The 264,745-nt window shown below is 43.7% G+C and overlaps 3 protein-coding genes and 1 pseudogene across 5 annotated transcripts; 2 read left to right on the top strand and 2 right to left on the bottom strand.

Moving 5' to 3' along the window:
- Nucleotides 1-6,574: 6,574 nt before the first annotated feature.
- GPR27 (G protein-coupled receptor 27) lies at nucleotides 6,575-9,178 on the bottom strand. The gene has a single exon (XM_019428442.2). It carries the CDS (start codon nucleotides 9,066-9,068, stop codon nucleotides 7,938-7,940), a length of 1,131 nt encoding a protein of 376 aa, XP_019283987.1. The 5' UTR covers nucleotides 9,069-9,178; the 3' UTR covers nucleotides 6,575-7,937.
- Nucleotides 9,179-36,866: 27,688 nt separating this feature from the next.
- Nucleotides 36,867-260,816, top strand: EIF4E3 (eukaryotic translation initiation factor 4E family member 3). Of its 2 annotated transcripts, none has more exons than XM_053897316.1 (7): nucleotides 36,867-37,124; nucleotides 51,628-51,700; nucleotides 61,800-61,894; nucleotides 63,540-63,600; nucleotides 66,172-66,238; nucleotides 69,643-69,798; nucleotides 260,687-260,816. In XM_053897316.1, the coding sequence occupies exons 1-7, from the start codon at nucleotides 36,952-36,954 to the stop codon at nucleotides 260,782-260,784; spliced, it is 723 nt and encodes a 240-aa protein (XP_053753291.1). In that variant the 5' UTR covers nucleotides 36,867-36,951; the 3' UTR covers nucleotides 260,785-260,816. The 2 variants fall into 2 exon arrangements, with proteins under 2 accessions (XP_053753291.1, XP_019283989.2); XM_019428444.2 differs by lacking the exon at nucleotides 260,687-260,816 and adding an exon at nucleotides 74,172-76,196 and having other exon boundaries at nucleotides 36,879-37,124.
- Nucleotides 152,274-153,931, top strand: LOC109254523 (H/ACA ribonucleoprotein complex subunit 1-like; annotated as a pseudogene).
- On the bottom strand, nucleotides 172,495-175,552 carry LOC109254489 (translation initiation factor IF-2-like). 2 transcript variants are annotated; one of them, XM_053897315.1, is made up of 3 exons: nucleotides 174,904-175,552; nucleotides 173,343-173,507; nucleotides 172,495-173,134 (listed from the first exon to the last, which is right to left on the bottom strand). In XM_053897315.1, the coding sequence occupies exons 1-3, from the start codon at nucleotides 175,246-175,248 to the stop codon at nucleotides 172,883-172,885; spliced, it is 762 nt and encodes a 253-aa protein (XP_053753290.1). In that variant the 5' UTR covers nucleotides 175,249-175,552; the 3' UTR covers nucleotides 172,495-172,882. The 2 variants fall into 2 exon arrangements, with proteins under 2 accessions (XP_053753290.1, XP_053753289.1); XM_053897314.1 differs by lacking the exon at nucleotides 174,904-175,552 and having other exon boundaries at nucleotides 173,343-174,348.
- Nucleotides 260,817-264,745: the final 3,929 nt, after the last annotated feature.

Here is a 264,745-nt window from a genome sequence, read left to right as displayed (position 1 = left end):
GGGCCAACCTGAGAATTCCTGCCTGCTGGGGCTGGGTAGCTCGGCTGTAGGGCAAAAAGAAAAGGGGAGTCTGAGGCTTGAGAGCAGTCAGTGTTCAGACATCCATACTGGGGTTTTCCTCTTTATCACAGCGCTGAAATAATATATTCATGAGAACCTGATAATCAAATGGAAGAATAATCCTCAAACCAATAATGGCTGAACTCACTTATGTATTTTGGTCATGAGAATATTAATTTTCCAAACCTAAGAAAATGCATAAATCCATTTCTCTGTGCCACTCCTTTTAATTCAAATATGTCATCTCTCCCTGGATTAAGAAATTTTGGAGACAGGGAATGTCCCTGAGGCCCTCTATGACTGTAAATTTTCTTAGGATGTTTAAGTGAATTTTAATCTCACCAAGAAGCACGAGATAAAGGGAAGAGAAAAAAGACTTTAAGTGACAAACTTTCAGTGAACAAAGCTGTTTTTTCAAGTAGCAAAAAGTAAAGTAATATGCCATTAGCAGAAGACTAATTATGCCTTTGTATAACTGTGTTCCTTTCAATAGAGGCAGGTTATTAAATATATATCTGAAGGTGTTTAATTCTAATACCTTTCTAAAACTTATAAGGAAACTTAGAAATTAAAAGGAAATCTTTTGTCAGACCACATGTCACCATACTCATAAAGGATTAGAACAATTATGCAAATCAAATTCTAGAAATAGCTCTGGGTATCCCATAATTCCTCAAGATAGATATGCAAATTACACTGCTCGTGACTGGGTTGAAAGAATTACACAATGTACAGTTACACTCTTTATGTCGCTATCCCTGATGAGAACCTGCGACGGGTTCCTCCCTGTCTCGTCTCCTTCTTCCTCTTCTACTGAGCACATTGCCATGCAAATTGGTCAGTGCTCAGGAAACACATTGGGGAAAATATATGGAGGAATAAGCGGGGAGAAAATAAAATGTGAAGTGACGAAGACATGGAAAAGTTTCATCTCCACATGCATTTTACATTTCATGATCTCTGGAGAATATTCTAATAAGGCATGTATTAAGTCAGCATCGAAACTTTAATAATTTTCCAAAGCCTTTTGGAATTACAGCACGTCTGTAGTTCAGGAAAATGAAACCATTTACTGCCCTGACCAGGTTCCAACACGGGGCCTAACCAAAAAACAATGTGCTCCTCTCACATATCATATCCTGGCATATCCTAGAAAGCTCCGTAGATTGGCACATTCTGGTAGTAGAAATGAATCAGGGAAATTTTTACATCTGTGCTTAGCCAACAGTTTATATGTTCTCCACCTAGAGTAGACTGGTCACTTAAATCTTCATTTATAAATGGCGAAATTATTCCTCCTAGAAGCCAAGTAATATTAGCTTTAATGTACCTGTCTCCTTGATATTACAGAGAAATAAGAGAATTGTATTTATGTCTTGACATTGCAGCTTAAAATGTTTTTGCATGTTTTCACCGTGTAATTTGAAGTGACTTCAAGACTTGAGGCTTTCAGATAACAAATTTCAAGCTGTCTGTTTCTCTTAAATGACTGCATGCAGGACACAGGGTGCACTAAATACCTACTAAGGCTTTCCTCCTGCTTTTTCCTTGACCAAAAGCACAAAATACCTTTTTCTGTAGTGAAAGCCTGCTACTCTTTCTTCTTTTGTCAGGGAAGTGGAGTGGTCTTCTTGAGGACTACCTGTTTCATTTCTGTTAAGTTCTGACTTGTCTAATTAATAATGGCTTTGCGGGCTCTCCTTGAAGCAAGATTTTATATAACAAATTTCCTCCATTAAAATGACCACATTCCTTACTGGCGCTTGGATATTTGGAGAGAATTGGAAGAGAAAATGTTGAGCAGAGAATTACATGGTTTTATTTCACTTAGAGGACTTTATTTTTTTAAATGGACACCAGGGTGAGGAGAATGTGGGAGTCAGAAGGTAAGAAGAACCCAAGAGGAGGGGAAAGAGGAAAACTGGACAATTTTGTTCCAGTCTTCTGGTTTTTCCTCCTTTTCTCACTTGGGTAACCAGAGATCCCAGACAATTGATTATGATGTCTGATCTCCTCATTATCCCCAAGCGCCTTATCTAGGGCCTGCTTTGGGCATATATTATGTTCTGACTTGATTTGTGGCTTGAGGCACGTTTGCTAGGTGTCTCCAATTAGCTTGCTAACTCATTAGCATACGGGGACCTTCCGTATCCCCATCTCCTCCTGCCCTGCCCAACACACAGAAACTGGCTGCTTATTAGCTTCCAATACGAACTGATTACTGTCCATGGGTTTATCCAAGTGGTTTTCCATTTTCCTGTAACTAGATTTATGATGTCAAAATCTTAAACATACACTGGTCAAAACTAGCCTAGTAATAGGTAGTCTTTTTCATCTTCTAGGTTTATTTCATTCTAAGAAATCAGGTCAAAGTTCCTATTTTTCCAAAGGCAGGTTAATTCAACAGTCAACAGCAGGCTGAATGACCTGATAGTTGGAAAGAGTGAGTGAATTAAATAAGTCTAATTTTTTTTTTAACTTTTTAAATACAGTTCTAGGATATCAAGTACTCCTGTCAAAGGAGTGAAGGGAATCGAATATTTTAAGTACTGTTGCCGGTAATTGTTGCTTCAAAAAGCATCATTATTAGTGCCTGAAGCAATAGTAGTTTCTATTTCAAGACTAGGAGTCTATAGGTATGAGGTTGCTTATGGGATTTTTTTTTATGTTTATTTATTTTGAGAGAGAGAGAGAGTTTAAGTAGGGGAGGGGCAGAGAGAGAGGGAGACAGAATCCCAAGCAGGCTCCAAGCTGTCAACACAGAGCCCAATGTGGGGTTCAGTCCCACAAATTGTGTAGTCGTGACCTGAGCAGAAACCAAGAGTCAGACATTTAACCCGCTGAGCCACCCAGGCATCCCATGAGGTTGCTTGCTTGCTCACCTCTGTTAAAATAGATGCCTTTCTGGTCTGTTACCTTCACTGTGTTGACAGTATCTCTTCTCATGGTTGCAAGATGGCTGCTGTGGCTCCCAATGCCAAATCCTCACCAAAAACACCCCCAAAGAAAGGAAGTGGTAGGGCTGGGGGAAGACAAGAGAGCTCTATTCTTGGGCTGAGTTGGACCCCCAGGGTCTTGTCTAAGTTGAGGAAAAGGCATAAAGAACCCCTTTGACTCAGACTAAGTTTGCTTTAACTTCTGTTCACTCCAGAAGCAGCTAAAAAGCATTGCAAAGGATATTATTGATTTCGGTCTAGAATGTGAGTGGGTGGTGACGGTTTCCCATTACCTCCTTTGCCCCTCATGGAGAGGGTCCTGAAGCTCAGCGGCCTTGGCAGGTGACACAGAATGACACATCTGCCAGGTGAATGGAGAACAGTATTTTACATCCACTGCACTTTCTAACCCCAGATACCTCAGCACACAGACAATTCAGAATGCCAGTAAGACCATAAACTTGCTACTCAACCCACCATGGCCCTCAGATCTAAAGAGTAGGTTTGGAGACTGGAACGTTTTGCAGGGTTTGCCCTAGAACCGTTTTCCCCCCTCTCCTCCCCTGTGGCAGCTAGTTCACTCCTAATGTCTAGGTATTCACACCTTACATCTGAACGCTTAGTAGCAGTTGCATTGGGGAATGGGCATGAGGACTTTAGACACAAGGAACAATACATGCAAAGGCTTGACACATTGCAATCTGTTCAGGGTATGGCGGTTGTGGAGTGGCTGGAGGGCAGGGCCTGGGAAAGGAAAGGACAGAGGTGAGAGCTAAGGGAGCTGAGAGCCATGGGCATACACGAGGATTCATACAGGTAAACACAGTGCACCAGGAGAGCCCGGAGGAGGGTGGCTGGGCTAAGAAAGGCTTGCAAAGTCTTGGATCTGGGTCCAGCACGAACCCAATGTTCACCAGGACCCAGAGGTATGGGTATACAGGTAAGTTCCACCTATGCCATCCCAGTTCTTAAATACTGCAAATATTGCCTCTGCTCTGGAGGGATTGGTGAGAGATTCCCAGACAGAGAAGGGGACATAGGCTTTCCAAGGAGAGCGTATACAAAGGTCATCATCAAAGGGAGGATGTCTTTGCATTCCATCCTGCAGGCCTTAGACAGATGGTAAAGGTTAGACTGGATCCCACCCCCCCTCATCCCCCCCCCCATCCTTCTGCAAAAGGAAACCCTAGCTCAGCCCTAGGACCCAGAACCTGTTATCTTTTAGTGGGCAGGGCACTTGAGAAGGTAGGGGGTGGTGGTGAGATCCAAGACTTGGCAAAAGTAATTGTGCCATGTTTTGCATCTTTCAAAAAGAGAAAGGAAAGAAGGAAAGGGAGAGAGAGAAGAGTGGAGAGAGGGAATAGAGAAGAGGGACAAAGAAAGAAGGAAAAGTAAAAAAAAAGTCAAGAAAGAAAAGGAAAGTGGAAACAAATATGGCAAAAAATGACAAGATTTGTCAAGGCTGGATACTAAATAGATTATTGTCATTGTTTATTGGCTTGTTATATGCTTCCCCACTTGAGATATTTCTTTTTTTAAAAAAAGGAACAGTTAGGTGGAAATGTAAATAGATACCCTTTTTCTGCAAAGCTTATAGACATAGGATATCAAAACACGTAAAAATGCGTAGTTTTGAATGAACAGTTCCATGCCAGGACATTCAGATGAAGATTTATGTACATGAAATCTATTTTCCATTGCCTCAAGTGCAGTGATTACCTGTTTATCTCACGGGAGAGTGGGAGGGGTGGAGACGTGCTAAATAAACTTCCCAAAGAAACAAATGTGCTATTTTAATAGAAGTCTTCCCCAAAGACTTTGTACCTGTCCGGCAATTGATGAGTATTCTGAAACACAACTAAACTTTTTCTTGATGGGGGCGCCTGGGTGGTGCAGTCGGTTAAGCGTCCGACTTCAGCCAGGTCACGATCTCGCGGTCCGTGAGTTCGAGCCCCGCGTCAGGCTCTGGGCTGATGGCTCGGAGCCTGGAGCCTGCTTCCGATTCTGTGTCTCCCTCTCTCTCTGCCCCTCCCCCGTTCATGCTCTGTCTCTCTCTGTCCCAAAAATAAATAAAAAACGTTGAAAAAAAATTTTTAACTTTTTCTTGATGATGTTTTATTAATTAGCAATCAAAGTACATGTTAATAGATTCATTGATCCAAAAAGCTGCTGAGGTGTGAGGGGCGTTTTGCATCTCTACACCATTCCCCTAGACAGCTCGTTTCTCTGCCTCTCTTTGTTCTTCTGTTTCTTTTACAGTTGACTGTCATTTCTCATTACTCTTCACCTGAACTCTCATTAGGAATCATCCACCTAATCAGAATGAAGCACAACAAAACAGAACCACATAATCGAATGTTTAGACATGCCATCTGAAGCGAATCTCTGAGGGGCACCAGGGTGGCTCAGTCACTTAAGCGTCCCACGCGTGATTTTGGCTCAGGTAATGATCTCACGGTTCGTGGGTTCGATCCCCGGGTTGGGCTCTGCACTGACAGCACGGAGCCTGTGTGGAATGCTCTCTTCCCCTGTCTCTCTCTGCCCCACCTTGACTCATGTTTGCTCGCTCACTCTCTCAAAACAAATACATTTTTTAAAAAATAAAATAATAAAGTAAATCTTTGAACAAAGGCCTGTTGGTATATCTCCAGCCAACCGGTGTGCTTCTTAAAGATGTTCTTTCTTGGATCCAACCTCAACCCCTCCTAATAATCTCTGGACCATGCAAGCACTTCAGGTAATTCTTATGTATATTAAAATTTGAGAATCACGGGTTTATGGATTTTCCTGTTAAAAAACAACCACGAACTCAAATCCATATATAGAGAGCAATCTGAACGGGTTGTCTCAACAGTCAGGTTGCTGCCTAAGGCTGAAGATGTTCAGGGGTCAAATGGTTTGGGCCATGCTCCATGCCAGGTGCTAAATAGTCTACAAATCACATGGGCTTAGTGACTTCTGTTGTTTTGAACTTGGATCCCTGGGAGGCGGAGGAGGGTTAGATGAAGAGCCTGGGCCTGTCTTTCTTTAGGTTAGCTGAGATTTCTGGCAAGTGGCTGTCGGATAATTAACATCTACCTGGTCTCACGACCTGGGGAGGAAGAAGGTAATTGTTACTTGTATTTTCCAACTATGAGACCATCTTCAGACTGTCTTCTGCGGACACAAAAGAATACTGCTGACCGTTTATCAGAGGCAAATTGGCCACACCCTCTTGTTATGACTTATCCCTCTTGCACTGAATACTTAATAGTTCATATTATATACAATATGAACTACAATAAATTTCAACATATTTACTGTGCTCATATTTATTGTTTTTATCAAAATGACCGCTTCGCTCACACTCGTCTTCCGTATGTTTATTAAAAAAAGTTTTAAAGCAATATATACTACTGCGTTCCTTTAAAGAAAAGATGTGCATCTTTTTATCTTGTATCTTAGCTAGACTCCAAATGCCTTAGATATTCTGATGGTCAACTAAAGAGCCATGCACTCACAGGATAATGGAACGAATACCGTATTTAGAAGTGTATCAGTACCAGTCACAGTCTCAAACAACAGCAACAAGAAACCACTCCAGAATGAAAATACTGGTATATTTGTATAATGCAAAGAGAAATACAGATATAAATCCTCAAAACGGAAGGTACATTAATAAAAATGTAGCATTATAAGCAAAAAATATTATACAGTACTTGCAGAATTTAGTCTTTCCGTTTAAGATTACAGTGTGTCTACCAAATATTTAAAAGTATGGTTGTCATTATTAATTTAAAATATCCATCAGATGAACAGCACAGCTTAACCTAGCAAACATTTTAAGGAAATGCTTTGTCTTGTAGAAGTAGAGTTATCATTATATTCCATTCATTGATACCATGAACAAAAGGAGAACAGTTTTCAAAGTGGAAATTAGTTTCATAAGACAGAATAAAACTGGGCATCTCAAAGCACAAGCTGTTTCCATAAACGTATTTTCATTTTTATTGGCAAAAAATACCTAAGCAATTCTGACTTAGTTCTGACTCTGCTTCCCAGAGCCTTCCCAATCCGTGAACCACAATCAGTACAAAAACATGCAATACTGGTTTTTTTTTTTCTCCACACCATCACTGACCAAAACACTTTTACTCTTTTTAAAAGTTACAATTTTACAGAAATGTTTCCACTCAAGATTGGTATAATACAGAGAGCAGTTGTTGCCGCTGATGTGTATTTTTCTAGTAGTATAAAGGAAGGTAGGAAACAAATCTGGTCACTTGTCACTGCTGAAAAAACACTGCCTCTCTACTTTACGCTCCCATTTCTGCTCTTCAAATTCATTACCGATACTGAACAAAGTTTTCAACACTTTCAAAGAACCAGAGCAGCACAACTGACCCCACGGCCGGCAACTCAAGGGGGAACTGACGACAATTTCCCCTCCCCCCTTTCTCCTGCTTCCCACAGAAGACCCTCAAGAAATCAAACTTGTGAAGTCCCCTAGGTTCCTCTACTTCACTGCGAAATGTAATGCCACTTGAGGTTGTCAAAAATAGCTTCTGTAGAAAACTGGCCAAGGTCTTTAGGAAACGTTGCATGAAGAAAATTAGTGTAGGCTTTATTTAAAAAAAAAAAAAAAAAAAAAGGAACACATGGAATAAAAGACGTCAGTACCAGTACAAAGACTCCAAGGCCTATTGTTCAGGATGAAAATATACTTAGTAGGACAAATGCACGGAGCTGGAGGTGGGGCTGGAACATCGAAACCCATCCCTCCCTCCCCCCCCCCCCCCCGCCAAGAAAAAAGTAGTCTGTACAATCCAAGTGCTTAACCACTTTGAGAGTCATTTTGAAGGCAGCTTAGAAAATTAATAAGGGGGCAGAAGAGAGAGAAACGACGTCACTGTCCGAGCCAAAGGGAAAGGCCGGGTGGGGCGTACGAGGCAGGAGAGCCCCTCACAAGCCGATGCCTTTCAAGTCGCAGGGGAGGGTGGCCTGGGTGGTCTGGGGGCTCTGGCAGCAGGGGAACTGGGCCCTGAAGCAGTCCCTCAGCTCCCTGTTGAAGAGGAAGCACACGACAGGGTTGATGCCGGCCTGGGCGAAGGTGAGCCACACGGAGGCCGTCAGGTAGGCCTGGGGGACGGCGCCGGGCCGCACCAAGACCCGCAGGTAACTGGCCACGACGTAGGGCCCCCAGAGGAGCAGGAAGAGCAGCGTGACGGCGTAGAACATCTTGCACAGCCTCTTCTCCGTCTTGAACTCCTCGAGCACGAGGAGGCGGCGCGCGCCGCGGCCGGGCCCCGCCGGCCGGATGCCCACGAGCGCGGGCGGCGTGGGCCCGCGGCCGAAGCCCGCCGTCCAGTTGGCGGCCGCCTGGCCGGTGGCGCCGGGGCCGTGGAAGGTCCAGTCGTGGCTGACGGCGGGCACGAGGCGTGCGGGCCGCATCTTGCGGCGGTCGTGGATGAAGAAGAGCAGGCGGAGGTAGACGAGGTGCGTGGCGCCCACGACCACGGCCAGCAGCAGCAGGAAGCCGAGCGCGCCCGGGGCGCCGTCGGGCCGCTGCTCCAGGGCGCACGGCGCGTCCTCGTCGTCGCCGCCGCCGCCGTCCAGCACCGGCGGGAAGGCCGCGGCCAGCGCCAGCGCCCAGGCGGCGCACACCAGCATGGCGGCGCACGGCCAGCCGGCCAGGCGCTCGGCGTAGAAGCGGTGGTGCGCGATGGCCAGGTAGCGGGTGACGCCCACGCCGAGCAGCAGGAAGGCGGCGTGGAAGCAGAAGAGCGCGGCCAGGAAGGCGAGCAGCTTGCAGCCCAGCGCGCCCGGCGGCGCCCCCGCCGCGGCCGCCGCACGCCGCGCCGCCAGCATGACGGCCGGGAGGCAGGCGAGCGCGCGCAGCCCGTCGGCCAGGCACAGGTCGAGCAGCAGGTAGTACGGGGCGCGGTGCAGGCTGCGCTCCCGCACGATGAGCAGCGCGAACAGCACGTTGCCCGCCAGGCTCACGCACAGCAGCAGGCTCAGCGTGGCCAGCTTGAGGCCCAGGGCGGCCGCCTCGCCGCTGCCGCCGCCGCCCGGCTCGCTAGCGTTCGCCATCGCGGCCTCCCCAGGCCGTGCGCTCCGCTCCGGGGCCGCTCCCGGCCTCGCCGCTCCCCAGGCCCGCCCGGCCCGGGCTCCGCCGCCGCGCGGGCCCCGGGGCGAGCTCCCCGGCCGGCGGAGGCTCAGCCCGCGGCCGGCTGGCCCCTCCCGGGCTCTCCGAGCCGCCGCCGCGCCGCCGCCATCTCAGGAATGATGCGCGCAGGAGGCGACGGCCACTCCCTGCACCTTGGGCGCCGCGGGCTTCACTGCGGACAGGGCCGTGCCGCCGCCCGCAGCCCCCCGCATCCTCCTCCTTCTCCTCCTCCGCCGCCGCCGCGCCTCTTGGCTCTGCCCCCCGCCGGGCCCGCCGCCGCCGCCGCCGCCGCCGCCGCCGCCGCCGCCGCCGCCGCCGCGGAGCCCCCTCCCCTCCGCCGGAGCGCGCAGCGTGGCCGCCGCCGCCAGCCCCGCCGAGGCAGCCCGCGCCGCCCGGGCCGGGCTGGGCTGGGGGGCGCCGCCGCGGGCAGCCGCGGGGCCGGGAGGCGGCCGGGAGGGAGGCAGGGCCCAGGACGCAAGGTGGCGACAAGTCGCGTTTGGCCCCAGGTAACGGGGGTCCGGCGGCGGCGTCTGGCGCCCGCGCTGGGGTCACGGTGGCCGTGCGCAGGGGGGAGGTGGCAAGGGATGGCAGGGTCGGGAGGCCTGGGGGGAGGGGGGGCGGGCAGGAACCTGTGGGTAGAGCCTTCTGCCCACTAGCTAATGATTAACAGTAGTGATCGTCACCGTCGTAATCATGTAGCCGCCGACGTTCAGGTGAGCACCGATGTGGGTGGCAGTGTTCTGGGCAGCTTTTCAAGCGTTATCAACCTGATGTTCCCAGTGACTGCAAAGTTGCTTCTTTTCTTAACCTCACTTAGTACCTGAGGGAGCAGAAGCTTAGGGCTCAAGGGAGTTGCGAGCCAGTAAGTGGCGGATTCGAATATCTCTAGGTCTAATTTCCAGGGCTGGACTCCCCGCGACTCTGCAGCGAGCCCTGCTCTCGGCCTAACCCGTGGTCCCAGTGAAGACATATGTGAGGGAAAAGAAATTCAGCGTTTTCTCTTAAGTGACCTGGAAGGTGCACCCCATAGCCCCCAGGGAATCTGTTTTCTGGGTGAGCCTGAAAGGGCAGCCGATCTTCCAATCCTGAAACACACCAAATTCTCTCAAGGCTTTGCTCGCACCGTCCCCCAGCCTGGTCCAGCAGGCTGCCCCCCACCCCACCCCACTTGTTGGGGCCATCCTTCTGACCAGGCCACCTTACTCTGTATCACTGCCTGACCATTTATTTATTTATTTATTTTTATCTAGCGCTTATCATTTATCATTGCATAGTTTTATTTGTGTTTTAAAATTCTATCCTTCCAGCCAGTCTCTAAGCTCCATGAAGGCAAGGGACCATGTCTGGTTTTTGTACTAGTCTATCCCAAATGCCTAGCGTAGTACAGCCAGAATTGAGAAATATGTTGTTTCTCAGGTACACTCACTTTTCTTTTCTTTTATGCAGAACATTATTTATTGCCCACCTACTATGGGCATGGCAGGCACTTTGATGGACATTTCCAGGAAGACATAAGATCTTAGAGAGCCTTGAGTGTGAGGCTAAGGAGTCAAAACTTTCATCTGTAAGCAGTGAGGTGCCCTGAAGTTTTCCGAGGAGAGTGACATTGTTAGAACTGTGCTTCAGGAAGATTCTTTTGGCAGTAGTACTTAATTAAGAGGAAGGACAGAATAGACCCTGAAAAGTCTAGTCCGGCGCCTCAGACTTTAATGTACACAGATATCCCTGGGATCCTGTTAAAATGCAGATTATGACTCAGTAGGCCTGGGATGGAACCAAAGATTCTGCGTGTCCAACACGTTGCTAGGTGACACTGTGTTCCTGTTCCACACACCACACTGAGTAGAAAGGACCTCAAGGACAGCTTGGACCTTTTGCGAAAATCTAAGTGATGGCCAAAGACTTAGGACCCCTAAGTGGCCAGGAGCAAGTAGGCAGCTAACCAGGAAGTCTGCAAATATCTGTTGACAGCAGAGAAAAATAGATTTTGGAGGATATTTTGGTTAGGAAGTGTGTTTTGATAACGGTAGCTTAAATATGGACATGAGTTTCTGAACAAGAAGTCCAGAAGTCAATGGTTGCTGGCGTTCGATGATTGGCTCAAGGACTGAATTTCTGAAAGTCTTTTAGTCCTTCCTGTATGATCAGTAAGGTGCTGACTCTCCAGCCATTGCTTCTGCATTCCAGGCTGGAAAAAAAAAAAAAAAAAGGAAAAGAGCAGTTGGAAAGTGTTCCTGCCATCCAAGTAGGCCCTGTCTGAAGAGCATTTCAGAAGTCCTTTGTTACAGCAAACCCCGACACAGTGTTGGCTGCCTACCGCTAGCAGGAAGGGAGTTTGGGAAATTGGTTTTGTTGTTGTTGTTTTGGGTGTGTGTTTTTAAACGTCTATTGATTGATTGATTAATTGATTGAGAGCAGGCATGCAGGAGCCAGGGAGGGGCAGAGAGAGAGAGAGAGAGAGAGAGAGAGAGAGAGAGAGAGAGAGAGAGAGAGAATACCAAGCAGATTTCCTGCTTAGCGAAGGGTCTGGTCTCACACCTGTGAGATTGTGACCTGAGTGGAGATCAATCTGAGGCTTAACCAACTGAGCCGTCCGGGCGCCCCTGTTGTTTTGTTTTTAAAGCCAGACACATAGCCATAGAGAATGACATCCTGTCTTGATGTGGACCTTAGCACTTGGGGTGCTTCTGCCCTGAGGAAGGGGTGCCTTTCTTAGAACTCACACGAAGACGTCATATCTAGTTCCTTTATGGTGGTATTATGGCGACCTCTGTTTACTGAGTTGTTTCTATGTGCCATGCACTGTGTTGAATACCTGACATGTGTTACTGCATTTAATCATTATGGGGACCATATGTAGCAGATACTGTGACAGGCTTCATTTTGCAGGTGAGGCAGACAGGTTAATTTGTCCAGGCTTTCCCTACACGGACATGTGAGAGCTGGGATTGGGGTCAGAGCCTGAACTCATAACTTTGTATATGAGTATATGTATATGAGTATACTTTATCGTAACTGCAAAGAAACTTATTGAGTTTCTAGAAAGAAAAACAATCAAGAACAACTGATGTTCACGTTCACAAAATTATGGCACCTTCAGGGAGGGAAGGAATTTTCAAACCCATCTAATCTAATACTTTTATTTGATATAGAAAGTCTCATTAATGGCTGAGTGGAAAGGAGAATCCAGATCATTTCATTCCTAGGTCAACACCCTTCCCACTTAGTTGAAATAATAACCTTATTTGTCCTAATGTACACATGACATTGGATAAGTCACTTCACCTCATGGATCTCACATGTTCCCATTTACAAAATGGGACGGTGGACCAACTGAATTCTGAGGGTCTTCAGTGATGAAATCCAGTTTGTATAGGAGAAAATGAAAGTTAAATGGTTCTATAACCCCAAATGGGGAGAGTTTTTTCCAGAAAAGGACACAAAGGAAGAGATATTCGTCTTTTATCATTTAGATTTCTCTGTGTTTCCTACTTTTTTGTATGGTTCAATATACTTTTCTTTGGGGTTTGAGATTTGGTTTAGTCATTTGCCCAGGATCAAATAGCAGAAGCAGCAAAGAAAATATATAAATCTCAGCATTTATATGACTGCTGCTTTCATTCTCAACATTTGTTCAGTAGATTAATACTTAAGGAAAAGCTATTAACATTTTATTGCCAGAATCAACTTATTTTCCTTTTATTGTTTCTAGGAAGCATCCGAGAAGACTTTAAAATAGTTTCTTAGGGATGGACTTAAGTTCCTGCATCTCAAAGCAAAACAGCTCTATGAGATTTTTCTGTGCCTTTTGCTTATAACCAAACTCTTCCTTCCAAAATTCTGTTTGCTTTAGATGGAAAAATTGGGATTTCACCGCCAAATCAATGATGTCACTTCTTTGCTGCACATGTAGACAGTGTGAGTGGTAATAAGAATCTAGACTGTTTGGAGGAACTGGCTGACACTTCTTGACAGATACAGTCAAAGCCATGGGTCCAATGGTCATGGGAATGAATTTGGCTGATGACTCTTGTCCAGCCTCAGGCCTTCATCTGACCTTGGCTAGTCATCTGCCAATGGGTGCGTTGAACACCAAGTTAGAGAAGGTTTGCTTGACTTAACCCCTATCCTAACTCTTAGAAAACATGAGCCAGAGTCTACATCCAATGGATGTTTGATTATTAAAGGATAGCATTCATATTAATTTCTCGTGGGAGAGAGTCATAACTGCAGGAATGAAAATAGACTGGGAGTTAGTTAGATGTACCGCGGTTCATATCCAAGTCCCACAGATTACTAGTGTGCATCCTTAGCCAAGTCCCTTGCCTTCTTTAAAACTCTGAGCTTCAAAGGCTTGTTGTGAGGAAGATACTGTGATCCATTTACAAAGAGGGTAGCACCTGGTGTGCACACCGGTGGTGCGTAATAAGTGTTAATTACAGTAACTCTTGTTTGCTCTTACCAGACTATAAATGCCTTGGATAACCATGACTTGATTGACTTCTGTATTTTCTACCGCAGCTTAGACTAGCAGGATCCCCTATATATAGTGGGTTCTCAATAAATGTGTCTGATGTCACACATAGAAGATCAAAGGCGAAAGAAATATAACTGCTTCCTAGAAACAGGATTTCTGACTCTGAGTTACCATTTTGCCTTGCTGGTGGAGAAAGAGATTACGACCTTATAAATATTTCTTGGGTTTCATCATGGCCCCTTGCTTCTTCAAGACGTGACATAGCTCCAGGGTAACATCCAGATTGCACAGTATGCAGCACTGCACTAAGAATAGTGTGTGTATGCATATGTGAGGTCTTTCATATGATGTTTGCTCAGTTGTTGCCATTTTGTTCCTGTCCTTGTAAACTGTTGTGGTTTAGTGATCTTAGCTGCCTCATGCCACACTGAGGGTTGAGAATCCGAGCTGAGATGCATATCATATAGACGCATCCACACCGGTATGGCTGGGAACCAAGTACAGATCCCCTGTTAGTTCCCCTTTTTCTCCATTCTGCTTCATCTCTGGAGGCTCCCTATCTACTCTGGCAGAAGGAGAACCCAGTTCTTCCTTGATTTTCTGGAATTGAGTCCATTCCTCTAACTCTGTGGTTCCACAATTTAGGTGTTTAGGAAAATAAAAGCCCCCAGAAGCTACCGTGACATAAACCTCTCCTAAGCAAGGAAGCCTCCCTGCTTTGTGCTTGAATGTTGGGAAGGAATGGGGAAAACAGAGGAAGAAAAGTTGTCAGTTCATATCTCACAATATTGTTCTTGCTGTGTGTATTTGTTGAATGAATGACTGAATATCATGTGTACATGCATGGTGTATTGTAACACTGTATTGAAAACACTTTTAATGGTTGCTGTTCTGCACATGCAAAAGAATGAAGTTGGACCCCTGCCTCACACCATATACAAAAATGAAACTCAAAATGGATCATACTCCTAGAAGTAAGAGCTAAAATTATAAAACTCTTAGAAGAAAACATAGGAATAAGTATTCATGACTTTAGATTATGCAGTAACTTCTTTGATATACCACCAAAAAAGATAATTCAAAAAAGAAAAAATAGATAAATTGGATTTCTAAAACATTTTTAAAAGTTTGTGCTTCAAAGAACACCTTCAAGAAAGTGAAAAGACAACCCACAAAATGGGAGACAAATTTTCAGGTTATTTATATACATATCCTGTGTACAGGATATATAAAGAACTCTTATAACTCAACAGTAAAAAGACAAATAATCCAATTATTAAAAAAATGGTCCAATGACTTGGATAGGCAGGGTGCCTGGGTGGCTAAGGTTAACATCTGACTCTGATTTTGGCTCAGGTCATGATCTCATGGTTCATGGGTTCGATTCCCGTGCCGGGCTCTGTGCTGACAGTGCGGAGCCTGCTTGGGATCCTCTCTCTCCCTCTCTCTCTGCCCCCTCCCTGCTCCTTCACTCATTCTCTCTCTCTCTCTCTCTCTCTCTCTCTCTCTCTCTCTTTCTCAAAATAAATAAATGAAATTTTTAAGAAAGGAGTAGGATAGGCATTTCCCCAAAAAGGCATACAAATGGCCAATAAAGTCAAGGAAAAATGCTTAACATCATTAATCATTAGGAAAATGCCATAGTGAGATACCACTTCCCACCAACTAGGATGGTTGTTACCAAAAAGATAGACCGTAACAAATGTTGGTGATGATGTGGTGAAATTGGAACCCTTGTACAATGCAGGTGGGAATGTACAATGGTGTAGGTGCTTTGGAAAACAGTTTGGCCGTTTCTTAAAAAGTTACATGTAGAATGACCACATCAACCAGCTAGACTCCTAGATATATACTGAAGAGAAATGAAAGAATGTCCACATAAAAATTTGTACACAACTGTTTATAGAAGCTTTTTTCAGAATAGCCAAAAGGAGGAAGCAATTCAAATGCCCTTCGGTGGATGAATGGATAACCAAAATGTGGCACATCCACATAATGGAATATTCACTCAGAGAAAGGCATGAGGTGCTGACTCCTGCTGCAACGTGGATGAACCTTGAAAACACTAAGCCACATGGAAGAACCCAAATACAAAAGACTACATATTATACAAGTCTGTGTGTATGAAGTGCCACATAGGCAAATCCATGTAGACAGAAAGTAGATTGACGGTCGTCAGGGCCTGAGGGTAGAAGAGATTGGAGGGGCGCCTGGGTGGCTCAGTCGGTTAAGCGTCCGACTTCAGCTCAGGTCACGATCTTGCGGTCCGCGAGTTCGAGCCCCACGTCGGGCTCTGTGCTGACAGCTCAGAGCCTGAAGCTTGCTTCCGATTCTGTGTCTCCCTCTCTCTCTGCCCCTCCCCCGTTCATGCTGTGTCTCTCTCTGTCTCAAAAATAAATAAACGTTAAAAAAAAAATTTAAAAAAAATTTAAAAAAATTAAAAAAAAAAGAAGACATTGGAGAATGGCTGTTAATGGGGTCCTGGGTTTGTTTAGAGGATGCTGAAAATGTTCTAAAAATCAGCTCTGGCGCTAGTTGCACCCCCCTGTGAATGTCCCAAGGAAATACAGAACTGTGAAACAATTCCTATTACAGTCAGGTCACTTCTGTGTCCTTTGGCGATGTCCTTAGGACAGGGTGGATAGGGGCCTGGAAAGCAATGGGGACTTCTTGTTGGTGCTTCTTGCATGAAGGTGGGCCTTTAAGGTGTGAATTTGTATGTCCTTCCCTAGGGTTGGCCACAGAAATAAGTCCTGCCTTGCCATACGGTCACGTGTTGCCCCTTTGGTATGCTGCAGCACTTACATGCTTCGATGCAGAAGTGAGCTTGGAAGGAAGGGTAAAGAAATTCTTACATGTGATCAGTCACTTTATATTGAAGTGTCTGTCCTCTAGAAAACTACTTTTTTTTTTTTTTATATCCAGTAATGTTCCAATGTGTTTTGCATACATTATGGACTTTGCTCCTACAAAACCCTGTACCCCCATTTTACAGAAGAGGAACCCTGAGTCCTAGGTTAATTAGAGCAGTTAATAACATTGTCTGTGGTCACACAACACAAAGCTGCGGAGCAAGATTACAATATGGACTGGCCTGAAAGCCTGATTTTTTTTTTTTTTTTTTTTTTTGGAGAGAAAGAGGGTGCAAGTGAGCAAGGGGCAGGGAGAGAGAGAGAGAGAGAGAGAGAGAGAGAGAGAGAGAGAGAGAGAGAGAGAGAGAGAGAAGAGGGGCTCACCCAAAGCGGGGCTGGAGTTCACCTGCTGTGGGACTTGAACTCACAAACCATGAGATTGTGACCTGAGCCGAAGTCAGATGCCTAATGACTGAGCCACCCAGGCGCCCGGAAAGCCTGAATTCTTAATAAATATATACAGGGCTGCATTGATGAATACATAACTGAAGGAAAACCTATCAATATCATGTAAATATTAAGCTGGGGGTTGTAACACCTGAGACACAGTTGAAAAAAACCATTACACTGAAGGCAGTATTTTAATCACCTGAAGATGAACACTTCCGATATTGAAAAGAAAAATCTACGCTAACATGTTATCACCATTTAAACTCTTATTTGTTTGTTTGTTTGTTTGTTTATATTTCTGTCATAAATTTTTCCTAAGAGTTATAGCCAAGGCTCCAAATGAGAAAAAAAAAAGCTGCCTTTTATGTGACCCATCTTTTCCCCATTATATTTAATAGCTATTTAAACTCCCTCTAGTGGTTAAGTTATGATGTGACCCTAAATTTTGCTTTTCAAAGATTGAATGCGGCCCCCAGGACAAGGGTGCTACTGTGAATGCAGAAGATTGTAGGGTCAACCCTGTTTCCTGACTGCTCTTCTCCTGTGTATGGACTAAGGGTATGAATAGCAAGTTTCAAAGCTGCTGCTTCTATAATCCTCTCCTCTGTCTCCTATTTCTTCACAAGTCAGATTATGCATTGATTATTGTCATTTTCTAGAGAATTACAGAGACTAGTTGCTAAGATAACAGATTTGTGGGGCACTTCCTTATACAATGCTCTGAGCTATGGAACTGGAACTGAGGCACACAGGACACATTCTAGACATGTGCCTATTTCTTGACTTGCTGTCTCACCTATTACTTTCTTATAATGAAAGCATCGACTTTCCTATAATGAAAAATGAAAGTGACTGTTATCAAATACCCACCCTCTGTGCATGTACACATCCCACTCGCGCCCAAATTCTTTCTCTCCCCCCTGACCACCAGGCTTTGCATTGGGTCTTGATTTAGATGAGGTGGAGATTCTTTTCATTGGCCAGAATTATTAGCCTTGTCTGGGGAGAGCAACTGCAAAAATAAGATCCAGGCTGACCTTAGAGACAAGACAGACAGGTTTTGATGGTGAAACAAGTCACACAGAAGGTGTGACTTTGGCACATTTCTCATTTGACCTTATGGTTAAGGGTCTCCATTTCTCATCACCACCATCCCTTTACTTTCTGACATGCATAGAGCCCACTTAATGAGTACAGGTTCAAGTCTGCTTAGCATTAGTGAGGTGTAGGATCCTGAAATTCCAGGCGATGTAGGACAATTCACAGCTGAATCACATAACTATATGTTGTCAATTCTACTACCACTTTCTTGTTTTCCTTAGAGCCACTAATTGTCTCCACACACACCCCCCGCCCCCGTCCCGCCCCCTTAAAGTGATATGTGCCACTTTGACCTCAGCCTTTCTGACAGATCTTGCACTTTCACCCAACACAGCCAAACTCCTCATCTGGTTGATTGGTAGTGTTTTCATCCTTGGAGACCTTTCTCTTGGAACGTTTCTTACCTTCTGTCTGGTCTGGACGGCTCCCTGCACCGCTGTTGCCCTGGATCTTCCCATCAAAATCATGCTGGCCTCTTCACTCCCCTGCCATGTCAAATCTCTCATTTCCTGCGGCCCACCTCTTTCTCTTTCTTGTCTTGTTCTTTCATTTCGTTTTTAGGTGGTTGTATGGATGAACATCAGTAACTTCCTGAGAAAGGTGATTTGGAGGTAACCGTTTTAAGATTTTACACATCTAAAAGTGCCTTTCTTTTTGCCTTCAACCTTCCATAGTTTGGCTGGGAATAGAATTTTACCAGGTTGGAAATAATGACTAATGACGTTGAGCATCTTTTCATGTGCTGATCTGCCATCGACATATCTTCTTTTTTGATAAGTCCTTTCAAATCTTTATCTGTATTTTTTGATCGAGTCACTTATTATTAATGACTTTTGAGAGTTCTTTATGTATTCTGGAAACACATTCTTTTTCAGGTATATGATTCCCAAATATTTTTTCTTGGTCTGTGGCTTGTTTTTTTATTCTTTCAATAGTGTCTTTTGATAAGCAGAAGATTTTCATTTTCACCAAGTTCCGTGTATCAATTTGGATTATTTTACACAATGTGTTTTTAGTGCCCTTATCTAAGCAGTGATTGCTGGTAACAGAGTCACAAAGATTTTCTCCTGTGGTTTCTTCGAGAAGTTTTTTTTTGAAGTATTACATTTAGTTTTATGTTCCATATGAAGTTAATTCTTGTAAATGGTATGAGATATGGCTTGAAGTTATTTTTTGCATGTGGATATCCACTTCTTCCGGCCCTCTTTGTTGGAAAACTTACTTTTCACACAGTTGCTTTTGCATCTTTGTCAAAGAAATCAGTTGTTCATATACGTGTATGTCCATTTCTGGACCCTCCATTCTGTGTAGTTTATCCATATCTCTCGATGCCAATGCCACACTTTATTGATTATTGTGACTTTTTAACAAGCTTTAAAATCATGGAGCGTTGGGGCGCCTGGGTGGCTCAGTCGGTTAAGCGTCCGACTTCAGCTCAAGTCACGATCTCACGGTCCGTGAGTTTGAGCCCCGCGTCGGGCTCTGGGCTGATGGCTCAGGGCTGATGGCTCAGAGCCTGGAGTCTGCTTCCCATTCTGTGTCTCCCTCTCTCTCTGCCCCGCCCCCCGTTCATGCTCTGTCTCTCTCTGTCTCAAAAATAAATAAATGTTAAAAAAAAAAAAAAATCGTGGAGTGTTATTTCTCCAGATTTGTTCTTCTTTTTCAAATTGTTCTGACTGTTCTAAGTCATTAGCATTCACATATGGATCTTAGAATCAAGTTGTCGAATTCTACAAAAAGGCCTGTTGGGATTTAATTGGGATTGTATGTACATCAGTTAGGGGATAATTGACACTTTAACAATACTACATCTTCCTGTACATGAAAAAGACATATCTCTTCATTTATTTGGGTCTTTAATTTCTCTCAGTAGTTTTCTGTCGTTAGCATACAGTTATTTACATCTTTTGTCAGATTTTTCCATAAGCATTTCATATTTATGATACTGCTACAAATGGCATTTTAAACAATTTCAGTTTCTAATTGTTCACCACCAGTATGTAAATACATAATTTATTTTTGCATATTTATCTTGTGTCCTGAAATTTTGCTAAGTGCACTTACGCCAGTAGTTTTTTGGGGCAAATTCCATGAGGTTTTTTACATTGATGGTTGTGTTATCTGTGAATAAAGACATTTAACCTTTTCTTTTCCAATCTAGATGCTTGTTACTTCTTTTTCTTGCCTTGTAGTACTGGTTGGAACCTCCAGTACAATGTTAAATAGAAGTGATGAGAACAGATTTTATTGGTCTGTTTCCTCATATCAAAGGGAAGGCATTCAGATTTTCACCAGTAAGTTTGATATTAGCTATAGGTTTTTAGAGATGCCTGTAGATGAGGTTCCCTTCTATCCCTACTTTGCTGAAATTTGTTTTTAATAGAAAATGATTGTTGTTTTTTGACAAATGTTTTTTTCTGCCGTTTTTGAGATGAACACATGGATTTACTAGGATAGTTTGTTAAATGATGAATTGTATTGACTGACTTTTGAATGTTAAACCGACCTGTATTCCTGAGAGAAATCCCATTTGGTCCAGATGTACTATCCTTTTTATATTTTCTTATTCTTATATTCTACTTGGTAAAATTTTGTTTGGAATTTTTCTATCTATTTTCATTAAAGTTATTGATACTTTTCTTCTGGTACTGGTTTTGTCTGTCTGTTTGTTTTCAAGGTGACGCTGACTTAATAGAATGAGTTGAGAAGTATCCCTCCTTTAAAATTTTTTTGAATTGTGCTTGGTATTATTTTTCCTTAAGTGTTTGGTAGAGAAACCATTTGCACATGTTTCCTTTGTGGGAAGGTTTTTAAGGACATCCTCAATTTCTTGTGGTAATATATGGCTATTCGAGTTATCTGTTTCTTGAGTAAACTTCAGTAGTTAGTGTCTTTCAAGTTATTTGTCCAGCTCATCAGTGTTATCAGTTCATTGTCATAAAGTTGTTAATAACCTTCCCTCATCATCCTTAGAATTCCTTTGTCATCTGTAGACTTTACAGATCGATTTAGACTTTATAGATAGGTATAGATTTGTTATCACCTATCTCTTTCCTGATTTTGCCAATTTGTTTCTTCTCATTTTTTTTTCCTGAACAGTCTGGCTAAAGGTTTACCTTTTTCTTTCTTTCTTTCTTTCTTTCTTTCTTTCTTTCTTTCTTTCTTTCTTTTTTTAATCTCAAAGAACTATATTTTTGTTTCATTGATTTCTCTGCTTTCTATTTCATTGGGTTCTACTCTGATCTTTATTATTTCTTTTCTTGGGTCCATTTTGCTCTTCACTTCTAGTTTCTTAACATGATTTCAGTCATCAAGTTCATTGATTTGAGACCACTATGCAAGCATTTGTATTATAAAATTTTCCCTAGGGTCATCTGGGTGGCTCAGTCATTTAAGCTTCCAACTTTACCTCAGGTCATGATCTCACAGGGTTTGTGAGTTTGAGCCCCTCCTGCGGCTCTGTGCTGACAGCTCAGAGCCTGGAGCCTGCTTCCGAGTTTTTGTCTCCCTCTCTCTCTGCCCCTCCCCTCCTCTCTCTCTCTCTCTCTCTCTGTCCAAAAAATAAATAAACATTAAAAAAATTAATAAAATTTTCCCTACATTTGTATTATAAATTCTCTTATAAGTTTAACTGCCTTAGTAGTATCCCATAAATATGATATGTGTTGTCATATTCACTCATTTCTAAGTACTTCTAATTTCTTTTCTTCTTTTTTAAACAATGGGTTATGTAGAAGTGTTTTATTTAGTTTACAAATTTGCGGGGATTCCCAGAGATGGTGCTGTTACTAATTTTTAGTTTAATTCCATTATATCAGAGAACATCAGAGAACATCCATTGTAACTTGAGTTCCTTTAAATTTATTGAGAGTTGTTTTATGTCCCAGAGTATGGTTTGCCTTGCTAAACATTCCATGTGCCTCTGAGAAGACTGTACATTGCGTGGTTGTTGGATAGAATGTTCTGTGAATGACAATCAGGTCAGTTTGAATATTTCTATATCCAAATAAATGTAAAATATTTTATATTCTTACTGATTTTCTGTCTACCTATTCTATCAGTTATTGAGAGAGAGACGTTAAAATCTTGGCCTACAAGTGTAGATCCGTGTATTTCTCCTTGTGCTGGACCAGTTTTTTCTTCTTGCATTTTAGAGCTGTGTTGTCAGGAGCAAAAATGTTTAGAATTGTTATGTCTTCTTGGTGAATTGACTTGTTTATATTATCAATTGACCTTCTTCATTCCCCATAATTTTCCTTGCTCTTAAAAGTCACTTAGCGCGATATTAATATAGCCCCTCCAGCTTTCTTTTGATTAGAAATTGCACAGTATACCTTTTCTGCTCCTATTTTGTTATTTTAAAAATTATTTTATGGTAAGATATGTTCATAAAATCCAGCAAAGGACCAAGGTTATTTTCAATTGTGCTTACAGTCTAAGCCTGGGATTTAGGGGTGTGCAACCTGGATTTTTGTATGTCCTCAGGCATGTGGTTTTAAATGAATTCTTACAATTATTTTGGTTTCTTAATGGTTTTTCTCATATATTCTTCGTTCATAGTACCTGCTCAGTAAAAATTTGTTAAATTGAAAGTTTTTGTATACTACCCACAGAAAAAAAAAAAAAAAGAAAATTCCAATCCTTTTAGTTTTCACCTATCTCTGTCTTTATATTTGAAGTGTATTTCTTGTATGGAGCATTATTCTAGCTCTTGCCATTTTACCCAGTCTGACAATCCCTAACTTTTTTTTTTTTTTTTAACGTTTATTTATTTTTGAGAGAGACAGAGACAGAATGCCAGTGGGTTAGGGGGAGAGAGAGGGAGACACAGAAGCAGAAGCAGGCTCCAGGCTGCAGCTCCAGCTGTCAGCACAGAGCCCAACGCGGGGCTCGAATTCACGAGCTGTGAGATCATGACCTGAGCCGAAGTCGGACGCTCAACCGACTGAGCCACCCAGGCACCCCCAATCCTGAACTTTTAATTAGGGTACTTAGACTGTTTATATTTAAGGTGAATATTAACGTGGTACAATTTGAATCTATCATCTTGCTATTTGTTTGTAACTTGTCTTCCTTGCTCGGTGCTCCCTTTTCCCTATTTTTATACCTACTTTTGGATTAATTAAAAATTTTTTAGAATTTATTTTTTATATATCTTTGTTGGATTATTAGCCATAATTTTTTGCTTTGTTATTTCAGTGCTTCGTATTTATAGTGTAATCTTCGATTTATCACACACTCTACAGGTGATACTTGCCTCTTCACCTATAGTATACAAACTTACAAATACTGTACTTCCATTTTCCCAAACTTTCTGCTCTTGTTGTCACATATTTTTCTTCTTGTGTGTTTTAAACCTCATACTACCTTGTTATTATTTTTGTGTAAATATACCACTGTATTTTTTTTTTTTAAGATTTTATTTTTAAGTAATTTCTGTTCTACCCAACGTGGGGCTAGAACTCACTACCCTGAGATCAAAAATTGCCTGCTCCACCAACTGAGCCGGCCAGGCACCACCCCCATTGTCTTTTAAGGAGATTTTAAATGTGGCTCCAGGGTCTGAGCTGTCAGCACAGAGCCCAACTGGACTGGGGGCTCGAACCACAAACAGTGAGATCACGACCTGAGCTGGTCAGATGCTTAACCCCCTAAGCCACCCAGGCGCCCCCATTTCTCTTCTTCTTGAAGGATTTTATACTGTGTGTACTTTTTAGCTTTTGGATGTCTGAAAACATCTTTATTTCTTCTTTTTTTGTTTTTTTAATTTTCACTATTCCCCCCCTGCTTTCAATTCATTGATTTCTGCTTTTATTTTTAACATTTCCCCTTCCTTCTTGACTTGGATTTATTTTCCTCTTCTCTTTCTAGTTTATTAATGTAGGAACTTGTGTTATTGATTCCAAGCTTTTCTTTTCTCAGGTAAGCATTGCACACTGTAAAATTCCCTCTCAGCAGTGTGTTAGCTACATCTGACATATTATATTGTATTTTCATTTTTATTCAGTTCTATTATATTCAAATTTTCTTTGAGACTTCTCTTTAGCCTATGGGTTATTTAAATGTGTACTGTTTAATTTTCATGTGTTTGGAAAATTTGTCCTTGTCTATTAGTGGTTTCTTTTAAATTTCTTAAGTTCCAGTGCACCTGGGCGGTGGCTCAGTCTGTTGGGCGTCTGACTTCAGCTCAGGTCATGATTTCAGTTCGTGAGTTCGAGCCCCACATCTGGCTCTGTGCTGACAGCTCAGAACCTAGAGCCTGCTTTGGATTCTATGTCTCTCCCTCTCTCTCTCTCTTTTTCTGCCCCCTCCCACTTGCGCTCTCTCTCTCTCTCTCAAAGATAAATAAACATTAAAAAAATTTTTTCAGTATCTTAAGTTTTTATGATCAATATGTAATCTATATTGGTGAGTGTTCCAGGAGCATTAAAAAAAAAAAAAAAAAAGCATGTTCTGCTAAAGTGCAATATATGTCAGTTACATGCTGATGGCTAAATTTTGTTGTTTATTTCTTCTGGAACCACATGCAACCTTTCTTGCTGATTTTCTGTCTAGTATTTCTATCAGTTGCTGAGTGTGGGGTATTCAAGTCCTGAACTGTAATTGCCTATCTCCTTTACACTCTTTCAGGGCTTGCTTTGTTGTATTTTGAGGTTCTTTTGTTTGGTGCACATGTATTTGGGCTCATTATGTCTTCCTGAGTTGATTCGTTCATCATTATGTAATATCTTTCTTTATCTCTAGTAAACTTTGCTTTGAAGTCTGCTTTATCTGATATTAATATAGCCACACTTAATCCTTTTAGATTAATGTTTACATGACATATCTTTTTCCGTCTTTTTCATTTCATCCTACCCATATTTTGTATTTGAAGTGAGTTTTTTGTAGATAGTATATCATTGGATCATGAGGTTGCTTTGTTCTTGTCATCATTTCTTAATTTCACCTTCTCTCCCTGGTGAAGGTTGATGCCTATGCCCCTCGCTTGTCCTTGACAGCTTGGGTCGAGGGTGAGGTCATAATTGTTCTGCGATGTTTGGCTGCTGTGCAGCACTTATTGTCTAAAAGTTGTCTTTCTTGGTAGCTGCTCCTTTTCTTGTCCTTTGGCTAGAGAGAAAGCAGACTTCTCTTGGGCTTTTTTTTTTTTTTTTTTTTTTTAGCCTCTGCTCATTGGCATTTCTCCGATGCCAGCTTGTCCGGCTGGTGCTTTTGTTGACAAAAGTTATTATAACAAAACTGGCTTTATTAAAAATAGAATTATAACATTTTTTAACTGAGATAAAATTGGCATATAAATCACGTAAGTTACAGGCATACAACATTGTAATTTGACCTCTGTCTGAAGTACAAAGTGATCACCACCCAAAGTCTAGTTACCATCTGTCACTGTTCCAATGATCTCCTTCCCCCGGGTTGCCCCCCAACTCCTTCCACATTGGACCGGTACTTTTTATGTGACATCACCAAAGTTTTCTGCATGTATCCTTTTTTTTTTTTTCATTCATTGTGAGAGAGATAGCACACATGTGCAGGTGAGCGGGAGAGGGAAGAGAAAGAGAGAGAATCCCAACCAGGCTTCGTGCTGTCAGCACAGAGCCCCACGCAAGGCCTGATCCCATGAACTGTGAGATCATGACCTGAGCCAAAATCAAGAGTCGGACACTCAAGGACTGGAGCCCCCCAGGCATCCCATGTCATGCGTTTCTGAATAAGTGCCCAATTAAGTAGTAGGAAATACCTGCTCAGCACGATGTCGCCTTTCTGCTGTGTCTTCCGTAGACATGTGTAGAAAACAAGGGCCCTGCTCTAATAGCGGTGGTGAGTCACCCCTACTCCCACAGAACCGTTCTGGCCTAGATCATTCTATGAAACATAGTCACTAATGCTACTGAAGAAAAACATGTCCCATGGCAGGTGAAGGGTGTGTTCTATGATCTGATTTCCATTCTCCCACCCCTTCACTATTCGGCAGTAGATTTACATCATGGGATTCATTTTCATTTTATGTCTTTTTATTTACGCACCAGCTCCTTTGCAAGTAATTTTAATGCTTCCTTTTATGACAGTGAGGCTTTGTGTCTGTGTGTTCCTATATAAAATAAAGGAAATGATTGTTTTTAATGCAGATTTGAAAGAAATATAATGGATTTCAGCTACAACAATTTCTCCCCATTTAGAGGAGATGAACACCTAGTTAGATGAAGAACGTCATTTCTCGTATAATTTGAATACATCCCGTTTCCATGACAACTTGTACTTACCAGCTTGCCTGGTAAAAGAAGTGTTTGAATTCTTTCTTTGATAAAAGATTTGACCAAACCCTGGGGTTCCAGTTTTTTTGAATTCCAATCATTTATTTCCAGTTTGGGGGTATTTCTCTTTCTAACATGGGATGCTTTTGAGGGAAAGAAACCTAAAACCCTGTTAGGGGGTAAACTCCATGTTCAGAATAAAAGGAGAGGATTCACAGGCCAAATGCTAATGAGCATAGGAAATGCTGTTTTTGTAGGTTGTCCTCATTTTCTGGTATCTTCCAGTTCAATCACATCAACGCAGATGATGCAACAACTCATTAAGATGCTTTTTGATTTGATAAAGAATGATTCGGTTATTCATTTCCATCTGGACACTCTCATCATTAGGCTGGTTTCCTCACTGCCGACTTAGGTCTTGCCTTTATGGGTGATCTGTGCCCTCTCACTGCTGAATTTCGATTCTTGCGAGGAGCATGGTTTTATTAATGATTTTCCCTCAGAATGAAAGATAGGGAATTATTTGCATCATTAACTATGCTGGTGCAAAACATGAGAAAGATGGCACTGTATTTTATGGACAAGATGATGTTTTATGTAATATGAAATATTTTAATCCATAAGGCAAGAAAACATGACCTTTGGACATTTTACGAATGATAATTAACTCCACGTTAAGATAATTCAGAGTTTAGTTCTGATGGATCTGGGAGGTTTTGACAGGGCAAAAAGTGATGCTTAGCTATCTCCAAGATCGTGTTCAATGATAATAAATATCTGTGACACAAAACACATGTGCACAGTGGTTTGTGGACTCCCAGGTTTATCATAACACCTATTAGAAAGCACATTTTATATCACATCCAGTATGAGCGATATGTACATTTTTTTTTACTTCCCCCCCAAAACACCATCTTATCATTAAGGCACTTTTATTTATTTTTATATTTATTTAAGTACTGTCTACACCCAATGTGGGGCTCGAACCCATGATCTCGAGATCAAGGGTCACATGCTGTTTGGACTGAGCAGCCAGGTGCCCCCAAACTAAGGAACTGTAAATTTTTTTTAACGTTTATTTATTTTTGAGAGAGAGAGACAGAGTGTAAGCGGAGAGTGGGGCAGAAAGAGAGGGAGACACAGACTCTGAAGCAGGCTCCAGGCTCTGAGCTGTCAGCACAGAGCCTGATGTGGGGCTCGAACTCATGAGCTGTGAGATCATGACCTGAGCTGAAGTCAGATGCTTAACTGACTGAGCCACCCAGGCGCCCCAAAACTCAGGACCTTTTAAAGATATACCATAACATACAACTTAACATTATGGGTATAATGTTTAACAAATGCAAGTCAACAGGAAAGAAGACGGAGAAAAATGACATTATCTTTCACTATTGAGAGTATGTAATCCAAGTATTTGGTGAAAGGAAAGAGATTAAGTAACCACAGATATTTCTTTGGCCTAAAATTCTATTTGCAAGCATTTTCATGATTCCTAATGTAGCACTTTGCTCAGTAGTTGTAGTTCTGAAAGTTTTCTGTAATTACAAATTTTTTTGAAGACAAATAATGTGGCTTTATTCCAAACTTGCTTTATTTTCCTTTTCTAATTGCCCATCAATTGATAATAGCGTCTTCAATTTTAGAGGACTCTACTTCTAAGAAGTAAATGACTTGTAAAACATTTTAGTATATACTTTAGTGAATGTTTTAATCATGGGGGCGTCCATTATTCCAATATTTATTGAATGTTCGCTACATGAGCAATCTTTAAAATATTCTGGGAGGCACACACAGATGAGCTTCCCACCCACAAGGAGCTTACTAGGCCAATACAGGAAATAAGGTATAGGTGAGCATTTTGTAACATGACTCATCACCACCTAATATTTTGCTGAGTAAATTGTTAGTTTCCATATGATGATTGCTTTTTTTTTTTTTTAAATGTTTATTCATTTTTGAGAGACAGAGCATGAGTGGGGAAGGGGCAGAGAGAGGGAGACACAGAATCTGAAGCAGACTCCAGGCTCTGAGCTGGCAGCACAGAGCCCGACGCGGGGCTCCAGCTCACAAACTGCGAGATCATGACCTGAGCTAAAGTCAGATGCTCAACTGACTGAGCCACCCAGGCGCCCATCCATATGATGATTTCTTAGGCCATAATATGACGTGATTATTGAAGCTTAAAAATAAAGCTTTGCAAAGTACAGTGCCCCTTCTCAAGAGGACAGGCTTGTAGAGTGTTCCCCTAAATGATTTCTGAGCCATAACTGAAAGCTCAAAACCAAATCTTATCCCTAAAGCAGCTCTTTGCTGTGAAGAAGTAACCAGCTTGCTACTGACTTATCCTACCCTGCAAGCAGTTGTTAACTTGAGGTGGCGCTTCAAGGCTTTCAGGGTGGACGCAGACTACTGACCGGAAAAGGTAGTGCTCTGTGGACGTCCTCCTGGCATGGCCAACCATCCTGCACTGCCCAGGACTGAGGAGGGGTTTCCTGGGACTTCTGCTCAAAGCCAGACAGTCTCACACAAACTGGATGGTTGGTTCTATACACTCTTCTCTAAATCTCTAACTTTGAATAGAACCCCTCTGTTCAAATCTTTTCAAATAGCATAGAGGATGTCATGTTACCTCTGCCAGAAATTGTGGTAAGGAAAAAAGAACCAGTCATTGTGTGGCATTTTATGGCTTATGCAAGGCTTCACCTCCAGCCAGCACTAAGTCACTATATGCTCATTTTTCAGCTGAGAAACAAAGAGTCTCAGGTTAACTGTTTTGTCTCAAATCACACAGCTGTTAAGTATGGGCCAAACACATTTGGGGAATTTCCTCTGATTACATTGCCTGCTGACCATCTCTCCCTCCCTTTAAAAAATTTCCAAAGACCACATTGAGTCCTGCTGGCTTTCCTTTTCAGGTCCATTTTCTGATCTGAGCATCCTCACATTTTTGGCTGATTGATAAGCGAGGGGAGCATAAATAACTACTCTTTGATAGGAAGCCAGTGATTTGCAGAGTATATTTATTGCAGGGTTGCACGTAATGGGGACGAATCTTGGTAACAATCTGAATGCCAGAGCAGGAGAAGGCAGGTTATGTTAACCTTAAAAATAAAACCGCCAGTTACTTCACCAAGAAAAATGGGTTTATTTGGGAATAGCAGAGAACTGCAATCCAGTACAAGCAAGCTATGGCAAAACCATTGGCAAGTCCAGAGAAATTCAAGGAGAGGAATACTCTTTTATAGAGGAAAGGGGGGAGTTGGAAGGCTATTACAGACAAAACAAAACAAAACAAAACAAAACAAAACAAAACAAAACAAAAACCATTGGAGTAAACTGGCAGTTCAGAGTATAGAGACTTTTCATTTGCTGAGATGTAACTGCATCTTACTGGCTGGGCTTTTGCAGGGGGAGGGGGCAAGACTTCCTGCTGCTGGGGTAGCAGTTAAAGTAGTATTGATCTCTTCCTGTTGGGTATGCAGTTAACCACTGTGGTAGCACTAAGAGCTTCCCCTTCTAGCCTCCTGACTCTGTTTTAAATGAGGTTTCCTTTATTAATTTTCACAGTAATATGAATCGTTCATTGTTCTTCCAATCAGTGAAATACTGTATGTCCACAGCAAAGGTCCCTTAATCTGAATTCTTACAGTGGCCACAGAACCAATGCTTAGGAAGTCATTGGGACTTTTCTCTTAACGCAGGAAAAGCATGGTTACTTTCCAGTGTTCCTTTTACCAGTGTAAGCAGTTCGGGCACCTGCTCAGCCCTGGCTCCAGAGCTCTGATCTTGCCCCTTTCGGGAGTGTGCTTGGTGACTGATCTCCTGCTACAGAACTTAGGCTGGCTCTTGAAGGACAGCTAGAGAATTTGGGTGGGCAGAGAAGAGAATTAAAGGCTCAGGAAAAAGTGGGGAGTTGTGCGTACACACAGTAGGTTTACTGAGAGGGGAGTAGACAGATTCAGTAAAGTTGAATTTCCTATGTGCCAGACGCTGCACTAGGAACTGGGGAGACCGTGGTGGGGAAGGGGCTCGCAAGCTTGCCTTGGGGGGGGGGGCATGGCTCATGTTTTGGCAAAGCTGAAGATTTGCAAGAACAAGTTGTAAGTTGAAGAAGAAAGCAAGAGGAAGACGGTGCATCCCAAAATATACATATATGTATTTCAAAATACATTTACTTGATATATATTTATATATTTCTCAGTATATGCAAATTTAGATGTCTATATATACATGGTCAAATATATTTAGAAATATACTCGCAAATGCATTTGGAAAAGTGGGTTGAGTGGGGAGGATTGGAAATGCTAGACTGGAGATTTCAGACCTCAGCCTGTGGGAGACAGGCAGCCATGCAGGTTGAGCAAAGAAGTAGCAGAAAAAAGGTGCTTTTGGGTAAGAGTAATATACCATCCTAAGAAAGGATAAACTAGCAGAGGAGAAAGACTAGAAATTAGGAAATGATTTCATGGACTGTGTCCCTTTCAATCAACAGCTGCTGTATACCCAGTTCTTTTCCTTCACAAATCTTGGTGGCATGCCATCCATGTGGTCAGTCCTAGGCTGGGTACCAGGGGCACAGAGGGTCCTGGTTCTCTTGGCCCGGATGTTCTGGGGTGGGAGATGGGCAGTAGATCCGTGCAGCTGTGACCTGTGCATGAGGGAAATAATCGGTGGAGAAGAGGATCTGCTTTGGAGCTGGATGGTGGGAAGGTCTTGTCCAGGAGGCGGCAGTGGGAGAAGAACCCAGTCGTGCAGAGCAGAGACTGGTGGTTCAGCGGAGGAAACAGCATGTGCAGGTGCCTCAAGGCTACCGAGAAGCTTTAAGGAAGGGGAAGAGTGCAGCCATGCGGTTGGAAAGGCAGGAAACGTGCAGGAGATACTGAGCCTTGCTTGCAGCCAGAAAGAGATCTTGAGAGCAGCAGGGAGCTGGTGAAACACTTTAGGCATGATTGAGCTGGAGACTATTGCTGAGCCTACCGTCCATCACTGGGTTAGAAGAGCAAGTGCTGGAAGCAGGGAGACTGGTCAGAAGGATGTTGTGATTGGCTGGAAGTCAGGAGGTGAGACTAGGAGTGGGTGTTATTGGTGGGAATAAAGAAGGAAGACCAATGCAAGGGCTGCAGGAAGAACAAAACGGGGACTCCAGTTGATAGGTGGATATAGATATGGAGGATGTGTCAACTGAACCTGGATGTCACATTTTCCAGGCTCAGTGGCTGGGAGGACTTCAGTCTCCTCGTTGCAAATGCTCAACAAATGCCATTTCATTTACCCCTTTCCCTTCCACTTGTAACTCTGAAATCAGACCGTCAGGGTCTTTCAGATTCTAGATAAGTAACACTGGTTGAGCTTTTTTCTGTGTGCCCGTTGCAAGGTGCACAAACATGTTTCTCATACATGCCTCAAAGCAGCCTATGGAGGGAGCTCTCATTATCTCCGTGTTCCAAATGAGGAATCTGGCGTTCAGCAAGGTTAATAACTTACCAAGGTCACACAGCTCACCCATGGCAGGATCTTGGTTAAAGTAGAATTCAGTTTCCCTAAAGCAATCACTCTTAAATTCCAACATCTTCAGTGTCCCAGAGGTGTTTCAAGTCTTTCCCACTCCTCTAGGCCCCTCCTAGGACTGACCAACTGCAACACTTGCCTTTACTGAAAGCTTGTGCAGGGCCTGGGCCTCACTGTCCCTCGAATCTAGAGAGACTGAGGTCTGCCATCTAGTGGCCACTGCCTTCCATTTTATTCTGAGCTTTTAAAAGAAAGGAAACCGGGAGTTCCCACATCCAAGACAGGCCTGCATATTTATAGCATCACACCCTGTAAACAGGAAACTTCTCAGTCTTAGAGAAGGAGCCTGGTAACATAAACATAGCACATTGGCAATGAGTTCCTCCGCCCCTTCAACAAACATTTAAATATATATGTAATGCATATATATGTAGATACATATATAAGTGTTTGTGTTTATATATAGTCATTCATAGACACACACACACACACACACACACACACACACACACACACACGTATTCATTCCACTGGAAATTAAGCTCACTGAAACAGGGATTTCTTTTGTCTGTATTGCTCACTAATGAATTTCAGGAGCCCAGAACAGTGCCATGTGCATAGCAGACATACAATAAATATTTATTGAATGTAAAATAAATGAACACCTAGAATTTACTGCATCTTTACTGTATGCCAGGCATTTGTCCTGGGTGTTGTCTCATTTACTCCTGATGATGAGTTACGAGACAGGGAATGTCAAGATGCCCGTTTCTCAGATGTGGAGACTGAGCCATCAGGGGACAAGAAGCTTATCAGGTTTGGGGAGAGCTAGCTGTTGACTCAGGTTCTCTGACTTTGGAGACACTGTGTTTAACTACCGTGCACAATACCTCTTGTCTGCTGTGTGTCAAGGCCTTGTGTGCAGCATTGTCACCATTTAGACTGGTGGTAGAAGTCCTCCCAGGGGACCGCTAGCAATTCCTCTCCTGTGTTTTGACTTTACTGAGTGAAGTTTTCCATCCCACCGTGCTATGACAGAGGCATCAAGTGCAGGGAATTCAAGAAAAGCTGGCTGGCCAACAATGAGTCCCTGTCACTAGCTAGCTGTGTGGCTGTGTGACTTTGCACAGTGCCCCTGAACCTCAGTGTCCTCGTTAGTCAAAGGAGGACACTGAGTTAGGATCCCTTTTTCCCTTCCAGCTCCAATATTCTACTATTCCTGTGACTCCCAGGGAGCTGGATGTGAGTGAAGAGAGAGCACCACTCGTTCCTAGGCAACCAGCACCCGCCTCACCCATGTTGCCATGGCGATGATGAAAGTTGGGCTGATGGGATTACCAGCTCCTGCTAATTGCATATGAGAGCTCAAGGTCTCTGTCTCTTTCTTGCCTGCTGGCTTGCTCTTACTTTCTCATTCTTCTAGGAACTGTGGAAAGATGTCTCTCCTCTCCTTCATCTTCAGCATCCCCAAGGCAGCCATAGTGCAATGGAAAGCAACTGGAAATGGAGCCTAGCTGTGCCTCTGAGGAGCTGTGTGACCTTGGGCAGGTTACTCGGCTTCTCTGAGCCTCTATTTCCCCATTTGGAAAATGAAGGTGTTGGAATAGGGACCCCTGTCTAAGGCTCTTCCCAGCTCTCAAATCCTTTGATGCCTAGGGAGCATGTCAAGGGAGCAGACCACATTGTTACTAGGCAACCAGCAGGCACCCTGCCCAAGTTGCCTTGGTGACTGGATACTGGAGGGGAGGGGAGTAGCTGCTGCAGCTAATTGCTTAATTATTTATGAGTGCCTCAAGTCCTTTTTGTTGTTTTCGTTGCTAGGGGCTGTGGGGTCACCTTTTCTTCCTCCCTCCTGCTACCCCAGTCGTCTGAGGTGTGTGTTACGCAGTGGGAGAGGACGTTGGCCTGGATCTCAAGCTACGCACGTTCTAGCCCTGCCTCTGTCATTTCCTAGAGCGGTGGCTTCGGGTAAGTCACCTCACCTCTCTGGGCCTCAGTTTCCTCATTTGTAAAATGATGGGGTTGCTTAGATAACCTCCGTGTTTCCCTTCTGCCTTGAATTTCTAATCCCTGATGTCCTGTTGCAAAGTGGGGAAGAGGAGGGGAATTGTCCTAATTTTTTTATCTTCTAAGGATGATTCTGAAAAGCAGCAACAACAGTTAAGTGTCTTACACATTTCGAATAGGAAGCGAATGAAAATTATGCCCATTGTTCTCTGCTTGCCTCTCGCCTTAGCCATGTTGCCCGACCTGTTTTATTAATCTTAAGGTCCTTTAACTTTTTTTTTTTTGTATATCACCTACTTCCAAATTAGATTTGAGGGGTTCAGGGTATAAGATGCATATGTGCAATTAGGTCATTAAAAACAAAAATAGGAGTAAGTTAATATGAAAATGGAGATGCTTCTTCATTGGTGACTGTCAGTGTTATGATTAAACATCAGATGTAATTGTGAGCATCCCGGAAGCCAAAGCAAAAAGAGAGGGAGGTGTATAATTGTTACTCACTAAAGAAAAATTGCCAGACTGTTCTTAGTTCTGAATTCTGGAAGTAATTTATCATGTGGTGCTTACTCTCTTTTGGAAATTACCGATAAAACTTTTAAAATAACCCTTTGTTGTTGACAGTATATTAACCTTCTGTTGCAGGACAGAAGGAAGAAACTAGACCAGACAGTTTGACAAGTTCTAATATAATTAGTAGGGGAAAGGTCTTTCTACCTTAGAACTTTATTAAGATAAATATCACTTAATAAACACAACTTTAGAGGCAACCATTATTTATAAATCAGTTACATACAAATTCATGTAACTGCTTGGGACAGTAATTTAGCAATATGTGTCAGATTTTTAAATGCAGGCCAAAATTCTACTTCTCCAAACTTACTCTGAAACAAACTTATGCAGCTGAAGAAAGACATTGAATATAAAAATGCTTATGGTAGCATTATTTATAAAAGAAAGTGACTATAAACAACATCAATCTTGAGCTAGTGAATTAAATCACATTACTTCTTTACAATGGTTTACTTTGTAGCCCTTGAAGTAGGTGTATATGTTTTGATATGGAAAAAAAATCTTCAAATATATCATGTTAAGTAGATAAGGAGGCACAGCAATGTTATGAAATGCTTCTATTTCTCTTCTAAAAGATATAGATAGGTACACAGTTTCTGTGTCTAGATACATGCTTTTATGTGCCTACTTGCATTTTTCCGGAAGGAAACTGTTAGCAGTGGTTTCCTCTGGGTGGGAAGATTGATGGCCTTCAGAGGGAGGGAGGCCTGACTATTTACTGCCTTATTTTTACTATGTGGACCTGTTCATTTTCCCATTAGAACGGCAGTAGAGGCTGACAGTTTAAAGCCTAGATTCCGGAGTCTGAATACTTGTGTTCAAATCCTGGCTCTATCCCTTACTAGCTGTGTGACCTTGGGATTAATTTAACTTCTGCATTCCTCACCCATAAAATGGATAAATCCATAAAATAGTACTTTCCTTATTGGATTGTTATGAGGATTAAATGAATTAATAAGTATAAAATGCTCAGAACAGCCTAAACAATACCACATACACCTTTTCTTGAAAAAAAAAAGGGGGGGGGGAGGAAAAATTAAACAAAAAACCCTGCCTCTAACCAAAAGGAACCCAAGGATCTCAGAATTGGAAGGATTTTATAAATATGTTACTGCTTTCAGCATCGTATGTTGTATACAAATTGTGTTTGAAGTAGGGATCACAAATCGTTGGTCTTGTTTAGCTTGTCATTTTATCTGAACTGAAATACCTTTTAGGGAAAGCACTTATCTTGGGATGCATAATAGGCATTTCCAATGCCTGTGAAGTCCCTGAACCCATCTGGTTTTACAGTTCTTTCATCCCACTGAATGCTCAAGCCGAGAGACGAACATATGCTGGGCCAGGGAGAAAATCTCTGAGAAGACGGAAATCTACATCCACGGCTGTTAAAGGCCAGAGAGGGACCTAACCAACATTCAAGCTTTGAGAGGGCATCCGTGCCCGTACCAGTTATGCCTGTGAGTTCACAGGCCCCCATGCCTCTTCTTTTGAAAGAGAGTGACAGAAACTTGTCAAGGAGCTGTGCTGGGAGCATTGCTCTTACTTTGGACCCAGGAATCTATGGCCACAGTGACATCCTCTGTCTTCCGAGGTTCAGAAAACAGAGGGTTCTGTGTTCGAGAGTTCCTGGTTTCCTTCTTTGAAGGTGCTTTGGGGCCAATCTGGAGAACTTAGACTGACTCTGAGAACCTTTGTTTGAAGTTGGCCAGCCTTTGGGCCAGACTTGGTGCCTGACTCTAGACATATGGTGGCCCCAGTAAGGCTGAGCTGGGAGCTCTGTTCCCTTAAAATTAGCTGAGTTGGGAAACATGCACACCAGGAAGAATACAGAACCGACCTGTCACCACCTCATGCCCAAGTCAGAGGTTCCTGCCTTGTGTCTGCCCGGCCTCTCTTCCTGCACTCTTGGGCATTCCACTTTCTTTATCCACTTGGCCAGCGGTTCCCCTTGCCATCTATCTGTCACATCCAACTGTGCTTCCATCTGCCCTTCCATCGCTACATCCTCCTCCAACCATCTGCCAGCTTTCCCACCCATCCTTCAGACTGCTGGTATTTCTATGCACCCCTCTTCGCCTCCCTACTTGTGCGTCTGAAACTCCATCCACTGGTCCGTCTGTCCGTCCATCCCTCCATCTTTCCGGAGCCCGCCCATCCATCTCTCCGGCCCCCTGTCTGGCTGCAGAGTGAGCCCTCTCCTTGACCGGTCCTCTGTTCCCCGACCCCCAGAGCCCGCTAATCCATACCCGGCCGCCGCAGCTCTGCTCTCCCGCAGGCCGGTCTGCCGTCGGTCTCCCCCCGCCCGCCCCAAGCCCCCCGCCCCCGCCGCGGGATGCAGGCCGGTGCCAAATGGGCCCCGCAGCCCGCAGCGGGCCGGCCGGCTTCGGTCTGGCGGCCCGGTCGTGCCGTGCCCCCGGCGGCAGGCGGCGCGGCTCCCAGGCCCCGGCGGGCGGCGGGCCCGGGGCGGGGCGGGGCGCGCGGGGCGGGGCCGGGCGGCCGCGGCGGGGCGGGCGGGGGCCGGGGTGACTCAGCCGCCGCTCGCCCCGCGGTCCGCGCGTCCGCCGGCCTCGCAGGCGGGGCGGAGAAAATGGCGATGCCCCCGGCCGCCGTGCCCCCCGCCCGGGCCCGGGAGCCGCCGGGGCCCCGCGCCGCCGCTGCCGCCGCCGCCGCGCCGCCGCTCGGCCTGCAGCAGCTGTCGGCGCTGCGGCCCGAGCCGGGAGAGGTCCCGCTGCACTCGCCCTGGACCTTCTGGCTCGACAGGTGAGGGGGCGCGGGGCCCGCCGCGTCCGGCCCCGGCCCCGCGGCCGCCGCAGTGCGCCCGCCCGGCCCGCGCCGCCGCTTTGTCTCGGCGCGGCCCCCCGGCCCCGCTCCGCGGCCGCCCGCGCCCCCAGGGCTCGCGCAGAGCCGGGTAGGGAGCCCGGGGCTGGGCCGGGGCGAGCGAGTGTTGGGCGGCCTCGGCTCCGCCCGGAAGGGCACAGGCGCAGCCCCAAAAGTTTCGGCAGCACTTTCCCCCCTTTCTTCCCCGCAAAGGAAGCGTGCCGGCGGGCGGCCGCCCTGGCCGGGCCCTGGGAGATGGCCCGGTCGGGGGTCGTTGGGTCCCCGCCGTAAAGTGGGGAGAGCGGCGCTGTCCTGGTTGCCCCCGCGGCGCTCCGGGGGAGCTCGGGACCCGACCTCCGCGGTGACAGCGCTCGGGAAAGCGGACCGGCCGGCCCCCTGGCAAGTGCGCCGGGGTGGCGAGGATCGCGGCCCAGCGGGGGCCTGCACCCCGCGCCCCACCGAAACTGCCGCCGACACCGCTTTGCGTTCTTGCTCAAACCCTGGGCAGGTCCTTCCTGACCACTTACGGTGCAGCCACGCGCCTTCTAGGCGCTGGGAATTCAACGGTGAGCAATACCTCACCTAGTCAGTAAAGCGGGGACAATTATGGCTCTCTCGGGGGACGGCTTAGGTGCCATCTCTTCAGAGATGCTTCCCTGACCACCGTATCCAAATTAGCACACCCCAAACCTTGCAGTCATTCTGTGTTCCCCTGCTCTCGCTTATTTTGCTCTGTAATGCTTAATGCTGCCACATAGTATTCTGTATGAATCACTTTATTTTCAGTCTGTCTCAGTCCCTGGGTACTTTCTCCTCTGTTAAAAGCCAACGAGCAGGGACTTTGTCCTTGACTTTTGCTGTATCCCAGCACCTGGAACTGTACCTGGCATACAGCAGGAGCACGAGAAGTTTTTGACAAATGAATAAATTCACTAATGTGAAGCCCTTTTTGGTATCTGTCACCCAGTGGGTGCCCAACGATGACACCTCAAGGTTGTCCCAAGAGCTTATGGAAATTTTGATGACACTGTTTCTCTGGTTAAGCGTTAGGGAGGAAGGTGTATGGCTGTTTTCTGTGAAATTTACTTAATAGACCCAAGTCAGGTCTTTAAAAGCCTTCCATAACATGCCTGCAAGGTTTTTAAAAAGTGATATTCACCCTTTTAAGGGACATAAGTTTGTTCCTTTCTTCTTATTGGAAATAGCACCCCTCTGTAAGAATTGAAACTCAGAGCCACTGCCTTTTCCGGGGACCCAAAGAAGTAGGGGGTGGGGTAGATTCAAGAGTCTCATTATCTAAAACATTTTCACTTTCATTATGGGATGCTAAGAAAGCATTTTACCGTCATAACAGGAGTGGTTTTGGCAAACTTTAGCAGAATGAAATTATGTGTCTGTTTTCAAAGGTGTGTTGTAACTAATGTTGTTACCTAGTATATGTTTTCAAGGTAAACCTGGATCTCTGGTCTATAATGGGGAAACTCTTGACTGGTGGAAACAGGCTTGAGAGAGTTTCTTTTTAAACAGGTCACAAATTAGCCTACTTAAAGGCACAGCATTTTAAGTATGGTCCAAGATTTTAATACTACATAACAGTAAATAACTTTCTAAGAATATCTGGGATCTTTTAGGATAAGAATGTAGAAACTTCATTGAAGACACAAACTCGAGCTCTCCTGGTCTGTATTTCTGCATTTTTGATCTCTGAAAGCCAGCAGTCAAATGAAATAGTGTCCATAGTGTCCAAATTTGTAATAGAAATAATTATATTAACTTAGAAAGTATAATTACTTCCAGCATTCTTCATTTGAATTCATTTTGCCTGCCCACTCACCCCATGGCTTTTATTGAGCTGTATTCCCTTCTCTGGGAGTCCCTTCTGTTTCTGTAGGTTGGTCTCCTTCCCTGTGGGGTTGTGAACACATTATGTTCTAGAAGTTCATTTGTAACCATTCCTCCCTAGGGAAACAGGATTCTATAGAGAGTAGTGATGTTCTCAGGAGAGCTTTCCAAAGCAACCTTCACCCCAGCATAGCTGATGTCCGCCACTGAGGGCATCAGTATTGAGTTCCACAGCACGTAGAGGCGCGTAGACTATCCTTTGGCACCTACTACCTACTTGTCCCTTTCAGCCTACTGTGTGTCCATGGACAAGTGATCTAGTCACTCTAAATGCTCAGTTTCATTGTTTGTAAAATGGGAATAATCATAGACTATATCTCATAGGGCTGTTCTAAGGATTATTGGATGAGTATAAAATACTCACATGCGTGCCTGGCATAGAATAAGTGTTTAATAAATGCTGACAACACTGTTACCTGAAGCTCCCAAATTACCACCTCACCTCCCCCCCCCCCCCCCACCACCACACACACTAATAGTCCCTGGATGGAGCACCCTGTGTGAACTCAGTGCTAGGAGGCCAGCAACCTGAACTCATTTCCCCCCATGAATGAATGGGAGAGTCCCTTAGTAGAGTTAGTTGCATTTTCAATAGTAATTTCCAGTAAGTCCATTGTTGTTGTTGTTGTTGTTGTTGTTGTTGTTTTAAATTAGATGGTATGGCTAAGAATTCAAGCATATGGGGGTATAATTTTGGTTGGGGATATAGGATGGAGACTTTTCCTCCCCTTTTCTGGGTATTTAAAGCCGCATCCTGTCTTGATCTTAGAGGCTACTCTTGGTTGCATGTCTCTCTCTCAGTGCTTTGTTTTCATCTCGTGGTGACCCCCTTTCCTCTGAGTATTGTCCATGGGACTCAGTCCTCTGGCCTCTTGTCCCCATCCACACCACACCAGTGATGCCGTTCAGTCACAAGGCTTTTAGTTCCATCACTTTGCTGGTGATTCCCACAGTTTTACACGTGTGCATCCGTCTCCTTCTCTCTGTCTCCATCTGATACACATGTGAACTCGACACAAGTCAAACCACCTCTTCAGTTTCTCTCCCCAATTTGTCTTCTTCCATGTCTCCCATCTCAGATAAGAGCAGTTGACGGTGAGTCCATCCTTCCAGGTGCTCAGCCCCCAACTCTTGGAGACCTCTGTGACTCTCCCTTCCTTTTCTTCTCCTGTTCCTTCTCCCTCCCCTACATCCACTCTCAGCAGATGCTGTTGATTCTACCATCCAAATGTATCCAGAACCCAATGCATTCTCTCCACCCGCATCCTAACCCTGAGCCACACCACCTCTCTCACCTGGGCCATTGCAGGAGCGTGCTGACTATTTTCCCTGCTTCTACCCTGACCCCCTACAGTCCCTTCCCATCCCAGCAGCTGAAGTGGTCCCTGTAATACCTAAGTGAAGGCCTGCTCTCCTTTTTACTCAGCAAAAGCCAAAGTACTTACAATAGCCTTTGAGACGCTATAGCATTTCCTGTCCCCACCCAATATACCTTCCCCCTCCCTCCCCCACCCTCGTCTCCCTCTCACTCTTTCTCCTACCCTTCTAGGTCTTTCTCTATCATCCCAAGCATGGGCCTTTGCCACCAGCAGCCCCTCCTGCCTGGAATGCCCTTCCCTCACTCACCTGCTAGGACTGGGCTTTCCTCTCCTTTTGGTCTCTGCTCACGTGTCATCTCAGCAGGGCCTTCCTTAACCACTGATGCAAAATGGCGCACACATCCTGACACACACTTCCCGTGCCCCTGACCCTCCTTTGTTTTTTCCATAGGAGCCTGCATTTGCAGGTCTCCTCTCCCTGGCATGTCGGCTTCCCAGAGTCCTTTCTGCATCATCCTGCCCTCAGCTCCTGGATCAGCACCTGGTACCAGCCATCCCACCCTGAATAGTTCGGGGTTGTGGGATTATACCCCTGGTGACTTCCCCTTCTCTGTCATGGTAGTTCATCCGATTCTGTAAATCTGCCTCCCTAGCCCTGACCTCTCTCCTGAGTTCTAGACACCCAGTCTACCACATGCTGCTTAGCAATACCACCATCTGACACATTTTTCAGAGTCGGAATTTCCGTTTGTTCCTTGACTCCTCTCTCAAAGTACACTACTCCATCCAGTTCTGTGCTTCCAATGGCTGGTCCCCTGTTGGAAGTCTAATCCGGCCCCTCCCCTCCATGTCCGTGCCTCTGCAGGGCCTGGTGCTCTCTAGCCCCAGGTACATGCTAGCCTGCCTGGCCCCAAGTTCTTCCCTTCTCCCAGCACCCCCCTACCTGGGCTTCCAGGCTTAGCCTTCTACACTGTACCTGGTCTTGCCACTCCAAACCCCTACCTTTTCACCTGTGCCACAGCAGCGGACTGTGACTCCATCTGTCACCACCTCAGGGTGCCTCTGTTGTGGGCTTGTGTGCTCCCAGCAGGTGGGATTCTGGATCGCCACCCTCCTTTGACTAGAGCAGCTCTGATTGGTTTTGTTGGTGGTGGTTTATTTTAGAAACTGGCCACTCTAATTTGAAGAAAGCATTCCGCAGGTTAAAAACAAAAACAAAACCTAAAATCTGTAGATTGCAGGTTATAAACGTCTACATTGCTGTTTTTAACGTGAAGCCCACCTTGTTTTTAGCGTCATCACCTGTATCTCCCCAACTCCGAAACACCACTCTCTGTGCGTCTCCCTGGACCCAGCGTGTCGTCTCTCTGGTAACCGTGGACTTGACAGCCTCTGATCTTTGTCTCATGATGTTCCTTCAGGTTGGGATGCCTCTCTCCCCTTAGTCTACCTGAAAGGCTGCCATGCATCCTTCAAGGCCTTGCAAAGATGCCAACTCTGTAATTATCCTTAACTAGCCCTTGGCCTAGGCAGGATTCATCCCACCACCTCCTTTGTGCACCTGCAGCATTTTTTACAGGCCACTATTTATATTAAGAATTATTGATTGCTTCTCTGTCCCTCCTTCTTGACCATGAGACTTGGACTGCCTCATGTCTGGCTCCCTAGGAGTGGATATGACAGTGCACATAGTAGGTGCTTAGGGAGTATTTGTGTGCTTGTGTCTTAGTCACAAAGGTAGGCCAGTCACGTGAGCCTCCCACCAACCCACCCCATCGGGGTTTCCCTCCACCCAACCAGTGTTTTTCACTGTCATCTCTCTCCACTTACATCTGAACCACCTGGCTGTGCCTCTTAAAATAGAGGCTCCCAACCCCGCCCAGGACCTGCTCTCTCAGACCCCTGAGATGGAATGCATATTTGTGACAAATGCCTTACCCATCACACATGAAGAATTACTGCTCTGTTTGTGGATGAGGCTAACTGAGCATATCATTTGCCCATCCCTGTTCTCACCGTTAACAGTACATGCACAATGACAGCATGGTTCTGGGCCTCCCGGAAGGGACGTCTTTTGTACCACATGCTTCCTTAGCATCAGTAGAGAGTTCCAGGAGGTACCAGAGGGAGCCCCCTTTCACGATGTGGTGCTTTCACATGCATTCCAATGGTGGGCTCCTAATAACAAATCTGATATGGGGACGAGGCCATGCTTGTTGGAGAGGATCTCAATACCATTCTTGTTCATAGAGTGGCCTTTTGGGACCAGGCGAGGGTAGAAGACTGCCATAGCTGACAGGGACAGAGTGGCTGGCATCTCGACTTTTCCTTTCCTGCTTTCATTTTTGCCTTTCTGAACCCACAGTCTCTCTTATTGTCCCAGGATTTTATTTTCTGGACGGGGCAAAGGGTCTCCAGGGAGCTCAGGTGGGGAAATGCTCTGAAGGAGGGGCTCACGACCTCAGTCTTTGGGTCATTGGTTCCTTCCCACAGGTAGGCCTGAAGGCCCTAAACATTCTCACCCAGGAAAGTTATAAGCCCTTCCCTGGCACTAGCTGCTTAAAAAGTGTATTTTCCTTCTTTTATTATTACAGATGCCATTTCCTTATTTCCAAACCTGAGACAGCTCGCAGGACGTCAGTGGTCTGGCATGGTGACAGTCCAAAACCTGGCCCTAGTGCTCCTGTCACCTCTGACACTGTCACACTTCTCTCCCACCCAACCTCTGTGTGCTCAGGGATGCGTTATATGCCAAGAGGGAAAGAGTTCCATTTGCTAGTGTCCAGGAGCTTAGAGGCCAGGAATGAAAATAGATGGAAGCCTGGAAAAATAAAAATAAACGTGTAAAAATAAAGCATTTAGACTATGAAGCGTGTTTCAATAGATGCGTTATTAAATGTTCCAGATAGGCCCTGGACCATTTTTGTATGTGACTGTCAAACAGGAAGCTGGTGTGGCCGCAAGCCACAGGTGTGTTTAAAAGTGATTAAGTTGAGGGGCGCCTGGGTGGCTCGGCCGGTTAAGCGTCTGACTTCGGCTCAGGTCATGATCTCACGGTCCGTGAGTTTGAGCCCCGCGTCGGGCTCTGTGCTGACAGCTCGGAGCCTGGAGCCTGTTTCGGATTCTGTGTCTCCCTCTCTCTCTGCCCCTCCCCTGTTCATGCTCTGTCTCTCTCTGTCTCAAAAATAAATTTAAAAAAACGTTGAAAAAAATTTAAAAAAATAAAAGTGATTAAGTCGAAATCAGCTTTAATGGAGTGAACGATTTAGGAGGGGTGCTCTTCATCACAGAACTGAGCCTGTCAAGACTTTCCCTCTGACTGCTGAGCCGGATGTCAGTAAATTCAACAAGACTGGCTTTATGAGACCTATCCCTGGCTTTCAACTCTCCCTCTCTAAGGTTGTTCCCTTGGCTCAAATGAAGTGGTCACTCATACAAGGTGGAATATTGTCAGTATTCATTTCTTTCACCAACCTTTTATCATGTGCTTGGACATTGGGTGTGTGCATACGTTATGTGGATATATTGTACCGTTTGCAAAATTTCACATCTTTTTCCACTCTAGCTTGTCAGTATTAATTCCTGTGTACTCTGTTGGGCTAGGTGCTGCCCTGGGTGCGGTACGTAAGTACCCACAAGGTTCTCACAATGTTGCAGTAGGATGTGTCAGCAACATTTTACAGATGAGAAAGTTGAGGCCCAGAGAAGCACCTTGACTAAGGTTACCCAGCCAGTACAAAATGGAAACAGGATTTGAACTCAGGACTGTGTGTGACCCCAAGCACTGGTGTCTCTAGCCCTGTTGAACACCACTTCCTTGTGAACGTGAACAATGAACGGGACACAATTCTTCCACATCTCATATCCTGAAATAAGGAAGCTAGGTAGGACTTGAGAGGCAATCTGGTCCTCCCACTTAATTTCACAAACGAAGAAACCGAGCTCCTGTTTCATGGGGAAAAAAATGAAGCCAGGGACTCCCTGCTTCAGAATTTGCAAAGAAGAGATCCTTGCCTCAAATCCAGATTTAAGAGCTTGTGTCGGATTGTCCTTCACATTTAACGACAGCCTCATGTTGATCATCTCTTGGGGTGACGACAAAAAATGCATCTGTGGGAAGAGGGATTTTATGTGTTTTTGATGATGCTATCTGTAGTTCATTAGCTTTTACTTCCCAAGTTGTTAGCATTTCTTACGGTGACTTAATTTAGATGACACAGGCCAGCACATCTCAAACTTCAATATATATACAAATCCCATAGGACTCAGCAGGTGTCTAATGGGCCTGGAGATGCTGTCATTCTAACAAGCTCCCAAGCAACACCGCCAATTAACTGACCACGCTTTGGCAAGGATGCAGGCAGGATTTGGGGAAACCTTTCCAGCATCTTTTCTTTCTAAGAAGCATCTCCAGGTGTCCAGGTCACTGGTAAGTGGTGCTGTGGCCTGCTAAGAGCTAGCCAGGTAACGGGCGAAGATCTTTGCCTGGAGTATTCGCAAGGGCTTCTGTCTCCATGAATTATTCATGAGCCTTACCTGTAGCAACCGTATCTTTAAGGGTGGGGTTGAATGGAGAAGGTGCGTTTGTATTGCAGGGAAGTAAACTGAGGATTGCAAGTTGCAGGAGGGTTGAGACTGCTTGGTGCAGAGTTGTATTCATGCCACCAAGCAGAGGATGGGTCAGGTAGTACGTGATCACTTCAGGTTCGTGGGAAAGAGCGAGGTTGCCAGCCATCCATGGTTCAAGTCCCAGCTCTGCCACTAGTCAACTCTGTGGCTTTGGCCAAGTCACCACCCTCAAACTTAGTTTGCTTTTCTGGGTTTGCAACCCAGAGTGGGTTTGCAACCACTGTTTACCTCATGATGTTTTAATGACGGTGAAATGACATAATGCATGCACATAACACGTGATACATGGCCTTTTCAAGTATTGGGGGCTCAGTAAGTATTTCTGGAATAAGGGAGAGGATAAAACGCCTTGGAGCATTTCAGACTTAAATTGAACTGGAAGGGTTCTGTCTTGTGAAATTCTCAGGGACCTGCTTTAATGAATCTATAAAGATGATTTGTAAGTAACACATTAGCTTTTTGCATGTAAATGGTGCTTAGGTGTCTGTAAACCATTTAGGTAGAACTGTTGGTCCAAACTTATGGGGCTTCCTGCCTTCTCCTAACTCCCCAAATGAAAAGAAATTTTACATAAAGAGTCTTAAGATGCATTTCCTGTTATTCTGTTATGCAGTTGAAGACACACAGGAGTAATATAAAGCTGGATTTGCGAGTTTGCGGTGTAAGTAACATTAATAGTTCCCCTGACGTCTTTACACAAATCACCTACTTGGCAGACCTCGAAGGACCCCCTCTCACTTCTGCCCTAAACCATCACAGCTTCTCAATTAGCCAACTCGGAGTGGAAACAGCCCTCAGGGTAGCTCTGGCCTTAATCCCGGAGACACCGGCACCCGATGGGCTTTCTTTTCTGAAGAAGGAATACAGGAGTTTCTCAGCTGTGTGTGTAATTCTCACAGACTTGGGATTCTTGCTGGCTGCCCCACAGATTAGAAAACGTACTCAGTATCTCTCAGTTCTAATCGCATGCTCATCGGTTCCTGTTTTTCTGCCCCTGATGGTGATGATGATGATGGTGATGTTAGCCACAATTGCATACTAAATGCCACATGCTGGGTAAATGCTTTAAATAGAATTCGTTCATGTCATCTAAGTGGCAAAGCAATGGGTGATAGAAACCATCTTCTCAGAAACAGGAAGTGAGGGTCAGAGAGGGTCAGGCTTATCACCCAGCTGGAAGGTGGCTGAGCTGGGACTTGAACTCAAGTCCATTCATTCTAAAGATGATCCTCTTAGCCCCTCTGCTTTCCTGCCCGTGTTATTTGGTGACGTATCTTCTTCTCATGTTCAGCCCCAGAAAATGATGACCGGTACATGTGTTCTTACTGAATTGTGTCCCTTATATCACATTTTTGGGTATCGTTATTGCCAGGGATTCTGGTAGCATCCATCCCAGCCCTGCGTCTCCACATCTGCCCCCCTCCCTGCAGTGTGGCCAGATGGATGTTGGCAGGGGGATGACAGTCCGGAGCAGGTGGTGGGTCCAAGAAGGGAGTAGGTAGTCTAAAAAGAGATGAGAGAGGGATTTGCCGTTAAGAGGCCATGTGTGACCACCCATGACGCCAGTGACTGGTTTTTACTGGGAGCCATCCTTGTTTAAGAGGAAGATCATGGGCATGAGAGCTAGACAGATCAGGGAAAGAACCCAGATTTGCTACTTAAAAAGACTCACTGAGCCTCAGTTTCCTAATTAATAAAGTGGGGATGATGACACCAACCTGACCGCGTTGCTAAAGGATTGGAGACAATAGAAGCCAGACCCTCTCATATGACACGTGCTCAATAAAAGGAGGCCATTACATTAATATCATTAAATCGGAACACTCTTGGTGAACACTTCAAACTCCTTAATCTGATCCATCCAGGGAGCATTTATTGTTCTGCTCCTGTGTCCTCAGCTGCAGCTGTATACCTCAAAAAGGGGGTATAGAATTCAGAGGATGTGAAAATAGGTTCTGAGTCCCTGGTTCTGTGATTTCCCACCCCTCTGGCTGTGTGTCCTTCTAGGAAGGGTCATCGTCGACAAGTATATTCCTCTCATGGCTTTCTCTCCCACCTCATCCCTCCTTGGCAAAGAAAAGAGATCATAATTTCTTTGGCTTCAGGAATCTGGGGAGTTCAGAAAGCGGGGGTGCCAGTTCGAGAACGTAAACTTCATGAGGACAGGTCTTTGTGTCGAGTGATCACAACTGTGTCCCCATCAGCTAAAAGAGATGTGCAGTGAATCTTTGTTAACTAAATAAATTATAAATCCTCTGAGACTCTGTTACATGTTTCTGACAGGGGTTCTCAGCATGGACTCTGTTGACATTTGGACTAGATAATCTATTGTTGGGGGTGAGGTGGATGTCCTGTGCCCTCTGGGAGGCTCCACAATTGCCCTGACTTCTACCTACTAGATGCCAGTAGCATCCCCCTCAATTGTGACAGTTGGACATGTCTCCAAATATTGCCACGTGTCCCCTGGGGGGAGGGGGGCACGCAACATCACGCCCAGATGAGTACCTTCTTTGGTCTGCAGAGTGAGGGTTTGCTGAGGGTTCTGTTGAGAGGTTTGGGTTTGTAACATGAATGAAATACAAAGGTTTGTTAAAGATACGAGAATATACTGTGTATGTGAGATAAGTAATAGTGTGTCTTTGATTTACCTCCGGGGCAAACATTTATCTTCCAGCCGGCACAAGTCTCTTTCAGAGTCACGGGGAGGAGGGGTGCAGGGCGGTCAGCTGCCAGGCCTGCAGCTCTGCCCTGAGCCACCCGCATTGCTACTTTAAGAAACAGTAACAGTAGACGATGCAGCTTCTGGTTCAACTTTGAACCGGCAAGTCAAGTACAGGCTGACCTGTTTACAAGGCAGATTATTTTAAAATCTCAGCTTGCTTATTACCCTTTTAAAATTGATTCTGTGGATATGACGTGGTTTTGCTTGTTAAAGATGTCCCAGGTCAGGCGTGAGGATTAGGCATAGTGGTGTTTTTCAGTGACCGTCGCGATCAGATTTGGCTCACAGAAGAATACCTTTCCTACGCTGGCCAAGCCAACCACTTTCTGCTGTCAGGAATTCCGACAACACTTGTTTCGTTACTTTGAAACCTGGATATTCAGAAGACGCTCCGGCAGCAAGAGGAAACCTTGAAGATCACAGAATCCAACCTTCTCCATTAAGAAATTAGGAAACCGAATTTCCATAGAAGCTGGTATTTTTCCTTAAAATGCCAGTACATCAGCATCACGAAATGTTAATCAGAAGACACCTATCACTGAGGGTGATCCTGTTGGTTTGTGTGAGAACTTTCTCTGCTCTACTGGAAAGACTCTTCCCACAAAGCTGGGTGGCAGGGATTCAGTGCTCTGATGGAGGTGGAATGGTTAGGACCGGCAGGAGTGCAGTGCAGGGGAATGGTGGGCGCACGGGCAGGAGTGCAGTGTGAGCGGAAGCGTGGGGGCACGGGCGGGAGTGCAGTGCAGGGGGAAGGGTTGGAACACTGGCTGGAGTGCAGTGCAAGTGGAATGGTTGGTGCACCTGCAGGAGTGCAGTGCAGGGGGAATGTTTGGAACACTAGGAGGAGTGCAGTGCAGGGGAAATGGGGAATTGTTACCACATTGGCAGGAATGCAGTGCAGGGGGAAGGATTGGCGCACCGGAGGTATTGCAGTGCAGGGTGAGGATGGGTGCCCTGGTGGGACTGCAGTGAAGGGGAAAAGGTTGGCGCACAGGCGAGAGTGCAGTACAGGCGGAAGTGTGGATGCATGGGTAGGAGTGCAGTGAGGGCAGAAGTGCTTTGCAGGGGGAAGGGTGGGCGTACGGGGGGGGGGGCACTACTGGGGGAGGGTGGGTGCAGGGGTGGGTGTGTAGTGCCGGGGGAAGGGTGGGCGCAGTGGTGGGAATGCAGTGCAGGTGGAATGGTTGGCGCACTGGCAGGAGTTCATTGCAGGGAAATTGTTAGCACCCTGGCAGGAGTGCAATGCAGGGGAATGGTTGGTGCGTCTGCAGGAGTGTAGTGCAGGGCAAAAGGTTGGCACAGTGGCTGGAGGGCAGTGCAGGGGGAAGGGTTGGCACAGCAGCAGGAGTGCAGAGTAGGGGAATGGTTAGCACACTGGAAGGAGTGCAGCACACCATTAGGAGTGCAGAGCAGAGGGTAGGGTTGGCACACTGGCACGAGTGCCATGCAAGGGAAATGGTTAGCACACTAGCAAGAATGCAGTGCTGGAGAATTATTAGCACACTGGCAGGAGTGCAGTGCAGGGGAATCGTTTGCACACTGACAGCTATGCAGTGCAGGGGGAATGGTTAGCACACCGGCAGGAGTGTCCTCACACACTAGCTCCTGATAATATTATCTGACCCAGACGGAGTTGCCTTGTTGTTGTACTCAAGATCCCTTTCTGGACCCTGGAAACTAGATTTCTTTGTAAGACTTAGACAGTGAAACTGAGGGACCCTGAATGATTTTGTATGGTTGTCTCCTATACTAGAATGCAACTAAAAGACCACAGTGTGGATACAGAGGCATTTAAAAAGAGGCATATAAAGGAAATATTCCTCAGTGACTTTTTCCAGGTAAACAGTATTACCTTCACATTGTATTAAGTTGACCTAATGTCTGAGGTGAACATTCCAGTTATACTCCTTCTGCACAGTTAAAAAATTGAAGTGTGATTTAAGAAATAGTAAAAATTTGAAACATACCGTTTTTAAGAAGAAGGAAAGACAAAGTACATTTCCTTCCTTTGAATCCTAACCTGTCTCCCACCCTGTTAGGGAAGGAGCCCTGTATATACTCTCCTATGTGCTTTGGGTAATCCAGGGATATATCCTGCTGGGCATATTTGGTGGAGAGGTCAGCTAAACTTTTCAAGTGAAAAGAAATAGACATTAGAATAAATGCCAGTAGGTTTTCATATAAAAGTAATAGATTTTCTCATGTGAAAATCTATCCAGAAAAGGTTCAAGGTCTGTCTCGGTTTTTTTGTTCAATCTTTTTATAATTTAAGCCAAAAGCAGCAGAACAACCTGCATTAAATAGTAAATTAGTATTTATCCAAGTCAAGGCAGTCTCTGTGGGCTGATGGATTGATTGATCTGGGGCCCAGTCACTGTCAGAGTTAGGTGTTGATTGAATACCTCACTGTTCACCGCACTCTTCAACATAGTTATTTGAGCCTTCAGGTCTGGCAAGAAAATGCAGTCATGTTGGTTATTGCTTTAAAAAAATGTCCAGCATATTTATAAACAACTAGAAAAGAGTCGTAAACACTTGGGTTAGATTTATTTATCAGATTTCACCTACTTAACATGGTCCTTTGTTTGCCCGTAAACTGGTCTATAATTGTTCTTCCTTAGTGACCTTCAAACAAGGGAATTGTATTCAGAAATAATTTTTTTCTATTCCAGTTAGATACCAGAGAGCATTTACTGGCCCATAGTTCCAGAATTATACTCTGTAGAACCCTGCCACTCATACCTCATGCCCCCCCTATACCTGGGCACGATCCTTCTTTGCTGTCCTCTCTGCCTCTGTGCTCTGTGAGTTTTGTGTGTATCTCAAGCGTGCAATGGTTTAACAGCTCTCCAGAAAGCGCAATGCCTTCAGGTTCCATGGGAGCTGTGTCTCTGCAAGTGGCCAGTAAAGATCATTTTTTACAGATGCCTGATGCTAGTGGGTCAACCATAAGCCAGCATGTTCTCCTCTCAGCAAACCCCATTTCTCACCTCACAACCAGACATGAGGCTTTCAAGCTTTACTTGAGGGGTGAGTTTTCATCTTCGGCCTGACATACCTGAATCCCAACGGTCTTGAGCAAGAACTGGTAATTCAGTGTAGGGAGAAAGAAAAGGTGGCAGGAACTGAGAGTCTTAGCTTCTAAGGATTGATGAGACCCAGTCCCAGGAAATGGTGCCGGATTTTTCTGGTGAATAAACCTGTAGTATGTTGCCATCTAGTGGAACATATGGCAAACTAAAGATTAATGTATTCTGACCACAGAGTTCCCCAGAGCTAATTAAATCAGCCCGAGAAAGTAACTGAAAGAATTTTTCTAAAAGGAAGTGTTTTGGAAATGTATGCAAATTTCAGGTGAAACTACAGTTGACTTTTAGTGATGGTGTTTTCTTAAAGTTGCCAAAAGGTTGCTCTGTTTCTTAAAGAGTTTGTGAATATTTACCACCGGGGAACTGACAAGGTTTTCAAACCTGTATCCCGGCAATGATCCTGCAATTTACCTGTCACCTACCTGCACAGTAGGCATCGTTTCTTTTCCACAGTCCTAGCAAAAGATTTGGTTGTGACAAGGCGATTTTAGTGCTTTCTAAAATGTGTTTTTTTTTTAAGTTTCCAATATTTTTTTAAATACATTTCCTTTAAAAAAATTGTTTTTAATTAAATTTCCACAGAATAAACATGCTTACATTTAGGAGAAGCAAACACATGACTTCACAAAGTAGGAATTTCACATCTTGAATTCTAAAGAACATTCCAGAAAATGCCTGATTCTGTGGTTTCAGACCTAATTTGTGCAAAGACTTGCAGACTTCTTTCAGGAACATTGACTACTTGTTTCTCTTGTTTCTTTGCTCTTTTGCTTTTGTTCGCTCAGATCCCTCCCTGGTGCCACAGCAGCTGAGTGTGCCTCGAACCTGAAGAAAATCTACACGGTGCAGACAGTCCAGGTAAGACGTCCAGGAAGTGGACGTCCCAGGTGAATGTGGTGTATGTTGGACCTCTAATCCTCCAACCTGAAACGGCTGCCGTGCTGGCCGTCCCCACCCAGGGTTCTGACATCGGGCGTCAGCTCTCAGGTCCAAGTTGGTAGAGCCGCGCTCAGCTACGTGTAACCCAGAGGCTGGCCCAGAGCACGTCCAAGTGGCCTGCTCTTCTCTTAGTGACCTGCTGAAACTTAGTTCCTACCTAAATCCTTCACAGACCCTCAGGGGCAGCAGGCTGTGGTGCGTCCTTACATGGATGTGTGCCCCCATTCAAATACCAGCCTGGCCACTCCCTCTCTGGGTTCTCTTACCCTTCTCTGAGAGGCAAAATCATATCCCTGCAGGGTCATCTAAGGTTATAGGCCACCTAGGAAGAGCAGGCAGGTGTGAAGCATGAAAGTAGAAGGTCTCAAGCCAGTTTCCTGCTTCCATCATCCTAAATTGGGCAAATGTTAACCCTTTTAATTTCTGCAAACATTGGTATAATGATAGCACCTACCTCCGGAGTGGTTGGAAAGAGTGAGCAAGATAATGTTTATACCCTGCTTAGCAGAATACCTGATACATGGTAGGTTCTCAACACATATAAGCTTAGATCTGTTAGTTCTTTCTCTGGCCAACTCTTATGAAGAAAATTTCCAAAAACACTGGTTTATTTAGTTGATCATATTTCCATTTTCTTCAAAAGCAAAGTCTATCAAGTTTATCCCCCTTTTCAAGGATAATATAGTGTTTTAGACAGAATAAGGATTTTAAGGCTGCTTTATTCTTGCAATGACTAGTTGTCTTGAATTTTCTGGAAGGGCCAGCTTTGGAGTTTTCCTGTTGTGCCTCTAAAAATGTATTAGCAATTCCATGAGACGGGCATCTAGATTGTGTCCCTTAGGCAGGTTCTCATACTCAAAAGTAGCACAAAGATCTTTTTTCAGACACTTTTCCCAGTATTTGGTTCAGAAAATTTGATGTGCCTGGTTCTGTGGTCCTGGGAATCTGATTTTAAGGTGTCATGCCTGGTCACTAAGCCGGGTGTAAAAACACAGCCCAGACCATAGGCCATGTCTGTTCCAATTGAGAAAATGACGTAAGCATGTGGAAGGCGAAAGAACAGAGCTGCTGTCAATAACCATGCCGTGCCAAGTACAAGCAGTGTCACAAGGCAGCACGTGGGCCCCCGTCCAGAGGGATAAGTGCTCTCATATTCCGGGAAAGGCTTCCCCTCGCTTCTTCCCTGCGGTGATGTTGCGGACTTTCGTCACCTCTTCTCTAGCAGTCGTTGTACAGATCTCAGAGCACTTGATTTTGAAGCCTGTCTCCACATGAAAGTCCATAGATCCCTTTGACTTTTTCCACCCCGTGATGACGTTGGGTCATCAGAGCTCCACCTGGGATTCCAAGACAACACTGGTGAAGTCAGATCAAGCGGTCCATCTGTTTTCCTGACCCTGCATGACAACAGAACATTGGGTTGGGCTTTGGTGTCCTGCAGCAAGTTAGAGCTTCAGGGACCAATTTAAAGTAACCAGGCTGGCACATGCTGGGAAATACTTTCTTGAACACTCTGTTAGGAGATAATTTAAATTCAGTAAATGTAGATTTCGTAAGTATGCAGTTTAATAAGTTTTGACAAAGGTATGCAGACGTGTAACCATGACCCAGATCAAGATAAAAAGATTTGCATCTTTAGAAAGTTCCTCTGGGCCCTTGCATTCAGTCTTTTTCTTCTAGAATCAAGCACTGTTCACATTTCTATCACCATAGATTTGTTCTGTCTTTTATTGAATGTCGTATAAATGGAATAACACAGTTCCATACTGTATTGTGTCTGGTTCCTTTCCCTCAGTAAATACTGAAGGATTGAATGAATGAATGAATGAGAAGTTAATAAATGAACCACTTTCCTGAATCACAACTGACTGCTTGTATAAGGATCCTTTAAGCTGTAGGCCACGTTCTCAATGGAGGCAAAAAGTGATCCTTGGTGGGGTAAAAAAAAATCCTACTCTTTTTATACATAAGTCAGAGATATATACATATATACAGCACATAAACAAATATATGGCTTTGCTGTGGTATTGACCTTTCACAAGGGAGTAATTAGCACAAGGGGCTCTTTTGAGGAGGCCTGGAGAGGTGTGATAATGAAACACTGTCCTTAGTGGTCAGGAAGTTCTTTCCTATCTCTGATGCCTCTGCCCCCCTGTTTCCTCATCTGTAAGACTGAGATAATTGCAGTGCCTACCTCCCTAAGGTTGAGCAAGGTTTTGATGAGCTTGTGGACGGTTCCTGGTGGTGCTTGGCACTTAGTAAAGCCCTTGGACGTTGGCAGCTTTTACTAAAGTGGTGTTGGATGCTACCCCTTGGCCTCATCAGTTGACTGGCGAGGATGTGGGTGACGGTGTAGAGCGGTCACACTGCCTGGGTTTGTATCCCGTGTCTGCCGCTTACGGGGTCGGGCAGGTTGCTTAACTTCTCTGTACCTGCTTATTCATCTTCAAGATGGGGAGAATCTTGATACTGATTGTATCATGAGGCCCTGAGAATGAAATGGCACAAGGAGGTAAAAAGTACATAGTAAGTATCTAATAATAATAATAATAATAATAATAATAATAAACCTCACCTGCCATTATTCACTTACTTCTGTTGGAACTTCTTTTTGTAGTTTCCTCAGTCACATTTTCTGTCAGAAAACCACATAGCACTACTTGTAGATTATTTATTTCAAGGTATTATCCCCCAGATTATGCCCCTACTGACACCTCTACTCACGACAACGTATTTAACCTGTCAGTGACTTTGAGGATTCCAGTCTGTGAGTGTCCTAAACATTTGCGAATAGTCCTTAGTATTTAACAACTAGCTTTGGTGCCAATTTTAATTCATTTGAGGACATGCCTTGGTTCCCCTGTGTTGTTATTCTGTGATCATGTGTTGATTTTTGGACCTTCCCTCTTTCAGCACTAAAAAACTCATTCCTAATTGTGTCCTTGATTTTTCCCCATCCCTGTTGGGATGAAATATGAGAACCATGTGTTATTAATGACTGCTTTATATATAAGGATATAATATGTCTTTTTGTACTTTGAAGCCCTTCAGCAAATCAGAGATGTTGATGGGAGTCGGGGAGGAATGGTTATTCCCATTTATTAGCTGGAGACACTGATACTGAGAGGTTAGTGCTCGGAAACATCTAGTGGAAACAGCCAATCTTGCCACGTCTCAGGGACTAGAACTCCCGCCCCTTCTAGTTCAATTCTTTTTCTTTCACTCTGCCCTGACTGAGAAGGTGGGGAGGCGCGTGCCTCCAGACGGTCCACTGACCCCTGCTGAGGACACTCTCACTGTAGCCAACAATAATTCTGTTTGCTTGGAGTTAAATTTATTTCCTACTTTCCTGCCTTTCTTGGAAAATTCCATTTTTCATCTCGTTGTGTTTTCCAGATGCTTATTGATTCCTTTCACTCTTTTGTAAACATTTCCAAACTTCCCACATTTCTCCTGTGTTTTTACGACCTGAATGGACACAGTACAGAATAGGACACAGCTTCTGAACATGCCTGATTTTACCTGTGAGACAATGGAGAGCTACCTGCCAAATGTGATTTGCAAGAGAGGGCTCCCTCGTCCCCACTGTCTTTTAGCTTTCCTACCACAAAACCAGCATTTCCACCCATGAAAACTCACTGCTCTCCAACACTCTATCCCGTGTCGGCTGTCCGGGTTATCCCCTTCAAGATTTGGCCATACTGTGTTCCACCTGTGCCATGTTCACCCCGGTATTTCCTATAAATTGGCTGAGTTTTTACTTAAATTTACATAATACAGAAACTTCATATTTCTTTTGTAGGTGGATATCCAGCATCGTTTATCCTAAACAGAAAGTCTTCATCAGAAATACATATAATCTGTTAAAATCAAGAGTGTTCCTTCTGTACCTGTGTACTGCCAGTGGTAATCAAGACATCATCCCTCATCAGAAGGTGTGGGATGGCTGTGCTCTTACGGATCAGTAGGTTAGGACCACAGATTGCCTTCCACATCACTGGGGAGTGAGGGCTGTCGCTTTCAAAAGGAGAGGTTTGGGGCGCCTGTGTGGCTCAGTCGGTTAAGCTTCCAACTCTTGATCTCAGCTCAGGTCATGTGAGCACCCTCCCCCCCCCCCCCCCCCCCCCACACACACACCATGTCTGGCTCTACGCTAACAGTGTGGGGCCTGCTTCTCTCTGTCTCCACCTCTCTCTGCTCCTCCCCTACTTGTGCTCTTGCTGTCTCTCTCTCTCTCATAAACTTAAAAAAACCAACAAACAACAGGAGAGGTTTATAGGTCAGCACTGATAATGAAGAGTGATGTGAAGATTGCTTCAAATTTTGAACACAAGGGCAGCCCGCAGTGGGTGGCATCCTGCAATGGAATGGCCTGGAATGAACCATTTGGGTGAAGGGAAGGGACCGAGGTAAGAAAGAGAGACACTCAGTGTCTCCGCATTGAAGACAGACAAAAGGTCCTGCAGCCAGGACTGCTTCGTGGGTCTGTGGAGCACAGACTTAATTTCAGGTTAAGGCAGGTTTCTTTATCATCTAATTTATTCACCATGTGTATAATGAGATCAACATTTATAGTAACTGTCCATTTGTGCCAACATAGAACTGCAGTCAGGTTACCCATGATCCTCTGTCTCTGCTGGGGGCCCTCGTATAGGTGAGGCTGAAGGGGCAAATTAAATCTTGCAAAGAAGAGTAATTTAGTCACTTCAAATGTAAAACCTGGTCTCTGAAGGAGATCGGAATATGCCACCCCCTAAAATGCCACTTTAGCATAAGAATTATTTTCAGCTGGAGACAGTTGAGAAACAGCAGACACAAGAGGAGCCCTCTACCCTCCTGTCTGCCTAACATCAGGGCATAAATTTCCCTTTTAATGTGGCATAAACTTCCATTTGTAAGGGTATCCCCCTTTCTTGTCACTTGAGTCTGCATAGCAAACCTTACTCAACAGCCGTCTACCATATATGTCCTAATCACCTCCCCAACCTACCACCTGTCGGGAGCCCCAAACCCCTTCTCCTTTGGCCAGTCACTTTTCACAGTGTATCACCCTTCATTATAATAGTGTATAAGCTCCTGAGTCCAACTGCTTTCTCTGGGCTTTCACTTCCATTCTGTGAAGCCCCTGTGCACTTAAAAGTATTAACATTGACAAAGACACATATACCTGCGGGCCTTATTCAGGAAGCCAGATGCACGCAGCTCTGATGTCTTTCCCCAGGCTTTTCTGGGGACTCTCTCCTCTCAAAGTTTGAATTCCACTTAGCTCCCCAATCCAGACTTTGCACTTTATTCAGTGACTTCCTGTGTGGTGAGAGATTGCCCTAACACCCTATCCTTTATTTTATCATCAAGCGATGACCAGACCTCCAAACTTTGGTTCTCTCTGTAAGTCAGGCCTTTTTGGAATTCAGAGCAAAACCCCTTTCTCTATCAAGTGCCCAGCTCTTGCCAATCAGAAGCACTTGGCTTTCAGCCTGTTGTGTCTGCTGTCAGTTAAAAATGTTCTCTAAGTTCTTCAGTTGTCTTCTTTGTTCTGGATTCTTTCTGCCTTCCTCACAAATATCGTTGATCCAGTTGGTGGGAAGCAAGCTCCAGACAACTAGAAATTCATTCCTAATAAAGGAAAATATTTGCATATTATTTAAAAAAAATACTCTTCTGGGGTACCTGGGTGGCTCAGTTGGTTAAGCATCCAGGTCCTGATTTCGTCTCAGGTCATGGTATCAGGGTCCTGACTTCATACCCTTTGCTAATAGCATGGAATCTCTCTCTCCCTCTCTTTCTGCCCCTGCCTCCTCTCAAAATAATTAAATGAACTTAAAAAACTACTCTCCTGCTTCATATGCTATGGCCCTTAAGAGAAATTCTGAATTTTGGTTTTTTTGGGGGGGAGGGGTATAATTTGCTGGGCATTTTTGTTTGTCTTACACCCGGTTGCCTGTCACAGCATGGCATTGTTTTCTTCTCTAGTATTTTCAAGTATATTGTCTTTTTCTGTTCTTGAGAACATTCCAGTAGAAACTCGAGGAGGAAATGTGTCAGTTTTTCTGATAGTGAATGATGATCTGTTTGGCAGACGATGGTCAGGTGGCTCCAATCAGAACTGGAGGATTAGGGATTCCTCAAGTGGTCACTACTGTCTAGTGAGTCTAACCACATCTTGCTTCCTTACTTTAGGCAGATCACAAACCTTTGACTTCACCTTGAATCATTAAATTGTCCAATGAAATAGCTGTTATCTGCTCATTATGTGGAGAACGAGGTTGGGTTTCAGGGGCCCCATGAACTGTGAAGGTGATCCTGAGAACCATGGTCCTAAATCCAGGTAGACTTGCTTGGATTTTCACCTCCACTGATGAGCCTACCTCCATTCAAGGAAGGTGCCAGAATGATGCTTGAGAACGTACCCACCAAAGCGCAGACTGCAAGGGCAAGTCTGGCCCTCATATATGCAGTTCTGTTCCCCCAAGGACTCATCACAGTGCCCTGCCCCTCACTGGTGTCTGCAAATGTTGAGCAAACGAATGATACCTGACTCTTCTGCCTGTCCTTATCCTTGAGTGATCATTCAGGCTTTTGGAAGAAGCACTTAAGCACTGTACAGAAACATTGTGCTTACGTCTGCTTCAACCTACTATTTGCAGGCCGCTTAGAATTAATGATGAGAGTTATAAGAATCCTAAAAGCCATTTGGCTTTTGAAATCTATTTGCAAGTTTCTCTCCGTAGTAAAATTTAGGTGCTTGAACAAAAATAAAAATGTGTTACAGAGAATATCATCATGAATTCTCAAGCTTCCAGTGAAATAGCTCTTTTACTTCTGTGGGTAGGGCGGTGTAAGGAGCTGGGCAGTGCTGGATTCCTTCCTCAAGCTATTTCACCATCATGCATACAGTCGTCTCCCCTTGTCCAACAGGAAGACATTCCGAGGCCTCCTGTGGATGCCTAAAACACTGCCTTGTGCTGAAGCTTACATATACAAAGATTTTTTTTTTCCTATGCAAGCATACCTATGATAAAGATGAGTTTATAATTAGGCACAGTAAGAGATTAACAGCAGCGATGATGAAATAGAACAATTATATACACTATAATAAAAGTTACCCGAGTGTGGTCCTTCTCTGTCTCTCAGAATATTGTCCAGTAGTCAGCCTTCTTGTGATGATGTGAGGTGATGAAATGCCCACATGGTGAGGTGAATGACAAAGGCCTGTGACATTGCCGCTAAGCTACTATGGAGACCTTCTGCTCTTATGTCAGAAGGAAGACCATCTACTTCTGGACCACAGTTTACCACGGATAACTTGACAAATATTCCACACATTGGATAAGGTTTGCAACAAGGAAACAGACCGGCTTAGTGCCGCAGAGTTTAAACGGGGCTCTTTTCAACGGCATCACCAGATGTTTTGCTCCTGTTTTGTGTTCACACACAAACTTGTAAATATGTGCCTTGACAAGTACCTTAAGTCAGAATTCAGTCTATTGCTGTAACTTCTTGGGCTGTAGTCTCCTGTCAGATGTGCCAAGACTAAAAAAAAAATCAGCTGTCTGGTTTAAAAGAGAAACTTTTACAGCTACAAACCTTAGCACGATCCTTCGAGTGTTTTCTTTCTGGATGAGGAGAATATTGTGTTGTTCTTTTCAAGGTGCTTCAGACACTCAGTGAAATGCCAGGATACGGGAACTTTGGAAGGGGGGTGGGGAACAAGGGCAGGTGCTTTGTTTTGGGTCCCCCGTTAGGAGGCGTGAAGGTTAACAGCACCAAAGTCCTCTTAGTAAAGGAGGGATTTTTATTCTAGCATAATTTGATCCATAAACTCTACACAGGTCACTGCCACATCATCGCACAAGTCCCAGACTAGAGCTAACCAGCATACTCAATGTGGTTAAGGGCATTTCCTGGCAGGAAGATATCTCTAGCAGGCATCCCTCATTCTGTGACTCCTTGACCTGGTCTGTGGCTTCCAAGATTGGAGAAGGATGTGCCTAAAACATATAGTAATGTTTTCAAAGGAAATAGCATAGTATTTAAGAGCACACATTTTGGGGGCACTAGGTGTCTCAGGCAGTTAAGCCAGCTCATCATCTCGGGGTTCCTGAGTTTTGAGTCCCGCATCCGGCTCTGCGCTGACAGCTCGGAGCCTGCTTCAGATTCTGCATGTGTGTCTCTCTCTGCCCCTTTCCCACCCGTGCTCCCGCACGTTCTCTCTCTCTCTCAAAAATAAATATTAAAATATTCTGAAAAAAAAAAAGCCACGTTTTGCAATCTAACTGTGGGGTTTCGAATTCCACCTCTGTCTGTTCACTTTCACACCCCAGACAGATATTGGAGCAGTGTTACCATTTCCACCAGTAGCAAACCATTATAGGGCGAATACCTCCATAAGGACAGATCCCTGTTTGGGGGCCTGCTGTTGTTACCACTGACCTATTTTCAGCCCTTTCCTGTGTAGCACCACTTTTGTATAAGGATCAAGATATTCTTAATAAATCTACTGCCAAGTCGTTTTCTCTTCGGTTTTTTTGTCAGGTGGTTTTCTGACTTAAATTTTATCTTACATTTCATTGCAGGTGCTCTTGCCATTAATTTGGCTTTAACTTGTACACCGACAGGCTTGAACACCTCATAAGGAGTATCATCCAGCCTACATAAAAATTTCATTTACTGATATTACCCCATTGAAAAGGCCCCAGGATTTATTTTTCTAGTTGTTCTGTTAATTGCGCTTTCCTCACATCTACCAGGAAACCCAGACAATCCCCCTTTACTGACCTCACCACCAGAGTGATAACTCTTGTTTGCGTAGTAATTCTACACACAGAGTAGATAATGTAGTGGTACTATGGCCTGTTCCAAACGGTCTGAGAAGGGTTTTCTTATTTTAAGCCTAATCCTCGTCCTAATCCTAGTGGCCATACTAAACAGCGACTCTGGAACAGATTAGTCTCTGTGCCTGCATTTCCTTATGTGGAAAACAAGAGTAATAATTGGGCCCCTAAATGAGGTTTTCAGTAGGATAGATTACATGCGTATGTAAAAGTTCATGGGCCAAAGCCTGGTGCTCTCACTGCTACTCTTACTACTGTTAGTATTATTCTGTTATTTTTATATAATCTGGTTTTGTCTACTAGCCGCCCTGTGTCTTAGTTAGTTCCAGCTACTATAATAGAATACTACAGACTGTTTCGCTTAAACAGTAGTAGACACTGGTTTCTCTCAGTTCTGAAGGCTAGAAGTCCAAGCTCAGGGTGCCTGCAGGGTTGAGTTCTGGTTTGCAGCCAGCCATCGTCTTGTTCTGTCTTCACACCATGGAAAGAGGGCTTGCTTTTCCTGTCAGGACACTGATCTCATTGTGGGAGCTCCATCCTTCTGACCTAAATACCTCCCAAAGACCACCCTTCCTGATCCCATCTCATTGGAGGTTAGGGTTTCCATATATGAATTTGGGGAGGACAGGAACATGGAGTTCTGTTTTGGGCAACTTGTTGCTTTGGTACCCGAGCTGTTCCCTGTTCATTCTAGGAAGCAAAGGAAAGGAGACAGTACGTAAGGTGATCCCTCTCTGCCTCCTCTTCTATAGCTATTGCCGAATCCAGAGTGGAACAGTCTCCTTCGGGGCTTAGAAAGAAGGCGGGTCTGTGTTATAAGGAAATACAGTTCATTACATGGATTCAGCACTACAGTCTTTGTTAGATGCCATCGACCTGCCAGAAAAGTCATTAGCAAGGTCCTTGCTCAGTTATATGTGGAGATACGTTGCATAGGAATGTTTGTTTAATAACCATAGCTTCCTGAAGCATAGAATTTGGTCTGACATCAGCAAGGAACGTTCTTTAATGCTATGTTACATTTTCTAGTCAGGAACTAGAAAGAATACTGAAAAGAAAATCTATTTTGAATGGTTAAGACTTAATGAGAATCTGATTTTTTTTCTTTAATGCATTAATTTTATAATCTAGTGGCATTGTAAATCAATACTAGGTATATTAAACAAAGTGTTTTTCTTTTGAAGATATTCTGGAGTGTGTACAATAATATCCCTCCTGTGACTAGCCTGCCTTTGAGATGTAGTTATCATTTAATGAGAGGAGAGAGGCGACCACTTTGGTAAGTGTCTAACTTGTAATTTGAGGTTAAGGTGGGAGGGAAGTGGTCGTGAACCTCATAAAATATTTACCTCGTGCCAAATTGGAATGCCAAAGTAATTTTCTCCTGGTAATGATGGAAAGTAATTTTAGCTATTACTTAATTATGAAGGAAGCCGCTGCTCACGGTCTCCTTCACCTTGGGCTCCAGGATGATTCGTGTTCCCCACTGCACACCCCATTGTCGTCTCACCAAAAACAGGTCATCGTTAGCATGCAGAAGTCAGGGTGCAGCTCTTTGTGTGGAGTGCTGCTTCTTTTGGGTGTGTTCTTTCATTTGCTCATTAATGGCCTGGACAGTGGAGTGAAAAAGCCTAGAGGCTTTCGGGACATGAGAGGAACAGATGGAGTATCCATGTCTGTTGTATGGTTGCTCCCCAGAGACCTATCTCACGTGGACCACATAAAGAGCGTCGTGATCCAGGCCATGGCCCGGGGTCTAGAGGAAGGTATCCTTCTTTAATAGCTTGGTGTCATGATGAGGTTGGCAGACAATAAGCCAGTTGGCTTAGGCTGGAGTCTCAATTAGTAATCCGTTCTTATATCACGTCCCTCCACTGTTCTGAGTTATTTACTCGTTAATAAAATGGAAATAAGCCCTGGATCATTTGGTAGCCAATGACAGAAGCCTAACGTGGGCCTAGATAGATAGATAGATAGATAGATAGATAGATATATAGATAGATAGATAGAATTTGTCTTTGTCCCTGTAACTGAGCTGTCCACTTGTTAGGGCTGATTTCTGGCATATCTGAGTGCTCAAATGTTATTAGGAATCTGATTCTCTCCATCAGATTCATTATGCTTTCCTCTGGGTTGGTTTAATTTTTTGGGCAGGTTTTCCCATGTGTGGTGGCAAAATGGCTTTCCTGAGTTCCAGGCTTACGCCTTACATGTTGAATCACTGTCAGCCTTCGCCAGACCCATTAACATGCCAAGGCTGGCTCTCCTTGGCTCACCATGGGCCCTCTTTTACATCCCTGGCCAATGACTGGGACTAGGAAGAGGCAGTTATTCTCCTAAGCAGACCTGAGTCATAAGCCCTCTTTTGAGGCTAGGATGTGGAATCAACCCTGTTGGAATGGGTCTGATATAAAGTAGGGGACAAGTAGCTCCTTAAAGGGAAATTGGGGTACTTTTCCCAGAAGAACAAGCAGATACTAAACAGGAAAACATAGGAGATGCCCACCATGGGGGCCAAGTGTCCTATTAGGCATACAGTACAAGGTTGATATGAAAATCAGAGGAGACAATATCATGAATGTGGCTCTGAAACATAAAGGTGTTTACATATGGAAAGCCCTGTATTAATTGGTCTGTCCCCAGATAGTGTAGGGAACATCTCATCTCCGCCTCCTTCAGGGTGAGAAACAGGTGTCCCATCACCACCCCTGCCCTTGTGGCCCCTGAATCCCACTTTCTTCCCTCCCTGTCTCCACTCTGTTCCTTTCTCTTTCATCTGCTTCCTTGTCCGGTGAAAGGATGGAGGGAGAGTTTATTGAAGAATGTTCTATTGTTTGTTGTTTTTAATGTCACCTGTTGTTGAACTAAATGCATGTAATTCCTTAATCCTTGAGTATAAATTTAAACCTTGGTCTCTGATCCAGGGAAGAGGAGAGTAATGCCAAGGGCGGCGTCTGGAAGATGAAAGTCCCCAAGGACAGCACGGTAGGTTAATTCTGACCCTTTTCTAGAACTGGCTATGGTTGCGATTGTTGTTGACTGCATATGGTGAGCATCTTGGGCTTTTTAGACAGTCCACCTGGTAGTCTCAGAACAGGACTGGGGGTGAGAAATTCTGTTCTGACCTTGGCGATTTTCTGCCTCACGGTGTCACCTTGAAAATGTAGTATCGCGTTTCTCTAGAGGGATGATGTGGTAGTGTGACTGTATCGTAAAGTCTCAAGAGCCACATACCCACAAACCTCCCAGAAAGGCTGACTGTGGCGATCATTTCCTCACCAGCCATAACTGACGTGTGGAAGTTGGCGTACATAGTGAGAAGCAGGATCCTGCCCACCAAGGGCTCACTCGTCCTTCCTCCCCTGATGTTGGTGCAGAGGCAGGAGATGCTTGGAAGGCCAAGCGTCCTACCATTCTTGGGGGTTTTGTGAGAGGCTGTTCCTAGCCTCCCTGAGGGGCTGATGAAAGCCTGGTTGGTGGGACGCTTGTTTCTAGCGGCCAAGCCTCAGAAACCGAGATTTTCTAGGAATGGGCTCACATTCATCATGCAGACTGAAAATGAACACGCAAACCTATTCTTAAGCTTTGGGAAACCAAAACACTTCTTTGAAAATGGATGAAAGGGCACAAGCTACCCAAGTCACCTTTTCATGGTTTCTTTTATGTGGATAAGCTCAAAGAACTGCAGTGTCTCCAGAGACCCATAGGTTTGAGTCATTTCCCTAGAAGCACAAACCTAAAGATGTGACCGGATTTATTTGTGAATGATGCAAGCTGTCGCCAAGATGCACAGCTCCAGGATTTGCCTGGCGTTTGGCTTTCCTAAAAAATGTCAGTGGAGCGAACAACCAGGCCAGGCCTGTGAAGCTCCTCTTTCCCCCCTTTCGAAGGAGGGAACGCAGAGAATGGAAGAGAATGAGAGAATGTAAGTTGTTTTTCATTTCAGCGAGAACGCCTTTTCCTTCTCAGGTTCTTTATTTACCCACACCAGGCTTTGAGTTATGGTAGAAACAGTCGTGATGTCAATGTGTGCTAAACGGTAGCTGTTGTGCACCTTGGCCCTTCCTCTCCCTGGCCATGTGCAGTCACAGATAACATGTTCATATTTGTACAAGTGTCCTCATGCCAAGAACCTCACGCCCTTTGAATTGTGGAGGAGTGGGAGTGTGGTGGGCCAGCCTTGTCTGACGTGCCAGCGAGGGCAGGGAACTTCCCCTTGCCCCTGGCTTCCTTGCAACACCCTCAGCTTCATCACCAACAGTGTAAGACACTGCACGTGGGATAGGTGGGGAATGGACAAGATGATTTCGAGAAGGGAGCATCTAGGAAAGGGAAAATAAAATCCTCCTTGACAGTGAAAGGTCACAGTGCTTAATTGCTATCCTCTTGGTTAAAAATTCAGCGAGGCTGCTTTCAGCTTCTTAGAACATAGTAATAAACACTATTATTAATAGTTAATATGTAGCGAGCACCTGGCATAGAGCAAGCCTGCAGCTATTTGCTGAACGGAACTTAACTCTTAGGTTCTGTTGCTGCAGTCACAGTGCTAAGCCCTTTGAATGCATTTGTTGACCAATTTCATGGTCACAACAGCCCTGGGAGGCCAGCCCGTTGTTATTCCCCCCTTCGCCTAAGGAAACTGAGACTCCCCGGGGTTCCTCACTTCCCCCGTTACAGACTCTGCAACCTGTCAGGATTCAAACCCAGTTCTGAGAGAGCTCAGGGCCTGTGAACTCTGGCAAGGACGATAAATAGGACCAAGAACTTTTCAAAGGGGAATAGCTGGAAGCACTTCTAGGCCTCCAGTTACCTGTGAGTGCACGCTGGGTGCTGACTGGATGGCCTTAGGAGACCTTGGGTGGAAGGGGCTCCAGGTCTGTCACTTGTAGGAGGTGGATGGGCACACGTACTGATCCTTCCAGGGATATGCATAAACAGTTGGTCTCCAGTGGATGGAAATCTGCAAGTCTCTAGTATTCCCTAAACCGGAAATTTCCTTAAGTGCTCATCACTTGGGTCACTTTTTAAGTACCTTATAAACTGCAAGAAAAACAGAGGGAAGGAAAGGTTTGGGAGAGAAGGATTTTACTAATAGCATTCAACTGTAGTCAGGTGATCCATTTTGAATCAATGAAAGGTAAAGGAATTGGACATTATACGTTTGAAAACATTCTTCCCCCAGCCCCCATTCTTTTGAACTTCATACTGGGTTTTACTAGAGTTTGGCTTTGTGGCTTTGGACACAAAGGCTTTGGACACAACTTTGGACCTCTCGTATGTCTCTGTGTAAGGTTATCTGTAAAACAATACAGTATGTGCCAATAATGGGAGTGTTGACACCTGTGATCTGGGGATGTCTGTGGGCTCCAAATATGGGCATGAAAAGTGCATATGAAGCTGAAGAAAATGTGACTTGTTTAGCTCCTGGAGATACTTATCTAAAAATATCTATGTTGTTATTGGTCTTTTTTTTTTGTTTTTTTTTGTTTTTGTTTTTTTTTTTGTTTGGTTTTTTTTTGGTTTTGTTTGTTGTTTTTTATTCTTTTCCAATGCCAGTCCACAGTTTGGAAAGAATTGTTGTTAGCGACAATCGGGGAACAGTTCACAGACTGTGCCGCTGCAGGTAAAGAAGCCCGCACCATCGTTCCCCCGCTCATGTGTGCTTGGCTTGTGCTTGTCCCTCGGAGAGGTTTGTTTTTGTGTGTTTGGCTTTTGACATGTTCTGAAGTTGTTTACTGTGTAACTGTGAAGTTACTTAGGTTTTTTTCATGTGATCATGGCATCTCGTGATGTGTGTATGTGTGCATATTGACGTGTGTGTTACATGTATACATATGTGTGTATGCATATATTTTTTCCCACATAGCTCATCTTAATAGTATCCATGAACATCTGTCCAAAGTAAATAGCAGAAAGAAAAGAAAATTTGGTATCGTTTGGCTCTTAACACAATTTGGGGGAGGATTCTTATTCCAGTTCTTCCGGGCGGGGGGGAAGTGCCTTTGAGGTCTAGTGGGGTTTACAGTTAGTCAGGCACAGCCCTTTCTGTCCTCCTTAGTTTTTTCTCCCTTCCTCCTGTCCCTCTTGTGGTCCCCTGCCTGAACAGACTTAACAAAGGCCAGGCAAGGATGTGCCCACCATTATTACAATTGAAGCTGAAATATAAGGTCTAGAGGCATTTTCAAATATTGAGTGAATTTCTCCAAGCCTCCATAAGCCCATTTTTATTTTGCTCTTTTTTTTTTTTTTTTTTTTTAAATCATGAAAACACTGAAAGAGGAGAATTGAATTGTTTGTTTCAAGTTTGGTTTTCTTCCTGGCTAGTTCCTTCAGAATGCTCCTGAGGTAGTATTTAGAATAACAATTTACCTGCTCAGCTTTCAGATAAAAAAACCTTTTTTTAGGTAAATTAGTACTGATTAGTTAGTCCTCAGATGTCTTAGTTGGTACTGTCTTCAGGCCCGTCCCCCCTCCCCAGGCCATGCCAGTGTCATGGCTAGTTTCAAATTCATCTACTAGCAGTCTCAATAATTCTCCTTTTGTTTTGCTTCCTTGTTACACCAGTTTTCATTCCCTTAAGACAAAACCTGGGTTAGGATGAAATTGTCTGAAAAGTACAGGTTCCTTCTGTTTTTAACAGGGAGTCATTAGCAGCTTCACAATATGAAGCCAAAAATGCGTCCTGGGTATAATTATAAACACATAAATCCCTGGGAGAGGAAGTTTCCTGTGCAAATTATTCCTGTTTCCAGAACCAGGGAAAATAGTCTAAGTAATAATAAACAGCCAGGATTGAGTAAAGAAGGCCTGTTGTTCCGCGGTTGACTTCGGAAGCGAGTCCACTATTAACTGTCCGTTAAGCATTAGCTCTTCTATTAAGCTGGCTCTGCCCCCTGAAGCAAGTCGGCCAATCTCTCTGGGCCTCGCTTCCCCCACCTTTAAACAGTGGCTCCTCCTAGCTGTCATGGTGCTGGTACCCTAAAATAATTAGGGTTTTGCTGGTCGATTCTCCTTATGAATATTACATGTCCGCTGATGGATCTGCCTTTGCGTAAGAGTTCCAGCCTTTTACCACACCGCTTCTGAAAGTGCTATGCTAGTAGGATCCACCTAGTTACCGACAGCCAAGCCAAACTGAAATCCTGATGCCTCAGCAGAGTCAGCATCCATCAGTCACAGCACCCTCCGGCCAACAGTGTAGAAGTAGGCCCTACCCAAAGACCAGACAATGTTGATGTTTCCTACACAGCTGACCTCGTGTCTCCGTGGCCCTTCTTGGAGATGGTCAACTACGCGTAGGGTTTCTCTCTTTACTTGGTGATTTTCTGTTCACATAGAAGTTTTAATAGCGAGTTTTAGCAAGTATACGTTGGAGGTGTAAGTTTTTTTAAAAAATGAGAAACCTGAACTAAAACAACATTTTTGATGCAATAATAAGTTTCTCTTGGCCAAGGAATGGCCACCATCAGGTCCTATTTGTTTTTTTTTGGAAATTCTGGGTTAAATGTGACATATATGCAGCAAAATACACAAATTGTAATGTGTACAGCTTGATAAATATTCATGAAGTAAACAGGTTCCTGTAACTGCATTCTCAGGGAGCAAGCAGAACATGACTTACCCCCCAGAATCCTTCCTTGCCCTCCCTTCCCCCAAAGGTGGCCACCCGATCTGGCTTCTGATACCATAGGCTGATTTTGCCTGTTTTCAAACATTTATATAAATGGCATCATTTAGTGTCAAGTTATACACATTTAGCCAGGATCAATGCAGGGAGGGAGGAAAGGAAAGGAAGGAGGAAACAAAGGAATTATTTTACTAAAGATGAATTCCTTTAGTAAATTGAACATGCCCTCACTTAAATTGTATTAAATACTAGAATGTTTTAACCCCCAGAAGACAGCTGGAAAAATTGATGGTATAAATATTTAGATATATGGATTTAGAGCAAATTAGGCCAGTTAGACAAAGCATATTATTCAAGGCAGAATTTCCTAATTTTGATAATGCTCATCTTTCGCATTTTACTTATAGATGTTGAGCATGCAAGTAGAGAGAGCTGACCGTGTTTCATTAATATGCCAGGAGCATGCAAACCAGGAGTCAAAACTCTTTACTCCTGTCATTTTCCTGTAAATTAACATACAGTAAGTGGCTGCAGGGGTGCATATTGTGGTACGACAAAGGCTTACTTCCCCAGCCACCATTCTCAAATATCCACAAAGTGGACCCCAGTCCAGAATTTAGTTAAAAATAAATAAAAGACCTACATTAATCAGTGTAGATGAGTGCTTTAATGTCCATTTACGGAAGCCCCAGAATAGCAGAGCCAAACTCCGAAGATATTTACTCTTACTTTATATACAACGCTAACAGATGGCCATTGGTTCTGTAGCCCAGAGTTCAAAACCCGAAGGGGGATGGCCAGGGAAAAGCACTGGAGAGCAGAAAGAATGAAAAGGAAAGGAGCAGACAAGCAAACCACAAAAAACCAGAATGAGCCACTTGGAACACACAGTTTGGGGCCAGTTAGTATTGGGGCAAATAGCGCTCACCGCCCCACGATCTCTGAACGCTTGGCAGGCAGTCAGGAGAAATACTTGCTGTTTTTAACAAAGACAGTCAAGCATCGAGGAAAAGTTCATTTGAGTTCACTTGGCTTTCATAGGATAGAGCGTTATGCAACCCATTTTAGAAAAAGTCTCATCAAAACAGACTAAGAAATCAGTCAAAAAGCTTTGGTAACATGTTAAAAAGGATAAATTACTTATCTGGAAAATTCGTTTGGCTGGAACATGATGTTTATCTAAGTTCCTGGATAAATGTGATGTGACTATTACAGCTTTTGTCCACTAACTTGCTTTTTGTCCAACGTTTCCCCTTAGAAACAATATTTATTATGAGTTCTCTTGTGTCACCTTTTTATTATCGAGTCCATAATTTGCAGCTAACATGATAAGTGCTTAAAAAACAATGTGGACAGACTTGACATTATCACTCATTTCTTTTTTCCCTGCCTTCCCTCAGATGATGAAGTAATAGGAGTCAGTGTCAGTGTCCGGGACCGGGAAGATGTCGTCCAAGTCTGGAATGTAAATGCGTCTTTAGTGGGCGAAGCAACCGTTTTAGAAAAGATCTATGAACTTCTGCCCCACATATCTTTTAAAGCAGTATTTTATAAACGTAAGTGCTTCATTTTCAGTTATTACTTTCTAGCTTATTCTGTCATACTTTTAAAGATAGAGACTGTGTTGCAAATGAGATGGAGGTAGAATCACTCAAAATTCTATAATCCAGAAAATAATTCAATAAAATACATGTGTTTTGTTTAAAAAAAAAGTTTAGTCTCAGAAATTAAAATGAGATTTTATTGTCATCTAAACACATGAATCAGAAAAGGTGATACATATTGTATTTATTTCAGAAATTTAAGCCTGATCTTAAATTTGTCATTCTCAGGAAAAAAATTACCTTCTATTTGAAGCAACAATAACAAAAATGTTATTATATGAGCTGGCAGGTAGATATTCAATCATCCCTTCATAAACAGGAATTTATAATGTATAACATCTGTATTTGTGGAGGAACTTGTTCTGAGAGCGGGGATGATTGAATGTTCTACTGAAATGCTAATACTTCCTCATTACGGAAGACTGTGACACAGAACGAAAGAGAATTCACGCACAGTGGTGAAATGTTAACAGTATGAATAGGTGTGTGGACCCATTGTTTCCATCATGATTCATGTTCATTGCTTTTGTGTGCTCTTTTGAAAAAGTCATCTTTTTCATAATGAAAACACCCCTGTGCTTATTAAACCAATGTTTGGTAGATCAAACTGCAGGTTACACTTTTAACAGTGAGTTAGAGAAACGTACTGATAGCCCTACACATACATGTGATAAATTCCTACTTCCCAAACTACCCCAAGAGCCGATGACCCAATTTTTTAAACTCTGGTATTTCATGGACTCTAAGATGCCCTTGACTATGGTGTCATTTTACTATTCGTAAGAAGGAAAAATAAAAGGCTCCCAATTAAACAATGACATTGTATTGATTCTAGGGGTCTTCAGATGTGGGGTGGGGAGTGGGGAGTGCATCTCAGTTTTGCTGAGATACACTCCATTACTGTTTCCCAACCCCTTGCCAAAAAGGAGGGGAAAAATCAAATGCTCTTTGGAGATTGTCTTAGTATGATAGAGGTTATTAAAACAAAGACCTCCCTCGTAGGAATCCTCCGTTCCCAGACCAAATGATTTAGATTTTAAGCAACAAGACTGACCTGTATTCTGTCGATATTCAGGAGGTGCTCGGCTTCTGAATTTTAAATGAAAGTTTAAATAAAAGAGATAGAAAGATGGCCCTGCCGAAGTTGATTCTTGGCTGTGCAGTGTGGAAATTGCACATTTGCAGATGCAATTTTCCGTCCTTAGGGCACATTAATTGTATTTTCAATCCAGATATTAATTGAAAGGTCACCAGGGGTCTTTTCTGGTTTTTCTCCTTCACAAGCCTGTCTGGAAGAAGTGTGTTTCATGGCCATTTATAAATGGGGCTACAGCATTCTTTACCACCTTTGAACCAACTCCACATTTGACTCAGAAGAGGAGAGAAGCAGTTTGGAATCATTAAGTCAGGCACTCTGAATTTCTGTCCCCCCTTCAATGGTGTGACCTTGAGCAAGTCACATCTTCCCGTCTTTTCGCTTTCTCACCAAAATATTGAGGAGGTTCGTCTTAAATGATCTCCAAGGTTCCTTCTACTTCAAAATTCTCTCATTAAATTTCCAAGTAACATGGTTAGCAGCAGGTCCAAGATGATAGGAGTATATCATTAGAAAATTAAGCCACAGGGTGTTTAGGCTAGTTTTTAGGGCAGTGGTAATAATCAGGTAAGACTGAACGAGGATGAGTCACGGCTTAGTTGTTATGATGGCTTGAGGGGCGGGGGGGGGGGAGGGGAAGCCAAATCTGGGGGGAAAGTTGCAACATGGCCAGTTGAATCAAGTTGAATAGATGCCCTAAAGATAGATGCCATTGTGAAGTTTGTGAGTAATGCAGAACTGGCTAGGGTCTCTGTAGAAATCCATATTTTAATGGCATAAATTAACATTTAAAGACTCAAAGATTATTCAAATAAAAATTTGAATTGGAAAAAACAAGCAATTCTCTTTATTTTATATAAAGCAGGCAGTCCTTTACTCAGTAGGGTTATTATATACCACGTGCTGCAGAATTGATTTGGAAAAATGAGGTTTGTGCAGAAATCTTATTCACAGCATGATGGAGAACAGTCGTAGGGTGAGCTAAGTTAGAAATGGCCAACTCTCTGCTTTTATTCTGTCTTGTTAATAGGATCCTGGTGTAAGTATTCACAAGTGTACGAAAGCCAGGTGACATGGCAGGTTTTCCATGTGGAAAGAGCCCAAGCATATTCGGTCAAGACCTCCGGCAGGGGAGATGAGAACTGGGCCGTTGTTAAGTCATACATGATTTGGATACAGAGTAATTATTTGACTGAGAAACTCACAGTGTACAGAGACCCTTCCCCTGCCCAATCCCCCCCCCCCAGTTCTACCCTCCCCCACACCAATTCTGTCACCTTCTTCAGGGCAGCTGAATGACATCTTTTTGATGTGAGAATTATTTAGAGCAGAGGTTGGCAAACCATGAACCTTATGCCAAATCTGCCCCCTCCTTGCCTTCTTTTTTGTTAGGGCTGCAGCTAAGAATGGTTTTCACATTTTTACATGGTTGGAAAAAATTAAAAGAAGAACGACATTCTGTAACACAAGAAAACTGTATGAAATTCAAATTGCAGTGTCCGTATATAGACGAAGTGTACTGGCACCTAGCAGGGCCTCTTTGTGCCCACGTGGTCTGTGGCTCTTCCAGTGCTGGCAGTGGCACGGTTAATTGTTGGGACAGACACCGGATGGCCCACAGAGCATAAAATGTTTATTCTCTGCCCCCTTCCGGAACAAGTCCTCTGACTCCTGATTTCCAGAATTTTCTATTCTCTTGCCACCAAGGCTAACCTAAGGCTGAAAGAACTTGTGTCTCGCAGAACTCGCCCAGTTCTGAATGTTCCATTCTGCTATCTCCATGGCCCATCACAATTGCATTATTCTGGTATCTCAGCTATGCCCACCCCAGAATGGTCCCTCACACTCAGAGCAATAAAAAACTCTGGACAGTCCGTATCTCTTGATTTATCCCTTGGAGCCCAGCAACCCTGAGAGGTCTGTTGGCTTCGCCACTTGACCCAGCATCACTGTGTATTTTAGTGCAGATCAGACCCCGTTTGCTTCAGTACCGGCCTGAAAAACTGTTTTAAAAAGAAAACAAAATCATAAAAAGTGAAATATTTGTAAAGATTTACATGTGAGAAGTGTTCAGTTAGATCATTTCTGTAGGCTGTCCTTAGGAATTTGGCCAACTCACAGTATCCCGAGAGCTCTAAGTGTGCTTCCCCCACAGGGTTTTATCCAAAGAACAGGTTGGGATGAACCTCCAGGATGATCCTGAAGCGAAAACGATCCCTTTGCCTACCCCTTCACCCCTTTAGACACTGGTCTGAAGAATTTAGTCTATACTAAAAACAGAGAATTGGGAGGGGCTTAACAGGTGAAGCCGGCCAGCCCATCCATTCACTGCCCATGGGAGGTGGGGGGAGGGGTGGGGACCGGAAGACAAAGCACAGAGAATTCTGATTTGCCTTTGGCTTTATTAGACCCAAGCCCCGGTGGCTTGTCCCCTTGAGAGAAGAGGACCTACCCTTGCTTTATGATGATGGTTAGCCAGATTCAGGAAGTGGATTTCCACCCTTGGCTTTTTTTGTCTTGGACAAGATGTTATGCATTTCATGAATGTCTCATTTCCGACTTCCACTTTACAAAATTGTTAAGTCTTTGAAAAATACTTTTGATAGCACCATTTTTTATTCTAGAGTTCCTAATTGTAATTAGTAATTTCATAAGCCAGGCGATAGGACTGGGGGGGAGATTTTTTTTTTTAATTAAAAAAGAAAATATGATTGGAAAAAATAAAAGACCCATCAGTTTTTTGAAACTTCATTTCCCACAGGGGTGCTCAGAGGTGGGGAGATGTAATACGATTGCTACCCGCTTGTGTTGTTCTTTTGTTTTGCTTTATTTTTGTTTTATTTTATTTCTAAAGATAGGTCCATGAATGGCCCTGGCGTGGGTAACATGGGGTCTCCCACCCCGTGCATTCTGTGGGGCACATTTTCCCCTGTAGCATGGGAAGCCTTGCATATTTCTCTTCATCAGCTCGTGGGGATTACTCATCCTCTCGGCACAGCAAGAAGAAACAGGCAGCATGCCCATTGCTTGTTTATTCCTTGTTTTAATTTTCATTATTACGTTTCTCAGGAAATGCACGCCTTAGCTAACAGTTACTGGCACAAAAAGGTATTTGCATTCTTGCCAACATTTGGGGAAACTGAATGAGATGCCTTAGAGAAGGGTTGCCCCATCCTTTGCTTAAAGTTTTCTTTCCTTTTTTTCTTTTTTGTTTTTTTCTGTCCTTTAGCCCATGAAGAGCATCATGCTTTTGAAGGTGGACGTGGAAAACACTAATTGCACTCTAAAGAATTCTTTGTCCTTTGCTGATTGGTTTTGGAAACGGTCTTAACAGGAGGGAGAGTGAAGAGAAGACTTGCCGAAGCCCGATGCTGGTCCATTTAGAGTGGGTTTCTGCCCTTGCAGACTGGGCACTTAGGGCTCAAAGTGGCAGGTGGGGTTGGGGGAGACTGTGTGGGTTTCTACCGTCACATTATTTGCTTTTTTTATTTTTCTTTTTTGGCTTTTTAAATTCTCTGTTCTTTTCACTCTGGGCTTTTTTTTTTTTTGGGTCCTTTTAAATTTCCTTATTCAGTCTAATTATTGTTTTCTACACTCCCCTTTTATTGAGGCACAAGAAATCGGTTTCCCTTTAAGTAGCTCTGCTGTACCTAGTTAATGAGAATATGCATAATCGTGACAATACTGCTTTTGAAAACCACACTGTACTTGGAGGAATACTAGCTTGGTGAAACCTGTCTTGATTATTTGTTGTGACACATTCCTACACACTGTGCACTGGGCATTGTTTTTTTTTTCTGTCCCAGGAAAAAGAAAAACCATACTGAATCTGATTTTGCACTGACAGCACACACATCTTTTATTTTTCTTTACTTTTTAAACTTTTTTTTTTTTTTTTTTTTTTAGCAATAAAAGGAACATAATAGTTGGGTTGCCTAACATGAAAACTTACAATCACAGTTGAGTATCAGGATATAAATCAAACTCTAGGTCTTCAGACCCTCTGTGGAAGTATTTCTAAGCACAATTTCAATTCGGCCTTTTCGAAGGATAGGCACAGAGTGGTATAGCAAGGAATTTCTCCTGGTAGGAAACCTTGTATTTCTGATTTAAAGAGGAGGTGATGTTTTAATTGTTTGAGGTAAAGCTGCTTCTGAATTTTGGGTATGTGTACCCACCCACTTAGGGCTTTCCAGATGTATCTGAACACACTTTGTTAAATTATCCCTTTTTCCTGCTCACATTGTATGTCGTTTCCAATAATTAATAGTCCTCCAGCCTGGGCAGCTCGCCCCTGCCTTTTTCATTTAGGAGCAGCTGGGTCGATCTCATTTCCAGGATGAATGTGAACGTTGACAAAGTGGAACTCTGAGTGCATTCTGTTGATACTAATTTTTGGAATTGTTGATATATATTGTACTATGTTACCAAAGAAATAATGGTTTTAGTAGAAGGAAATGGCCATGCTCTGGAGCACTGAGCCTCTTTCCAAATGCACCCATTTCCCTCTCTTGACTCCACCAAGCCTCCTACTGCTCTTACCTGAAAAAGGCAGGGGCGTTGGAAGACACTTCCTCTTGCTGGCTTTTTCTGGAGTCAGGGGAGCTGACACGTGCTTACACATTTCACACAGGGGCCCAGGGCTCAGAACTCGTACCCAGGATTTTTAATCCCTCTTGCAGTATTGACCAGCAGAGAGAGGTGGGGCTGCTTCAAGCCTCCAACCTGTGTTTGTAAATAAAATTCTCCATTCAAAAATGTAAACGAAACTTTCCGTGATATCTGTTTACAAAAGTTGTGCCCTTTTCTTGCATTACTAACCACATCAACCATAATCACAGTGACCATAGTTTTTAAAAAACCCCTTTGTTTCTAAACTGACTTTCTTCAGTGGTTTCAGAATGAGTCATAAGGATATCAGATCCATTTTTCTAAAGCCTGGAACTCACTTCTCTAAGCATTGTACTGACATCCAACTTGGTTTTAAATTATTCATTCAAGGATTAAAAAAAAATTATTCTGAACACGAATTTAAATTCTTTTTTATAATATAAGTATTTTTCTGATAGATTAGAAAAAAGGATGATTGACCTATCTTCATTATAATTGTCATATATATTTCCATAAGTAAATGGATTTTGAAACATTTTTATTTTTTGAACTTTATTTAAAGCGTTGTGGTGACATGTTCAACTTCTGCATGTATGTAGCCTTTGAAGAAAAAAATAAAATAAGTAGGAATGTTAGGCTCATATTAATGTTTTCTAGTTTCTGTTGTTTATGATCATGACACATGGCTTAACACACAAAGTACATTTTTGTCCCAGAGAACTTCTGCACCTGTTTCTGACCCTGTGGAAAATACCAACTGTGAGAAGGATTTAATTTGCCAAATGTTAAGAACCTATTATCTAAATTACTTTAAGAGTGGATTTTGTCAGATTTTGCTTTAGAAATTGTTTTAATTGAATATGTAGTTCCTATTAGACTTTGTATGAACTAAGCTGATTTAATCAGCCTAAAAACCTCTCATTACCTTCTTGGATTAAAGAAGCTAATACTCTTTTGAGATACAAGGAAATATCTTGTGGGGCATGTGACTTCTGTTTAGGGCAGCGTACCCATGCTGGGGGAAGTGGGAACTTGCAGTTGGATCCTGATGTTTCCGTCTGGTCCTTGCAGGTGCAGCCTGCTCTCTGCAGAGAGCCAGATGGAAGTCACAGCCCTGACTTTCTCGCTTTTGTCATTCCTTAGGTCTGGATGCAGAGCCAGGGTCTCTGATCGAAACCAGTATGCCGTTTTCTTCTCCCATTATCCCATACTAGGTTTGTTAGGCTGCAGGTGCTTGCTTACATTGGGGAAGTTATACCCGTTTAATAAGGCCGGATAATATCAGCTTAAAGGACCTTGTCTATATCTCCACTTTTCTCCTGTAAGCACTTCCTGAAGTGTTGATTCACCCCATTTAAAGATTCCCTGCTGGACGTCTCCACATTTCTGAAATGAGGGGATAGTTTACCGCAAACACGTACATTTAATATAATGTGGCTATTAAATTCGTGGTAAAATTGACAGAGCGAAAGACACAAAAGCAAACACACCTCTAGTGAACTTTAAATAGTCTAACTTGACTCCTTCTCGACTTTCTTCTCGACTTTAGCTCATGTCTGCACCATCTACACAGTTCCAAGACTTTATAGCTGAACGAAACTTTGGGTATCACTGAGTAGTGGACACAATGTACAGGCTACTAGCAGAGACTTGACCAAACCTGTCCCTTGTGAAAGGACATGGGGTCACAAACGACAGAGCTGGGCATTAAAGTCTGTAGGCTACATACTCAGTCCAAGCTTCCTTGACCTGAAAAAACTCAAAAGTCCTGTCAACCTAACTCCAAAACGGCTCACCCCGATCAAGCACACCATACCTCATCTCATCTGGCCACTGAGATGCCTGGACACGGTCAGATGTCCGCGTTATAAACAGTTCTCATTTTCTCTCTCTGGCTCTCAGTGACTAAAGTCATGCTGCAGGCTGGTGTTTGCAAATAGCCTTATAGTGACAGGAGGTGGGTACTTGCCATGAGAAGCCCAGCTCATAGAGGGTCCCATCTTTTGTACTTAAACAAAAGTGACAACATTTGGAGCGATCACATGGTGGCGCTGCCTTCCAGCCAACAGTTCTGGCTCAGCCGTGTAATTTATCCAGCTAGGTTTGTGTAATTATTTTAAGATTTGAGTGCATTTTGTTCGTCTGGGTTTATAAAAATTTGATTAGATATTACCGATAGAACTTTAGCTCTCCTCTACCTCATAAAAATGTGTACAAGATCCAACTCTCTGGACCTGCTTAAAAAAGCCCAAATCTCAGGCTCTCCATGAGCCTCTAAGTAGTCACGAAGAGAAAGAACGAAATAAACGTATAGGAAATACCAGAAATATTTCATCAAATATTGTGCCGCAAGGGAGAAGTAAAATCAGGTTTGATTTTTGTTTTTATTTTTTTAGGGCTTTCTAAATATGGAACTCCCCTTTAAAAATGTATGTCTGCTGTTCACCTTTCCTGTAATGTATGTTTCTGTAAGATTTCACTCATTACAAATGAAAGTAGAGGACTGCCTGTAGGTAGTTTATTTTTGAAAAGAATACGTGCAGACCAATTAAAAATTACTTTAGAGTTTGGTGCCTCGGGATTGTAAGAACCTGGATCATGGCCTTTACAGCTGAGAGGGGTCGGAAGGTGGAGAGGAAAAAGACGGGAACAGAGGTGCGGTGAAGAGCCCTTTGACCCTATGTTCCTGCGTAGCGTCGAGAGTGTGTTCTCACACTTGTACTCTCACAAAGAAGAGAGCTCACATCGGTTCTTTACACAACCGATTATGCTGTTCTGTTTCTGCTTTCTATTTTTACATATGCATCCAAATCTGTGAGCGCTTCTTACTTAGGTTAGCTCATTCAAGCCAAAAGTCACCATCTTGTGTTGTAGAGATACTCTCATCTTGCTGACATGACTCCATTTTTGAAAGAAAATTCACAGTTTTTGAATTTTAGAGTGGAAGGGACCTTCGAGATCATCTACCAGCCCTTCTCGCCCCTTGGTGTGCAGAAGAACCTCAGGGCGCTTACTCAATACACACATTTCTCGGCCCCAACCCTAGAGGTTCTGATTCAGTAGGTCTGAGAGGCCTAGATATCTGCCTTTTCAGCAAAAGCCCCAGTAATTCTAATGTGGGTGGCCCCCAGACCTCACTCTGAGAACCCCTGTTCATATCCAACCCCCCAGTGACAAATGAGGAAAGCCTCCCGCTCCCCCACGCTCTCAGGTGACCTGACTGGAATGCATAATACCAACAACCCTAGGAAGGTTGGAGAAAGCCATTATCAGGAAGACTTGAGAAGATGTTGCTCGTAAATAAAAACTTTATGGCTAGGACCACAGCAGTAATAAGTAGCCCATCTCAGGAAGTCCATGATATAAAACCTTTAATACAGAGTGGTGGCTTTTCTCTTTTCTAAATACCACTTCAGCGTGTTAAGAGAAAAGAAATTAATGTTCAGAAAAAGTAGTTACTCCATATGTGCAGTAACTACTTTTCTATAATATCTTATGGCATCTGGGGTTCAGCATCATTGAACAAGATTAAATGAACGTTATAGAGCTATAAAATTGCATGTAAAATAACGCAAAACTGTTCAAATGACTATCAGAGTAGCCTGGGAATGAATTTCCACTAAAATTGTCAGTCTTAGACGTAGCTTAGTAGCTGTTACTGAAGTGGAGGGGTTCTTTCATACAAAGACGTGTCCAAAAAATCAAGTAAGTATTCCCTAAACCATGTGAATGACAAGCAAAAGTCATTGTGAAGTCAATATTTTTTTGTTCATCGTTGCTAAAATTGAGACTCCCATTGTATATGTGTGTGTTGAACGTACCAACCAGAATATCCAATAAAAGAGCCTTTTGGATATTCTATGCTTTTTGTGTCCTTCAGAAATCATGAGGTTGGAGACATCAGTGTTAAATGTTTGTTTGAGTTGCTCCCTTAAAAAAAGCCATCGGCTCATTTAATGAAGTGCACGAGTCCTTTGTGAAAATTTCAACTTCTGATGTTGCCGTGAGAGAATTTTTCTTAAGCTTTCATCTTGGAACAAGTGTTTGAGCTTTCTAAAACTGTCAACTTTGTATTAGAGAAGCAAGCATGAAGTAAATAGTGTTTCTTAGTTTCCTGTAGAAAATCAATGGTACCTTCCGTCTTTTCACATATGAAAGTTTAAATGTTAGCATTGCTACCTTCTATGGTGAATGGGGACTTAGACGTTTTAATAAAACGTGGAGGGTTTCTGTTTTCAAATAGAGCTATTCATTTTGTGAGCCTGCATTAAGTTCCCCCCAAATTTCTCAGACCGGAATCAGGTAACATGGCTCACAACTGCTGTATGGTTGGGGTTTTTTTGTTTTGTTTTGTTTTGTTTTGTTTTTTTACGTTTTGACTACTCAGTTAGCATCTGATACCAAGTTCCCATCCCTTTGCACGTATGCTCTCGAGATTTTAGTTTCACTTAAATCGGGACACCAAGGATTTCGGAGCTTAGACCGGTGAGCACAGTTTAACTTGGGACATCTAACACAAGGTATCCCCCAATTTAAAATCTTATCAGTTGCATTCACAATTATTCATCCTTTCACACTGTCTTACCTGTGTGTAAGCTGAAGCAGGTTTACTTGCCTTATGTTTTGGATCTGCCGGTGCCCCCCTCTTCCCCATTGTATACCATTTGCGCCCCGTGCAGTTGGGGCCTTTCCACATATGGCTACAAGCTGGTGTAATGCCCTTCCTTTTGATCTGGCTTCATCTAGTGATTTGCTCAGTATTTTTAAGGTCAGGCTGAAAACTTTTCTGTTCTAGTTATTTTTGATTTTATATTGTGTGTTGTGTTTGATGTTCAGATACACGTGAAAGTTGCTTCTAGGAGTCAGTAATTTTTATTCCAGCCTTTTGCAGCAATAAGGTAAGACTAGACTGTACTTTTTCTTCCTTGGAAATGTAGTGATTTATGTGTTAGGGCGAATGCCTAGGCTTTTCGTGTAAAAGCTCTTGCTGTTTTCTAATTTGGGACTATGCTGCTATGAATTTGTGCTCCTTTTTTCAAGTTGTAACTTTGTGGGGTTTGAGTGGCCATTCGTCTGTAGAACTTTCGACTGAGATTTTTTTTTTTTTTTTTCTTTCTCATCTGTTGCCAGGAATTGTCACTCCGTATTTGGATTCTATAGTATAGCAATGTCCTTCTCCTCCCCCCGGTTTAAAATTTCTTGACATTTTATTATTCGCATTGCTTCGTCTTCACTGGGTTCCGAATATGTGTCTGGTGATGGTCATAACGCTGTTTATTCCAGGACGTATTGGAACTTCCCGTCCAGCTAGCACAATGTGTGTGAAGCGCCTAGCATGGTATATGACACATAGTAGGTGGTCTTTGGTACTCTGTCAGGAAGCGGCTGTTTTTTCTACACTCCCCTATCGAACACATTTGGTGATAGGGTTCATCTTCGGCTCTTCGAATCCACATCTCACTTATTTTCATTCTTTTTCTTTACTTTTTTGCTAAGACTGCTCTCACGTTGGAATAAGCCGTCTCCTCTTGTTTGTCTCTTGTCCTCCAATTCGCCCATAAGATTCAACCGTTCCCTGTGTAGCCAAGTAAAGTGAACTTGCTCTTCCTTTCTGGCTGTCTGAAACACCCCTTTAAAAACAAAAAGTAACCAGCAAACTCTTATTTCTCCCGTTTATCTGCAGATTTTCCTTTCTCTTACTGCAGAAGCCAGCAATTCGAGATTATGTTATGTGGTGCCCGGTTAACTTGAACACAGCAGATTTTAGTGAAATCTGAAGGAGTGAAGATTTCCTAAGATCTCCTTCTCATATTTGAGTCTAATTACTGCTGCCATGTATTCTATCTGTACTTTATCATTTAGTGGTTATAATGCACTTTTAGGGCAACTTGTTCTTGGTTATAGGCTCTGCCTTCCAATTTAAGGTACAGGTTTTTAGAGGCCAACCTCAGTGATTCTTTTGGTTGTGGTACCCACTGTTCCAGAACTTTTAACTGCTTCCCCTAATGAATGGATATTTAAAAATCTCTGGAATCCTACAGGAAGATAGGTCTTTTGTTCTAGGAAGAAAAGAAAACAGTAGCATTTACGGGGCTCAGCAAGTTAAAAGGTGTATCACTGAAATATGTATCTATTTCCCATCATCTGGCTAAGCTGTGGTGCTGACTAGCTTCTTTCTTGCCAAAGAAAATAATTTTAAATCATAAGCATATTTAACCAGCAAGCATAAATCATAAGCCGTTCTAATCATAAGCATGTTGAACTCTGGTGCCATTTGCACAGATGTTATGGTTAAATGTGTGTGCTCCTCCCAGCCTCAAAGATGTGGACAAGCTCTTACTCCCCAATTTCCTCTTTCACTCGGGGAGCTTAAATCATTTGTTGTTTGCACATACAGAATTCTAGAAAGTACGGGACCTAAAGAAAGGTTTCAGGTCTTAGGAAAGTTTTGGATTTTGTGACCCACCCTGACTGGACAACGGTGGAAATAACGGGTAAATATTAAAGCAGGGTTCCCTTTTTAAGACAAAAATAATTGGTGTTTCATGATGATAGGCAAGGTACAAAGAACAAGACTTTGATTTTCAGAATGTATCTTTAAAAAACAAACAAACAAACGTCATGGAATCATAAATAAAATTTTAACAGAAGCCTGTTGGCTTTCAAAAAAAGGTTCTCCACGTGGTTGGTTCTAGAGAAAATACTTTTAGATACTGCAAACAGAGCTCCTATTGTAAAGTATATTTTAAAAAGTATTTTTAAAAGTGTAGTAACACAATAACACATCCATACTGACTTGCGTTGCAAGGCAAATTGTTAACATTTTGGAAGCCAGTAGGCATAATTTACATACTCATTGATTTTGTTTTATGAAACATCACTTTTTAGAAACTTTTTATTGTAAAATAAAACAAAGATACAGAAAACCACCCAAAACAGACGTGTAATCACTTGTTGTTTGGAGAAGACTTCCATAGAGCGCCCGGGTTGAGAAATTGAACTTTGCCAGCCGCCCCAGGGACCCCCTCATTAGTTTCCCCCCAGTTCCGCCCTGTTTTCCCAACTAAAATTACCCTCATGCTGACTTGGAGTGAGAGGAAGCCATTCTTTGTGTTTCTCTCTGGTTTTATCACTCGTGTGATAAACATCACTGTTATCTTTTTCTGTAGAAGCTCCTCTGCTTATAAAGTTGAGTTCAGAAATGTTATTTATAAGCTCTTTAAACGATAGGTGCAGAATGACCGTGTGAGCACTTGCTACCCCCACTAAGTCAGTGACGGGATGGAGTTTGGCATGCTTCCGCTGTGCTCTGTGGCTCTGCTCATAGCTATAAACCAATAGTGATAATAACTAGAGTGTATCGAGTCCCGTGCCATCTAAGCACGTACATTAATTTATTTCTCCCCAAGACGCTCGGAGGTACTCTTGTTAGTGTCGTCCCCGTTTTCTGTATGTGGAAACTAAGGTTCAGAGAGGTGAGGTAACTTGCCCAAGGTCACACAAGTACTGCGTCAGAGAGCCAGGGGGCATCTAAGGTAGTGTGGCTCTAGGCAGTTCTCCCGATGCTAGGCTTGATGGAGGATTCCAGTGTACGCGGATTTTGAGACTGCTTATACGAGCTTGTCAAGGAAAGGATCTACAGCTTTAAGAAAAAGATTGAAAACTTGCTGGCCTAGTTCAACCTTTTCATTTTACAGATGAAGAAATGACCCAGAAAGTATAAAGAATCTGCTTAAGGTCACACAAGCAGTTGGTGGCAGACTTGCAGCCAGCTCCCCAAATCTCCTGGCTGTTAAAATCGATGATCTTTCCTTCATTCCATACCTTATGTGGAAAAAATACACATTTTCTAATCCGCTTCTTTGCATCAGTTCCACATGAGCAGATTTGACTCAAAACCAGCGTACAACTAGGATACAGCATCTCCTTGCTTACTTGCTCAAGGTTTTAGCTGGGAATTAACAAATTTATATTTGAAGTTTGTTCTTCTGTAGATGCACATGCCTAACACTCTCCTCCAAAGAATGTACAAGAATAACACATTTGACTGGTGTGGATGGCAGGTGAAAAAGAATTACTGGTGTAGTGTAGGCCCTTCCGTGTATTCACGGCCAATTCTGGATTATCCCAGCACAGATGGATCCTGCAAAATCCCTCTTCTGCTTCTTACTGGTGACCTTTAACTATTTGTGTTTGCAAATGCTTCCACCAGGGATTGGAAAGGAGAAGAGCAGAGAAGATGGGATGTGGTTTCTTGACCAGTGTTAGGTGTCCTGGTAAAGAGTTTAGGGGTTTTCATGGGAGACCGTGGGATTCTCCCTGGGTTGAGGCACCCTGGGATTCCCAGACTTTAGCCTTGGATGGCAACAATCAGAAGGGAAGCAAACTGGCACAATGCAAAGGAGCTTAGCTTGGAGTTTGTTGAATTGGGTTGAAATCCCATTTAGCTTGTGCCTCAAGCGAGTTAGTCTTCCTCTCTGAGCCCCAGTTTCCTCATCTACAGAAGGGAAGAAGACAGAGCTTCTCCAAAGCCAATAACATATTTAAGCACCCAGCTCAGCACTTTGCTCATGGAGAGAGCTATTAAATGGTACTTCGACTAGTTGACTACATTCATACGTCCACACGGTAAAGGGAGGTAAAGAGACTGAACTGATCCGATGAAACTTTTGCACTCTCCTCTTGATACATTGGTCCGGCTTGAGTTGTTTGAGGCCCTCCAAATTGGTGGCCACACCAGCCTAAACTTACTAGTCTCATAACTGCTTGTTTCCTGATCTACCTCCTTACGCCACGATGGGACAAACAAATTCACCTTCTTCACTGGAGCTCTGCGGACCTGACTTCTGGGTCGTTTGCCGTGAACCAATTAAAAACCTGAATGAATCTCCCAGTTGATTATTTTCTCAGGACATTATTGCCGTTGTTACTCAGGAATACTTAAGAAGGAAATTCGGCTAATGAAAATGTTTTCCAGTCTGGACAACTTGTTGTTGAGACATAAGCTCTGTGTTATGCTCTGTGGATTATCGGCACTCAGACTTCTCATTGGAGGAGGCCCAGAGGAGGGTCCCTGGAGTTCCTTGTATTACACACATATGCTTTTAATGCTGGAGGCCTTAAGAAAGTTGATAGGCGTCAGTAGAGATGAGATAAGGATTGTATGGGATATGGACTCGTTCACTCAGTAAGTATTTATTGAACAGCTATGATGTGCGGCTAGGCACTGAGGATACAAAAGTAAACAAGACAAGACATCATCCGTTCTTCGTGGAGCTTATAGTTGAGTGGATTGGTACATACCGTTACAACTTCGGAAGTACTAGACCTTCAGAAAGGCAGGAAGTAGATCTCAAACATCTTTGAGCTCCACATACTGACACAACACTGTGAACTCAATGCAGGCTGGGTGAAGGAATGCTTAAGTATCGTCCCAAGCAGAGTTGGTTTTTGTGCTTAAGTTAAAATATCCTCAGATTTCTGAAGCTGCATGTTTTTACCAATCTCGTTATTGTTGTAAAATTCTCTAATAATTGTTTTGACACCAACTTTAGTAACCACAAAGACTGTTTATAATTTGTTGGTGCTTTTCAAACACCTTTAAAAGCCAAGCAAACCCTGGACTTTCGCTTGGTTAAGTCACTGTGTCTTTATGTATATACCTGAGGGGTAACCACCATAAAAAGACCTATGCAGCAACATGTTCAATATGGGGATTCTAACACTGTGGAATGTCTAAAGATTGCTTGCTCTGTAATGTTTAAAAGCCCTGTAATTCCTTGTAAAGCATATATAGCATCTGAACAAGAAATATGACACTAAGTCTTGGATTAAATAATATCTTGGGGCCACTGCCTTCTGCATTTTCAGCAGTTCGGCAACTCCACTAAGTGCAGGTTAACAAGACCAGAGCATCGTAAACGAGCATCTGTCCCATGACCCAGTTGGAGACCCCTTCCGATTATTCATTCCAGAAGCACGTGCTGACACTGAGTTCAGCCCTCTCGAGTCTCCCACCCGAAGTGGTCTTTTAAGATTGGCGGGAGGTCAGAGTCTCCCACCCCCAAGCTTTGTGCCGCGGCTAAATGTCGCCTGGGCCTTCCTTGCTTTGGATAGCTCTATTTTCAGAATTGAAGTCAACAAGGGGAGACTCTGGACGGGGAGCAGTCCAGCTCGGAACACTTGTGCGGCAAAGGGTTTTATTGTTGTTGTTTTAGAGTGTTTTAAATGAGAGCAGGCAGCCCTGCACAGAGGAACTTGTTCGGTTGGGCACTTGCTGCCGTTGCGCCCGCCGGCCCGGGTCTTTGCAGGCCGAGTTCAGCCTTTCCACTTCAAAGGCCTGGCTCTGAGTGGATCACACATTTTCCTTGATGACAAATTAATCAAACTTGATTTCTTGGATGAGATGGATACAAAAGAACTACAACTCCCCAAGGCCTGAAAGTCAATACGGCCCTTCTGGCTCTGATTACAGCAACAAAAGGATGTCTGAGAGCCATCTTCCTCCCCGCTCGGGCTGTGGGACGGGGCTGAAAGCAGCCGGCTTGTAAAGGAGAAAGGCCTTATTAAAACACATTTCAGCTGCGACCAAGTGCCCGGCGAGCCTTCCTGACAGAGAAAATTACTTTTTAGTAGATGCTCACCTTTTTCCCAAGAGCAAAGTTTCCGCTTAGGAGAATAAGAAGAGGTTGTATATTAGCAGTCTGAAATGTTTATAGATCTCCCTTTTATGTTTCTGTTGGGAAGGTAAGGTTTAAAAAAAAAAAAAAGAAGGAAAAAAAAAAAAAGAAAGGGATCAGCCTGTGATATCTGGCAACCGTTAGGGATAGGTGGAGTTTGGGTGAGGAAATTTACTTGTCCCTGGTTAAAAAGCAAATTCCCGGTTCTGGGGGAATTGGATACCCTTTTTTAATTTTTTTTTTTTTGGATTTTTTTAATGTTTGTTTATCTTTGAGAGGGAGAGACAGAGCGTGAGCGGGGGAGGGGCAGAGAGAGAGGGAGACGCAAAATCCGAAGCAGGCTCCAGGCTCCGAGCTGTCAGCACAGAGCCTTACGCGCGACTCGAACCCACGAAGCGTGAGATCATGACCTGCACTGAAGTCGGACACTTCACCACCTGAGCCACAGAGGCGCCGTGGGAAGTGTGTACCTTTAAGGCAGGCCTGGGACGAGGCAAAGAATGGATTCAAAATGCAACTGCCGTGGGTCTGCTCCGGCAACCCACTCATGCGAGAGAGCGAAATAAGCCTTCTGCTAAATCGGGGAGCGCAGGATTTCGATGTAAACCTTCTTAGCAGCTTTGTCATCCGCCTGTTCTGCGGAGCATCCAAGGACACCGCTCGCATCCCTCTTGTGATCGCTGTGCGTTCTATATTTAGAAGAATTGCTGTTGCACAAAATATGGTCCCCTGACTGTCCTGGGCGTGCTTTACGCCTTTCCCAAAAAGACTTCAAAAAATGAAAGGTTCATACCTTTATATCACAATTTTGGAAAGAAGAACCCAAAGGGTTTTTTTTTTTTCCCCCTTTAATATGGAGGCAAAACACACACATCCACATATTTCCTATTTTATTTGTAGGATCTCCTTCCACGCAGCCGCACCACCCCATCCGGTGACTAAGGGTTGATAACATGTGCGCGGTGAAGTGGGGTCACACAAGCTCATCTCTCATTTCTGACACTTGGTTTGAAGATCTTTCCTCCAAGTATCTGTGTGATCCTGACAGGCAGTTTTCAGAAGTTTGTGGCATTCCAGGACCCTTAATAATTTAAAGCTGTAGTTGAGATTCCAGCCATGAGCAAAGTATACCATGGTTCTGCCCCCACACACCCCCACCCCCGCCTTGCGCAGTCTCCAGTGCTGACCCCACTGCTCTCTTGACATGTGTGTGCACCAAGCTGCGGCCAGCCACACCCCTCGTGTCCCCAGCCTCCCGCCTCCGTCCCTGCCTGCTCACCCCTCCCCAGTCTCTGAGCCTGTGCCAAGGCCCCCTCCTCCAGGAAGCCAGTCCTGAGCTTTCTAGCCAGACAGGAGCCCTCCTTCTTGCAACATTGGAGGCCCTCACATGTTCTCTTAGCCCCTCTGTGGCACTTGGCGCATTGGCCTACGTGTTCATTTGTGAGTGTGGCACTAACTCAGGAGCTCAGGCCTAACACACCCACCTCACGTGGGTCTTTCACACGGAGGCTCTGCTGCTTGTTGAATAAGGAGCCTCATTGCCACAAGCCCATCAGAGAAGCCTTTTAGGGGGGCTGGGGAGCTGTTTTGGTGGTTGCAAAGAGCACCGCCATTTGCGTGAGAAGCCTAGCTCCCACCACCCTCCATGCCAGCCCGCTGCTTTCCTGACCTTGCACGCGGCTGCCTGACTTTTCTGAACTACAGTTTCTTCATCTGGGTGGCAGAGTGAATGCTCCCGCCACTGGGTAGGAAGATGAAATGAGAGAATATGTGTTAAGGCCCTTTGTAGCCGCTAGGTTCTCTCCATGTGTAGGTCTGGGTAGTCATACTAATATCATGGTATTCTGGTCAAGGTAAACCTAGTTGTGTTGTGTGTTTTTTTTCTTAGATACACAGCAGGTTGTTTTAAAATCACATTCTCTCTCTCTCTCTCAAAAATGAATTCATTAAAAAAAGAGGGGGCACCTGGGTGGCTCAGTCAGTTAAGTGTCCAACTTCAGCATGGGTCATGATCTCGCGGTTTGTGGGTCTGAGTCCCGCGTCAGACTCTGTGCTGACAGCTCAGAGCCTGGGGCCTGCTTCGGATTCTGTGTCTCCTTCTCTCTCTGCCCCTCCCTGCTCGCTCTCTCTCTCTTTCTCTCTCAAAAATAAACAAACAAAAAAAATAACTTTCTAGGGACGCCTGGGTGGCTCAATCAGTTAAGTGTCTGACTCTTGATCTCAGTTCAGATCTTGATCTCAGGGTCGTGAGTTCAAGCCCTTCACTGGGCATGACGCTTACTTTAAAAAAACAAAAAACACATTCTAAAGTAGAGTGCAGAAGCGTTTTGTGTCTATGAAACTCCTTTTTTCAGGATAGAAGTGATACTTATTTTAACAAATGCAAACATTGATAGCCAGCCCATCCCCTCCAAATCATCTCCCTCCCCCCCACCCCCTCCCACCACTGTCACTGAAAACTTCTTTTATACTGAAATGATACCAGTGGGAAATCACGGTGTTCGTGGAGGCCTTAAGATAGACGAGAAAGTGGGGCTGCTCAGGGCCAGGGCAAGGCTGAGAGGGATGCCGCACGAGAGATGTCCAGCCAGTGAGGAGACACTAAATAGGAAAAAGGAGAGACTGTGGAAGAGTCAGCCTTGTGAAGAAGCCTGGCCTTACTCAGGGGGCTCTACTTAAGTCACTTATCAGCATCACCTGTCTCCTCCCACGTTGGGAGATTCTTTAAAGGAAACATAGCCAGGATGCAACTCCGCACCGGGAGCTGAGGTCTGAGCTCACCAGAGCTCCCACTGACTTTCTAGAGTTCGGACATGCCCCGCTAGGTAACTACGTAGCACTCACCTCGATCAACACATTTGTATTATTTTCACACCAAGATACACAGATTGTTGGTCCTGGAGAAACTTCCGTGAAGGTTTGTGGTTTTAAATCTAATGATTTTTCTTGTCGGTGTTATATCTCGTTCTCAAGAATGGTTTAGGCCTCTTGTGTTTATGTAACTGAATTGTCGCCACCGTGACCAGAGTTGGGCACTGTTAATATTTTTCTACTGGACGTTTTGCTAGCATTTGAGTATGTGTCAAATTCCAGGAGCGTAAAAATGGGAGTTGCCTTGGTCTTTTTTGTTCCGCTAAAAATGTCTGTTATGGCTCTTGGTTCACGTGGAACTCTCTGAGAGGGTAGTCCTAGGATGTCACTCAAGTAAGACCTAAGATAGGAGAGGTCAGAGTTTTGTTAGGACTTAAAGGGAGCGTGTTCCCTGGTGTTAGCTGGCAGAGGAGATAATTTCTGCCTTGCAAGAGGGGTCAGTGACTGCTGCTGATACCTTACGTTGTTCTAACCAATCTCCATACAGGTTCACACATCCAGTTGTATGTTTCCTTTTTACAACACAGAATGGACATCTCACGTGGTGCAGACAAAAACACGTAATTAGTTCGTAGATTGAATTGTTGGAGAACAAAGTGTGTTTATCTGTGATGTAATAGAGGTTTTAAAAGGGAGAGCTAATAGAAGTCTGTTACAGTGACAGGCTTCTTACCTCCAATTCTCGTAGATGCCGTCTTCATTGTATGAAGAAAAGTGAAAAGTGTCTATGTCTTTCAAAGTTGTAAAAATTCTAAGGTTTATTTTTGGCAGAGTAGGTAAATAAAGCACCCGGCCCATCAGATTCTTTGGACGTCACTACCCACTGCACTATCTAGGTGCCACCTGCCAGTGTCAACCTTTATAAGCAGCCAGTGTGGTGTTTACTGAACCCTGTGGGCCACCTTCCAGGTCACCCACAGTTTGATGACTGGCTGGGGTCATCAAACAATGAGACCAGCTGCACCTCGGGGACTCGTCGTTAAGGGTTTGCTAGACTGAGGCTCCATGACGGCCCAGAGCAAAGTGGGAGAGTCCTCTCTTTCAGTTGGCCAGGTCGTGAGATATTCCCGTGTCTTGAGCGCAAGACTCCAGCCAGACTGGAAACCCTCTCCCAGGGCTGACGTTTGAGATTTCCAAGACCCAGGACAAGTGAGATTCTCTGGGGTGGGTCAGTTACATAATCCACTTTCCCGAACACACGGCCCAATGCTGAGTCTTTCTCAGCTGCACCCGCCAGAAGCAAACAGGTGTGAACTTTAAGATAAACCTCCATCTATGTTTGGATATGAATGGACACCCTAAATCTGCGTGAGTCATCTGTTGAGGGTTCAAAAGCAGCCTAAGAAGCAGTCACCAACCTGAGTTGGGCCCCCATCTGGTGATGCTCCCTTATTTCAGGGCTTTGATGCTCAGAGGCCAAAGGTTCCTCGCCCAAGGTCACAGAACTGGTGAGCTGTGGTGCAAAATCTCAGTTTCCCTAACTCTACGTCCAGTTTCCTTTTCATGTGCGACAATAATTTTACAGTTGTTTGAATAATGCTTCTCCGGACTCTACTCCGCCTTTATTTTCATAGCTCAGTTTATTCCATGATCCAGGGTGTCAGTGAGATAATTTTGTTTACGTGTCTTAGGAGATTAGAAAAATACCAAAGCAATGTCAGCAGCATATAACATTAGGGGTCCAGTAAGACGGGCCCCACAGGTGCTCTTGCCTTAGGGCTATTTCATTGCACGTGACAGAAAAACCAAGTGAGAATGTGGTGACTCACCTGACTGAAGAGTCGTGGAGTATGGTGGCTTCAAGCGGAGTGTGATCCAGCAGACCTAATCTCGTGGTTCTCTCTGTGCTGTCTTCATTCCCCAGCTCTCAACCTGCATCCGCCCAGTTTTTGGAGGAAGACTGGGCCTCTCTCTTCCTCCACCTCTCAGAATTCCCAGGAAGTCCCAACATTGTACACCACTGGGTCTAACTGGCTCTCATTCTTATTCCTGAGCCAGTGATGGTGGCCCGGGGATGCGAGTGCCCTGCCAGGCCAGGCCTAAGTCATCTACCCATCCCTGCAGTTTGAGTGAAACCATGGAGATGGGCCCCAGAAAAGGGGGACGTTGACACGGACTGACAAACTCAGGAACCTCCACTATGGCGTCACGTCCCAGTAGCTGGATGACCTAAGCGAAGTACCTCACTGCCATTGTGTGGTTTTTTCAGCCGGAGACTGGAGGTGATATTGGCACTGTTGTCATTTTGTGTAGTGTCCTAAGCTTTGTATGTAGTCAGGTTCTATACGTGTTGCCTTGGAAAACGCTCACAAGCCAATGGTCATACTGTGGTTCCCCCAGTGGATGATGCCCCGATGCCTTGACTAGACTGCTCGGGTCTAAGTCTCCAGTCTTTCCTCCATTCACTGCCCTTATCCCTCCTCCCTGCTCCTCCCTGGAGGTGAGTGACCTCCCCAGGGTGCCATTGCAGTCCACCTGTCCTTGCCTCTCTCCACCTGAGAGTGCCCTCCTCTGTTCTCTCTTGGGGCCTGAACCTGCCCGAGTGTGACAGTAACACACTGGGTTGTGACAGCCTGTCTGTCCTTCCCACTAGAGCTGGTGAGGACAGACACCATGATTGACACTTCATGTGACACGCCTGGCTGATAGCAAGCATGCAAAGGCTCTTTGGTGTATAAATCAACCAGGGAGGAATGGTGGGTGGGCAGGGTGTCTCCCGGGTGAGGGCCTGGTTGGCCATGTGTGTCTGGTGACCCAGTGGATGAGGGCACTTCACTTTGACCATGTGGCTTGAGTCATCGCTTCCAAATCTGGGCCACTGCCTTGCAGAGCATCCTACCGAGTGCACTGGGCACACACAGCCCAGGACCATCCCCCCGACTGGAAAACCATCCAGGCCCTACTGGATAGTGTGGGAGCAGTCACTTTAATGTTTATTTCCTTTTGAGAGAGAGAGAAAGGGGGGGGGGGAGGGGCAGAGAGAGAGAGGGAGATTCAGAATTTGAAGCAGGCTCCAGGCTCTGAGCTGTCCCCACAGAGCCTGACACGGGGTTCGAATGCACAGACCGTGAGATCATGACCTGAGCTGAAGTCAGACGCTTAACCGACTGAACCAGGTGCCCCTGGCTGTGCAGACTCTTCACACTCCTTATCTAGATCGTAGACAACATAATAGGTTTGTAACTAATTCTTACTTTTAAAGAATGAACTGCTTCTCTAATCAAAACGCCTATTTTAATCCCCCAAAGAACTTTGCTCTATGTAAAGATGTACTTTGTGGCTTAGAGCTTTAGAGCTCCTCTAAGTCAAAATGCCGCTGACTGCATGGTAAGGGAAACTTGCTTTGGGAGACTCAAAAATGCAAACGAAACACAAACTTGGAAATCACACAAGGAGCCATTAGACCCATCCTCTGCCTGTTGCCCCTGCCCCTCCAAAGTAGGAGGGCCTCCTGTTACCACCTTCCACTCGGGGTGGGGGGTGCGGGGAGGGTATTGGCACTAGTGAGGCATTTGCTAGAATTCCTTCTAGTCAAGTTCGGTTTTGATGTTTCATGGATTAGTACCTAAGAAATGCCTCCTCGCCCTAAGTGTTAAGGTGAAACTGAAGGAATAGAGCCCAGGTGCAAGTGCGTGCCATCCGTCTGAGTAAGGAACATCCAGCAACTGTGTTCATCAGGCTCAGCCTGCAAGCCGTCTTCCCTCTCTTTCTGACCCCCAATTTTCTTTTGTGGAGCCAGTCTGTCTCTTACTGAAGTATTTCCCATGTGTTTGCTAAAGGGAAATCACCACCAAGACATCTGCAAAGTCTCCAGGCTTTGAAGTACCCACAGGAACTCGGCAAAGAGAAATGCAGTTACTTTGTGTCTCCCGGGTGGGTGGAAGGATGGTGTGTTTGCTTTTATAGCAGCGGGCGGCGTATCCAGGGTGCTGGCACCACCGGAAATGAAGCCATCTTTATTCTTGTCCTACCTGCGACAAGAACTTTTTCATTGATTTTTTTTTTATTCCCCCCCTCCCCCCCCCGAAGGAATGGAAAACAGACGTACATACAGAAAAAAATGGTTTCATTTGCCCTTGTCCAAATGAAGATTCAGATGTTAATGTGTTTTTTTTTAATTTTTAAAAAATGTTCATTTATTTTTGAGAGAGAGAGAGAGAGAGAGAGAGAGAGAGACTGAGTGCTAGCAGGGGAGAGTCAGAGAGAGAGAGGGAGACACAGAAGCCAAAACAGGCTCCGGGTTCTGAGCTATCAGCACAGAACCTGAAGCATGGCTCGAACCTGGGAGTGGCAAGATCATGACCTGAGCCAAAGTCGGACGTTTGACCGACGGAACCACCCAGGCACCCCAGATGCTAATGTGTTTTTTAAAGTGTGTGTTTCTGAATAAATAACCCCTTAAATAGATGTAGTATTTACGAATGTACCGAGCACATGTGTGTACCTTAGCTCAAGTCCCCTGTTCCGCTTGTTGTTCAGCTCTTACCATTATTCTCCAGATGAGTTGACTGAGCAAAAATGGCAGAATTACTCAGCATCGTTTAGCCAGTGAGTGGCAGACCCAAGGCCCATCCGATTCCAGAGGGAGTGCTTCCCAGCTTAGAGACGCTTCTTCCAGCTGACTGGAGGACAGTGGCCTGACACTGAACGAATTTCCTTCCACGTCACCCTCACATTATAGACTAATCTCCTTCCACACGCGTGGAAGCCAGTGTTCATGGTTCTACAGACAAAATAGAAGCCCGAAATGAAGCCATAATCGTAACACAATTAAAATAACATTTATCAAGTACGGATTCTATGCCCGGTTCTGTTATAAATTATGAGTATGAACTTACTTAATTCTCGCGAGAACCTACCTTCTCCAGGTGGGATGAAGTGACTTGGCCGAGGTCACTGAACTGGAAAGTGGGGGGCCAGGAGTCAAATGCACAGTCTGACAGCAGACTCGTCCTCTAAAACCGCCTCTGCATACTCACTGAGCTCTTGCTTATGCTGGACCCTCGAGGGCATCATCTTAATTGAATCGCCACTCCATTCAGTGTGGTTAAGTGACCTGCCCAAAGTCCGAGGATTTAGCAAGTGTTGGAGCCAAGATATGAACCAAGCCGTCTGCCTCCCAAGCCCAGTCTTGGACCCTCTCAGTTCATTCGGTGCCTAAATATGCCATTTACAAGGCCATACACAGAACTGCCTTGTGAATACCACTGCCAACAAGCTCCCTGGGTGTTGGATTCCAGAGGCTGTGCTACTCCATGAAGGAGGGTGTAATGAAGGCTCACTACGCCATATCTCACTGATGTATCGCTCTGAGGCATTTGACAGATGGGGAAACTGAGGCCCGGAGAGGCCAAAGTCTTGGAAGGCCCTGGCCTAGGCAGTTGGGCGCTTCAGAGGACACTGAATTCGGCAGGGGAGGACTGTCTTGGAGAATGGGATTGGGAGCCCCGTTTCCATTTCTGCGCCATCCCCGTATTCCTCCAGGCCCTTGAACCTCTCTCTGCTTCTCCTCTCTCCTCGAGAAATGCAGAGAAACTGCCACCCACCGTCTTCACAGGAATTTTGCAAAGATTAATTGGATAATTTCAGAATAGTTCTTTGAGCTGTTTGAAGGAAAGGTGCCATCTAGAAGAACAAAGTAAAATAACAATAATAATTACTATATTTAAATGTATTTATGAAAATCTCTCTGGGGGCAATTAAGGGGAGACCAGCTTGTACTTGTGGGAAACTCACAAGTTGATGAAATGCCCGTGTCCCTGCCCGTCCCCCACGGTCCCGCCGGCTCGCTGGCGGGGGTGACAGTGTGGCAGTGCTGGGACTGAAGTATAGGCACAAGAGGGTGGGAGCTCCCGAGCCAGAGCCACCCGTCCTGCGGTCCCAAAATAACTTGGCCGCCCATCTGGGGCCTGCGGGAGACAGCACCTGTCATGACCCCGGGCTGGTGACCGCAGAGTGCTCATGCAGCTCTTTCCAAAAACTCCACTCCCTTGTCATCCGCAGTGCAGAACTTAGTCTTCAGGCTTCAGCGTCTGTCCCATAATTAATTGCTGCCCATTTACCACAGGGACAGAAAATTCCTATTGCCTCAGCCGGGTGCCTCGAAGGACTGCTCTCACATCTGCTATGGAACCTGTGTTTGTATTTAGCGGTGGGCCTGGCAGATAATGAGGTTTTGATGCCACAGAGCTATTTAAGCGAGTTTATTCTAGGCTCTCAGGATCCCTCGTCTGCTAACATCTGGTCTATTCAGACGTCGCCCTCTCTCCATTCGGAGGGCCTGGGTTTGGTGGGCAAGATGTTCTCTTTTACAATCGACTTGCCTTTGATCTTTAAGACTGGCTTTCCTGCTTAAACACCTGGCCGTGCTTAGCCTCTGTGGCAATCCTGCACTCCTGCACAGTGTTGCTTTTCTTTTTATACACAGATGGCCATCACGCTGTGTGCAACTGCAGCCACAGCCTGCTCATCATCTGAGAACAGAGTTTTTTTTTCCCCCTCCAGCCGATTCAGACAGGCTAACCTCTTAGGCGAGTGCTCGCTCGGGCACCTTCCCATCTCTTCCAACTTCATTTTCTGCTCGGCACCAACCCCCACCGGCTCTCATCCACCACGTGTGAGCACAGGCTGGGCCCCCCAGCAGCAGAGCCCCTCCAACGGCGTTGTGCATACGAATCGTCTGGGTATCCCATTAAAATATAGAGTGTGATCCGTCAGACAGGGTGGGTCTCAGACTCTGATTTCGGACGGGCTCCCAGGGGATGCTGATGTTGGCCCATGAACCACATGTTGAATAGGAAAATCTTAGCTTACTTTTCTGGAATCATCCCCACTCCGGCCTCCCCCTAAAATGGTTCCTATTTCTTTCCTTCGCTCTTAACAAAACTTGACCACCTTCCCATAGAAGCACTCTCTCGTCCCCAGGTGACTATTTCATACTCAAGTGCTAACAGCTGATAGAGAAATAGATTAAAGAATTAGAAGAGAGCAAATACAGGATCCATGTTGTAACCACTGTATGAGGATCACGTGTCCACTCGCGGAGCCATTTTTGTTTTTAATCCATCTTGACCATGTTCTACCTTGATGAAAGCTTTTAAAGTAATAATTTTATTGACTATATGAAATCACGTGTAGAAGCTTTGTGTACGTATCCTCCTCGTACCCTCCGAGAATACAGAGAACCACAAAGGTACAACTCGGTACTTATTCAGAGTACCCAAACATAAGGAGAACATCTTGTCTACTTGTGGTGGAGAAGACTAGCTGTGTACCTGTCCAGCTCCGTTCTGTAGCTGAGACCACTTTTTTCCAGTCTTGAGAAAAGCAGTTGCCCTGTAATAAGTCTGATAACATAACTAAAACGTTGTCCTCATGACTGAGTGTACTCTTGCCTTTTAACAAATCCTCAGGGGTGACATTCAAGATGAGGCTGGGCATCTAAAATCTAGCTGATGTTGGGGTGCCTGGGTGGCTCAGTCAGTTAAGCGTCAGACTTCTGCTCAAGTCATGGTCTCGCGGTCTGTGAGTTCGAGCCCCGTATCCGTCTCTGTCTGTGCTGACGGCTCAGAGCCTGGAGCCTGCTTCCGATTCTGTGTCTCCCTCTCTCTCTGCCCCTCCCCCGCTCATGCTGTCTCTCTCTCTCAGAAGAATAAACATTTTAAAAATTATAAAATAAAATAAATCTAGCTGATGCAGTGGTCTCTTTAGGAGGGACATGCTTTGATGCTATCTTTAAATAAGCTGATAGGTGGCTCAGTCGGTTGAGCGTCCGACTTCGGCTCAGGTCATGATCTAGCAGTTGGAGGGTTTGCGCTGAGCGTCGGGCTCTGTGCTGACAGCTTGGAGCCTGGAGCCTGCTTCGGGTTCTGTGTCTCCCTATCTCTCTGCTCTTCCCCTGTTCATGCTCTTTCTCTCTGTGTGTCAAAAACAAATAAACATTTTAAAAAAATTTTTTTAATAAAAAATAAAAAATAAGCTGTTAGGATTCTCCCATTGATGCCTCAGGGTTGACAGAGTTGAGAATCTATGATATGATACAATACGATCCTGGATTCATATCCTGGTTCCTTAGCATGGGTATTTAGCCTCGTTTAACCTTGTTTTCCCCATCTGTATAATGGGCATAACTATCATCCGTTTGGGGCTTATCATGTGATAGGCTCTGTAGAATGCACCCCTGTCCCTAGATATGACGTGGGTACCAGTGGGTGAGTGCAAACCGTTCCTCGCTAGTGGCCGGGCCCTAGAGGCTCTTCTGTACCCGCATCTCCCTTTAGTTCAGGACTGCAAAGTGGCCCATAGTGGGCGGGGTGGTTCCCGGGCAGGGTGGGGGCTCTGGTTCATCCAGGATACTGGGAGGGTATGTGCTGTGGGGCCTCAAGGTAACAGCGCCTGGCCGTCTGTATGAAGGGATTTCAATCCCTGTAACCGGTCTGTCCCCACCAGGCCCATAAGAATACAGAGAATTGGATGAAGCAGGCTGCCTCAAACCGCACACATGGTGAGGGGCAGCTCAGGGGTGTCTTTCTCACATGCCTATGGTCTTACCCCTTGAGCAGCCCCCACTCAGTAGGACACGAGATGATGGCACGTGAAGGGAAATCTTGATCTTTTTTGTCCTTTGTCCACACTTAACTCCTGTATGTGTCCCCAGTACATCCAGGGCTGTCTTCCTACTGGGGACTAGGGGAGGGTGGATGAAGCTTACACCTCTGACCTCCTCCTCACCCAGCAGGGCCTGCTTGCCACTGTGACTCATGGTTTCCAGCTCTCCCGGCTGCACCTCTGCACACGGGAGTTTTCTAGCTACAGGTTGGTGAAGGGTTCCAGGGCAGGATGTTTACATCCCCTAGAGGAATGGCACGGAATCAAGCCAGCCCTTGCTTGGCAACCCCTGGCTGTTCTTTCCAGCCTAAGGCGCCCTGCCAAACCCACTCAGGAGAAGGAAAACATAACAAGTGCTGATGTGCTTCCATTTTACATAGAACATAATAAACGTTTTCAGGATGATTTATTTTCCTAAACAAGAAAATACAATGGACGCCATCCATTATTCAACATGCTAATGATAACCTTTACTCCCTTGTCGAGGATGATCTAAGGTGGTGGTGTTCAGCTGAAGTACAAAGAACATGCAGAGAAAACACACACACACACACACACTCACACACGCACACACACACACACAATCATATGATCCCATGACAGTCCATGCCATGACAGTGGGAAAATTAATTGTGGAACAAGGGGATTTAAAACTAAGGGGCAAAACCTGTTTCCACATTTGCAGTTTTCCAGGCATGGTAAGAACAGGGGCCTCTTTAATTTTAAGTGATTCACTTGGAAATGTCCCCCATACAAATTGAATATTGATAACTCAATGCATGCTTGATTATTATTATTATTATTATTATTTTAATGTTTATTTATTTTTGAGAGAGAGGCAGAGGGTGAGTGGGGGAGGAGCAGAGAGAAGGAGACAGAATCTGAAGCAGGCTCCAAGCCCTAAGCTGTCAGCACAGAGCCTGACGCAGGGCTCTAACTCATGAGCCACGAGATCTGACCTGAGCTGAAGTCAGACGCTTAACCGACTGAGCCACCCAGGCGCCCCTCCGGCTGACATTATTGAAGCCACATGGAGCAGAGGGCACAGAGTTGTATCATTTCTCAAGATTCTTGCTCATGGCCCAGTTAACACAAGCGAGGGAGGTGGGGGCGGGTGACCTGGAATACCGCTTCCTTTTCACCTGAGAAAACATCAGAGGACTTTTTTCCCCTGGGAGTTAGAGTTAACCAGGAAGACGAGGAAGTTTTCTTTGATTCTGAGCAAGTCTGATAGCGCACCAGAATCTCCACTTTCTTAGGATGACTTTTTTCAAGTAGAAAGTAAATGGTAATTAAAGTTGTTAATTTCTGAAATGTTGAATGATATTATGTATGTTCAGAGGGATATCAGTAAAAATTAAATCAGTCCAAATAGCTTCTGTGAGAATTCACACCATAACTCAAGGATTGATGTCACCAGATACAAGTTCGTTTCTAAATTTTCCTTTTATTTTATGCTTTTTCGGTAGTTTGTACACCAAAGGAGTCTACGAATAGGAGAGCCTAGAGAGTAATTTGGAGCTAGGCGTGTGACCCTTGTTCGTGTCTTCCAGGAGCCTCTGTTATTAAAGAAATTAAAAAAAAAAAAACAAAAAAAAAAACAAACAAACAAACAAAAAAAAACCCTAAAACGCTTGCTGATTCCCTAAATGGTTCTTTGGCTATGAAAATGTAAGCATCCCTAAAAAATTTGAATGGCCTTAGCCATTCTCCAGAAATGTCTCCATTTTGAGTTTTAGATTTATGAATAAAATTAAAAGGCAGCATTTCTCAATTTTGAATCACAGCAGAACAGGCTGCGTTTGGGAGCAGGTGGTGCCTGGGTTCTGAAGCTGGTTGGCCAGCTGACCCTGGACAAGCTGGTTAAGCTCAGGCAAGTTTTTATTCTGTTGTAAGATGTGAAAGACTAGAGGTTGTCATGAGGTAGAAATAACGTGATACAGTAATGTATTTAGGACAGTACCTAGCACAAAGGAATCCTTTCAAGAAATGTTGTCCTTTGCATGCTCCTCTGCTCTCCCAAACAAGAAAAAAAAAAAAAATACCTTACATGTGCCACAGTTAACATAAAGAAATGGAGAACTTAAGGAAACTTCGTGAAATTACATACCATCATATATTTAGTACTAATCAAAGAAATTCTTTTTACTCTTTTATCCTTCCAGTAAGTGTTGATTGAGTGCCCATCAGGTGTAAGGTACCAGGAACCATCTCCTTGACCTCCAAAGCTGGGGGCACCTAGCTACACAAGTGGTCGTGTCTAATTTTAGAGGTTTTTCTCAACTGGGAGAAACGGTTGGGGGCAGTACTGCTAAAACCAATAGGCGATAAAGTTGAACCGCCCGGTCTCAATCTAGAGATTTACCCAATCTAGTTCTAAAACAATGTCCTTCTTGATGAAGGGGCTTCTAAAATTCTTTAGGCTTAACTCCACCATTCCCTACTTGCAATATCATGTTTAGGATTATTCTAAATGTTTCTGAGACTTTCCACAACTATGTCTATTTCAAGTCTGTTCTCGGAAAATGGAACTCCACAGAAGGCAGTTCACGTGATTTTTAGTCCGAATCTATAAATAATTGGTGTATCCATTTTAGCCCCCAAAACTCCCATCTGGTTCTCTGTTCACACGAGACATTAGGCCGAAAGCTTGGAAGGGTAGCGATATCTTGCAACACATGAACATCGTAGGATAATTGTGATCATGCTAGATGCTCCTCACTTCCGGTTTTGGGGGACTATAGCTTGGGCTTCTCCGAGGTAACTTGCACAGGATCAGCAGGCTGGATGGGGGGGAAAACACTTGCAGAAAGGCATTTATTTCCTCCTCCCTGTTCACTTACCCTGCATGTTTGCAGGCATTAAGACTCTCCATGGTTCAGGATCAAGAAGGCCTGACCTCGCCCCTGCTCCTATTACAGACTTATTATAATTGATGTCTGTGAGAGTCAGAAGAACACAGCTTGTTTGGGGGAATCCCAGATGGAGTTTGCAGGATGGATATTAGAAAAATCATCTCTTTGACTGGTAAACTGAGAAATTTAAATTGGAACAGCAATGAAAAACCATACGTGTTGGGAGGTGGGGTGGGGGTGAGGCAAGTCAGGATGTCGCTTTTGCATCTGTAAGGAGTCATATATTGTAGAGTCGGTCTGCACTTTAAGAATTCCTAATGGGTACAGTCCGTTCAGAATCTCAGCTGAGCGTGTTGGAGTCTCTGATCATGTACTTTTGATTAAAGGGGGGGGTGGGGGGGTGAGAAAACAATAACAGACACACAAACACACACTTAACAAAAGATGGGGAAAATGTGGGCACCAGGCGTGTCCCTGCTGATCTGAGGATGACAGTTGAAGAGAGAACATTTCAAGTGCAGGGAGTGAAGCAGGAACAGCCCCCAAGAGGAGAGGGGAGAAGGGTCAGCAAAGGTAAGTTCATAAGCAAAACAGGCTGGGGGCGGTCGCAGAGGAATGGGGGGTAGATGACAAAATAAGGGAAGCAGAAACCAAGTACACGAAACCCGCAATGACTTCTTAGGAATGTTTCATTTGAAATTGTGATCCTTACAATTACTGACAATGGTGCCGTTTAAAGGGGAGCAGTTCCATTGTGACAGGGCAGGAAGAACCAGGGAAATGTTTGACATTCACATGCCTTCGTAAAAAAAAAAAAAAAAAAATAGCCTTTGTTCCAACGTTCTTGTTTTGCACCTGGTTAAATGCATTTTAATCTTTCTTCTTTCGTGGTGAATCACTGTGTGTTCTGTGTCTTCTTCGTGAAGAGCACAGGGGTTCTCCATAGATGGAAAACGGCAGGGTGCCCTCCCTGCTTTGCACCTTCGTCTCGATCCTATAGGAGTGATGAGGAAATAATGGGGCAGTCTGGAAAGGAGATGGAAATCGAACAAAAGAATTCTTGAACGTGGGAGTTAGAAGTAGATCACTCTGGTAGCTATTAGACTGTTCTGTCACTAGGGCATTTACCCGAGTAAAACCCTCGCGGCCACCCCAGATCCCCCAGGATCCCCATCTCGTGAACGCATTGATCCATAACCCCCCAACAAACTTAGAATGGAAATCATGTTTTTCCTTGTGCCTTTCCGAGAGTGACTGGCAGTGCAGCCGCGGACTGGCAGGTTCTGATTAAGGAATTAAATTCAGGCCCATTCACCATGTACGTTAACTTTGTGGGTGGAAAGAAACCTGGAGAAGGGAGAGGAAACAAGCCTTAGAGTCTCCAGAAATTGGCAGGCAGACTTCCGGAATGAGGCTCCTCCAAGGAATCTTCTCGAATTAAACCTGGGACTGAAATACATTTGCAAATGATCAGGCTTAAAAGTGGGGTTGAGTTTCCTTGTGTCATGCTGATATGGGCCCAGGAGAGTTTTGTGGGTTTTTCTGGAGATGAGGAGGGGAGACATGATGCATCCTGAGAACGCAGAGCTGAAAATTCTGGGCCACAAATCACTTCCTTCGACCAGGCTCTCCCTCTGATACTCTTCCCAAATACGTCATGGCATTCAGGAAGAATGCTACTGCTTAAATGTCGGATTATGCAGTAATAGTCCCCGAATGAGAACATAAATGCCTTAAAAAAAAAAAAAATTGATCCGTTGTCGTTAAGGTGTGTGTGGCCGCTCACATATTCTCTGTAGCATTTGGCCCTCAGCAGACCCCACGGAAACAGATTTCTTATTTACGGACCATCATTTTTGACACATTTATCTCGTGTGATTAATTAAAGATGATTTTCAATCCATATTTTTCTTTAAAACACTGAAGCGACAGCCCTGCCTTTTTCCCTCTGCAAATGGTGGTCTTAAACTACCATAAGATGGCACTATAACATAAATTATGGCAGAAGTCAGCTATATGGAATAAGGACTGAAAAAAATTAAAAGTAGATGGCCAGATTTGCAGGTGAGCATACGGGAATTATTCCCACGGAGATACATTAACTAGGAAATGTGCTAAGAGCATGTTATATTCGTATTGGACTTTTCATCAGTGAGACGCTATCCAGGAATTCAATGCAGACGGGCCCTTTTACATTTTCAGAGGAAATGAATTTAAATATAGCCTGAAAGAAAAGATTTAAAAAATAATAAGAAAGAGAGAAATCGGACAAAACCGCAAGTGCAGAAATGGAAAGGTGTTTTCCACTCTTGGTTCTGTCTCAGGAATATAATAACTAAGGTCAAAATGCAAACCTTGTTTAACCATTTGCCCATTCTTTGCTTCCCTGTCATTATGTGTGTTGGGTGGGGGGGCGGGGATGTGTGTGGATGGAGACAATCTCAGTAAAGTGGCCAACCCCACAGGGCCTGGCCGTGGAGTCTGAAAGTCGGTGCCAGCACATTTATCCCCTTGTTTTTTACAAAGCAAGCATTGCCTTTTACAGATGGGCACTGGGGAATAAAAAGTATTCTGGGATACTGATGCAGCAGGCTTTTTTTTTTTTTTTTTTTTAGTGCCATGCTCTGTTTGAGAAGGGCTCAGTCAGAGCCGCCTCTGCCAAAGTGGCCCTGGTTTAGTGGCAATCCCTTAGAGATTAAAAGGAGAGAGGGGAGGAAATATCTCATCCAAATTGCTTTGTAGGGGCTTCATAGCTTCAGGTGCAGTGGAAAACAGCAACATCGCCAGCCTGTTCTGTGGTTTCATAGAAAAGGCTTAAAAAAAAAAAATCACCGTTTCTTGGCGATCATGGGCTATTGTGATACCAAGTGGGTAAGCTCTTGGGGTTGGCATAAAACCAGGTACACGCTTTTCTCTGCTCAGCAAGCAGGTATTCAGGCCCCGTTCAATCCCGTACACTCCGGGGAGAGGTACCGCGTGCCGCTGGAACACGCACGGGATGGTTTGCCGAAGCGCTTCGCATCCCTACAAACAGCGTGGCTACACTTGGCTGAAAGGAGATCATCGGGGAACCTGGAGTGATGTGGAAACATCAGACTCCTTTTCTTAATGATTTCCCTCCCCCCTCGCTCCAGTAGAGAAAATAGATGGCCCATCAGGCAACTGGCTCTACTGGTCATAGTCCAGCAGAAATGCCTCGGGGGGCATGTTGGAGTCTAGAAAGCCCACGCGTGGTAATGTGGGCTCCGAAGCCCGCCGAGCCCGACTTCGAGCTGACACAAAAACCGATGGGTTTTTGTCTCAGGGGAGCAAAGCCTCCATTTTTAGGAAGATCGGCTTGGCCAGTCTCTCCGGCTAGCAAGCCACGTGCCGGAGAGTCTATGAAACAAAAACGGAGTAATGACCGATCCTACTCTAGTGAGTAGGCTTGAGGACGATCGCACCTTCTCACCTCCCTTTGTAAAATCGCTGTGGTGTTAACGTGTCTGTTTCTCACAGTGTGAAGAACAGGAGGTGGAGGTTTGTCTGGGGATGGAGGGAAGAGACAGGACAGGACTCTTAACAAACTCGCATCCTCTCCTTTCCACTGGCAAAGATTTGTTGTGAAAAGTCAAGCAGGCTTTGTTCCTCTCATTACCTGTCTATTTGAAAATACCCAACTCCCCCCTCCAGCTCTTGCTAATTGTCTACATGAATGTTATTTTGAATTTACTGTTTTAGATATTCTTTGGTGTTTTGTGTTTTGTTTTGTTTTTTTCTCTAACAGGGTACAGTTTTGTTTTTCCTTAGTTCGTAGATGCATGAAAGCCATTGTGTAAGGGTCCTGATCCCTGACCTGAAACCCTTGGTGCCAGAATATAGAATTTGGGGGATTTTAGCCAAGTATTGGGAAGCATAGACCATACATTTTGTACCCTGTAATGATAACATCACTTTTTCTGCAATGAAATGTGTGAATGTTGATATTAGTGGGGTAAGTTAACTCTATAAAGATCCCATGTTAGTGGGACACCTGGGTGGCTCAGTCCATTAAGCATCCGACTCTTGGTTTCGGCTCAGGTCATGAATTTGAGCCCTGCATTGGGCTCTGTGCTGACAGCATGGAGCCTGTTTGGGATTCTCTCTGCCTCTCTCTGTCCTTCCCCCTCCTCGCTCTCTCTCAAAATAAATAAATAAACTTAAAAAAAAACAAAAAAGATCCGATATCAGGTTAAGTCTTGGCAACGTTGAGTTAATTTAAAAAAGTGAACAAAACTTTGAATTTCAAAATTGTGAATAAGGGAATGTGGATCTGTATTTTTATTGTACGTGTGTATTTCTATTTTAGTAGAAATATAATATTCGGGTTACATTCAAAATCTGTGGATTATAGAAGAAAAGGATAGGCTTTGAGATCTGGCTCTGAAATTGCCTCTAATCATAATCGTTACATATTCATAGCTTTCTAGTTTTGCCTCCGCACTGAGTAATTGGTACCTCTGGCCCAGGGACAGCAAATTCCGGTGCTTCAGGAGACCAGGGAGATAATATAAACTAGGTGAGTTGGGATGGACGACAGGGAGTGGTGATGACCAGGGCACAGAAGAACCCCTGTGGCATCCAAAGGGGGCACCTATCACTAAGCAGGTCCTGATGACTGTGGCCAAGTGGGAGGGTGTCTGGTGCCTTGGCACCTAATTCACTTTCTGAAAAATTCCATGTAAAATCTATCACTCGTGATGTTTGTACTACGCTCAAAACAACATATACACCAAAAGAAAACAAAACAAAAACCACATACATCTTCTCCTCCTTGCCCAATCCCAGAGTGGTTTCTCTCTCATTTCTTGTGGTTGCTATCATTCCCATTCTGGCTTTAATGTCCTCCCTACTGAATCTTGGGCTCCCTACCTGACCTTGACCTGTCTGGCCAGGTATTTAAACTGTGCATTGGATACAACAAAAGCACTCTACTTTGTGCAGACCTTGCATTATTTCTCTTATTCTGCTAATTAGCTGTTGAAAGCCTGAGTCCCAGGGTGCCCTCTTGGGCTCCTGTTTTCTTCTCCTTTCCTTCACCTGCACAGGTCTCCAAAAAGCCACACAGATTATGCCTCTAGATATTGTCCCCTCTCCTCAGTTACTTCTTTTTTTCTCAGTGAGTTATAATTGGCATAAAACATGATGTTGGTTTCAGGTGTATAATGTAATGATTTGATATTTGTCCGTCTTACAAAACCATCATGACAGTAAATCTAGTTAATGTTTGTCATCGTACATAGTTTTGTGGGGTTGTTTTTCTTGTAGTGAGAACTTCTAAGATCTGCTGTCAGTCACTTTCAAATACACTGTATGGTATAATTAACTCTAATCACCGTGCCTATTTATCTCATAAGCGGAAATTTGTACCTTTTGACCCCCTTTACCCATCTGCCTCACCCCCTACTCCCAGCCTGTGGCAACCACCAGTCTGTTCTCTCTGTGAGCTAACTTTTGTTCTGTTTTCAGATTCCACATAGAAGTGAAATCGTATGGCATTTGTCTTTGTCTGACTGCACTTAGCATAATGTCCTCAAGGTCCATCCATGTTGTCACAAATGGCAAGATTTTCTTACTTTTTTATGGTTGAATAATATGCCATTGTGTATGTGTATTTGTCCTTATGTTGGTTAATAAATAATGCTGCAGTGAACTTGGGATGCATATATCTTTTCAAGTTGGTGTTTTTGTTTTCTTCAGATAAATATCCAGTAATGGAACTGCTGGATCCTTTGGTAGTCCTATTTTTAATTTTTTGAGGAACCCCCATAGTTTGTTCCATAATGGCTGCACCAACTTACATTCCCACTAGCAGGGTGTGAGGGTTCCATTTTCTCCACCTCCTTGCCAACGACGTATTTCTTACCTTTTTGATGATAGCCACTCTAACAGGTGTGAAGCGATACTGCATTGTGGTTTTTGTTTGCATTTCTCTGATGATGAGTGAGTTTGAGCACCTTTCCATATATTTTTTGGTCATCTTTGTGTCGTCTTTGGGAAAACGTCTATTCCCATTCTCTGCCCAGTTTTTAATGGGCTTGTTTTACTGCTATTGAGTTGTAGGAGTTCTTTGAATTTTTTTTTTTTACGTTTATTTATTTTTGAGACAGAGAGAGACAGAGCATGAATGGGGGAGGGGCAGAGAGAGAGGAAGACACAGAATTGGAAGCAGGTTCCAGGCTCCGAGCCATCAGCCCAGAGCCCGACGCGGGGCTCGAACTCACGGACCGCGAGATAGTGACCTGAGCTGAAGTCGGACGCAGGAGTTCTTTGTATATTTTGAATATTAGTCCCTTATCAGATAGACGATTTTCAAATATTTTTTCCATTTCGTTTTGTTGACCGTTTCCTTTGCTGTGCAGAATCCTCACTCACTTTTAATCTGACCTAACAGAAGTAAACCAAGCCCCTAGTTCACACAACCTGTGCAGTTTCACCGTGTTCTTCTGGAAGTAACTCACATCATTTGCAAGTTTTGAAATTCTCTCCTTCCTGGTGTTGATGTCACTATGAGTTTCAGGTATCCTCTTTTTTCTCCATATTCTCACTCTCCACTGTAGTCTCTTCCAACCAGGTTCTAGCCTCGGCTTTCTTCTTCCCTACACTCCAGGTTTTTTGTCCTCTCCCAGGTCCTAAGTATTACCTCCATCTCGGCCATTCTGTAATCTAGACTTTGAGGTGAGCCTTTTCTCCTCAGAGACAAAACTGAACTTCCGGGAGGATACTCCACAGGCTGCTCAAACTCAACCTGCCCAGAATATAGCCTCACACATTCCTGTGTCCTCTTACTCAGCTCTCTTCTCCTGTCCATGAATTAAAACCAGTCATCTGTGACCTGTACACTTTCCATCCCAGCACTCATTGAGGCCGGTAGGGTCCATCTCCCACATGATTCTTTTTTCACACCCACTCATAGTGCTTTCTGCTGTCTCTCTTTCTGTCTCTCTTTCTGTCTCTCTGTCTCTCTCTCTCTGTCTCTTTCTCTCTCTCTCTCGTGTGTGCACTCACTCTTAATACTACTGTTCCCACTCTCAGGCTCTCATCCCTCCAGTCCATCCTGTGAGATTGGAGATGATAGTTACTAAAACCAAACAACAACCAAGCCATTCACCTAATTGTCCGCTGACTTCTCGTTGCCTCCCAAATAAGTTGATTCTCCTTACCAAGCTGTTAAGACTTCAGTAACCATAACATACCTTCTTTTCAATCTTATTGGCCATGATTTCAATTTGGGTACACTATAAATTTGATACACTAGACTACTTGTTGAAACTATCTTATTTTTCTTGAAGGAGGTGGGCTCATCCTTATCTATAGCAAAGGCTTGCTTCAATGCCCAGAGGCTAAGGTGCAATTGATAGAGTTTGACCAATTCATGGAGACTGTCTCACAATGTAGATACTTTACCGTCTCCGTTCAGACTTCCTAGAACCATGTGGTATCTTATATGTACTCCCAGTGATAAAATGGAAGAAGAGGAGTTCATGGCCTCTGAATATATTTAAGACCTTCCTTATTTCATTAATTATTCCCTGAGCAAGTGGTAAGAAACTGTGAAACCTAGCTAAATAAAAATAATCTGTATGGCTGAGAGTCAACAAATTAGTAATGGAGTGTGACGTACACTAAACCATGGTAGCCGAAAAAAGTCAAGGTCCGATCTTCTGTGGCTAGTGATCACCAGCAGCATATCTAATAGGGCATAATAACTTCAAAATGGGGCACATTACTGGGTGGGGGGAAAGGTTTTGCATCAAATATATGGTTCATTCAAAATTCCCAAGGCAAGTGAACTTGCTCTCTCTTAGGAAAGATTTCTCACTCCTAGTTTTGCAGTGGAATGTATTAGAAAATGCGATTGGTGCATCACCAGAGACATGCTAGTTGTTTTCACTGGCTATCGTTAGAAATGCAAATCCTTTGTATTTTGTCAACACTCAGACTTGAGGAATTCAAGCATTTATTTTGCTCCTTAAATATTTTCATGGTACAATAGTGATGAAAAAATTTTTTTTCCATCATCACTAAAGACAGGTAGAAACCCAAGAACATTTATATCTGAAAGAAGGTGGTGACCCAACATAGCACCAGGTTACAAAAGCATTTCAAATCCATCCTGAATGTTTTTCCGCTCTGAAGAAGGAATAGATAGATATTGGTCTCTTCCTCCTCTGAATTCATAAGGAAGTTCCAAACGCAATGATGAAATTTGAGGAAGGAGATAAATTCATCTTTCCCCACAAAATTGGATTTGGATAACCAGCCTTTTAAACTGAAGTAGGCTATCATTTTTCAAAGTAAGCAAATATATCCTAGCTTTCAAAGTTTAAGTTCTAACACAAGTAATCGGATATTGTCGCATACCTTCCAGGAGCTGTTTGGTTTCTTGAAATATTATTAATGCCAAATTCAGACACTTCAGTTGTGATTTGAGAAGGTATGATGCCTGAGAGAAAACGCTAGTGATTTTACCGTAAACAGATTTCGTTTCCCACTAAAACATTGACACTAGGGTAGACGAGCACTTGGCCATCTTTTACCTCTCTGCTTTGAGTTTCAGAGCCTCGACTGGACACTGAAGAGGCCAGGGGCCATTCCAATTCAGCTTCAATTCCAAGGCTGTAACCATGGCACTGGTGGATCGATAACCTATGGTTAACTCTACAGGCGTTGGGAAGCAAGCGTTAAGAGAACGTAATACACCGTGGAGGCTTTTGAAGCCTTCTCAAATCAAATTTATACCCCCAAATTTCTGCACTTGTGGCTGTCTTGCTAGAGAGGACGTTTGCGATGTTATTACCCAAAGATAAATTCCAGTATCTCCCACACCCCAGTTGCGCGTTGCACACGCTGACACGCGGAAGGGTTGCCGCGCGCTGCGCCTCGGCGGAGCCTAGACACCTGCACGTAACTGAGATTATCAAGATCTGGCACTTGAAGGTTATTCTGTGTAGATAACGTTCGTCAGCTGAAGATAAATCGCTGTCTGAATCTCCTCTTGGTAGTCACGATTTTATCTTCTTGCACAACCACATTTTTCTTCGCACATCACCCGGATAATTTGAATAGAGGCCGGTGATTTTGAAACACACTTCGGATGCCTGGTTTTAGACCAGCCTTTGGCTCCTGCTTCTTAAGCTCATTGATCTTCGTTCGCTGTGACACGCCACATCTGGTTTTGTCACTCCCGTTCTGTTGATGTAACATAGCGTGGTGTCAAGTGGTACTGGATTTGGCACAGTCGTCAGCCAAAGAAATCACAAATCAAACACGATTTCCGAAAACTGCAAGAGAAGTGCCAGTGTATTTTAAAATTTGTGCAGACTTCTTCTTCTTCTTCTTCTTTTTTTTTTTTAAGACCTAGAGCTATTTCTTTTAAAGCGTTGTACTTCGAAAAAAATCTCGTTGAAAGAGTCGCCGTTCTCACGCACTCGAGGGCAAAGAGTGTAGTTACTCGATGCAACAAATATTTATTGAAGGGTTACTATATGCCAGGCACTGTGTCTGGCACCGTACTCATTTTCCGGGCTGCACAGCAGCGAAAGAGACTAAGTCAAACATTCATTTCGACAAACGGGAGTTCTGTGCCAACTCTTCCGCATGCTGATGACTCCCAAATGTATGTCTCTAGTTCTCTTCTCTCCCTTTCACCCCCGTACCACGGTGTCTGCCTGCTTTGCGGCATCTTTCCTTCCACGTCCGGTTGGCCTCCATGAGGAACGAGGTAGAAGAGAGATGACCAGAGCCTGGTGGGAGGGGGGTGGGAGGCAGTGTTGAATGGGTGCAAAGCTTCTGTTCGTGCTAATGGAGACGTTACCCATTAGAAAGTCATCCACACTGACAGAAATGGATGGTGGTGACGGTCACAATGTGGTGCGTGTACTTCATGCCCTTGGATTGTACATTTTAATATGCTTAAGTGGTAAGTTTTAGATATAATTTGCCACAGTAAGAGAAGAAGTACACATCCAAAAGGAAGCTCTTGATTTCCCTTCCCCAAACCCATTACTCCTCTCATCTTTCTTCTCCCCAGTAAATGACATTTCCACTCACTACTAGACTCATGTGAAGAACTTGATGCTATCATCTTTGAGTCTTTTCTTTCTCTCATATCCAACGTCCAATCCATACCTATTTTCAGTGGCTCTATCCTGACAGTATATTCAGAATCCAAATGCTCCTCGTCGCCTCGACCTTGACCTCTTGGTCAAGGTCTATTTTGCCTGGTCTGTCTTACCTGGACCACAGTAGCCTCCTGACCTGGTCTCCCTGCCTTCCCTCTTGCCCTTCTTTAGTTCATTCTCCACACAGTCCTAGAGTGGCCCTTTTGGAATATGCATTTGGTCATGCCATTCTTCTGCCCACCCCCCGCCTCCCCCATACACACACACCAGGGCTCCCCCATCACAGCCAAATCAAACCCACAGTCCTTCTGGGTCTGGAGGGCCCCAAGCGATCAGGCCTCTGGCTACTTTGCTGAAGTCATGTCCTGTCACTGGCCCCCTCACTTACTTTGTTCCAGCCACGCTGCCCTCCTTTGTGTTCCCGGAACACGCCAAGCACACGCCTGCAGCCGCGCCTCTAACTAGCTCTTCTCGCTGCCTGGGATACTCTTTGCCAGCCAGCATCGGTATTGCTGCTTCTGACGTCATCTCCTCAGAGAGCTTCCTGGCCATCTGCCTGGAACAGCATCCCCTCTTGTGCCATTTTCTTTCACTTTGTCCTGCTTTGTTTATTTCTATGTTTGTTTCTGGTCTATTTCTCTTCCAATAGGACTTAAGTTCCATGAGGGCAGGATTCCTTTTTCTGGTTTCATTTAGTGCTTTAGCCTCAGTAGCCTGGAACTTGGTGGGTTTTCAACAAATATTATATAACATGCAAGTCACGTAACTATTTTTTCCTACATCTTCTTGGTGTGCATGAAGTTAAAAAAAAAAAGGAAAATTAAAAAACCCATAAATCTTAGGAAACTTCATAAAGATTTGGGAAAACATGGGAGCAATCCAGGGCAGGTAAATGTAATTCCAGGACACATGGTTCAGTCCATGGTATTGCTCCTGGCTTTATTGACAGGAGATTCAGAGACCCAACTCAATGTGCTTAAGAACACAAGGAAACTTCTGCCTTTTTTTTTTTTTTTTTTTTTTGTAACCATAAGGTCTAAGGCATAGACTTCAGGTAAGGCTGCATCCAGGTGCTTGAATAATGCAGTGAGTTTTCATCCTCCTCCATTTCTAAGCAGCTCTGCTACCTTCACTGTTGGCTTTATTCACAGGCAGCTCTAGGATTTTATCCTATTTATAGCTGGTAATCCCAAGGGAAGGAGAGCTTCTTCATATCATTAGTCCAGCAAAAGCCCCTGGACTGAGTTACATGAGACCACTGGGGTGGCCAACTATGAACCAAACATTGTAGTTACAGGAATAGAAGGCATTTATTTGCTGGAACGGAACCACATGCCCACTTTGCACCTAAGAAGAAAGGAGGAATTAAGGTCAACCACTCATGGACCAAGCACCAGAAGGGGCTTATTCAAAGGGAAATCAAAAGAAAGTGAAATGGATGCTCTGAGGGCAACATCTGTGAGTCACTAGATCAAGAGGAGAAAAAGATTCTCCTTGCCTATGTCCTGTCACGCGCTGCTCTTTGACTTAAATATTGTCAACTGGCCTTAACAAGTTGTAGTGGGTTTTAAGTTGAGTGTGAATAGATTCTTACGGATTGCAGAATGTGACAGGCTGTAGGTGCATGTTAGACCACGGTGGCAGAAGATTGGAGTTTCTTGGAGCATGAAAGCAAGGGGAATTGGGAAGTTGGGGCCAACTCTTAGAACTTTCATTGACGCAGACAAGGTTTCTCCTTAAATGAGGTCGTTTCTGTATAATTGAAAAAGTCATTGAAAAGTGCAATGTAGAACGGCTTCCATGGCTATCGCCCCCATCCCTGAACTAGTTTAACACACATTGAACTCAGCCTCGATTCAGTTCTCCTGTTTCCTTTTGCACCAGCTCTAGCAACCAGGGGCTGGTTTTTCAGCCCTGCCGGTGAGCCAAGCCCTCAGTCTCTGTGAGAGACTCTGTGAGAGCCAAGCCCTCAGAGACTGTGTGGTGCAATGAGAACAATTGCTTTGGCCTCAGGATGACATGATTTTCAGTGGGGACTGTGCCACTTGGTATATTTATGTTCTGGGGCAGTTCACTCAGCCCCCTTGAGCTTTATTGTGGGCAAGTGGGCATGATGCCGTATTGCTGATCGTTGGAGAGAAAAAGGTAGGGAAAAGACCAATTGCGGCTCTGGGCTCACAGAAGCCCTCAGTGAACGTTGTTGAATACATGAGTGCTCCTTGCCACTGGCTGTGCTCAACTTCACACCCTGGGCTTTCAGCGCTGCCCCTGTGACCCTGTAGTTAAGTTTTCTGGGCCTCGCCATGTCATGAATTGTACAAACTTGCCAGTTAGAATGCAGGGCGAGTTGGTTGCAGGCAATACAAACGAGCTCTGGTGCAGTTGGGCGAAAAAGGGGGTTTATTTGTGGGATGGCAAGGAATATTTCAGAGAACTGAAGGAAAATCTGAACATTTGGGCCTGGAAAGTAGAGGAACAGGGGGCAGGTCTAGGATCAAGTCTGTAGCCCCTCTAGGGCACCACGGTCAGGATGAATCAGCTCTAGAAAGCTCCTGCCCATGTGTCACTCTATTCACATACCTAAGAGGGTGCCCGATTGGTCTAGGGTAAGCACGCAACTCAGGCTTGCCCAGTCAGGGCTCTTCCTCACCACCCAGCTGTTGTAGAAACCATCACACGGGATCTATTACACATTGTACGCTGTGTTCATTTATTTGTCCTTAAAATATTTATCAAGCACTTAAACTGTGCCCTGTGCTAATGTGTGAGCTGAAAAAGGCTAGTACCTACCCTTGTGTAGTTCACAGTTCAACAGCGACTCAGTTAGATAGGAGTTGATGGTTCTGGAGTGTCCACCAAAATAGTAGGTAGCCAAGGAGAGTGGTTCTCCAAAGGGAAACTGAAAGCGTACTTAGTAGAAGAGTGAGACTGGCCGCTGGCACGAAAAAGCAACAGCTATTCCATCACCCCTAACTAGCATGTTAACCCATCTTTCCAAGCCTTACTTTCTTGATCTGGAAAGTGGGTATAATATTAATGCCCACCACATAGGGTTATTTTGAAGAGTAAGTGGGGCGATACACGTAAGGTGTTGAGAGTAATGCCTGGGACATAAAATGTGCTCTATAAATGCTAGCTGCTCTCATCATCATCGTCCTCCTCGTCCTCCTCATCGCACCAAGCTCCTGATCTGCTATTCCTTCTTACATGTTGTTTTCCTAATGGAGCCCTGAGAAGTGGTAAACCCCTGGCCGTGCCCCAAAGCCCCAGGGCAACAGGACTCTTTGAGCAGTAATAGGAAGAGGGAGCAATCTGGCCACCTCTCCTTTTGCAATCACATAGCCTGCGCTTTCTTGGATTTCCCCTTTGACTGGGGATCTGCAGCCTGTGAGTGTTAATCTAAAGTGAACTCTCTACATGGCAATGCGGGCAGGCCTCCGGCTGTGCAGACACAGAGCTCCGCTGCAGAATGTTCCAGGCCGGTGGCTTTGGTCCAGCCCTAACCCTGCACATACTCATAACCCAGAACTCACCGAAAGTGATTGAAATGCAAGTTTTTGTTGAGCTGAGATGCTAAATTCAGGATTGGGAGCATATGGATCGCCCCATATTTGTTTTCTGCATATCTGATGTTAGCAATTTAGAACATCACTGGGACGCTCCCTAGAGAATTTCAGTTCTGTAAATGAAACAATTATTTTGGCAGTTTGGGAAAGAAATATTCATAACTTTCATGGTATTTAAAGGGGAAATACACCTTCCCCGAGTCCCTTTTTCCCTTGCCAGATAGGAAGAATGAAATTAGCGTGCCGAGGGAATAGATGGCATAAATAGAAAAATTGACAGCGTGTTACATTCGCAATTCGATTTCTAGGATTGACAGGGAGACAGGAAGTAAAAGGGTTTCTCCAAATCTGGGCACAGAGAAGTTGTAGAGAACAGCATGCCTTGGGCATGATGTTCATTCATTCCATCGGAAGTTATCTAGCAAGCACCTTCGATGTGCTCCTGCTAAGGTCTGAGATGGAGAGGACCTGTGCTTGTCCTCCATACCTGCTGAGCGTCTCCAGTGCTGTGTAGCAGGATTCTTGGGGTGCAAGTAACTGAAAGCAGCTGACAACAATATTAGGGGGAAAAAAGAGATGATTATGATGATGATGGTGTCTCTCATGGCACTCAAGTGAGGGGAATCTTCCAGGTAAGAGTAGGACCTGTACCCAGGGACTCAAAGCCACAGGACTCAGGCAGTCCTCTCTGTAGCTCTCATTCTGCATACTTACTCAATTCCTCGGTGCCCCGTTTATACCAAGTCCAATCACCTATGGCCACGGGTGGATTTATATACAACCTGTCACCCCAAGTGTGGTCCCTGGACCAGCCACATCGGTATCCCCTGGGAAATTGTTAGAAATGGGGACTGTCAGGCCTCCCCAAACCTGATGAATCTCCATGTTTACAAGCTCCCCAGGCCATTGGTATGCACACCAAGGAATTTGAGAAGCTCTGTTGTAGAACCTGTGTGGCTGCCTGGCTGTCATTCTGTGTGGGACAGGAGATGGGTAGATGGGAGGGTTGCTGTGAGCTGAGCAGGACAGCCCAGAACTTTTCCACATCAATGACCAAAAATGCTCAGCTCTGGAGGCTACTTCCTGAGAGAAGCATCAGTTCTGAAGAGTGTCTTATGTATTGATCATGCATAGATGAAATGTTTCCTGTCGGTGTGGTATTTCTTGGTAACTTGATTCTCTCTTCCCTCCCTTTGGGATATGGCAGGTTCTAATAGGGCTTTCTGATCTCAGACTGAGTCTGGGCAGTTCATGCACTCAATCTGGCCATGGGGTTGGTTGGTCAACCTGGCCCTGACACAATAGTCCAGATGTGGGGATCGGGTCACATGTTGTGGTTCTCTAACTAGTAATGATCATGGTCTTAGAGGAAATGTCCTTGGACGTAGACCAGGAAGACCCGGAGTCCTGGCCTGAAATTCCTCCAGTGGGTGGCAAGGCAGGGGGAAAGACGAAGGCTTCCTATGAGTTTTAAGTGCTAATATCAAAGAAGAAGATGCCTGTTTTCATGAGAGGCTTTATGCCATTTACATCCTAGCATGGACCTTCTGTCAAGGATACTCCGGTGTGAGCCTTGTGGCCGGGTTTAGTGTTAACTTCTCACAGCATGTCTCAGTTGTTGTTTAGGACCATAGACCTCACCTTGTATTTTTCTTCCTGCCCCTGCTCTTAGACACTAATTAGGCTGCTCCTTCAAGCAAAATCTTACAGAAAGCAAAATGCACAAAACAAATACACCAACAAAGTGGCTCTTGTTTTGATGAACTGAGGAGCATCTTGGCTTTCCCCTCAACCCTTTTCTTCCTTCTCTCCCCAGGCCTTTCCCCCCCTCCCTTTCTCTGATGTGCAAGGGACCCCGGGAACACTGTTTGGAAACTTTAGCCCAGTCCACCCTGTTCATTTCACGAATGGGGACCCACCTCTCCAGTGATGCAGGGGTGTTCTTTGTTTGACCCTAGGTCATCCAGCTTCTAAATGGGTGATTCAGGGGTCCTTCTGTCTCCCCAAAGAAAACACGGGGCGGGGGATGAGTGAAGTAAGCCTTCATCCAGAGTCTGAACCTTCAGGGAAAGGTATCCCTGCAACACCGACTTTTTCAAGCACACTTAGAACGTCTGGGTATCCTTCCCTGGGGTTACGGTTCTTCCCTTCTTGATCCTTGTTGAATTTTGCATGCTTTACCTTCCAGATATTTCTTTTCGCTCAATTGATTGCGCTGATTTTCAGACTTGAGATTCTGTCAGGTGCCTCAGTTTTGAAGAAGCAGAGCGGGCTGTAAGGAGACGCAGTTGTGATGCTAGACATATGGTTAGTTCATCCTGAGCGTGCGAAAGTGACCAGGCTGGGAATGCCACAGCTCATACCCATCCCGCTGCCCACGTGCAGGTGTAGGGGACAGCTCAGGACCTGTTGGACCTGACTGTACGCACTGTGACAGCCCACTTAAAAAAATTATTTGTGATTTGCGCTCTGCTATCAATTCAGATTGAGAGTATTGATCCCAACTGATTGCCGAGGACCAAAATAAAGTGAAAGGGTAATTGACTGCCGTGTCCCCCATCGATCGAGCGCCGCAGTTCATTGCCACTGAAATTATTTTCAAGTACTTTGGTTTATCATTCCTAATAAATATAGAAATTGAGTAATCAAAATGACTTACATTCACATCGAACCAAAAGCTTTTAAGGAAGTGTCTATGTTTAAGTGAGTCCATATTCTACGCTGGTTTTGCCATCAAGCCCCCAGGGTCCATTCTGACAGTGCTGGGATATAGGCTAGCTTAAGAAAAAAAAAAAGTGTCCTCATCACAGAAGCAGGAATCCCAGGTCCCAGCACTTTTCCAGTGATGTCATGGTAATAGTGGCCTCTGGGATTTTAGGGAAGAGCCCTCCTCAAGAGCCACACTGTCCATCTCATCCATAAAACATTTTCCTCAAAGCAGCCCGACTTACTTACTTCATTCCCCTAGCACTGCTCATAAAAACACACCAGTTGTTGTGAGGTTTACAGCGATGTTGGCAGTGATGTTATTAAATCAAAGTCCTCATTAGCCATGTGTATAAGTTACGTCGCATTTGGTCCTGTGGCACCTTAGAATCCTATTGCTGTGCCTTTTTCTTAAAGGTTGTTTTAAAGGAAAATCGAGCATCTTGTTAAGCAGGTGGCTGAAGAGCAGGACTGAGGTGCTAGGATTTGCTTCGGGAAACCAGGCTCTGTAGCACAACACCGTCCAATAGAATTACAGTTGTGGGCGTGTCTGAAAAATACCACGAGGCGCTCACTCCCACAAGAAAAACCACAGGACTGAAGAAGAAAGCGGGGTTAAGGGCACAACACCCAAAAGCTTTGTCAGTGACATGTTAAAAGAAGGATAGGAACCTAGTAAAAAGTAGTATCCCGCTTTCGTGGTTTGAAAATACATGAATACTATAGTTATCTGTTGCACTTGACCTTAGAAAAGACCTGGCGCGGGTCGCCCGGGTGGCTCAGTTGGTTAAGTGTCTGACTCTTGATCTCAGCTCGGGTCATGATTTCTTGGTTCATGAGATCGAGCCCCGCGAAGGGCTCTGTGCTGACGGTGTGGAGTGTGCTTGGGTTTCTCTCCCCCTCCTCCGCTCATGCTCTCTCTCAAAATAAATAAGGATTAAAAAAAAAAAAAAAGAAAGACAGAAAGAAAGAAAGACCTGGTGTTTGCTTGTGGAGTTGGTGTCCACAAGCAGTATGTTGCTGCTTGTGAGTTATTAGGAAGTGATGGAAGGAGGTTTATCTGAAACCGGACGGAAAATTGTAACAGCAGACGTGGACGCGTGGTGCATCATGCGTGTTGTGAACTAAAGTAGCTCCTAACGTTGGAGGTCTGTATGTGTGTGAGCATTCTGTGTGTTCCCACACAGCTCAGTTCAGCCGGGTGCAGTTTTCCGGGTTCACCTCGCATTCCTCGCGGGTACAAGCAGACACAGTATCTGTAGTATGCTCAAATCAGTCCTTAATATAGCAATCACATTGGAACAAATTTACATTTTCAAAATAAGCGTTACGGCAGAACTGACTCTATAATGTGAGCTACAAATGTGAGCCATGTATGTAATTTTAAAGTTCCTAATAGCCACAGTTTGAAAAGTAAAAAAAAAAAAAAAAAAAAAAAAAAAAAAAAGAACAGGTGAAATGAATAATATATTATATTTTGTTTAACCCAAAGGAGTCCACCTATTATGTCAGCCTATAATCCATATAAAAACTAATCGAGATACGTCGTGTTATGCTTTTATTCTAAATCTCAGAAATCATGGAGGTATTTTACACTCACAGACTTGGGAAATTTTAAGGACTCCAGAAGCGTATATTGATCATAGCTGCCATATTGGATTGCAAGGGTATAGGGAATAAAAATTTTGGACTGTGAGACTGTAGCAAATAAGAAGAATCTACAGTGGAAAGTGGGAACCCATGGGAGGGTGTAGAACCCCGAGCTGTTGTTCAAGGCCATAGATTAGGCCCATACTCCAGATCTTAAAAAAAAATTACATGTGTATACATATAGATGTATATGATATTAGAACATATTATAAATATTAATAATATACAGAAAATATATAACATATAAATGTTGATAATATGGCTTATTACATATGCATGTGGGCAAGACTGAGACTGTGTTCAGAAAACAGATTCCTAGCCGTAATACACAAATCCACCTCATTTATGCCTCACTTTTTTTTTCAATATATGAAATTTATTGTCAAATTGGTTTCCATACAACACCCAGTGCTCATCCCAAAAGATGCCCTCTTCAATGCCCATCACCTACCCTCCCCTCCCTCCCACCACCCCATCAACCCTCAGTTTGTTCTCAGTTTTTAAGACTCTCTTATGCTTTGGCTCTCTCTCCCACTCTAACCTTTTTTTTTTTCTCTTTTCTTTTCCTTTCCCCTCCCCCATGGGTTCCTGTTAAGTTTCTCAGGATCCACCTAAGAGTGAAAACATATGGTATCTGTCTTTCTCTGTATGGCTAATTTCACTTAGCATCACACTCTCCAGTTCCGTCCACGTTGCTACAAAGGGCCATATTTCATTCTTTCTCACTGCCACGTAGTACTCCATGGTGTATATAAACCACAATTTCTTTATCCATTCATCAGTTGATGGACATTTATATGCCTCACTTTTGATAACAGCCAGTGAAACGTCAAAGCATAGGCTTTGGTCATACAAACGTCACTTGGCTTCATGAGCCAAGGACAAGAGTCAGATCTCCAGATCGGTTGTGCACGTTTAACACATGCTTAGCATGTAGTGAGTACTCAGTAAATGTTTCCTCTGTGGAGTTTAACTCATTTGTCAAGTGGTGCTCTACTGTATAGTTTAAGATCTTGAAGGGCGATATTAAAGAATTAGGATCGTTACGTTAGAATTTTCTTCTTCTTGGCTTGTGTCCCTTACCACCCATTTATTCATTCATTTATTCACTAATCATCAATTGACCACTTAAGCCTCATCTTTTACTAACTCTGTTTTCATACTCTGCTTTGGCCACACCCAAGTACACCTTGGGTGTACTGAAGGTACACCTTCAGCTCCCCCAAGTACACCTTGTTCTTTTCCTCTTGGGCCTGTGCACATGAACTTCTGTATCTGCCTGGCCCCCACCCCCCCTACACATGTCTTCCTCTAGAGGGTGTTCCTGATCTCTTCTTTGTCCGAATTGCGAATCTCTCCGCTTCACCAGCAGCACCCTCCACCACCAGCGTAGAGTGGTACCGTGACCACTTACTCTTCCGTCTCTGGATTAGCTTATGAGCTCTACAAGGGCACAGATCCCATTTGTTGTGTTTTGCCTGTAGCTCAACACACCTTGAGGGGGAGAATTGGATACTCTTAGAGTATCACGGGCAAGAGAGAATGAGAGTAGGAATGATCCCCGAGGGAAAGATCAGTCAGATTACTAGAATTCCTGGGCTTCTGCTCCTCCAAAATATTCCTCAAACGGAGTAAATTTTTAAACACCCAAACTCTACCATGTCATGCCCTTGCTTGCCCTTGCCCAAATCCTTTCACTGGCTTCTCATGGGTCTTTGAAAAAAACCCAAACCCCTAGTCCCAGCACAGAAGGCCTTCCATGGTCTGGCCCTTCCCTGCTTCTCCCACTTTATCTTGCATGCCCTCGTCACTGTCCCTGTACTTCTCCTACTCTGACTTCCTTTCCTGTCCTTGGACGCGTAAGCTCTTTGCCACCTACAAATCTTTGCCTGTGCTATTCTCTCTGCCTCCCTCCACCTCTGAACTCTCCCTCCACCTCTGAACATTCATATACTTGGCCTCCGCTCCAGGCCCCAGCTCACATGTCCTCTCCTCCCCTGACCACTTCACCTACAGTGACCTTTGCGTAGATCTCCATCTCATCAATCTGTTTGATTTCCTCTACAAAACTCATCCCCGTGGGTAATGGTATTGTTCTTGTATTTATCTACCTTTTCATCTCTCCTTCCCATGACAGCATAAGCTCTTGAAGGCTAGGAGCCCGCCTATCTTGTTCACAACAGCATCCCCAGCATGTAGCATATTGGTTCTTAAAAATAGATTTGAATGAATAAGGTAATTGTGTGTGTGTGTGTGTGTGTGTGTGTGTGTGTGTGTGTGTATGTTTGCGCATGCGCATGTAGTCAATTAGACACAGGTGTAAAAAGATTTCTAGGGGCACCAGGGTGGCTCAGTCTGTTAAGCGTCCAGCTTAGGCTCAGGTCATGATCTCGCGGTTTGTGGGTTCGAGCCCTGCATTGGGCTCTATGCTGACAGCTCAGAGCGTGGAGCCGGCTTCGGATTCTGTCTCCCTCTCTCTCTGCTCCTTCCCTGCTCGCCCTCTGTCTCTCTCTCAAAATTAAATCAACATTAAAAAAATTAAGGAAAAAAACAGAATTTCCAGCTTAGGGTGGGTATTCGTTGTGCCTCAGTGCGGGGTCTTCCATAAGCAGGCCTTGGAAGAAGGATTTCTGTACCTGTAGTGTATTTGGGAGGTGATACCAGGAAACCCTGGCAAGGCAGCGCAAGAGTGAGGCGGCTAGGGAGGTGAGCCAGTCACCAAGTTCACTGCCATCGTGGACAGCCGCAGCTGCTGCTCAGGGGCCCTGTGCCTCAGAGTAGAGCCGTGCCTCAGGGTGACCTTCCAGAAGAGCGAGGTCCAAATCCCCGATAGCCCCTGGTTGCAGTCTGTGCCTTGCCGGGAGGCAATTCTCTGGCTCTCCTGGTGGGTGGGTAGAGAGGGCTTCAGTTCCCACAGCGAGCCTGTGCGCCCCCACAAGTCCACAGAGTAAACTGCACCGGGTTAGGCGTAAGAAGGTATAGACAAGACAACCCCAGCACGTACTACCCATGCTGTTCCCTGCTGTTCCCACAAACAAGCCCCCCCACCCCCACTGTGCCCCAAAAGGGCAAATCTGAATGACAGATCATGGATCAGGCTTGGGGAATTTGAGCAGGAATCATCTGCGAGATATCCAGGTAAAGACACCCAACGGGCAGTTGCAAATGTGGGTGCAGAGCTAGGAGAGGGGTTGTGGCTGTGTACCATACTTGACAGCTGTTGACAGATGAGCACTTGCTAAAGCCACGGGCTCGGGTGAGGTGGTTCTTGTTTACTGAGCCGCACGGCAGTATTTGCCAAAGTTGACTGTCTCGTAGTTCTCGAAGCGGTCTTTTCGTGTGTCCTTCCTGATGGTACCACATTCTTCTTTCTCTCCTGCCTTTCCAGCCTTTGACAAATACTTAGGGAACAGACGGGAAGTGATTTGGGTACAGATGAGCATAAAGAAGCCAGATGTCGGTGCCGCAAGGAAAGGAGGGAAATGATGGATCAGAGTCTTGGACGAAATCAAGAACTGGGATTCAGGCTTTCTCTTGAGTCGGCCAATAAATAATTTTGGTTGTGTTTCAAAGTGCTTTAAAGGCCTCGAAGAGTAGAAGGAATGTGCCCCCCCCCCCCCACAGGACAGGAGCAGGGCAAGCAGGATGGGTTCTGTCCAAGATAAGTGGTGTCAATAGCTATTTAGCCAAATAACAGGCAGGGACAAAATTTTGGTGATGTTTTTTAAAAGCCATCTATTTAGGCCACAGGTGTAGAGAATGGCTGGGGGTGAAGTGGCCAAGGCTGGTGCTGGCTGGGTGGGATGGCTCCACATGTCTCCCGTTCCTTCTGGCACCATCGGGCGAGCCCTGCTAGTATCAGAAACACAAGAGACTAAGCCCGATCTGACACATGCTTTGCGAGCCTCTGGTCACCTCATACGGGTTAATATCCCCTTGGCCAAAGCAAGTTTTAAGGCCAAGTCCCAAATCAAGAGGCCCCCGCTCCACCGATGAAACTGACGGGGGTAGGAAGTGAGTATTTCTGATCAATAACCTACCATATGAGAGTAGGGGGCAGAGAGAAAAGACATCAAGGGAGTACCTGCGTGACTTCTTTCCTGAGTTCTAGACAGCATTCTTTTTCTCTTTCTCTTTCTCTTTTTCCAAGCCCTCGCAAGGGTGCCATTGGCTTGGTTGGGGTCATCGGTGTGAGTGGATTAGACAGAACTGCTAACAAAGCTTGGCTGCTTCCTCTTCAAAAGAGCCCAGAGACAAGGGAATTGCAGGGGGACGTTCACTCTGAGCCCTGAGTTTTCTCATGCCAGCCTCGTGGCTATAACCTGAGGAGGCCTGGCACCTTGTGCCTATGGTCTCACCTTCCACGTGGCTAAGTCGTTCAGGGAGAGGGTATCGGAAGGTGGCGAAATACGGAGACTGGATGGTTTGGACCAATTGTATCTCGTCTTTTATCACTGAGGTTCACAATTTTGTATCTTCTGAATCTCAAGTTCATTAATCAGCATGAGACAGGAAGATAAAAACAGACCGCTAGGATTACAAGGGGCGAGCCAGTAATTACCATAGAAGAGCACAATTGAAAACACATTTTATTTAAATATTTATCTTCAAGAATTGCGGTTTGCAAGTTTACAGTGCTTCTGGTGAGCACAGCGGTTTGAGAGCCAGTGACCTCTCATTCTGGCTCTTTTGACGAGTGTCAGAGCCTGGAGGCTTGCTTGCTTCCTGGATTCCGTCTTCCCCAGCAGCGCCAGGTACATGGTAATGACTCGATAGGTTTTCATGGAATGAATAAACTGTAAAATTGGAACAGAACAGCCCGTGGAGATATGAAGGATATGAACGAAATGACATTTAAAAGAATCTTGAGTCTTAAAGGTAAAAAGGAGCTGCATTCTCCCCACTTTGAGTGGAGTCTAAATTCAAGAGTATGTGATTTTGTGCAACGTACGGATTGAAACTATCCCCAAATTACATAAATATGCTTCCCCCTCCCCCCATAACCTCAGATACAGAATTTCGGGGGCTCTTCAGAATAGAGGATGTTCTATGCACAAAGGGCTTTGTTCTTTGTATTATCTTCTTTTATTGACAGCCAGGGTGATGCAGGGCCGATTCCCGTGTTAAGAGAGTGTCAATTGCTTAGCTAATTGCATTTATCACCCAGGATTCTTTATCTGTTGATAGCAACTGCGTACTTGGAGTTTTCGTGTGCTCTGCCTATATTTCCCTAACTGCCGTGAATATGGTTTTTATATTTATGTGAAACTGCTAATGTGTTGCTCACTAGATCACGAGCAATGGGCTTCTGACAGCTCTGTTCATTAGTCAGCTGGAGGAAAAAAAGAAAAGAAAACACATTGATATAGAAACAGAGTGTGAGCCAGTAATTACCATCAGAGAGCACAATTGAAACCACATTTTATTTAAATATTTATCTTGTGAATTGATTCATACAAAACAAGAAGCCGTTTTTTATTTTTTTAATTTACGAATGACTTCGCCATCGAAATTTGAAGAGCGAGATCACTATTTGAGTTGGGCTTGAAGTAGTCCACGGCTGGGAGTATGGAGAGTTAAATAATATCCAATTATTCGTTGCGATGTGTCATTGAAATTGCTGTGTGTGAACGTGTAGAAAGATGGTAACACGGTGCAGTGTTCACTTCAGAGTCCGATTTCACGTAGTAAGAAGAAGGGAGAAGAAGCTTATGGATAACTTTGAGTAACAATAATAATAATGCCAAACGCTTACAATGCTAACCATGGACTGACGGCACCTCTTAGTGCATTATGTGTATTAACTCCGTGACATGAGTGCTGTTCTCACTCCCGCTTTACCATGAGCAAACAGGGCCACAGTGAGGTAAAAGGACTAAGCCAAGGTCACACCACAGTGAACGTATGCAGCTTGGAGGCGGCGACATTTGGGGCTCCCACGGAAAGATCCTACTTATTGCCATTCCTGCTCCCTGTTTGGCACCTCCTGATGGAGATTGGCCAGTGTGGTTTCAGTATCAGTGGGGACGGGTCTGGGTCCTTCCTGTGTCCTGCCAGGACTTCCAATGGTGGCAGTTCCAGGAATCTTCAGATCTGATGGCATCCATTTCATGTACCTATCTAGGGAGTTTGGGCCATCATGACACAGGGACCCACCCATCTCTCTCCTTCCCAAAACAGGGTCATTTGATGTTTGGCTCCCTGACCTCCACCTACCCCTCAACCCAACTCAACACACAAGGAAAGAACTTGAGCTCTTCTCTGTTTGACAGTTGGGTTGTGGACCAGCGCTCCTTTACCAAATGTGTCATATAGGATTTTGAGTTCTTACAGATATTTACTGCATTATACTTTTTTTTTTAACTGATCCTCTGTTATTAGACCTCGAGGCTGTTACAGTTTGCTAGCATTATAAACATCGCAAGCATCTTTGACCAGATAACTTTGCATACTTGTCTTACAACTGTTGTAGGACAAATCCATGGAGCTGCCATTGTTGGGTAAATATTCTTCATACCCATTGTGTTTGCCCTCCAAAAAGTTCAGGCTTGTTTAAATTCTGACCAGCAGGGAATACGCGTGCTCCTTGTGCTACGGTTCCATGGAATGCAGTGATGGAGCGAAGCAGGCACACCATTAAGTGTATGGATCCAGGAATAAACACCTAGGGAAGTGTGTTGTTCAGCCCGTGGGTGTTAATGATAGCAACTAATTTGGAAGAAAAGAGAACTTTGGAAAGAAAAGATATCAGTTCAGCAAGTTCTGTGTAGAGAGAAATGGAATGGAGCAGCCGATGAAGGGGCTCCAGGCACCGTTTTGCGTGAGTATCGAAGACCAGAAATCTGAAGCAAAAGGTTACAAAGAAATAGGGGCTTAGGAGAGGGAGCCTGAAGACGGAACACTGACTGTAGATATTTTATAGGTCAAAGGAGGTGGAGGAGAAGGGACAAAAAGACATCGGCTTCACACAAATAAATGAAGTTATAAGCAAGAGAGGGATAGGAAAAGTTTGCCTTTCTATTGCTTATGTTGGAAGGAGTTCTACAGACCAGCTGGGTTTAACCACTTTTTGCTATTTAAAGAATTCCTGCCTGAAAATAGTGGGGTGCGAGTGCGGCATCGTTTCATTCCAGGAACTGGTTTGGATATTCAGTTTGCTAAGTATACCCAGATGTGTTAAAGCCTGGATACTGACTCATGGGAACCAAACTCCTAAGTCACTGATGTATAAAGTCACAATTCATTTATTATGCTATCCATAGCTACAGACAGTACCACGTCCTCATGCTCACTCAGTTCTCTTTTGTCTCCCAGTGGACAGAGCTTCACGGAAAGCCATATCAGGATTGCTTTGTAAGCCTGGTTATAAGAAAAGAAGCCTTAGGACCTTAGAGGGTGGTATGTTGGTTGAGACTGTGTCAGAGATGAACATTCAGAGATGAAACCTGAACGGCTGTAAGCAGAGACAGACTTGATTTGCTTACGTGACTTGGAAGTCAGAGGGCTCGGACATAATGGGATCCAGGAGTTCAAGCGATAGCATCCAGGCTCTGCTTCTGTACTCTTCAGGGCACCGATAGGCGGTAAGCTCTATGCTGGTAAGGAAACATGTCTCTTAGAGCCGCTTGTCTCTTGGCCAGTGCTCAGTGAGGCTTTGTTGAATATTCAGAGAGAGTGAGGCAAGACACTCTCTCCAGGCAGTTCTAGGAAGTAACTGCGAAATTCCATCCTTCCGTAGAAACACCATAGGTTCCTGAATCTCCTTGATAGAAGAATCTCTTCAAAATATCACTTCCCAGGTCTATACAGTAGGTTTGCTGGGACTCAATAATCTGTGTTTTTAACCAAAGGGGCAGGAATGCCTGTGTTGAAGAGGGAAGAGCCACTGATGTAGATCAACGCTGATCGGAATTGAATGTGCATCTGAATCATGTGAGGATCTGGTGAAAACACAAGTTCAGACTCAGTAGATCTAAGACGGGGCCCAGGCTCTGTGTTTCTGACGTGCTCCCTGGTGATGCGGATGCGGCTGGTCCGAAGGACATGTGCCGGGAGCACTGCTCTGAGCCACTGACCGATGCTAGTGAACTGCCCTCAGTTCTGCACTCCGGAGGGCACTAGGCAATGTCTGTAGGTGTTTGTTATTATCGAAACCGAGGAAGGCACAGTACTGTTGTCTAGTAGGTAGAGACCAACAGTGCTGCTGAACAGCCTTCTGTGCGCAGCACAGCCCCTGTGACACGGGATTATCCGGCCCTGAATGCAGCGATTCTGCTGTTGAGCATTTCTGCTGAAGAGCATCCCCTTTGTGTGGCACACTCAGCTTTCTTAGCCGCCACCACAGTCTGCTCTGGCTTCCTTGGGGCTCCACTCATGATCCCTGGTTTGGATTTTAACTGGCATCAAAACACTCAAATCACATACCAGCCAACAGAAAGAGAGCCTGTTCAGGCACCATGCTGGGGGCATCACGCCCAGTGTGTAAGGCATTATCCCCGTTACTGGCATTATCCCCATTTTCTGGATGTGAAGCCTGAGGTTCCAAGAGGTGAAGCCCGTTTGGGCCACTTCTGCAGCTGAGTCAAGCTGTAAAATATAAATATAAATATATAAGATAATATATATCAAAGTAATTGTGAACTGTTGGTATTTTTAACCAATAGCATGTGAATATAGTACAACAGTCAAAAAGTACAAAACAGTATGCCGTGAAAAATAGATCTGTTTCTTTTCTTTGCCCCCAGCCATCCTCTTCTTTATTCTAGGGGCCATATTTGTTTTCAGTTTCTTGGGTATCATTTCATAAGGAGTCTCTCTATTAGAAGATAGATAGATAAAGGTGCCTGGGTGGCTCAGTCTTTTAGGGCTCTGACTTCAGCTCAGGTCATGATCTCACGGTTCATGGGTTCAAGCCCCATGTGGGGCTCTGTGCTGATAGCTCAAAGCTTGTAGCCTGCTTTGGATTCTGTGTCTTCCTCTCTCTCTGCCCCTACCCTGCCATCAAAAATAAATAAACATTAAAATAAGGATAGATAGACTTCAAAAAAATTTTTTAGGTTTAAAAAAAAAGGGGGCGCCTGAGTGGCTGAGTCGGTTCAACGTCCAACTTTTGATTTCGACTCAAGTCATGATCTCACCGTTCGTGAGTTTGAGTCCTGTGTCCTGTTCTCCGCTGACAGTATGGATCCTGCTTAGGATTCTCTCTCTCCCTATCTCTCTCTGCCTCTCCTGTGCTCGCACTCTCTGTCTCTCAAAATAAATAAACTTCAAAAAAAGATTAAGAAGATAGATAGATAATTGCGCCCAAAATGATAGGCTACCCTTAGTCTTCTAAGGCTGCCCTGACAAATGACCACAAATGGCGTGGCTTGAAATAACAGAAGTTTATCTCTCACAGTCTGGGGGGATGGAAGTCCCAAATCCAGGTGTCGGCAGGGCTGGTTCTTCCTGGAGGTTCTGAAGTAAGGTCTGTTCCATGCTTCTCGTAGCTTCTGTGGTTGCCAGCAATCCCTGGCATCCTTTAGCTGGTAGATGGATCACTGCGATCTTCACCTGGCGTTCTGTGTCTGTGTCAGGATTCCTGTCATCCTATCAAAATACCAGTCATTGGAGTAGAGCCCACTCTAATTGAGCAGGACCTCATCACGTCTGCAGATAAGGTCACATTCGGAGGTATCAGGAGTAAGGACTTCATCATATCTTTTGGGGGAACAAATTCAACCCAAAACAGACACCAATGTTTGCTTTGTGTCTTATCAACATATGTTGGATATTGGTCCATATCTGTACAAAGACATCTGCTCTTTCAGTGACCGTATATGGTTACAGTTTGCGGATGCACCATAACTATTGAACCAGCCCTCTGTTGATGGGTATTTAGGTTTAATAGACCTGCTGTTTCATACTCATTTCCATTTGTTCCCCTTTCTTCATTTTTTCTGAGAATAACCAAACAACCTGGGAAAATAAATTACTCCCCCTGTATTCATATGTCTAGATCCCTCAGGGTCAGGGATGAGCAGAACCTAGATGAACCAGAAATCTCTTGTTCCCCAGCATGGATGCCCACAGTCTCCCTAATGTTTACGGAATGATGCCTGGAATGGTTCTCACCCCCAACGATACATAAACATCGCTTGAGAAGGGGTTTAAAAAAAGATTGTGCCCCACCCCAAACCATCTCCCAAGGCAGTGTGACCTTGGGAGGCTTATTTTTACCAAAACTGCCCAGTGGTCCTAGTCGGTCATTAGGATGGAGAGCCCCCAAACTGTGTGCCTTGCATTATGCCAAGCGTTGGAAAGACGATAATGAATACAGTTTAGTCCTTGCCCTCAAGGAGCCTGTGGTTTATTAGGGAAAACCCACCCTTGAACAGATGATTGCAATATAAATCCACACGAGGCACCATCAGCACAGCCCAGGTATAGGACTTGGGTGGGATGCAAGGCAGGGAGGTAATGCCTCAGCTGAAAATTCTAAGGTGAGTAGCCATTAGCTGAGCCAAGAAGTAGGAGAGGGAAAGTCTAAGCAGAAGGCACAGCATAAGCAAAGCCCTAGAGCCGATCCCCATGTGATGTGTGTGGGAGAACCTCCAGTCTCCAAGTATTGCAGAAATGCAGCAGTGGAGATGGGAAGGGAGGAGTGAGTCCAGGGACGGCGGTCATTGTTACCTCACAGTGGTCTTTTGTATCCCTCCCAGTCTTCTAATGCCTAAAATTAAGTCTAACGGAGATGAGTACTCTGTTCCCAAGGTCCCCTCAGGCAAACAGCCTCACCCAGCAAGGCAAACCTAGAGGTCTTAAGAGGCTATTGAAGTGTCTCTCAACCTTTCTTCTGGCAACCTGAAAGCTAGGACCAAGATGGTGACCAAGGACGCCAATAAATGTTAGTGCAGAAACAACTTGGTTGCCACCGAGAAGAGGAGAGGAATGAACGTGGGAACAGCATCCCTTACAATCCCATCCTTGTATTTTAAGAAAACTGATGATGCAAAACTCGGGAAGAGGCTGGGGGAAGGTGAGAAGAAATCTGAACCATGGCTATATGGAGGCTGGCCATCTGGAGCCGAATCTGCCTCATCAAACAATCCCTAATTGTTTTTAATAAGGTGCATAAGTTATGTTTGGCTTCCTCCGCTCCCTGCAGTCTCCCGGTTGAGACTGTTTTTTATTTTCTTAGGAAACAATAAGGCCAATATAATTAAAAAGCAGAGGACATATTCACCTCCCAGTGACTGGGGCAGGTAATTATGAGCTCCTTCTTGGAGGAAGGGTTGTTGTTTGTCTTTTTGAGGTTGCAGTTTTAATAAAGAAGGAGCTGGTAGGGGAAGAAGAGCGCTGGTGAGGTTCCGGCCTTGGTTTCCCTTCCATTTGCAGAAAGGAGACTGTTGCAGACTGAGAGCAGGTGAGAGCGGAAACACAGGTCTGTTTGGCTCACTGTAGAGCCCCATGGGCAGCACGGTCCCTGGTACTTCAAGGGCACTTGATAAATAATTGTTGACTGACCTACAAGAGGACAGAAATACTCTTGGCTCACCAACTCCACACCAGGCACCAAGGATGATCACAAGTGTTGTCCCATTGAACATTCTCCAAAGTCCTGTACAGTTGGATACCTTTGCAAAGTGACCAAGATTGGCAAGTGGGGAATAAAAAGGGGATGGTTGGGTGCCCCAGGACAACCTGCTCAGGGTGCACACAATGGGGTAAAAGTGGCAAAGGGATGACAGAGGAATTCTTAAGGTAACACTTTTCAGAAAGAAACAGCAAAGCAATATAGCTTACCTGAAATGGAAAACCAGTAAGCACCTGGTTCTATGATTCTCCAGGCGGGGAGGACCAGCAAGGTGGAAAGGGCAAGAGGGAATCCTCTTGCACAGGATGTGGGATCTTGCCCTTTCCTCGGACTGATGCTTCCTGACCACGTACTACATGTCACGTTCTGAGTGAAATACTTTGCCTGTGCTACAATATTTACCCCTCCTGGGCACCCTGTGAACTGTGTTCTAGAAACATCATGCTGCCACTAAGGAAACAGATTTGGGGAGTTGAGAAAAGTGGCCCCAGATCCCGCAAAAGTGGCAAGGTCAAGTTCTGAACCGCAACTGGTTGTCTCCAAAGCCTGGGGTCCCGATCTCTGCAGTAGATTTACACCCTGCTTTATCCCAAATTTCCCGCCTCATCTCAGATGCAGGCTCAGTGGTTCCTTATAACTGATCCTGTGTTTCTACCTCATGGTTTCTCTGTCAGCAATGTAAAATGTAACCCATTCGTTGATAAGGTAAGGAAACAATAGCCACACGAGTACTTACTCATTCAACGACTTATCTTTTTAGGGCTACAAGGGAAATAAGGGTGAATTGGATATGGACCCTCTAGAGACTTATGGTTTAGTAGCACAACTGAGGAAATGGGTGTAAAAACTAAGTTGCGTTTCACTATGATTGTAATAATGGCATGTTCTTGAGTGCCTGCCGTGAGCCTCCATAGTGTGCCACGCTTCTCTGTGCAGAGAGGTGTCTGTGCAGCAAGGTACAAGAGTTCAGATGAGAGAACCATGGCTTTGAGCCCATGATACCACAGAACACTTGATGGAAGGGGTTACATTTGAGCAGAGACTGGCGAGACCCACGGAGGGAGGAGTGGATAGACATGGCCACGAAACGGTGGGTGGGGGGAATCTGCGGAGGGTTCGGGCAAGAGTATAATAACAGAAGGGAGGGGTTGGGAAAAGGTTGGCCAATGGGACTCAGGTCAGGTTACAGCAAGCTTGAAATATCAGGCTAAGGAGATTGGGACTTACTAGATGACAAGAATCTGTGGGAATTTTCAACCATATTCTTGAGGAGTCCAAAGGATAGGATGGTTGGAAATAAGCAATGAATTTGGTGAACAGCAAATGCTTGAGGATCAGAGGAAGCCCCATATCTTGGGGCTCATTCGATTGCCCGTGACAGGAGCTTACCTCAAATGGATTTAAGCATAAAGGGATTAACTCGTTACAGAAAATCAAATTTGGGAACAAAGTTGGTGGCTTAAGACAGGGCAGGACCAGAAGCTCAAACCAAACTGTGGGGTCTAGGTCACTCTCTGCCCACCACTTGGCTCCTCTCTGTCTTCTGTAGGCTTCTTGGGTGCTCCCCTAGCCCAACCCCAACCCTACACTCTCAGGACTAGCTGTGGTAGGAGCCAGTCCCTTTCAGCAAAAATGGCACCCCTCCTGGAATCTAGCCTCTTGGCACTGATAGCCTCATTTGCCCACTTTTGAACCACTCTCTGTGGCCAGAGGGTTGCAGGGCTCTACTGAGCCAGGCCTGAGTTCTAATCCCACACCTAGGGTTGAGGGTGGAACAGCCCCACCTGGACCTTGAGAACTGAGACTGGGGAGGAGTGGCTCCTTAGGAAAAAAGCCAAAAAACTGGGTGTTGTTACCAGAAGGAGGAGGAACGTGGGCCTGGCAGACAAAAACAACAGATGTCCACTACAACACCTTGGAGAAACCAGGCAGAAGGACCCCTGGGAATGCATGGTGATGGTGTAAGTTCTCTGGGGCTCAGGATCAGAAGCATTCTCCAGTACGTTCTGCCTGCTGTACTCAGGTGTCAGGGCCCACAGTGGGATTTGCGGTTGCTAAGAGGGGTCCCCAGAAAGAGAAAATACAGGTTGCTGAGTGGGCTGGGGAAGCGAGAAGCGGATTGCAGGAAGTAGGAGTTCTGGTTTCTCTCAGGGTTTAGGAGCTGAAAGCCAGAGGAAGCAGCTGATATATTCATTTCGGCAGTGTTAGGCCTGCGGTTGCCAAATCAGGGTTAAATTTGCATGCCCAGTTTTCCATGCAGAATGCTATTCTCATGCAAATAGTTGCTACAAGCACACATCTGCCCAATATGAATAAATTCTATGTATCAGCCCGTCTGCTGCTATTAGGTGCTTAGAAACACCCAAGCCTTCTAAAGGGGACACCGATGAGGAGTGGTTGGTGGTTCTTAGCTTGACCCAAGATATCTTTGAGAGCCAGGGATTTGCTTTGTGAGCATGATCTTGCCTTTGAGGGGAATGAAGTGGCCCTTGTTGGCCCCAGAGCCACCCTGGTGAGCAGTTCTTCCTGAAGGTATTTCAGAAGTCTTCCACATGGCTTCTGGAACCTCTAGAACCACCAGGTCTTTGGAGGCTTTGGTCTATAGTGCATCTCCCTCCAGATCCCTCTCTCTAAGCCAGCCCTGGCTGCTTACAGATGCCTCTGGGGAAGTCTTTCTTAAAAGCCCTGGCTTCCTCTCCAGAGATTCTGATGCAGTTGGTCTGAGGTAAATCCCAGGCTTGAGTCTTGTTGTCTTTTATAAAGCTTCTCAAGTGATTGTAAAATGCAGGGGGGGGGGGTTGCTGAGAGCTACTGGTCTCCTTGGACTTGGAGTGTTTGCTCCTCCTGAACCGTATCTCAACACAACTGTGCTTCATGGACTTACGCATTCCCTCCTCCATCTGTCCCTGCTTTTCTTCCCCTTGCCTCATACAGCACCCTTTCTTCAGCTGCCATTAAATCATGTCCTTCAATTAGGCATTCCCTTTGTCTTGAGCCTCAGTTTCCTGGTCTGTATCTGTCTCATAAGAGTAAGTTTCTGAAGATTTGAATCTCTAAAGTGGAGCCCACCTATCTGCAGGATCCCCCCAAAACTCATTAGGTTGAATAATGGAACCTTCACTTGAGCATGATTTATACTCAAAACTCATGCCTTAGGTCAGAAGTTCTCAGGGCACTGGGGTGGTTCAGCTGGTTAAGCGTCCAACTCTCACTTTCAGCTCAGGTCTCCATCTCCTGGTTTGTAAGTTCGAGTCCTGTGTCGGGCTCTGTGCTGACAGTGTGGAGCCTGCTTAGGATTCTCTCTCTTTCTCTCTCTCTGCCTCTCCCCTGCTCTCTCTCAAAATAAGTAAGTAAACTTAAAAAAAAAAAAGTTGTCACCTAAGAGTGAGTTTGCTCCCAGAGGACCCTTGACAATGCCTGGAGCCATTTTTGGTTACCACACATACAGTACTACAGGCGTCTCGTGGATGCCGAGCTTCCTACAACACGTCGTACAGCCCCCTGAACAAGGAATGATCTGGTTTGAAATGTCACCCCTGTCGAGTTTGTCACCACTATTGAGTTTGAGAAACCTTGCCGTTGGTGTTCAAGCTTGATCGCCACAGTCACAACCCCAGCCTGTCTGACATGTCATTCTCCATGTAATCGTCTAAGGTGCACACATATTTGGTTCAGCTAAGGAGCTGCTAGAAGCTGTTTTTCATGATGCTCATGAACTAGCTATACATTTTCTGATTTTTCATTTTGACTTTCCCTTAATGTATGAACCACTTTGTATACTGTGACACATGGTTACCAAAGCTTTTTTTTTTTTTTTCTCCCTTCTCTCTTGTGTTTCTTCATGCCACACCAGTTTGAAGTGGGGGCGAGAGGGACATCTGTTTGGGCCTAAGCCTCTGGAGGAGGCCCTAAAAATGTCTTGAGAAGAGCTGAGTTGGAAACCAAAGAGGCGGCTATGTGTGAAGGCCCTGGGCAGCCCTCTCAGCTCCAGCAAGATGATGCTAGAAGAAGCGTTAAGTGCTCCCATCTTGTGTTTATACTATTCCTATTTCGTAAAGGGAGAAAAATTAAATTAAGAGGTGCTTACCAGCACTTAGGAGTTAGAGATTTATATGAAATTTTTCAGAGCTGATTGGCCAACTAACTGGAAGGTTGTGCCATTTATGAGAAGGACCAGATGTGCATTGGAATCAAGGTGTTTGAATTACCACGCTATTTGTTTGACTTGAGTTTTCCCCAGATGGTTCATGGATCCCTTACTTACCTTGAATTTGGTTTGACCAAGTCTGTGAGTTGCTGAACAAAAAACAAACAAATGAGAGAGAGAGAGAGAGAGAGAGAGAGAGAGAGAGAAAACCAATGGATGATGTAGAGGGCTAAACCTACAAATGACCTATCTCCCAGCCTGTGATTTTAGGAGGGCTGCATCTGTAAAAAGAGATGTGGATATTGTGACTTTGACGGAAATATGCTTTGGAGAGATTATATGAAGCAAAGAGATTTTTTTTCCTAATAGACAAATAGAAACACCTTGGAATTTCAGCCTCTGTGACTATTCAAGAAAAAAAATTAAGCATTCAAACAAATGTGTATGCTAAATAAAGTTCTCTGTGGAAAGCTTGAGAGATAAAATAACTATAAAAATTTGTAGAACTCTCAAAGGAGTATAATTGCTATGGACCATTTTGAAATAAAAACATACAGATGAGAATTCGTTTTTGGTTTGTAAGATAACGTACATTCTCTGGATGGAACGATACCTTAGTGAAACTTAGCCTTGCTTTCATGGAACAGGAAAGGAGGGAGTTTGGCCAGAAACAGCAAAGCCCCCAGATGCCAAGGTTGTTCAAGATGAATGAATGGTAGTTCTAACTTACTCTTTTATTTGATGTAGCCGGCCCTGTAAGACCTCTCTCTTCTCTTCCCTGACACCTATGAAGGCAACAAGCCCAGTCAACCCATCCAAGGGGCCCTGGCTCTTTATTAATGAATTTTTTTTTTCTGTGAGTTCTCTTAACCAGAATTTTCTGATAAGACCCCAACTTTGAAGGTATCTGGTGCAACCATCACATAATTTCCAAGTCAAATGTTTTATAAGTGACATCTGTCCCCATCAGTTTGTGTAAGTGAATGACTTATGCCAGATTGGTGACAGTATTCACTTAAGTATCTGGGAGGGCTTTCTCCAGAAGAAATCTAACAGGAACTAGAAACACTTCCTTTAGGGGCACCTGGGTGGCTCAGTCAGTTAAGCATCTGACTTCGGCTGAGGTCGTGATCTCGTGGTTTGTGAGTTCGAGCCCCTTTTTGGGCTCTCTACTCTCAGCACAGAGCCCTCTTCTGGATCCACTGCTCCCCCATCTCACTGCCCCCCTACTTGCACTGTCTCTCTCAAAATAAGTAAATAAACCTAAAAATTTTTTTAAAAGTTTGTAATAAAGATTTCCTTTACGTAGAAATGAGAAGAAAAATGAGAGAAGCAAAAGAGATGAAACGAGTGGATAATTGAAATGTGGCCAGTAAGTGGGTTAGCAGCATACATCAGTTAAAGTGCTATGGGTGTAGAGATGCAGGAAGGTGATAGTCGGCGGGGACTGAAGTTGACCTTCAGGATCAGATTGGCCGGGATTCCAGTTCCCGCTTGGGGAAATAGCACGGCCTGTCTGAATGGCGGTGTCCTCATCTACAGAATCGGAGTAATAACATAATGACCCTCACGGTGGTGTGAAGGCATTGAGAAAATGCACACAAGCCCCTGGCATGTGCTTGGCCCATTGCAGATGCTCAGGGAATGGTAGCTGCTGCTGCGACAGTTGCTTTAATATATACTAGCTCTATTTGCAATATTACATGTTGTTATTATTAATAGTGTTCGAGATAGGAAGAAGTGTACTCGGCCCCAAAGCTATCCACACCCTCATCCTGGACCCTGTGAATACATCACCTCACCCTGCACAAAGGACTTTGCAGAGGCAAATGAGGCTATGGGCCTTGAAGTAGGGAGATCATCCCGGATTATCCATGAGGGCACAACCCAATCGCATGGGTCCTTTCCTAGATGATATGAGAGAGGACTGTGACCACCGAGGAAGAAGAGAGACTTGAGGTTGCTGGCTCTGAAAGTGGGAAAGGAGGTCATGAACCAAGGAAGGCAGGTGGCCTCTAGAAGCAAGGAAAAGGGTTCTCTCGAGTGCCCCCTACCCAGGTGTCGACACCACTCTTTCAGCCCTGTGAAACCCGTGTGGAACTTCTAACATACACAAGTACTAACTAACATGATAATTTCATATTACTGAAGCCACGAAGTTTGTGGAATTGGTTACAGCAGCAATGATTAAATAATAATAAACTAAACCAATAATAAACTAAACAGTGTGACTAAAACTCGTACTATTAGTAATAATATATTTTTTAGGTAAGCTCTCTGCCCAATGTGGGTTTCAAACTCATGACCCCAAGATCTAGAGTCACTTGCCCTACTGACTGAGCCAGTCAGAGACACCAGTAATAACCCATTTTTTTAATGCCTAGAGTTCAATGGACAAGGCGACTTTACAATTTTTTTAAGTTTATTTATTTTGAGAGAGAGGAAGAGCATGTGTGCATGAGCATGGGCGGGGCAGGGAGTGAGTGAGAGAGAGAATCCCACGCATGCTCTGTCCTGAAGTGCAGAGCCCAGCGTGGGGCTCTCTCTCATAAACTGTGAGATCATGACCTGAACTGAATTCAAGAGTTGGACACTTAACTGACTGAGCCACCCAGGTGCCCCGACTTTGTGTTCTTGAGCATGAAAGATCAACCCAGCCCTAGAAACAATCTCCAAATACAGTAAAAATAATCCAGCATAGTTTTTATTGATTTTTTTACATCATATCATGTAAAATTACGAACATCAGAAATGTAGAGAGCCAAGTACGTCCATCACTGAGACTTAACAGGTATTAACTTTTTCCTGCATCTGTTACTTGTCTTTCTCTTGTTTGTTGTTTGTTGTTGTTGCTGTTGTTGTCGTCATTGTTTCATTTTAAATCTTTGGCTGAAGCTTTTGAAAAGAAGTTACAGTCATTATTACATGTTAGCCCTAAATACTTCATTAAGTAGCCCTAAAAATGACATAACCAAAATACTGTTACCAAACTAACCGAATTGTTATCAATTCTCTAATATTATCTAATATCCAGTATATACTTAAACGTGTTTCAAGTGTCCACCAAAGTTCTGTTATGGCTGATGTGTTGAAACCAGAATCTAGTTAAGGACCGTGCGTTGTATTAGGTCATTACGTCTCCTGAGTTTCTTTTAATCAGGGACATCCAGTCACCACACCTTACCCTCCTGCTTTATTTCCTTGCAGTCACTGTCAAAGAGCGTTGTTTTCTTCTAGATGGTTTCACAGTTAGGATTTGTCCACTTTATCTCTCCTTGGCGAAAGTATCTTCAGAAACAGTGCCAAGGAAAAAATACTACACTCCAACTGAAGATTTTGTTCAGACTCTACACTGTTTTTTGATCACTTCAACCATACACCCATTCATCAATGCCAGTCAATTACCATTTATTGAATACTCTTCCTCTGCACATTTCCCAATCACCTACATTGAAGAGACTCTTTCTGGTCCCTGTAATAAGTAACTTTATCTTGTGGGAGGGAATTTTCTGTTTACCCTGAGCCTTCCTTTGAAACACCCAGAATCCTAGAAAAATTTTTCTTATTAAAGAGAACGCAAGAGAGAGAGAAAATATACTGGGCAGCATAATTTGCATCTACATGGTACTGTTGCTGTCATCACCAGTAAGACTACTGGCTCCATCTTTATAAAACTTCTAAGTGCCAGATGCTTAACATACATTACTTCCAAGCCTCAGCATAAAATCTGCAGGGTAGGTATCATTATTAATTTAATCAAATGATGTTACCATTTTATAGATTATGCAACTGCCAGTCATAACAGTCAAGTAGCCTCAGCCTCACACCTCACAGTTACTGGTGGCAGAGGTGGGATTCTCACACAGGTGTGTCTGCTTCAGATGCCCAGAGACTCCATAAAACCACTAGTCTGCTATTTTATGGCTTGTTTAGTATTCGAGTTGATTATTCTGTTAGTGATGGCAAAGCAACCAATTCTATCTTATTTTGTTAATTTAAAAAAAAGTTTTCTTTACTTTTGAGAGAGAGACAGAGTGTGAGTGGGGGAGGAGCAGAGAGAGAGGGAGACACAGAATCCGAAGCAGGTTCCAGGCTCTGAGCTGTCAGCACAGAACCCAGTGTGGGGCTTGAACCCACAAATAGTGAGATCATGACCTGAGCCAAAGTCAGATGCTTTGACTGACTGAGCCACCCAGGCACCCCTCTCTCTTTTTTTTTTTTAACCGGCATGTATGTGTCTGCGTGTAGTTTAAACAGGCCAAGGAAAGTTGTTGAGGCTCTTCCTTCTTTACTCATTTAATAAAGGTGGCCAGCTGATCTGTTGGACAACATCACAATTCTTGGGAACGTCCCTCAATTTCAAGACCCTAAATCAAGAAATCACAAGCGTTTTCTGTAAAGGTATCTGTATATTTGCAAATATTTTAGGCTTTGTGGGCCATGTGGTCTTGGACACAGCTATTCTCAACTCTGCAGCAGAAGACTACACGTAAATGAATGGGAGTGGTTATGTTCCAATAAAACTTTATTTACAAAAACGGACAGGGGCCGGACTTGACCTGAGGGCTCTAGTTTGCCAAGATATACTAACATGGTTGCCAAAGCCAAACTTGGCCAAAGACATCTATGATCAGTTTGCCCAATGTTCAGCTTTTTAAAAAAGTTCAGTGTCCTCATTTAAATATCAGGATGTTTCATGCAAGAAGCTAGGTGTTTCTGACTCTTGAAAAACTGGAAGGTTTTAGGCCCTGGTGTTTAGGCCTTCAATCTCATGACAGGAAGGAGTTAAATAGCTGCTGTCTTCAAGTGCTGATGATCTCTCCAGCATGTCACAGTCCTCACCCTTCTCTATTGTTTTCCTGATGCCGCGTGTTTGTTGTCTTGCTCTTTAACCTGGCCCTATTTTGTCGCTGTTCTCATCTGCCTGGTCCCTGTGGACACATCCATTTTCAACTACCGTCACAGTGGGAAAAGATAAGGGAAGGTGTTTGATGCTAAGAGGGTCATTTCATAAATAGTTTTGTCAAGTAGAGGAAGAATGATAATACCTGGTTGTAATTTAAGCTTTTTATTTTTTTAAAGTGTTCATTTTGGGGAGAACACAAGTGGGGGAGGGGCAGCAAGAAGTGAACAGAAGATCTGAAGCAGGCTACATGCTGACAGCAGTGAGCCCAACGCGGGTCTCGAACTCACGAACCGTGAGATCATGACCTGAGCTAAAGTTGGATTTAGGGACCCAGGTGCCCCTAGGCTTTTTTTTTTTTTTAATGACTTATTATGGACAATGAAGGACAATGGGCATCTAGCACAGCTGCCTTTGTAAGGTGCAAATCACTTAGCCATTTGACCCCAAAACGGTATAAACAGGACTGGCTCCAGGCAGAAGTGCAGAGAGTACCAAGGTGGCTTTGCACTGCCTCCCATCAACCTTTTCCTCATGCGCCCTCCCTGCCCCCATCGAATGTCCTTAATGCTTAATCCTCATCCACCCACCTTGGGTGAAATGGTTTTTTTTTTTTTTAATGATTTTTTTCCCCCTAAATTTAAATGACACCATTAAGAAAGATTTTTTTTTTTTTTTTTTTTACTGACAATGCCTGATGCTATTATTCATTCTGAGAGAGACAACACTGAAATCATTTTCTGTTGCCTCTCCCAAGGATATTAACATTTTAATTCACAAAGAATCCCAAAGAAGAGACACCTAAAATTTATTGGATGTGAAACTGTGGAATTTGGGGATGGGAAACAAGTGAAGGACCCTTCGGCAGGGGTGCTGGAGCCTTTCAAAAATGTGAACCCACACTGGAAGCCACCTGTTCCTTAAAGTTGGCCCTAAGTGTCGCACCAGTCAAACTCTGGAGCCATATTTGACCAGTGTAGATTCACCTCGGTGCACCTGAGGTCATTTCCTTGACCAGTGGGGATGGCGAAAGCTTTGGTTTGATGAGCTGCAGAGTGGAGGGGTTGGGTTAGAATCAGCAGGCCAGAGTCAGGGGACATATGTTGTGTAGCTCCAGTCCCTGGCTCATCCAACGGGCTCCCCTTGCAAATACCACCAGCTTTTCATCACAGATTTCCCAGCAGTCAATACCAATCCATCAGAGTTGGCAACTGTGGTAAAGCCAGTATTGCATTCCCGTGAGATAAACACAAAGGTCCCTGTCTGCCCTTACATTCCATGAGTTCAAGGACCATATGTGGCCCATGTTGAATATTCAGTAGGCAAAAAACATACTCAGTAGACGTGGGGCTCCTTTCAGAGATGGGAGAGATTTAAGCAATGCTTTTCCCTGGCTGCAGAGGTGGGTTTTCTCATCTCAGGCAGGCTCACACCAGAATGAAGTAGGCATGTCATTTCTTCACGGGGTGGGCACCTTTAAGATTGGGTCTTTCTAACATCACAACCCAACGGTATTGAAAATTGGGCAGAAATATCCCCCCAAAAAGCTGATTTATATGGGGGGTTCTTCTTACGGCTAATGTGAATTGTTTGGGACAAAAATTGCTGTGAGACCGCAGAAAGGCAAAATCTTTGGGTGCTGTGGGTCGCTGTTGGATTCCTAGAGCCCTGTCACCTGTGGACTTCACAGTGAATAGTGGCGATCAGGGAGCCTGTGACGGGTGTCAGCAGTGACTATGCTGAAATCTGCCACCCCATCGCCTTCATTCTTGTGTCATTGGTCCAGATGTTTCTCCTCAGCATCAGGGAATGGCCCTGCGCAAACAGGCTTTTCAGACATGGGAAGCACGACTGAGTCCTCTGAGAGCCTTTTGAGACCGGCGTTCCCAGCTCTATCCAGATTTCTCATCTAATGCATTTGCAGAAATGTAGACTACGTCACTTTGTTGCTCAAAACCCTGTAGAAGTTTCCATCTCACACAAAGTAGAGACAGAGGCCTCCAGTGCCCCACAAGGTGCTGTACAATGTGGGCTTGTTAACTTTCTGTCTTGCTACCCTTTTTCCTGTTCCTTCCACTCTAGCCATTCTAATCTCTTGGCTGTACCTTTCACATAGCAGGCCTGCCTCGGGGCCTTTGTACTTGCTGTTCTCGATGCATAGACCATTGTTTCCCCAGGTATTTTCATAGCTCATTCCCTTGACTATTTCAGTGAGGCCTTCCCTGGCTACCCTAGCCAAATATACTATTTCCCTCCCTCCTGTATTTCTTTTTCTTTATTACTTTGTATCATAATATAGATTGTTTTCTTTGTCTTGGTCATTCTCTGTCTGCCCTACTACAATATGAGCTTCGTCAGTGCAGTGTTTCTTTTTTTTTTTTTTTTTGCAATTCACTGCTCTATTTCTAGCAGCTGGAACAGTAACTGACACAGAATATAAGGCCAATAAATATTTATAGAATGAATAAATGATTTCTAACCCTACAGGATCTTTATCGCTGATATTTATAGCTTTTTTTCGTTGCAAGCAACAGAAACCCAATTCATACCAGTTTTAAGCACCAGGAGGAATTCATGGGCTTTTATATCCTGTAACTAAGCCATGATGAAGGCATATTGCTTTGATTTTTCTACTGCTGTGGATGGCCATTTTCCATTGCGTACCGAATATATTGCCAGCAGCTCTAGTCTTATACCTTTAGCGTTTTTGTAAAGAGCTCATCTTCTAGCTAAAGGTCAATCATTGGTAGAAGAACTTCTACAGATTGGCTTGGTCAGGACCACGTGCATCCTTGGACTCATCACTTGATGCCAATGAAGCGCAGAGGAATTTGATGAACTCAGCCCGGGCCAAGGACTTCCCCTTATAGCCCAGAAGTCAGAGCTGGTTAACAGAAGGATGGAAGAAAGTGGTGGCATGGATGTGGTCCCTGGGGAGTTGTGAGCCTGATATCTCTCCCAGGTGTATCTGCCACATTCAGTCTCCCTTTGACTTGTTCTCATTTGTCTGCTTGTGTCCTAAAACAACCCAATCCAGTTTTCCAAGAATGGGCTGAAGAGTACATTGTCTACATGCATGGTCTTAAAAGTAGGGGGTACATACCCTACTGGGCATACAATATCATTTATTGGGGTATAGAAAGAAAATAGTAGAACTTCTCTTATTTATATTTAATCTCATTCTTTAAATATTCATTTTTTGCGTGGTTTTTAATGCTCACATCAGCATATTGTACATATACATAGTAGTACATTATTACAGTTTATATGTATCTGTACGTATATAATTTATAAAAAAGTAAAAGTATATAGGTTTGAGCAAGCCCAAAATATTTTAGTGTTGGGTGACTATGATCACAAAAGCTTTGGCTACTGTTCAATATGATGCATTTTTTTAGATGGAGCCCAAGATTGTAATATCTTTCTTAAAAACTATAATTTACTACCGGACTTAAAAATAAAAACTCCATGTTTTAAAAAAGACCAGGCAATTTTATCTCTGAATACTTTTTTTAAAGCACATTTTAAAAACAGTTTATTTATTTATTTCCAGAGACACAGAGAAAGCATGAACAAGGGATGGGCAGAGAGAGAGAGGGGGATCAGCACAGAGCCCAGTGCGGGGCTCGAACTCATGACACCGTGAGATCATGACCTAAGCTGAAATCAAGAGTCGGACGCTTAACGGGCTGACCCACCCAGGCATCCTTTAAACGCTACTAAATCCCTGCAGTAATGTGCTATCCAAACACCTGACAACGGGTGGGAACATGGGTTGGCTCTTTCATCGAGGAGTTCAGGGATAATACTTGCCATTTATGATTTTCCTCAAAGTTTGAATGACATTATTACACAGTCTTTCCAGATTAAAGCAGTGTATCTCCGATACTTGAAATCCAAAAATATTTTTAAACAAGACAAATGTAATAATATAGTGAAAGAAAAATTGTGGGTGGGAACAAGAACTGATTAAATAGGAAAAAAGACAACTAATGAGGGCCCAAAGCAGAAAGCAAGAAATTATTCCAGAAGGACAGCAAATGTGGTTCGGGAACTAACCCATATGCAAGTCAGGAATATATTCTGAATTATTGAAATCTGAATGACTCTCATATTCTATTAAAGAGGAAAAATGGTATTAGAATAAATATTAAAAGGAGTCAAGACGTAGGGGGCATTAATCTTGCCTGAATATTATTAGCTTCTCTCAGTGTATGTATCTATCCTTTGCCCGTAAACTCTCATAGTCCTGTCCTGCCTCTCACCCTTGCTTTGCACAGAGTAAACTCCCAATAAGGATTCTTAACAAACTGGGGGGAAAAATACACTCCTGGCTGAAGCTGTGTCTATAGCACACCACCATGGAGTGAAAAGCGAAAGGTAAGCTGATGTCTTATTAAGTTGAGGTCAGTTACTCTCACGTCATTTCAACAAATGGGATTTTGTCACTACTCTGTGTCAAGCACAGTGCTTGGAACTGGAAATAGATGGGACCCAGTCCCTGTCCTCAGGCAGCTGACCATTTTATGGGTGAAAAAACCTGCCTGGGAACATCAGGGCAGATAACATCTGAGCAGGGCCTTAGAGGAGATAGGCACTGTTTTCAAACAAAAATGGAAAGCTAAGAAGGAACAGCATGAATAAAGGCAAGGAAGTGAGGAAAGGCAGGGCTAACTTGAGGAGCAAAGAGGTCAACGTAGGAGGAAAATGGAGGAGGAGTTTAGACTGTATCTTGAAGATGATGGTAAATCATTGCAGGATATTTAAATATGTTTTCAAATGAAAGATTGGTATGTGCAAACCTGGTGCCAGTTCAGAGGACAAATTGAAAGTGGGAGCAGAGAAACCATCTATGAAGCTGCAAAACTAATCCAGGCCACAGGTCTAAAAGTATAAAACTGGGGGTTCAGCAAGGAGAGGACTAACTCAAAAGATCGTTCCAATTCTAAAATCAACAGAACTTGATGCCCTTACGCAGAGATGGTAGGAAAAAAGAGACTCAAAATTGGCTCAGTTTGGACTACATTAGTCATTACAGAATGCAGGGAGGAAATGATGGGTTGTGCTTTGGTTTTGTTTCATTCTGGTGGTGGGGATGGCTGTTAGGAGGATGATGGGTTTGATTTATTTCTATGTTATTATTTATTTCTATATTCAAATAAATCATAAAAATCATATAAATGAATCATATATATTCATATAAATGATCATACATTTATTCATATAAATAAAGTCATAAATTTGATTTTTGGGGGTGTATACCCTTCTCGGAGTTTTAGCTCATGTGTAGAATCATTGAACCACCACCATAGAACACAGAACAGCTCTATCACCTGAAAACACTCTCTTTTCCACCCCTTTGTAGTCATACCTTTCCCCAACTCCTAACTCCTGGCGACCAAAGATCTATCCCTATAATTTTGCCATTTCCAAATTGTCATGTAAACAAAGTCATATGAATACTAACCTTTTGAGATTGACTTCCTTCAGTCAGCATAATGCCTCTAAGATTCATCCCATTTGTTGTATGTCTCAATATATTTTTTTTTAATTGTTGAGTAGTATTCTTTGGTACGGATATACCATAGGTAGCTTACTCATTTACTGTTGAAGGACACTTAGATTTTCTTCAGTGTTGGGCACTCATGAATGGAGTTGTTCTAAACATTGTTTTTCCTCTCAGAAAACAGAGATGGGATGTGGGGGGGTTTTTCTTCATTTTTTTGAGGTACAATATACATAACATAGAATTAAACCATTTTTAACTGTGATTCAGTGGCATTAAGTTATCACCATTTTTGTACAGGTTTTTGTGTAAACATATGTTTTCCTTTACCTAGGGTAAATACATACGGGTGACATCACTGACGTCATTTGAGTATTTGCGCCTTTAAATTTATAAGAAACAGCGAAACCGTTTCCCACAGTGACTGTACCAATTTGCATTCCCACCATCAGTGTAAGAGATTTCCAGTTGCTTCATATCCTTGCCCGCGCATCGTACTGACAGCACCCCCCCCACCCATTCTAAAGTGTGTAATGCTATTTCATTTCGCTTTTAGCTTTCATTTCCCTGATTGTTAATGATGTTGCATATCTTTTCATGCTGTTTTTTTTTTTCCCATCAGTTTAACTTCTTTGTGAAGTGTCTGTCCAAATCTTTTGCCCATTTTAAAATTGGATTGTTTGTTTTCCTTCTGTTAAGTTTCAGAACTGTTTATATATTTTGTATACAAGTCCTTCACTGGATATGTAATTTCCAAATATTTTTCTCCTGACTTTTCATGTCTTTTGCAAAGCAAAAGTGTTTAATTTTGATGAAGTACAATTTAGCAATTTTTCTTGTATGGATTGGCCCTTTGGTGTCATAGCTAAGAACTCTTTGCGTAACACAAAACCACAAAGATTTTTCTCCTCTTTATTTTTCTAAAGGTTTTATACTTTTACATTTATACTTATTATCATTTTAAGTCCCTTTTTGTATAAAGTGTGAGGTATAGGTTGAGGTTCACTTGTTTTTTTTCAACATATGTACATCTGTTTGTTGCAATTTCGCTTGTTGAAAAGACCATCCTTTCTCTATTCAGTTGCCTTCCTACCTCTGTCAAAATCAATTGGCCATGTTTATTTCTAAACTGTATTCTATTCTGCTGATCTGTATGTCTATCCTTCTGCCAGTACAACATAGTCTCAAGTGTCTCAAGTGGTATTGTAATAATTTTTAAAGGCAGTAGTGTGAGTTCTCCAGTTTCTTTTTTTTTTTAATTTGCTTTTGCTATTTTGGTTGTTTGCTTTCCATGTAAATTTTAGAATCATATTCTCTATCTACAAAAAAATCCTGTTGGAATTTTTATTGAAATTTCCTAAATTTATAGATCAATTTGTGAAGAATTTACCTTTTAATTATTTTCAGTATTTCGATCCATGAACATGGTATGTCTCTATTTACTTACGTTTTCTTTAACTACTTTGGTCAGAATTTTGTGATTATCACCATATATATCCTATATATGTTTTACTAGATTTATAACTAGTTTTGAGCTATTATAGATGGGATTTTTTTTAAGTTGGGTTCCAATTGTTCATTATTAGTTTATAGAAACATAAATTGTTTTTTTCTCTAACCATATTATGTACAGAATCCGTAAATTAAAATCAGCAAGAAATACAGTACTGTATATATTCAGTTCTGTAGCCAACAGTTATATTACCCCTAATATAACTGTCTAATATTTCTGCCTTGCTTTTTTTTTATTGAACTATGATTTACATATAACATTATAGTAGTTTTAGGTGTACAACATGATTTTATATATATATATATATACATATATATATATATATATATATATATATATGATGAAATGATCACCAAAGTAAGTCTAGTTAGTATCTGTCCCCATACTTAGTTACATTTTTCTGTGTGTATGATGAAAACTTTTAAGATTTTCTCTCTTAGCAACTTTCAAATATGCAATATAGTTTTATTAACTATAGTCACATTGCTGTGCATTATATCCCTATGACCTATTTTTTTATAGCTGTAAGTTAGTACCTTTTGACTCCCTTCACCCATTTTGTGCACCACCTCCCCCGCCAACCTCTGGAAATGACCAATCTGTTTTCTATCATCTTTGAGCTCTGGTTTTGTTGTTTTGTTTTATTTGTTTTTGATTTCATATATAAGTAAGATCATATGGTATTTGTATTTCTCTGTCTGACTTGTTTCACTTAGCACAATGCCCTCAAGGTCTATCCATGTTTTTGCAGATGGCAAGATTTCATTCTTTTCTTATGGCTGGATAATACTCTGTGTGTGTGTGTGTGTGTGTGTGTGTGTGTGTGTGTGTGTTCATTCATCTATCAATGGACACTTAGGTATGTGTTGATTTTTTTTTTTTCAAAATTTGAATTTAAATTCTAGTTAGTTAATATATAATGTAATATTGGTTTCAGGAATAGGATTTAGTGATTCATCACTATTACACCCAGTGCCCATCATAACAGGCGCCCTCCTTTATACCCATCACCCATTTAGCCCATTCCCCATCCACCTCCCTCTATCAACCCTCAGTTTGTTCTCTATCATTAAGAGTCCCTTATGGTTTATTTCCCTTTCTTTTTTTCTTCTCATATGTTCATCTGTTTGTTAAATTCCACATGAGTGAAATCAAATGGAATTTGTCTTTGACTGATGTATTTCACTCAGCATAATACACTCTAGCTCCATCCACATCATTGCAAATGGCAAGATTTCATGATTTCATTCTTTTTGATGGCTAATATTCCATTGTATATATATTCCATATCTTCTTTATCCATTCATCAGTGAATGGACGTTTGTGTTTTTCCCATAGTTTGGCTATTGTTGATATATGTGTTGACTCTTATAAATAATGCTGCAATGAACATGGGGGTGCATAGATCTTTTTGAGTTAGTGTTTTTGTTTTCTTCTAATAAACACCTAGAAGTAGATTGCTGGGTCATATGGTAGTTTTATTTATAATTTTTAAAGAATTTCCATACTTTTTTCACAGTGGCTGTATTAATTAACCTTCACAACAGCAGTGCACATGGGTTCCCTTTTCTCTGTATCCTCACCAATACTTGATATCTCTTGTCTTTTTTATAATAGCCATTCTAATAGGTGTGAGGTGATATTTCATTGTGGATTTGATTAGTGACATGGAGCATCTTCCCCTGTACCATTGGCCATCTGTATGTGTTCTTTGGAAAAATATATATTCAGACGCTCTGCCCATTTTTTAATCAGATTGTTTGTTTTTTGCACAGCTTTTTGCACAGCTGACCCTGAATCCTATGACCATATTAACTCACTTATTAGTTTTTTCTTTTCTTTTCTTTTCTTTTCTTTTCTTTTCTTTTCTTTTCTTTTCTTTTCTTTTCTTTTTTTAGAGAGAGAGAGGGCTCAAGTGAGTGAGGGGCAGAGAGAGAGAGGGAGAGAGAGAAGCAGGGCTCACCCAAAGCGGGGCTCACTTGAAACAGGGCTTGAGCCCACTGGAAGCAGGCTTGTGCTTACCTGAAGCGGGGCTCAGTCTCACCAGATGCAGGACTTGAACTCACAAATGGTGAGATCGTGACCTGAACCGATGTCAGATGCTTAACTGATTGAGCCATTCAGTCGTCCCCTCACTTAATAGTTCTAAGAGGGGTGAGTTGGGGTTTGTTTGTTTTTTTGAGATTTCTTGGAATTTTCTACATAATCACATCATCTGTGACTAGGCACAGTTTTATTTCTTCCTTTATGAGCTAGTTGTCTTTTATTACTACTTCTTACTACTAACTAGGACTTTAAGTATGATGTTGAGTAGGAGTAGTAAAAGGACACATCATTGTGTTTAGGAAAGCATTCAGTCTTTATCAGGCTGATGTAGTTCCCTTCTATTTCTGGTTTGTTGAGTTTTTAAATCATGAATAAATACTAATTTTTTTAAGTTTATTTTTATTTAGTTTGAGAGAGAGCACAAACAGGAGAGGGGCAGAGAGAGAGAGAGAGAGAGAGAGAGAATCCCAAGCAGGCTCTGCCCTGTCAGTACAGAGCCAGACGTGGGGCTTGATCTCATGACTGTGAGATCTTGACCTGAGCCAAGATCAAGAGTCATATGCTTAACTGACTGAGTTACCCAGGAACCCCTAAATACTGAATTTTATTGAAGTTTTTTTTTTTTGCATTAAGTATCTGATGATGTGGTATTTCTTCTTTATAGCTTTGATACGATAGATTACACTGACTGTTTTTGAATTTTAAATGGATTTATATTCCTGGGATAAATCCCATTTGGTTGTGATGTATTTTCTTTTTATATGTTGCTGGATTTGATTCCCTAATATTTTGTTGAGAATTTTTGCAGCTATGTTCATAAAGCATATTGGTCTGTATTTTTCTTGTGCTGCCTTTTTCTGGTTTTGATATCAGGGTAATGGGCCTTATATAATTAATTGGGAAATGTTTTCTCCTCTTCTGTTTCCTGGCAAAGATTGTTTAGCATTAGTCTTATTGCATCTTTAGATGTTTGGAACAGTTTGCCAGTTAAAGTATCTGGGAACTGGAAGAGGTTTTTTGGTTTGTTCATTTGTTTGTTTTGGAGGGGCAGATTTTTTTAAGTTGATTTACTTATTTTGAGTTAGGGGGCAGAGCAGAAAGAGGAGAGAGAGAATCCTCATGCCGGGCTCAAACTCTGAAACCCTGAGATCATGACCTGAGCCAAGGTCAAGAGTCAGATGTTTAACCAACTGAGCCACCCAGGTACACCGGCAGCAGAAGATTTTTAACTATAAATTTGATTTCTAGATAAGTATAAGATTATTCTTTCTTCTGAATTTTGAGAGTTTGTTGCTTTTAAGAAATTGGTTCATTACCTCTAAGTTTTTATTTTTATTTATTTATTTTTTTAATTTTTTTTTTTAATGTTTATTTATTTTTGAGACAGAGAGAGACAGAGCATGAATGGGGGAAGGTCAGAGAGAGGGAGACACAGAATCTGAAACAGGCTCCAGGCTCCGAGCTGTCAGCACAGAGCCCGACGCGGGGCTCAAACTCACGTACCGCGAGATCGTGACCTGAGCTGAAGTCGGCCGCCCAACCGACTAAGCCACCCAGGCGCCCCGACCTCTAAGTTTTTAAATGTATGTGTATATAGTTATCATTTCAGTGTGTGTGGAGTCTGTAGTGATGTCTCCTTTTTCATTTTTGATGTGATAATTTGCATCTTCTTTCAGCTTTTCTTTGTAGATCTGGTTAGCGGTTTGTCATTTTTATTGATCTTTTCAAATAATCACCTTTTCATTTCATTGATTTTTTTTCCTATTATTTTTATTTTCAGTTTCTTCTCTTAATTTTTTTTTGAAGTTTATTTATTTATTTTGAGAGAGAGAAAGAGAGATGAGAGAGCATGAGCGGGGGAGGGGCAGAGAGAAAGAATCCAAAGCAGGCTCTGCACAGCACAGAACCTGATGTGGGGTTCCAACCCACAAACCATGAGATCATGATCTGAGCCAAAGTCAGATGGTTAACCAACTGAGCCTCCCAGGTGCCCCTGTTTTCAGTTTCTTATTGTATTTATTAGGACTCCCTTCTGCCTTGCCATGGAATTATTTACTCTTATTTTTGTTGTGTCTTAAGTAAGAGGCTTCAATTGTTGATTTGAGATCTTTGTTTCCAAGTGCTACAAATTTCCATATAAATACTGCTTAAGTTGTATCCTACACATTTTGGCGTGCTGGATTTAATTTTTATTCAAATCAAAATATTTTCTGATTTTCCTTGGGACAATTTTGAATGTCTTTGCTTGATAATTCTAACATTAGTATCAGTTTGGGATTGGTTTTGATTGACTTTTCTCATTATTATGGGTCCAATTTTCACTTTTATATGCCTGGTAATTTTTGATGGGATGCTAGATATTTTGGATTTTACCTTGTTAAGTGCTGGATATTTTTGTATTCCTTTAAACATTCTTGGACTTTGTTCTGGGACAAGGTTAAGTTACTTGGGAGTAGTTTGTCCTATTTGGGACTTGCTTTTAAGCTTTGTTGGTTGGGGCCAGATCAGCATTGGGTTAGGGTTTGTGATTCCCCATTACTGTGGAAAGACCCTTCTGAGTACTGCCCCTGATGCCCTGTGAATTACAAAGTTTTTCACTCTGATTAAGGAGATCATCTACTATTTCTGGTAGCACATGAGCTCTACAAAGGATTTCTTCTGATTCTTTTGAGTGATTCTCCCTACCTCAGGCTTCAGGTGGTTTTTCACATTCATGGAAGATCAGTTCTCCACTAAATAATCAAGGGGACTCTCAGCAAATCTCTGAGTCCCCTCTCCTTATACTCTGTCTGGTACCCTGCCAAGTGAACCTTAGCCACTTTTGCCTGCCTGATCTGCCACCTCTGTGCTCTCAACTCAAGGAGTGTGCCAGGCTCTGCCTCATTCCTCTTCCTATGTCAGTAGCCTGGAATATTTCTCCAGAGAGTAAACTGGGGTGACCGTAGGGTTACCCTGATTCTTTGGGTGATGATAAAATACATGTTACTGCTCAGTAGATGTTTACAAAAGTGTTTGGATGGGAAGGTCAGTTGAGTACTGGAGAACAAGGACATTATCGGATCAGCTCACCAGGAAAGATTTTGGAACTTCAGAGAATGATGGCAGCTCATGAGTGGATTCCATGTGAGTCAGATTCTAAGAACCTCAGTAAAGTGGAAAGAATGATGTCATCATGATCACCATCATTGGAATTGTCTATCACCACCACTATATTACACAGCCTGTACTCTGAGATCGGGGGTAGGGGCTCCATGTGAGTTTTTGAACTTGATCCTGGTGGTAGACATGCAGTGACTCTCCTCAGATCATAGCATAATTGACTAATGGTCCCACCTGCTGTCCTCTGAAGCCACCATTGTGTTCCCAGCACTTCCCACAGCCTTTTCCCCCAGCGCCCCCCACCAGCAATTGAGTACAACAGGGATTTGGGTTTCAGGACTTTGACTTTGCTGAAACTTCCTTGCAAGTGTTGCTGTAATCTAAGTCTTTCCCTACCCAAACTCCCTTCTTTGCCCTCTGCCTCTATAGCATCATTCAGACACTCTTTGTGATCTGATAGCTCTTTGCTTCCTTCATTTCCCCCATTACCCTCCCAGGCATTTTCCCCAGTAAAGTGTCTTGGTGTCTGCATCTTGAACTAGCACATTGCTCATGTAACTCTAGGAGACAGGAATACTATTTGTTATAGACTGAACTGTGTCCCCCTAAAATGCATATGTTGATGTCTTAACCTCCGGTGGGACTATATTTGGATAAGGCCTATCAGAAGGTAGTTAATATTAAATGAGGTCATAAGGCTCAGGCCCTAGCCTGGTAGGGCTGGTGTCCTTTAAGAAGAGGAAGACACACCGGAGATCCCCCTACACCCCCCCCCCTCCGCTCACTGTGGGCACAGAGGAAAGACCATGTGAGGGCACAGTGAGAAGGTGACCATCTATAAGCCAGGAAGGGAGTCTCACCAGAGACCAACGCTGCTGGCACCTTGATCTTGTACTTCTGGCTTCCAGAACTGTGAGAAAATAAATGTCTTTTGTTTAAGCCACCCTGTGTGTGGTATTTGTTATGCCAAACCACACAGATGAATACCCCATGGTATTGTACAGATATGAAAAGTGAGGATTGGAGAGGAGAGGTAACTACCCCAAGGACACACAAATCATAATTGGCTGAATTAGATCCAAGGGCAAGTGTGACTTGATTATTTTTTTGTAATGTTTTAAAAGTTTATTTGTTGATTTTGAGAGAGAAAGCATGAGTTGGGGAGGAGCAGAGATGTAGGGAGAGAGAGAAAATCCCAAGCAGACTCTACACGGTCAGTGCAGAGCCCAATGCCAGGCTCGACCTCACGAACCGTGCCTTCATGACCCGAGCTAGAGTCAGACGCCTAACCGAATGAGCCACCCCGGTGCCCCAAGTATGATTTTAAATTCTGCTTGTCATGACCATGCTATCCTGGCACTCCCTGGGCCACGGAGGACGGAGAGACAGTAGCTTCAGTGTGAGAGGAGACTGCAAATGAGGATGGACTGTGGAAGGAAGACTTGGGAAGAAGTTGGCGGGGGGGTTAGTTTGGAGAATGCTCAGACTCCTGTCCATCACAGATGTGGGGTTTGGCCAGAGGTGCACGTGGCATCAGCAGAGCAAGCATGTCTTTTCAAGGTGGAGGTCGTGGAGGCTCTCATTGAGGTGGGGGCTTCATTCCCCATGGCAGCAGCAACCACGTCCCACGTGGAGGTGGTCATTTCACAGGTGGCAGTGGCGGCAGAGGAGGATGTGGACAGGATATGGCCGCACAGGCTTTACCAAAGGCCAAGGCCAAGGACCTCCGGAAGGTGTCGTTTTTATTAGGAGAGTTGCTGCATCCTGGTGACGAGGACATAGTTTGTAAATGTACTATAGATGAAAATAAGGTGACTTCTTTCAACGCTCTGGTTTGTTTGAGAGAACAAAGAACAAATTGGTAAGGTGAACTATTTGGACAACTTTGAGATTTTTATTTTTCAGTTAAATCGTCAGAAACTATAAAGGTATCTTCCTTTAAAAAAAACAAAAAAACTGCAGAAGTTTTATATGGACCCATATACCCTGCTAGCACGGCAGAAGTTTTTATCTCGACCTCCAGGTGAGAAAGGAGGTGGTGGCAGAGGGGAGGTCGAGTAGGAGGAAGAGCAGGATGTGGCCGAGGTGGAAAAGGAGGTGGAGGGTGGAGCTTCAGAGGAGGAAGGCGGTGGTGGTTTCAGAGGGAGAGGATGTGAAGCGTAACAGCTGACAGAGAAACTTCTGCGGGATCGATGGCTGTGGGTCAGAAACTTGTTTCTTGAGCAAGTCTTGAAGACCTGGTCATTTTATGACACTAGAACTAAAATGTCAACGCCATGCAAAAATGAATGCCACAGGGGCGCCTGGGTGGCTCAGTCAGTTGAGAGTCCCACTTCAGCTCAGGTCATGATCTCGAGGTTCGTGGGTTCCAGCCCTGCATCAGGCTCTGTGCTGACAGCTCAGAGCCTGGAGCCTGCTTCGGATTCTCTGTGTCCCTCTCTCTCTGCCCCTGCCCTGCTTGCACTCTGCTCTGTCTATCTCTCTCTCAAAAAACAAAACAAAACAAAACAAAACAAAACAAAACAAAACAAAAGAGTGCCACAGAATAGGCATTTTTGCTCTAAAAGAGAAGGAACATGTGTTTTAATGTTTTGTACAATGCTTGTAACTCTGTGGGTGCTTAATAATTGGGCAGTTTTCATTTAGGGAAAAAAAAAGACGGGGAAGCATTTACTTATAAGAGAAACTATTTAGTTTTTTTAATTTAAAAAATATTTATTTTTGAGAGAGATTGGGGGAGGGGCAGAGAGAGAGGGAGACGCAGAATCAGAAGCAGGCTCCACGCTCTGAGCTGTCAGCACAGAACCCGTTGCAGGGCTCGAACTCAACAAACAGCGAGATCATGACCTGATCCAAAGAAGGGCACTGAGCTGACTGAGCCACCCAGGTACCCTGAGAAGCTATTTCTTTAGGATAAGGTGGAGGAACATTTGGAGGAAAAAGGGGGATAGCTAGGTGATTTTTCTTCCTCAACTCTTAGAATAATTATGGAAGAGTCAAGGTCTTCGAACAGAAAAACCAAACCAAACCAAAACAGAAAACCCCAAAAAACCCTTGATAATTAAGAAAATTCACAGAGGCCAGAATTCAATGTGGCCGGCTAGGGACTGCCCACCGGAAGTCAGTTCCCAAATGGGGATGTGTGGAGGCCCCCCCCACCCCCCACCCCGGAGGGGGAAGCAAGGAGCTCCTGGAGCCAGGGGGGTGTGAGGTGACAGACAGAAGTGCTGAGAAAAGCCCGCTCAGTGAACTTTGCAAAAGAGAGAGAGGGAGCGCCAATACTGAGGAAATTCCAGCTGCCGGTGACTAGACATAATATCTGAGCAATTACTGACTTTCTCTTTTCATCACAATATTTTCGTGTCTTGTAGATACAGCTAAGATGTCACGAATGTAAATAATTTAGTACAGTGTTGTCATCTCTTGCTGAGTTGCCTTAAGCTTGACATTAGTAAAATGCATCTTACTTAAGGAGAGTTTTCAATACTTATTTGCTTTTGCGGTACAGAGACGGATGATTATGCTTGTAAGACGATTTGATAAAAAAAAAAACAGCTTATTTCATAAGAAAAAATTATGTGTTGCATATTGTTTTCTCTCCATATGCCTTGGAATCTTTCAGTCAGACGGAAATGTGATACCTCAGAATCAATTTTCCACTCCTGTAATAAAAGCTACACCAGTTCATCCATCAAAAATAGAGGTGGTTTAGGAAGAAATGACTTTGCTTTCATGAAAGAAGTCCCAATGTTGTTTTATTTAAATATCTAACTTCCTGGAAAACTTGATGTGGGCGGTGTGTGTGTGTGTGTTTGTTGTTCTTTTTGTTAGTAAACAGGAAGCCCCTGAAAAGATACACTCCCAGGATATAAATTCAGATTTTCTCATAGTTTCTTTCTGAATGGATTTTCTTTTGTTAATTTTCCTTGCCCCTTCATTACAGAGCACTGTATTAATTACTCATCTCTCTCTGTCTCTCTTTCTCTTTTTTTTTTTTTTGGAAGATATTCTGAAGTGGTACCCCACAGACATAATGTTATGACAATGGAATTTCAGAGTTTTGGTTGACTGCTTGCACAGAGGTTTTATTTGGACAGGAATGCAGGACATTGGCTTTTTTAACAGAGGCTATAGCTTTTCTTTCTATTTTTTTTTTAAAGAAGTTACTTGTGGGAAAATAGTTGAGAGTATCTTATTAATGATTTTCCCCGTGGATTTTTGTTTATTTCCCACCCCATCCCTCAGATCTTTGTAACTAAAAACAAGCCTCCGTTCCCCATCTTGGTTCCAGTGGTTTAAATGTTTGTTGGTATGTGACTTTGTTTAGCAAAGTTTGTGTGATTCTTTTTCTTTTTTTTTCCCCCAATGATCTCAGTTTGCTAAACATTGCATAATTTTTAAAAAATGTAGTAGATTATTATTTGGCCTCCCTAAACTTCGTCGTCGTTGCTGTTTTTTTACTTCACTCAGATTATTTTATGAAATCAGTCCAATCCCAAAGTTGTTTGTTCTTGGCTTTGACTCTGGGTGGAGGTGTGCTGTGATTTTCATGAACTTTGATGTTTTCTGTCTTATGTAGGCTGGGACTTGAGAGTTTTCAGCAGTTTTCCTGCAAACCAGGGAAAACTGTGTGTTGAATAAAGCCCTTGCAATAGGCTGTTCAGCCCTTGATTCACTTTGATGTGCACAATTCTGCAGATGGCTTTTGGCCAAGAGCTCTTGTGCTGTTCATGTTGGAGAAAAGAAAGCATAGGAACATAGGTGGTTGGCCCTCGGACAGACTTATTATGTAAGATCATCTAGTCCACAGATAAACATGTGGCACAAATATCCTATTCTTCCCTCCTCTGCCTGTAGCAAAAAATCAATCATCAATCATGTTTTTTGGTTTTCGTTTTTTTCTGTTGGGCCGTCATGGCCACATAATCTTTATTGACATGGTATCCCAGGTTCCTGCTAAAATGCCAGTGCAGTGGCATATGAGATGGAATCTCTATCAGGAGATTATAACCTATCTCTTACATGTCTGGAGACATGCGGAAGTTCAGGGTGAGGCCCAGGAATGTTGGAACTTAGAATGAATCCCCAAGAGTTCAATGACACAAGCTTGACCTAAAGCTATACAACTTGCCAACGGTGCAATTTGGGGCAAAGTTCTTTACCCTCTTGGGCCTGTATTTACCCATACGGTGTGTGAAAATAGAGACTCCATCATACGACTGCAGGAAAGTAAAACCAGAATAATGTACAGGAAGCATTTAACCTAGCCCTTGGTTGTAGTGTTCAATCAATGGGGCTGTCATCATCATCACCCTCATTATTAGGGAAGGTGACTTGTTTGAGATACTACAGCTCATTAGGACTAGACAGGGTTTCCCGGTTTAAATGTCAGCAGTACTGACATTTAAAGGGCCAGATACTTCTTTGCCATAGGAATTGTCCCGGGCCTTGTAAGATGCTTAGCCGCACCTCTGGCCTCTACTCACCAGATGCCAATAACCTTGCTCCCCAAATTGCGACCAATGTCTCCAGACACTAACAAATGTTCCCTGGGGGGGCACAATTTCCCCCAGTTTAGAACCACTGGAAAAGACTAAACTTCCCCTTTGTGCCTGAACCTACTGTCAGGGATGTCAATCGTGTTGGTTTTGTCATTGAGTTCCAAGGAATCTTTAAAAATATATATATATATCAGCTACCGGCTGCTTTGACATTTCTGCCTTCATATCAGGTTACAACTTTTTCTATTTACCAACCTGTGAGTAGTTTTGTTTAACAGATTAGTAGTTCCGAGGTTTTTTTTTAAGTTTATTTATTTATTTTTGAGAGAAAAAGAGAGAGAGAGGGGGAGAGAACAAGCCAGGGAGGGTCAGAGAGAGAGGGAATCCCAAGCAGACTCTGTGCCATCAGTGCAGAGCTCCATGCGGGACTTGAACTCACCGACTGTGAGATCATGACCTGATGCTTAACTGATGGAGCCACCCAAGTGCCCCTAATAGCTCCAAGTTTTAATTAGGCTTGTGTAGTAGAATTTAAAAAAACTGTGAAGGAAAATGGTCATAATATAATTTTCAGCGATAATAGCTACAGTCCAAATTGTATAATAAAAATGAGGGTATAATTCATTTGCATCTTATTATGTGTTAGACACGAGATTATAACCTTAATGTTCCCATGTCATACGATTGCTGTGATGCACAAGACTAGTGTGATTACTCCCATTTTACCGATGATGTAACAGAGGCACAGAGTACCTTGCCCAAGGACCCACTGCTATGAAGTGGCAGAATAGGCCATCCATCCTAAGCAATTCATTTCTACAGTATACAAACAGACATGCTAGAAAAAGATAGGGAAAGATACGTGCCCAGATGTTTACTGTGATTACTTATAGATGATGGGATTACTTGTGTTTGTTTCTTATTATTTATATTCACTGTTTTCCAAATTTTCAGGTTTGATTATGATTTTTAAAAAAGCATTAAGAAAAAGCTGTAATGATGCACCCCGGCAACTTTCATAAAACAAGTGATTAATAATGTTTACAAGAGGCTTCCTCCTATTCATTTGATCTTGCTTAGGACTGATTGAAAAGCAAGAGGAATTGTATCTTCAATTTCTCACATTAGATACCAGAATCAAAACATACAGATCCTAATGTAACACATGGCTATTGAGAAGTGGGGGTTGTACGCATTTGGAAGCTACTTTTCCCATATAAGGTTGTTCTGTAAGTCATCAGATGGAATTTTTAAATAAACATATTACGTGTTATAGATCTGAAAGAATGTCGTCCTTCAAGATTTCCTACCTTGGAAATTCTCTGTTTGTTTGAATGATGAAACCAGTGGAACATCTTTTGAATTTCACTTTTGATTATTGTCTTTAAAGCTTCTTTTTGAACAACGCAAGAAACCCCGGCTTCATTATTTCAGTAAAACACCAGGAATTACCCACTTGGTTGCTCTCCCTCCCAACCCCAAGGCATGCTCTGAATTACTGTTTGGTCATTTTCAAAAATCAAACCGAGCCACGTGGATAACATTTACCATAAGAGGCAATGTTTTAACCAGTGTCTTAATTTTCTGAAGGAAATTCCAAAAAGGGAGATCCAAATGTGGTTTGATGAATGGAATCATTGTAGGAATAAATGCAGAGATCTCGAAGGTGAATACTTTTAAGTCTACTGCACACATTGGGAACCATAAATGCAGTTCTCTGTGTGTGTGTTCACTGGCATTATTTTATAGCTATGCATTATGTGTTTCAGTTCCGAATATGATACTTGCCTGGCTTTATTCCCTACGGCATACATTTCCAATTTTAAATAACTTTGAAAGATCTCCTGTGTGTCTGTTCATACAATTAAAAGGTCTTGGTGGTTCTGGGATCCACGTGAAGCTTTAAGTCTAAAAGAACTCATGTAAATACATTTGTTGAGCTAGGAGACAGAAAGGTCACTAGAGGTCCAGGTTTCTCTTTGTCTGCTGGAGCTGACATAGAGGGCTTACTGCTGGTTGCTTCTCAGGTGAGTGGAGACCCCACTCGTGGCTCTCAGGGCCCTACCCCGCTCACTCACTTCCTCAGGACTCCCCCCGCAGCCCTCTCGCTGGCCTCCAGAATCTGATGCTCGGCAAAGCCACTCTTGTGTTTGAGATCCCTGTAAAGGGAACCTTCACTTTGAATTCGATCTCTCTTTTCTGAGTTGAGTGTTATTACCATTATTTTATAGTGGGGGAAGTGAAGGCCAAAAGCGATGGAGTCTCCTGACGGCGGAGTGACCCCATTGCTTGATCCTTCGTTTGTTCATTCATTCACTCAAATATTTAAGTATTCAGTGTGTGTGCTGAGGAATTTGTAATGAGCAAAACAGAGAGGTCTCTGGCCTCGCGGAGCTTATTTCTAGGGAGAGAGCCACGTGATAAATGAGTAAATTAATCAAGAAATAAGCCAGAAAGGTAGATAATTTTGGAGAAGGGAAGGACTGTATCTAGAAGAGGTCATGGAAGTTTTCTCCAAAAGGGTGTCATTTTAACTGAGACCTGAAGGCTAGAAAGATGTAGCCATGCAAAGAGCTTGAGGAACAGCATGCCAGGTACAGGGAACAGCAAGGTAAAGGCTCCAGTCCTCTAGTAGGTCATTAAAGACAGACTAACCACAAGTATCATCGATACATAAAATAGACATAAAATAATATTTTCCTAAAGGAGGTAGTCCTGACACAGGTGAATTTTAGAGAGAAGCATTTGTAAGGAAGCTAGACAGGAGAGAATTCTAAATTCTACATTTATTTATTGTGAACCAGAAAGGGCAACTTTAACATTCCACATAACCAAAGAGCTGCTGTAATTTTTTCAAATCCTAGTATTCAGTACTCAACCTGACCTGAAACTTTGAGAAAAGCTGGGGTCTTCCTTGTTAAGAGTTTTCTTGCCCTAGAAAAATCTGACTTCAATGGATACTGGAGCAAAGCATTTTTGAGGGAGTGTGTCTATGTGTGTGTCTGTTTTCTCTGTTCACATGATTTCTTTTCCCCCGAAGGAGACCAAACTGTTTATAGGGAAGATGGAAACAAACAAACAAGTGGGTAATACACTTCCCTTCCAAACATTCAGAAACATGTGACTGTTGCCATGAGGCCCACAGCCCAGCCATGCTTGATTCTTGGGAGCATACATGCCTTGCTTCCTTGGGGATGATAATATAAATTATCCAGACCATTGTCATCTCTTCTCCAGAATTCTAACTTCTGAATTCTGACCCAGAAAATGCACCATTCGTTCCCCCTGAGCATAAAATTCATGCTGCCCAGTGTCTGTTGGAACAACCAAGGAAGATTTGATTGGCCTCATCTACCTTCTGCTGTCCTGTGTCCTAAGACAAGCATCCAGAAGAGGCTATTTTCTGTGGCCCGGAGGGAAGACTGATTTTGTTGTTTCAGTTGGAGCCTTGTACGTGTGCCAGAATCTAATCTTTATTCCACCGTATCTCTCTGGGCCCCGAATGCTTTTCAATGGAATGCCACTGAGAGATGTGTCCTGCCTCCTTCCCTCCCTCCCCCAAACCATATTTTGGCGTCATTTAGTTTTTCTGAATCTTTCTGGGACCAATAGCCTTTTTCTAACTAAGCTGGGGCTTCAGATGGGTTTTCAGAGCGAGCTGATCTTTCCACTGTTGGTAAATTTACCTTTAGACTTCTTTGCAGTGGGTTCATAATGACCATGTTACCTTTGCAATGCATTTACTTCTCTTTTTATGCAGTGCCTCCAAATCTACAAAAGTTTTATTTGGGATCTTCTTAGAGTTTAAGTGATAACTCTAACAAAATGCATCCTTTTGGCGAACTTGGTCAGTTTACATCGGTGGTTATCCACTCTAGTTTCTTCTAAAAAAATTTCAGTTGAAAAAATTACATAGAGTTCACCAAGAAATTCACTAGAACGTAACCTCCATAAGGGCAAGGATTTTTTTCATCTTTCACTTACTTCTCTTCCCTATTGTTTAAAATAGTGCTTGGTACACAGGAGCATGCCGGGAGTATTTGTTGAATGAGTGATTGCATGACATGGAGATCAGGCTTGCTTGTGTGAGGGGCCCTGGCAGACGCCTACTTGTGCTTCTCGCAAGACGATCAGATAGTTCCTCCAAAACCCATCTGCATCCTTAGACTCAGGTTAGATGTAAAAACCATCACAATGCCTAGGCTAGCAAGTCTTGGAAACAAATATTTTTTGGCTCCGAATCATTCAGTCAATCCGGTAATCATTCTGACATTTCCAGCATTGATCGTTCCAACAGTGGGGCTCCATGAGCTGTTGAGGAGCCACACAGAGAATGGATGCATTAGCAGTGAGAAGGTGGGGCCGGTGACCCCCCCCCCCCCCACGTAATAAACTCCCTAGCTTCCTACACCTGAGATGCATATGCCCTTGGACTTCCCAGAAGAAGGGGAATGTTAATTAGAACATCCAGATGAAGTTTCTGCCTAATTTAAACCCCATGCGTCATCTTATGAGATGCAGTATCCCTAAAGTTCTCATCCATTTGTCGCCACTTCCTTTATTGCGTTTTGTTTTTAGACCGACAGCCGTGAGGCTGACAACACATCTGACGTTGTTTATAGAGTCACGGACTCTAATAAAGTCTGCTTAATCATGATGGAGCGAAGCAGTACTGCCAAGAGCTTTGTCAGAACTAGAAGGGGGTTGGCAGGTGACTGACCCGGGCTACGGAGCCCACCCTGAGCTCTATTCAAGTTAGAAGTGGCCTCATCTTAAGCCATTCTGGTGTGTGTGTGTGTGTGTGTGTGTGTGTGTGTGTGTGTGTGTGTTTTAATTTTGAGAGAGAGACAGCAAGTGGGAGTGGGGGTGTTGGGGAGAGAGAGAGAGAATCCCATGCAGGCTCTGTGCTGTCAGCACAGAACTGGACACGGGGTGAGAACCCAAGAACTGTGAGATCACAACCTGAGCTGAAATCCAGAGTCAGATGCTTAACTGACTGAGCCACCCAGGCGCCCCTAAGCCACTCTGTTTTGAAAAGAAAAATGGGCTACTCAGTTACAGATGCAAAGGAAATGGATTTCTGCTTGTCTTTTTTATCAGGTAAATACCAACGGCAGGGAGAGGAATGTTGGTGGCCCAGAGAGAGTCCTGCCCAGAATGCCTGCTCTGGGGTGGGGGTAGGGGTACCCAGAGTAGTGATTTTCACCTGAGGGCAATTTTGTCTCCCAGGGGACATTTGGCAAGGTCTGGAGATGTCTTTGGTTGTCACACCTGTGGGAGGGTGTCACTGGCATCTAGTAGGCAATGTATAAAACAGCCCCCCAGAGCAATGAATTATTTGGCTCTAAAAGTCATTAGTGCTTTTAGAAGCACTAATGGTGGAGAAACTGATCTGAAGAAGCCTTGTTTCCTCTCTTGCGATTGTCCCTGCCTGGGGAGGTAACTCTTCTGTTGCTGTTTTTCAGTTCTGACTTAGAAAAAAAATTACCCCATCTTATGCTTGCATCAACAGTTAGTAACATGGAGGCCGATGGGGTTGCAGAGGTGGGCGGGGCCGGGAGCCTAAGAGGAATGATTTGATATGCACTGAGAAAATCCAGGTAAAAAGTTTCTCTCCTTCCAAGCTCTGAGGCCTAGAATTCCTTCAGATCAAACCTGGAGAAACCTTGATCAGGGAGTCAGGATTCCTGGGTCTTGAATCATGCTCTGCACTTCCCAAAGCACTAAGATTTGTTGAGCATTGACTGTGCACCCAGCTCTGGGCTAAGCTATGCACATGTATTCTCCTAATTCCTTCCTCCCAGCAACCCTGTAAGATGTGTGCAGTTACTACCGCTATTTTGCCGAGGAGCAAACGGAGGCTTGGAAAGGTTCAGGAATTTGCCCAGAGCGGCACAGTCGTAATCATGGGGCTGTGATTTTCCAACAGGTAGGTCTGATGCCCAGGACTCTGTCAGGAACCCGCATCTTACCCTGCCTAGCTCTGAGGTATCTTAGCTAACCTAAGGAGGAAGTCGATCCCCGTGACTTCTAGGAACTTCTGACAATGCTATGATGTCCTTATAGATTCCTTTGTTTTACATCTTGCCCTTCTTAAAGGTTTCCCTTTAACATGGAAACAGTCCAGGATAGGTAACAATTGTAAATCCCCATGAAGGATTCTAAACCTTAAAGTATATCATAACCAGCTGGTGAGCTTCTAAAAATGCTTATTTTCGTGGCTGCTCACCAACACTCTGCTTTAGCACGTTTGAAATGGGCGCCTAGAATCCTGATCCTCCCCAAGGCCTCCAGCCAAGTGATTCTAATGCATGGGGTCTGAAGCCCACAGTAAAGAATACTATTCCGGCCCCTTTTGGGGAATTGGTTTAATTGATTGGATGCTGGCCACAGTGGAAGTTAGGAGTGTTTTGGGTGAATTGTGGCGCCTAGATTCCTCACCTTGGCAGACCTGGCTGTGCCTCGAGTCCTCCGGTTCAGCTCCGCCCATTGGTTACCAAGTACTACACATTAGACTCACCTGGGTGGGGAAGCTTTTAGGGGCCCCTGGTAGCTCAGTTCGTTAAGTGCCTGGCTTTGGCTCAAGTCATGATCTCCTGGTTTCTCATTTCAAGCCCCGAGTCGGGTTTGGTGCTGACAGCTCAGAGCCTGGAGCCTGCTTTGGATTCTGTGTCTCCCTCCCTCTCTGCCACTGGCCGCACCCCCCCCCCCCCCCCATCCCTGCTCATGCTCTGTCTGTTTCTCTCTCAAAAACGAATAAAATAAAAAAACATTAATTAAGAAAATAAAAAAAAAAAGAATCACCTGGGAAGCTTGTAAAACCGTGCCAATGGGGCACCTGAATGGCTCAGTCGGTTAAGCGTCCAGCTCTTGATTTCAGCTCAGGTCATGATCTCCTGGTTTGGTTTGTGAGATCCAGCCCTGCATCAGGCTCTGTGCGGGCAGAGGGGCGCCTGCTTGGGACTCTCTCTTTCCCTTTCTCTCTGCTCCTCCTCCGCTTGTGCACTCTCTTTCTTTCTCTCTCTCTTTGTCAAAAATAAATAAGTAAATAAACAAATAAACAAATAAACATTAAAAAACAAAAGAGAACACCATGCCAGGTCATGCTCTAGGTCAATTAAATCTCAATGTCTGGGATTTGGAACTGGCTTCAGTACTTTTTTTTTTTTTTTTTTTTTTAAGATTTTTTAAGATTTCCAGATGATTCCTTTGCTCACCCGTTTGGGAACCACTGTCAGGCGTGTTATGGATTGTACACCTTTTTACCTGAAAGACACTTCCACTATCCCAGTCCTTCTTATGTCATAAGACACATCTGCAAGCCACTCTATTCTCTATCGGCTGTCCAGATGCCCCCTCTCACTCCTCTGCTTTTTATACTGCGTTTAAGTTTGTCAGCTCATCACCTTGTTTGTACTTACTATGTGTCTTCCCCCTGAGGGAAGAGACTTTAACGTGTATGGCTCTCACCTGATAGGAGGAGCAAGGCTAGGTAAGGGAAAGAAAAAACAAAAGCCAACTGGTCTGCCATGGCTTTCTTCGTGCCAGCCCAGATGGAGAGGAATAATAATGGTTATTATAAGGAGGTCGCCCTGGCGCCGGACTCCTTGAATAAAATACCCTAGTAAAACTTTGGACCTCCCTCTTCTGGGGAGGAACAAAGAATCTTGCTAAAAACAGTACCTTTTAAATAATGACGTTATGACTGATATTTTGAAATTGGGAGTCTGCTGACAAATGATTCAGAATGTAGGAACAATTCAGAACGCGGACCAGCTTTCCTTACCAAGACGTTTGGGGCGACTCGTGAAAGCTTGGGAAGGAGTTTAAGAATGAGTCAAAGTTCTCTCCAAAGTTTCCCTTTCTCTCTTTTGGTTGGTTGTTACCTTGGTCACTTAAGAAACAAACCCCGTCATCCCGAACTGACATGGTGACTCAGTTTCCCCAAAGACAGGAGTTGCACAGGGTCTGACTGTCACTTAGATGTCCCTGCAGCTCTGTTATGCTCTGCAGCCTACCTAGAGTTTTTAATGCTTATCTATTTTTAAGAGAAAGAGAGAGCGTGAGCGAGCATGAGTGGGGGAGGGGCAGAGAGAGAGAGAGGGGGACAAATGATCCTAAGTGGGCTCTGTGCTGACACCAGCGAGCTGATGGGGGGCTCGAACTCAGGAACCGTGAGATCACGCCCCAAGCCGAAGTCAGATGCTCAACCAACAAAGTCACCCACATGCTCCAGCCTAGAGGTTTAAAAATGAAGACTCTTTGGATGAAAAATCTCGATTTCTCGCCTCTCTTGAAAATTCAAAAACTCTTCCCGCCCTGAGTTCGCTTATTTGGCGATAACAGTCAGCATTTGCCCCACCCCCACCCCCTTTCTTTGTTACTTATTGTGAGAGAGACAGAGAGAGTGTGAGCAGGGGAGGGGCAGAGAGAGAGAGGGAGGATCTGAATCAGGCTCTGCTGTCAGTGCACAGCCCAACAGGACACTTAAACCCATGAACCGTGACCTCATGACCTGAGCCCAAATCAAGAGTCAGAAGCTTAACCAACTGAGCCACCCGGGCACCCCTTTTTGTGGAGGCCTGTGTGCTCTAAGTTGCCAGTCTGCACTCCTTCCTAATTCCACACAAACCATTTCAGTTTAAGTTGCCTATCTGAATTTGGGGGGCTGGGGCATCAGTATCACCTGTTGAAACTTGTGAAAACACCAATTGCTGGGCCCCACCAATCTTCTTTAAGGAAGGGTTGTCGGTTCCCTATGTATGTATGAATACATGTATGTGAGTTTGTATACATGGAAGTATGTGTATATATTATCAGCATGGGCTTACATGTATTTATTTCATTCTTTAGGTTACAATCCAGTAATATTGTTGTTTCTTTTCTTGCTTAAAATGTCTGAACTTAAGGCATTGGGGGCTCTTTCAGGTTGGTTCCTGTGCCTTTTCAGTAAGTCTCTCCACACCTCACCCAGCCTTCTTTTTTAAAAAAGCATTACCTTTAGCACTTTCTGGTACCAGAAGATGCCCCAGGCTTATCTTGTATTTTCTATACTTCGCCTCAAGACTTAACTAGTTCTCCAAGGATCCATGTTTCTTTTATTGGAGAAAGGTATTTAGAAACCAAGGTCTGGATGCTAAGTGTGCTCATTGCTAGTGGGGTGTCACTGCCTCTAGCACCTCTCAATGGACAGACCTAGGAAATACATGTAGGCATGCTAACTCATGCATATACTCACACAGATGTATTTACGTATTTGTGAAAAATATATATATACATACATACATATATCTACTGTCTGTATGGATGCCTTCAACTCCAACCCATTACGGATTCATCCTACTCTTGGGGGTATCAGATTTTTAATCTTTGTATGGCTTTTTTTTAATGTTAACAGGGGCTCAGAACATCCTGGGGGGTGGGAGGAAGGAATATTTTATAAATATTACTGGAGGAAAAAAAGCTGACCCCAAGCTTGGCATAACAAACATGTCAGCGTAGCCCCATGGTTAATATCCTTCAGCCCCATCTGAAAGCTACAGTTTGGAACACACAACCTCACTGTTCCTGAAGGTGGGCAGACGTGCCTCACTTCCCTTCTTACACAAACAGAGTTTGTCTCCAGCCCTACGGAACAATGCCTATTGTAACGCTGAGCTGGCACTTGTGGATTCTAAATATAAGCCAAGATACTTCTCAAAGATTAGAATCAGAACTTTGCTTTACATGTGAAATCTTATTTTGAATGCAGGTACACAATTACTCACTCAGAGACTTAATTATACTGCCTTAGGATAGTATTACAATAGTTTTAATTATTTTTTGGGGGGTTACAAAAGTAACCTTTTGTCTCTTGAGGAAGGTGAAGTGACTATAGTCTTTTTGAGAACTTCAAATACAAATTAACCATCGGCTGTGAGGTTTATCTGTGGTTCCTTCATGTTTATTCAAGAAGCAACCATACTTGGATGGGCTCCTCCTTCTTCTCATTATACTTAATGTAAATCTAGTGCTGCTTGGATATGTCTTTATGAACTGTGCAGAGAACTGGAAAGAGAATCCAACCAAGACGGTTCATGGGCTGCTGGAGGTGTGGCTCAGTGGTTTGGAAAACATTCTGGGTTTTAAACAGCAACACCTATAATTATGGAGGCGTCATCCCTTCCATAAAAAAGAAAACAAAACAAAGAAAGCAAAGCCCTTCTACTAACAAGGTGTAGTCATAGCACGTGTTCAGCCTTCCCCAAGCCTGTCTGGCATTTGTTTCTGGCCTGGTGGGGGAATATCATCCATCTTTCGCTGAGCACTCATCAAACAATACAAAGGTGAACAATTGGAGGGCAATTAGCAGTCCCTTTGGGGTAATAGGAGAGAGAAGTCACCTTGCTATTAATTTCAAAGGAATTAATCATGGTTTACATATGCGATTTAGTGGCTTAACGTTGCAAGGGGTTGAAAAACAAGGAATCAACAAAGTTTACGAAAGACACCGGTGTAGCAAACCAGGTATGCTGGCCAACTTACAAAACTATCTGTTGAGTAGTCTAAGGCTGTAAAGATTGAGATGGTGCCTGTTGTCTCAGGGGCTACGTGCACCACAGATCTGTGTTTCTCAAACTTGCATATGTGTGAGACTCAGCTGGGCAGTATTGTTAAAATGCAGATACTTATCCAGTAGGCATCATGAGGGGGCTGGGATTCTGCATTTCTGATATGCTGTCAGGTGGTGCTCCTATTCCTGATGACATCTCATCTTGCATAGCTAGGCTGTAGATTGTTCTGGTACCTGTGGTAAGGTAGGATTGAGGCACTCATACTCCCTTTATGTATTTTGAAATTACCAATGTGTTGCAATGTGAATGTCCTGGGGTTAAGGGATTAGAATAGCTTTCTGGAGTAGAGGTACTCGGCCAAATAGTTTATTGTATCTTGTCGTTTCTAGGGACTACAGTCCATTGGCACCTATAGGGCAAGGAGCTATCCTGTATGTTACAGTTAACAGCAACCTCTTTTCGCCAGGACCAATTTAGAAAAACCTAAACATATTTTCAAGCCATGTTTATTTATGTTTATAGAACTGTGCCCTTAAAAGCAGGAAATGCAATCTGTGTGATTAAGTCCCCTTTCTGCGATTAAAACCTCAGAAAATGCGCTGTTGTCTCTAGTGATGCTGAGCCTCTAAATAAATTTTGTCTTGGGGAAACCCCTTTTATTATTTTTTTTCAACATTTTTGTTGTTGTTAACGTTTATTTTTGAGAGAGACAGATCATGAGTGGGGGAGGGGAGAGAAAGAGAGAGACAGAGTGCAAGTGGGTGGAGGGGCAGAGAGAGAGACACACACACACAGAATCTGAAGCAGGCTTCAGGCTCTGAGCTGTCAGCACAGAGCCTGACGCGGGGCTCCAACTCACATACCATAAGATCACGACCCGAGCTGAAGTTGGACGTTTAACCAACGGAGCCACCCAGGCACCCCAGGGAAACCTCTTTGAAACAGGGTTCTTCCACCATTCCTTGACTAGCTTTTCAAGCCACTCACTTATTCAGTGTGGTTGGTCTCAGAGTGCCTGGTAAGAGTGTATACTTTAAAACAAGAGATCCTCTGTTGATTTCTGATGTGGACATACAGTGACATCAAAATAGAGGACACCGTTCTCTTGCCTCTTACTGTGAAGCACACCATACGTACCATTTTCATTTGCCATATTTCTCTTCCAGAAAGGAAACTTGGAGTGTAAACATTCATGTAAGAGTCTGAATGCTTTCACTAACCTCTCCCTTCCCCCTACTCTCCATCTCTCTTGCCAACCCTCCCCTCCTTTCTTCCCCGTGTTTACCCCCCACCTGGATGCCTGCCACTCCTGAGGGGAGACAAGTGAGTAGATGGTTGAACTTGCTCTCCACCCTCCACAGCCTCAGTTTCTCCCACTTCACATAATTGTGAAGGGGTGTGTAGAAGCCAGGTGGGTTGCATAATGTCTGAGGAGTGCTGGCACTCCTGCCCCTGTTGTGAAGTGCAAACTGTAAGATGGGAAATAGAGGCATCGAGCCAGGACACCTGGACTCGAATCCTTGTCCAGCTACTAACCAATCTCTAATTTGAAATACTGTACTTGGTTAGTATGAGACTCGACTTGCCACTAGGATGGCGACAGGTAACGTTGTATCACATACAGCTATACTCCCTCTGCTTTCAATTTCAAAATTTCAATCCTTCCAGCTTTTCCAAAAAGCAAAAAAACAAAGAGTAAAAATTCTCTGCTGACACTCACGTTAACACTTGCAGCATTTACAACTCTCCCTTTAAAAAAAAAGTTAGTTGTAATTTGTAATTTTTTTTGCCACTCTCCCTTTCTAACAAAGGAATTGACGACTTTGTTTTCATCGTTTGTTTTTAATTCACGGAGTGCGATAGTGAGTTCCCATTTAAAGTAGAAATAGAAAAAGTAGGTTGATGTAAAGAAGATATTTAATACACTTGCCATATTAGCTGTAGTCCAATGAGTGTACTACATAAATTATTCAGTAACTATCATGTTATGCAGATATAGCAAAATATTAGGAAGGTGGTAACTATAAAGAAATACTGAATTAGGTGAATATAAAGTTTCCGGTTAACTCTAAACTTATAAAAGCATTCAGGTATCTTGTTAAGTGGTAAATGTCCACCCCAGTTTCTGTTACCCCAAATGTGCATACATTTATCAACAAAGTACTTGCAGAACAAAGTTGGTGTCTGATGTATAGGCAATTGTATGTGACAGGGCCCTAACACGTTCTGATACCTTTGAGGAAATTTTGGTTGCAGTTCAGGATAGTTTCCCAATTTTCCTTTCACAGTTTTTTTTTTTTTTTCCTGTTACTTCAAACAGAATCAAACGGGGACAAGCACCTTTGCATTGGTGTAATTAAAATACAATTATGTCAGGAACATCTGTTGAAAAGGGGATTTCTATTTGTTTTACCACCAAAAGGTGGCGTCCTACCCCCATGCCCTTTATTTAAAAGCCCTTCTTGCTTTAATTTAACAAAAAGAAACTTCCAGTTGATTACAGATAAAGAAATTAAAATGTGCTCCCTATGAATGTAACGTGACAGTGTTGAAAATGAACAATATGTTAAGCTGCAGTTAAGTTTCCCCCTAATGTAAGCCAAATGGATATGGAGTTCTTTAATAAGGTGGCACATTAGACAGTATTATATACAAAATTGAGTACAATATATCATGGGATTTACAACCAGGATTTCCTTTTGTCTGCAAAACTTGTTGTCAGTCTGACTTTGGCCCCCTCTTTCAAGTGAATGTAGAATTTAAGGCAGTTAAAATGCAGAATAAGACCAGCAGGAACCTAAAGATCGTTTTAGTATGGCAATACCAATAATTTTTTAAAAACTCACCATCCAATCTGGAAAACGGTATTGGAACATGAATTGTTCTTTACAGACAATGAATAAATTTGTCACATTTAAATAAATTGCTATTCTCCTGAGTTATAATTCTGCAACCCAACACATACCATACACATATCTGGCATAAACATTTTAAAAATGGAAACCCCCCCCCCCCCCAGACTGGCTGCTTTGTAGATTTCCATTTAATTCCATGTGAATTCAGCACAGGAATTTCCAGTGATGTTAAAGGACTGTTCTAACTATGAATTGACTTGACATAAAGCTTTTTATCAATGCCTAGGTCATAGTAAACATTCAATAAATATTAGATGTTATTACTGAAAGCTTTAGGCTGTGAGTTCCTCACAGGACAGGGATTTTATTTATTCTTGTAGTCATCACTGCCTACTCTATGGTCTAGAATATAGAAGGTACGTCATTAATATCTTAATGTCTTGAATCAAAGATAACAGGAACCCTAGTCTCTAGAAAGCCAGGAAGTTCTATACAAACTAAAATGCATTTTCTTTATCTGTATTCTAGTCTAAAAGATCCAATGGATGGTCTTGTCTGGATAGCATAGAATCTTGCACAGCATGCGTTCAACATGAATTCTATGCTGGAATTACCTTAGTACAGTCTTCCTTTCTTTGGCTTTATTCTGTAACACTAGTAAATGGCTTTGTTATTTTTTTATTTGCAAAACAGATACAATTTTACAGTGGTAGTCTTACACTGTTACTGCAATAGAGATTTAAAATTCTTCTGTAAATGAATGTTTAACAATATTTGTAAAAAGACATTATACATAAGAGCTTATAATAACCTTCTCAGGATGTTGATAATCTACAATTGTGCGGGTCTCAAGGAATGAGCAGTACTTGTCTCCAACCCCCCCCTCCAACCCCCCCCCCCACCCCCCAAGTACTTTGTAGGAATCCACAGGAGTGGCTTTCCATACATTCTCATTAAGAGTTGGCCTGTTACACCAGCCAGCCAGTAGCTGGAAATGCTGGCTTAGGAGTTTGGCAGCATCTGGGGTGATGGGCCTGAAAAAAATTATTTCTGTTAACAACAAGCCATGGAACCCTCTATCTTTCTAAGTCACATTTTGGAAACAAAAAGTCTTCCTTCTCAATTTGTGTTGATAAAAACGAAAGAAATACCAGTGTCTTTTGTTTTGTACATGTATATGTATATTTCAAAACATTTCATTCAGGCTTCTAATTTACTCCTTAAAATTTCTAAATTCCACCAAACTTCAAAACAGCAAAAAGAAAAAAAGAAAAAAAATCTCACCTTTTCAAAGAATTGGACAGAGCTTTCTGCATGTGACTGATCTCTGGGAGAGCAGGTAATTTGTGTTAAACAACTGATTGACATGCTAGCCCCTGGGCGTTTTCCTAAGAGAAACCGTGGCAAGAGCACAGCTCCTGATGCAGCAGCCACTTTCCCCCAAAGTGGATCAAACTACACATTCCAGCAGTGAGTCTGACAAGGAAGAGGGGAAAATCTCTCCCACATTACACTCTCCTGATTCAGGAATACAGGGGGGAAAACCCCCTCGCTGGCGGGTTTCTGTTTCCCTGCAAACAGGGGTTTGTCCTTCTGTTGAACTTTCACCTCCCGAACTCGCCTTCTTTCATTGGACAAAGTGCAGAAAGAAAGAGGAGAGACCGAGGGAGGACGGGAGAGGAGAAAGGGGGCTGAAAACACCACCCCCACCTCCCCCTCCTTCAACTGTCACTGATGGCAAAACACTTTCACTTTTAACTGGAGGAAACTCACATCCTTGCCTACCCTCTCTCCTTCCTTCTGTATTTTTAGCTCAGAAACCAAGCAAATAGCCATCGCATTCCTATCTTCGTCCCTACTTGTTAACACTCTCCCTCTCGTTTTTTCTGGTGTCTGAATGGGCCCCCCAATTCCCCATCTTGCGAGGGATCCTCCCCTCCCCCATGCCCCTTATTTTTCCAGGTCTTTCTTGCCAGATCCCTCTTTGGCCAGGGACTGCTCTGGCGTTCCCTTCCTCTCTCTGGTCTGTGGGGTTCTGCTTCCCTCTCCTCTTCCCCATCCAGCCCGGACGCCCTTTACTCTCATCTCCCCGGAACCCGCCCCCCCCCCCAGGCCGTGCCCCCTCCCCCCTTCTTTGCCAATTGCGATTTTTTTTTTTTTTTTTTTTTTTTGCTGCGAGCCTTGTTGTTTACCCAGCAGGTGGATGTGACGTCAGGGACGCACAACAGCAAAAAATAACAACATCTCCCTCCGCGACGTGTTGGCCTCTCTCGCGCGCCTTATTTATTTATTTGTTCCGGGAGGCGGGGGTGGGGGTGGGGAGGAGCAGGGTGGGCGCCAGCGCCCGTGTGGCCCGGAGAGGGGGCGGCGGCGGCTCGGGCTCTGGGGGTGCCGGGGGGCCTTGGGGGCGCGTGAGGCGGAAAGGGGGCCCTGGCAGGAGGCCGGGAGGCGGGCTGGGGAGCGCCCCCGGGCCGGCGCTCCCCGCGCCTCTGCCGCCGCCGCCACTGGCGCTGGCTGGGCTCCGGGAAGCTAGTCCGGAGCGGAGGAATCTATTGTTATTTATTGTGTGGCGGTTGCATGCTGTACTCGCGGCGGCCCGGCCCTCGTCCGGGAGTGCGTGTGTGCGCGCGTGTGTGCGCGAGTGAGTGTGTGCGCGGGGGTGCGCGCGCGGGCGGGAGTGGGCGCGCGCGGGGAAAGGCCCGAAAACACCTTAGTTTGCACCGAGAGACCATTTGCAGCGGGTGAGTTTGTATTTTTCCATTTCTGCTCCACTTTTTCCCAAGCTGCCTCCTGCCTTGTTTCCGCCACTTTAAACAACAACAACAACCAGCACAAAAAAAAAAAAAAAAAAAAGAAAAGAAAAGAAAAGAAAAAGAAAAAAAGGAAAAAAGAAAAACTACTTTCCACCTCCAGGCTCCACGTGCATCTCCCCCCAGCCCTCCCCTCTCAGCCTCTCTCTCCCCCGGGGCCGGGGCCCAGGCTCTCCGGTGGGGGGGGGGGGGAGGGAGGGTTTACCGGCCGGCGCGGGGGTTGGGGGCGGGGGCCTCCGGCGGCGGCGCCCGCAAGCTTGGGTCCATTTCCATAAGTCAAATGAGGGTGGGGGGGCGGCGGCAGCGGCGGGGAGGCGAGATCTTCTTCCCCTCGGCCCCTTCGCGCCTGGCTTTGCGCTCTGGGCGATCGCTGCGGGAGAGAAATCAATAAGCCCAGGCCGCCTGGCGCAACTTTCGATGTCGGGCGTCGGGATGCCAATCGAGTAGCGAGGCGGGCGCGAGGCCGGGGTCGAGTCTGTGGTGGGAGGGGGCGCGCGCCGGGAGCCTTTGGAGCCCGAAGTTTGGACTTGGAGCAAACTTTTTCCCTTTGCTCTCCGCGAGTGTGTGCCCCCTCGGTGCCCCTGGATTGTAATGACGGGATGCCCTCACCCTGGGGCCCGCGCCTGGGGACATCCTCGGTGCCACACGCGCCTGGCCCCGAACATGACGGCGGGGACACTCCGCCGCCATCCCCCGGAGCACAGAAAACTCGGACACACATTCGCGCACCCCCACCTAGACACGCACCCTCACACGCGCTCGACCCCGAGAACCCAGCCTCGCCGCGGACAGGCCCGCGACAGCCGTGGCCAGCTCCGCGGGTGGGATGGGAACGGGGTGCGCTGCGGGGAGTCGCCGCATCGGGTCTCCTCCCTTCCACCACAAACACTTTCGGGGTTTACTCTCCTTTGAAGCTTGGGGTACCGGGGGTTTTCCCAAGCCTGGATGTGTCCTGAGACGCGCGGGAGTCGCCGGGTCCCTCTGGCCCGGTCCCGGCAGCCGATGGCTCTCCATCCCTCGCCCGCACTCCGCCTTCCTCCCGAGCTCCCTGCGCTCCATCGCCGTCCCGCTGAGAGGACTCGGCTGAGCCGGTAGCCGGGACTGCGTGCGCTTTGGGTGGGGACGGCGGCGGTGGCGCCGGGGAGCGGAGAGTTTGCCAGTTGCCTCGGGGTCGCGGTCATTCGCTGCCTCCGCCTCCCCTCGCCCCCGCCTCCCGCCCCCCTCCTCCCCAGATACCGCCGCTCGGAAACTTTGATTCCTTCTCCTTTTTGGCCCTCGGCGAGTCCCCCTCCCCACCTGTTGTGAGCTCCGCCTCGGTCCCCGGAGACTGACGGTGACACACGCGGGCGCCGGGGAGCTCCGCGCCCAGAAACAAAGTCGTATGCCCCCTCCCCAGTGTTTGCTTCGAAATCGCAGCCTGCAGCACCCCCCCCCCCCTTTCCCGCGCAGCTCCCGCCCCTGTGAGAATAAGGACTAAATAAACAGTTGTAACTTCAAACCTTGCGCCTGCGATCGTATCCCTTTCCCACCCCCTTCCCCCCTTCCTCCCCCCTCCTTTTTTGTTGTTGCAACTTTGTAAGATCCTGGGGAAGGTGCTGAGACTTCGGCTCGGGCCGATTTCCCGGTCTCGGGATCCTTGCAGGGATTCCCTGAGCCACATCCTCCCTTCTGTCCACCCGCACTCCTGGGTCCTCCTATCCCGCCGTTCTCTCTGTCTTGGTCCCCCAGCCTCATCACTTATCCCACCCCCCTCAGTTTCCCCCAACCTGAGCCAGGAGGACTTGCTGAGGGTCGCCCCGGTTTCTTGTCGACCGCAGAACCCGAAAGTTTGCAAGAGGAAGAGAGCGCACGGAGAGCAAGCGGGCCAGGGGCAGCGGCAGCGGCGCCGGGGACCATGGTGCTGCCGGCGCCTCCTCCGCGGGCGTGAAGGCGGCGCTCCCACTCCCTCCCCGGACTCTGCCGGTAAGTCGAGGCGGCCGCGGGCGCCGGGGCGAGGACGCGGGCGGGGGCAAAAGATACCCTGGAGCCCCCGGGGCCTCTCTGTGCCCAAAGCGCCAGCATGGGCGGCGCGAGCGCAGGGATAAGGCGCCCGGAGCCAGGAATGTGCCCATCCTCAAGCTGGTAGGTGCTTCGAAACACTGGACTTTCGCCTTTTTTTCCCCCCTTTCCTAAATCCGAGATTCTGAAGATCAAAGTTTAGCGTGTAGTGTAAAGTGCTCCGATAAAATATGGTGACATCTCTCGCCCCCCTCTTCTCACCCCACTCCCCTCTTATAACTATTAATTATTTCCAAGTCATTGTGTCCAAATACCCTTGCTGGGCTGATTACAAAGTGTATTGATTTAGCCTGGGCTCATCCTACGCATTCGTTTTAATTCATTTTCCTTTTGCTCGACCAGAAAACCCGAAATGAAACTTATTTCTTCCTCTTCCCAACACCCCGCCTACCCCCTCCTGCCCCCCCCCCCCCCAGCCCTCATCAGTGAGGCTTGGGCAGAATAATGAAATTAATGTAAACATTTCATTTGGTTGCATTTAAGCGTCTCCAGCCCACTTAGAAGGGGCTCGTGTTGCTCTCCTGTCCGGTCACAGGTATTTTCTAAGTTCGGATTTCCTTTTTTGTTACTGCTTTTTAAAACAGGAATGCTGGAAGGGCATTCTGTATTCCTTTTGGAAGGAGTCTGTACCTTGAAACCATCTACACTTTACCTTTGGTTGTCCGTGGGATTTAGGACTTGCACAATAGCTGAATTGAAAAAACCTGAAGGATATTTAAGGGCTTTTTCTACGGCTGAAAATATCTTGAAGATTCCTTGTAAAAATTTTACCTTCTATCTCCTTCCCTTCGTTTTTCCATAGTGATAGTCAGTTTGGGGGGAGATGTCTTAACTAGAATTTGAAGAGAAATGGTAAGAGTTCAGGTGTTTTCTGAGTGGGGTTAGCCTGCATAATTGAGACAGGAGTTGCTGTTATTTTTAGTTCCAGAGAGAAATGTATCAAATCTTTTTTAGAATTCCACTGGAGTTTTGATTCTCAAAGTGGAAATACCCATCTCTTTGAGTCCAGGAAAAGAAAATTGGGCTTACAGTTTCAGGGATTTGGAATGGGTTTTTTCTTTCTTTCTGACTTTTCTACTTGAAACATCTCCCCATTAAAGAACATTAAAAATATAAAAAAGAACTCAACTATTACCACTCAAAAGATGTCAGTTAAATTCTCACTGCAGAGGGAAAAAAAAAAAGGTTTAGCATCTTACCACTGGCTGCATTTTTCCCCCCTTAGACTTTGGATTAGTCATTGTATGAGAGAGAGAAAGCAATCAGGTTTTTTTTTTTTTTTTTTTTGGAAAAGTAAAGTAAACAGCCTCCAACTGCTGAACCTTGACAACCCAAATTAAGGAAGCAGGAGAGATCAAACAGACCTGCTGCTGGGTTGTTGTCAGCTCTACATGGAGAACCCTGGACTATTCGATCAAGCAGCAAAGCTATATATTCACTAATGCAGAAATGGACCATTGCAAATGCTGATCTTTGTTGTGCGAGCTAAGGCTCACGTGGAAGGAAACACTAACAGCTTTTGAGTTCTTTATGGATGTGGAGTTGCTACATAAGTTATTTTTCTAATACAGTCTTGTTTGTGAACAACATGCAAGCAGAAAGGTATGAAATGAATATTAAGTCTTCCAGAGGCTGCCTTGCTACCCAGAACTGTGCAGTGGAATTCTTTTTACCAACATTAGACTCCTACACTAGAGTTAGGTAACGTTTTCTCACATCAAGTTTAGAAGATCTGCCTGGTCAGGAAAGCCAAGGTTTTGTATGTGATGGTTTAAATCTGATGTGAAGCTCAAAAAAAAAAAAAAAAAAAAAAAAAAAAAAAAAAAGGAAAGAAAGAAAAAGAAAAAAAAGAAAAATCCCTGGTGATGAAGTTTTGTGTCAGCCCACTCTTGGAATTTAAAAAGGCGAGAGGGAGCATTCTCCAGATTAGACATAACCTCTTTTTTTAGATTGACATTCAACATGACCACGTTGCTACTTTTATTCAAGTTCTCTGTAACTTGTCCTTGCTTGTTGTCTAGGAAAATTTAACTGCTTTACATTTTTAAAGGGAGTAGTAACAGCAATTACTTTAGCATTTTGTTTTTACAAGTTTATCAAAGTATAATGAAAGCATCATCAACTATTGAAATTAACCGTCTCAAATTAAGGGGGCCATATTGCTGGAGTTGTCTGTAAGATATTGTATTTATATTTAAATGCTGGAGTAAAAACTGTAACCCTTTTTTTTTTTTTTTTGCTATAAACTATCCCCAAATTAAATGTCATTTTTAATTAAGTAGAACAAAGTGGGAAATAGGACAAGTGAACACATAAAGAAGAATAAAAATGATTGTCATTTAAGGATTGCATTTTTAATTAATATGTCGATCACACAGTAAACACTTGATGTTTTTTTATGTCAGTTTCATAACCATACTGCCCAACATGTTTCAAAGTGTGTAGCTTTTATTGGATATATCTTTTATTGTGTAATTACACAATGCGAGTTAAACATACACATAGATGCTATTAGGCAATTCTGTGCAATATGTAATGTTTTTTAAGAAGCTGTAAATATTTTCTAGTTAAATCATTTGTACCAACAATAACAAAAGTTAACTGGGTTAATATTGAGCCTAGGTATGGTTTTCTGTTACTAAGTTGTTCCTTGCTTTTCTTAAGACTCTACCCTGGCCTAAAATTTGTGTTCTGAGGCTCTGTTGAGGGATACGTCTGTTTTCAGCAATTGTTTAAATTAACAGAAGAATTGTGATATTTCCTAAACCAATATATTTATGCCACAGCATGTCCAATGCCAACATTAAGAGAAGGGTGAATATAGCAGATGTGACAACTTCTTTTGAACCCAGCTTCCTCTTTGCAGCCAATCTTATTGTGCTGTTGGTTTAGTTTTCTTGTTTTTACTTAAGACTCCAACTCAGTTTTGAAATGTTATCTTGTAAGACTCCGCATCAGAAAGAAGTATGTGTATTCAGACAATGTTAGTTGTTACCCTACCGATTACATTTCAGAGGGTATGCCAAGAATATTTACAGGGCATTGCAGGAGTCCTGTCTTTTAAAAATAATTTTAGGCACACGTTAATAAAATTTAAATAGATTGCAGGCTGTCAGAAAACAGTATAAATTTTGTTTATGATTCAGTTACTTTAAGGTACTTACATTAAAGAAACTCATTTAACCCCTGACTGAAGAGCATTAAGAGGGGAGGGAAGCCCTCCAAAGAGCTCCCACTGCCCTTTGCTCTCCTGATAATCTTAAATTACTACAATTTAATTGCAACTTCAAGGCTTTGAGCATGAGCTGCTTCTCTGTGGCTGAGAAAGGGTTTGAGAGCCTAGCTAGATTTGCACAGGTGGTATTTTTGTTTTGCAAAAAAATGTTTTTGCTAAGGGCTTTTTCTTTTCCTTTCTTATCCTGTTAGGTGTCATACTCCTTTTATAGAATTCAGTCATAGTAAATGCCATTTTTGCTAAGCCAGCTTTTTTTTTTTTTTTTCTGTTATTTGGACCTCAAGTGTGTAAAGGTCTCAAGCAAGTAGAGGTTTGTTTTCTAAAGAAAATAGCCTTATGAGAGGCATCTGCTGAATAGACATGAGCCAACATATACTTTTACTATTTGCAGGGGATTTTTTTTCTTTCCTTCAGTTGATGGTAGTAATCCCACCAGGTGATCAAACACTGAATTTCTGAATCAAGCCAGCAAGCCAAGTAAGTTTGCATTTGGGCCCGTGTATTTTCTAAATGATCTTTCTTGTGACTGGCTACACTGGTCCCTAGTCCACTTGGCCATACACGTGCTATCCAAGGAGCCATCTTAAACTGATTTTTAAAAAGATTTCTCTTCCATGGTACCCGGATGAATTAAGGTTAGAGGTGCCAAAAGCTGGAACATCGGCAGGCCATGAGATGAGGTGAATTCCCGAAATGGGAAAACCTGGCCAACTATGGGATATCTTATGCATGACGGTTGTTGTCTCCACCCCGGGACCTACATAGTTTATTTCCATGTGCATGCGACGATGTGGTTAATGGAAATTAAGCAGATTTGGCTTGTGTCGCCAAAGCTAAAAATAAATGTTGTAAGGAGTGTTTGATTTCAAGACATGTTTTGGTTTTTCATCCTATAGATAATGTTCTTGCAGTTATGGCTATGAGGCTGGTATTCTGGAAAGAGGAAGTACAGTGGGGTGAAGTACATGGCAGCCGGGAAAGACAATTAGACAGTGTTCTTTGTTTCCTTAATAAATTATTCTTATTAATTACAGTCAGTTTGTGCTAAGGCATTTTTCGGGTTGTAGTTAGAAGCCAGCTCCCATTTAGAAGAAGGTTGTGCCAAAAGCTGTATCCTCTGCCTTGCGCTGTTTTACCCAGTCAGGAGATCTATTGACCAAATTAGCCGTGGATGTCTCTGCAAGGCTTGTTTTTCTTTTTGAAATCCCCTGATGTCAGTTTTTCATACATGCCCTTCCTTGTGCACAACAGGTGTTTGTTGGGGAGTTATTTTATGGGATTTAAAGTGAGAAAAACATTTCCTACCTAGCCAGCCCCTGGGAGAGAGCACACTGCCTGAGAGAAAGACTCCTGGTACCTGAGCATTGTGGATGGGTTTTTCCTTAGGACTCTCCATGAGCTGAGCTGTGTTGTTTTCAAAAAGTGGGGGAGGGGGCTCACTTTAGTGCCTTGATATTTGCAATTAAATTGTAGTAATTCAAGGTTACTGGGAAAGTGCAAAGGGCAGTGGGGACTTTTTAGTGGCCTTCTCCTGATGCTTAAAGCTGCTCAGTCATGGGGTTAAATTAGTTTCTTCAATCTGAGTACTTAAAGTAACTAAATCGTAAACAAAATTTATATTAGATCCTGACAACTAATAATCTATTTAAATTACATTAAAGTATCTAGGCAAAAATTTAATTAAAGACAGAAGTACTGTCAAGCCCTGTAAATATCTTGACAGGTCTACTCAAATGGAACTGATATCACGAAATATTTACATATGTCTGGTGTGTTCGCGAACATCTCGGCAGTGCCTGTGTGAAGCTAATTGCGCTTTCTTTCCAAATCACATTTTTAATAAAAGAGTTTTTTTTTTTTTTTAAAAGGAACATGAATACATACAAAATTGTGTTCAAGTGTTCTGTGTACTATTTAGTTCTCTCTCCTTAGGAGCACTCTGATGGGTATATTTCCTCCAACTGCTGCTAATTCAGACAAGCAGCTGAAATGGAGGGATCACTGACTAGACAATTTATGTCATTCTCTTTTATTTCACCAGTGTGTAGATATCAGCGCTTAGTGTGTTATGGGACAATTTACTGAGGGGGGGAAATGGGTATAAGCCTGGCATTATTAGGTTTCTGTTGAAATTAATTAAATAGAATAGATTTACTTAGGACAGGACAGATTTTTCTCCTGATTTTTACATTTGGATTCATATTTATTGATTAGTGGTAAGTCAGGTGGACATCTGTATTTTGCTAGATTACCTGATTTTAGCTAATATAGTGATCGGTTTTATTTACCAGGACAGTGGATAATATTTCTAGCATCGGACTCAAAAACTGAATTCCTGAGGTTTCTTTTTCTCCCCTTCCAGCTCTGCATTTGAGTCATAATGTGATTTTCTCTGCTCCAGGTTTCCTGCCTGTGAATTAGGGGTAGTATTTTAAGGTATGTTCTTTGACCTCCATGATCTAATGGCACAGGTGCTGTGTTATTACTCAGATCCTTTAAGATGTTCTTGTTGCTATCAGGACACTGACTACAGTTCTTTGGGGGTGGGGTGGGGGGAGGGAGGATGTGGCATGTGTTTTGATTGTCCCAGAGCCTCCCCTGAGTTGGTGATGCCTGATCAGAGGTGTTGGCAGCCTCCTCTCCTGGGGACAGGTGAGCACAGGGATGGAACACAGATGCTCATGTGTGAAGTGGGAGGAAGTTGCATTTGGTCCTAATTCATCACGTCTCAAAGGGACCTGCCTCCAGGTCATTGTGTGTGTTTGTATGTGTGTCGGAGCATTTATTAAAATAGAGCTTCTCGTATTGGAATTTGTGCTGACTGATGTGAGAATGCACTTGAAACGAACTTCCCCTGGTAATTCTGAAGGCCACAAACCGGAGACCCGTGGACCGAGTGATTTATGCTGCTAGAGATTCTGGAACTGAAGTCTTTATCTCCATTTGTATTTTACTGATTAAATTTTTGTTTCATTGTGAGGCCTGTATTACTTTTAATGTGTTTGGATTTCGATTAAGAATCAAAACTGGTGTTCTTTAAGTATGTACAAACATTGGAATCTCAGTGGAGCTTGGGTTGCAGACCGAGATGTAGCTGCACTGTTCCTGGATGTGCCGTATCTGGGGTGGGACCAGGGTTTGCGTTTCTAAACAGCTCCCCACGTGATTCTCATACCCACCAAAGTTGGAGAACTGGTCTCCTCTGTGGACGAAAGCCTACAATTCTTCTGAAGGCTTTACCTTAACTGTTTGGGCCCCACAAAACCTGAGGGGTGTAAAAGGCTCCCTTTTCAGAGTCAAACACCAAAACCAACATAGATGCTTAGGGGAACAGAGGCAGAACAAGAGCATCAGAGTTCCACAAAGTGGTAGGAACGACCTGGAACGTCGGTGGTTTTCACTGAGGACCCGCCATTTCCTTTTGCGTTCTGCCTTTTTTGCATCCATGTTTCCAATGGCCCCTGTCATGTTGTAGCTACCAATGAGTGTCAGATGGCTTTCTGAAGTTTTTTTTTCTTGTGTGTATTTCATCTTAATTTTAAAACCCAAACTGTTTTCTCATTAGAGTAACCGTGTTGGCACAAGTGTTTTGATTTCCCCAGCCATCTTGGGACATCCTTTCTCGTTGTACGTGATGGGGTCTGCAGGAATATTGATGGAAGTACGTCATCCAGCGATGCCACGCAAATCTAGCAGAATCCTAAGAAGAATGCATCCTGCGAGATTATGAGATGAAGGAAGATAAAATGCTAAGATAGATTGTTTAAATATTCAGGGCTTCAGCTAAAGATCTAACCACTAAGATCAAAAGAGTTATTTAAATAAAAATTATACAGACATTTTTTTTTTTTGTTTTGTCTGTATTAGTAACGGTGCCTTTTGAAGTTACCCAGTAAAGTGTTTATCTGAAATGCCCTCACCTAAATTAAAAAAAAAAAAAAAAAAAAAAAAAAAAAAAAGATTGCGTTTGACTTTGGGTATAGCTTGATTTTAGTAGATACCAAAAGTTGGCAACTGTTTTTATGTTTAGAACTTGACAGTTGCTTTCGCTCTAGGTTCAGGTGGCACTTGGAATATTGCTGTCGTACAAAGTTCTTTTATTTCTGTTTAATCCTGAAGTACTTAAAAAAAAAACAAAACATCTCTGGTGGGTCAAGTTTTTCAACTAGCTGTCTCTCCCCTTGAATAAAGAGTTTCTATAAAAGATAAAAAAAAATGGAACTGATAGAAAAAATAGAAGGTGCCGTAGAAGAATCACCACTGTCACTGGTCGATGAGCTCTTCAGCGTGATGTTAACTCCGCCTTGTTTGTGGAAAGGATGTTAATCATTTCATTAAGAAAGGTTAAATAATTAACTGATTTATCATTAGGGAATCAGTGACAGACCCTTTTTAGTGATGCCTGGTAGAAATTTTCTAATACAGACTCTGCTGCATTTAATTATCTGGAGAGAAGCTAGCTGGACCTTGAGAGGATGGGCATGGGGCGGCTCTAGAGAGTATCGCTGTTTTGTGCGACTGTACACGATTTTAGAGAAGCTAGTGTGCGGAAATAGAAAACGGTTCAGTTTCGGACTTTCCTTTATGGCCTTCGTCAGGCATGTTGTTGCAGACCTGCTGTTGTGCATGCCTTCTCTGGGTTTAGGAAGGGTTCAACCGCTTAAATATGCTCGTGTTATTTTCTAAATAATGGCTTTTGTGCAGTATGATGCATGTTGACAGTAAATGCACAGTCGTAACTTTGGTAAGCTTACAACAAATTCTTATACCTGTAGGAGCAAGCCATCGTCCTTGCCACTGACTGGGGGGCTTCTCCTGTTTGTCTCTCGCTGTCTTATGGCAACTGCTACACAAGGTTTAAATAGTCCAGGAAGGGGGTGGGGGATGGGATGTGAGGGGGAATATATTCCCCATCTGGCAAAAATTTACCCTTCTCTTATACCCTTTTGTCCCCAGATCATACACAAGGTGTGTTTCCAGCTTATTCTTCCTGTGCATATATTCACATCAACTCAAAATTCAAAAGATACTTCAAGAGAGGTCAGATGTCTGTATTCGTTTTTGTTTTTGTTAGGAAGCAGGGCAGTCACTTTGAGTGGAAAGATCATCTCTGTGTCAGAGATGACTTTGCCATAGCGGAGTACCGAGGTAGAATAATTCTTGAGGGAAGCAGTAAGGCACTTTGGAAAATACCGAAAATGGGTTTTGTATCGGGATGCAGCATTTAGTGTTGTAACAAGTGCCCGATTGTAGAATAAAATGCGATGTGATGGCCTCAAGCACTTTGATCTTTGAGTTGAGAATAACTTCTGATGAGAGAAATCTGGCAGATATTTACAAGTTCTTTGTCTTAAAACTGTGTGCTTACATCTTTCCATTTTTATTATGAAATACACGACACCAAAAAGGTATAATTTAAAGGATAAGTCAGTGAGCACCCATGTACCTGCGGCTCATGCTCAGAAAGAACACATTTCTCAACCAGGTTGAGGAGGCTCTTGGCATATCTGCCCTAATCCTACCTCTGTCCTTGTCGCCTGGAGGTGACCTCTGCTCTCAGCTGGCTGGTTCTCATCCCCTGGATTTCTTTATGTCCTCAATACATATGCATCTATTCCCCCAAATATAGAGTTTTCTTGTTCATGTTCAAGATTTATCTTGAGGGGTTCTGCTGTGTGTGTGCTTTAGTAACTTGCTTTTTTGTTATTGTTCAGTAGAGTTGGTGAAATTCATCCGTGTGGATACATGTAGCTGTAGTTTATTCATTCTCCCATTTGAGCCTTTTGAAGTGCTGAATATTATTCGAGACGAGTTCTTTACATTTGGATCCCAGCCGCATTCTGCAGTATTACATGTTGAAATTTAGGATTAATGTGAAACTATCAGTCCTGACTCAGACTTCATAATTCGTTCATTTATGACTGTTTTTTATTTTTTATGTTTTTTTTTTTTTGGGGGGGGGAGGCTTTAAAATCAATACCAGGGAATTTGATTTAAAAAAAAAATAATGTATCAAGTGGTTGATCTCTTACATTTAAGGAAAAAAAAAAAAAAAAAAAAAAAAAAAAAACCAGGCGAGGCATTCATCTGAAGGAGCCTAGCCATTTTCTCATTCTTATTTAAAGACTTGGCTTAGAACTTAACAGTTACATATGCAGGGTAGCAAGTTAAAAAGCGATGTTTAATTAACAGGCGCTTTATACTTCTGTATCCTTGTTATGATATAGCACCTTGTTCTTCAGTGTAGAAAGTGATTTCTGCATATTTTAAAGGACTGGCATCTTTATGGTAAGAAAGCCATATAAATAAAGATATACTCAGATGAAAATCGGAACATGTTTTTAAAATAGTGTGTGTCTACTTTCAGCTCTGTTATCAAACTTGCTGCATAAGCCGGAGTTGATGCTCTGTGATTATGCTAATGACCAAAGGAATCGATGATGCGCGACTAGATGAAATCAGTGATCAGTGGTAGAACCAGAGAGAGTTATCAGTTTTTTTGTCATTAAATATTAGTGATAAATAATACACTGTTCATTTTGAGTAGCTAGAACATATTTAATTCTGATGTACAGAGTTTCGATTTAGTCAGGCTTATTGCTGAGTAAAATGATAATCTTTTGTAATTTGAGGGGAAAGATAGAAGGCATTTGTGTCAGCGTGGCTAAGTGACTTGGGTCATAGAAATGTTTACCTAGACTGGCCAGGGAAGGTTGGAAAAACTTTTTCTTTCCTCCTAGACAACTTGGATATTTGTGCTGACATTTTATTAGGAATATCACATACTCAATAAACAGCATAAGTGACCAGAGATGTTAAACAAAATGAGTCTAAAGGTAGATTGTGTTTCCCTAAAGAGTAGAGGTAAAATATAACAAAGGGGAATGTTTGGACAACGCTCTTTTTAGAGGCTGGTGTGTGTTAAACGGGGACCATTAGAGTCAGTGTTACTATTAAACAATGGCTTTAATTAAAAAAAAATGTTTTTTTGAGTTTCTCATAACAAAGTTATACTTGGTAATGGTTTATTTAAAGAGAAGTAATACTTGTAACAGAGCATCTTTTTCTAGGTTCCTGAAATCTTGTGGGAAAACATTGACACTGACTTCTTTGTTGCAAAGGGGTTTCTAAAGCCGTTCTCCCTCAAAGGCATTCCTTCCTGGGCAGAGTTGAGCAGGTGTCTTACTACTCTACAACAGTACCAAGGTGACATGAGAGAAAACAAAGGAATAATTAGCTGCGGTTTATAGGACATAAAGAAAGAGTGATTGAAGGCTATAAAAGAAGGAAATCAGATCGAAGGCCGCTATGATGTTATTTATTTATTTTTTTTTTAAATTTTTTTTTTCAACGTTTTTTATTTCTTTTTGGGACAGAGAGAGACAGAGCATGAACGGGGGAGGGGCAGAGAGAGAGGGAGACACAGAATCGGAAACAGGCTCCAGGCTCCGAGCCATCGGCCCAGAGCCTGACGCGGGGCTTGAACTCACGGACCGCGAGATCGTGACCTGGCTGAAGTCGGAGGCTTAACCGACTGCGCCACCCAGGCGCCCCTATGATGTTATTTTTTAAAAACACATTGACGAAATGATCTCTTGAAAGCAGACTCCCACCCTGGATTGCGCCGACCGTCGTCTGCCATTTTCCTGTCTGCTGTCCTGTCCGTCCATGTTGGCTCTTATCAGCAGTACCAACTGCTCTTTGAGCAGCGGCCTTCTCTGTGGTGAGGCAGGCCAATTGGGTCAATTTTTGTGATCTGGCAGATGTCCACTGGGAGCTCAGATCAGGCCAGGCTCATTTTTATGTGTGTCCAAAGCCAAGATTTCAACTTGGTGAAAGGCTGTGGAATTTATTTCCCAAAGTGCTGCCCAAGCTCTGTTCTTCTTTTCTTCAACTGCCTCCTTGGGCTGAGATGATTGCTTAATACTCTTAATTATGCTGGATCCCTCTGTGTTTTTGAACACCTGTGCGTAATTCAGATCATGGGTGGTCACAGAGCCTGGCTCACTAAACAGCTTCTCTTTCAGAGTGGGAAAATCCCAAGGAGCCTGACCATGCACCATGTGTTGGGGGGCTGAGAAGAGATTTAAGGAGGATGGAACGTTTCTCTTGAATTTCCATTTTGCCCTGTAAAAGGTCCTCAGTCTCATGTCGGGGAGAGTGTTAGGATGAATACGTCAGAAATGGCATTTAAAAAAAACTCTTATTCATTGCTGGTGGGAAGGCCTAATAGGTACAGCCACTTTGGAAGACAGTTTGATGGTTTCTTATAAAACTAAACATACTCGGGGCACCTGAGTGGCCCAGGCGGTGAAGCGTCCAACTTTGGCTCAGGTCATGATTTCGAGGTTTGCGAGTTTGAGCCCCGTGTTGGGCTCTGTGCTGACAGCTCAGAGCTTGGAGCCTGCTTTGGATTCTATGTCTGTCTCTCCCTCTCTCAGCCCCTCCCCGTTTGCGTGCTCTCTCTCAAAAATAAATAAACATTAAAAAAAATTAAAACTAAACATACTCTTTCCATACTATCTTGCCGTGGCCCTGCTTGGTGTTTACCCAAGGGAGTTGAAAACTTATGTCCACAGAAAGCCCTGCACACAAATGTTTATAGCAGCTTTCTTCACGATTGCCAAAAGTAGGAAGCAACTAAGATATCCTTCAGTATGGGGACAGATAAATAACAACTGTGGTACATCTAGACAATGGAGTATCGTTCAGCACTAAGAAAAAGTGAGCTGTAGGGGTACCTGGTTGACTCTTGATCTTGTGTGTGTGTGACTCTTGATCTTGGGGCCATGAGTTCGAGCCCCACATTGGGCATAGAGATTACTTAAAAGAAGAAGAAGTGAGCTGTCAAATCAGAAAAAAAAAAAAACCATGGAGGAACCTTAAGGGCATATCACGGGGTGAAAGACATTCTGCAAAAGGCGAAATTGTAGAGACAGGAAAAAGAATAGTGGTTGCCAGGGGTGAGAGAGAGAGAAGGATAAATAGAGCACAGAGGATTCTTGGGGTGGTGAAATATTGTGTATGACTCTATAGTGGTGGATACATGTCATCATACATTTGTCCAGACCTCCAGAATGTACCACACCAGGAGTCAGCCATGCTGTTGTAATGTAAACTGTGGACTCTGGGTGGTTATGATGTGTCATTGCAGATTCGTCATTTGTAACCAGTGTCCCACTCTGGTGAGGGATGCTGGCAGTTGGAGAGACCGTGCACGTGTGGGGCCAGGAGGGTTATGGGAGCTCTCTGTACCTTCCCCTTGATTTTCCTCTAACCCTTAAACTGCTCTAAAAAAGTAAGTCTTAAAAAAAATTCCTGGGTTGGGGTGCCTGGGTGGATCCATTGGTTGAGTGTCAGACTCTTGATTTTGACTCAGGTGGTGATCTCATGGTTCATGGGTGCGAGCCCCGTGTCAGGCTCTATGCTGACAGTGTGGAGCCTACTTGGGATTCTCTCTCTCCCCCTCCCCCACTGGTGACACTCTTTCTCCCTCTCTCCCCCCACTTCTCAAGATAAATAAACTTAAAAAAATTCCTGCATTGTAAGTGATCCATAACCCTTCTCCATATCCGTATTCTAAAGTCTCTATCTAGTTGTTTATCTGCTTTACCTGTGCCAAATGAGCATTAGAGTTTCTTGTGAGGACAGTGAAGTAGGCCGGGGCCAGTTTGTTTTTGAGACAACATTTTAGTGTGGGAACTTGTTGGGCTGCCCTTAACCCTCCAGAGTGGGATCCTGGGAGACCTATAGAGTCCTCATTGATGACCTGATCTGAGCCACCCCTTGTCTGTCAGGAGACTGTGGTTCATAGAGGGGATGTGACTCTTGTCCAGTGAGATAGCCCCTTGGATCAAATCCTGCCTGGCCACCTTCAGTAATCTCCATATCTACATTTATACACACGTTTATGTATATGTGATTGTGTGTATCTGTGTGTGTGTTTGTGTGTATGTATATTTTAAAAAAACATTACAGATAATACTGCACATATATATATATATATATATATTTTTTTTTTTTTTTTACAAGGATTTATCCTACTCTGTATCAAGAACATTTTTTCTGTATCAGTCTCTATACGATTGTTAGTAACTATTTGCTTTCAGGTGTACACGCGTATATTTTCTTCCTCTGCAAAGAAACCCTTTGGGAGGATAGCACTATAAGGACCATATTGTCTCTTTGATGTTTGTAATGTACTTGGGATCAAGGCTACAGTAGACGTCTGGAGCTGTAAGGTTATAACATACGTGTGTTATATACCATTGTGTGTATGTACTGATGTGTGTTTGTGTTCGGGAGGGTACATTTTATTGTGAATAAAATAGGATAGGTTGCAGATCTAGAACTGTGTTTCAGGTGAGTGGTTCAGATTTCTACAAACCTTTGAGGTTAGAATGCACCTGTCCCATCACTCCTCCATTAAACCCACTAGTGACATCTGTGTCTTTGCCATGGGGTTCTGACATTCACACCGGGCACATTTTGCTTTGGAGGTTGGAACATGTGTTAGGAATGAGGTGAAGAAATTCTTGGTATGTGCATTAAATAATACATTTTTGAGAATCTAGGACATCCCAGCCAGGTCACATAGAGTGTAAATAGCCCATGAAACAAGTTATTTGTTAAAACAACAACAACAACAACAAAAACCACAAAAAACAAAAAAAACGGTAGAAGTAAGTAAGTCTTTGTTATGAGACCTTTGAAAATTCAAAGAATAAACAGAATGTGGGAGCTGACCGGCTGTTCATTTGTGGGGCCTTGTTACATGTTAAGAACTTGAGGATAATGATGGCAGAGCCTTAAACCAAGTTCGGGGCATTCCCATGCCCGGGGCCCGGTGTGGCTGCCCTTGTCACACACCCGTGAAGCAGGCCCTGCTCAGGGTTGGCTTCTCACACCAAGATTTCCTCCCCTGCAAAACAGGAAGACCCGGCTGGGACAGGCATGGCTGGCTGAGGCCCTCCTATGCCACTCGTGCTCCGCGATCTTGACTTCCTCTGCATTACTGAATCCAGATGGGGCTCAGATTTTTGTTTTTGTTTTTGTTGCGAGTTTTTATTCACATTCCAGTAAGTTAACATATAGCGTGATAGTAGTTTCAGGGTGCTCAGGTTTTAAAGCACGTTCCTCTCCCTGGGCTGTGAGACCCGCTGAGTGTCAAAGAATGGCCATCTTCTGGAATAAGTGTTTTCTGCGGGCAGTTTGCAACATTCTGTGCGGGAAGCTAATCCTGTTCTTGCTTGCTCGTTCTTTTATTCTTCTACAGCCCTTTCCCCAGGATCTTGCCACTTTGACTGTACCTTCTGTCCCTGTCACCTTCCTTGTCCTTCATTGTCACCTGCCCTTGGCTTCATTCTGCAAGGGGCCTGCTAGGCCTAGAATCTGAAGGCAGCCTCAGAAAAGAGCTTCTACTCTTCCCCCTTTGATCCCAAGCTGTATTTATTAAAGAAGCAGTTTTATCTTGAGGGGCACTGGTTGGTTTCCTGCCTACAGGAATGGCCGGCTAACCAGGCCCATGCCGTGGAGGTGTGGTTGGCCCAAGCTGCACCAAATGCAACAATAAGGGGATGTTCTGCCTCTGCGCTGGGCACTTGTGGCACCCTCATTGATGAGGATGAGCTTCTTTGAGACGGTTCAAGTCCAGTCGACTCTGAAGAAAGTGACAGGACTTTGTAGTAGTACCCTGTTTTCGAGTTGTAACATAACTGGATGATCCTTGGGCCAGGCAGTTTTTGTCCTCTCCACAGACACGCACAGATTCTGTGCCCTTCTGTAGCTCCCACGTGCCAAGCGAGTGGTGGAGTCTTTGAGTCTTTGACTTTGGTGGAGTCTTCGTGGCGGCGATGCTGCCCGGTGTTCAGACTGATGGGAGGCACGAAGGAGCACGTGTCTGCAAAGCGCTTAACAGAGTTTCTGGCTTGTCACAAACACTTGGCTTTTGGTGACTTTATCGTTAACAAGAACAAGGCCTGTTGCTGGATTTCTGTGTTTTGGGGACAAGGTCTTGGAAGGGCGAGCCCTGCTTTCTCTTCAGAATGTGTGATGGCGAAGTTGGGAGCCCTCCATCACCTCTCCCCTGCTTTCCTGCTCCGTCCGCCTTCCCCCGTGTGTTTCTCCCCTCGGCCTCTTCCCCTCTTCCCGCTTTGTCCGGCACGGTAACTCTTCCTGACGTGAGGGTGTGCTACAGTTTTGGGGTCACTCCAGATGTCTGCTGGTGGTCTTTTTGGCTGACAGGCCATCTCTGGGGGCCCAGAGAGGTGTGGGCATGTTTTCTGGGGAGGGGTCTGATGAGTCTCTCAGGAGCACCCCTGAGGCCAGACTGGAGGGGGCGCTCTTCCCGACTCCAGAAGCTTGAGATTGCTGGGAGCAGGTTGGCACCGGTGTCTGCCCACCACCGCCTTCAAGCATCCGTGGAGGACTTGGTGCTTTTTCTGCAGAGAAGAGCACTAACTGGCCCCCTCCCGCTCCCCCAGCTGTGCTCCTGAAACTCAGTTCCAGCGTGTGATCCCCTGTCGGGCTGTGCTCCCTCAGTGTCAGGCTGTGAACACCAGAGCGTTCCTCTCCAGCTCTTCGCCAGATTGCCCATTGAATTGCCTTTTTTCACAACTACCTTAATCGTCCACTACGGGGACAGGAAATGATACTGCAGTTGGGTCAAACGTTAGGCCGCACCAGGGTTTTCTCTAGTCAGGTTGGGGATTTGAATGTGTTTACGGAGTCTGTCTGTATTATTTTTCCCTGGCTGGGCGTCTGGTGTTTAGTTCCTAGGGGAACGAGAATGCTGCTCAGGATGGCTCACCGTTTGCAAGCCAGTTAATTAACTTGTGATCCATGCACGGTTTTTGCTGTCTCTGTCTCCCCACCCTGGCAGGGCAGTTGGAGAATGAACGGGCTGTGCACTTAGGTTGAGAAGAGGGACCGCACGCCTGAAAGTGGGAATGACCCTTGGTGATGAGGACCCATGTTAGGTGCGCCGTTCACCATCCAGGTAGCTCCATCTGGGCTGAGTGTATGTGGAATGAATTGCTCAGAGTTTATAACAGCCTCCATTCTGGCTATTGAGAGGCCATGGGTATTCATGTACCTGCATATTTGTCGGTGATTATATATAACGGGTAGAGAATTTAGTTCTTTCAGTGGCCATCATGGAAGGAACACATGGAAGTTCCCCATTTTTTGACCTCACTCATTTGTTCATTTATTGACCCAGCATTACTTCCAGGTCAGGAGCCATTATTTCCTGATGCCCCTCTTTCCCCCCAGCTTCATTTTGGACCTTCTCAGTTAGGTGTTCCAATTCAACAACGTTCAGACATCTGAATGTCATTGTTCACAGGGATCTTTGTCAACCAGCCTATGACATTCATCTAGTTCCACCTTTTGTTTACTAAATATATGGCCGCCCAGAAGCAAATGACTCATCTGTACGCTTAGTTACCATTTCTGTAACAAATACGGCTTTCGGTTACATTTTGACTACCAACACTGTACTAGGTAGTATACCAAGTATAAGCAGCCGCCTTTTCTTTCTAGCCTGAGTACTTAATTAAGACCTGACAGATTGATTTTTCCATTAGGCCAGAAGGCAGGTGTCGTCTTGAGCAATTCTTGATTTGAATTTCCTATTAAGAGTCTGTTTAGCGTTCCCCTCCCCCACCAAATATGTGTATTTGATGAAGACTGTCTTCTACACAGTGAATTGTATGCAATGAATTGGGAGGAACCAAAGTAAAATATTGTAATAATTCCTTTTTAAAAAGGTACTGATATGGAATTGCTTTGATGCCTGCTATAGTCTTGGTGTCTCCAGGGAAAGCTGCCTTTTAAGTAATGTTGAGTGGCAGTCTGAGGTTCATAAAGCTGTCATTTCTCATCTTTTTTTTTTTTTTTTTTTACCCCTGATGCTCTGTATCTGGGACAGAGTGACAGAGACAATGGTGTCCACAGCCCCTGACCCCTTCGTGGATGATTTGATTTCTTTCCTTCCCTCTTTTCAATGTTCATTCTCCCAAAACGGCACAGAACTAACTTCCCGAAAGGACTGTTTACCCACTTATTAAAATACAAATTTCTACTTACAAATTAAAGCTCTGTAGAAGCCAGTCAACTCTAGCGATAAAGAGTTTCATTAATGCCAAGGACGCCATCTAGGCAAGGGACACCAGTTCAGGGTGTCCCAAATTCTCATACAGTGCAGTCGTGGGTGTCAGACACATTGTGTCTTGATTAAAGTCAGGGATTCTGGAATTCTGCAAACTTGAGTTTAAAAAGCCTTTTTTAAAACTTGAGTGACTTAAAGCCTATTAACCTTTCTAATTTATCTTCATAAGGGTGTGTGTGTGTGTGTGTGTGTGTGCGTGTGTGTGCGAATAGAAGGACATAATGATAGAACTTCATTTGTTCTGTGGATTAGGTAACATAATCCACACAGAATGTGATGCATGGTCTCTGGCCAGTATAGGAAGCATCTTTATACCTGTTAGCTCTTAAGATTATGATTATTCTATGTGTATTGTTTAAAAGTCACATCAAAGGGCTAAGATGGATAAAAGGTGTGAACTTGGCAAAGATAGCTAAAACCCGGAAGGAAGTGTATCTCACAGACGTGGAGGGAATTGGAACCTCAGGTTAATTACCTTGTTGTTGTGTTTTGGGGTTTGTGTTGATTGCACTGGTTTTGTCTCTTGACTTTTGAATAAGCTCCTAAAATATGGTTTTGTGGGGTGTTTTTATTTGCTTCTGAAATTGGTGCAGGTGCAGATAACAGGAAACGAAACCTTAGGCAGCCCGAGGGAGCCTCATTCAAATTGTGCCAAGCAGGTATAATATACAAGTGTTATCGCCTTACTGATAATCTGGCATGCTGTGGGTATTCCACGTGCCCTGTGGATTACAGAGAGTGAAGTCATACAGCAGTTTGGCCCCAGCCCCTAGCAAGGAGGAGACAGAGGAGAGCCCTCATTCTTAAAGACAGTGTTAAAGCACAGCTTCGCTTGTCCAAGTGCACAGGATTACAGTTGTGCTTCTGTCCGTTGGCATTGCACGTTACCTTGGAGGCTACGCCTTTGGCGTGCAGCGAAGGTACCTTTGGTGTGTGAATTAGCACCACGTCTCTGGAGTTAAAGAGTCTACCCTGGGTTTGAGACTACGTTACATATTGCCCCATATTTGGACTGTAGAAAAAGGTGAAAATTAAAGACCTGTGGCTAGAATACTAAGTTTTCCCAATGTTCGATAGCCCGTTGGTTATACCTAAAGAAAGTAGTGTCTTTAAGGCTTAATTTAGTTCTTTGTCCTAGAGGATTTAGGGACAGACCATGGTTGTCTTGCCTGTGTAGTAGGGAAGGTTTCTCTTTTTTGTCTTTGGCTGGATCCTTGTTTTTGCAGGTACTGAGCCCTCAGACATGCATGAAATTGGATAAAATTTTCCCAGCATGGCCCCCCATCCTGGAGGAGCCATGGCATAAGCACTTCGTTGTTGTGCCTGGAAGCAGGCCATGTCGTTACGTGCAAGGTGCCCTTCTGTTTCTTGGTTTTGGTAAGGGAGCATCTCAAATAATTCGTTTAACCCCATGGTGCAACCAGAGCCTTTACAGTCTCCCCTAGTCCTCACTTGGCTCGACAATTTGTTTTCTCTTGTTTAAGTTGATACTTTCATCCATTCTCTGGATGGACACAGACAGACAGACACACACACGCACACACATGCTCCTCCCTGCTTTGTTCACACCTTACCTTGTGTGGCCAGCCTGGCTCCTACATTTTTTTTTTTTATTAAGTAGGCTCCACGCCCAATGTGAGGCTCAAACTCACAGGCCTGAGATCAAGGATCCCCAAGCCTGTCTCCTTCACTAATTTTCCCAACCTCACTCTGCTCACATCCTCTATTTTCCAGAAAAAGTCACTTGCTGGAGGCACAATTCTTCTTTTGCCATTGCCTCTCCAGGGAGGGATGGGATGGGGAGCAGGACAATGACTTGGGTGGGAGGCAATTCAAAATAAAAGGAAGAGAAATAAAAGACAAAGGATTGTGTCCAGAAGGTCCAGATCACGTCTCTGGGGCCCGTTAGTCATTCTTGTAACTGTTTGAGGAAAACTGTAGACCCAGCTCCAGCATTAAATAAACCAAATTCTTCCCTTACTGACAGGCATGGTCTCTGAACCAGAAAGAGCCAGATCAAATCCTAGTGTGGTCTCTTCGTTTTGAGTTATCTTGTGTGTGGATTTCTTGGCCTCAGTTTGCGCTTGTGTAAAATGGTCTGGTGATGGTAATATGAACCTGTTAGGGTGGTTTTGAGGAAACTCCTGTAATGCCCAATGTGTGGCATATCTGAACCTTCAATAAAAGGTAGACATTGTTAGCCCCAATTATTCTAATGCCTGGGGGCAGCGAATCCATTGTGCCCAGTCAAGAATTGAACACATAGTGCAGTAGATACTGATTCAGACACTTTGGTTAGAATCCCTAGCTTGCCAGTTAAGAGCCACGTGACCTTGGGGTGCCTGGGCGACGCGGTTGAGTGTCCGACTTTGGCTCAGGTTATGATCTCCCCATTTGCGGGTTCGAGCCCCTCGTTGGGTTCTGTGCTGACAGCTCGGAGCCTGGGGCCTGCTTCGGATTCCGTGTGTCTCCCTCTCTTTGCCCCTCCTTTGCTTACGCTCTGTCTCTCTCTGTCAAAAATAAACATTAAAAAAAAAAAAGAGTCCTGTGACCTTGCACAAGTTCTTAAACATTTGTGTGGTTCAGTTTTCTTACCCACCAAATGGTATGATAGTACCTGTCACGTAAAGCTGAAGGGAGGATTAGGTAAATTAATGTGTGTAATTCACTTAGAACAAGATAGAGAGTCTAGAACATGGGGAGCCCTCAATAAATCATAGAAGCTACTGTGGTTGTCCTGATGACGCTCATAATGATTATTATTACCCCTTCCCTATCCAGGCAGAAACATCCACCAAGAGGACTCACGTAGAACTCCTTCACGTCCTTCCATTTTTCTTGACAGCTTGGGGGCAGACACCCAAAACTGAGACTTGGTGGGAGAGTCTTGGTGTTAAACCCAAACTTCCATCATCAGGCCTGAACATTTGGCCCTTTTTCCTCTTTGTCTAGGAGACACATGGAAGTAATTTGTAGCATTTGGGTATCAGGCCTTGGCTTTGCCAGTGGAAGATGAAAAACATTTACTTGCTACTTGCCATAACGTATTTGTATTTTCATTGTTTCTTTCTCCATACCCCCAGGAGAAAGAAAAAATGAAACTGAAGTGAAATACATCTTTGTGATTGCCTAAGTTAGCAGGATGGTGGATGGAAGTACGTCCCAAGGCATACACTGGTGCTGGAAGATGATGAGTTGCATGGAATAGAATTTGATGTGCCGTGAATGTGTCTGGAACCACACGTAAGGGGGCAGTTAGCACATGCCAGCTCAACAGTCACTAGAGCACTGAGCACTATTGTTAATGCTTTGTATGCATAATCCGTTCTATCCTTACAACAACCTTGCGAAGAAGTTCGTTTCATCTCCATTTTATAGATGAGAAAACTGAGCTGTGGAGATCAAGACCCTGCCCAGAGTCACATAGCTAGATCTTTCCTATTTTATATGAAATGCTGGGGAGAATCCAAGCAGGTCCTGGTGACAAGGGTCCTCGGCTACCATCTGGTTCATCTGGCCTTTTTTTTTTTTTTTTTGGTAACAGCTTTATTGAAATATAGTTCAGGTACATAAATTCGCCCATTTATAGTATACCGAATTGCGAATTTCAGTATATTCACATAGTTGCAGAACCATGAGCTCACAGTCAATTTTAGAACATTTTCATCACACAGAAATGACATGACTCTTTAACATTAACCCCCTTGCCCATTTCGTCCTAACCTACCTCAGCCCTAGCAACTACTAATATATTTTTTTTTCCAAAGATTTGTCTATTTTGGACATTCTGTATAGAGTTACACAGCATGTGGCCTTTTGTGTATGGCATCTTTCAGCATAATGTTTCTTCAGATTTACCCATGGTGTCGCACGAATCCGTGTGTAGTACGTCTTTATGACCAAGTAGTATTCCGTTGTATAGATGTACGACGTTTTGTTATTCATCCACCAGTGAACCCTCTTTTGACTTTCTTGGTTTTAAATATTTATTTATTTATTTTATTCATTGTATTGTATTTTTTAAAAAAAGTATTGATTTGTTTTTGGGAGAGCACAAGCGGGGAAGGGGAAGAGAGAGGGGGACAGAGGATCCAAAGTAGGCTGTGCACTGATAGGCTGACAGAAGCGAGCTGGATGTGGGGCTCGAACCCCTGAACCACAAGATCATGACCTGAGCCGAAGTTGGACACACAACCGACTGAGCCACTCAGGTGCCCCTGTTTTTTAATTTTTTATTTTTAAGTAAACTCTACCCACAATGTGGGGCTTGAGCCATGACCCTGTGATCAAGAGTCACATGCTTCACCAGCTGAGCTAGCCAGGTGCCCCTCACTTTTTGCTTTTGTGATTAAGTTTACTATGAACACTCATATGCAAGTTACTGTGCTGATGTATGTTTTCAATTCTCTTGAGTATATACCTAGGTTTGGGATTGCCGCATGATACGGTACCTTCTTTGTTTAACCCTTTGAGGAACCGCAGAAGCGATTTTCAAACCCCCCCACACCATTTTACATTCCCACTGGCAGTGTATGAGGGTTCTAATTTCTCCACACCTCCCTACCATTTGGTATAATCTGTCTTTGCTTTTAACTGTCTTGTTTTTAAAATTAGGAAACTGAGCCTTGGTGAGTCTTAATGACTTGCTAGTTATACTTGGTGGCATGGACCCAATTCTTCTTTAGGTATGAAGCTACGAGGATGAAAGACATAGTCTTTATTGCACGAGCTCACCGTCTGGTGGGGAGTTGGACACATAGTCACAATGTACAGTGCGAGTGGCTATATGATGACAGAGTTTAATGAGAGCAGAAACTTATACTCTAAGAAACGGAAGATTATTTAGTGGCTCATATAACGGAAAAATCTTGTGCTGGTTAGCTTCAGGTACAGGTGGATCCAGGTGCTAAAAGAGGGTTAGTCAGAGGGCTGGCTGCCTCTTTTTTTCTCTTGTCCTTGCTCTCTCATTGACTCCTTCATTCTTAGCTCTCTGTCATGTGTTTTTGTGAGAAGACAGTTACTGGCAGAATACCCTTCTACTCTATCATGTAAGCATCTCTAGCAGAACAGGAGTTTTTCTATAGTTTCTCTATAGTTCCAGCAGGAGGCTTACATAAATTACTCATTGGCCCAGTAGGTTAATGTAACAGCCTTTTAACCAGTTAGAACCAGTGTTCTGATTGGTTATCTTTGCTTCATTTCCTTGCCTGGAGGTTAGATTGGGGAGGGATCAGTCCCACTTAGACTATGGGACTGAGAACGGGCAAGGCGTGATTCCCGAAGGGAAAATCAAAGTTATGTTTACAGAAGAGTAAGAAATGAGGTTTGCCAGGTAAAAACAGCACTTGTTCATTTCTACTAACGAGGAAGGTTCTACTCACCCATTATAGAAATCTGTAAACAGTATGGGAATGCATGCGCTGTTTAACTGGAACTTCAGCAGTGGGGTGGCCTTTGGTGCATAGCTGAATGCAGTGAATGAGTTCTCAGTGATACCCTGTCATTGCCTTGGAGACAAAATGGCAGCCATGGTTCCGACTGCCACACCATCCAGAGGAAGAGGGAGGCTGCCTGGTCCAGTTGCTGTCTCTTAAGAGTGAGAAACTGCCTTGTCACCAGCTCCCCAGCATACTTGGTGGGGCTCTGCTGTCTGGCCTGAACTGCCCATTCCCATGACCAGATAGGTATCGTTCCTTGATTGGCTTGGCCTGGGTTTCTCAACCAATCATCATCTCCATTCAGCCCCAGCTTCTGGGGGAGGCAGAGGGGTAGCTTTCCCTGAAGCTCCTGCATCCTGTAGGAGAAGGGTATGAAGGGTACAGAGGGTACGTGTCTGAGTCAAATGAAGGTTCCCTTCGGGAGGAATATGGCAATGGGAGTTAGGGATTCATTTGGCAACACCAAGTTTGCTTTGCCTTAAAGAAACAGAGATTTCCAAGGAGACACTGGGTGGCGGAAGGAGACATTTCGGGCTCAGGGAATAGCACGGGCAAAGCCACTCGTTGCCAACATCGCATATAAAATTGAAGGCATCTCGGTGATCTGTACCTTTTCTTGTATGAATGAACAACTTAGAGAGCAGAAAGTAAGAGGCAGCGCTGGCCATAGAACTTTCTGTTCTCCTTTCCTTCTCCCTCCTCTGAGCAGGTGGGATGACAGTTGAATGTGACTGGTCAGCCTCAGAGCTGTCTGTCTCCCTGTGGTGCGTCTCATAGCGGAGGAAGCCAAGCAGAAGGATTGCCTTTATTTTTTATAGCTTCTGGCTCATAATGTTCTAAAAATCGCTTTAAGAACCATGGGAGTGAGGTCTGTACTGCGCTCAGTGTGCAATGATTTGGGGACATGGTAGACTTTTTACTTTCTTAAAATAATTAGATATTTTTTTCAGGGAAAGTTTTAAGTTGACCATTTGAGATGTAGAAGATGATATGGAGGCAAGCTAACATTTAGTTATTTCTTTTCCAAACACCTCATACTATTTTTAATTTTTCCTGTCTCATCTATGTAGTTAGCTGGTAATTGCCCAATTATTTGTTCAGAAAGATACTTTTGTGATATGCCCAACTTTGAGAATGCTTTTCTAAATCATTAGTGATAAAATCATAGTGATTTTCTAAAACTGCATAGTGCATCTCTCACCTGTAGAAAAGAGTTACATTGATGTTTTTAGTGTGTTTCAATTTCATTTTTTCCCATTCATATTAACAAACACATGCAGGTGAGATTAAACAGTTTCATTTCCTGCTGGTTTGTATCATTAAATATTCTCTGTAAGCATGAATTTTAAAGGTCACTACAATCTATTCTATTCATAGTATACCATAATTTCCTTAACCATTCTCTTTTTGTTGGATATTTATGTTGTTTCCACCCTTTTGGTACTATAAATAATGGCGCAGTGAACATCCTAGTGTATAAATTGATTTGCATCTCTTATTTCCTTAGGATAAATTCCGTAAGTGGATTTATTGGATCAGAAATTGTCGATCTCTTGGTGTTTTCTTGGCTGGGTCACCAGTTTCTTTTTCCATAAGAGGCTGTGCCAATTTCCACTTCATTGCACCAGGGGCCAACACTGAATCAACTAACCCACTTCCCCTTTTATTATTGACAGTTTTCTAGGTGAAAGATGGTCTAGAATTCTGGTAACATGCTCTTCTTTCTTAACTAATTAACATTATTTTCTGCACCCTCTGGTTTTTGGCTTTTTGTAGCACTTTTGTGATTTACCTTTTTGTACTGCAGACAGTTAAAAAATAGGTTGTGGTGTTAAAATACTGACTTATAAGGGATCTTTTTATGTTATGGATTTACATACTTCCCTGAATTTTTCTTTTCCTTTAAATGTTGTATGTCTGAGACTTAGATTTTTCTACTCAGAACTTTTTTTTCCCTCAGTTGCTGTATAACTCCTGCATTTTCTCCTTCCTTCACTTCTTCCTTTTTCTTTTCTTAAAAAAAAAAAAAAGTTTCAATGCATGTTAATTTTGTTTCACTGTATGGGGTGAGGCAAGGATTTGGCCTGATGGGTAAAAATGTCAGTACCTTGTGATTCTAGAATTATTTACTGAACAGTACTTACACATTATTGATTTAAAATGCTTTAGTGCGCGTTCGATCTTAATGTACGTTAAGGCTTGTTCCTATGCTGTCTATTGTTTCACACAGAAGCAAAGTTATATACTAGTTATGTATTGGGCCGCATCGCTTGGACTCTGGTAGTAGGCATTAGGTCTCACCAACGTAAGGTTCATGGGCTTGGACAAGTCACTGTAGGGCTGTGAGCCATCGTTTTCTCCTTTGAAGATGGTGATCATGCAGCCATGTAATGGAGATGCTGTGGGGAGTAAAGTGGTGGCCATTTGTCCTTGTCTGGGATATTCCGGGTTTTTTACCCCTGTTCAAAGATCCTGCGTGGTTTAACATTTGTCTCTTAGATTTTTCATTTAATAACAAAGTATTATTTTAAGTAGGCCTTTACTTTATTAAAAAAATTTTTTTTAACGTTTATTTATTTTTGAGAGACAGAAACAGAGCACGAGGAAGAGAGGGAGACACAGAATCCGAAGCAGGCTCCAGCTCCGAGCTGTCAGCACAGAGCCCAACGCGGGGCTCAAGCTCACAAATTGTGAGATCGTTGACCTGAGCCGAAGGCGGTCGTCCAAGTAGACCTTTACATGATATGCTCTTTCTGCCTCTGCAAGGTCTTGCCTTGTAATGTGTGAGATGTGGAGTGTGGAGATGCCAAACAGCAATCGCTTTGTTTTCTCCTCCCCCTTGGCATGCGCACCATCAGTAGTAGCCCTGTTTCAAGGTACGTGCTCTGGGGTGAGTGGCTAGGAGTCCGTAACTGCCATCTGGTTGGTGGAGGTCAGGGCAAACACGGGAAATTGCAGGTTAGTTTACATGAAACATATGGGAAAAACAGATTCTGGTCAGTCATGCTGCACAGTGTAAGGAAGTGTAGTTGTCCTTGCTGTGGTAGGTTTTATGTTGTTTGGTGTTTTTTCTTTTTGATTTATTAAATGATACAAATCTGTATTTCTGATATTTGTTACGGTCTTTAAAAAATATTTTGTAATAAACATTGTCAGCAACAATGAGCTTTAAACAGTGAGAACCTCGTGAATGAAATATTGCATTACTTTTTTTCTATTTTGAAGAACATTAACCACGAGCATTATTTCCATAAAATCTTTTTGACATTTATCATCCATGGCGGGGCAGGAGGTGGGGGGGGGGGGGGGGAGTTGTAGTAAAAACCTTGAACTTAGAAAAATCAGGAGATCCCTTTGCTGAAGTATTGCATCTTTTTCAAAATCAGTACTTACTTCAAAAAGCTTTACCAATACATAGCTGCGGAATGTGCATTTATATTTTACTCTGTGAAACATGACTTTTCATTTAGATCAAAGGACTGCTTTTCCCAATTAGTACCACTCATGCTGCAGTCCAGGTTTTCTTTAGCACATACAAATGTGAATTGATAATTGTTAAACGTTGCACTGCTGACAGAACTCCTCTACAAACAGTACACGATATCAGTTTCACCTCAGTGTCACTGAATGCTTCCAGTAGAAAATCAGTGAAGCTAATTCCAAAGTTTCAATTTTTTTCCTCCTCCAATTCATTGAATCAAAATAAAGCTCTTGGAATTTCATTCTGTTGAAGGTGAAATATCTAATATTGTTATGGATGGTATTATAAATTCTCTGAAAAGTTTAATGTTAAAGATAAATTTGTTTTTACAGTGGTGATACAAATGTCAATTCTGGTGGAGAACTTATTGGGGTTAAAAGCTATTTTTATTAGATAAAGGTACGTGTGGAACAAATACAAACTTGGAGAGGATTGTGGTGAACATATATTTTATAGTTGTGTCCAAATTGAGATTTATGTCACTTGAATAGAAACCATAGGCACCGGGGCACCTGGGTCTCTCAGTCAGTTAAGCGTCTCACTTTGGCTCAGGTCATGGTCTCACGGTTCGTGGGTTCAAGCCACACGTCCGGCTCTGTGCTGACAGCTTGGAGCCTGGAGCCTGCGTTGGATTCTGTGTCTCCCTCTGTCTCTGCCCCTCCCCCTACTTGTACTCTGTCTCTCTCTCAAAAAAAGTAAATAAGAAAAAAATTTTTTTTTTAAATTTTTTTAAATTAATTTTTTTTTTTAAAAATTAAAAGAGAAACTGTAGACAACCAACATTTATAGTTTATATATACACCCAGGTAACCAAATTATAAAAATTTTGTGTTGAGGCTAATGTTGGATACAAACAAATACTTAAGCTGTCAGTTGGATTTTAGAATTGCTGGAGACTTTGAAACTGTTTTGTCAGTCAGTTTAAGTGTTCAGTTGTGGTATTACACTTTAGTAAACGGGTGCTCTAACTTTTGGTTGCTTTTTATTTGAAATCATCTTGTTTGAAAATTTTCATAACTCCAAAGAATGACGTGTACACAGACATATTTTTGGAGACTTTTAGCAAATTACGGTTATGGGGAAAAATGATGGCAAATAGAACAACGTTGTAATTTTTATCCCTGCAAAGGCAAGGGGATAACTGAACAAATTAAATGATGATGCTCAAAAAGTGAACAAATGTTAATTTTGAAAGTCTTAAACTATGTTTTACAGTATTTCGCCAGGAGTAGATGGGGCTTTAATTAATTTTAATTTTAATTATTTTAATCTATAATTATTTTAAGTTTTTTTTTTTTTTTTTTTGAGAGAGAGAGCAAGCACAGGAGTGATGGAGGGTCAGTGAAGAGGCAGGGAGAGGGAATCCCAAGCAGGCTCCGTGCTGTCAGCTCAGAGCCTGATGCTGGGCTGGATTTCATGAACCATGAGATCATGACCTGAGCTGAAATCAGGAGTTGGATACTTCACTGGCTAAGCCACGCAGGCGCCCCAGGAGATGGAGCTTTTAAATGTTTATTTATTTGTTTCTTTTTTGAGAGAGAGCATGAACAGGGGAGAGGCAGAGAGGGAGACAGAGGGTCCAAAGCAGGCTCTGTGCCTTGATAGCAGTGAACCTGATGTGGAGCTTGAACTCATGAACTGTGAGATCTTAACCTGAGCTAAAGTTAGTGCTCAACCAACTGAGCCACCCAGGTGCCCCTGGAGCTTTTGAGTTAAGTCAAATAATAAGTTTTATACAGAAATGAAATGAAATAGATATGGCTACAATTTTGCAATATCTATATTTGGCCAAACAGTCAAGGAATCATAAGGCAAATTTATTTTAATGAATTTTGTTTGTGAAAAGTATTTATCAAAGAAAGGTACTCAGAATGGAGCTAAAAAGATGAGCTGAGAAGATATTTGGGCTAACATATTTATACATTTCAATACAAAATAATGAAATTAAGAATATCCTCACCTTGGGTCCCTGGGTGACTCATTTGGTTAAGTGTCCATCTTTGGCTCAGGTAATGATCTCATGGTTCGTGAGTTTGAGCCCTGCATTGGGTTCTGTGCTGACTTTGTGGAGACTGCTTGGGATTCTCTCCCTCTCTCTCTCTCTACCCCTCCCCATTGCATGTGCGTGCACATTCTTTCTCTCTCTCTCTCTCTCTCAAATAAATAAACTTTCAAAAACCAAATATAAGACAAAAACTTGAAAACTACAAAATTAAGAAAAAGAATATCCTCAGTTTGGTGGAATTTGTTACAACTAGTAGGTACAATAGCACCTGTAGAGAGTATATTTTCTAATATTGTGGAGAGATAATTGCCATTTGAAGGTTTCAGGAATTCATATTTAATAGTCATAAGATAGAAGTTTGAAGAATGTTACAGGCAGTTTTATGGAAATAATAAAAATATTAAGTCCACCATTTTTCCTAAAATGCTTCTAGAAACTTACTGGTGATGTGATAAAAAAAGATAGTTACAGCCAAGAAACTGATTAAAGTACAGGAACATCTACAAGGAAATTATTCTGGTTTAAATTATTGTTGATGTTAATCAGTTACCAAACAGTAAGGATGAAAAATTAGTTGATAACACTATAAAACCCTTGGCATATATAAGTACTCAGGTGATCGCTGTCATTATAACTGTCATAGATTGTTAAGAATATTCTTATATTTTCATGGATTTTTATGCCTCATTCTTTGCCAGTTTCATGATGTTTTAATAATTTTGGCTTTATAGTATGTTCAGCATTGAATATTTCAGTGTCTTTATTATACTTTAAAATTTTTATTTGCTTTATTTTGTTCTACAATTTTTCTAAACCACCTTTTGAATTTTATGTTAACAAAAGTTTTTTTGAGCATTTTGATTGAAATTCTTAGTAAGTAGGTTACCTCAGAAGAATTGATATCTTTTCTGTCCATCCAGGGAAGTAGTTAAATCATCCTTTTAGTCAAGTATTTCTTTTTGTCTCTTATGAAAACTTTGTAGTTATATCTGCGTTTAGAAAAGAAAGACATGTATCACATATCTTGCTGATTATTTTTGGTATGTAGACAGCTCTATATTTTTGTATATTTTATATTTGGTCACCCTGTTGAACTCTCATAGGGCAAATTTTTTTTATTGTTGTATTTCAAAAAAGAAAGAATATTTGACATTCGTAGCTATCAGTATCACCTCCTTTTCCCACATATTTTTTTTCCTGCTTTATTACATTAGTTTTGCCTTAAAGAACAATGATAAATAAGAATAGTGGAATTAATTAGTTCTTTTTTTTTATTTTTTTAAATTTTATTTATTTATTTATTTATTTATTTGGAATTAATTAGTTCTTTATGTGGCTCTCTTTCAAGCTAGACTTAATTCTTTCCAGGGCAGGACTTTGTCTTATGTCTTTCTGTATCTCCATGGATTATGCAAAGATAGGCATTTAGAAAAGGATGAATACATGTACGATAGAATATAGCTGCCAAAAGGTAGAATAAAATAGAGGTACTAAATGCTGAGCTTTTAAACATGGGATGGTTTGGAGGTAACGTACTTGGTAAGATTAAAAATATGGAAAATTTTGGGGCATTTAATTGAATATTCCATTCTCTGAATTCTTTCTTTCTGAATTATACTAGCAGCCCAGTCATGGATGGTAGAGATCAAAAGGTTTTACAGATTTTGTTTCTGAAGCATTTTCATTCATTGAGTATCATCAGTTTTACGTTTGTAGCAGTGATTTCTCCTCTTTTTTGTGTGTGTATCCCCCCTAACCCTCCAAAAAAACCCACCCAATTTTAATTAATTTTCTAAAGGAAATGGAAAATTCGTTCTATTTATTTAAACAAATAACTAGAGAGAGAATGTTCAGAAATGCGTATATTGGGCATAAACTATACCTTGAGGAACCTGGGAACACCATGCATGAGCCCCGTGGCTATAACCTCTGCCATCTGTCTGTCCAGGCCGTTGCCACATGTCCTACTATGGTGTCTGTTATCCTTCAAAGTTTTTCTTTTGACCAGGGAAATGCCACTCACTAAAGAGGAAAATAATTCTCCATGCCGTACCCTTGTATTTGAGTAATCCCAGAAGAGTTTTGGGGGAAAGATAGTTACATGTTGTGTTCGCAATCAACAAATAAAAATATCCTATAATTTATGTCATTTTGTTTTATAGCACACTTAACTCTTATAAATGTCTTGACATTTTATAGAATGTTTTTGTGGATAGAGCCTGATAGTTTTATGCTGTACCACTTGTTTCCTTTGGAAAAATTTATATTTATTCCTTTGAGAATCGGAGCTATAACATGTGTGCCAAACTCCAGCTCTCCATTTCAGGCCTTGTTCTTGGGATCTCATTCTGAGGTGCGTAAGTATTAGCGAAAACAGGTGTCTCCGTGTTCGTTGGTAGTATTTTGCAAGTGAGCTTGAGTTTTTGTCTCTCTAGTTGTATAATTCGCCTCTTAAGAAAAATACAGCGCTCTGAAGTCTGAGAGGAAACCCGGGGGCAGCGGCTGCTCGTGGCGTCTCTTGAGGAGCCACAAAGAGAGTGTGTTGTGTGTGAAGGAGGCTTGCAAGCTCCGGTTGCATAGCAAGCCTGTTGCTCGTCCTTCAGCTCTATGCTATGGAATGGTGAAGGGCTAGTGAATATGTGCGCCCAAGTGTCCTTCTTTCCCTGGCCCCTGAATGTATGAGCCGTGGTCTGGGACTGGGCATTATAGTCTGAACCCAAACTCCAAAAGGATTAATAAAAGTGCAGTGTTTGTTTCCGTAAGTGGGATACTTACAGGTTTACAGGGCAGAATCTAGTTTCCTCTTCATGGTTTTCTTTTATTTCACAAGCTGAGTCGCCTGAGCACTTTTCGGCACAGGCTTCCATGGTTTTTTGCCTTTTATTCACTGGCTACGAAATTATTTAAAAAACATACTTGGGGTTCTCCGGGTGGCTTAGCCGGTTAAGGGGTCCCACTCTTGATTTTGGCTCAGGTCGCGATCTCCCAGTTGGTGAGATCGCGCCACACTGTTGGCGTGGAGCCTGCTTGGGGTCCTCTCTCTCCCATTCTGTCTGCCCCTCCCCTGCTTGTGTTCTTTCTCTCTCTCTCAGAATAAATAAATAAACTTAAAAAAAAATTCAAAAAACATACTTAATGGAGGTGCCTAGGTGGCTCAGTTAGTCAAGCATCCGACTCTTGAGCTCCACTCAGGTTATGGTCTCATGATTCCTGAGTTGGAGCCTTGCGTCAGGCTCTGTGGTATATAGCCCAGAACCTGCTTGGAATTCTCTCCCCTTCTCTCTCTACCCCTACCCTACTGGTGCTCTCTGTCTCTCTCTCTTGCCCTCTCTCTGTTTCAAAATGAATTAATAAACTTAGATAAATAAATAAAAACCATAATGGTCACCTGAAAGGAACTTGTGTGTCTTGTATTGTTCTAATTGTTTTATAAATACTGGCTTACGTAATTCATTTCCTTTACGATGATTCAGTGAGGTGAGTTCTCTTATTCTTAACGGATGTGGAAACTGAGGCACAGAGAGGTCCAGTAATTTATTAGCATGAGGTCAAATAGCTAGTAAGTGGAGTGGACAGGGTTCAAACCCCCGGCAATCTTGTTCAAGGGTTTGTGCCCTTAACCAGCTCGTTGGGTGATTTAATCATTTGACTTCTTTGGGGCAGGTGTAGGGTCGTGGGGAGTTAACGGTGATCCCTCTGTAGTGGGGCTTCTTGACAGGGCTTCCAGCAAGTTCCAGTCCATCATAGAATTCAAAGTTATAGTCAGAGCTGAGAAGGGGTTCCATTCCCAGTGTTATATGTAACCTGTGAAATAAAATATGTTGGATATAGATTATTAAAGTGGATTTGTTTTAGAATTTTAAAAATCAATTTTTAGTTAGTACAGAAGTTAAGATGGGAAAAAATACCAGTTGTGGCCAAGGAAGAAACACCAGGTAGGAGAGAAGAATACTTAATTTATCATTCTCTTGGTTCTTACAGCTGTAAGTGGGAGACGTTTAGGCTGTTGCTGAGAGTTGAGGTGAATCATATATAGTCAGTGCATAGATCACATGAAGTTAAGCTTAACCTTGAAAATCAAATGTATTACTACATTGTGGACCCTTAGCAACTCAGAAGTCAAAAATTAACTTCTTTGGTTAATACATCTCTGAGGCAGTATAGCATTGTGGTTACTTTGCCTGGCTTTGAATCCGGCCCTGCCTCTGACTAGCTAGCTGTGACCTTGGGCAAGTTACTGAGACACTCTGCCTTAGTTTCTAAATATGTAAAATGGGTCGATTTACCTCATTAGGTTCTTGTTTTGATTAAGACAATATGAAGAAGACACTTAGTGTTTTTATATAACAGGTACTCATCAAATTACAGTGAGGATTAGTAGTACTTGATTTGTCTTTTTTTTTTTGACTTTAGTTTCATTTCTTGTGGAGTCCTAGAGGCCTCGTCTAGTTTGAGGTATGTAGGGAAGAGAGGGAGGAATAAATAGAAGAATTGGAGGAAAGAAAGAGAGGATTGAATTATTATTATATATGATTTATTATAGTCTCTTGCATGATACTGTTTGGGAAAAAATGATTTTATGTCTCAAAATGAAAACTTATAGGGGTGTGTATATGTATTTTCTATTTTTATTTCTTGAGAGAGAGAGAGAGAGAGAGGGAGCACTTGAGTGGGGGAGAAGGGAGAGAGAGAATCTTAAGTAGGCTCCACACCCAACGTGGGGCTTGAACTCACAACTCTGAGATCAGGAGTCACATGCTTTACCGCCTGAGCCAGCCAGGCGCCCCTATTTTTTAGTTTTAAAGTAGAGGTGGGCATCTTGCACTCCTGGCTTATTCATCCTGCACTCACATTAACCTTTAATAGGGTCAAGTTTTTTTGTTTTTGTTTTGAAAACATCCACACTAATGGCGGTGATCAGTGGTTTCAAATAATCTGTGGGGTGCCTGGGTGGCTCAGTCATTTGAGCGTCTAACTTAATTTTGGCTCAGGTCACGGTCTCATGGTTCATGAGGTCAAGCCCCTCATTGGGCCCTGTGCTGACAGCGTGGAGCCTGCTTGGGATTCTCTCTCTCCACCTCTGTCTGCCCCTTCCCCACTCGTGCGCACGTGTCCTTTCTCTCTCTCTCTCTCTCTTTCTCAAAATAAATAAACTTAAAAAAATAATCTGCAAATCACCCACATTTTCACATGCATATTTACACATGGGTGTGCCCTCCCTGCTGGAATTTCCGTCTCTTCGAAACAGAGAATGACGCGATGTTGAGAGGCCCCCACGGAAGAGGATGTGCAGAGTTGCCTCATCTCTCCCTGTTCGCTTTTCCAAGCTGCCCTTTGGCCTCTTATGAAATGGGCTGCTGTTGGCCTGGCCCCTCCCCTAGGATTAGATAAGTCAGTTTGGTTGAAGAGGCCTTTGCTGATTTGAGAAGGAAACCGTAGATCTTCTCTTCCTGCTAACATAGGTGTATACCAGGAGCTCCAGCCTGTGTTGCCTAAGTACTTCGTAAATACTAGAGGTGGTGATGACCACCAAAGAGTTGTAAAGCCCAGTAGCTGACCTGTCTTTCTCTGGGCCTTGCCAGAATGTGCTAGAATGCTTAATATGAGTCGCTGCTGCTAAGCAGCCAACCAGGCATTTGGTGGAAGAAGGTTTTGGGTAATTGTGTCAGAAAAAGCTCTCGTTGAGGACTTCTGGTGTGTCTAGTTCACGTTCATCTCTGCCTGATGCCCCAGGAGTAGCAACTTGCCTTTGGATGTCGCAGAAAGAAGGAGATATGTGTATTGCTTCTTGATTGTGGCTTTGAGCGGCCCTGGCTGGAGAGCTGGACTTTCTTGGAGGCATTCAGAGCCACGTAAAAGGATGCTGACTTGGGTGTATACGAACACTGTGGCCCATGTTGCACATCTGGGCCTCACCCTCGCCCCACCCCAGCCACACACCTGGATAAAGCCTGAAATGTTTGTCTACCCGCCAGGCGCTCCTGTCCTGACACAGAGAGCATGTTCTCTGAGCTGGTTGTTGGCAGCTGTTTCATTAGGTTATGGGTTGGGAGTTCTCGCAGTGTCACAACGGTAGACGGATTGGGAGTCCTCAAGGTGTCACAACACAGGGGGAAAGGGTAAGATCATAAACTGCCTGGGAGAGGGGGGTGGCCTCATCTGAACTGGCTTAGAAGCCTGTAATTGTTAGTTTATGTAAAACCCAGATATATTAAATTACCCTCAAACCCTTTTGCCTCTGATTAGAGTTTTATTTCCTAACACTGACAGAAAAGAAGAGGCATGTTGGGATTCAGCCCTGAGTGTTTATTTCTAGACTTTGCAACTTGTTTTGTCTTTACAGCAAGCAGTTTCCTTCCTCCCTCCACCCCCCTGTCTGTGTTTCTCTTCCACCCCTCTGCCTGTTCATCTCTCCCTTCTTTCCCTCCCTCCCTTATTTCCTTCCTTTTCTGAGCTCATAATGAAAATGGATACTGAAATTTTCTTTACAGCATGGGGCTCCATTAGTGCCGGGGTGGCCCTCGCAGGATGAATGCCCATCCCTGAATCCTTGCCCAGGTCAAGAGAGGGCTGCAGACAGTCCGCAGGTCCATGATGCTGCTCTCCATGAGCCCCTTAGAGATGGGCGGAGGAGCTTCTGTCCTCTGGGTGAGCTGGCAGTGGCCGTGGTGCTAGTGACCATTGATGATATGGGAAGGCATCGGGGATGTGCCTCGCTGCCTCGGGGCGTCTCTTCAGCGATATGTGGGCGGCCAGGTAACTTTGATTCTGCTGGCTGGACTCTTTCACCCTTGAGGGCCCCCTGCATCGTCAGAGTGAAGTGTGTGTCCGTGTGTGACTGATGGGTCAAAGGTCCAACTGTCCAACGTCAAAAGTCTCCTTAAAGGGACCTTATGAAGAACCGCGTGGAATTTGTAACTTGATCACAAAATTAGTACCATTAAGGCCCTGAGAATAGCTCTTTGGGTTGGTAGGTCACACGTTTTTAAGCTCAGTTAATGAGCACATCTTTAGTCTTTACAAGATTCACCAGGTGTATTTGGCTAATGTTAACTTTTTTCTTGGCTGCCCAGCCCTCTTGCTAATGAGGCCAAAGTGGGAATTCCTGAGTCTCATGGACCAGTTACCTTCGCGCTCTTTCCTGGCCGCTGACTGTTACCCGAACCAGCTGGCTTGTGGATGTCTGTCCTTGGATGTTGGATTGGGGGAGGGTGTCATGCAAGGTGCTGTGTGGATTTGCACAAATCCATAACTGCTCCTGGGGAAAACCCTTACACGTATTCCCCCCACCAAGGGTCAATTGCATTGTCTCCACTTCTGAAAGACAATAGAGTTGATTAAGGTTAACTGGAAAATGCTGATGTTGGCTGGAAATTTGGACTTTTGCCAGAACATACACACCATTTAAAGCCATTTGGGGAAAAACATGCCATGGTTCATTGGTAGAAGAGCTTAGGGGGAATAAAACAGTGGAAACCAACAAGGAGAGAATGATTACTTTTAAATACACAGCAGTGAACATGGTTGTGGCAGTAGCTTAAAAATATGTTTTCTAGGAACGTACTGTTTTCCAGAACCTTAGAATGGACCATATCAAGTGTGGGTTGTAGGTGTTTTAGACTTTTAACTCTTGGTTCCTACGTATTGCCAAAATGATGGGCTCTGTAAGTTAATTTTGTATTATAATTAATTATTAAGAAATTGAATATTAAATAGAAATTTGCCATCCCTGGAAACTTTTTGGGTTTTAAACAAACACTGAGGAACATACAATGTTCTGGAAGATAAATATTTGCATAAAGCAGTTCAGTCCTTCAACATGTGTATTTCTTAAAACAAACAAAAACCCCAGCAATATTTACCGTAACAGTAATTTGCAAAGTAAAATGACAGTAATTTTGAAATCCTGTGTTACCCTGATTCACTGATTTTCAAAAGGATTCACAGTTTGTAATGATAAATCTGCAATAACGAGCTTTTGGGAAAATCATTATTTTGCTCAGATTTGGGGAGTTCTAGCACTGCCTTTGTTGTGAATCAGTATTTTCTAAGAAAAGAAAATCAGGCCCAGAGTAATAGTGACTTGCCCAAGGTCACCCAGCCGGAAAGTAAGTGGCAGTGATTTGGTGAAAACCAGTACTCCTGACCCTCAAGCTGGTGGTATTTCCATGACAGCTTGCTCATTTTAGTGTGTGTGTGTGTGTGTGTGTGTGTGTGTGTGTGTGTGTGCATGTTTGAATGTGCATACATATATGTGTGAATAAAAGAACTATTTTGCTTTCTTTTAACAAACTGGTTATAAGCTCAGCGGCTTGTAACTATTTTTCCTCATCCTTCCAAGGAGCAAATTTAGCCTCTTGCTTCAGAGTCCTAACATCTTTTGGTATCTGTGGATATAGAAGTGACAGTCTTTTCCTTACCTTGTAAGCTCTTTAGAGCAAGGTAAGATTACAATCATAAGCTTAAACCGGGTGGGGGGGGCTCTTATTATCTTTCTTGTCTACTGCCGTTCCCTTGAAAATAGTTATTACCGGAGTTTCACTTAAACATGTGGTAACTTACAAATGTTGTGGTTTATAAAATACGTAACAATTTGGTTTTGCCTCTTTTTTCTCTCCTCTTTCTTCATGATAGTATTTTGCCTATTTTAATGTGCACACAGCTGACTACATTATTTTTAGAGAGACCACCCCATTTATAAAAATTGAGTGATCTTTAATTTGTGTTGGACTTTTAAGGATTGTCTGGCCTTTTTTCCTCAATGCAGAAGTAAGGAGAGTTTCAGGTTTGGATTTTGTAAATGTGCATTTTTGCTGTTAATGTGCTGCAAAGGGTCTCATTTCCACCCCACCCACCCCCCCCTTTTTTTTTTATCAAACTGTGTTCACTTGTACTTCGCGTATTTTTTCTTCCTGCTTTTTCTTCATTCCTTTTTTAAAAAAATTTATTATTTTGCTGTTCCATTTTTTTCCTTTTGCTTCTTTCCATTTCTGTACTTTTTTTTCTATGTCTTTTAGGAAAATGAAGACTGAAATATATGTAAGTGACCAAAGCTATAGTGGTTAAAAACCGATAAAAGTAATTACACCTTCCTGGGTCTCTCAGTCCATGCATTTGGCCCTTCCATACATTTGGTAATGGAACCCAAGAGTTTGCTTTATCTTCCCAGCTAGACAGATAGCACAGGCTAGGTGTCAGCCTCGAGTCCACTATACTCCCCTTTTCCTGAGGCTACGCCCCAATTAAGTGCTCAGGAAATCCAGATTAAAATCCAGTTGATGAACAGTGGATGCATTAGAAGCCAGGGAAACAGCTGGCCGCATAGATGTAGCTGATATATTTTTGTTGCAGTCACATACAAGAGAAAATAAAAAATAAATAGGTTTACATTTTTTGAAAAGTCCCCTTCGCCATATTTCAGCCCCAATTTTGCTAAAAGACTGTTGTGGAAAAGGAAAGTAATACACGTGTGTGTGTGTGTGTGTGTGTGTGTGTGTATGTGCGTGTGTGCGCGCATACACACACTGTATATAGTAAATAAGATAATCTCATGTCTTGACATAACAGTTCCAGAAGAGAACCACTTCAAACATATGGATTTTTACTGACGATCACTTGTACCTTTATGTGGTGGTCTAAGGTTTCTGGCACTTTCTTTGTTAGTCAGGCTGGTGCAATTGAGTGAACCAGAGAGAAGTGAAGCAGTCTGACTGCTCCGGGCCCAGAGTTACGGGGGACACGGGCAGGTCGTGCTCAGATTTCCTGTGTGCCTGCTTGTCCACTCTGTTGGAGGCGGAGACTAGGCGGATCTCATGTCTCAGACCAGACTTGCCTGGCCACATCTGCCACCTCGCAGATATCGCTAGTCATACGCACACCCTTGAAACCAAGCTCCTTAGGGGCATCACCACACAGCACAGCGCGCTGTGGCCCAGTGGCTCACCGGGGCTGTGCCGACCACGTTGGGGATGATGACGCTCAGAGGCCCCTGAGACACGGTGCAGCGGGAGTCGCCACCGTGCACAAGCGGAGATGGGTGCCCATTTCACCCCGATTCTCCTCGATGATCCCTTTTCAAGTGGAAATTTTGCAAGTCGACTTCTGCAGCATGCGTAGCACAATTTGGCTGACAGCAGTTTCTGGCAAAAGAAATAACCAAATTATTATTCAGTCATGGGTTTTTAACAGCCGCAAAGCAAGTGGATGTTAACTAAATGATGCAATTTATTCCCTTCCCTCTTATTGCCAGCTTGCCTATTACAGAACGACTGCCAGTTTTCAATAAGTGGTACCCAGATGGTACTCGCATGCCGCCCACTTGGTTACAGAGCCGAAGCGGGGAATAACTCGGCAGACACTACAAGCTGTGGGTCAATTGAGGGGGAATGCCTGTTGCTTCACAGTTTTGCATATGTAAATCTGTTAATGTTATGTCAGTATTGTGCGGGCTAAACACAAGCATTGCCTTTCTCTGGGGGCCCAGCTGAACTTGGACCACAGCCCAGTTATACCGAGGCTCGGAGAGCGGAGCCGCGCTTTGAGGAGGCTGCACAGCCTGCTTCCCCCCACTCCTGCCTCAACGCTCTCGCGTTATCCGCAGCCCAGGTTGGATGCAGGAAGTGTCTGCCATAGGCTGACTCCATAATAGGACAGGCAGGCCCGGTTTTATGAGGTTGGATGCGGAGGGTGGAGGAGTGTGAGCGTGTGTCTATTTTTAGGCCAGCCTTCAAGACAGTTCCTTTGGCCCAGCCTGCGCCTGCCTGCCTCGCTCACACTCTCCTCTGTGTGTCTGCCACACTTCTGCTCTCCATTTCATCAACTGCAGATGTGGCACACAGCCGTCTTAGAAAAGTCATGAACTGTGTCGTCTGCGCGGCTTAACAGCCAACATCTGCTGCAGCGGGCTGGAGGGAGAGGCCGGGAAATCATTTTCGGGAATGCATTCAAGTGCGGCAACCTAGCCTCTTCCTTGGCCTGTGCAGACAATTATTTTACACTAATTGCATCAAGATAGCAGCTATAAAAACGAGATTCGAATCGCTCCCCCCCCCACCCCTCTCGTGAAAGTTGCAGTTGCAAAGGGTAGTCCTTTCTTCTTTTTATTGTGGTTTGTTTCTTGTTCTCAAAAGCTTATTACATTGGGTGCAAACAACAACAAAAATGCTATAAAAAGGCAAGAATCGTAATACGCTTAAGAGCTAAAAAGACCTATGGTGTTGGTTTAACCAATGAAAATATTCCTGCAGGTATTGTTAAATTTATGTGCCATATGAAAAACATTAAGGGTGTTGTTTTTTCATGGAGGAAAATGTTCATCGTCGAGCCATTTTGTAAATTATTTTAATGCTGCATTTCTGCTTAAACCTCGTGATTTTGATATATAAACCGGTTTAATGTTTTCTGCACAGACCCTGGCTTTTCTTAAATTTTATATATTGGAAAGCCCGTGTTTGTATTGGACCTTCTGGTTTCTTTCATATTGAAAATACGTCTTGCGTGGCCCAATGCCATGTGGCGAAGGAAAAGTTTGACGAGAGTCAAACCTTGAGTGTTGATTTTTGAGTCCTAAAAACTAGGCAGGGCTGTGTTAATAAATATGTAGAAGTCTTTTTTTTTTTTTTTTTTTATGGTTTGTTTTTTAAACAGGAGTAGTTGGATAAGAATAGCTTGTCTGCACCGTGGACTTTCTAATACATCGGTCTGGTCTCAACTTTTCATCCACTTGGAATAGAGGCAACATTGTGTTGCATGGCCCGGTCTTTTTTTTTTTTTTTCTTTCCCCATGCTCTCAGAGTAAATTTTGGTTAATTACGCATTCCAGCGTCTCTGATTCTCTCGAAAGATTTGTTTCTGTGACATTTTGCGGTGTCTGTTGTGCAGCTAGAGTAGCATGCTTCTCTCCTCACATTTCAAGTCTCTAGACTTTGTTCTGAAGAACCAGATGGAAGTATGCAGATTGTTTTTATCTTTTGTCCTTCACACTGTAACCTGATCTCCAGCATATCTAGACATCTAGCAGAAAATTTACTATTTGAAAGCAAGGAAATGATTTAGGACATGGACCAGCCAGGGGAGAAAGGGCTCAAGATGCACGTTATCAAAGCAAATCTCTCCACCCAACCCTCCCCTCGCCCCCACATGCTGCTTTTTGCTTTACTGAAGAGATGGTTTTTTGATCAAGGGTGCTGCCACATATGCCCAGATACTCTTCTTCCCTTTCCACCTGGGCTGAGAACTCGAACGGACCAGTTGGTTTGATAAAGGCACAAATGAAAGCTGATTACTTAATAATTGAAAGCTTACAAGAAGAGTACATTGGTAGAATCATAAAATTGGCAGTGGTTTTGCAGATGAGGGCAGGGCAATTTACTAAGATGGGGGATACTTCCCAACGTTACATATCAGGTTTGTGACAGACCCAGGACTCAAACCCAGTGTTGCCTTGATGGCTGCAGGAAACAATATAATTTCCAGATTTACATTATGTGTGGTTTTAGTGCCCAAATAATAGCAACCTTTTTGTTGTGGATTCCATACCCCCTTAATTTGTTGAGTTAAAAAGAGTAGGGACACTTGTCTCTTTCCAAACTGTCTTATGTGTGGAATCGAATTACTAACTACTACGAGGGTATTAGAATTAGTAACTGTATCAGCATGTTAGATATTTGCTACTTGTAAGTATGTATAATAGGTGCTTGTGTCTGTATTTCTACACATCTCGCCTAGTGTGTATACTTTGGAGTTAGGTGATTTAAATTCCAGCTGTGGTGGTTGGCGTGACAGGAGACCTTGGGTCTTACATTAATACCTCTAGGTCTCTGTTCCCTCTGTTCTGAAATGGTGACAATAATAGTTGCCTCAGGATTGTGACAAGAAGTTAATGAGATTATGTACACGCGACACTTTGCGTGGTGCCAGCACAACACATAGTATACTCCTCCTTGATGAAAGTTTGTTACTTCAATTGATTGTACATCATCCTTGACATCAAAGGAAAGCCATAGTAGTGCCTAAATACCATATATAGCCTTGTGTTTCAGCTTCCCCTTTTGGAGAGTAGATTGGCTGGTGCTTCTTGCCCTCTCTCTCTCTCCCTCCTTTATCCATCTGGCACCTTCTGTTGCATTGCTTGTTTTACCTTTGGGTGTCATTATACATTGTTTATATCGTCGTCAAGAGGACTGGTGCTGTTTGCAAAATGTGTGCTTCCTCTGTTAGTTACCCTTATTGTCTTCCTTGTCTACTGACATTTCTTCAACTTGTGAGCTGGAAAAACTAAAGAAGAGCTTATCAACTGGTGGAGATTCTTCACCAAACTTGTGTTCTTGCATATGACAGTGTTGCCTCGATATATCCCTGTTCTCTGCAATCCACACCATTATAACTAACCAGTGACTTGAAGAAACTAGTACCTGTGAGCACGTTTATTGCCTAGAATGGAAAATACAGTTTAAGTACATACTGCTGTTGTTGAGAACTATATTCATTCAGTGGGTCTTTCTTTCTTTCTTCTTCTTCTTTTTTTTTTTTTTTTAAGTAGGCTCCACACCCAGTGTGAGGCTTGAATTCATAACCCTGAGACTGAGAGTCACATGCTCTACCAACTCAGCCAGCCAGGCACTGCCCAGCAGGTGTTTCTCGAGTGCCTTAGTATGCCCTGGATGTACAGGATGTGCCACACGGGCCCTGCGCCTGCCCTCAAGGAGCTTGAAGTCTGGCATGAATGTTGACACGTTGCATCTCCTTGAAATCCACCTTTACTTTCACCTTTGCTTTCTCTTAGGCTTTGGTCTTTCTTGCACATGGTCCCCCAGTGACTTTTACTATTCTACGTTAACATTTATAGTGATAAAAAAGATGTAAAGCAATCCCATTTATAGTCGCATCAGAAATTATCTAGGAATAAATTTAATAAGAGGTACAGGACTTGTACACGGAAGCTACAGAACATTTTTGAAAGAAATTCACAGCAGCCTAAATAAATGGAAAGAGATCCTGTGTTCATAAAGTGGAAGACTTCAAATTGTTATGATGGCAGTACTTTCCAAGTTGGTTTACGGGGTCAAAGCCACTTTGTATCAAAATTCCTCATGTCTTTTTTGTTGTGCAGAAATTGACAATTTGATCCTAAAACTCATATGGAAATACATGTTACCTAGAAAAGCCAAGACATTTTTGAAAACGAACAAAGCTCAAGGACTTGCACTTCCTGGTTTTGAAACCTACTGCAATAATCAAGAAATTGTGGTCCTAGAATAAGGATAGATGTATACACCGATGGAATAGAAGGGAGTCCAGAAATAAACTTACACATTTATGGTGAATTGATTTCCAACAAGGGTGCCAAGGCAATTCAGTGGGGGAAAGAATAGTCTTTTTAACGGATGGTACAGGGACAAGAGCATACCTGTGTGCAAAAAGAATCAAGGTGGACCCCTTTCACAGCATATACATCAAAGATCTCTGTGGCAGAGCTAAATATATAAAACTTTTAGAAGAAATCTTAAGAGCGAATCTTCATGACCTTGGGTCGGGCAATTTCTAGGATATGACACCAAAAGCACAAGCCACAAAAGGAAAAAATAGATAAATTGGACTCCAGTATTTAAAAAAATTTTTTTTTAAATTTATCTTTTGTACAAGCAAAGGCTTTTGCCCTTCAAAGGACTCTATTAAGAAAGTGGAAAAACAACCCACAGATGGAAGGAAATACTTAGAGATCTCATAAAGGTCTAGTATCAAGTATATATAAAGAACTCTTAAAATTCAGAAAAGACAACCTGAGTGTGCCTGGGTGGCTCAGTCGGTTGAGCACCCCGCTCTTGATTTTGGCTCAGGTGGTGATCTCATGGTTCATGGGATTGAGCTATGCGTCAGGCTCTGGGCTGACAGCCTGGAGCCCACTTGGGATTCTCTCTTTCTCTCTCTGCCCCTCCCCTGCTCGCTGGCACACATGTGCGTGGTATCTCTCAAACAAACAGTAAAAAGAAAAAAAAAAAAGACTACCCAATTAAAAGATGGGCAAAATATCTGTACGGACATTTCTCCAGAGAAGATATACAAATGGCCCATAAGCCTATGAAGAGACCGTTGATGTCATTTGTCATGAGGCAAAGAAAACCAAAATGTCAGTCAGTAATTACGTCACACCCCCTGCAGTCAAAAACACAGACAATAGTAAGTATTGGTGAAAACGTGGAGCGCTTAGAGCCCTTGTGCGTAGCTGGTGAGAATGTAAAATGGTTCCCCTGCTTTGGAAAACAGTTTGGAAGTTCCCCAAAAGGTTAAACAAGGAGCTACCATTGGACCTAGCAATTCCAGTTTTAGGAACGTACTGAAGAGAATCATGCCTCCGTAAAAGCATGTACGTTAATGTTAATAGACAAATTACTCTTAACGGCCAAAAAGTGGAAATACCCCAAATGTCCATGAGCCAATGAATAGATAAGAGATGCTATGAACATACCATTGACTAGAATTTGGCTGTAAAAAGGATTTGAAGTACCAATGTCTACTGCAACCTGGAAGAAAGTTGAAAACATTATGCTAACTGAAAGAAGTCTGCCACAGAATGCCGCGTATCATGTAATTCCATGTATATGAAATGTCCACATACAGTAAATGCAGAGAAACAGAAAGTAGATGAGTGGGTATTGGCAGCTGGGGAGAAGGGGGACTGGGTTTCTCTTTGGGGTGGTAAGAATGTTCTAAACTTAGATTGTGGTGATGGTTTCACAACTCCGAGTATACTAAAACCCATTCAGTTGTACAGTTTAAAAGAGTGAATTTTATGATAGGTGAGTTATATGTCAAAAAAACAATCTCGATGTTTCTTTGTCTGAATTTCCTTACGTATAAAGTGAGGCTCCATGAATGGTTATTGAATGCTTCCTATCAGTACAGGGGTTGGCAGATGTTTCTGTAAGGGGCCAGATGTCAATTTTTTAGGTTTTGCAGACTCTACAGTCTCTCACCACTCTCAGTTTTGCTGTTGTGGGAAAGTAGCCATAGGTAATACGTACACGCATGGGTGTGGCTGTGTTCCAATAAAACTTTATTTCCGGACACTAAATTTCACTTCCGCATACTTTTCACAGGGCACTAAGTATTATTATTTTTATTTTTTGGCCAGCCATGTTAGGATGTAAAAATGATTTCTGGCTTGCAGGCTATAAAAAGCAGATCACTGGTGGGATTTGGCCATTCAGCTTCGAATTTGCTGACCCCTGTGCTGCTGCCCTACTACAAGTTTTAAATCCGTTTTAACAGACTGGAGAGGGAGGTTATTTCACGGATGTCCCTACTTCACAGATGAGGTAGTGGAGAGTTTCAGAGGTTCGAGCACCTCACACAGATAGTGTTGCCAGTGTTGAGCTTTGACCCCGTTTTGGTTATACACCGTGCCCCATCTTCCCGCCCGGCCTCTCCAGTTCAGGCAAAGCTGCTTAGACCTGTCTAGCTGTCCTGGTAAGCCCCTCTGACCTTGCCTCTGCTACCCTCAGGTATCTTGAATCCTGCAGTCGTTCTAGAACGGCCACCTCCTTTGTTTGCACCTAGTGTTCCTTTCCATATTGCTAAGCCAGTACCCACGCTGGGCCCTGGGAAAAACAAACCCACCACCTTGCCTCCTTTGCAGACTCTCCTCGTGACTCACTTCTTCTGGGAAGGCAATGCCTCAGCCACCTTTTGACCCCCAATCCAGCTGGAACTGAGTCCGCCTTGCTGGCTGCTGTGCTCTCTCCCCTTATCATCTGTCTTTCGGCAGCCTAGTTGGCTGTGCACCATTTAAACGCTCTGCATTGATGGTTTGTTAGAGCCTCTTTGTTTAATTTAGTGCCCAGAACTTGGTTAGAACCTCCAGGGAAGTTAAAATGCCAGTGGCGCTTTGCGTTTAGAGGTCTCTCGCTCGCTCAGGCTCAGTGCTGCACTTGCCTTTTCCTGTTGTACGTCTTGCACCTTTGGACCCTTGGCAGAGCACCCCTCCATGGCTCAGGTGGGCAAGAGGCAGAGGCAGTGGGGAGGTAAGTGACTTGTATGTAACTGCATGACGGTCGTCCTCGCTGCTGAGTGCGTCTCCTCCAGTTGGGAGAAATGGTACCTTGTATGTAAGACACCCTCTACTCCGTTCCGTGACTGCCCTCGACAAACATCCATTAGGATGGCTTTGCATCGGGGCACTTCAAAAATAGGTTAAATGGGACCTTTCCCACAGGGTGGCAGAAAGCTCTGTTACGCCTCTGCTAGGATTGTGTTCATTTCTCAAACACCCATGCTTTACATTCAAGCATTTTCCTCTGGAAGCTTTGCTTTCTCTGCCCCTCCAAGATGGAGCAAACCCCCCCCCCCACACTTAATTAATAAAAGGAAGAAGAAAGAAGAGAAATAGTTTAGAAGCGCTTAAGTGATTAACGTAAGCTCCTTATTTATGACTCATAATGTGGTTGAGAAAGGAGTCCTTCCGACTTTAGCACCGTCTCCGTGTTAAGTATTTTGAAGCGTGTGAAGTACTGAATTCAAAGTACAGAGTATGGGGGCGCCTGGGTGGCTCAGTCGGTTAAGCGTCCGACTTCGGCTCAGGTCATGATCTCGCAGTCCGTGAGTTCGAGCCCCGCGTCGGGCTCTGTGCTGACAGCTCAGAGCCTGGAGCCTGTTTCGGATTCTGTGTCTCCCTCTCTCTGACCCTCCCCCGTTCATGCTCTGTCTCTCTCTGTCTCAATAATAAACATTAAAAAAAAAAAATTAAAAGAAAAAAACAAAGTACAGAGTATGGAAAGAAGCCTCTGCCAGTAGCAGACTAGGGTGACCAGTGTCAAGGTGAGGACGCTGACCATCTCAGCAGTTGGGTAAGGGGTGGTGCGGGTGGGTGCATTCTTCGCTTCCTGGGTTGCCAGTGAATTAGTGAGAGTCCACAGCTTTCCTTCGTTGACCTAAAATATTTTACAAGTACTATTTGGACGAACTGTTTGGTTACAAGGTACAGAAGGGTATCTGTTGTGGTGATTGCAAGTCTGTGTCATGGAATCTGAGGGGAAAAAGTGGGATCCGGGGTCTCAGGAAACAAGGCACCTTCTCTCTGTTGTGCTTCTTGCCTCGTTTTGAGTCGTGGCTCTGAGTTATTTCTCTCTGTCTGTCTCTCTGCAGACCGCCTTGACAGTCCGCAAATGGCCCCTTGTGACCGCCTCCAAGTGTCGCTGTTGGGTCCCGAGACTTGGAGGATGAGGATTCTGTCTTATTTGTGTCTACATACTTAGTGTTCTTGCCAGGAGTTTTGGTGCTGCGGGTAGTTAATACACAAGCTAAGGAGAGAGGGAAGGGGGTGGGTATGGTGGCGATTAAAAGATGGCGGTAAGCCCTGGGATGTGGCCGTTAAGTCTGAAGGGAGCAGCCCTGAACCATCAGGAATTGGGATAGTGCCCTGTCCTCGCTCAGCTCCAGTGCTCACTGTGCTTCTGCTTTTGCATTCTTTTCTCTGTAGACGTGATCTCTGTTTCTCAGGCCACAACCTGCTGGCCCGGAGTCCTTAGTGGACCTGCTGTGGTCTTGTCTGGTGACATTGCATCTTCCTTGAGGGTTAGGTTCTGAAGGCAGCATGTCAGGGTAGAAAGGACGTCTAGTTAAAATTTCCTTTGAAAGTCCTGGAAATCACTGGCAAATGAGGTGGGATGCTCACAGTGTGTTGGGCACATGGGAATAGCTACTCACAAAGGGAACATCAGATTATCAGCTCCTTTTGTTACGGGGCATTTGCTTAGAATTTGCACTTGTAGTAAAGATGCTTTCTTCACCCCCCCGCCTCTCCTCCAAGCACCAGAAGTTGCCTTTGTGTTAGGTAAGCATGAATGCAGGTGATCTCACCATAGCGTGGTCCAAGCTCACTGGGGAAGAATTTGAAACTTCAAATTGGCCCAGCTCTGGCCGTGTGGTGTTGTTCCCAGCCCAGCCAGCTCTGGCCCAGAGTTGTTGGCTCCATTCAGGGAGTGTCCATACTTCTAACTTAGGGTCTTCCCCTAAAAGAGATAGGAAATAAATAATGAAATGAATCTAGTAAAGTGCCAGTTGGAGTCTGGTCCCTGGCTCCGATGGGACCTTGAACACAGTATATTTTCCAGGATCTGCATCTGAACCGCTTGGATGCCAATGTTCAGGTGCAGCTCCCTGACTCTGTCCCGAACCTGTTGCATTGGATTCTCTAGAGATACAGCCTAGAATGTGCATTTTTTTTCTTTTTTTTTAAGTTTATTTATTTTTGCAGAGAGAGAGAGAGAGACAGAGACAGAGATAGTGCATGAACGGGGGAGAGGCAGAGAGAGAGGGAGACACAGAATCTGAAACAGGCTCTAGGCTCTGAGCTGTCAGCATAGAGCCCGATGCGGGGCTCAAACACACGGACAGCGAGATCATGACCTGAGCCAAAGTCGGAAGCTCAACCGAATGAGCCACCCAGGCGCCCCTAGAAGGTGCATTTTTAGTAAGGCAAACCAGATGATGAATCTTGTCCACATTAAATCTTGAGCCTTACTGCCTTTAAGAGAAAACTACTGGGCCGATTCAGCTATCTTTGCAGTACATATTTCTAACTCTAGAGGTAAATAATCATGCCCTTCTCTTTTTAGAACACTTGGCCTTCATGTGACACTGAGGCCTAGAGCTTTTTTCTCCATTCATTATGGGTTACAACCACCTTCAGTCTGTTTTCAGCAAGGTGGATTCTAAGCAAGGAATTTTGGATTTTGTTATTCTCATATTTGAGTCTCTGGGCGATCGCTTCTTATTAGCTGAAGACTTTATTCATCAAAAAAAGAGAATAAGACTGAGCTTAAAATTTGTAGGGTGTTTTGCATATCTTCTCAACCCATGCTGTTGTCCCCGTAAAACCATCAAAACCCCTTCTGCAGAATTAAAGAACTGGGCAGGGGTGGGTTTGGAAGTCCTCACAGAATCTGTAATTGACCCCTGTACAGTGTGGGTTTGAACTGCACTTAGGTGGATTTTTTTTATAGTACTATAAATGATTTTCCTTACAATTTTAAAAAATTTTTTAAATGTTTATTTTTGAGAGGGGGAAGGAGGGGCAGAGAGAGAGACAGAATGAAGCAGGCTCCAGGCTCTGAGCTGCCAGCACAGAGCCTGTCGCGGGGCTCGAACCCACGAACTGTGAGATCATGACCTGACCTGAAGTTGGACTCTCAGCCGACTGAGCCACCCAGGTGCCTCCTTAACAATATTCTTAGTAACATTTTTTTTCTTCCAGTTTACTTGATTGTGAGAATACACTGTGTGATACATGCAACCTACCAAGTATGTATCAGTCTCTGTTTTTGTTACCAGTAAGGCTTCCTGTTAACAGGCTATATCAGTAGTTAAGTTTTTGGGGTGTCAAAAGTTCTAAAAGAAGTTTTGACTGTGCAGGGAGTCAGCAGTGCCCCTAGGCCCCCCCCCCCCCCCCTTTATTGTTCAAGGGTCAACCCCACGTACCTTCAGAGTACATCTTGCCTAATTAATGGTTGCGAAATAGTGAAACAGCGTTGTATTTTTATTTCCCATTATGAAAACTGAAAATACTTCTACAGAAACTGAGTTCTCAGTGACTGCTCTCTGAGTATTTCTTAAAACTGGTGTGATAACCTTAATTTAAAGTAGATTCTAAGGTCTTTCTTTTTATTCATGTTTATTTTTGAGAGCGCGAGCAGGGGAGGTGCAGAGAGATTGGGGGCTAGAGGATCCGAAGCAGGCTCTGAGCTGTCAGCCCAGAGCCCTGTGCGGGGCTTGAACCCACAAACCACGAGACCATGACCTGAAGTCGGACGCTCAACCAACTGAGCCACCCAGGCGCCCCTCGAAAGTCTTTATTATTCCTGGTTACACAAGCAAAATGTATTGCCTGGGTCCTGTGCTTTGATTTGAAATACTTAGATATGACTCATTTTTGTTTTCTTTCAAGGATGAAGTGTGTATACCTTAGTACATCCTCCTCTCCCTCCCAAAAATTTATGCATAAAAACACATCATGAAGTTATTGCTAGATAGGTGGTTGGAGTGGCCAGTGTAAACTTAACTTGTTGCTTAAGGCCCCTTCTGTTCTCTCTTCTGTGTGGAAGAGGAGGGCGGGGCAGGTGCGGAACTGGGAGAAGAAGCTTCCCTTTACTTTTCCTGCCAAATTCAGTATTAAAAAAAAAAAAGGGCCCCACCCTCTTTTCATCTCTCGGCACAGTAGGGCCTGCATTGGCAGGACGTTTTGGCAGCATTGAGAGTTTTAATAAGCAAGTTATTTTCGTAGATGGAGTTTTAGATTTCCTACCTTAAGGAAACTCAGACTGACACCAAATTAATTTCTTAAAAAGTCGTTCAGCTGGGACCGGTCTTGCCAACAGTTTTGGGTAAAAAAAAAAAAAAAAAAACAACTGAAGGTAAGATGGTAAGCATCTAGGCAGTGGATTTGGCTGCGGTGTCGTCCACTGTTTGGTGTTAGAGCCACGATGTTCATAGTTTCTTCGCTGTACCGGATGGGGTGGGGAACACGTTTTGCAAGACGGGGGAAAGGAAGGCTGCCTGTAAATTCTGTGGAATCCTATAGGACCTGGGACTTGATAAAGGTATAAAAAGATAAAAGGGAAGGTAGCATTGGTCGTGTGGAAGTCCCATTAATGAGCATCCCTTGCGTATCCTATTCTGAAACGCTAGAGGACACAAAAGCCATAGTTGGGCTGAAATCCCTTGTGTGCTGCATTTGCCTACATGATAGAGTTGTGTAAAATACCAGGTCTAGGGGACACTGGTTGAAGGATCTGCCCACTCACACATACACATTCCTCGTCTAGCACTTTCCAGGTGGGTTTCACTTTGTTGGCCCATCCCAAACGTGCTTGGCTTCAAGACTGTTACCTTTACCTCCATCAGAACTGATAAATCCGTTCCCTCCTGAATGGTCTTCCTAGGGATAACCTTGAGGTCACGGAGATCCAAGAAAAAAGGATTGTCCCGAGAACATTGGTATTATTTATTCCCTCTTTCCTAACAAGGCAGTGTTTTCTTCCTTCCTTCCCCTCCCCCCTAACCTTCCTTTCTATCTTCTGTCTCTCTCTCTTTCTCTCTCTCTCTCTCTTGTTCTGTTTTGTGTTTGGCCCGGTTGTTCTTTAGGCAGACCTCCCGGTTTATACCAGGGTGGACTGGAAATGTATTTCTCTGAGCCTTTTTCCTTTTGAGGGTTCCAGTTTCTTCTCTTAGAACAATAGTACTTCTCTGCTGTAACTAGAGCCAGGCAGGGAGCTGAGTGGCTTCTTGCTGAGAGAGGCTGGCCAGGCAGCTGCCTGGGCTGGTGGGTAAGCAGCCGGCCCTTCCCAGGTGACCTTGGGAAGCGATAGCTTTGTAAATCCCATCTCATCAGGGTCCAAGAATTGAATCCTAAGCCTCGATTTGAACTGCTGTTTCTCGTGCTTTGCCTGAGCATTGGGCTGAGCTATGGACCCCGGAAGAAATTAATTTATGTGTGTCCCTCCTTGGAGGTGGAGATAGTGGAAATAAAGAACAAAGGTTTTATTCACACCTGGACTCTGAGTTAAACATGAGGAAGTGAAGAACCAGTTCTGGGTGTACTGTTTAAATTGGGCTATAGGACATCTTGCCTCAGAAGTCACCAGCTGTTTTCATTTCCACATGGGCCTCCAGTTTCAGGGGCAGAATGACAAGATTATTGTAAGTTAGCTCAGCCCTTCGTCCTTCTCCCTGCCTGGATGGTGGGGCTTTTCTTGCGTGTTTGATCCATGTTTCCATTCAGAGTGGAGTCACATGGCACTGGGTTCAAATGGTAATCCTGCTAATGGACAGCACATTTTAGCTAAATTGCTTAATCTTAGTTTTCTGGTTGTAAAACTGGAATAATTAACACATTTACTTTGTACGGCTGTCATGATAAATGAGATAGTGCTTATAAAAGGGCTTAGCACAGTATGTGCAGCTTGGTAAGCCCTGAATTTCTGAGGAATTACGTTGTAAATAATGGCTTCTGGTCTAACAGTTTGCCTTCACAAAGGGGGTTTGCCGAAGTTTTTCCAGGGAGCAGAGAGACTTGGGTGAGACAGCATCCACATTTGTCCTTTCTCTCACTCTTGGATTTGATTGAAACATAAACAGGAAGAGGATATTGTTTTGGCTAATATGGGCACGCAGCGTTGACACGTACTAAGAGGCCTAGTAAATTAAGGATGAAAACCTTAACTTGATTTCTCGGACCGGAAAGTTTGCGTGAAGTCCCATCAGAACGCAGCCCGGGCCCTGGGGTTGACACGGAGGCGTGCTCCTTTGTAGCCCGGCTGAGGGGCGCAATCTGATGTTGGGAGGTTTGCGTTTCTGGATTGCTTTTTATCCGTCGCAGAAAAGCCTCTTGCATAAAAACCTAAGTTGTGTCTTACAGTTCTACTTCGGGGCAAGGTTTCAGCCTTTATGGAGGTCTCTTTGGAAATGGGGAATGTTTCTCCAGCTCCTAGTTAAACCTTCCGTGAGTCCCTGCGTATTGCAGATCCTTGGGGCTTGAAGACTTTTGTAGAAAACGGCTTGTCAAGAGCACCCCTCCGTGTGCTTCCTTCTTCCACGCCTAAGCCCCCACCTTCGAGCCCCCCTCGTGACTTTTTAAGTTCTGTGAGATGGTCCACTCTTCCTTTCTTTTGAGTAAACCGTATCCTCAGTACGACACGTTTTTACATCTGCTTCCCACATTCTCCCCTTTTTCTCGTACTCAGGTAGCCACCCCCCCTTCTAATTTTGTTGGTGCAATTTACGTGCTTCTTTGCATTATATTCTGTACATAAATTGAGGTAAATGAGTGCGAGTCAGTAACTTCAAATTAATTTGTGACTTGTGCTCCCCGACAACATTGGTACGGAGAGCCGGTGGCCCGCGTACTTTGATACTGTGAATAATATTTGAGGACATGAGAAGGTCAAACATTATTTATTATTTCTCTGAGTTTGCTTGATGGCAATCATAGCTCTGGAGAAAGTCAATCAAACCTCTTGATAATTCTGTTTAGGCGGTATATAATTAGGCATTTAAAATTAGTTAAGTGTCTGTTTTGCTATGCACTTCACATTCTCTTTGGGAAAGCGTGTTTACCAGATGACTTTGGGGAGATCTTTTACTTCAGCTTTTTCTTTTCCCCTGAGCTGAGAATTTGAAAGTTAGGGAATTCTTTCTACTTGTATTACCTGTTTGTCAGCAATTTACTGGAGTTGTTTTTATTTAACGCTGAACTAGTGCCGGGAGGTGTAAGCACAAACATGTTTTTATAAAGAGAACAAAAAAGAAACCACAATAGTGGCATCATTGTTGGGGATCTGCATTTTTAGGTGTGTGAGTATTTAAAAAAAAAAATCCATGCACATAGTCCTTTTGCTTTTTGCTTTTTTCTGGCATCTCCGTGTCCTGAAAACACCATGGTCTTTCTCTTGGAATGACCCAGACTTTATAATCATGATGGCAGAATTGCCATGGGTAAATTAAGAAAAGGATACTGAGCAAATAAATACAGCAAGCTACCATTTAAAAGGAAACAAATTTATTTGAAATCAAAGTGTAGACCGCACAGGATGAAGTGTATAAACGTCAGGGTAATTTTGGAGTTCCAAACAACAGGTTTCCCCATGGCCTTTCATTTTGGATCCTTTGTTAAAGAATGACCTAACGCAGCACACACGTTTTTTTTTTTTTTCTGTTTGTTTCCACCCTCCCCGCCACACCCTGTTGCACAGATTGTCCTTTCATGAAAACCAAAATCTTATATTTATTTTTTACTGTGGTAAACGCCCCCCCCTTTTTTTTTTTTTTAAATTAGCCTCCAAGAAGAGGAACCCCCTGACCTGGGATTCTGGTTACCGTCTACCACTTCCATGGAGGGCAGTTCACAGGGTTGGACTCAAAACCAGGTGTATAAAGAGTTTGAATGATGATGCTGATGATGCTTCGCTTATAGCTTTTAGCATAATCTGTGCTTTTTTTTTTTTTTTTTAATATAAGATCATCTAGTTGAAACCTACACCTTGGATGTGAGCGTCAAAGGTTTTCATTGGTGAAGTACTTGGTGAGGGTCGACTAGCTTGGGAACACATCTTCAAAACGGTATTCTTTCCAGTCTGCTGGGTGAGAGTGAGCTTCTGGAAGGCTGGGACCGTGTCTTAATTTAGAATTAGCCGGTATTCTAGTGATAGCTTGAGAGAATCGGTAGCCATTGTTAATTTAATAAATTTTTGCTGGTGGGAAATTGCACAGTGGTCCTCCCCCTCAACGGTTACTGTTCTGTTCTGTTGGCTGTTCTGGTGTGAAATTGGGGTTGTTACTGTACCGGTGTGCCTGGCTCAGGCGATGAGTAGCGGCTTAGAGTCTGCCTTTGCTTTTCTTGTCAGGCACTGGACTCTGCATCAGCCTAGAAAAAGGAGCAACCTTTACTAAATGTTGCACGGAGTGTCGTGTGCCCATTAAGCCTAGGAGGGTGACCTCCCTCCCCTAAGAGGGAAGATTGCCTAGTTCACACAGTTGTATGGGTGGGATGGCTGAGGCCTGGGAGGTGGTGCCCTATAATACCACGATGCCCCATTCAGGGCTTTCTAATACATCTTGATGCAAATGTTAAGACTCTAAAATGATTCATTTGCTTCTTGGAACCCCATTTCTCCTCTGGATGGAATTACTTAACTGTATTACTGTTCTCCCCCAATGTTTATTCTTTACAGGCCTCTGTGAGATACGTTGTTTGTATTTAGAAGGTTACTAGCTGTGCATTTCAGCAGAAGTCATTTGTATCTGTTGACCTAGTTTTTAAGATTTCCCTGGCTGAGAAGGTCCACCTTGTCAGCTGAGGGAAGATTTGGGCCTCAGCTCTGGATCCTGACTTGATATGCACATGTTTGGGATCTGGCGGTGACCCAGGAGGAAGGGACTGGTCCTGCCCTTCTTCCATCATCATGTGTCACTGCCAGCCTAATTTGGTCATCGTGTTGACTGACATCAAGTACCAGTAATTCCCTCATTTTTTTAAAACTAACAATTTCTTTGTATTACCTATTTTTTAAAAGTAAATCATTTTCCATAGAAAAAAACCCTACAATTATTACTGTAATGAACAATCACTTGTCATAAGTTGAAGATGAAAATAAAAATAAATACAAGGGGGGGTGCCTGGGTGGCTCAGCCGGTTGATGGTCCGACTCTTGATTTTGGATCAGGTCATGATCCCGGAATTGTGGCACCAAGCCCCATAGCGGGCTTAGCGCTGGGTGCAGAACCTGCTTGAGGTTCTCTTTCCCCCTCTCCCTCTTCCCTCTCCCCCGATCTTGTGCGCTCCCTCTCTAAAATTTAAAAAAATAAAATAAATACAAGGCCCTCAGTGAGATTATGAGGGGGGAGGGCACCAAAAAGAGGAAGATGATGGGGTCTTCCTCACTCCCTGTGTGTTTTCTAACCTCGTCAATGGTATGAGACTTTGTCCAGGGTCTCTACCGGGGCTCCTGTAAATGGTTGTATACGAGAATCATTTGAGAGTTTTAAAATAACATGGCTTCCGAGAGCCATAGTTCCAGTTGATTCAGAATGAGGACCTGAGATCTGACTTTTTCTTTTTTTAAGTTCCCTCAGTGATTGAACAGTTCGTTTTTATCTGACATTATCGAAAATCAGGGATTTCCTTAAAACAGGTTACCACTCCTTTGTAGGGGCCCGTGTTCTCTGTTGCTCTCTCCAGCCATGGAAGAATAGGCATTTCATTCAACATTGATGTTTCCTTTTATTCCTAAAGCTAATTTTTTTTCCGCCCCAGTTTTGGCGAAATTATGTATCACTTGTGATCATTCATTTTAAAAATTCCTGAGCTGTGTGGCGCACTTTCATGAAAATTCATTTAGATAAAATTAGATATTATTGTTTAATGAGGTGGCATTTCAATTTAGACCTTGCATCAGGCATATACCAAGAGTTTTTTATGGAAGAGTTAGGTTCATTTGAGTAATAAAGGCTGAATCATGGGGGCTTTAATTCTTAATCGCTGTGAGGATTGTTATCCGTGGGATGTGAGCTGTCTTAGTGGTATTCAATCAAGTGTCCACTTAGCCATGACTGGAAGTAATTGCTCCCAAGTGGGCCGCACGGTGACCTGTTAATACTCGCTTTGACCCTGTGACCTTGTCTGCCCCATTGTTTAGGATTTTATAGCAGGCGAGTCTGCATTTCTGTGGGGTCAAGTAGATATCTTGAGGTCAAACATTTTCTGATTACTGCCTCGTCCACACTGTAAGTCGGCCAGAAGCTGTTGCATTGCTAATAGTCATTGCTTTGTAGTGGAACATGAACAGTTTGAAAATTGTCTTCCCAGCCTGCATGTAAACAGTTTAATATTTTACGGAAAGAAGTTCATCTTGTAAATTAGGTATGAATAATACATTTGTAATTACTCCTTGTGTCTTTAAACACTTGTGTCTTAATTGGCTTGCTTTTTTTTTTTTTTTTTTTTTTAAATGTATTTGCATTTGCCAGCAAGTTAAAATTAACTCCAGTGGAAACCCAGCAAAGTCAGGACAGAGCATACCAGCCCTCTGGTCCCGCTGAGACATAACACTAAGTGAAGTTTTTGTTTTTTCTTTTAAAGTTTTTATTTATTTATTCATTGAAGTAATCTCGATACCCAGCGTGGGGCTCTCGAACTCACGACCCCGAGGTCAAGAGTCATAGGCTCTTCTGATTGAGCCGGCCAGGCGCCTCCACACTAGGTGAAGGTTTCAATGCACCTGGGAGTTACATTCATTGTCTCTCTTAAACGTTTGTTTCTGTTGGGACGGTAAGTTGATTATTTCCTGTTTTTTTGCTTTTTTTTTTTTTTATGTTTTCTCATTTCATGTCACCATGTTGTTTTGTGTTGCTATATGTTTATCAATAACTTAACATTTTTTCCCCCCAAGTGTCCCATGGACACGTGCCTCTCCATCTTTTGAGTTGTTAAGTAACCCAGGGTGACTAAAACTTCGTGGGTGCCCCATGTGGCTGGCCGTGTTCTCTCCCGAGTTAGGAGAATCCGTTAAGTGAGAGTAAAGGGGAGGAAGTGATCTGGAAAGATGATCTAGACCAGTTTGGATTCACAGTGCTGTCACATCAGAGTCTCTTTAGGGCCCACCGTCTCTGACTGTATCCATACCTTATCCCTTTATCTCGCTCTAGAACCAGTCACGCCATAGATTTTCCAGCAGTGCTCATGTGGAAAAGTACAACTGGAAAAAACACAAAAACAAAGGAAAACACATAATTAGGAAAGTTGACAAATAGTGAATTTCAGATGGCACTTCAGGTCACTCTGGGTGTCACCCCCAAAGAAAATATTCTTAGGAAGAAAAATTCAGTGACCCTTTTTACTGTTTCGAATATTCCTTAAAATAATGACATCTTGGCTGCTTCTAATTAACCTAAGGTTAAAATATTTATGTAGAGTTTGACTTAAGAGAGAAGACTGTCTTGGCCAAAACTTAAGGGCTCTTGTGGTTCTTAAAGGTAGGTAAATAGTGTCTCTTCAAGTGCAGTGATCTGTGCTATTGTGTTCAACTTTATTTTTTGGACTGTTTTGTTGTAGTTGTTTGCAAATTAAAGGTAGTATCCTTAAACACCAGATAGATAGCATGGGTCATTTTTCATGAAATTTGTACCCTCCTTGGTATACTACGAAAACCTTCATTTTGTTACTGTGGAAAGGGTGAGCGAAATCCTAAAGATAGTGTGCGCACACATACCTGTGCAAATGTACAGAGAGTTCCCAAACTGTGTGTTGAGGTACCCTGGGCTGCAAACTCAGAGAGGCTGCTGGAGGGAAATCCAGTGGGATGTGGCATATGTTGGGCACTGTGCAAACTACTAAGTTCTTCACAGTTTTATTGCTAGATTGGGCTCTATTCCTCTTGATAGAGTCCTGTTTTTACATAGCTGGTTTTGAGCAGTTGCCGTGATAAAAAGCAAATGTGCCATGTGAAACATCAACATGGAACAGACAGTGAGGGTAGCAGTGTCCAATCTGATTTCAGAGTTTGAGGAGTTGTGCCGTATGCAACAGGCTCCTATGTCCTGTTCGTAACTGTTGTGTTAAGAATGAAATAAAAGCGCTTTTTCCTTTAAGTTTATTCCCCCCCCATCCCAAATAACCCCTCAGTTGTTAAGGCTGATAAAAGTTGTTTGGAGCTAACTCCTTAATAGATAAAATTGTTGTTTCTTTGGCTTGGGGAGAGTTGGGGGGGAGTGGAGGAGGAGTACCATGAAAAAATTGCTATAAACTGAAAGGGTTTGTAAACTCCTAGCCTATTTGCAAGAAATCTGTCTGTATTAAAGAAGAAAAGGTGGTCCTGGCAGGCAGTTTGGAAAACGCGAATAAGCTAAATGGAGAAAATACAACCTGCCTTCGATGCTGCTACCCAGAGACAAGGACTCTTAATATCGTGGTGAAAAAACATTTGTTTTGGCTTGTAGGTAGCAGAACCCACAATGAGCTAGTTTAAGAAAAAAAAAAGGGGGGGGGGGCGCCTGGATAACTCAGTTGATTAAGCATCCAACTCTTGATTTCGGCTCAGCTCACCATCTCACGGTTCATGGGATCGAGCCCTGTGTGGGGCTCTGTGCTGATAACACAGAACCTGCTTGGGATTCTCTCTTTCCCTCTCTGTCTGCCCCTCCCTGTCTCATGCGTGCTCACATGTTCTCTCTCTCTCTGTCTCTGTAAATAAATAGTCATTTAAGAAAGCATTTCTTTTAAGAATAAGGAGGTGTCCCGTGGCACCCATATGCAGAAAGAAATGAGAACCGACACCTAGAGCACTTGTCCACTCTAATTCCCCTAGTCGTCTTTTTTGTTTCTTCAGAAATTAAATGTTTCAATGAAATTTGGTTTTGGTGGGAAATAGAATCTGGTTTGGAATATTCTCCTGAGTTCCTCTCTCTCACATCAACTCGATTTGTAGTCCCCAAACGTGAGTTTTTCTTGGTCTCTCTTCTCTGTCCTGATCAAGCTGTGTGTTGCCATACATACTCCAGATACCCGTGGTCCATATTCTCTGTCCTCTTTACTGTGGACTCGCTCTGGTCTTCATCAGGCAAGGCAGAGGACGAAGGATGCTGGCCATGTTCCTTGTTAAGCCTCTTCTTCCCCTGGAGAGGAGGAAGGAGGGACATGGTCAGCAATGGAATCATGGCACCGAGGGAAACGTAGCTCTTGGTGTAGTGTGGCCCCCATCCTGAACTCACTGCTTCGGCGACAGCCTCTCTCCACTCCTTCCCTCCTTCTTTCCCAGCCTCCTTCTCTTAAACAGAAGAAATGTATTGTCTTACAGTCCTGGAGACCAGAAATCCCCGACCAGGATGTTGACAGGGTTATTCGTTCCTTCTGAGGCTGTGAGGGAGAGTCTGTTTGATGCCACCTCCTGTGGCTTCTGGTGGTTTTCCGGCCGTCCGTGGCATTCCTTGGCGTAGAGAGAGGCCACCCCCCGATCTCTGCCTTTGTCTTCACGTGGTGTTCTCCTGGTGCGCATGCCTGCGTCCAAATTTCCGCTTTTATAAGGATACCAGTCCTATTGGATTAGGGGCCCACCCTCTCCAGTGCGACCTCATCTTAGCTAATTACATCTGCAGCGACCCTGTTTCCAAGGAGGGTTGCATCCCCACCCACCTTCTCTTTCCACGCAGCTCATGTAGTTGACGTTAGGAAAATTAAGTGTGCAAATGCTGCGATTCCTCAGAATAATACGGAACAGAATGCAAAACCCACAGGGATTTGAAAGGAACACCGTGGGGAGGAGATAGGCCGTTGTCTCTTTTCGCTTCCCGTGGGTCCGCTTCTGCTTGTGACCGTCAGCGTCTTCCCTTTGTGCTATGTCAGACGCTCTCAGGTGTATGGTAGATGGGCACAAAGTCACAGGTCACATTTCTTTCTTCTCATACGACATTAGTGCAGAGCGTTTTGGTGAATATATACCAGTATATGGGATGATTGGCAGGGGATGGCATTGGCCCAGAATGATCCTGAGCTATGGTAGCCCTCTCAAAGCTGCCTAGTGCCACCTGCTATATTTGAAGTTTTCATACAAATTGCGTTTAACTCTCACTTCCAGTCTGGGCAGTGGGCAGTGCCTTTTCCACGTTGAGGACAAGGACAGCGAGGATCAGGAAAGTCACTTCTCTTGCTCAGCGTCACATAACTAATTCGGGATTGAAACTCAAGCCGTTCTGAATCCAGAGCCTGTTTTCTTTCTGTCTCTCTGTCTCTGACTTATTAAGTACCCCAATTTCCTAGCCTCTCTTGGAAAACATCATCACAGGAAAAGCAGTCTGGTGGTATTTCCTGTCTTTTGGGTCTGTCTGTCTCTCTTTCAGCAGAGTCGAGTTTACCCTGAGAAATCGGGATATTATGAGAAAAGAAGTTTCTCTGGAGTGGATGTGCCAACATGGACAGACGAGCTTAGGGACCCTTGCCTCTGTCATTGGACAGCTGCCTGCGGGGAGCTCATTGTTTCTGGTGCCAGTGTCTCCGGGAATTCGTGCCAGGCACAAGGGTTTGCTTGCATTTGCTGCTGCGTGGTGGTGGGGATGTTTGTGGGTGGCTGTTTTTTATTTTGGTTTTGTTATCTGCCCTTTGTAGTGGTAATTCTGGCATCATTTCTTGCCGCTCAGATGTTCTCTGGTTTTCAAGCAAGGAGACTTGAAAATGTACCAAGTCAGAGGGCTGTGTAAAAAGTGGTGTCTCAGAGCCAAGGCCGAGCATTGGTGATACGTTACGGTGTCCCCTGGGCCTTTGTGTATGCAGTTCCCTCCATCTGGGGGGGTGGGGGGGTGGGGTGGGGTCCAAACTTGGAAGTTGACAGGAGGAAGTCGGCAAGTGAAATGCATCAGTTGGGATGGTGGGCCCTCACCTCGTTGTCGCTGTGGGGACAAATGTTAGTTTCACGCAGCCAGATCTCTCCTTGTGTCTTCCACAGGAACGAGAAAACTTAAATAAAAAAATGTTGAGTCTTGATTATTAAATGTTGGAAACTAAATAAAAGTGAGGTCTATCTAGTCTGCCCAAAGCAAAACACATTTTTGGACCACGCTGGGCTCTCAGGTCACTGATGTGCAGTTTTAGATCTCTAACAGAGCCCCTGCCCCCCCCCCCCCCCCCCCCCCCCCCGCCGCCGCCACCTTCTTTTTATTTCAGATTACAGTTTCAGGGATGTACCCTGTCTGTCCCCTTCGTTGTAAATGAGGAGTCTTTCTCTGCTGCTGTCCTTCCAGTGGCCTAACCTAGCATTTATTTTCCTGGATTTTAGTACTCCTTGCGCTTCTCTGTCATTCCCTGGACTCTGGTTTCTCCCCCCTGTATGTCTCTGGTCTTGGCACGCAGCAGATACACCCTGAGTGATTGCCAAGGGGACCTTGGTGCAAGTCGGGGTAGGGGCTGGGGGTGGGAGATGGTCCTCCTTCCTCAACGGGTATGATTTTTCTTTCTTTGCTCATTTGCATGCATTTGGTTCGGTGTGGGTGGCAGAGTCAGGTCATCTCTGTGCTCTCAGATGGCAACTGTCATTGTTGATTATGCCATGTGACTTTACCTGAGTTGCTTTGGAGAAAAAAATAATAAATGTCATAGAAATTTCAACTGACTTGTCATTGCCAACCTGCTTTGGTTCCTAGAGGCTAAGTGGAGACGCAAGACCGACAGGTCTCTGATACACACTGTTGTCAGCATTTTGGGGATGCCTGACTTACTCATTCCTTTCCAGAACATTTTAGATTTGAAGCCATTTTCTTGAGGGCAGCCACACACTGACATTTTTAGGCCAACCGGAATCGTGGCGTTTTGTTGGCTGTTCTGGGAAATGTGGGGGAAAGGCCCCCTTCCATCCTTGTAAAGATGTCCTCAAATCTAACCCGAGTGACAGACGGGGACTATTTCTAATGAGCCGCCAAGAGGTTTGCATCTGATATAATCCTGCAAGGATTCCTGTGGAGTTACATAAGATGGGCTTTCCCTCCTGTTTGGAATGAGAACACTTAAAGGGGTCAGCCAGTTTCATGCTGGGAAGTCACTCTGCGCATATGCTAAGAAAATGGATATATGTTTTTTGAAAAATGTGAGCTCTTTTCCATCATTGAAAAGGAATGTAAAATGATCTATTTTTCAAAAAGGTGTAGAAATTGATGAGGCAAACAGAAGTCTGTGAGTGGTTCATTTATGGGTTAGCAGAGAACATGTTCTGTGTTTCAGACACTCGTAATAAGATGAAGAAATGTCCCAAGATAATTGCAGGGATGTATGAAGTTTATACGGAATGGTGTGGGGGGGTGGGTGGTTGGCGGGGGCGTGCTCATGAGCTTTCTTTCCTTCTTTCTTCCCGTCTGTCTTTGTGTGTGTGCGTTGTTGTTGTGTGTATGTGTGTGTGTGTGTGTGTGTGTGTGTATTTTTTTTTTGCTTTTTTTCTGTACTTGGTTGTAGACGTTTATCTAATTTTAATGTGACATCAAAAGATTGCGTGGTCACCTACCTGGCTCTTAGTTGGAAAACTATGCCCTAGGAATGTTTTGACATGTGTTTGTTGCATTTAACACAGGCTCCTTTGAGAAAGATACTATATTCGGCAGGTCCTGGCCACTGCATTTATGAGAAAGTATTTTGGCCGCTGGAGAGAAAGAACAAAGCATTTGCTTATATCCCAGTGAGGCTGGTCAGCACCCTTACAGAGATTCAGCAGCAAACGCACATTTTGCCACGTAAAGCACCGTTCCACAGTATCATTCTGGGTTTTACAAGCCAGGGGGGATTGGGCTTTTGATTCGATTCTTTGAGGCATCCCAAAGACTGAGTCTTTAGTGGCTTAAGCCAAAGAATAGAATTAAAAGGACCCCAAATTACGTAAATATAAGGGTCACTTGCCTGAAACCAGAGAAAGTGTGGGAACGTGATGATGGATAACCCAGGATGGAGGGGTGAATGAGTAGAGACGGGGTCCTGTAAAAAGGCCCATGACTTTTCAAGAGAATCCTAACTTTAGTTACCAGAAAGTTAGGAGGCTCTGTGCCTTGGCGTCAGACTTAGATTTATAGCTGTCTGGGCACTTGATCTGCATAGAGAGAATGAGAACTGGAATATGACATCTAAGCTACAAGGCTTTTCTGTGATGCTCTTCTGTAGATGGTCTCTGTAGGAGCAACTTTTACCTCTTTTTTGTCTCTCCAGCCTCTGCAGAGCTCACATATCTCTGTTCCCTCACTTTTTTATCCCCTGTTCTATTGCTACCTTCATGTGTGCAGACACGCGGCCAGTTCTTGGCCCTTATTGTTTCCCCCACACGTTGTATAGAGCCTCGCATATACTAGGAGCTCAGTAAACATTGGTAGAATAAGGCCATAGAAGGAAGGAGGGTGCATGAGCTAAGGTCATGCTAGCTGCTGTAACAGATAAACCCACACAGACATACTGGTTCAAACTCAGTAGGTATTTTCCCCCTGACTGCCAGATCCTCTCTTCCAAGCCCTGTCTCCGTCCATATTACTCTCTTCTGCCTTGGGTTTAACATTTTGGAAGCTTGAGGGGTGCCTGAGTGGCTCAGTCGGTTAAGCATCCGACTTCAGCTCAGGTCATCATCTTGTGGTTCGTGAGTTTGTGCTGACAGCTCAGAGCCTGGAGCCTGCTTCAGATTCTGTATCTCCCTCTCTCTCTCTCTGCCCCTCTTCCACTCACACTCTGTCTCTGTCTCTGTCTGTCTCTCTCTCTCTCAAAAACAAACCAAAAAAAAAAATTAAAAAAATAAAATTTTGGACGTTTGAAAAAAGAGCAGGGAGGATCGCATACGTGAAATTTTTATGGGCCAGTCCTGGAAGTAATGCACAACACTTCTACAGATACTCCTCTCAGGGAAAAAAAATGTTCAGTGAAGGAGAGACCAGAGCCAAAGAGTCATCTGTGACTTTATGTTCCCTTATGGAATTAGATTATATAATTGTTGGGAGGACAGGGGTAGTGTTTTCTATATATTCTTCTGTTTCATGATGTTTCTAAGCAAATAACAAAAGTGGGAAGGTTTTTGGTTGACTGACCTTGAGCTGGAGTTTTCCTGTCTGCAGAAGAATTGTGTTTGCCTAACAAGGGTAGAAATTTGGAGTCAGGGAATCTTTTTGCTGCCCATGACCTGATGAGATCATCTGGTCCAGCTGGCTGTATTAATTATGTTTTTTCGAGTGCTTTGAGAGATGCATGTACTTAGATAAAATGCAAAAGCAAAACAAACAGCAAAAACCACTGTAAACTCTCTAGCAAGATTCCCTCTGATTTCTCCAAGTAGTTATCCATGAGGAGAGTAAGTTGGGAGTTTTTCACTGGGGAGGGTTTATGATTCTACTATGAGTTTATCGTTTCTTAAATAGCTAGGTACTGAGTAGATTTGAAACTTTGAGGTCCCATCTAGTGCACCTAGTGGCTTTCTAGGGGACAGCCAGTACTGTCCTTTATAGACCAGGGGAATAGCACAGAGTGAAGTTCAAACAGTCATTCAGTACAGGTAACAGCAGCTCCAAACACTGCCCGCTAATTTCTTTTTTTTTTTTTTTTATCTTTGCAGTAACCCACTGAGGTTGGTTTCCCATTTTACAGTTGAGGAAACTGAGGCCTAGAGAGATTAAGTAGCTTGTTCAAGATCATGTGGCTGACTAAGCAGAGGAGCTGGAATGTGAACCAGGCAGCACAAGGCGAGTGTATTCTGCAAAAGAGAATGCCTTGTCTTCTAATAGGAGCAACATTTGACTTAAGGGAAAGGCAAAGCTATGCCATCATCACCTTGCACGGAACAGTGGCCGTTGTCTGGGAATGATTGGACGAAAAATCTCGATTTGATTGGAGCCGTTGTTCCAGTGGTAGTAAAATAAACACCATTTCACTGACAATTATTATAATAGACATTTCCCTGACAGTTAATAAAGTGGTATAGATACTACTTGATAATATAATCCCGGTTGCCAGTTTGACTGCTAAACCCAAGAAAGCCCTGGGCAGTGGTAGACAAATGCATTCTCGCATTGTTACTTATTTAACTCATGTCACACATGACTAGACAGCATTTTCATCATTGAAAGTGTTTGGTTATTGCCCTCTCTTTGACGCCGTGAGCCTATATGGGCTTGGACTTGTAGATGTGTTGTGATTGTCATCTGTTTGTATTTTGTAGTGCAGCATCTCAAGTGTGTGTGCGTGTGCGTGTATTTGTACACATACATATATACACACATATATACTTTGGTACACCACCCTCAGGATAGGCTAATATTTTTAGTCAAAGTAAAAGATAGCATTTTAATCCTCCTTTCTGACTACTTAAAGCTCTCTATTAAAAAATGGGTTATTTTCTGAGTACCAACTAGCATGGCTGACCTCATTTCCAAATTGGGAAGCCATGTTTTTCTCATACTAACAATGCAGCTATTTGAAATCCACCGAGGGTGAAACAGAAAGCACGCAGTGGCTTCGACAGGTGACATAGTTGGCACTGGGTAGGTACCTCACAAACGCTTGTTAAGACACTAAAAGAACCGATGAACTCACGAAGCAATTAAATGCATCTTCTCCTGGTTAATTTTTTTCTCATTTTTCAAGAAAATAACCAAGTTAATGTATTTCAGGAGTGAGATTAGGTATCAGCTCATTTAGATGTCAATATAATTTCAGACTTGTACAAAAGTTGTAAGAACCGTACAAGGAATCTCTGTATAACCTTAGGCTAGATTCACCAGTGAATACTTGGCTCTTTTGGTTTATCCTTCCCTTCCTCACTACCTCCCTCCTTTCTGTCTCCCACATATACTCTCTCTCACACTCACACAATGTGTTTGCCTATCATCTTCCTTAATTGTTTGAGAGCCAGCTTTGAGACCTCAGACACCTTTACCATATAATACTTCGGTGAGTATCTATTTCTAAAATGGCTGTTCCCTTACACGACTACAGTGCACCTGTCACCTCAGGAGGTTGAACATTGATTCCAGGCTGTCATCTCACTTTGTCAGCGTGGCAGTAAAGTCTTCTTTGGCCATTATTTTCCCCGGTCGAGGATCTACTTTGCACTTAGTCGTCATGTCTCTTTTATAAGTTTATACTTAATGAACATGTGATTAAACAGAATCTATGATGGAGTTTCAAATGAACAACACCGGCCATCTTTCTAATCCATTCTCCCAGCGGCAGACAAAATAGTTACTGAATCTCAGAGACCCAGGGTATCCTGACCCCTTGTTCCTTCCTTAAAAAACATGAGGACTGTTTTGTTGTTGTTGTTTTTGTTTTTCTGGCAACATTCCTTGATAATAAGTCGCGGGGTCTCACAAGCCTAGCAGCGGAAATATTTTCCTTAGGTTGAATCAACAGAGGTGAGCTAGACAGTACTTAGATTAAGTGCTGTTCTCTTTACGGTGCTTGATCCTGAAGTCCCTGTTTTTTTTCTTCTGTGGCCTCACGGCCCAGAAGTTGCTTTTTCTGCTTTGCTCCTGTCTCTCCTCCTCCCTACACTTCTTTAATTTCACAATGGGAATTTGCAGTAATGTTAGATTGGCTCCGGCAAAGGCATTTTGATGACCCCTGTCTCGGATCATTATAGGAACTAATAAAAGCTTGGAAATGACCGTTACTCTGCATGCGTGATCCCAATGACTTGTGGCAAGCTCAGCTGTATAAATATGCGGGTTTTTTTTTTTTTTTTTTTGCTGTGTAAATTTTGATCAAAGGGAAATGCATATACCATTTAGTTGAATGTTTCTTTTAAATTTGATCACGTCTGAGTGTAAAACAATAAACAGAAATAAAATGGCGTTGAAATGGGAGCTTGGGGTTTGGAAAGAATGGACGTGTCGGACCGCGTGGACGCTTTCCGCACCCACGTGCTAGAGTCAGCATCTTGTTCTGAAGGGCATGATGCTTTGTCCTCATATTCACACCCTGAGCTTTTTGAGTGAAAAGAAAACTTAAATGTATGTGGCATGGCTATCTTTATGCTGTTGGATTAAAATTTTGACTTCTAGAAAAAAAAGCAGTAATTGTTACATTTTCTTTTGAAGTGTGCTGTGGATCTGATTTTTATTCAGTTACAGTTTTGCATGCTTCAGGTGTGCCTTTCTAGTCTTCGGGCTGGGCATCTTGTTAGGAAGTGGAACAGAATGTTGAAGGAAGGGTGAAAGGTTGAAGGAAGGGCTGCCTGTGTTAGCCCCTTCCTGGGAGCGGGGAAAGTGAAGTGACTGCGTCCCAGATGGGAGAGTTGAGCCCCTTGCCTGGGTGACCCTCCTCTCCCCTGTCACCATGTGCAGGACATAGAGCGGTGGTGTCTGTGCCGTGTCTTTGCTGCATGTAGACACGTCTGTTTTTCTTCCTTGTTTCTGGGAGGCGAAGACAACATGCCCTGGCCTGCGGGAAAGACCGTTTTCTCAGAATGCCCCCTCTTCGGGAGTCGTCCATCTCTTCATTCATTCAACAGGTAGTTACTGAGTGCCTGTGTTGCACCTGCCCTGTTCTAGGAGCGTGAAGCACTTGAGCGGACAGAGCAGATGCTCACCCCTGTGGATGCTCATATCCTGGGGGGAGACAAAGGATGGGAACCGAGAGACGTTAGAAGTGCATCATATAGTATGTTAGGGGGCACGTGCAGGGGGAAAAGCAGGGTAGTGGGTTCGGGCAGTGTTGTGGGATAGGAGTGTGCTGTATTTTTATTTAAAAATTTTTTTTAACATGTATTCATTTTTGAGAGACAGCATGCCTGGGGGAGGGGCAGAGAGAGAGGGAGACCCAGAATCGGAAGCAGGCTCCAGGCTCTGAGCTGTCAGCACGCAGCCCGACGTGGGGCTGGAACTCAAGGGCCACGAGATCATGACCTGAGCTGAAGTCAGACAACTGACTGAGACACCCAGGCGCCCCTAGGAGTGGTGGAAGGTGTTTTTGAGCAAAGACTTGAGAGGACGTAAGAGAGTTAGTCCTGTAGAACATTGCAGGCAGAGGGGATCCTTAATGCAAAGGCCCTCTGGTGCAGGGCATGACCTATAAGGCTGGGGGGCAGTCAGGAGGCTGATGTGACTGAGGGAGTGAACCAGGAGGAGATTGGTGGGAGATGGGCTCTGAGCGCTAACTGGGTCCTTGCCATTAAAGGACTTGCCTTGTACTTGAGTGTCCTGGTACTACTGGAGGTACTGACCTAATGTAAATTTTAAGAAGATTCTTGCTGCTGGGTTGAGAGTAGACTGTGGATGCGGGTGGGGGCGGGGCTAAAGAAAGAGGCAAGAAGAATTGTGAGGAAGATTGTATAATCCAGGGGAGAGGTGTTGGTGGCTGTGACCAGGAAGCTGGTAAGGAAGGTGGGGAGCAGTGGTTGGATTTTAGATCTGTTTTAAAGGCAGGTTTCATGGGCTTTCCTAATAGAATAGATTCAGGATTTGAGAGAAAGATCCGAGACGAGATTGACTCAGAGATCCCTGGCCTGAGCATGATTAGTAGGGTGTAATTGCCAGCAGTTGTGATGGGGAAGGATAAGGATGTGTGTGGAGGCTGTTTCCGGGAAGATCAAATTCTGGATGTGTTGCCTCTGGGGTAGCTAGGCGTCCCAGAGGACGTGTTGTGGAGGCAGACAGGTAAGCAGGACTGGAGTTGAGGAAAGGAATGTGGGTTGCCCTGTGTGCCTGCAGAAGCTGGAAATGCCTGGTAACTTTTGCCCAGGCAGATTGTTTTCATGTCACCCTAAAACTGACCTACTGGTTATTCAGGGATCCTCCTTTGCACTGCTAATCCCATGTGATCCCTGTTAAGGAGATGCTCAGTTTAGCTCCTGAAGGTGATGTTTTCTTGGCTTTAGGTGTTACCTCTTGAGCTTTGCAGGGCTGGGGTGCTGGTGGCACACTCTCAGAAGAAGCTGTCAGAGTCCGAGAAAGCCTGAAATGAATGCAGACCTAGAGACTGTCTTTCTCACCCCTCACTGTGGGAGGACAAGAGGGTACCCGGATGTGGGGCCGAGTGGAAACTGGAATCCGACTTGGCTGACTCCCCGTCCCGTTCTCTTTCTGCTCCACTGAGCAGTGAGCAGCTCCTGTTTGAAGAGGCATTCGGAAAGTGGATAATGCAGTGCTCTTGCTTCTTTCACCCATTTATCCATCTTTTCTCACCCAGGAAAAGTTGGATTGCCTTCTGGAAAGAAGACTGCTATTGCTTTTCTGTCTTAAATGTGTGCTTCTTGGGTGCTCATCAACAGGGCTAAATGAGACTCTGCAGGAACATCCATATGATGCTTTTGGTAACAAAGTAAAGAGGTAATAGGGAGGGTTAAGGATTCATTTTCAGGTGGGGATTTCTTCCTCTGTGTGCCTCCGGTGGAGGCAGGATGTAGCTCTCTTGGCTTTCTGCTTTGCCTGTCGGGTATGTCTTCTCTTGGTTCTTTTCTGGAGAGGGGGCCTAGGCTGTACTGCCTGTCCCTAGGCAAGATGAAAGGCCATTTAGGGGCCAGGTATATGACCCTACCTTCAGTCAGGGCCTATATCCTGTCTCTAAGGTACCACTGGGAGGCAATATAGCACAGTCTGAACTAGATTCAAATCCTGGTTCTTTACTTAATTAGTATGTGACCTTGAGCACATTACTGAACCACTCTGAGCCACAGCTTCCTTATTTGTGAAAGATATGGTCGTACGTTGGAGATTTGTTGTGAGAAGCCAAATGAGAAAAATGTATGTCAAGGGCCAGACACTGCACTTGGCACATGGTAAGTGTAGAATTAATGCAGCTGTTAACCACCATCACTGCTGGCATTTCCTCCGATTCCTACCTGCGGCTTAGGCCAGTTTTGTTAAGATTAATTTAGTTTCCAAAAAAGATGTGCTAATTGGATTATTACATTTTCATGCGTTTATATTTATATATACATGCAGAGCTTTGAAATCTACACATGTATATATTTATCCATTCAAGTCTCTCTTGTAAAAATCTGTAAGAATTATATTTTTGAGTCATTGAACCATGATGAAATTGTTTTTCAAAAAAAGATTCGCTATAAGTGATCATTATGTAGGCCATCAAGATGGAGAATATGGTGGCAATGGAAGTTAAAGACACCATCAGAAAGAAGCCTGATGTTCATGCAGGGCTATTCGTAGAATACACATTTTTATAATCTGGATTTCTAAAAACATTGGCACTCGCCTGCATTGTTTAGGGCTGGATGGCACAGACAAGGCTGTTTTGGGTCCGGGATAAGTATTTTTTTGATTAATGCTACAACTTGTAGACTTGTAATCACGAGTGACTTATCAGCAGCTTTTCAAAATCTGACATTCCGCACGGAGTGCCCCAGCGAAGGAAAGTTAGCGCTCTGTGAATGCTTTTACAGTTGAATTCCACACACATGAATTATGACAAGTGAGGCGACTACTCTGTGGTTTGTTGTGTCTGGTCTGGTTCCTACTTTTAAAGTTGCAGTTGCGTTTGGTCATTTGAAGCTTATTTTCACAGTCTGGCCAAGCCAGCAGGGTCCCGGGGCTCTGTAGGGGACATAAACCGCCAGCCTTTAAGTTAGAATGCTCAGCAGATAAGCATTTCAAGACTGCATTGCATCATACAAAGGGACTTATGGGCTTATTTAACATATACTATTTGACTTAATTTAGATATTTAATGGAAAGAAAAGCCTCTTATTATCACTGAAGGAAAGACCTGCCAAACATTGTGAGGCTCAGTTGAAATATTGTAACGGATGTGCGGAGTGCAAATACATTTCACGGCCTTACATAATGGGGGTGTTTAATAATAGTTGTTTCTTTAAATTTAGCGCATGTATCTTAGATATTTGCACTTTGTAAATTATACGCTGTGGATCAAGAAACTCCTGTTGCGTGTGTGTGTGTGTGTGTGTGTGTGTGTGTGTGTGTGTGTGTTTTAAAAATTTGTTTTAATGAAGTACGTACTGATTTTTAAAAATGAATTTCAACTGTGATTTATGTTTTTTTCATGAGCCCAGATTGGGGCGTCCATGCCAGGAATGAACACTTCCCATCCTGTCTAGAAAAACATAAATGTGAGCAGTAGCTGGATCTGCTGACCTGATTGGCCACGGCTCCATGGAGCATTTCACTGCGCAGGCATTGGCCTGCTGTGTAGATGGGGCGTCTAGGAGCAGTGGGGTGGTGACCTGTAACAGCTTGGGGAAGGCACACCTGGGTGTCTGGACGGAGACCTGACCACGTTGCCGCCCCGTGTGCCTGCAGCTTTTACAGACATTGTATGCGCTCAAGTTGCCAAGGCACACAGTCAGCCGAGTCCCAGTTTGATGTCCACTCCTGTTTTTCCAGGACACGGGGAGCTGTTATGGGGCTGAATTGTGTCCTCCCTGCACCCCCCCCCCCCCCCCGCCAAATTCATAGGTTGAAGTCCTAACCCCCAGTATCTCAGGATGTGACTGTCTTTGGAGAGAGGGTGTTGATGGTGTTAATCGAGGTAAAATGAGGTTATTAAGGTGACGCCTCATCCACTATGACTGGCGTCCTTGTAAGAAGATGAGATTAGGGCACAGGTGCACAAGAGGAAAGCTTCAGGAAGACATATGGCGAAGGTGGCCATCTATAAGCCAAAGAGAGGGGCCTCAGAAGAAACTAAGCCTGCTGACACTTTAATGTCAGACTTGTAGCCTCGGTAGAACTAAGAGAAAACAACTTTGTATCCTTGAAACCCCCTAATCTGATACTTGGTTATGGCTGCCAGAGAAAACTAATACACAAGCAAATCCCAAAGTACAGGAGGGCGTGGGTCATTTGAAAACGTCTTTTCCATATTATGATCCAGTGTTTAAATATGGAAAACAGTGACAGGAAAACCTTTCCTGGGAAGAAAAGCTGTAAGTTTGACCAAATCCGTGTGGTGGGCAGGGTGGCCTTACTGGATGCCAAAGCAATAATACGGGAAATGTGTGTTACAGTGGGCCACCCTCCGGGGCAAGGGTCCCACGTACATCATCTCTTTCGGTTCCTAGCACAATCCTCTGAGGTAGAATTGTGATCTCTGCCTTACGAGTGAGCAGACAGGCTGGGAGAGTCAGCAGGGTAGGAGCTGGGGTTCAGTCAGGTAGTCCTGCTCCAGGCCTGTCCGTGTTGTTGCTTTGCCAGTCCTGGGAAATTAGGGGTTAAAGAAGGGTGTTTGTCCGATCTCTTATGATGATTAGTATAAAGAGACTGGGCACCCTCCCTTTGGATGCGTTTTGGTCCCATCTCCAGAGAGAGGCTGTCCAGTGCGTTGAGTGCCTTGATGGTGTCACTGGTAATAATAATCTTCACGAGTATCGCAGGGTACTTAGTATGTGTGAGCCCTGATCTAACTAAAACATGTACGTACTGCGTGTTTCATTCTTGAAGCAGCCAGAAGCAGTTCTCGTGAAACTTCCGATGGGTCCACACCCAGGGGATCTGACCCCAGCCCCTGAGCCTCTCACCACTGGGCATCACTGCCTCCTGCACAGGGTTGGTACTTGCCCAGCACTGGCATCTGTCACAAGGAAGGGGAAGAGGGTAGCTGATGTTTAGGTTTTGAAAACAGAAAAAAAAAATTCTCTCTTTTCCCCTTATTACAAAAGCGATTTATGATAAACGTAAAACATTTTAAAACCAAACCAAAGCAAAAATAAATAAAAATTATGTATAGTCCCATCCCCTCGTGAGAATTACTGCTCCTGCTTTTCTGTCTGCCTTTATAGTCGCTTTACTTGGAAATATACTTCCTGTGACTATAAATATAATAATATTTTCACGAGCAGCAACATTAGTTAGAAAAGAGCAAGGACTTTGGAATAAGACTTGGGTTTAAATCCTAGCGTTCTAACTATGTGATGTTGAACAAGTTACTTAATTTCTTTCTGTCTTTAAAATGGGATAATAAACAGGTAAAACTTACTTCATTGGGGTTTACGGTAAATTGTGTAATGTTCTCTTTTGTAGCAACTGGTACACAATAAATACAGAAATCATAAGTTTAAAAAGAATCAGTTTTTGTAGCTTAGCAATATATCATTCAACAAATGTTGGTGAACAGGTATGATTGGGGATCATGTTGCCTTCTGTGTCCTTGTCTATTTTTACAACCCTTTTAAATGTCTGCATAGTATTTCATCAGTATGAATCCACTTGTACTTAATTTTCAGTGGACATTTATTTTCCCCAGCTTTTATGTCCCATAGGCAATATGGTGTTGTGTTTCTTTGCAACGTTGTAACTGAATTTTCCCCAGTGATTACTGTTGCTTGAGGATCAATTCAGGGATGGACAGGAATGGCATGATTTGAAGGCTGTTGAAGCAATACCAACTCATCTCCTAAGTTCCCCTGACCCTAGCCATGCATGAGAGGGCCCGTTTCTTTCTTTCTTTTTTTAAAGTTCCCCGTGTTTTACTACTGTAAACATGTCCTTGACTTATTTCTTTTGGTAAGTTTTTGATGTAATATTAGATTGATGGACACAAAAGAAAAACGGGGCATAATTACGCTCTGTGGGTCACTGACTCAAATCTGGCATCATGAAGGAAGAACAACGGCTCTAAGAGTTGAGAGAGGAGAGATTGGGCACTGGTGTTCAATTAATGGTGTGGTCCACGCAAAGTTGAGGACAACACCTGTCATATAGGGAGCCCTTACCATGGGCCAGCTATTGGGTGCATGCATTCAACCTGTAATGTAATCTTGACAGCAGTACTGTGGCGGGGGAGGGGGGAGGGTGTGGATACCTGGGGAGTCTTTTTAGCACCGTTTTCTAGATGTAGAAACAGAGGTTTAGAGAAGTTAGGTAATCTGTCCAAAATCACAAATTAGGTTACTCTGTGACAGAGCTAGGAGTTGAACTCAGGGGCTCAGACTCTCAGGTTCCTGTTCTTGTCCTGAGGTATGAGAAATGGAGATGGAACCAGAGACACAAGAGCCAGCGTAGAAACCAAATGAGAGCTGAACATGGCGGCTGGCTGGTGTCGGGCCAAGGGCGGAGTGGAACCCCTCACGGTTTCTGGCTTGTTGGAAAAGAAGGAGGAACTTTGGGCAGACACAGGGAGACGGAGAGGAGGAGCCAGTGTGGAGAGTGTGAGGTTTCAGATGGTATATACGGGGCCACGGAGATTGGGGCTGGAGATCTGCCAAGAGTTGTAGTAACAGCACTTACCCTGTTTTAAGGCTTACGTGCATTATTCCACTTAATCCTCAAACCACTCCATGTCATAGGACCCGTCATTACCCCCGGGTTGCTGCCGAGGAAACTGAGTCCCAGAGAGCTTGAGTAACTCGGTCTGTGAGTGTCACAGCCAGAAATGGACCTCAGGCAGCCAAATTCTGATGCTCTGGGCCAAAATAGATCAGGAACTAGAACTCCATGGGGAGTTTGCAACCTGGGATGTATTTGTTGCAAGTGATCGCTCCATGCTTTTGAATTTTGCAGCAATTATTGCCTGTAGAATTCGGCTCGCAGGCCGAATTAATCGTGTCCTCCCCGTGACACGGCTCTTATTTAAATCACGTACTGTTATTTAACTTCTCATGCTAGGAAGACAGCTGTGCTTGGATGTCCCTCTTCCCAACCTCCAGACATGGGTACCACAGTTAATTGGAGTTTGACTGAATTTCACTTGAGGAGTCTCATCCTGTATACTTGAGACAGGTGCCTTTTCTGGAAGGGAAGGGAAAGGAAGGAAAGGGAAGGGAAGGGAAGCGTTAGGGCAGGAAGGAGGGGATGGTGACCCGTTCTGCAAGTCAGAAGGAAATGAAAAACCAGAGAGGACACCAAAAGCAGCACTAGAAAGCATCCCTTTTGCACAGGCAGTGGATGGACCAGATGGGTGCCTCAACCACCTGCCCTAAACCCCTCTCCTCCACGTCTCTGTTCTCAGTAGGGGTGTGCCATACAGCTTTGAGGCCATGATACCCAGGCTCACTTGACTCCTTGCTTTTGCCTTCCTAGGATTTGCCTGGCTGCAAACAGGAAGCCAAGAACTTTAGCGGGGTACTCTCACTAAGGTTCTAACCCCTGTATTCCCATTTGGGCTCTGTCTTGGGAGCTGTTCCAGAGGTTCTCATGTTTCCCATTTGAGCTGTTGAAAGAACGGTACTGTAGTATTTGGTGCCATTCAGGGAGGAGGCTTGGCTTCGAGAAACCCATGCCTCTGTCACTTACAAACTGTGGCCTTGGGAAAGGATTCGCCTTCTCTGAGCCTCAGAGCTCTGTGAGATGGTCGCGCTTACTTGTGCCACTGTTGGAAGGCTTATAAGAGTCTGGGCAAAATGCTCAATACAGAGCACTGGGTGCTCTCTAAGACTGGCTTGTCTTAGAACTGGATGTCCTCAGGAGATTACCCAAAGGCTTCCCAGTCTGTCGAGCCACCAGGGTGAAAGGCCAGCGTGTTCCTTCTTGTCTTGTATTTACAACAGACATTTCACCACTTTGACTCTTTGACACTTTTGCTTGATGATTTGGTCCTAATCATCAGCACTTCTGGTCTCCTGAGGCTTTTCCAAACCACGTCATTCCAACCCCCTAGAATGCGCCCTTTTTTCTCGAAAGGAAATGTGGCTGTCGGATGTGGGACAATTGTTTTCTTCTTCTCTACTTACCGTTGTGATTAGTTTTTTTTATTTTTTATTTTTTTATTTTTTTTTGAAACTCTGTGAGAATTGTCTGGAAGTTCTTCAGTCATTTCATTAGTCATTTAAGTTTTTTGGTTTTTAAGATTGAAGGCAAATTACTTTGAGGCAGTGGGTCAGATGGACGTGGCTGGCTGGGTAACCGTAAACCTGCTGAGTCAGCCGTCTGCTCAGACAACTAAAAGCCGAAGCATGTTTGATGACTAGTCACTGGCCAACGTCACGCCAACTCAGAACTTCATTTCTGCTCCTAAGTTGTGGGAACTTGGATGCCTTTGTGGGTTGTTCGAAAGCACTCCCAAGTATTATACTGATTGGATTCTGAAGCCTTGAAGTGTCGGTTATCCCCTGCAGTGGTGTTTGTGATTTGAGGCCGACGCATAATATCGTGACATGGTATCGTTCGGAAAGGTGGGATTCACTGCCGTTAATTCATAGGAAGGGAAACCCAGGCTCTGGAAACTCACTGACTTGCAAAAGGTCTCAGATGGTTGGTGGCAAAGCTGGGGCAAGGTTTGCTCTTTCTGCTAATGGGTCATGCACTAGCCACCCTCCTGGGTTATTGCCCTTCTGCTGAAACTACCTGGGAAGCTGTTTATTTTGATTCTTCTACCTGGATTGGAGAGACTGTCTGAATGTCAGGGATGGTGGTTGCCTCCAAATGCCCTCCTGACCCCCTGTCAGCACATTATTGCCTTGGAAGAGAAGTCTGTTTAGTGTGCGTGTTCTCTCTTGCCTCTGTGCTGTGTACGTCATCCATGTTGGATGGGTGAGTTGCTATATGGGTCCCTCAGTGTGGTAACATCATCTCCCTACAGTACCATACGTGATGAAATAATCATGCTTAGTAAATGACAATGTTTACCTTACTCTGGTACCACAGCCTTGACTGTTTTGTCATTGTTTTTTAACTTCCTCGACTTGGGCATGAATTTAAAAGATGATTTGAGGGTATGTGGGGATATTATTTGGTTTAACAAAGAATTTGGTCTCTATGTTTTTATTCCTTTAAGTAATTTGTGATTAACCTCAAAGGCCTGTGGTAAGATGGCTTTTGTTTCTAGTTGGAATATGGCGACACAGAAATCTCTTAGAAGAGAGATTTGGCCCAACTGTAGTGGAACTTCATGTTTCATCCCACAGAGTGAGTCTCGTAAACAGCGCTTTAAAATCCTTCTTCGAGACCGTCGGTTTCCTCAAAAAAAATCCCCCCCCCCTTAACTCTTTTGTGATATTTTCCTTTTTTTCCAGTAATGGAGGACTTTTCCTTTTTACACTTTTAAGCTGCTATCTTTTTCTTAATTGTGAAGCAGGCAAAACTCATCCCAGAGAACAAGTCTCAGAAGAATTGCACTTGATACTGTGACCCAGTTGGTTTCTTCATTCTTTGAAAAGTTGTTTTATTGCCCCTTCCCCCCACTGCAGTATTGTATACTGATTATTTAACCGTAACTTGTCACAGGCGATATAGGTCCTGTTAACAAGCTCTGATGTCCTCACGCATAGCTTCCCATGGAAGGTTACTGCTGGGGAAACTGAGGCTTGGGCTGTCTCCTTCCTTTTTCTACGGGACCTGCCATTGTAGTTTTTCCTTGTTAGTAACATCATCACTATGAATGTCGTTTTTGTTCTCATCCGATGGAGAGCCTTGCTCACAAACAAGGCATCTCAAGCTTTTTTTGAACAGATACATAGGGATTGTGTCTCTAGTGAAAGTGAAATAATGTAATTTGTTTTATCACCTTGAGTTGTTGACCATGGATTGTCAAAAATACGTTTTGAAATTTAAAAGTGTGAAAAACAAGTGTGCTGGCTATCAAAAGAGCTCTCCCCTCAAAGTAAACATATTTATAGAGCAAGACTCAAAACAAAATAGTTGATCGTGATAAGGCCAGCCAATGAAAAGAAAGTAAACATGTTTACCACAAAAGCCTTATAAAGAGCCCAGATGGCATCTAGCTCTCTGTTCACTTGACTGTTCTTCCAGAGAGCTACTGAGGTTCCCCTGGGCCTTGGGGACAGAGACACCATTTGTCCTACCAGCGGGATACCCACCTTGTACAAGCTCTACTTACTTAGCTTAGCCTAATTTGCCAGTGGGAATGGAACGTTAGTATTTTGAGCCATCGAAATGAACCAGCTGGGGAAGGTATTTGTGAAATTGAGCCTGGAGTTCCTGTGATTCTTAAGTAGAAACTTGTCACAGGTTGGATGCCAAGTTGGCTTATGGGGAGTCTTCCTGGCTCCCTGAAAGGGCCTCAGATTAATGCCACATGTAATGACCTTCTGCTCCGGATACTATAGTGTAGGCATTGAGGATATAAAACATGAATCACGCCTAGCCCCGCCTCACCCAGTGGATTTTGGCGAAGGAACCAAATAGCTTGAATAAGAAGTCGGTAGAAAAGACAAGGGCATCCTGAGTGATGCAGGGCATTTCGGGGTACTGAGTACCATGGAGAGTGAGTGGTAGATGATGTAAAAGAGAGGAACTTGAGAGAGGGGATGCTGGATGAGGTAGTGGTGGCTTGCCTCAGTACAGTCCAGGAGCAAGTTCAACAGAAATGACCTGCTGAGAGGTGGCTCAGTGGGAGGTTGTGAGTGGATTTTCAGATTTCAAGGTCTTAGAGGTGGAGCACTTCTGAAGGATGGGAAGATCCAAGTTTTGGCCATGCCCTTAAGTATAGAGGAAATGGCAATGTGGTTCATTAGCATTTAATGAGCCCTTACTGAATGTGGGCAAACATTATCCCAATTTTCAGGTGCAACTTGACCGGAGTTGCGCTAGTCAGTGGCAGAGCTAGAATGGGGCTTAGGCAGCCTTTCCACAGCCCATGCTTCCAGCTACTGCGCTGTACTGTTTCTCGGAGGGCTTGGAATCTTTTAAGGTAAGGAAGTTCAGATAACGAGGTGTATGTTCACTCATTCAACAGATTTTTTTTTTTTTTTGAGTGCCTTATTTGTACCAGGCCTTATGTAAGCATTAGCCAGGCTGTTGGAAGGACCATCTTCATGGCTATTGAGGTTGATAGAAGTGGCCACACCGGATGGATCTAGACACAAGTTGTGAACCAGATACTAAAATACCTGAAACGATATAGAAGAGTGTCCTTGATATTCAGAAGTGAAAGCCATATGGCTGTGCTGGGAACAATGGTTCCCTCTCATGTGATCATCGAAAGAAGGGTTTGGAAGGTTGAAGGAATCATGGTGGAGAGAGACCATGGTTTTTTTCCTTGGAGGTAGATGATAGGCAAGGTGGGCTGTTAGCAGGGCAATAACTTGGTTCTAAGAAAGGGAATTGGTTGCTGGAAGTCAAGGGATGTTGACTGAATGGCTTTCTTCTTGAAGGAAGAAGGAAAGTTTTGAGATTTTTCATGATGTTGGTAATGGAGGGTGGTGGGAAGAGGTGAGCATTGGAGCCAAGGTGAAGTTTCTTTAATACAGAAATGGGATTTGGGGATGATTGGAAGGCAGCAGGATAATGGTGCTTTTTATTCTCTAAGAAGGGGTTCCATTTAAATCACTTATTTTTCATAGCAGGGTTTAGACATAAGTTAGGTTACTTATTGAGGAGATAGGGAGAAGGGACAGACAAATGCAACAGGAAGACAAGACTCCAGGTTTTAAGGAGAATGTTAAGATTTTTAGTAAAGGAAGATCAATAAACAAACAAGCACAAAAGGTTTCTGGTAGAGCCTCAGTGAACTAGAAAAGTAATTACATGGAAACCATATTCCCCATGCGTTCTAATTAACCTAGTGGGTTTACTTAAAAGCTTGTTTTTGAGCATAAATATCAAAAAGTCCTCTGATGAGTTGAAAGAAATCTTGCTAGTGAAAGTTAAGCAAGAGTGGTTAGCTCTAGAGAATTTAAGTGAAGTGAAGTCAGGTGGGCTTGCTGAAGCCAAGAACGTTCGTGTGGTTGACTCTTTTGGTTAAATTTGGTTGACCATTTTTACTAGAACTTTAGAACTTAGCTCTTCCGACAGAAGCTTATTTAGGGTACATTTGAGGTGATTATTATTGTAAAAGCAGAAGTATTATTTATTCTTCTTTTCTAAGCCTTATTAGTTGAGGCAGATTGGCATTTTATTTGTGAACTGACAACACACACTTTTTTTTTTTTTTTTTTTTTGCAGCCGGTGTGCTTTTTGAACTGGGTTCAGCATTGTCAGAAAGTTATTCACGGGAGTTGATGATGGAGCCTGCTCCACCCACTTCTGTTCCCTTTCTATTTTGGTGCCATTTGCAACAAAAGAAATGAAGTTAATAAATTAGAGAAGGATTGAAGCTCTCACAAATGCTCTCCTTCCCATCAGGTTGTGTAACCGATGAGACAGAGTGGGCCCACTCTTCCTGTAGCACATGGGACCTGAAGGAACATCCGTGTAAATCACAGGAGATGGCCTTGACCTTGGGGCTCCCAGGTCTTTTGACCAATCTGATACAGCTGCATTAAAAAGCCTATAAATATATACATTTGTGGGTGTGTACATTCATGTGTGCATTTGTGTATGTGTATACTTCATACATACATGTATATTTGTATTTACATGTATATGTGTATACACGCTTATATCCTGTGGCCATGTAAAATACCAGATTTAGCCTTCCAAAGCCAAAGGAGGTCCAATGGACAGCATGTTGAATTTGAGTTTTGTGTCAGGGCCCCCATGGGAAAAAGATGGCTTTTATCTCTCCTTGGGCCTGGGAAGGACAAGGGAAGGGCAGGTAGTGGTTGTGGGAAGGTGGAGACTATATGGAGGGGGCTGGGAGACATCACCTTTCATAGAGGGACTCAGCCAATCTGCATTTCCCTGGATGGAAGGGAGCCTGGGCAAAGGATGCCCCATCTTCCCTGTCCTCCTAAGATGAGAAGTCCCTTGGTTGTATCCAGCTGGAAGCCAGAGGACACGGGTATCTAGTGGTGCAGCCCTCCAGGGCACAGAGCGAGGTGGGGGGGGATGATGGGCAGAGCATCTGGAGAGGCACATGGAAAACCATGTACTGTGTTTTGTTCTGTGAACTTCCTCGAGCTTGACCCTGCCATACTCACTCAGATAACCCGTGGGAGAGGTCAAAGTGGCCAACGATTTCCCAGGTGTTCAGGATGACGAGGATATATCTAATGTCTGAGAGTGGTGGCATTGGAAGTGTGGTGCCTACACCAATTGCACCAGCATCACTTGGGAGCTTTCTAGAAATTCTCAGGACCTAAACCTGGACCTATTGAATTAGCCCCTCTGGTGGAGGGGCCCAGCAGTCTCTGTTTTATTAGCCTTCCTGGGGATCCCGGTGCTTGTTCGAGATTGAGAACCACTGCTGGATGTGTTCAGGTGTTAGATGGGGGGCAGGTAATGCTAATTTGCTAAGATGGCCACTGTTAGCTTGCTTGGAAATGCCAGGGAGGGGAACGTGTTGTCTGTATCAACCCAGGACAGACTTCCTGTCCTCCTTTTGTAGGATGTTTCTGAGGATGCCACAGAAATGGAATAATGCATTGCATTTAGGCCGTGGGTGCTAATACCCAGTGCAGTTCATGCCTTTAATTTTCAAGTTGCCCTCAGCCATACAAGGAAGTACCAGGCCAAGCCCTAGACTTTTGGAGGTTGTTTTTGAAAAACAGATGCAAATACAGCCTGTGCGGTTGTTGTGTTCCCGGTGCCTGGCAGTGTTTGGTAAACAACTTGATTGCTAGGTCTTGGCCTCAGGGAACCACAGCTGCTCTCTCCAGCTCCCCGCAGACTTTTGTACTGAGCAAGGATTGCTTCAGGGAAAAATAAACAGGGGAGAACAAAACAAGTAAACATCACGGTTGTTTTGTGGCTGCCTCTACCTGTTTTCCTGGAGCTGTTTTGCAACCACAGGCCCTGGGCTTTGGTTCCTTAAAAAAGAAAAAAAAAAAAACAAAAAGCAAAAAAACAAGGCAAGACCCCACGGCATCCCAGGCTTCTTTCTCTGTGGTCAGACTGTGGAGGGGCCACGGGACCTGGAAAATCTGGGTGGGGGCCCTTGCAAGAATATATGCAATTTTAAATATGGAAATTGAAGGGGAGAAGGCTTTGTTCTTTCTGATGACCCCCAAGATGACAATCTGGTTTTTCAAATCTCTAGGAAAACAGATTGAATATGGCACGGTTAATGTTTCAGCTCTTCTAGGCTTTTCTCTAAAATAAGTTAATGGGCTTTTAATTTATTGCAGCTCCTGATTGGTAGGGTTGAGACTGGGTTGCTGCCCCCCCCACCCCCCAACTCCCCTCAAGGTGCTCTCTCCCGGGCCCTAAGGAAGAGGAAGGCTACAAAGTCCTTTTGGTGTATCAGCCTTGGGCTCAGCCCCCTGCTGGCTGAATTCCTGATCCTAAAGTGGTGGAGAGCATTGCAGCGCCCCTCAGAGTGGAGGGACCCATCTCCATCGGAATTACCTGGGTGTCTGGTCGAAATGTAGATTCCTGGGACCTGAATCTCTGGACTGGAGGTGGGGGTGGGGGGCAGGAGTATGCAATTCAAGCTGGTGCCCCAGTTACACACTCAGGTTTGCAGAACAAGGCCTTGGTGATTGATACCGCCACAGTGTAAAAATAAGTGAGCTGGGGTAGGGACCCTGTGATGTGTTGCCAGACTTTTGAATTTATTTTAAGAAATTTTTATTTTTGAGACATGCACATCATTTTGATGCACTTACTTTTTTTTTTTAAGTTTATTTATTTTGAGAGAAAGAGAGGGAGAGTCTGTGTGTGTAAGTGGGGGGGGGGGGGAGGGGGGGCAGAGAGAGAGGGAGAGAGAAAAATCCCAAGCAGGCTCCCTGTGTGGGGCTCAAACTCACAAATCCGTGAGATCATGACCTGAGCCAAAATCAAGAGTCCGACGCTTAATGGACTGAACCACCCAGTCACTCTGACGGATTTCCTTTTCATTGACTCACAAGTTCGTTATTTTGGCTCCCTCTTTCTAACTAAGTCAGAGAACCTTCTTCCCGAAATCATTTTCTTTTGGCCTAAATGATATACCTCTTTGTGAATGTCCTTCTAGAGAGATGGTGAACTTCTGTTTGTCTGAAAAGATCTTTATTTTATCCTCATTTTTCAAAGAAATTTTTTTTCTGGCTATAAAATTCTAGGTAGACAGTTTTTGCCTCTAGGCACTTTTCTGGGTAATTTATTTGGATGTCTGTCTTTGCTTCTGTTTTTTGTTGTTGTTGTTGTTGTTGCTTAAATTTTTAACTTTTTTTATTTCAATGGCTGTCCTTTTTAATTTCTGGAGTTCAGAATTTTGGTTAGAGTTATAGAGCTTGGTGGAGATGAAATTCAGTTCTGGGGCTTTTGGACTCTTAAAACGTATACAAACAAACCATAGTGGTACATGGTTTTTATTCTCATATATGTGGGGTAACTTGAATGGTTTAGGAAATCAAGCAGGACAACACTAACGGTCAGACCCTTAGAGCACGGTGTCCTAGCTGGAAAGCTGCATGAACGAAGAGGAAAGCTACATGAACTCTTCCACCCCCCCTTCCACCCCACCCCCCTGTGCTGCTTTTGAGGGTGACTTGTCTCCTCCTACCCACCTCCAAGCCTCTGAATATGCTACTTTGGTTTTGTGGCATGCCTTTCCCACCTCACCTTCCTTTTCCTTCTAAAACTTGTTCAAGATAATTCCTCTAGAAAGCCTTTATCTACCCAGACACCTACTATGTTGTTTTGTGTTCGCTTGTACAGCTTCTTTGTGCTGCTGAATTTCTCTAGAAATCACTGACATGGAGTGACCTCAGCAGTCATTTGGTATAGGGGTTGCAAGTTCCTTCCTTCTCCTCTGCCCCTTCCCTTCCCTTCCCTTCCCTTCCCTTCCCTTCCCTTCCCTTCCCTTCCCTTCCCTTCCGTCTTTCTTTCTTTCTTTCTTTCTTGTTTGCTTTCTCTTTTCTTTCTCTCTTCTTTTTCTTTCGTTTTCTTTCTTCTTTATTTCTCTCATGCTGTTAAAAGATTAGCTACTATCTTTGAAAAATCCTGAAATTTTACAAAATGGTAATGATTCCTGCCTTTGTTTGTACTCGTGGAAGTTCTTGAAGCCCTGGGCTTATGTTTCTTTGTGGCAATAATTGGCTTTGGTGTGCGCCAGCTGCCCTCTTTAGCTGAAAAACTGTTCGTCTTCCAGGTTGCTACCTTCCCCATAGCTCCCTGTACCTTACACACCTGGCCTATTTTGCTCTCTTGTCTCGTCCACCTGGTCTCTGTGGGGTACAGTAGCTTTCCCTGTGTGAAGCAGGAAGCTCAGGGTCAGAAGGGCTAAGGATCTTCTACAAGACCTTGCAGCCAGCTTGAGTCAGAAGAGTGTCTACTACAAGGCAGTGCTCAAATTGTTTGTAATAATGTATTGGCTGGAAAATACAGAGTTCTTGTGAGTGCAGTTCGTAGAGTCAGCCCCTGATACAGTGTGATGTTGGGCAAGTTACTAAGACTCTGCCTCAGTTTTCTTATCTGTGGATTAAGATTATAACATTGTCTACCGGGAACTAAGTTGTAAGAATAGAAGTAGATGCAATAATTGTTGTCAAACACTTAAAACAATATCCAGCACATAGTGAGTTTCCGGTCAATAGCCCTTATTTTTTTGTAGGATGTTGAAGAATGACTTCTTTCGATGGTTGATTCATTTGTTGAGCTGGTAAATCTGTATTGAATGCCTGCTGTGAGCCAGGCGTTTTTCTGAAGTTTTGAAGTACAGCGATAAATATGACAGAGATGCTCCCTTATCTTGTGGAGCTCATATTCAAGCGGGGAAAACAAGCGAATACATGAGAAAAAAGTTTCTAGGTTATGACAGAAGCTCTGGAGAAAGCGAATAGAGTGATATCACTGAGAGTCGCTGGGGATCTAGCCTATGTAGGTAGGCAGGACAGCCTTCTTGCAGCGGCCTTTGCCCCTAAGATCCAGTGATCCAGAGAAAGCCATTAGTGTAAGGAGTAGGCTCATGGCATGGCATTCAGCATGGAAAAGCAAGGGCTCCAGTCCTGAGGTGGAAGAACATAGCTTGCTTGGGGTGGAAGGAAGGCCACTGTGCCTGTGTTGTAGCTGAAGATTGGGTTGGTGGCTGGAGGTGTCAGAGAAGTAGGAAGTGACCAATTTGCAGGGCCTTGTAGGCCACAGAAGGATGTTTGGTTTTTATCCTAACGATGGCAAACAACCTCAGCCCATCTCTTTTTGCTGTGTGACTCCAAGTTATGCTTATACACGCAAAAGTTCGAGAAACAGTCATGTGTAATACATTTGGCAGATTTCCCTCGTAGTTGGAACTGTACTCCCTGGAGAGAAATGGAAGCCTTCCATGGGCACCCAGGGGATGCTGTCAGCCACCCAGGGTGGCAGCTCACCAGGGCTGGGCACTAGTGCCAGGGTGAGAATTCTGTGCATGTGCGAAGAAAGCCCTCTCTGCCTGTAGCACATCTTCAGTGTTGATGGCAGATCGATGTAACAGTGATACGCGATAAAACTCTTTTTAATCAGGAATCTGAAAGGAGAAGCTAATAGCTTAGCTTGTTCAGAATAAATATACTTTATTAAAACAAAACAAAACAAAAAAACAAGAAAGCTAAGCAATAGAAGGGACTTGGGGAGCATCAGTTACTGCCCCGATCTTTGCACATGAGGAAGCTGGCATCCTGAGATAGTAAATAGCTTTCCTGGGGCCACACAACGGGTGACAATATCAGGTTCAGAATTCAGGCTTCTCCACTTTGAGGCCTGTATATTACATAGTACGTTCTGTCTTGATGGAGATACCTCCCAGAGGTTTGCTCCTTCAGTAACTCCTGTGCATTTAAAAAATTATTTTGGAGGAGAAGTGTTCATTATTATTTAAAAATAATTTAAAAAAAAGAGGGGGAGTGCTAGGTGGTTCATTCGGTTGAGTGTCCGACTTTGGCTTAGGTCATGATCTCACAGTTGATGAGTTCGAGCCCCGCATCAGGCTCTGTGCTGACAGCTCAGAGCCTGGAGCCTGCTTTGGATTGTGTGTCTCCCTCTTTCTCTGCCCCTCCCCTACTCATGCTCTGTCTGTCTCTCAAAAATAAATAAACATTACATTTTTTTTAAATTATCACTATTTAAATTTTCATGTTTTTTCATCCTCTAGGAAAGATAATTACTTAATAGGAAATGGCACACTTATCCATGTAATATTTGAGTTAAAACACCTTGTTGTTAGCTAAGCACTCTATAATGGGACATGATATTTTTGTAATGCTAAAATATGTAAAATATTTTGCACCGAATCTAGGATAAACAAAACATTTCAGTGTATGTGTTGAAGTAATGGGTAGATGTATCTTTCACAACAGTATTTCCGGTTCATATTTTACAACATCACATTTGATATATTGATCTACCCTCATTTTAAAGGTGTTTTCCCCTACCTCTAGATTCTATGTCTGCCTTGCTGTTTTTAAGTTTAAGGAAGTGGTGGTTTTAGAAGCTACATCTTAGTTATGTGTAAAAAATATTTTTGTATTGCAGTGTCCCAGGACCTTTTGCTGACAATTCCAGTTTCCAGACGGAACATTTGGGCAATGGTGAAGGCTTCCAGCCCTTCTCTGATTTGCTGCCAACCATGAACGGGTGGATGTGATGCTTGCTGGCCGAAAGGGTAAGTGAACTTTTATGATTATTTGTGTGAAAATTCACAAGACAAAAAAGTGGCCGCAGGGGTCACACACAGTGCAGGAAATTGATAGAAGTCCTAAGTTCATCATAACAATTGCATACTGAGGGTGAGAGATTCTCATTTTGAAAGAAGGGAGCAACTCGTGATATTTTTTTCTGCTGTAACCCTCTTGAATAACCCCTGCAGTGATCTGAGGATTTATCAAAGGCATAACAGGACACAGGAGAACTTATTTGTGTGTGTGTGTGTGTGTGTGTGTGTGTGTTCATACTGTGAAGGGTGGGCTATCTAAATTATGAACCACATGCATAATTAAAAGAATAATTACTTTTTTGGTCCTATCATAACTCAGCAAAAAAATGAGCCTCCGTGGTATAAAAGTATAATGACCTCATCTTGGGTTTTAGAGGAAATTTAAGGCTGATTTGTTCATTAGGAAGGTCTCATCCCAAGCTTTCCACATGATAAGGGCTCTTAAGAAAGATACTGGACTCTCAAAGATATTCAGAAAGATGAGCATTTTTTTCAATCATTGTTCACCTCACTAAGATACTAATTGTAGTTTTTAAGGGAGGTCAGAAGAGACATGATGATCGTTTCCTCTTACATGTTTTTTCTGTATTTGATGGACTGTACCATGTTCCTCAGCAACCAGTGGCTCTTTTATAGTAATGAAGGAACAATTGTGACTTGCCTTTACAGAGAAAATAATTGGTTGAGGCCAGGTGTTGTGGATAAAAACTCTGACATCATTCACTGGTAGCTTTTTCATAGGAAGAGGTCACCTTTATGGGGAACCATCTCATTTCAAGTTTTGTATTCAGTGATTTAGAGATAAGAACCATTGGTGTAAACTCCATCTTGTTTGTCTTAGTGTGACTGTATTTGAAACAGGTTCTTTTTAATGGAGGGAAGTGTAGTGAAGGAGAAAGAGAATTTTATTGGAATTTGGGAGACCTAATAGTTATCTGATATGGGACAGGTTAGTCTCTATTGTGATTTTCTTTCTTTCTTTTCTTTATTTTCTTTTCCTTTCTTTTCTTTTCTCTTTTCTTTCTTTCTTTCTTTCTTTCTTTCTTTCTTTCTTTCTTTCTTTCTTTCTTTCTTTCTTTCTTTTCAAGTTTATTTATTTAGTTTTGAGAGGGGGGAGAGGCAAAGAGAAAGGGAATCCCAAGCAGTTCCCATGATCAGTGCATAGCCTGAAGTGGGGCTCGATTCCACAAACATGAGATCATGACCTGAACCTAAATCAAGAGTTATACGCTTACCTGATTGAGCCACCCAGGTACCCCTGATTTTCTACATTTAAAATAAAGCACATAGGTTAGAGCATCCTATTTGTCAGTGCTGCCAAGGCCTTAGAAGATGTCAATTTAAATGCCCTCATTTAACATTAATTTTTAATGTTTATTTATTTTTGAGAGAGAGAGAGAGAGAGAGAGTACGAGGAGGGGGGAGGGGCAGAGACAGAGGGAGACACAGAATCCAAAGCAGGCTGCAGGCTCCAAGCTGTCAGCAGAGAGCCCGACGTGGAGCTCAAACTCAGGAACTGTGAGATCATGACCTGAGCCAAAGTCAGATGTTCAACCAACTGAGCCACCCAGGTGCCCCAAAAAGCCCTCATTTTATAGATGGAATAGCTGAAGCCCTTAGAGTCTAATTGAGCTGTCTAAATCCCTGGGCTTGGTCAGAACTGGAGCCTACTTCCTTTTGTCCTCAATGATTTTTGTCCTCAGTGATTTTTTTCTTGTTTATTCTGGTATAGAGGTTGAGACATCTAGCCAGTTGAGTAAAATTTCTCTGATAAGTGTCTCCTTAAGACATTGTTATACATTTAGTTATTTGGGACAGATAGTAAAAGATTTTACAGTTAGAGACCAATGTGACCTCCTTCTCAGTTCACCGATTAAAAAAAAAAAAAGCCCTAGTGAAGTAACTAAGGCCATTATTACTGATCAGGTGATCCTCAAAGAGCCTGGGAGCTCTAAAATTCACTTCCACGTAGGCTAGTTTGGTACTGTATTCCGCTGGAGTTTCAGATTGAGGAAAAACAGTCTTTTACCTTCCTGACATCCCTTCTTTAATTGGCAAGAAATAAGGCCAACTGTAAATGGGAACACATAAGGTAAGGGTGTCCACAGTGAGGAGAAATGGTTAGTGGAGTTGTGGAATTTAGAGCAGATCAAGGTCCTCCATCATCTTCCTGGGTGGTCTTGGGGAAGTCCTTTGATTTCTCACCTATGAAGTTCCTCTGAGGGCTTTCCACTGCTAAATAGCTATGATAGACTTCTGTGGATGGTCTGCAGACTAGTGAGCAGATAGCATGCATTATAAAAAATTGTATCTTTTAGGATCCAGGTAGAGTTGAGACCAAAGCCAGGGTCTGTCTCATACACACATGAGAATTCATAGAAGTGGTTGGAATTCTGAAGGCACTGAAATAGTAACAAACTCAGGTTTGAGAATACCTGTCATCTCTGTCGTCAGTATTGGGAAAGTGACTCAATCTCACTATCATAAAATTGATGTATGAAATTAAACAAAACCACATGAATGGATTAAAGAGTGGGTTCATTTTATTGATTAATTTCATTGGGTGAGGCCTGCTATTTGAAAAATCATTCTGAAGAACTATAATGAAAATGATCTCTCTTCTGAATTGATAAAATTGAATACCAGTTTTGTTTTTTTTATTAAGGAAGTGCTTTATATTCATCAGATTGTAATAAACTGCCCTTCACTATGTTTTTAGTAGAAAATAGAAGTACCTCAAATCTGATGAGCTGGGGCATGTGTTCCGATTTTCTGTCCTTCTATTCTTTGTCAAAGCCCACCTCCAAGGTTTGCCAAAAGACTAATTCTTTTCCTCTGTGATGCAGTAACCTGACTTTGCATGCACTCTGTATCTGATAGTCCTTTCACTGTCAAAAATGTATCCACTGTCCTGTGGCTTTTTAGGACATTACAGTTTATTGAGTAACCAAAAGAAGCACCAATTCATTGTTAACTGCTCATAATTTGGAGTCTTTAGGCTTGAAATAAACTCCAGTTCTGAGTGCAGTGTTTCATGGTAAATGTCCTCATGGTAGAACAGGGTCACAGTCACAGGCATAGGCAGCCAGAACAACAAATGGCTACTCACATGCAAGGCAGTGAAACCATCTGAGAAAAGGTTTGTGTAAAGAGATCATTACAGCAAACGTTTAAGGTAACAAAATGGGCGGTGTACTCATTTTATGCCGGTGATAACCATGCCTGCATAATAAATTTCCTTAGGTGCAAGATAGAGAAAAGGAAGGCTGAGTGCTTGAGGTCTCTCTTCGTGATGTAGTTCTTTAATGCCACCATTCACCAGCAGGGAATGAGTTGGCTCCTGTTTCCCTGGCGTGAAGCTGAAGTTGATATGGATACCTATCTGATGCACATCACGAGACTCCACGAGTGAAGAGTGGCTGAGTCTGCTGCATATTTAATAGGCAGTTAGCCACAGTGTTATTAATAAATGTGATAATAACAGTCTGGATTTGCATAGAGTTTTCCTGAGAAGAGTTGAGTAGAGGTGGTGAATTGCTGGCTTGTTATTCAGTCTGTGCCTTGGCATTGCCCACTCTCTAGTAGTAAATTGTGTTTTGCTGGGGGATCTGCTGTAAGAATGTAGCACCAGGTGACATTGTTTTGTCGCCAATTGTTTTTCCTTACTTGCCCACAGTTACTTATTTGATCTCTCTCATAATGACATTCCTAGTTACAAGCTATTTGGATGAAGGAAAAACACGGGAAATAATTCTTCTCACTTAAGACTTGAGAATGGGCTATGTTTTGGCCGGGAGTTCCTTGCCTTTGTATAAAACTTGAGAATGTGTATTTTTTTTCATCGGTTTTGGGGTGCGGTGGTGGTGGTGGTGCAGCTT

This window comes from Panthera pardus, unplaced genomic scaffold (assembly GCF_024362965.1).
Source record: "Panthera pardus isolate Hobbes unplaced genomic scaffold, ASM2436296v1 HiC_scaffold_8, whole genome shotgun sequence".
NCBI lineage: Eukaryota > Metazoa > Chordata > Mammalia > Carnivora > Felidae > Panthera > Panthera pardus.
The sequence above is the reverse complement of the archived record's forward strand: the minus strand, read 5'-3'. Positions and strand labels throughout refer to the sequence as shown.

Excerpts from the sequence above, each read along its gene's own strand:
- GPR27 (XM_019428442.2), bottom strand. The coding sequence starts at position 9,068 with ATGGCGAACGCTAGCGAGCCGGGCGGCGGCGGCAGCGGCGAGGCGGCC.
- EIF4E3 (XM_053897316.1), top strand. The coding sequence starts at position 36,952 with ATGGCGATGCCCCCGGCCGCCGTGCCCCCCGCCCGGGCCCGGGAGCCG. Across the intron at positions 37,125-51,627 it reads TGGACCTTCTGGCTCGACAG|ATCCCTCCCTGGTGCCACAG; the intron begins GTGAGGGGGCGC and ends TTGTTCGCTCAG. Across the intron at positions 63,601-66,171 it reads AAGTCCCCAAGGACAGCACG|TCCACAGTTTGGAAAGAATT; the intron begins GTAGGTTAATTC and ends TTCCAATGCCAG.
- LOC109254489 (XM_053897314.1), bottom strand. The coding sequence starts at position 173,858 with ATGTGTGTCCGAGTTTTCTGTGCTCCGGGGGATGGCGGCGGAGTGTCC. Across the intron at positions 173,135-173,342 it reads CCCAACCCCCGCGCCGGCCG|TGGCGGAAACAAGGCAGGAG; the intron begins GTAAACCCTCCC and ends TGTTGTTTAAAG.